The 239,850-nt window shown below is 47.7% G+C and overlaps 1 protein-coding gene and 1 pseudogene across 2 annotated transcripts; one reads left to right on the plus strand and one right to left on the minus strand.

Moving 5' to 3' along the window:
- Nucleotides 1–5,904: 5,904 nt before the first annotated feature.
- On the minus strand, nt 5,905–207,311 carry NT5C1A (5'-nucleotidase, cytosolic IA). Of its 2 annotated transcripts, none has more exons than XM_078683730.1 (6): nt 206,749–207,311; nt 115,624–115,791; nt 60,386–60,515; nt 10,933–11,055; nt 8,932–9,116; nt 5,905–6,410 (listed from the first exon to the last, which is right to left on the minus strand). In XM_078683730.1, exons 1-6 carry the CDS (start codon nt 206,980–206,982, stop codon nt 6,045–6,047), a joined length of 1,206 nt encoding a protein of 401 aa, XP_078539856.1. In that variant the 5' UTR covers nt 206,983–207,311; the 3' UTR covers nt 5,905–6,044. The 2 variants fall into 2 exon arrangements, with proteins under 2 accessions (XP_078539856.1, XP_078539857.1); XM_078683731.1 differs by lacking the exon at nt 206,749–207,311 and adding an exon at nt 133,229–133,488.
- LOC144825296 (uncharacterized) lies at nt 96,834–101,241 on the plus strand (annotated as a pseudogene).
- Nucleotides 207,312–239,850: the final 32,539 nt, after the last annotated feature.

The following is a 239,850-nucleotide window of genomic DNA, read 5'->3' on the forward strand; positions in this document are numbered from 1 at the left end:
GTGCAAAATAATAAAATAATTTATTGTTTTCGTTTTTGTCATTACTAACTGCTGCAAACTTAAATAAGCATGTGCTTGTTTTGCTTTTCCTTGTCTGTGTAATGTCATTTCTACTATTCTAGGTGCATATGGGTCTCATTGAAAAACGGAGACTGGTAAATATAAACGCTGCTTTAATTGTTTGCAATGGCTAGGTAACATTTTGATTAATCGGGTGGGTTAATTATTTAGTAAATCATGGGGTGGATACAGAAAATACTTTATTTCTTACATTAATACTTTTCTTGTGTTTGTTTTATACTAGAAATCATAAGTTGCCTGCTTTGAGGCCTAGCTATTTGAGGCGCAAAATAAAAGCTGATCTGTAATTCTGCAGAAAGTCACGAGACGCCCATTCTGAATTAAAACGTTTATTGAAGCTGCATTCACAAAGCAAAAACTGATGAGCTGACATCATTCTGTCGGACATGGCCAAGGTCGAAAGTGAACTTTTTGTCAATCCTTAACTTGGCATCCGCGGAAGTTGTGCTGTAAAACTATGGAAGCTGCGAGGATGACTTAAAACAAAGTTGCAATCGCAGGAAGCCTCTGGCTTCACGTGGAAGAGACAATGGTCTTTGTAAGACATGATTTTGTGGAACTTTTTAAGAATCGGGTGACATGTCACTTGTCACTCTCAGCCAATGGGACGTCGAGTATTTCTGAAAACTTTCCTTTGCTAGTTTAGTTAGCGTAGAAAGGTATAAAAAGTCATGCCCTTAGGGTTGGGCTGGCTGCTGCTTTCTGACTTTCCGATGAGGGTGATGTGCTGCTGGACTTTGCGTGGAGCACGTAAGAATCCTCAAAGAACTTTACTTTAATTTCTATCTATTTAGCTCAGTTAGGGAATTAGGTTTTAGAAATGCTAAACTTTATATAATTTCTTTAAATTTGATTCAATTGCTTAAATTGTGTTTTTCCATATTTCTTACCATCATGCTTGCTTTATTACAAATAAATTTCATTTATAAAACTTTCAACATATATACCATAATTTAGAAAATAAAATCTTACTTTTGACGAACAAGCTGGTCTTGGTTATTCATGAGTGTAGGTTACCATTAGCTAGATCACGTCGCCTATGGTGGTCGTTTAAATGGTTGGGTTTTATTCTAATGACAATATTCTTTCTGCAAATGTATAAAATGTTTATAGTTTGTAAATAATGTGTATATAGATTTATTCTGACCACCTGATTCAGTAGGCCCAAAATATATCAGGTTTATAAATGGGTCCATAATTAGTATAGAATTTTTGTTTATAGGTTATGAAGTTGGGTAGCGTTGTTTATGATATATTTTCTATAGCCCGCTGGATCAAGGCCAAAGCCAGTGCTGGACACTCAGTAGGACATAAAATATTGAAGCAGTAGGAGTGTGTGAACACACTGACTTGGCTTGTGTGTTTTTGAGTGTCGTGTGGGTGCACTATGACCCCTCCATAACAAAAAATCTAACACCAATAATGATGTATCTCAAATTGTGATCAATATTGAAATCGTTCCTTGAATCCTCACGGTTGTGTGGAAATGAGTACTACGCATATAATGCTAAGAAGAAGATTTGATTAACGAAAGTGCCATACTCCTGTGTAGTAGTGACTTGGTGTGCAAGACCTCTGCCCCGTCACAATTAAAAGACAGGGACTCACGCCTGACTGCAATGACAGTGTAGGGACTTAACTCCTCCTGTATTACATATTTATTTAGTTCTTGTGTAGCGCCTTGAGCCATATTCAAGGGTGCCAGTGTGCCTTACTTACTTGTGAAACCAAATTGTACATAAAAGATAAATCCTTAAGCAGTGACAGTGACATTGTGTTGGCTACAATGTGAGGCGTTGTGCATTGGACATAAACAGCGGAGTGTGATGTCAACTATTGTGCAATAGATAGATTACCATCAGGCTGGGTTTAGACACTGCAAAGGATCCTCGTCTTTGTTGGAGGTCGCCTGCTCCCCCGTAGTAGTAGCTGAGGGTATCGCCACCATTAATAAAATGCACCGGCGCGTTGGATTACCAACGTCAGTCCAGGGCTTTTCACCTTTAAGCAAGAAGCAAGGTGGACAGTCCAGTAATGAACATGCATGGGGGTTTCCCTCTGAAATGAAAATGTAAATACGTTTCTCATCTGCATCATCAGTAGGGAGGTTCTTCGCATATAATGAAAGAGCAGGAGCCTTTCTCCTTTGGAATAATAGCGCAGTGTTCTCCTTCTAAAGAAAGTGCCGAGTCATGCTACCCTTCTAGCGAAAGACTATGGACTGTTCCCCTCTGGGATAAAGTGTGGGCGGCTCCACATGTAATTTCCCGTAGTGAAAGTGCAAAGAGTGTCCAGTTAAATAAAAGTGCGTGTGCTTTTCTCCTATGTGTGGGGGCTCCCCGCCGATAATGAAAGTGCTTGGTTTTTTCACTCCTAAAAAAAATGTTGAGAACTCACCGCCCCAATGAACGTTCGGTGTTTCCAGTTCGTGCGCAGTTTTTTTTACCGTTTTTGTGAGGGTCCAAGGGACAGATTTACAAATCCCATGCACCTCTTTTATGCTGCTGTTGCGTCACTTTTGTGACGCAGCGGTGGCGCAAAGATGCGCCATGCTGCAGGGTATTTACAACGTGACGCATCTGGGAGATGCGTCACATTGTAAAGCCCTGCGCCAGAAGTAGGCATTCCTGCGCAATGGGGGGGGGGGGGGGGGGGGGGCATTCCGGTGCAGGAACGCCTTCCAAAAGTGGCTGAGTGAAATCTACAAGATTTCACTCAGTCACTTTTGAGCCCATGCTGTGTCAAAACCCTGCGCCTGCTTGAAGCAGGCGTAAGGATTGACGCAGCATTGTAAAGATAGGGCATCCCAGAGCCTTGCTGGAGCTGCGTCGTGCTTGTGACGCAACTCCAGCAATATGCCGCCTTTACAGGAAAGATGCGTCACGCATCTGTGCTATTTTAGCCCCATGGTGCCCCGCATTGTAAATGCGGCGCTTCCATGGTGGCATAGCCGTGACTCACAATAACTGACGCATCCCTAATTATATGCAGGGATGCGCCAGTTATTGTAAATCTGCCCCCAAGTGCTTTTCGCCTCCGTAAATAAAGTGGGGGTGCCTTTACTATCAAAAGCTTCGCCCTTGCAACAAAGAGCTTCTTACTACTAACCTATGCCCAACTCATTGAGAAAGTTTGGGAACTCTTCTCCTGTAATACAAATCTAGCGCTCTTCCATCTGTAAGGAAAGTGCAGCAGCCCCGCTGCCATGAAAGTGCAGCTGTCAGAATCCCGCTGCGACCCAATTATAAGGAATCCAAAAGGTGAAGAACTCTTACAAAAATAACAGACATGGTTTCCCATCAAGTGTGTGTTTGACGCAGCAGGCGGCAGAGCACGGCATGGGGCTACAGACTGGTGCACAGGGATAACAAAAAGTTATTTGTATATTTATATAACTCTAACCACTAGTATATGTAGTAGACCTTTGTACTTACTACCATTCCTATGTGATTTTAGAGTTTATCTGTTTGTACCTCTTTCTTGAGTGATTTTACAACTTGTACATTGGCAATTTTCCCCTCCTTTTACTCCACTTGTATATATCTCTAACCACTAGTATATGTAGTAGACCTTTGTACTTACTACCATTCCTATGTGATTTTAGAGTTTCTGTTTGTATCTCTTCCTTGAGTGACTTTACAACTTGTACATTTGCAATGTTTCCCCTCTTCCACTCCACTTGTATATTTGCAATATTTTTTTCTGTTTGTATTTCTTATGTCCTTATGTATCGCAACAGTTTTTTTTGTTTTTGTAAAGCGCTCTGACAACTTCGGGTAATGTTCGTGCTGTATAAAATAGCATTAAATAAAAGAGCGCGAGCCGCTTTTATACCCCTCGTGTAGTCACTGTGCGCAATCGGCCTGGTAGGCTTGACTATTGACAAGCTCTCACGGGTCGACACTGCCCTCTCGTTTCACTGAAGGGAACTGCAATCCCGATTTTTATTCACAGGTATAAACTCTCCACGTCACTAGGACGTCCTGGCTGAGACCATGGGGCAGATTTACAAGCCCCTTGCACCACTTCTGCGTCACTTTTAACATGGGAAAAGTGACGCAAAAGTGGCGCAAGGGCCTTGTAAATCCGCCCCTGAGTTCTTTGAAACAGGGCCCTTCAATTCCTTTGGATGTGACACTGTCCTGCTGGGTGCTGAACTGTTAACTCTACTGAAAGGAAAAGAGTAAGCGGCGTCTACCCTTTGGTAATGCACATTTAAGTGAACCTAATCTATTTTAATTAGCTTCTATGTGTCTTCGGATTTTTCAATTAAAGAAATATATACGTACACACATGCACAAAACATACATACATACACACATGCATATATTACCACGTCCACTTGTCCCTTTTTAACTTACTAGTCCTTGGCGCGTTTTCAACCGGAATATGCCACCTGCTCTAATTCCATATCACCTGAAAGACCGACAGGCCTTTATGGCGGGAACTCCTGCTGACATTTCAGGGGAGAGTGGGGACTGCAGCAGTAAAGTGGGGTCAGAAGGAAACCGGAAACAGTTGAAGCCAGCACACGTGAGGTGAGTGCGAGCACAGAGAGGCTTCTCGAGTGACCCCTGAAGTGAGAGGAAGGAGAAAGTGAGGGAGTAAGAAGAGAAAGCGAGGGGGTGAGAGACCGGTGGGGCGGGGCGGGCGTAGAAAGGCAGAGGAAGGGCAGCGTGACAGAGAAAAGGAGGCGAAGGAGCAGAGGAAGAGAAGAGAAAATACCATGTAACTAAAGTGCCATCCAGAAACCTTCGTCAGATGACGTCCACAGGAGAAATTTCAGTGCTAGCATCACATTTCTGTGGGCGACGTAATCGTCAGGAACACAGCCCAGAAACATATAACAACGACAGAGCCACATTCCGAGGGCGACGTTTTTTGTCAGGAACACATTATCATGACGAGCTGCAACAGAAACAGGAGGAGCACAGTCCTATGAGACACACCTGTGACAGGATCACATGATTCTATGAGACACACCTGTGACAGGATCACTTGATTCCATGAGACACACCATTGACAGAATCACATTCCAATGAGACACACCGGTGACAGGGTCACCCCTTCATGCTGCGCATGCAACAGGACCGTATTGCTCTGAACTGCCCCCATGGCTGGGTCGCATTGCCACAAGGCACCCTTGTCATGTAACAAACTCTTAGCCTAAATTGTAGGATTTCGGGATGATAAAGTTAGAGATACATTCAGCAACATTTTCTAATCCAGTCAGGAGTCAGGCCCGGGCCTATCGGCAGAGGAAAGTTTAGAAGCAGCCCAGACCCTCGGCTGAGCACACTGCACTCAGACTCGAGACGGGCCAGGCCTGGGTGCCGAGGAGGTCTAGAGACAGTCCCTGTCTTGCAAGATAAGCTCACTGTGCCCAACCCGAGGCAGACCCACTCCAACCAGCTAAGGATAGTTGCAGACTAGCGACAGACCCAGTCTGGCCGTCTCAGGACGGTGCTCCAGATTAGAAACGGAATCAGTACAACCGAGAACGGTCTCTCAAACTGGGTGACACTGGCCTTAGGGGGGAGCCCCGGGCTAGAGACGGGCCCTCTCAACTGACTGATGAAAGTGTTGACACCGGAGCTTCACAAGGGCAGAGTCCCTCCGGCTGAGGAGGGTGTCTTAGACTGGACACCATCCCAGTCTGTCTATCTGTGACTACTGTCACAAACTAGAGGCATTCCTGGCCCCGCAGCCTGGAGGAAGGGCCAACCCTTCATGGGCTGAGTGAGACATCCCTGGCTGGCAGAAGGCTCAGCCATTCTTGCTGGGTGACGAACAGGTTCCAAAAATAGGACCAGCCAGGCGAGTTGAGCAGAGGAACACAGTTTAGAGACAGGCCCAGTCCAGTGCCAGCCGAGAATGGTCGGAAGATATCACCGCTGAGTCGGCCAGCTGAGGGCGGTGTCCGAGACCGGAAACAGGCCCATCCACGCTGGCTGAGGGCGGCCTCATTTCTCGGTCTTTGGGGCCTGGTCTTCTGTAGGACGCCTGTGTTTCTGGGCGATGCCATAGGGCACATGGGCTGCAATGGTGCCCATTTGCTGCGCCCCTTCCACGTGAAACATCTGGTCATCAAAGAAGATGTGCGGACGGATCTTCTCCAGGAGAGGCCCTTTCGGGGCTCCTGCCAAGAATAGCGCCTCGTCAGTCTCCAGCCCCCAGCTTCGGAGGGTCTTCAGCGCTCGGGCTCCGGAGCTGGCAGCGCTGCGGGCAGTGACGAGATAGGTCCGGATGGGGCAGTCCAGCCTCTGCCCCTTGGCATAGAACTTCTTCTGCAACTTTCCCAGCGCTTCCAGGAATCCTTTCAAAGGCCCCTAAAAGTAAAAAAAAATAGAGTGTGAGCAACACATTCAACAACTACCGCAAACCACTCGAATAAATGCAATTTTCTTGGGAAAAAGCCTCCCAAACAGCGTGCTTTATTATATCATAGACTCTATGATATAGTGACTGCATTCTGTTTGCGCCCTTTAGCACTCTAGTGTTTGGAGTCCAAGCCCAGGTGGGGTGTGCTATGTGCTTTTAATATAGCTCCTCCTGGCTACTTATTCACCAAGCACCCTTTCCCGTCTGTCTTCTATTTCTGATGTTACCTTCTTTTAACCGCTGCCATTTTCGGCCTACTCTGTGTCACGTGCCTCCTGCCGAGGCGGAGAGAGTGTAAGGCAGTTGTGATTGATGCTAGAGTCAAGTATCTACTTGTCCGAGGGTGGAGGCGCCGTAGCCACAAATAGCGCTCTGTGAAATGTGCCAACCGAGAAAGAATCCCCTTCCCTGCTTGGGCCTCTCCCAGCAGTGAATGGCTTAGTTGACAAAGAGGGAACTTTGAGGAAACTTCAAGGGAACGACAAAAGGTGATAGCCAATCAGAATAGCAACAATGAAAATGATTATAGTGTCACGATTCCTCCACTTGTTTAGCAATATACCTACAGTGCTCCCTCAGTCCCTTTTTAAAATGCTGCGTACACACAGGATCACGCTGGCATGGGCGGACAAACGGCCTGGCATTGGGTGGGACACTATGGTTAGGCCATATGCGCAGGGAGGTTTCGGAGCACCAGATCTGTATCTCTACTACCTGTGTGTCCAAGTGCAGTACGTGCACTATTGGTACTATCCCCAGGCACACACGCCACATTTAGCAGTAGAGGCAGGGGTGCACATCCCACTCCGCTTAGATATATCCTGACACATAAGTGTACAGATGTCCCCCGAACAGGAATTAACACCATCCATTGTACAACATCGGCCTAGAGCGCTCTGGGGGCGAGAGCCCACAAACTCCCACCCTGTGCTCCTACGCTTCCACTAGGACATCACCCAGCCCTTTCAGTGACTCAGGAGACCGGGGCGCTCACTCCATTCAAACAGGTGGGATGAAGACGATGGGGATATATACCCAAGGGGGAAGTTCCTGGACCCGTCAGACCTGACATATATACAAAACGCAACACCACTTTTCACACTCGCAAACCATCGGCTACGGTCCGCCATTAGGATCTCTTTCCAATGTTTCCGGAGGAACCCGCTGCACTATATTCTCTGCAGACACTACTTGCTAGAACCTCCCACTGACAGCTGGTCACTAGACTATATGACGCGGCACAGGCGGACAGACCGACAACACCAGATCAGGCGCTGGAGCGCTGGAACGCTTCACTGGACTCACCATTGATGTAGGAGGAATGGGGTTTCTGCTGAACATTAAGGGGGGATGCTAATGTCTGATTGAAATCTCAGCACCATTCATTTCAAGTACCTACAACAAATGTACCACACTCCGTCCCGACTGCTCAGGTATGGGATAAGGGGGGGTGCGAGGCGCATCAGATGTGGGAGGGCACATGCGGGTTTCCTGCACTTGGCCTGGGACTGTCGTCCGATTCAGAGGGTACTGACAGAGGGTGGTGCGGGACCAGCACTCCGTGGTATCAGACTTAATAGACGGCACTCCCCAGATGTGCTTATTGTGTTTGGTTACAAAAAATGCAGCCATCGGATCGCAAGATCACAGTGGTGGCACTACTACTAGCCAAAAGGAGAGTAGCCATGCACCAGGGAAAGCCCTCTGCACCCAAACACTAACACTGGCTACTGGACATGGTGTACTGCGGAACAAACTTGGAGATATACACAGAGGAGGTGCCAATGTCCTCGCGTTCGAAAGATATCTGGGGCCCCCTAACGGTTTACTTACTGGAAAACCCTGGTATTCTGCCTTCTGATGAGTAGCCTGATGGCCTGGTTGAGAAGGTGGGAGCCTCGAATATGTATGTGTTATAGGGTACTTGAGTCATATATGTATGCGATATGCGGTGCTTGAGTCATATATGTATTTGATATACGGTACTTGAGTCATATATGTATGTGGTATAGGGTACTTGAGTCATATATGTATGCGATATGCGGTGCTTGAGTCATATATGTATTTGATATACGGTACTTGAGTCATATATGTATGTGGTATAGGGTACTTGAGTCATATATGTATGCGATATGCGGTGCTTGAGTCATATATGTATTTGATATTCAGCACTTGAGTTATATATGTATGTGGTATAGGGTACTTGAGTCATATATGTATGCGATATGCGGTGCTTGAGTCATATATGTATTTGATATACGGTACTTGAGTCATATATGTATGTGGTATAGGGCACTTGAGTCATATATGTGTGCTAAATATGCAGATATGTGTGTCTGGGAGAGGCCAATCAAATAGAGGCTTGGAAGTATTTTGCAACTTTGGTTTCTATTGAACCTACGTTGCCTCCTGTACAGTATATAAGCCCAGTAGCAGAGAGCTCCACACTCAGTGAACCAAGTCCGGTACCTGTGCCAAAGGTTTGTTCTCGTACGCCTTCTCATGTTCAAAAAACATGTCCAGCCCATGCTCCTTCACTATCTTTTCAGACTCGTCCGAGAAGAGCACAGCATCTCCGTCGAAGGCGACACGCAGCTGATTCTCGAACACCGCCACGTCTTTGTTGGGACTAAAGATGGTCGCAGCTGCAATTCCTGTAACATAAATAATCACATAACTATTCATGATTTATGTTGTGTGTAGGAGACCTCACAACTCTGTGACCACCCTCCACTCCCAATAGCAGCAATGACGTCTTTACAATTTAGAAAGGTGTATTCACTGTGCACAGAGACATAAATCTCCAACCCCCAGAACATCCACCTTCCAGCAATACAAGAAAACCCCAACCCGACTTCCACCTCAGACATACCTCCCCTTAAGCTGTATTCTCTCCCTGAACGCCCCCTCAATCCCCTCAGTACCCTGGAGTTCCCAATCCTTTCAGTCACTTCACCTCACATAAAACTTTACTGCAGCAGTAACCCCTGTAAAAATGATTCCCAAACATCCCACTACCTCTGAATCATACCTCCACCCCATCAGAACCCGCCATGAAAATGGCCTCTAATGGTGGCTCTGTGAGCTCTACCTCCACCCCTCCAGTCCACACTTTGATAATGGGCGCCCACCAATCCCCGCCGTTCCTCCATGAGTAATAAATTCACCGCAACAGCACACACAGTAAAAATTACCTCCAAAGACACCTGGACCTCCATGAGCCGCAACACCACCCCGTCAGCACGCACTGTAAAAATGCGTCCCAAAGCCAGGGATAGCCCCACGATTTATACACCCACGCTACCAACACAAAGAGTGAAACTGGCCACGAATCCCAACCGTGCCTCTATGTGTTATATGCCCACCACCGAAATCTGAATACTAAAGATTAATGCCAATCAAAGTGGTGCCCCAATGTTTCACACATCAACCCCAGCAGTGCCCACTGAGATCAGTGACAACACTACCTCTTAAACATAATCCCAGCAGAAACTGCAGTGGGCTAAAGAAAATGTCATCCCAGCAAGGTCTCCTGTAGGGCCCCCAATCTCTCATTCCGTTCAGGGACCCCAAAACATAACTCATTTGGTTCAAGCAGTGTCCCTGGCTGGCTCTAGAATCCCTTTCATCCCAATACTGCACATGTCAAATATGGGCACCACAGGGTCACGTACACTGTTATTGTTCTTTGTTATATATACCGCATGTAGTCTGCCATTGTTATAGCATTAAAGCAGATTCAGTAGTTTGGGGAAAACATTTCAAGTGAATTAATAGCTGCCGCAAACCCAGCATTAGTCACTGTGAAATACAGAAATACACTATACTCCTCTCCTACGAAGCACCAGGAGCTGGGCTATAATCCTCCCAAACCTGATCTTTGGAAAATATGGAAATTCATTACCAAAAAGCCATTGCTTCCACCCTTTACCAAAAGGACTATTACCATAATTCTGAATAATGTTTGCCATTATTTGTGCTCCTATTCTGGTGTGACACCCCCTACCTTCTCTCTCTAGCCTTGCCAGCATTCTAGGGCAGTTCACATTTGGTGTATTCCACCCTATAAAATTCATGGTTAGGATCATCTTTGCACTATTTACATTAATGGTTTCCTGGCTGTGATGTTGAGATTTCGACCTAATGCCTCTTCATGTCAGTCTTCACTTACCGGTGGATGAACCATGCCAGGCCTCAATTGCAGGCTGAAGCTCCATATTCCCCTCACGCCCTAATAACAGTCTCCGTCAGCCCCACACACCAAGGAGGACATTCCATGCCTCTCTTGCCCCCAGTAGACTTTCCATGTACACCCCACTCCCAAACGTCTCCATGATCTATACTCCAAAGCAGATCTTGCGATCGCCTCTCCTCTCCCCAGTAGACCCTGGCTGTGCCCATTACTCCCTGGAGACCTTCAGAGGCACCTCCTCATGTCCAGAAGGCAGCCAAAGCCTCATGCGGGCTTACCTTGTTCGATGGCTTCCTGCACTTTCTCAGAGTCGGAGGAGAGGTAGAGGTTGGTGTGGTAGGCTTTCAGATAGTCAGTTGGACTGTTCCCGCCTGTCATGCAGAAGCGCTCGATGAACAGATCTGCAGAGGGAGAGGGGTGCATATACTTGGTTAACAGAACATTCAGGGGGATTCTGGAAGAAACAATCTGATTGGCTTTGAGGGACTCATTCACGCAACCACAGTCAGCTTTCAAGGGAGCGGCCTTCCACTGGCAGCCAGGGGTTGGCTTGCCAGATACTGCCAGGGTGGGCAGGGTTGAAAGACTCTGTCAGGGGCTGGGGGAGACTTCAGGGCACTATAATCTGAGGATGGGCTCCAGGCCATTGTCTGCGGGGGGCTGCAGGGCATGGTCAGCTGGGGGGACTAACGGGCACTGTAAGCAAGGGACACCAGGACAATAATGTACCAAGCACTGTCCTATTTCTGGTAAGTGTTCCCCTTTTGTTCCACAACCGTATGTATGTTATATAGACTTCCTTTATGTCTCGTATTCTTATAACTTATAAGCAACGACTCTTTTAATGTTTGCAATACACCAAAGATTTGTTCTCACAATCAACATGCTTTATTTGTGTTCCAATAAATTGAATTTCTTGCTGTGTGCTATTCTAAATTAAATATTTTATTCTAAAACAAGATGCATCAATTCCCCAACCCCCAATGCATTGTGGTCCTGCCAGATGCCCTTCCTCGGATGCAATCTCTTTATCTCCTGAAACTAGGAAAACCAATGTGCTTTATGACACAAGGCATTCTGCAATGAGAAGTGACATGTCCATAAGAAGGCAGCCAGTCACATGCACCTAATGCAATCAAGATAACACGTTTACGGCGCTGAAATCTGATAGAATCTTAGAAAGGCAGTTAATCACACAAAAACATATCATTAAATTACAATTTGTTTAAAGACAAGAGAAGACACCCTCTGACAAAGATCAAAGAGGTGAGAGTCGAGGGACCCTCCCCGTGGATAAAAGCCCTGTCGTGTGCGCGTGGTTAAGATAACAGAGTGCACTGGGTGTCATACTAAAGGGGCTAAGAGTAGTTGTATTACGTTAATGGAGTTACTTGAACAGGCTTTGAGTGCATTCGGTGCATTGGTGTTAATAGTTGTCTTGCAATGGACATGTTACTTCTCATTGTAAAATGCGCTGCTTAATAGAGCACGTTAGTTTTGATGATTACAGGAGATAAGGAGATTTACCCCTGATGAAGGGCACCTGGCACGCCCGAAATTCATTTGGGATTGGGAAAATGAAGGCAATTTATTTTTAAGTGAAAGATTGAACTTGGAATAACCGCAAAACGTGAATTTGAACTTATCTGGACACAAATAAAGCATACTAATTGACAGGGCAAAGGACGTATTAATTGCAAATACTGAAAGAGTAATTGCTCATAAGGATGTGGGATATAAAGGAAGTCTGCATGAAATACAGACCGTAAAGCAAGACAAGAATTGGCAAAGCCAAAAGGTCCCGTCTATGCAAGAGCTATTGCCTTTGCCTATGTGTTTTAACCGTGTTGTACACCAGCGCTGCTGCTGTTCAACAAAGTTAATGGCGTACAGGAGAGTAGTGTGGAGTCGACTGGCATAGAGTGGCATGGAGTGGTGTGGAGTGGCATAAAGTGGAGTGGTGCACAGTGGAGTGCCTTTGAGTGGCGTAGATTGTCATAGAGTGTTGTAGAGTAGAGTAGAGAGGAGTGGCCTGCAGCGGAGTGGTTTGAAGAAGAGTGGTCTAGAGAGGAGTCGAGTGAAGAGACAGAGAGTAGAGGGGCATAGAGTGGAGTAGAGTGTTGTAGAGAGGACGGGGTGTAGAGTGGAATAGAGTGTTGTGGCACAGAATGTAACAGAGTGTCAAAGAGTGGAGGCGAGTAGAGTGGAAGGGCATAGTTTGGAGTGGTGTAGAGTGGAGTAGAGCGAAGTGGCATATAGCGGAGAAGATTTTGTATAGTGGAGTACATTGGCGTGGAGTGTCGTACAGTGGATTGTTGTAGAGTTGCATAGCATAGAGTGGAGTGGTGTAGAGGGTTGTGGAAGGTCGTAGAGTGTCATGAAGTGGAATGGTATAGAGTAAAGTGGAGTGGCATTGAGTGGCTTAGAGTGGATGGGTGTGTAGTGGCATAGAGCTGCGTAGAGTGGAGGGCATATTATTATTATTAATTTAGGCTTATAGAGCGCATAGCTGCCCAAAGGCTTCCCAGCGCTGAGAGACATAATGCAGACAGATTAAAATAGATAACTAGAGGTACTGCCTAAACAGCCAAGTTTTTATAGATATACGGAATTCTAGTTCCTTGTCCAGGGAACGGTATTCCTTCGGTAAGGTGTTCCAAAGTTTGGGGGCAAGGTGGGAGAAGGATCTCCCCCCCACCTCACTTTCTTTACGGAGATTGATTCTAGAAGTTTTTCTCCGCTCGATCTAAGGTTTCTGGTTGGGACATATAGTGAAACCAGGTTAGTGATTTTTATGGGTCCTTTGTTATGAGTAGCATGGTGGGTCATTGTCAATGCCTTAAACTTAATTCTAGCCTCCATCGGGAGTCAATGTAGCTCCTTAAGGCACTTCTTGGCAGATTCTCAAGCTGGGACCAAACACAGTAGTCTGCCTGCCGCATTCTGGACCACCTGAAGTCTGTTGGTTACATATTTCGGTGCCCCTAGAAATAGTGAGTTTCTGTAATCTAGGCGGAATGTGACCAAAAAGTGGACCACAATCTTTCTAAGCTGTATTGGGATGGGGTATAGGATTTTCTGAAGACTTTTGAGTAGTCCAAAACATGTGCCAGCCACTTTCTTAGCTTTAGTGTTCATGCAAAGGTCTTTTTCTAGCCAGAAGCCTAAGTTCTTAATGTGATCCTCGGGCGTGGGTGGACTACCTTGGCAATCCGGCCAGCTGATGAGAGGCCTAGGGACTATCTTATTTCCGAGGATCATTAGCTCCGTCTTGTCCCCGTTTAATTATTTATTTCTTAAACAAATTTTATTTGTCAAGCGTCACATAAATTGCAGGTCCCTGAGCACCAGGGGCAACTGCACACATCAAATACACATGTAATTGACTTCGACTTTTTATGAGCAATAAGTAAAACCCCGTAAAACAACCCCCCTCTCACCTTCCCCCCAAACCGCGTCCATGTCACACACTGTCACCACTGTACCACTGTACGCCCATGAAATCACAGCCCCTCCGGGACCCCCCGCCCCACCCCTGTAGAAGCATGAGAATAGTATACGCATCAGCCCGGCAGGCGTGTCTCCATGTCCTGTGGCAGGTACAGGTCCAGCCCCCGGTAAAATGCCCACCTGAGCCATATCTTGTAATGTTTGCACGGGCATCCCCTGGCCAGGAAGATAGGTTGTCCGAGTCCCATACAGAAGTCCAGCCCGTTTTTCCATGCGGCTGTGGACGGAGCCCTAGGTGCCTTCCAGGCCCTAGCAAAGTCTCTTTTCGCGAGTATAAGAGCCAATAGCAGGAGGTGTCGCTTGTACCGATTACCCCCCACTCCCTCCATGAAGTGTAATAGGGCCAGACGCGGGGTGTAGGGGAGCTCCCAACCCACTACCTCCGACAAGCATGTGTACACTCCCCTCCAGAATCTGTGTAGGGAGAGGCAATCCCAGACCGTATGAATAAGTGTACCCTCCTCCCGCTGGCAACGAACACACTCAGATGATGCGATCAAGCCCGCCTTCCACAGGCGCTCCCTGGTAAAGTATACCCTGTGCAAATACTTAAACTGTACTAACCGCAAGCGCGTTGCGATTGCCACCACTCGCGGGCTCGCAAGGGCCTCAACCCAGTCCTCTTCCTCCAGGTCGCCCACGCCCACTTCCCATGCACGTCGAAGCCCCTGCAGGTCAGGGGAGCAGTGGATGACCAGCGTTTGATAGATGTGGGAGATCTTGCGATCGGGAAGTTCCCCCATAAAGACCTTTGCCTCAATGGGGCTAAAATCGGGGAGTGACTCCAGGCCTACCAAACTAGGGAACCAAAAGAATTTTGGGAGTGACCCACATACCTTCTAGATATCGGTAATGGTTGTGATACCATTACCACTATCTAGAAGGTATGTAGGATTGCACCTACCTCTGAATTAAAGGGAGCTGTAAAGGGGTTTTTCTATGACTCTCAAAGAAATCCTTGTTTTTTAATTGCATAAAACCTGACCGATTTCATGGTCTATTCAAAAAGATAATGCCACAAGATAAAATATTTAAAGGGGTATGTGTGTTGGTTTGAATAACTGAAGGAAGGATTGATTTATTTGTGTAATGGTGTCATAGGTCAAAATTCCACATATAAGGTACAGGATCGTAGGTGATGAGATCTAGTTTTAGATTTTAGAATTGATGCATGGGCATTGAATACTCACTTACTCATTGTTAGGTTACATGGAGATGGATGTAAGAACATCAATTCTGGGAATATTTCCGTTCTTCGATGTATAATGAATAATGTGCATAAAGTGTTTTCTTAATTAGATCTATCAATGCAGTGCACCATTCAACCTAGAATTAACTATTTGTCAGAATGTTTTTTAGTAAATTTGTACTTTGATATTGCAGGATAAATTATGTGCTCAGGAGGATGAAACATTGATATATGTTTTTATTGCTTTTTAGTCCTTAATTCGAATAAGAGACAACAAATTGCTTTCCTCTTGAAAAAGGTGGTGCTCATCAAATCACAACACCGAAACGCGTCAACGCCCATTAGTCTGATTTGAATCCGAGGAACCAGTAGGGTGCCATCATTTGATACTAATGGGACACATTTTTTAGATTCTAATCAGATTAATAAGCCTTGATGTTTTCGTATATGATGCACTTTTTTGTCTCTGATGAACATTATATTGGTTAATTGATTAAGCTGATTGTGTATGTATATGATTTATTTTAAGTGTTTTATTTAATTGTATTAATAAATTGTACCAGAGCTTTAGTTTCTCCTGTAATAGTTTTTTTGATATTAAAATTTGTATGTACACCAGGGGCATTTAGATTTTTTGACACCAGTATGAATGGAGTGTGTTTGAATTCCAGGTATTGTTAGTCAGTTTCACCAAGGGCCACTTTCTTGTTGTGATCTACCAAACTAGGGCCCAGGGCATGCCTAAGCGGTAAGTAGCGATAGAATTGGGCTTGTGGCATACCATATTCTTCCTGTAAATCCTGAAATGACTTGAGGATCAGACCCTCCACAACGTCTCCCAGAACTGAGATACCAATCGCGTCCCACTCCCGGAAGCCCTGCAACACTGCTAATTGAGGCAGGCGTCCATTGCCCCAGAGAGGGGTCTCACGGGTTAAGGTATTCCACCACCCCATCCTAAGCAACACCTGCCTCCAGACAGAGAATATCAACCACGCAACCGGTGGCAGGGTCTCCGAAGTGGCGCAGAGTACAGCAGGGTGTGAAGGGAATAGCGCCCCATGAACTGCAACTCGACTGCATATGCCGGGTCCCCCCTGTCCCCATACTACCACTCATTGAGGACCAGCAAATGCGAAGCCTGCTAGTATGAAAGAACATCCGACATGGCCAGGCCTCCGGAATAGGTAGAAAGGAAGCATGTGCGCAGTGCTACCCTCACCCGTCCCTGTTTAATTTTAGGCAGCTTACCGTCATCCATTCCATGACTTTTTCCATACAAGGCGCTAGCCTATTAGAGTCTTGTTAGAAAGGCGATCCCGGGGGAGGCAGAAGATGTCTGACTGACCACCCCTAGGTCCACCCCTCCGTCGAGAAGTAGCCGAGCGTTATCGAGAGGCCTCCTGGGTGAGGGTCCTCTCCTAGGATCGTACAGCAGGGTAACCACAACACTACAAACGGACACCACACAAGAGGTTAAGTTCTTAGGCTTTATCAAGAATAAAGGTTGCTGGGTCTCAGCGGTATATACAGGCAGATCGAGGGATCTGTAGAGTCTCGTAAAAGGGACAGGGTAGCGGGACAGTCTCGGTATGGATACAGGAAGGGATACCCTGCGCACAGCTCTCAATCCTCGAGCCGGGGGTTCCGAGAGGTCGAGCCGCGGCAGCGCCAGCAGGACTCGACAGGTGGTCTTAACGGAGAGGAGGCCGCGGCAGCGCCAGCAGGCTCTCAAGATGGTTCAGCCGCGGCAGCGCCAGCAGGCTCTCAAGATAGTTCAGCCGCGGCAGCGCCAGAAGGCTCTCAGGTGGTTCAGCCGCGGCAGCGCCAGAAGGCTCCTAGGATGGTACAGCAAAGGTGGGCCGCGGCAGCGCCAGCAGGCTCTCAGGGTCTCTTCAGGTTACAGGCAATGAGTTCTTCTGGTGTTGGCTGTGACAGCGTCAGCAGGGCTTCCAGTCCAGGATACAACTGGCGTCCTACTCCGGGGCTGGCCCAGATATAGGACTGGAGTCCTTTGATGTCCGGACCCTCGCGCCTGGGGGTCAGAGGGGCCGGGATGATGGTGTCCAGACCTCCAGCAGGGGGGTGGAGCCAGCGCCCAGGGAGGCCGGAGGGCGATCGAAACTGGGCGTCCGGGGACGGCTGGAGGGCCATCGAAACTCCCTTTTCTCCGGGATCTGTCGAGTGGCCACTCGACCACCTGGGTGGATCTTGGTGCCTCAATGTCTGGGCTTCGCTGGACCTGGGCCGGGGCCGAGGCCACCTGGTCGGGACGTAGTGGGCCCAAGATGGAGTCGGGCACGGCCTCGTGCTTAGGTCGTGAGGGGCCCATGATGGAGCCAGGCCGGTAGTGGGGTCCGGGATGGTGACCGGACCAACAATGTTGGGGCGTGCAGTGTCGGGCAAAAGGGCTGCCCGATGCTGGGTGGAGGGCCGATGTCGTCCTGGGCCCGCCGTGCGGGAGGGGTAGGACCACGCCATGAGGCCGGGTCCAACACGCGTCCCCCCCAGCTGAAGGCAGGGGAGAGTCACCCATCTTCTTGGGGATTCTCCTCGCCGAGGCGGAAGAATCGGGACAGGCCGTCAGCATTGGCGTGGTCGTTGCCGGGGCGATGCTCCACCGTGAAGTCCATCCCTTGCAGGGAGATGGACCATCGCAACAGTTTCGGGTTTTCTCCCCGCATCTGCATCAACCACCGCAGGGGCCGGTGGTCGGTCTGGACCCGGAAGTGGGTGCCGAAGAGGTAGGGCCGGAGCTTCTTTAGTGCCCACACGACGGCGAAGGCTTCCCTCTCGATGGTGCTCCAGCGCTGTTCTCTGGCCAGCAGCCGCCGGCTGATGAAGGCAACGGGAAGGTCGATTCCCTTAGGGTTCACTTGTGAGAGGACCGCCCCAATGCCGTGCTCCGAGGCGTCGGTTTGGACCACAAACTCTCGGCTGTAGTCGGGGGCCTGGAGCACAGGGGCGGTGCACATGGCAGTCTTTAGAGCCTCGAAGGCTGTTTGGCACTCTGGGGTCCAGCTCACCTTCTGGGGTAGCCTTTTGGAGGTCAGTTCTGTGAGGGGCCCCACAATGCTTCCATAGTCTTTTATGAAGCGCCGATAGTATCCTGTGAGCCCCAGGAAGGCTCGGACGGCTGTTTGGGTGATCGGGGGCTCCCAGGCCCGGATGGCGTCAATCTTTGGCTGGAGGGGAGCCACCAGGCCGCTCCCCACTTGGTGTCCCAGATACGTCACGGACCCTTGGCCGATCTGGCACTTGCTGGCCTTTATTGTTAGTCCGACCCGTCGGAGGGCCGACAGGACCTCCCGGAGGTGGGTCAGGTGCTCACCCCAGTGGCGGCTGTACACCGCAATGTCGTCTAGATAGGCGGCACTGAATTCTTCTAGTCCGGCCAGTACCCGGTTCACGAGTCTCTGGAAGGTGGCCGGGGCGTTTTTCATGCCGAAGGGCATCACTTTGAAGTGGTAGTGGCCATCAGGGGTCGAGAAGGCTGATCGCTCTTGTGCTCCAGGGGTGAGGCCGATCTGCCAATACCCCGCCGTGAGGTCGAAGATGCTGAGATATTTGGCGGCCCCCAGGCGATCGATCAGTTCATCCGCCCGGGGGATGGGATGGGCGTCGGTCCGGGTGACTGCATTCAGCCCCCGGTAGTCAACACAGAACCGGAGCTCCGAGGGTGTGCCAGGGACGGTGGCTTTAGGGACCAGGACAACAGGACTGGCCCAGGGACTGTCGGAGGGTTCGACTACCCCCAGAGCTAGCATCTTGGCCACTTCGGATTGAATGCAGGCCCGAACTCGGTCGGGCACTCGGAAAGCTCGGTGTCTTACAGGCAGGTTGTCTCCGGTGTCCACATCGTGGACACACCACCGGGTGACTCCAGGGGTGAGGGAAAATAGGTCTGCAAATTGCCCCAGCAGCTCCCGGCAGTCTTGGTGCTGTTCTGGGGTCAGGGTAGAGGAGAGTGTGACCCCTTCGATGGAGCCGTCTTTCTCGGTGATGCTCATGAGATCTGGTACGGGTTCGGAGTCGTCTTCTGCTCCGTCATCGGTTGCTAGCAGCAGACTTAGTTCAGTGCGGGCGAAGTGTGGCTTGAGCCGGTTAGCGTGCAGAACCCGGAGGGGGTTCCGGGGGGATTCCAGGTCCACCAGGTAAGTGACGGGGCTCTTGCGCTCCACCACTTTGAAGGGCTCGTCCATTTGTCCTGGAGGGCGCAAGGTTCAACCGGGGACATGACCCAGACTTGCTGGCCCGGCGCGAATTCGATGGATGAGGCGTTCTGGTCATACCAGCGTTTCATCTCCTCCTGACTGGCCTCGAGGTTGGCCTCGGCAAGTTCCCGGAACTTCCGAGTCTGGTTGCGGAGTGTCAGGAGGTACTGGTAGACATCTGGTGGGGCACCGCGGACAGCCGTCTCCCAGCCTTCTTTGACCAGGCTGAGGGGGCCTCGGACCGGGTGCCCATACAATAGTTCGAAGGGGCTGAACCCCAGGGACTTCTGGGGTACCTCTCGATACGCAAACAGGAGGCAGGGCAGCAGGACGTCCCATCTGCGTCGTAGTGGCTCGTCTAAGCCGTTGATCATCCCCTTCAGTGTTCGGTTAAACCGTTCTACAAGTCCATTTCCTTGGGGGTGATACGGGGTGGTGAACTTATATGTGACCCCGCACTGTTGCCACAGGGATCGCATATGCTTGGAGATAAAGTTTGTACCCCGATCACTCACGACTTCTCGGGGGAAGCCGACTCTGGAGAAGATCCCCATCAGGGCTCGGCCTACTACTGGGGCCGTGATGGTTCGGAGGGGAATGGCCTCAGGATAGCGGGTGGCATGGTCCACCAGAACGAGGATGAAGCGGTGCCCCTGAGAGGTGCGGGGGTCCAAGGGCCCCACGATGTCGATCCCCACTCTCTCGAAGGGGGTGGTGACCACAGGAAAGGGCTGGAGTGGGGCCTTGACTTTTCCCCCGCTCTTCCCGCTGGCTTGACACGTCGGACAGGATCGGCAGTGGTTGTGCACATCGTTGCGCATCTTCGGCCAGTAAAAATGGGTCACCAGGCGGCTGTAAGTTTTATCCTGCCCCAGGTGCCCGGCGAGGGGCACGTCGTGGGCCAAGTTCAAGAGGAAGTCTCTGAAACGGAGGGGAACGACCAGTACTCGGCTGGCCCCTAGTTCGGCAACTTTCTGCTCGCTGTAGAGAAGGTCGTGGTCCCAATAGACCCAGTGGGACCCCGGGGGGCCTCCCGTGGCTTGAGTGGCGGCTTGTTGTCGGATTCCCTCGAGGGAGGGGCAGGTTTTCTGTTCCTGCCGGAATTGTTCGCGGGTGGGGCCACCTTCTTGGCGCCATTGAGCTAGTTCTGGAAGGTGGCCGAGCTCGGTGAGGTCTTCATGGTTGGGCCCCTGGGGGCCAGGTTCAGGGTCGGCGTCCTCGGGGACGGCGGCGGTGGCGGTGCGGGCCACTCTGGTTCCTCGGTCGGAGCATCCTCCGGTGGGGCGAAGGCTCGGGCGGACATGGAGCGGGTGGTCGCACAGACCCACTCTGGAAGGCCTAGCATCCCCAGATGCTCTCTCCGCTCGACGCTGGCCCAGGGGGAACTTTCCAGGTCGTTCCCGAGGAGGCAGTCCACGGGGGCATCGTCCCGGACGGTCACCTTCAGCATACCCGACACCCCTCCCCATTCGAAGGGGATGCGGGCCATCTGGCACAAACTCTCGGAGTTGTCCGCCGTCCGCACCGGGCACATGATATTGGGGAGAATTTGCTCTGGGGTCACCAAGTGGCGTCGGACCGCTGTTACGCTGGCTCCAGTGTCTCGGAGGGCTTCGGCCCGGCGGCCATTGATGGTGACCCATTGGCGATATTTCTGGGTGTTGCCTGGAATTGGGTCTCGGGGGACCATGTCTCGATCACCCAGGCATGCCAAGATCATGGTGGCGGGCTCCCACTCGGCCTGTTCGTGGTCGTTGTCGTCTTCCTCGCCTCTTTCTTCCCCCAGGGCAGCGGCCGCGATCTGGCGGTTGGGAGGACCGGTGGTGCCGGGTCGCTGGTTCATCGGGCAGAGGGGGTCATTCGCGTAGTGACCCTGTCGCTGGCATCTGTGGCACGTCACATTCGGGCGGGGCCCGGGTCGGGCTACGGGAACCCCCCTTCGGCCCAGGGCTGGTGAAGTGGAGGTAGGTGAGGACCCCGTGGGGGTGTCTCGTCCCCTGCTCTGGCCTCCTCCGCCGCCTGTGGTCGGTGGATCCCCGGGGATCCCCGGCCGTAGTCTCCCATCGGACTCCGGGGGACTCGGGTGCTCACCCATCTATCCGCCTCGACAGCGAGTTTTCGGGGCTCAGTCAGTTTGCTGTCGAGGAGGTGCTGCCGGAGTTCGATGAAGCAGTTGTTGGACAGATGTTCCCATATAATGAGGTCGACCAACTGCTGGTAGGTGGTGACCTTGCTGCCTTTGATCCACCACTCGAAGGCTCTGCTGTAAAAGTTCACGTATTCCACCCAAGTGGTACCGGGGATTTTTTTACAGTCTCGGAATCGCTGCCGGTACATCTCGGGGGTGAGTCCATAGCGAGTGAGGAGAGCGGTTTTCATGTGCTCGTACGAGGTCATCTCGGCGTCGGGGAGCTCTAGCAGGGCGTCTCTCCCCTCATTGATGAACTTCCCCCACAGGCCGGCGCCCCAATCCTTGAGGGGTACTCGATGTGCGGTCATGGCGACCTCGTAGGCTTTGAACCACTGTTGGATGTCGTCGTTCTTGTAATATTCCTTGACGACATCCTTGGGTATGTGCACCTTTGTGTCCAAGGGCGGGGGCGAGGTCTTGCCCCCGGAGGCGTTGGCATCATTCGTTTTGGCCTTGAGTTCTAGTTCTTTTAGGCCGCGCTCATGCTCGAGCATGAGTCTCTTTTCATCGAGGTCTCTTTGTCTTCTCTTCTCTTCCAGGTCTCCTTCTAGCCGTAGATGCTCGAGTGCGATTTTCCTTTCCGCCAGCTGTAGTTCTCCATCCAACCAGAGTCGGGCGAGCTCCAACTCGTGGAGCCGGTTCCTCTCTCGCTCTCGGGCGTCTTCGTGGGGGCTCGTGCCTGGATTGGCGGGTCTCTCCCCCGCTGGGGTCGTGTCGTTCTCCGGGCGTCCGCTCGGGCCCGGGTTGTCTTCATTCCGGGGTGGTGTCTCATCGGCGTCCACCCATGCTTGTAGGGCTGATTTAAAGTCTTCCTTGGTGCTTAGCCCAGTGGTAGCGATGCCCAGATCTTTGCAGAATTGTTTTAATTCTTTGTGACTGTAATCTTCCATTTTTTCTTTCTGGAATTCCGTAGTCGGTCTTGTCTCTTGCGTAGTCATGGTCGTGGTGTGTTTTTCTCGGTAGTGAGTGAATCACCCTCTGTACGATCTGCGTCGGCTCGGATCCCGTCGCTTGCCACCAATGTTAGAAAGGCGATCCCGGGGGAGGCAGAAGATGTCTGACTGACCACCCCTAAGTCCACCCCTCCGTCGAGAAGTAGCCGAGCGTTATCGAGAGGCCTCCTGGGTGAAGGTCCTCTCCTAGGATCGTACAGCAGGGTAACCACAACACTACAAACGGACACCACACAAGAGGTTAAGTTCTTAGGCTTTATCAAGAATAAAGGTTGCTGGGTCTCAGCGGTATATACAGGCAGATCGAGGGATCTGTAGAGTCTCGTAAAAGGGACAGGGTAGCGGGACAGTCTCGGTATGGATACAGGAAGGGATACCCTGCGCACAGCTCTCAATCCTCGAGCCGGGGGTTCCGAGAGGTCGAGCTGCGTCAGCAGGACTCGACAGGTGGTCTTAACGGAGAGGAGGCCGCGGCAGCGCCAGCAGGCTCTCAAGATGGTTCAGCCGTGGCAGCGCCAGCAGGCTCTCAAGATAGTTCAGCCGCGGCAGCGCCAGCAGGCTCTCAGGTGGTTCAGCCGCAGCAGCGCCAGCAGGCTCCTAGGATGGTACAGCAAAGGTGGGCCGCGGCAGTGCCAGCAGGCTCTCAGGGTCTCTTCAGGTTACAGGCAATGAGTTCTTCTGGTGTTGGCCGTGACAGCGTCAGCAGGGCTTCCAGTCCAGGATACAACTGGCGTCCTACTCCGGGGCTGGCCCAGATATAGGACTGGAGTCCTTTTATGTCCGGACCCTCGCGCCTGGGGGTCAGAGGGGCCGGGATGATGGTGTCCAGACCCCCAGCAGGGGGGTGGAGCCAGCGCCCAGGGAGGCCGGAGGGCGATCGAAACCAGGCGTCCGGGGACAGCTGGAGGGCCATCGAAACTCCCTTTTCTCCGGGATCTGTCAAGTGGCCACTCGACCACCTGGGTGGATCTTGGTGCCTCAATGTCTGAGCTTCGCTGGACCTGGGCCGGGGCCGAGGCTACGTGGTCGGGACGTGGTGGGCCCAAGATGGAGTCGGGCGCGGCCTCGTGCTTAGGTCGTGAGGGGCCCATGATGGAGCCAGGCCGGTAGTGGGGGTCCGGAATGGTGACCGGACCAACAATGTTGGGGCGTGCAGTGTCGGGCAAAAGGGCTGCCCAATGCTGGGTGGAGGGCCGATGTCGTCCTGGGCCCGCCATGCGGGAGGGGTAGGACCATGCCATGAGGCCGGGTCCAACACGTCTCCGTTGGTTTTGGGGTTTAGGGAGATCACCAACTGCGTGTCGTAGGCAGAGGATGTCATTAAGACGTCAAAACTGAGGGCAATCTGGGACAATGGCTCCATATATACATTAAATAGTGTAGGGCTTAGCGAGGAGCCCTGCGGTACCCCACACCTTAATGACATTATTTCTGACACCTATGTGTTTTCCTGTACTTGGAATGTTCTTCCCTCCAAAAAGAAGGTAAGCCATTTAAACATAGTGCCTTGTACCCCGATGGCCGAGAGTCTGCTTCGCAAGGTGTGGTGGTCCACCGTGTCGAAGGCCGTGCTCAGGTCCAGGAGGAGTAAGGCTGACCAATTTCCCCTGTCCAATGTCATTCTCAGTTCCTCCACTACTGTCAAGAGAGCGTATTCGGTGCAATGTTGGGCACGGAATCCCATCTGGGTGGGGTGAAGGCAGGTACTCAGATAGGGAATTATTAACGTGTTTTTCTAGGAGCTTACCTACAAATGGCAGCGATGATATAGGGCGGTAATTCCCCTGTTGTGCTGGATCTGCATTGTTTTTCCTTAGTAGGAGTTTAATTATGGCATGTTTCCACATAGCAGGGACTATGCCTGTCTCCAGGGACTGGTTCATGATCTTGGTTAACGAGGGAAGGATGACGATTAAACTGTTTTAATAACGTACGCTGGAGCTGGGTCAGATGGTGATCCGGACTTCACTTTAGCCAACAATAGTTCTACCTCCTCTGCTTCTACTGGTGGAAGGTTAGTGATGGAGTTTAGAGTGGAGTCTGCCATCTAAATTTTGTCCCCCCTTGTGGTGTCTTCATCACCAGCTCTAAAAGCGCTGTATATGCTTGTGATTTTAGACAGGAAAAATGTGGCTAAATCATTACACCTCTCTTCTGAAGCTTCTGTGGGGTGGGGATCCTGGGCTGTATCGGTTAGATTCTTGACTACCGAAAACAGTTATTTTGAGGAGTTCTGATCCTGTTTAATTTTCTCCTCAAAGAACTTTGCCTGTGCTTCCTTGATACTGTTGTGGTAGCTTTTGATGGCTGATTTATAATCGGCTTTCAGTTATGGGTCATAATTTTTCCTACAGTCCCTTTCTTGTGGGAGACACGGTCTCCCACAAGATCCTCCTGCGCCGCCTGGAGGAGGTGGGGGTGGTCGGCCCGGCCCTGGAGTGGTTCAGCTCGTTTCTTTCTGACAGGTCATTTCAGGTCTCGGCCCCACCTTTCCTCTCTCATACTCATGTCATCAAGCAAGGAGTTCCTCAGGGCTCGGCATTACGCTATGTCCTGTTCAACCTCTATGTTCAACCCCTGGGAGCGGTGGCAAGGGACTCTGGTCTGACCATGATATTTTACACTGATGATACGCAGTTGGTGGTGGCCCTCTCTGAAGACCATACTCGTGGCACGCTGGATGACTACCAACTGCCTTCAACTCAATGCCATCAAGTCAGAAGTGCTGCTGGTGGGTAAAGACCAAGGGCTCTGGAGTAAGCACTGGTGGCCGGCATCTTTGGGCAGTGCCCCTACTGACCGGCTCAGCTGTAAAAAACTTAGGGGTGTGGTCGACTCTAATCTTGGGTTTCAGGAGCACACCAAGAAGATTGCTGGCACCTGCTTTGGTCTCCTCCGGGGTCTGAGACCAATGCTGGGCTTCTTTGAACCACCCACTCGCCAGCTGATAGTCCAAGCCACCATTCTGTCCAGGTTAGACTATGCTAACTCACGGCTGTTAGGAGCCAACAAGGCAGAAGTTATGCGCCTCTCACGGGTTCAGAACGCAGCTGCCCGTGTCCTATTGCGGCTCCCTAGAACGTGCTCTACGGCGGGCACATTGCTGCGCTTGCATTGGCTGCCAATGCCTCAAAGGATTTAATTCAAGGCACTCTGCCTGACCTTCAAAATCTTACAATGGTCTTCCTCTGAGATCTTGTCTAATCTGTTGATCCCCTATATACCCACATGCCAGTTGCGCTCGGCCGAGCAACTCCTGACTACGGTCCCCCGGATGAACCGCACCAGAGCTGGTGGTCGGTCCTTTCGGTACCTTGCTGCCAAACTATGAAATTCCCTCCCAGTGCGGATTCACCGGCTATATTGCCTTTTGTCTTTCCGTAAAGCTATCAAAACCTTTCTATTTCCTACGGTCTAGCTTCCACGCTCTTCTGACATGGCTGCAAGCGCCGAGACGCCTCTTTGCTGAGGCAGCTGTTGCGCTATACAATCTCACCTAATAATAATAGCAATTGAGGATTAAACCAACCCTCCACCCTGGCTCTATTTTTAGCTTTGTGGGTGGCTTTAGGGGCTACTTTGTCTAAGGATTGAGTAATCCATGTTTCCCAGGTTGCATAAGCTTCCTCCACTGTTCCTGGCCAATTTTTGTTGAGGGCATTTGTTTCCTCTAGGGAATTCCCCTACTCCTCGGCATTGAGCTTAGCCCAGCACCTTTTCTTTGTTTCGTCTTTTCCGGACGCTCCCTGCTGAGTGCTGCCTTTCTTCTCTATATACAAAAGAACATATTGATGGTCTGACCAGGGGACTGGTATTGAGGGTCCAACTGTGAGGTTCGAGTCATTTGAGATGACTAGGTCCAGTATAAGTCCCTTGGAGTGTGTGGCACCCAATACCAACTGAGAAAGTTGGAAAGCTTCAAGATCTACAAGCAGTCATTTAACACTAGGGAGGTTCTGGTCCTCCACGCGTAGGTTTAGATCTCCTATTAAGGTTATGTTAGCTTTCTTTAAAGTTAGGCTGGCATGTGAGTCCGAAAGACTTTCTAGGAAGTCACTATAAGGGCCAGGGGTTCTATAAATTAGAAGCTCTGAGAAGGTGTGGTTGGGTGACAAAGATATTGCGAATTAGAGACATTTGCACCCTTTCATCTGGAAGTTCTCAGTGGTGCATTTGTAGACACTTTTTATTATAATCGCCAGAACCCCCTCTCTCCCCTTTGCTCGAGTCGGTCCAGTATAAAAAAATGTATAGCCTGGGGGCAGGGCCATTGCTATGTCGGGGGGGGGGCATTCTGTGAGCCAGCTTTCTCTGATAAACATGGCATCTGTGGTGGTCTCTTCTAACAGTAAGTGGATTTCTATTTTATGCTTAGGTAGGGAGCGACAGGCCTGTAGCTCCTTGGCGAGTGAACTGTCAAAGAGTGGTGTGGCTAGAGTGGAGTGTCGTAGAATGAGGTGGCATAGACCGTCACAGGGGAGAGGATGTAGTCTTACGGCTAGAGCGGTCTACCTCGAAGCTGGGGAACTGGGTTCGAGTCTCTGGAACGACACTCAACAGCCTGTGATTCTGGACAAATCACTTAAGCTTCCCGTGCCTAATACAATGAATGTGTACTTCTGTAATGAAACTGGTGCTCATGTAAAGCGCTCTGATACCCGATGTCTCGGGTCTAGTTTGCGCTATATAAAACTCTAAATACAGTGACATACAGTGGTGTAAAGTGTTGTACAGTGGAGTGGCAAGAGTGGAGTAGAGTACTGTAGAGTAGAGGGGATTGGAGTAGAGTGTCATAGAGTGAGGTACCATGGAGTGAAGCATAAAAGAGTAGAGTGTTGTGGAGTGGAGAGCAGTAGAGCGGAGTGGCGTATAGTGGAATAGAGTGACCTAGAGTGAAGTGGCATACAATGGCTTAGAGTTGTGTAGAGTGGCATGGCATAGAGTGGAATAGAGTGGCATAGAGTGTCGAAGAGTGGAGTGTTATAGAGTGGAGTGCCATAGAGTGGACTGGCATAGAGTGGAGTGGTGTAGAGTGGAGTGCGTGGAGAGGAGTGGAGTCGCATGGCATAGAGTGGAATGGAGTAAAGTAGTGTAGAGTGGAGTAGAGTGGCATATAGTGGACTGGAGGAGAGTGGTGTAAAGTGTAGAGTGGAGTGAAGTGGTGTGGTGTGGTGTGGTGTAGTGTAGATGAGGTAGAGTGTCGTAAAGTGTCATTGAGTACAGCGTTGTAGAGTGGAGGGGAGTAGAGTGGAGTATAGTGTCTTTGATTGGAGTATGCATGAAATTACCACTACATTTGCACAGACATACCGTTCTACTGATAAAACTATACAGCACTGAAACGATAATGTGTGGAATCATCAAGTGTATTGATTTGTTTTGATTGGATTAACATTTTTGTTTCCACAACACTTCAGAATTACAAAAAAATGGGCTTCATTTGTGCTTTCCTAATTCTGTTATACTCTGAAATAAATGTATAGTTTATTTACTGCCATTTAAATGTTGTTGTTTGCTAGAACAAAATAACATCCTACAGCCTTTTCTACAGCACACCCGCAGTACCTAGAAAGATTGTCACACACTCTCACTTTGAAGTCAAAGAAAAATAAATAAACACCAAGCTCCCTCAGAAGACATAGCCTGACATTTGACCTCATTATTTGAATGCACAGAAAATGTGACAAGATAAGAACACAATTTAAAGACCTGTTTACAGAAAGTGAGCACTTGTGGAAGAATACAATGAGTGAGTCAGAGAGATGGTAAACAGGCTTAATCCGTGGAAGGGACATAGACATTCTGGAAAGCCTAAAACAAATAGAGCCAGCAAATAGAAAGCAAGCACATATGAGTTACAAACCACAAAGCCAATGGTAAGAAATGGGTGGAATGAATTCCAGGGAAGCTTTCCGAATGTCCCAAAGAAGTCTTTGAAAACCAGACAACTATGTGATCTGGTAGGTTCCCATCTAAAATGGGAGACACTTACCAGACCTGGGACAGTGCTTTGTGTATTTGTGTTTGTGCCCAGTGATCAGTGGGATTCACCCTCAGTTCCACACATTAAGCCGACAAACATTAAAATAAATTACAAAGAGATATGTGCTTTGGAAAGAGAAAAAGAGAGAGTGCTGATAGGCAAACGCTTACTCTTTAGATAACAGGACAGAGTCAGCGGGGGAACTAGGAACTGACAGATAGTGGTTGCAGGGCACTTTAATGTGGAGGCAGGAGCTGACAGTCCCCACAGGACTCTGTTGGGGAGGGGAGCTTGGAGGGAGGCACAGGACACTGTCATTTGGGAACCCTGCAGGCATCTCACTGTCAGTGAGGGAATACCGCGGACAGTGTCATCTAGCAGACTGCAAGAAACAGACAGCAGGGTTGCTGTGGAAAAAATAAAGATTGGAAAAGCTGATAGGTCTCGCCTATGGGTGTGCCACTGACTTTGTCAATTAGGTGGGGGTGGTGAATGGAAGAGCTGGTGAGTGGTGAACTGGACGGCAGATGTGGGTGGAGAGCAGGACAGTAAAAAAAAGTGATATGAAGTGGCCAGCACCGGCAACGTCATATCGCTTTTACTTGCGTCTGTTGGGAGGTGGGAGAAGAAACAGATGGGGATGGGTGGGGTTTTGAAGAGGAAACTATGACAGGGTGGGTGGGGAGGAGAAGAAACAGTGATGAGGCAGGTAGGAGGAGCAGAAACGGACAGAGTGGGTAGGGGGAGAAGAAACAAGGACATTAAATGAAACAGGGACGTGATGAAATGGATGAGATGGGGGTGTAAGTGAACAGAAGCAAGATGAATGGGGGCTAGAGGGAGGGAAAGGAAGCAACATAGACGGTGGGGGGGTATTAGTCAAAAGAAGCAACATGGCAGTGGCGGTGGGAGGTTAAAGAAGCAACATGAACGGGGTCAGGGGAAAAGTGGCAACAAGGACGAGGGCTGTGGGGATGGAAAAGTAGCAACATAAACAGGGGTGGGAGGAGGGAAAAGTAGCAAAATGGGGAGGTGTGAGCAAAAAGCACCTGCAGTGGTGTTTGAGAAGCGGATATGAGAGATTGCCTGAAAACACAAGCACTTACATGGAGTGCTTGAACACCAAAAAAAGTCGCTCCAAAGACGAGCTGAAGAAGGACACAAGTACTTCATCCATGTTCCACGGAAGGGCCAAGCACAAGAAGAGGAAAGGACGCAGGCATGCCGTGACAAACAGGAATGAAGCAAATGAGAGTGACTCAAAAGCAAAACAATGGTAAGCTATGGGCAGGATGTAAACGCAATGTATGTAAATAAAATGTCTTGCTGAGACACTGCATGTGCTGTCTAGGCGAGACCTAAAAATTGCCCTTTTTTTACGGGAACTACTTTCATTTGTTAAAGCCATACACACTTGATTCTAAGGAATTCGAAAACATTCCATTTCAGGAATCTTAAATGTTAAGCTTCATGAGCATTACATAAATCTACTGATAGCTTACAAGATACACACTTGTTTTCAAAGTCAGATAAGCAACAACCTACCCCCCACTTGTGATGTTCGAGCTTTAAAATACACACACCACTTTCTATGTGCTCCTACTCTTCCTTGAAAGCCTGGGGTGATATCTGCTGCAAGCTTCCAGTTTCTGTTGGCTGTGCAATCTGAATATAAATGCGAGGCTTTCTCTGATTGGTTACTAATTTTCCTCGAGCACTGGGTCTTTGGAGCAGGTTCCTCCCAATATCTTGGACTTCATGAGGAGGCTGTACAAGGACAATTTGCCACTTTTCTTCTCGAGGCAACCAAGACTAAGCCAAAAACTGGAAGACAAGGCTGAAGCTACTGGTCCATCACTTTTAAGAAGAATTGCTGGGCTGCTTAGAAAGCAGAACATTTGCTCTCACTGTGAGAGGGCCAAGTTGAGATCCATTTGACATAGAGTGCCTTTACTGGAGCCACAATGTCTACAGACAGCCTACACAAACCCACAAGAGAAGCATCCTCATGACAAGATGTTGGGTATGTGCCACAGAAACAAAAGGCCTGCGCCTGCTGCTGAGCCTGCTATGTCCCGTTACTACCTCCCTTTATGCCTGCATTGTAGCCCACTAATGTATACAAAGGCACGTGACCTAATGGAAGACCTTCAGAGGTCATTTAACCTTTTGGGTACTCGTGTCTACCATTCTCGAGGGAGATGCTGAGGTTTCCACTCTGTACATTATGTTTTAACTTTCTGTGTACCAAATGTCTAATGCCTTAGAGTCTGGATACATCTCTAGGTGTCATCCATAAGTTATTGCCCAGTTTTCCACCACCACTAGGGACCCTGAATTGAACCAGGACCAGATGTAGCCTCTTATGATCCTCCGAACTCCTGTATGCACCCCCATCACTGGCCTCTGAAGCCGCAATTGTCAATAAGATGCAGTCTAAATAAAGTCTGCTCAGTAAATACTGGAAATCTCCTCACGATTGTGAAATTCTCAAGTAATTTTCAACAATCTTTCCAGTCCAAACACTGCTCAGCAAGTGCTGGAAATCCTTGAATGCACATTTCATGTTTTTTGGCAATTATCATAAGGGAGTATTCCTACCTTTTCTGGGCCAGGGTGCCAGTTGCTGGTCCTTTAGCCAATCATGATTTAACCCGTCAAGGGTACAAGGTGCAGATCCAACGAGCTCAGACAGCCCCATTTTATAAGAGCCTTTCACATTAATTATATAGCCATGTGTCCGGCACTTTTAAGGTTATATATTTTAAGCCTAATACTGTTAAGGTATGGAGAGAGCAGCATTGCTTAACACCGATATTGTGAACTCCTCAAGTACATTTTGATATTTTTAGCTGTCAAAATACTTCTCAGTTCGCCCGGCAAATTATGCACATGTTGTACTTCTTGGCATTATCCAGAGAAGACAATTTATATATTTTCGGATTGAGGGTTCCACTATTCTTTTCGGTCCAATACTCAGACATTAGAGTCACTCCCTCCCCCCCCCCCCACCGCCCTCCCGCGTCTTGTACTGATGTTTTGGGCAGAGATGTGGAATATGATTGCCTTGAACTTAGGGTGCCGTGTCCAGTTACCACACCTGCTACAACCTCCCACTCGCTATTTTACCTCTGGAGAGACCGCTCATCGTTTTACCTCTGGATAATCACTGGTGCATGGAGAGTAGCTGGGGTGCAGGGGCGCCCACTTTACTCGTGATAGCAACCACCACATCTATTGCCAGTAACCTCTGACTGTCCCAGACCGGGGAAACTCTCACACAGTCTCACGGCCACAATCATCTGTTGCTCCCCAGTACTCTTCAGTGGAGCCTGCAAAATAAACGACTTGCACCGAACAAATATTTTGCACGTGTGCACGTCGAGTACAGGAACAGCGGGAACTTTGTTGTGCCTGCCTGCAAGGGATTAGCTAGAAAAATATAATATGCCCCACTTTGAACCAAGCCCCAAATATCTCTGAGCAAAGAGGCGAGGCAAAAAAATCCAGCAGTGTTCAGGAGATGCTCCTCCTGAGGGAATTCTGAAAATCTTCAATGTCTTCCTTCTCTCCATCCCTATTTCAGTCTTTTGTTCTTCCTTCCCTCGTATTTCTTTTGGTCTTTTTCCATCTTGCTTTTAATCCTTTTTCATACTTTCTGTACTTTTCCCATCCATTTATCCACTCAGTCGCCCACCCATCTATTTGTCATCCATCTATCCTTCTTTCTTTTCCAGTGATCCATCCATACTTTCTTCTCTCCATCTTTACTTTATCCATCATTCCTTCTGTCCATTTCCTTTGTCCTTTTGCTTCTTTGCCTTTCCATCCATCCATCCCTTCGTCCGTTCATCCATCCATCTTATCTTCCTTAATTTCAACCATCACTCTTTTCTTTCTTTCTATCTATCTATCTTCCCTTTCACACAGCTGCGACCCCTGGCTTGCCCCTTGCGACCCCCGGCTCTGTATTTGCGACCCCTGGCCTCAAACTTAGTGCCAGAAACACAAGAGCAACTTCTCCTTATACCTGTTTTTTGTCAATTGTTTTTATTATACTAATACTGAAGAGCATTATATTATTCATTGTTAGTGTAATTAAAAAAATAGAGTACAGTTAGCTGGAATATGATCCTCCCTGACAGAGATAAGTCAAAAAGGCTTTTGAATGTATGTTGTATGTATGTGTGCAGGTGAGGGTGTGTTTATGTGAGAGAGAGTGTGTGTATGTATGTTTTTTGTGTGTCTTTTTAAGGATGCGTGTTCTCTGTGTGTCTGTGTAAGGAAGTGTGTGTGAGTGAACATAAAGGTCAAGTGATGTCACTTCCGCTACCCCGGGCCTTTTGCTGAATTGACGTTCATGTGTAAGCTGTGGGAAACGTAACCTCAGGACCCAGTGGACACTGTCATCTGCAAAACGGCTTCAGGACGTTGTCAATTTAGGTGGAACTAGTCACCTATGGGGAGGAGGACGGTCATGGGTCCAGGCGCTTGTAATGGGGGTCAGTACTGCTTCCGAGAAGACTGCAGGCTTGCTAAGGGTAGCACAGCACTGAGTGCTCCAGAGGTTATAGGACTCTCATCTGGGAAGGGGTGGTGAATGCTGTAAGTTTCATGATATTGCTAGTAGTTACTGGGAGACACTGCCCTCTAGGGGCTCCAGCATAACACGTTTAACTGGGGTTGTAAGACACTGTAAATTCTCAGCTTTTTAGGGTGTTCTCCTGAGGCCTGCACCCAGTGTTATGTGTCTAGTGTGAACATCACAGCCAAGCAAGATAACACACAGCATAGTTCAGAAGAGTCCCTGATGCCAGTATTCTGACACCCAGCCCTGTTTAACTCCACCTCGAGGGGCCACACCACATCTGAGAGAGGTTCGATTCCATATAGGGCCCCAGTGTTGCACCACTCAGCGATGCCACCTCCCACATGCCCCAGCAGTGGATGTACATATTCACCAATTTCCCTTGTAGTCCACACCTGCAGTCCTCACTTCCTTATCCTGCATTCCCAGCTCTACACGGATTTCTCCGCTCAATCACTATCATACCTCCCTACTCTGACCTACTAGAGAGTGACAGAAACCTCTGCGATTCCAAATGGCCCCTTGTCCTATCTGGTTCTTGAAACTCCCCCAGCTGTCAGTCACTGTCTCTTGGTGGGTTTGCTATTATTTTGCAGGCAGTTGTACGTTTGGAGGTCGAGCACCAACATGCCAGTGGCAGCGGAAGCAACATCACACCCTCTGACCCCCAGATGACATTGTAGGGTTCAGCCCTGTCCCACCCTCAGCCCCTCCTATTTCCGGCTGAGGGACGGGCAGGGAGTGGAACCAGAGTGTAGAAAACAATGGCTGTTAGTCCTCTGGTTACTTTCTGTTTCTCTCGCTGAGGGTAGAAAATAAACTACAGGAGGTCTGAGAGAGCAAGCTACGGGTAGTAACTACTACTTGTACCTTTGGAGGCTTGAGGCTGATGTCGTGTGTTGCTTGCCAATGCTTGTTTGTTGCTTGTCAGTGCTTATTTGCTGTTTCAGGCTCTTTGCCTGACTTAAAAATGGCCGCCGATGATCCCTCGCAGGGTATTGGTCAATATTGCCTGACTTCAAGATGGCCGCCGGGAATCTCGTTTTCAGCGAGATTTCGGTCGTTTCTGCTCGTTTCTTCGGCGGGGGGGGCCAGTTAGGCGGCGATTTCACTCACCGGAGCCGTGGTCCACCGCTTGAGTCACCAATCAAGGTAGGGCAATTTCCTTCACTTCTGCCGCCGAGGTGGGCACTCGGTAGGCTTTTTCTTTGGTCACACTCTTCCGCCGCCGAGGTGGGCACTCGGTAGGCTTTTTCTTTGGTCACACTCTTCCGCCGCCGAGGTGGGCACTCGGTAGGCTTCTTCTTTGGTCACACTCTTCCGCCGCCGAGGTGGGCACTCGGTAGGCGCTTTGTTTAACGCTATTCCGCCGCCGAGGTGGGCACTCGGTGGGCGCTTTTCGCAGCGCACTCGAGCCTCCAGGCACGCTTGGTGTTTCTTTCATCCCACCTTCGTCGCCAGTTGTCGTGTCCTACCGCCCAGGAACTCACACAGGACACGATGTGCATCTTACAGGTATTCCTTTATTTGTTGGTTTACATCATGCTTGGATCATGACCTCCTGCCTCGAGGTCTAGCATCAGAATGCCGTTCCTCTCCACCCCCTGACCGGATGTGGTGTCCGGTGTCCCCTCGCCCTTGCGCTGTCCCAGGGTCCTAGTGCCCATGTCCTGGACACGATAGCTGATGACAACCATTCCTTGTCCAACCCAGGGGAAGGCTGCCGCCTCTAACACTTACGTCATGTGGATGTGGATGTGTGTGCAGCTGGTAACCCCAGCTCCTCGCCCTACAGTCCTCTCACTCTCAGGTGCGCTGCTGATTGCAGAGGAAGAGGGGGAGCTGGAAGAATATATGCCTGCAGGAAATAGGAGAGAATTGAGGGGGCACGTTTACCTTTTCCCATTGGCTCTCTCTGACAGGTACTGATATTTCTCACTGGTCCCCCCTTTAATCCACTGATCTCTCTCTCCCAATGCCCTTTCCCTATACCCTGCCGCCTTCCTACCTCTGTCCTATTTCATTCTCCCCTTCTCTGCCAATCTTTCCTTCTCTCTCTCTCTCCTGCCCCCTTTTACTTTCTCTTGTGGCCCATCATTTCGCCTCGCCAGCTCCATCATTTCCTCACTCTTACACTCCCTTCATTCTTTTCTGCACTCCCCTTCCCTCTAACCTTTGCTCTCCTTTCCCATCTCCTGATACCTTCTTCCCTCTTTCCTTTTTCATCTTACCCTCGCCACTGACCTTCCTCCCATCTCCCTTAATCTCTCTTTCACTTGTACCTACTTCAGCCTCCTCTCTCCCCAGCTCTCCCGTGTGCCCTCTCTTTCTTCCACCTTCACTCTCTACGGCACCATCCTTCACTGTCTTCAGTTCCCTCCTTCCATCTCTCGATGCCCCCTTCCCTCTCCCCTTCTTCCCTCTCCCTTACCCTCTCATTCCCTCTCCCCTGTTTCCGTTGTCTAGGTCACTTCTTTCCTCTACCCTTCTGCATCCTTGCGGCTGCCCGAGGCCACGCAGTGGCCATCAGGAGGCCGGCCCCTTAGACACTGAGGGCTTCCCCCTGCCCCTCTCTAGCCTCTCTCCTCCCCCGGGCAGGCGGAGTCCCGAGGGGAGCTAGGAGGAGCTGAGTGGGCACATCCGGTGCGGCAGGCAGGGCGAGGGGTACTTAAGCCCCCCTCGCCATCTTCTCTGCCTCTTTGCCGCACCGGACGCGTCGTAGTGTCCTCGCGGGGTGACACACATTTTTCGTGTGCTGCTCGGATGCCGTTGGATCGTCATTGGGACACGTCGTACTGGTCTGGTGTCGGTTGTTCCGGTGAGTGTGGGCGCTGTAGCCTAGTCGTAGGTCTCCCCCCCTCCCTCTCCTGCCTGTGGCTCCGTGTGGGAGTCGGGTCGCACTGGTCTTGTGGGCAGGGGTTGGGGCCTGGGGTGGTCCGCGAACCCCCCCTTATGCGGGGATGGTGTTGGGCGGCAGAGGAATCAGTGGCATCGTGCTCGGGGGACTGGGTCATGTTTGTCTAGCGTGAAGATTGCTGCGGTCGGGACGGTTTTTGATTGAGTGCCCCCCATCCCCCATCCCCCACCGGTGGCCATTTTGGGGTGGGCCGACGGGGCACAGGGGCAGGCGCGCGATGCCCGGGCTGAGGCTATGTGTTCTCCAGCGAGGGTGGTGTCTTCCATTTTGCCCTGCTTCCGTTTCGTGTACCCCGAATATGATGGTGGGGGCCAGGGCTTCAGTGTCCCGGGCATGCCGGTGGCCGCTCGGTCTTTCAGGTAGTCCATACGGGAATTATTCAGACCTAATCTTTATTGTGTTCACGGGTTTTTTGGGGTGACCCGTTGTCGCAGCTCAGTGCGCTGCTTGTATTCAGACTTTGTGGCGGCAGGCATTTGTCGCGCGTGGGGCCCCGCAGTTGATCAATTCGTCAGAGCTCCAGTTGCGCAATCGGTTAGCGCGCGGTACTTATAGAGCAGTACAAAGCAAAGTAATGCCGTGGTTGTTAGTTCGTGCCTCAACTGGAGCACACACTTTCATCCATCATGTCTTGAGCGTGATCTGTGCCCGGCAACGGTAGAGCGGCCGCCCCTAATGCATATAGAACGTTCAGCCGGTCAACCTTTCCTCAGTTAATAACCCTTCCCGGGGAAAGTTCAAGGTATTTAGGTGTGCGCTACGAGCGGATTGGTGTCAACTTGTTTGAGTAAACTGCGTAGCCAAGACGAGTGAACGAATAGCTAATTAAATAATCGGAAATACATGGACTATGTGAAATGAAGTCACATCAAGGATAAGTAGGTTGGATGAAAGGATATTTATTCATAAGTCTGAGACAAGGTTGATATAACGAGCCTGGGTCTAAACTGTCTTCCCTGGAATCTGGAACCCAGCAGAGTTCCCGATTCCAGGCATGACACAGCAATACCACACATTCCCTTTCGTAAAGAGAATTAAGGAAACAATTTAAACAGATCATGGAAAAGCAGAAATTGATAAACAGAGTACAATTTTGATTTAGATCTAGAAAACAAAAATATCAATAAAGAGAAAATCACGTTGTACAAGGAACAAATCGGATTATCTATAAAGATGATAATCTTTATATCGCACAGGAGTGAGACATTTCCTCTGTGTTCGTTGAACAGTATTAGAGGCAGGATTATAGACGATCTTGTTTTCAGGAACATTGTGAAGTGACGTTGAATCAGAGAACTTTCTCCAATTGTTAGCACTGTTGGAGGACTTCGAGTTGGATGGAATACTAAACTGTGGAACTGCATCCTTAGGCCACAACCACTTGGGAATTTTTACTATCTTGGACATATTCCACACATTACCATCTGAAAGTTCAAGAACCTGTCGACCAACACGCTTGACCATCAAAGGATCTGAATATCGTGACTCTCCTGATCTGATTAGTCTGCCCTTCTTGACTCGAACCCAATCATTGACACTAAACGGTGAAGAATTATTACTACTTGAATAACAATCACTATTTATAGCCTTCTTCGAGTCAAGCAACCTAATCCAAGGTTGGCTCATGTTGGAGACACACCTCCTCCCCCTCATCTTTTCAAAAGGAGAGAGATCACCCATGCTTCTAGGTGTATTTCTATAGCACCATAGAATTTCACTTATGGTTTGTTTACAATCACTACCACTGCGTAAAGCTAATTGGAGACCCTCTTTAAACACCCTGATCCATCTCTCTACAATGCCATTACTATTGGGATAATAGACTGAAACACGTTTTTGTCTAATACCATGACACGCCAAAAACTCTTTCATCTCTAGAGAGACAAACTGTACACCATTGTCTGTTGTAATAGATTCTGGGAAACTTTCTCTTTCAAATACTTCATTTAAAAACTTGATCACTGCCCCTGACGTAATACTAGAGACCATCTTTACCTCTGGTCATTGGGACAACTGATCTACCAAGATAATAGCATACATCATACTCTTGTTGAATGACATTGGACCTGCAATGTCTAAAGATACACTCTCCCAAACTCGAGAAGGTCTAGAAACAGGGAGACGTTCATACCCAACATGCTTCTGAGACTTGCCACTTAAACAACAATCCATACAGTCCCTGACATACCTTTCTATACACTTATCCATCCCTGGCCACCAAAACTCGCTTCTGATTCTCCTTTTCATGGATGTCATTCCAGGGTGACCCTCATGAGCCATCTCTAAAATCTTGGATTGCAACTCAACAGGCACTACCAATTGGAGACCTCTGAACAAAATCCCATCAACTACAGATAACTCTTGGGCAACATGAAAGAAAGGTTGAATATTATCAGTCAACAAGTCCTTGCGTGGCCACTGAGTTTTCACAAAACCACAAATCTCATTGAATATAGGGTCACCACTACATGCCGATTTCCATGTGTCCTCACGGATACAACCTTTAGAAATTTCACAAATTGACACTACGTTATCATCATCATTGTCTACCTCAACTACATTGTCATCAGGCACAGGTAATCTAGATAAGCAGTCAGCTAACACATTCCTAACACCAGGAATATATTCAACTTTAAAATGAAAGTCCTGAAGCTTGTTTTGCCATCTGGCAATTCTTGAAGTCGCTTTCCCACAACCTTTGGTTGTAAATAAATCCACTAGAGGACGATGGTCAGACCAGAGCTTAAAAACAGTACCGTACACATACTTGCGGAAATATTCTATACCCCACCAGCAAGCAAGAGCTTCTTTTTCTAAAGTGGAGTACTTGCACTCTGCATCCCTCAAAGGCCTAGAAGCAAACCCAATTGTTACCATTTGCCCCTTTTGACGTTGCATTAAAACTACACCAATTCCTACGTTGCTGGCATCCGTAATGATGACTGAACTATGAGCAGTGTTAAATGTTGTTAAAGCAGGTGCAGAAGCTATACTTTGTTTCAATGAAATGAATTCTTTTCTACAATTTTCGTCCCAAAGGAAATGAACATTTTTCTTCATCAAATTTCTCATATTTACAGTTTTATCAGAAAACAGGGGAATACATTTTGAGTAATATTCGGCAAGCCCCAAGAAGGACCTGAGCTGATCTTTATTTACAGGATCTGGAGCCGATTCAATGGCCTTGATCAAATTTAATTTTGGGGAAATCCCATCTTTATTAATAGTATGTCCCAAGTAGTCAACAGAAGATACCCCAAATTTACACTTTTCTTTTGTAAGAGTTAGACCACTATCCTGTAACACACATAGAACCTCATACAGTATTTCAGAATGCTCAGTTGAATTAGATGCAAAAATCAAAATGTCGTCCTGAAAGTATAAGACGTTTTTAAAATCTTTAAAGAGATTGTGCATCACTCTTTGAAAAACAGATGATGCTGATATTAGGCCAAAGGGCATTCTCTTGTATCTGTAAGCACCTTCTGACGTGATAAAAGATGTTAAATGCCTACTGTCCTTGTGTAAAGCAATCTGATGATAAGCGTTGGACAAATCCAGAGTGGAAAAAATGGATGCCCCTTTCAATTTTGTAAACATTTCATTTATATTAGGCAAAGGATGTCTATCCACCCATACATTGTTGTTCAAATCTCTCAAATCTACACAAAGTCTTATTTTGCCGTTGGGCTTGTGAGCAACAACGACCGGGGATAACCAAACTGAAGATTCTATTTCCTCGATGACATCTAATTCACATAATCTCTTGAGTTCAGCCTTTACTGAGTCTCTTAAATGCAAAGGCACATTCCTAACTTTATGAACTTTTGGTACTGCGTCATCTCTAAGAATTATTTTATGCTCAAAATTCTTTAAGAGACCTAAAGCAGAAGTAGAAAACACAGAAGGAAATTTTTTTTTACACTCATGGCCAAGATCAGATTCCACATTCATGACCAGGTCTGAATACCCAAGGACTTGATCAGGATGGTTGGGATCCAATTTTATCATTAAGTCCCTTTGTTGAGGCCACCCCAATAAACATGAACCATCCCTTGCCACGTAAACCTTGGAATTAATGGTTTTTCCTTTAAAACTTAGGGATGTTGTAAAGAAACCAAGGATGTCAATGGGCTTCTTCCCATATCCAAGCAATTTTACGTCAGGAGGGGATAATTTTAAATCTGGAAATTCTTTTATCCATTCTTCACCAATGAGAGTACGTTTTGCACCAGAATCTGCCATAACATTGATATTTTCCCCCCAATATCCACAGTACAGTATGGAGAGTCTTTATCGCATTCATTAACTTCATACACAGCAAAAAGAAATTCTTCTTCTAAATTATCATCACCTATCTCGTTAACCTCCTCATTAGAACCTTTTCTCTGTACAAAACTTTTACCTTTAAACTTGTTCTTATTTTTACACATTTTACTAAAATGACCTTTTAATCTGCAATATCTGCAAAATTGTCCAATAGCAGGACATTTTCTGTCATTCGCCAGGTGGTCAGGATTCCCACACTTGAAACATGCATACTCTCTCCTCTCTTGGAATGGTTGGTTCTTGCTTCTAAACGAACTCTTCTCTTCAAGGTTGGATTTTTTTATAACATTCACTTCAGCAGATTTTTTTTCTGTAAGTTCCTTTACACCCAGATTCATGCTTTCAAAACGATGCGCAATGTCTAACGCTTTGTCTAAAGTTAGATCCTCTGTGTCCAAAAGTTTCCCTTGAAGCTTGATATTCGCAACTTTATGGACCATTTGATCTCGCAACATTTGATCATGAAAGGTTGAATAATTGCACTTAGACGCTAAAATTCTTAAGCCATTCATAAACGAGTCAATTGATTCACCTGGTAATTGACCCCTACTTAAGAATTTATGTCGAGACACCACCACGTTAACTTTCTTTATATATTGTTTGTCCAACTGTGCAATCGCTTCTTCAAAAACATCTATCACTTGTTCAGAAGATGTTACATTGCGTGCTTCAACCGGTAAATGACTTAGGACATGTCTTCCTTCAGCGCCCAAACAGTGTTTTAAGATTGCCAGTTTTCTTTTATCTGTGTAGTCTTCACCACCAATTGCCTCAATGTATGCACAAAAACCTTCTTTCCACCTTTTCCATTCTAAGATTGGTTCACCGGGACTTGGTAGAAAAGGTGGAGGAGCAGAGAAACCTTCCATTGAGTAAATATAATATCACGTTAAGAGTAGGTGTAAAGTTCTTGCAACAATTGAAAAGATTTTTTTTTCTTTTTTTTTTTACTACATGTTTTTCATTGTTATTGTCTTGTAAAATTGTTTAGTTTCTCCTTTTGAGTATTTTGCGGTCTTTTACAGGATCCTTAGGCTATATCTCGTAAAGCTGGACAGTTATGTACATATGTCCTTATGATATCACGCATCCGCTGTGATATTTAATTGAAATTAGCCCAAAAGATGGCCGCCGTGCGTTGAAATGCGTGATGACGCACTGAAACGTCACGCGCATGCGCACCAGCTCACACGCTGACGAGCTCTCGCGCTGAAGATGCGCTGACACCCTCTCGCGCCGATGGCTCCATAAGCGCCGAAATCGGCTGAAATTGAATATTTTACTCACGGATGGGCTCTCAATATCGGGAGTTTCAGTAACACACCTCCGCTCCTTTCCGTGGTTCAGCACTGTCTTCCAGTACGAAAATAGAAGTCAATTTGTGATCCTCCATATGCAGCGCCCTCTCCAACGTTGCAGGTAGGGACTCCAGGCTCTCAGATTGTTCTTTCCTCAATCGTCGCCAGTGAAATGAAGTCACATCAAGGATAAGTAGGTTGGATGAAAGGATATTTATTCATAAGTCTGAGACAAGGTTGATATAACGAGCCTGGGTCTAAACTGTCTTCCCTGGAATCTGGAACCCAGCAGAGTTCCCGATTCCAGGCATGACACAGCAATACCACACTATGCAGAGGTTTTTTGCTGTGGTTGGTGCTGATAGCGCTTTACGTGACAACACTACAGGAGTTTAGAAGAAGTTCATATTTTCCAGTTGTGCTCCCCTTATCATGCAATATGCCTTCATGCACATTCAGATTAGACCTTTGTAATGATCCTGGTTACAGAAATCAGTTTTGACAACACACGAAATGCTTTATCATTTTCGTAAGAAAGTATTCAAGAAGGATAAGAACCAACGGTATATGCTGATTACTGTCACCATATTTCAGAATATACCTGCAATTTGTTGTGATGATATATTAGAAACGTGTGAAAGTGTGTATTACCACGTTTTCTCAGTTATGCTTTTGGCCTGGTAAAGAGACTGTAGCTGGAGCTAGAGGGAGGGTCTTGCTGCAAGTGTCCGAAAGTCCATGGTTGTGAAACCATACAGGGCTGCCCCCGGGTCCTTTGGAGCTAATTATAGGCACCTTTTACAACCCGCGTTTCTTAATGCACAATGACCCACCCTTTGTTCTTTTGGGGGATTCGGAGTGAGTGTGGACAAGATTGTGGTTTCCCTGTAGGTTTGCCTGCTCCCACTGTGGGTGGGACTTCCTGCCTCTGTTTAGGAGCCCCTGCCCAACTGTGTAGTTGTCTAGTGGGCTGGGGCAGCATGCGTCCGCTCACTGCCATACCTCTCCTTGCTCTCCAAACAAAGACAGTAAAAGATTCCAAGTACTGTGCAGGCTAGAGCCCGGCAAGCAGGACACGGCACCTTATACCCGCTAGCTTCTTCCAGCTGAACACATGGTGCCTACAACCCGAGAGCCAGGAAGAGGGTAGGACAAAGGCCAAAGAGATACATTCGGGGCCCTTGTTACTTTCGGCTTCCTTCAGTTACCCTAAGAACTTAGCGACTAAGCAGTTATGCCTCCTGGTTTTATTCGATTACTTTGATAGGATGGTATATTCTCAGTCTGTGGAAAACATAGATTCAATGCCCCGGGGTCTGCTGGCCTTTCCTAGGCAGCATGTCATTCACTGCCTGGCGCGCGTGGCTTGTGTATTGGCTTCCGCTGGCGGCCATTTTCAGGCGAAGTATGTCCATGAGGACCGGCACACATGGGTAATGGCGTCCGGGTCCTGCCATTCCCGGGGGCATATTGCTTGCGAGATGTTCCGCGCATGTGAGTAATGGCGCCCGGTGCAGCCATTTTGTTTTTATTTTCGCATTCATGGGGGACATGTATGTTTGCATTATTTATTGCGAGGTTGTAGGCGCGTTTCCAGGCTGCAATTTTGCGGACTCGCCTTTGCCCCCCCTTTGGTCAGGCTGGGGTAGGCGTGGTTCCATAAGTGTGGCCGCCCTCTGAGTCACTGTCACGGATCTAGGGTGCACGGACCTGCTTTGGGCCACGCAAATCGGACTTCACCGGGAGCGTAGAGGATCTGCCCTCGAAATTCTTTGTCTGCCTTGTGCCGCTTTCTGGGGCTCCGCCCTCAGGCATTTCAGGGCATAAGTTGTTCAACGATGTCTAGCGAATAGTTCGCTCGTGTGCTTCTCGGGCCATGAGGTGTTTTGGCATCGGGTGGTCTGTCCCTCGGTCTCACAGAGTCTCCGTGCACGTCGGGGGTTTTTTGTATATCCATCAATGGTTTTACTCCTACTTTTCATACATAGCACTGTGATTTTATTGAACTCGAATTCAGGGTTGTGTAAGATTCCCGCGCATTTTCTGTTGTTTGGACGACTTTGTCTCCTGATTCACCGTCAAGCCATAACATTTTTCACAGCGCTGGCTCGTCCGCGCCCTTCCCCCATGAGAAGCTTAGCCGCGCTCGTTAGTTGTAGGCATTGTGGCCCACTCGAGGCCAGTGCAAGGTGTGGGGAGTACAGTGTGGGCCTTTTGTACGAGGTATGGTTTTTCTCTGCGGGGTTATGCTTACCGGCCATTTTCAGGCGAAGTATGTCCATGAGGACCGGCACACATGGGTAATGGCGTCCGGGTCCTGCCATTCCCGGGGGCATATTGCTTGCGAGATGTTCCGCGCATGTGAGTAATGGCGCCCGGTGCAGCCATTTTGTTTTTATTTTCGCATTCATGGGGGACATGTATGTTTGCATTATTTATTGCGAGGTTGTAGGCGCGTTTCCAGGCTGCAATTTTGCGGACTCGCCTTTGCCCCCCCTTTGGTCAGGCTGGGGTAGGCGTGGTTCCATAAGTGTGGCCGCCCTCTGAGTCACTGTCACGGATCTAGGGTGCACGGACCTGCTTTGGGCCACGCAAATCGGACTTCACCGGGAGCGTAGAGGATCTGCCCTCGAAATTCTTTGTCTGCCTTGTGCCGCTTTCTGGGGCTCCGCCCTCAGGCATTTCAGGGCATAAGTTGTTCAACGATGTCTAGCGAATAGTTCGCTCGTGTGCTTCTCGGGCCATGAGGTGTTTTGGCATCGGGTGGTCTGTCCCTCGGTCTCACAGAGTCTCCGTGCACGTCGGGGGTTTTTTGTATATCCATCAATGGTTTTACTCCTACTTTTCATACATAGCACTGTGATTTTATTGAACTCGAATTCAGGGTTGTGTAAGATTCCCGCGCATTTTCTGTTGTTTGGACGACTTTGTCTCCTGATTCACCGTCAAGCCATAACATTTTTCACAGCGCTGGCTCGTCCGCGCCCTTCCCCCATGAGAAGCTTAGCCGCGCTCGTTAGTTGTAGGCATTGTGGCCCACTCGAGGCCAGTGCAAGGTGTGGGGAGTACAGTGTGGGCCTTTTGTACGAGGTATGGTTTTTCTCTGCGGGGTTATGCTTACCGGGCGCAGCCTTCAATCGGCACTCGGTGAAGGTGTGCGTTTGGTTCGTTGCCCTGGCCTGTGAGGTGTCTCTAGTATTGCAGGCAGTACGACCGGTACTGGGGAGGATCTTTGCGCTTCATCGCAGTAGCCTAGGAGGTTTTGGGAATTAGTCCTTAACCGGTGCTTACAGCATGCAGTGCCTCGTTTCCACCGCTTAGAAAGTGCTACGAGTTATCCACATTAGCAATTCGTTAGCACGTTTCTTTATTTGGGCCATGGGTGACAGCCAGGCTTCCGGCGTGGCGGTCAGCATCGCACTTGGACGCCGCATGCGTCTAAATCCCAGAATAAGACTATTATTATCCCAGAGTTAAAAGTATATAGTGTACGTATGCCACCGCCCTGCGGGTGGTGGCACCTGGTGAGGTACCAGGCTGACCTTGGTTTTTAATTACTATGCCACACCAGAAGTAGCAGAAGGGCATTATCTGGTAAGAAAGTGACCGGGGGTATGCAGATATTTTCCGGTAGAGGTTGTTTCAGGAATGCTTGGCAGGCAGTCTAGGCATGTTTTATAGATTCCATAGGCTTTGGTGGCACATGCCAACCACTGGTACGTGGTCTAGGTTCAGAAGAGTGACGTGCGCATGTTACACAAGAGTACCAAGCTCAGGCGCGAACATACCTTAGGGTGTCAGAGCGAGGCACAGAAGAATTAGTTGCATTAATTCAAACCATGTTTTCCGCTTCCCTCATGCTGCCGGCAGGAGTTGCAGCGACGTTTATTTAATTGTGTTTTTATAGCGCAAACATTGCCCGGAGGGGTCGGCGCGCATTCAAGACAGTAATTGCATTCAGTGAATTTGGTCTACATATTTTGAAAACGGATAGAAACAGCCTGATTTGCTTAGGAACAGGAGGCGAGTGCGAAGCGTTTTGATTTACACAACCCATGCCCGACTTTATGGAGTGTGTACACCTTACAGAGCTAACGCTAGTGTCAGGTTATATCACAAATCGGGCAAATGTTTCAGGGTATAGCCCACTTGCCATTACAATAGGATTTGTGACTTATTAGGTAATTACATAAGCTTCAATGTACATGTAGAGGCTAAACACATGACATGTAAGAAAGTTTCCACGGAACCAAATTTGTGAGCTGTGGTGGACGTAGCACAATGTGTGTTTCAAGATAGCAGTGGAATAGTCGCCATAAGTGCACGACACGTTCCACACTATTGATCATGGCGCTGGGAGTAGGCAGGTGTTTGCACCACCCACCCCTCACGACTAGGTACTCTGTTCACTCTGGTTTGCGTACCTGACTAGCAGGATTGGCCTGGGTGGCGTACGGGCATTGCTGGCACCGCCACTTGCTGAGAACATGTATTGGCATCAGGGGGGGGCAGGGCGCTGGAGCACCACCCGAACTCATCTTTCATTATGGCGCAGCGCTTTTGTGTGATCTTTTGGCAGCACTCTGCCACGGATGTTGCCAGTAGTCTGGACTTACAGGTATGATACTTGTGCAGCAATACGGTTGGGTGTCCTCAGGACGTCTAAGGTTAGCGCTTCTTTACACGTTGCTAATTAGCTCAAGCACATGTCCGGCAGGCTACACATTCGCATCCCCGGCTTCCGGCCATTTTCTCCCTGCATCCCACCAGCCAATAGGTAGTGCTTTGGCTTTCCCCCATGTGGCTGCTCCTGAGCATTCATGTTTGATAGGTATCAATCAATTCCTAAGTAGGAGCCCTGCGAGAACAGCCTTATGTCTCTTGTTCTGTCATGCGGTTGGTGGCAGGGCAGGTGGGCCATTTAGTCGTAGGTTTCCGGGGCCGCACAGAGGTCCCAAACCTCATTGCTGGCAACAGGCATACCCAGGAACGAAGGTCACGCAGGTGTTGGTGTCACAGGTGCTTTGCAGGTAACCACATCATTGCATAGTTAGCACACAGGTGTGACAAGAGATTAGTAACATGGCATGCTACTACGAGTTCCTTAGACTGGCAGGAGAGTTTCCTGCGTGTTTATGGACTCTGTTACAACAAGTTATAATGGGCTGACACCTACACTCAGGGCATGTAGATTTCCCTAGATTGTAAGGTATGCCAGCAGATATTGGTGAGGGCAGTTAATATCATTCGGAGGTGTCAATTTGGGGGGGAACCTTTAGGTTAGTCTGAAGGCCCATGCCTTTACCTTACCTCTTCAACAGGCGCTGGAGGTATTTTCGCACTCGCCCAATTATCTCCTGGAGGGAGGGTCGGTGGTACCGCTGGTACTGTTAACTGGGTCAGGCCTGGCCTGGGTGCCGGGAGGACATCCACGACCCCCTTCCCGCTCTGTGTTGCAAATTGGTTTATGAGGGGGGGCGGAACTTCTAATGGATGTTTTTCTCTCCAATACAGGTCCAAAGTTGGAGAACTGCCCCACCCTGGGGGGGCCAGCGGAACCACCATCCGGTGTCCCGCCAGGGTTGGGTCTATCTATGGTTCCCCCCCAGGTGTCATTAGGTTCATGTGGCGGGGTAAACTGTTCACCCCCTGGAAGTATTACAGTAGTATTTATCTGGGACCGGAGCTCAGAGGTAGCCCCTGTACTATATTCCCATGGGTGCTCTTATAGTACATTGTAGTGTCGGGGCCGGTGCTGCTTGACTGGGCATTTTGCATCTGTGCCGGTAAGCAGCGCTGTCTGGGGCAACGCATGCTGACTCAGGCAGCCTCACTATGAGTAACGGAGTGTGAGGTGTCCTTGCCCGAGCAGACGGTAGGCCAGCCTGGACCTGTAAATCCCCTCGGACACCAGGCGGTCCCCTCCTAGGTGTACACGGAGATTCATTTATGGTTGGACAGTCCTGTGTATTTAACTATGGGTATCGTTCTTATCATTTTCCGCACCCTTTATTGCTGTGCGATAATTTACTGGCCACCTTAAATTATATTATTCTCATACTGGCCGTCAGGGCGTTTTTGCCTGTGGCCTTTATTGGGAAGTGGCCCTCACAATTTTGCCCAGCTTTGGAGGGAGAGCTGATTGTTCTGTCTGGTAACTTGCACCCCCTTTTGCTTGTTTGACTCAGAGATGGGGGGGATCTGCTTAGTGTGTTTCTTTCAGGATTGGGATGCGCGGCGTCAGCCTCGTAAGTATACTGGAGTATCCTTAAACTTTCATGGAGCCCCTCCTAATGTGAGAGGTGGCCTGAGTTTGATGTCACCTTGCACCAGTCTAAGCTATCCCTTTCTTGGGTGGTTGTAAGTCAACTTTAGACAAGCTATCTTGAGGTAGCATGGACTAAGCAGCTCCAGGCGAAAACGCAAGAGGGCAGGTGGAGCCAGCTGTTTATGCCTCTCAATCCTTTTATATGTAATGGGGGTACACCTCACCAGTTACTTAGTATAATACGTTGGTATTTATCCTTCCAATAATCGCCTGTATTCCTCGAGCATAGAACCTCATGCGTTTTAATTTAAAGCACAGTGTACGCCAGCCTCACGCTGAAGCAGTTGTGTCTGGACCTTGGCCGGCGAATTTTCTGCTTAACAGGAATTCAAGCAAGCGTTGTTGGTAGTTTTATGTGTACGAGGCTCGAGCCCAGCTGGAGTACATGACGCCCCCGGCTCTCGTGGACCGACAGATATCTTGGGCCTTCTAATGCCGTTTACCTTGGCACAAGTGAGATGCCTGTGAGGCATTAACTTTAACATGTAGGTTATGCCGCATATCTCTCTGTTATGTTAGGGATGACACGGTATGCTACAAGCTTCCAACGGGGGTCAGAGTATGATCCATATGGAACTCGGCCGCATAACTCCCTAGCGCAGAGGGATAGCATTAACCCTTCAGTCTTATGTAAACAAAGTGTGCACAGCGGAGGAGCTACATAGTCCTTCAGGTCAGCTTGAGTGGCTTTGGCCGACAAGAACCTTTTGGGTAACAGCTTCGGCCTATTCTGCGGGGATAGGTTCTCTGCCCTCTTGTGGGAGGGACCTTTCTTCAGGACCGGCAGGAAGCAGTCCGGTTATAAGGATGCACTGCTAACTGAGAAAGGTTACTTGAAGGACATACGCAAAGGTTGCAGGTAGGAAGGAGGCTAGGTAGTGGGGGGGCCCGGGCGGCGACGGTGGCCGCCGGCCGGGCTGTGGCGGAGTTACAGGGCAATCCGGAAGCAGAGAAGTTCAGCACTGGACCTCAGCGGGCACATAGGGGTGCCAGAGCCTAAGACCTGGGGCCTCATGGGAGGTTCCGGGAACACGTGTCGGCGCCCCATTTGTCCTTCGGGCGGCTGTGAGCCTGTGCAACCGGGGGTTTGCCTAGTACGCCCCACAAGGGGCGTGAGTATTATGTTTACCATAAGGGGCAGCACATGGTGGTTCGCCACGATGCTGCCCGGCTCATCAGGCGGGCAGGTGGCGAGAATGCGGCCTGCCCTTGGATTGCCCGTAAGATAACCCACTATGATTACATAACGGTGTATGTAATAAAATAAACCTGCATCAGTTTCTTCCCAATGTAACACTGGTGTCTAGTGTGTTATTTGCGGGATGCATGCTAAGTGTGGGGTGGGGGGGTCCTGTTGCCCTGAAGTGTCTATGCGGCTGCCCGAGGCCACGCAGTGGCCATCAGGAGGGCGGCCCCTTAGACACTGAGGGCTTCCCCCCGCCCCTCTCTAGCCTCTCTCCTCCCCCGGGCAGGCGGAGTCCCGAGGGGAGCTAGGAGGAGCTGAGTGGGCACGTCCGGTGCGGCAGGCAGGGCGAGGGGTACTTAAGCCCCCCTCGCCATCTTCTCTGCCTCTTTGCCGCACCGGACGCGTCGTAGTGTCCTCGCGGGGTGACACACATTTTCCCTCCCAACCTCTCACCCTGTGTGTCAGATTGTGGAGGACAGTTTGAACGTTTTAATGTTTTAATTTTCGTTGCAGGCGGAGTTACAGGGCAATCCGGAAGCAGAGAAGTTCAGCACTGAACCTCAGCGGGCACATAGGGGTGCCAGAGCCTAAGACCTGGGGCCTCATGGGAGGTTCCGGGAACACGTGTCGGCGCCCCATTTGTCCTTCGGGCGGTTGTGGGCCTGTGCAACCGGAGTTTTGCCTAGTACGCCCCGCAAGGGGAGTGAGTATTATGTTACCATAAGGGGCAGCACATGGTGGTTCGCCACGATGCTGCCCGGCTCATCAGGCGGGCAGGTGGCAAGAATGCGGCCTGCCCTTGGATTGCCCGTAAGATAACCCACTATGATTACATAACGGCGTATGTAATAAAATAAACCTGCATCAGTTTCTTCCCAATGTAACACTGGTGTCTAGTGTGTTATTTGCGGGTTGCATGCTAAGTGTGGGGTGGGGGGGGTCCTGTTGCCCTGAAGTGTCTATACCTCCCACTTACCCCTCCTTAACTTTGTACTGCCCCTTCCTTCAGTCTCTCCTGTGATAACGTGATACAGTCTAGTAGTTGGGGTGGAGTTAAGGGGAGGAACAGGAACGGGAGGAGCCAGGGGACAGGAACTAGGACACTTAGAGTAGGGACAGGGAACATAGAGGAAGCATAATAAAGAGCTCTCATATATATCTGTGTAGCGTCATCATTGTAGTAGGATACTACAGCTGGCGACGAGGATGGGATCGGGCACATCGTGCAACCAGTGGTGATCCCGTGACGCTGCATGACCCTGTCCCTGGTGGCGCGAGTGAGAACTTTGCCCTCGCGACCACCGCGACGAAAGGAAGCGCCGCGGCGAAGACTGAGCCACCAGGAACACTGCCTGCGTGTCCTGAAGCCCTGTGGCTGTGGAGGCTGCGTGGAGAGTGGCGCGCTGCGAGTGAGTGCCGTGAAGAACGCAGCTAGCGCGATCGCGCGCCCAAAAAGAATTCAAAGCTCACCCCCGAAGCGTGAGTCTTGGAAGGGACAGAGGACGCGACGTCGGGATCTCACCCCGGTCGTACCTGTGCCGTTCGCTGCTGTGGTGGAGGCAGTGACAGCCTCTGCATCCAAAAGGAAGCCCCTGCACCCGGTGAGTGTGACGAGTGGGGCCGAGAGACTGAAACATTGAAGAGAAAGCCAAGTCTCGTGAGAGCCGAGATTTCACAGCGGCGGCCATATTTCGGTCAGGCAGCCACAGACATCCCCTACTGTGAGCGGCCATTGATGAGTCAGGCAAGCAAGGTTTGGAAATAAGCTTTGGCAAACCGAAAGGAAAACAAGCATTGGCGCACATAACAGCCAAGCCCTGGCAAATGTACAGGAACACGCATTAGAACATGCAAGGATTGCAACGAAACAAGTACAAGCACTGGTAGATGTTAGTAAACAAACATCGACAAGTGCAAATTCGACAGCAACGTAACAAGCATTGACAAGTACGAAGTTGCAACAACCCAACAAGCATTGGCAAATGCAAGAGACAGATAAAGGCAACAGTAAAGCCACAGCAACACAACAAGCACAAGCAAGTGCAGGGGTGCACAGTAAATAAGCACGAGCAAATGCACAAGGTAAAATGAGAAACAAACAAGCACGAGTAAATGCAAGAAGTGCAATATGTAAACAAGCAAACGCAAGAATTACAAATGAAACAAGCACGAGCAAACACAAATAAAGAAGACTTTGAGCACAATCAAACACTGGTACAAGCAACAAAAGGTGCAATGAATCGAAGTGACTTTAGCAACAAGCACAAGCAAAGACAAGTACCAAAGTAAGCTTCAGCACCACGTAAAGATAAATAATTAAAAGTGGAAGAAGCTAAGAAAGTAAATGATCCAGAGGCATGAGTAAATGAATAATCAAGAAAGTCTCCTCTCATCAACTAAGGGATTGGATAATTTGCACCAGTCCGGAAAGAAACGCAAGAACAAGATGTCAACTTTACAACGCTTCCTAGCGTACGAGCCCCAAACCACCTGCAGCTAGGATGTGACACTAAAAGAAAGCGGGAATTCGATGAGTCACGAGTCACACATGGTGCAGCTGAGTGGTGACCACTTCGAACTCAGGAAGTCCATGCTTAACTCATCAAAGCTTACCAAGGCAGTCGTACTAAGGGCGGACAAAAGACAGTAGTCAGCAGGGAGCGGCGAATCTTCCCAAAATCAAAGGAAGCGCCCAGACACAGGATCTCGGCTGAAGAGGGTCAGCAAATGGGACGGGAAGCAAGGTGAACCGTCCTGTGACAGTAGCAGACCAAAATCTTCCTCCCTCATGGCGGTGGGAAAAGCAACACAACGGTCCAATCCCTGCATTGAAGTACCACCCCCAGTGACGCAGACTGACAGTCAGAGTTTGGGTCCCCAATGGAACAGGTGGGTGGAATCACTGGATGATTTTCTTAAAACAACCGGTGAGCGAAGAGATGAAAAACGTCTGATACTACTACTTCAGCTGGTGGGTTACGAAGGCCGGCGCCTAATCAGAACATTTCCAGAAAGGGAAACAGAGACCTATGGAAGACTCAAAGAGACGCTACGCGCTCATTTCAACGCAAAAGTAGACATGGATCACGAAAGCATTGCCTTCAATGCAGCACAGCAGGAACCAGGAGAATCATTGCCAAGCTTCATCACAAGGCTGAAAGGTCTGGTACAATGCTGTCATTTCAACACTTTCTCAAATGAGGAGGCAGTTCGGCTACGGGTAATCGAAGGCTGCTCGAATCCTAATACAAAGCGCAAGATCATTCGAGGGCAGTGGTCACTAAAGGAAATCATCAAGAAGGCCGAAGTTGGAGTGCGGGTCAAAGCAGGAGAATTATCAAAAGAATTAGCCCCAGAAACAAACAAAACAAGAAACAGGGAGAGTGAAGGCGAACCAGAGATAAGGCAGCGGGAGAGACAAAGTCCACAATACAAAAGACCGGGAGTATCCAGGATTACGACAGCCGCAGTGATACAACCTCAAGGAGTTCTTCAACCTCGAGGGGTTCTTCAACCTCAAGGAGTTGGGTAACACCAAGGGGTCATTCAAGGTATGGCGCAAACGTTTCTAAAGCAGATGAAGTGCCCAGTAGGACAGATCGCATCGATGAACCAGATGACAACTTGTCCAACAAAGGGGCAAAAAAGACAAAATATGGAAGATCGGACCAGCCACGTCAACACTGGAAATCGGTACACGAACACGCCAGAGCACCTCGCCACTCGCCAAAGTGTGGAGATGAGTCGGAGAGAGCATCAAGCAGTGAGACACATCGCACCTTTAGCCCAGGTGTCAGGACACCAAACAAGCGTGAGGAAGAAGCAAACTACACAAGACAGAATGAGTCACTCAGACACCGGAAAAGGGAAGACAGACGCGCACACGACACCCGAGACAACGAGGCAAGTGAGAGGAGGCCATCACCATCATACGAGAGAGGCAGAGACAAAGTGCCCGGGGGTCAACCGCAAGAAATAAGCATGTGGTTATCAAACAACCTCTCCATCGAAATGACAACGAAGGCATGTCGAAAAAGGTACCCGGAGAACTATCCCAAAGATAACTCTGACTCGAGGAGCAGCTCTTCATGGCCTACCCGAAATCTACCATTCAAGACACCCTCAAAAGAATGTTCTCAAAGAGCCTCAACAAAAGACTCCTCCGATTCAGAAAGCATGTCTGTCCGATCTCTGGGGTCGACCGAGTCATGGCCCCAACAATGGCCATGGCATCAACCACTCGAACACACCACAGAACCACCGGACATTCTTCCCATCCAGAGCGACACAACTCACACCGATGTCTCTGAATACTCAATCACCCTCCAAGATAACATGTCATGTCAGTCGCAGGTATATCAAGACATCAACAATATACCGTCACCTTTAAAGGGGTCAGCGAGACTGACTCAAAGGGCCTACAGAAGGAAAACAGACATAAGGGACAATACCAACTGGATGGAAAAAGGCTATCCAGTCACTCTACAAGGAAGACCGGGTGTGGCGACAGCGACAGATCATCATCGGATGAGGGAGAAACAGGTCCATGCCCAGATAGTTAAAGGGCTCACCAGCCTCTCGGCAAGACAACCAGAGGCAGCAGATGCGTCCCCTAACAAAATTGGGAAGATCCTTTCAGATAGTGCCCTACCGGCTGGCATGCATGACGCTGAACAGGAGGACAGTGTTGCCCCCGACCGGACGAGACAAAAGGAAGTAGCATTATATGCAGGTGCTCGGAAGAGAACCAGAACAACATCCACTCACAGAGGAGATTGAGCGTCAATTGAACAAGAGCCACCAAAGAAGACGGAGTGCCGCTATTGAGTGGAGCCCTTCACGGTCACCTCCCGAGAGGCAATCATGGTCGCCTCAGAAACTGAAGATGAGTGGATAACCCACAAGCTCATAGGAGTCCACCATGGCCCTACGAACAAGAAGATCACACGAGACATTTCGCAACTTCAAAGATGCACTCCTGTGTTCAAGGATGATCTTTGTCAAAGCAACGGAAAGCCACACCAAGGAAAGGGAGACGCGTCTCCAGAGCCTAAACAGGCGGCCTGCAGACCTGTGTGGTTGATTGAGGAACTATAAACATGTTGGACGCTAAGTATTCTTTTTGTTAACAAAGGGGGAGATGTGATAACGTGATACAGTCTAGTAGTTGGTGTGGAGTTAAGGGGAGGAACGGGAGGAGCCAGGGGGCAGGAACTAGGACACTTAGAGTAGGGACAGGGAACATAGAGGAAGCATAATAAAGAGCTCTCATATATATCTGTGTAGCGTCATCATTGTAGTAGGATACTACATCTCCCACCCCCTTCACTCTCCTGCCCCCCCTTCACTGTCTAAAGCCCCTTCTTTCACTCTCTTCTGTCCCTCCTTCTCTGTCTACAGCCCCTTCCTTCACTCTCTCCTGCCTCTCCTTCATTCTGTCCTACGCACTCCTTCACTCTCTCCTGTTTCCTAATGCATTCTTTCCTGCCCCTCCTTCGCTCTCCTGCTTCCTTAGCACTCTGCCCTGCTTCCCACTTCCTTCTCTCCTGCCACTCCTTCACTCTCTCCTGCTTCCTTGATTCCTCATTCACTCTCTCATTCATCCTCTTTCCAGTTTCCTTGCAACGTCTTTGTTTACCCCACAAACTCAGGGTGACGTAACGACAGCACAGCCAACGTACAGTGCAGTGCTGGGGGTGCCACAGGATGGTGTAGGTCTTGAAGTCCGCTGGTGTGCCAGTGTCACCCAGATCTACCCATGGAGACATCATACCCGCAGGGGCGGCTCCTCCATGTGGGCGGAGGAGTGTCGCCCCACTGCTTTCTCGCAGTGCGAGAAGCAGAAACATAAAATGGTATTATGGATACCATTTTATGTTTCTCCTTCCCGCACTGCGAGAAGGTAGAAGGGTTTGGTGGGGGCAGCGGGTGAACGGTCCTGCTCCAGGCAGGGGATGAGTGGCTTGCCCACTGTTGTGGGCGCTGACTGTTTGGTCGGCCCCAGAAGGGAAGGCATGGCTGGGCAGTTCGGGCTGGACTGTTCCCATGAGGCACAGGGTCAGACTGATTTGTATATAGTCATGTCTGAACTGGGGTGGCAGAGTGGGCTAAAGAACGGTGATGGATCAAACCCAGATCTTTTGACTGGGTGTGAGTGTTTGATTGGTTCAGATGCTCCGTCCATCACCACCCCCTTTTGTACCGCTTTGGCCGCCATAAGTGTGGCAGGGTATGCTCAGACGTGAGTCCCTTGCTCACTTTGCCACTGGATTCAAGCAAGCCGGGCTGAAGACCTCGGAAGCTTGTTTCCGGTCCAGGGAAGGCATGACTTGGCAGTTCGGGCTGGACTGTTCCCATGAGGCACACGGTCAGACTGATTTGCATATAGCCATGTCTGAACTGGGGTGGTAGAGTGGGCTAAAGAACGGTGATGGATCAAACCCAGATCTTTTGACTGGGTGTGAGTGTTTGATTGGTTCAGATGCTCCGTCCATCACCACCCCCTTTTGTACTGCTTCCTGTGAGGAGCAGAAAGAGGAGACGCAACATGTGACCATCGGCGAAGGTACATTTTTTTTATATTTATTATTTTATTGTTGAGATTAAAAACATTGTGAAAACCTATTTGGAGTGCTGCTTCCTATTTCCCGCGCATTGCGGGGAGGGACTGTCGGAGCGGATATTGTTGTCGGGTGCACCCCCGACTGGCAGGCACCCGCCTTGGAGTGCAACAGGCTGGTGCGAGTGGAGCGTTGATATATATATATATATATATATATATATATATATATATCTTTCACCAAGCAATGATTATTGTCTGCACACGTCCAATTGCTTCTTATAAGGGTTTTATTCAAGAGACTCAAGATGCCCCATTCAAAGGTGAATGGGGCTCCTTGAGTCTCTTGAATAAAACCCTTATAAGAAGCAATTGGACGTGTGCAGACAATAATCATTGCTTGGTGAAAGATTTTTTGTGGGGAAACGTTCATCCCTGCTGTCTGGCACCGACCGTCATACAGCGTGCGCTTTCTAAAGAACGTATTGGTGGCAATATATATATATATATTTATATATATATATATATATAAATTAACCTCCCTCTCGGCGCGACCCTTCCCTCCACACCCGCGAGTCATGCCGGCTGCGACTGCGACTGCGGCTGCATACACCTTCGGCACTGAAGAGCCTGTAGGTGCCAGCAGGCTCCAGCATGAATTCAGACCCAGTGCAACTTCTGGGCAGTGAGGGGCGTGTCACACATTGAGATACTTCAACCAGTGGAAAGGCATCTTTTATTCCACATGCACACTGCTTTCAGACAGGGAAGGATACATGAGAAAGAACCCGCTAGGGATGCCCTGCTCCAATGATGGTTCTGGCCGCATAGAAATACCAGTAGGTGGGTTCTGACACTGAGGAGTGTCTGCAGAACACCTGCCTGTAGAGCAGAGGTTTGGCAACACAACTGCAAATAAGGATGCTCATTGGAGATTATTTAATCAAAATTACCAAGTCATCTTCAATTAGTTATAGAGGGTATTAGCAGATATATCAAGTATTGCAAAATGATGTTTTGGTCAAGATAACGTGTATTTTATCATGTTTTTGTTAGTCTAGAACTACAGGATTGTTGCGTGGCCACACTAATAGCACTACAGCATTATGCAAATCTCTGTCACAATATTCACTGTTAGAAAAAGGAACTGGCCGTTTGCACATATGTATATAGCTATATGTTGGAAAAAAACAAAAACAATTCGAGGTGCCTGGGTGTCTAGGTATTTCGTATACTTTCTTAAATAATAAAACAAAAGACTTGTGCTGATGAAACCCAAGATGGTGACATTACTGACTCTCTGGTTTCATTAGCTGGAATAAAAAAAGAAGTTGTCAGAACCGTAGTGGGAGAAGGGGTTGTGGACTCTAGTGTGTTACTGCACACGGGTGGGAGTTTTGTAGACCTGGGTGAGGAGGAAGGGGAGAGGCTGTGATATCACTAAAAGAAAATGAGAAGTTGTGGGAGTTCAGATAAACATCTAATGTAAGGTATATAAGTATGTTCTGTATTTTAAGTCTTTACCCAAATAAAGAATATAAAGGAAAGGTAAAATCTTCAATATTTTCAAAGGATGGACATTAACAGCGAGCAACAAAACAGGCTGGATGAAAAGTCTGTGAATGTTTAGACTTCAGTTGCGTGGAGCGTCTGATCTTAGGAATTAATGATAGCCTCTATAGTGCTGACAAGGAGGCCTTTTGTCAGAATCTTTAAAGACCTTTTGACGCAGATCAATTGAGTGCCCGAATGTGCTACAGCAGCAAAAAAACAAAAAAAACAACGTACAGGCATATGAAGAGACAACGTAAGAGTGATCTTGCAACACGCTTTTTTAAAGCAACTCAACTGCATTTGTGTGGATGACTAAAACGGCCAGAGGCACTGAATGGCTCAACTATAATCCGGGTAGACAGCTTCCCAGCACAACTGCAGTTCAAAAGCAATAAGAAACCATCAGCTTTTATCTGTGAATTCTTGGCTCTCTGCGATGTTAGCATGACTTTACAAAAGTGACGCGTCTTGCTCTGAGCTAGGTCCCTGAAGCAGGAGCCCATGGCTGTAAGAGTCTGACAATGCTGGTGGTCGGATTCATTAGCAAGCAGCTGCTGTACTACGGGTCTCTTAGTGCCAATATCGGCAACACACCCCCTAAACACATACAGCAATCTCCTGATGAAATACACACAAGACACCTTTTCCGTGGAGAAAATTGCTGCAGGTTTATTTGCATACCGAAATATGCCAACATGGTGGGTCAACTTACGGGCGATCCAAGGGCAGGCAGCCCCTCTGCTGCCTGCCCACCTGAAGAGCCAAATTACACTGTGGCACTGATAAATTGGTGCTAACCAATTTTGGGGGAGGGGTTACCCCTTCCCACCTGTGGACCGCCAGTCCACCCATCTACTTACGCCCCTTGAGGGGGTCGAAGCGTTCCAGGCAGGTCCCGGTTGCTCAGGTTTACAACCGCCCGTAGGACTAGCTGGGTGCCGTCGCTCCTCCAGGGTTCACCACAAGGACTTCCTGGGGATATTTGGCATTTACACCCTTGTTGTGCTCCTGAAGAGGGTACCCCTATGTACCTTTCAGCCTCTGGATCGCCCTGTAACTCTGCCTGCATCACAAAATAATAGGTTAACAGCCTCTCCCACCGACCCCCAGTATACACGCTGGGTAAGCGGTAGGGAGGGAAACAGCATGAAGGCTGGCTGCAAGGAGAGCGCCAGGTGGGCGGGAGAGGTACTTATACCTGGCTCCCCGCCCACTGGCGCGGCGAAAATGACGCAGGGTGAGCCGGACTCAGATAGGGTCCTAAAAAACACTATGCTGTTGCCGTGTGCCATCATGTGGCACTAAGGCGGCCACCCTCTTATGGCGGTCCCCTGCGTGGAACCCGGGCAGCCACAGATGCATGCTACAAAGAATAAACATGCATTCCTGGGTGGCACGGTGCAGAAAATGAGGCACCGCTTTAAGGCACACTCATTCTACAATGTGCCGGAGATAGGCCTCACTTAAGAAGTGCAAAAGAGTGGGGTCTTGTGGCAATTCCATGACTTTAGTTTAAATGGGGAGCTGTGACCCAAAGCCTTTGAGAACAATGGGTGCCAGTGGGTGGGGCCGCTGGCAGCCTCATGGAATAGTCCGATCTGTAGGTGCTGCAGCGCCTTCCTTGTACAGGGCTGTTTGACCACTGTGCACACAGACGAGGCTACCAACTTTTCAGCTGAGTCTGAGCTATCCATGTCTAGGCACGATCTCCTCGCTGCTTGCCAACCCACCCACGCACATTACAAATTAGATTTATTTTGCAAACTGGAACTTAGCATTAGGCAATGCTAACAGTGTCTGCTCAGCCACTCCAAGCTGTCCACCGTGTTGTTTACAAACTCAGCAGCACTATCTCTTCTTACCTGCCCCACGAAGCAAGAAGCAGGTATGCTGCCGGCTTGCAGCACAACCCAGTTCCCACTGAAGTGGCTACAGTGCCAGAAGCAGAGCCTTCCCACAGTGCAGCCCTGAGCTCCGCAGGCAGCAGGAGAGCAGGTGATCCTAACCCCTACTGCGCTGATGTGCACAATCAGAAACGCCACCTTTCCCTGCTCCGTTCTGACATGGCCTGATTGTTCACTGCTGGACAAGATGGCGGTTGCAAGTTGAGCAACAATAAAGGGTGCAGGCCTACTGATGGGGGAAGCAACCATAAAAAGAAGGGGGAAGGGTGGGTTTAGGTGGAAGTAAGGATGGCGCGGAGGGGTGGGGGGACGGCAGAAACAAGAAACACGACTCGAGCAACAAGCTAAACAAGCAACGACACACGAGCAGGAATGAAAGATAAACTAGTCCCCCAAAACAACACACAAACACAGAAGCATAAAGATACAAGTAATTGAGTGCTGCTCCGTGGGAGGAAACAAAAGACAAAAAGGAGGGACATAGAGGAAGGATTAACAACTAGCAAGCAAGCATTTTTGAAAGACAATGGGAGGGACCAATAAAAAGGCAATGTGTGGGCTGTAAGCCCACAGAGTGAATACAGCATGCCTCGAAGTGACAGTGCATGCGCTGCCTAGACTCAACCTGAAAATGTATTGTAGGACACCACGCAGGATCTCCTTCTGAACAGGAGTACCATCCATATTTCACAAATTCAAGCTCCTACATCAATGCCACATTTTTTAGACTGTCATTAAATACCCCCTGTTTTTCCATGCCCGGGTGAACCAGGCTCTACTTACAATGGAGTTTTGGATTTGAAAGTGGCAAAGAAATTCATCAGACACATTGAAAGACAACAGCCAAGCAAAGGTTTTAGTAGCCAAACTGAGAATACTACCTCCCAGTCAGATGAGGTGCAATGCATATGTCACTGTGAAACCTACATTTAGCCACTAACCCCATCACCAAAATAAAAAAGGTTTTAGGGAAAAATCCTATAGGACTTTTTGTTCCTGAGGCCTGGCTAAGGCAACCTGGTACTTACTGTGGTGGTTGATGGTATTTATCAGCCGGACGCCCACCTGAGCGTGGTTGTTGGTCATGAGCACAATGTCGAAGAGATCCTCACTGGTTGGGTAGAGCTCCCTCAACCGAGCATTGACTGTTTCCAAAGCCTGAGACAAAGAGAAAGAATTGTTACTTCCATTGCTCACCAATAGATGGGGCTTCCACTAACCCATATATATCCACATAGAAGACACCTGTGTCCAAATGGCAGCAGCTGTTACTGAAAGTGCTTGGTGCTGCCAGCAGAAGAGTCTAATGAGGCTGGCCAGCCATGGATGGTGAGTAATGTGCCGAAGAAGGACACCCTTATTGTATTGTATTGTATTGTAATTCCATTTATATAGCACTTACCACCACGAAGCGTCAAAGCTCTTTGTCGGCGAGGAGCATGCTACTCCGGAACCCATAAGAATTAGTATTGAATTAGTGTAGTGAAATATGTAAGTCAATTGAGTGGTGGATAGGTTTGTCAGTTATTTGGATGGATGGATTCAGAAGGATAGAGGTGGGGTACTATAGGGGAAAAGGTTTGCATTTATATAGTGCTTGTTACCCCTGATGGGGTGTTGAGGCGCTTTTTTTGGCAAGTAGCACGCTACTCAGTATCCCATTAAGGATTAGTGGTGATTTAGTATAGTGAAATATGAAAGTAATTTGAGTGGTGGATATTAGTCAGTTATTTGGATTGAGAAGGATAGCGGACGGATAAAAGAGGTAAAAAAGGTTTGCATTTATATAGCGCTTGTTGCTCCTGATGGGGTGTTGACGCACTTTTTTGGTGAGCAACACGCTACTCCGGACGCCATAGAGGATTACTGGTGAATTAGTATAGTAAAATATGAAATTTGAGAGGTGGAAATGTTAGTCTGTTATTTTGTTTGAAAGGATAGTGAAGGGATAGAAGACTGAAGGATTTTTTTTGTTTTGTTTTGGAGGTCATAGCAGTAGGAGGAGGCTTGGGATGAGCAAAAAGGGATGTCGAGGGGAAGAGTCAGAGGGAAGAGTTTAGAAAGGCTTGATATGGGGAATCAGTATAGTAAAGAGGTGTCATATGATGCAAGGAGGGGTAGAGTAGGGGAGAGTCTAGAAAGGGTTATTTTGGGGATCATAGTAGAGGTATGGGGTTTGGGATGAATGAGAGAGTGGATGTAGAGGATATATTGATAGATGTATAGGGTGAGAAATAGGGTAGTGCATTGGAAGGAGTAGTAGAAAGAAAATGAGTTAGAGAGTTGATGTAGAAGATATATTGAGAGAGGTAATAGGGTGAGAATAGGGTAGTGCATAGGATAGGCCGAATTTGAAGAAAGTAATAAATATACAGATCCATAAGTACAAGGAAATTATATAGATACATAAAGGATGTAAGTATATGTAGATTAAAGATATTGATAGAGGTTTAGGGTAGTGCATTGGAAAGAGAAGTATATAGAGGCTTGAGATGAGCCAGAGAGTTGAGGTAGAGGATATATTGAGAGAAAGCTGCCAGGCTGAAGGAGCTGGATATAGTGGGTGGGAGGGGAAACCTGGGATATAGAAGTAGTGAATGTGACCCATGGGCAACAGTTGGCATGGTGTTGTTTTATTGCCAGGTCTGATAAAAATGAATTGCGTGGGATGCTGTAAACTATGAGAGGTGGGGGGTAGCACATGATATTGCATGGACTCAATATCAGGACCGATCGAGCAACAGGAAGGAAACTTTCTGAAGAACGATGGGCGAATGGTGCCCAGCTTTCATAGCCCGTTTCACAGTTTGTCACCACTGTAGTATCCTCCACAGCCCCAGGAGCATGCAAAGGATTATGCCACACACGGCGCTCTGTGTTGTACGTCTTTATTCCTCAGCATACAATCACATATAGCACTCTCATTACATCATAACCGTTAATAAATCCACCTTAACACCTCTAAGCAAGTTATGTTATTCCTTGTTGAGTCCACCCAGAACTGCAAGGGTCCAAGCGCACATAGTCTCATGACACTACATCTCTCCTCTTGTTAAATAAAAAGTACAGACAATAGTCACATCATATCTCTGGAGTAAGGCGTTGAGGCATTTGTACTAGCCCGCCAGACCGAGTGGTATGAGATGGTTGACCTGGACTGTCAGGCGAGGTCGCCTCGTTCATCACTGCAGGAGAAGATGACCTTCAATGTAGGTGTTTAAAGTGCGATGAGTCCCGTGTGATAAACTTTCTGGGACGATAAGCCATCCCATATGTCCTTTGCATTTCACAATCCTCAGACGATCGACATCAAAAGGAGTGTCTGTTTTCCGATTTCGTTTCTGCTTGACCACTACCCAGTAACCTTCATCAAAGGCTGTTTCCTGAGCTTGTTGGCGACTATTAGCATGTGTTTTCATCTGAAACTTCAGCGAAGTGTCCGTGATGCAAACCGTATCCGCATTTAAGGATCAGTCTACTGTCCACTGGGCAGTTCAGTTCCGATGGCTCTCCCACTAGCAAGGTAGCAGGACTCTCCCCAGTTTTGGAGTGAGATGTTGAACAATAGGCATGGTGGGCTTCACACAGGGCCAGTGTTGGAACCAGTGCTTTCTGGATGACTGAAGGGATCCCCTTTCCAAGCAGAAACTGCCTCTCCTGTCACGGGCGGGTGATTACACCCACCGTATAACCTGGGCTCACCCTTGAGTAGCTTGGCACTGAGCAGTCAGGCTTTCCTCAAAGGCAATGTGTAAAGCAAAGGCATATCAGTCATTTGCGACAAATACACTAATCGTCACAAAAGAAACTTCACACACGATGTATGTAAATAACGTTTGTATTCAACACACATATTCAATCATTATAACATAAATATTAAGTACTTTTGGGCATAAATCACCTTTGGAAATATTTATAGCAGTACTAGGCCCACTCGTATTATTATGATACCAATAGAATGCATACTGTGGACAATTCCTAATCCAACCTCCACACCGTCCCCCACAGAGAGAGAGCAGCCTTATGCGGTGCGACAGTGTGTCCACCCAGGCCCACTATAACAATCCTGAGAATATAGTCCTGTACAGTTATAGGGTCCAACGACATCAAAGATATGTACAGACATAAAAAGAGAACACTTTTTAGCGGCACCACAGGCCGGAGCCACGTGGGTAAACCCAATGGCGAATGCATTGTACTTTTGGCATGAAATCAATGCATAAAGCGGCACCCTCTATGTGTCATAAATCATAGGGGGTCCACTGACTATCACCCCCACCCACACACTCACTCTGCATCGCTACATGGTGCAATAGGTATCAGCTCAGTCCATATGGATTATTCTTGCACACATACGCTCCTAGAAGGTCAATAGATAACAACCTGCAGACTCTGTGTCCCCAGCCTCCCTCCATTTTCTAGTTCAGCCCGATTGTTCTATACCCCGGGATGGAAGATAATCAGCCTAGCCTCCCAGATGCTAGGCTACACATGCCCAAAGTCACACTTAGTCTGGGTCCTTGGGAAACAGGTGGGGATATGTAGCAAGTTTTAATTGGGAGGTAGATGTAAACAAGGGGAGTTGACCCGCTTTCAAACTGTCTCGAAGCGTTCCTTCAACCCAGTCAATCTCTCTCGCTACTACCTCGTGCCAAGATGTCTTCAAGAGAGGACAGGTGTTTAGAGGCAGTTGGTCTGCCTCAATGAGGGTCAAAAAGGAACAACCGATGAATGGGGAATAACACAAGGGAGCCTCTCGGTGGGAGGAGGCACCGCGAGCGGTACACGATGATCAGGGTCGTGCCCAGGCAATCCGGGCACAGTGTCTGGGCGTGTTGATATGGGTCGCACCAGACACTTCAGGTGTCCAACATGAAGAGTTGCAAATTTCCGTACCTCCCTGGAAATGAGGCACAATGACTGGTGCATGTTGAGATGGATTGCACCATACAAGTCCAGTTACACACAAAGGTGCAGGTTCAGCAGATCCACATGAGGTAGAATGAGGCACTACCATGGGTACACCTCCATCTTTGAGAGTCGCTCCCTGTAAATTGGACACAGCACATAGTGAGTATGCAGTCAGTGAGTCGCACAAGAGAAGTGTGGCATGATTGACGAAACGGGCTACTTGGGGTCCTAAAACCAGTGAATCCACTCCTCAACTAGATACTTATGAGTGTCGAGGTCCCTGCAGTACAGGTCCCACACACCTTGTATGTGGGCAAGATTTTTGGGGCTCTACACAAGACAATCTGGTCTCCAGAACTGAGTCGTAATTCCATGCTCACAGCGCACTACCCAGTGGGATTCCGTAGCCGATGTGGAAACTTGAAAGGGCACCGCTCTCCAGATGTCACAGGCAGCTGGTGAAGGTCCCTTGCGGGAGATCTTTAATGTCCCTGAGATATTCGGGAGAACAGGAGGCCCATCAACAGGCCCTTGGAGAGCACACTTCAGGGCGCCACACTTCAGCAGGTCTATTCAGAAAGGGCACGCGATCCCCTTCACGGGTAGTAATCCTCCACCTTCACAACAGAGTCCTCTGGCATTGTGCACCATGCAGTCCAGGTTCTTCGGTCACGCGTCCCCACAAGTGTATCTCACCCTTTGCTGAAGGATGGCACCAGTAGTTGTACTATTGTGTGTCTTTGAAGTTAAGGGTAGTTTAAGGGGTTTCCCTTTAAACCACAGATGGCTCCCCATAATTGTTTGCCTTTCTGCCATTGGGTCTTGGAATGCAATTCTTAATCTTTAGTGGGGTCAGGATCTGGCCTGAGAGGCTAAGTGTCAAAACCTCTCTCTCAAGTCAATCCCATCTAGCCCTAAAATGGCGGAGGTCTAGTTGTTCTAGTGGTATGTCCATGGTTTATGACGGTCATTGGGGAATGCACAGATGTTCTCCCCCGACCCCTGGTGTCCACCGGAGTGAGGCACCAAGGCACACAAGACTCTTAGAGAATAGAAATGTCCATATTCTATAAGTGACATTTCTAAGCAAGTTACTCTAAAAACCCTTTACCATTGGAAAGGATTTGGTATGTCAAATCCATCATGAGGTTGCTCCATTGCAATCCACTATTGCAGCCCGAAGCAATGTCAACCACTTCCCCATAGTAACCTATAGGAAGAGCAAGCCTCATAGGTAGTGAAAACATACACAGGTATTCCTCATTACCTGGGTACACATGCGCTTGTGTGCACACAGTCCTGCAAACAGCAGGTTGAACACATAGTCCCCAGCGCCAGGAGTGCAAGTGCGCTGCCCAAGTCTGCAATGACAGACCGGACACAGGTTTAACTAAACGGGTGTCGGTGCACACGCACCATCCTGCAATTGCAGGCAGCACACACAAACACGGGCACCATTGGTGAGGGTGAGCACCTACGACGGCCTGCAATGGCAGGCAGTTGCGGCCCGCATGACTCACGGATTCGCACTGGCAGGGGGTTGCGCAGGGAGGGAAGGGGGGTAATTTAATAAAAAAATAATTCAACTTACCTTTGCCTCCGGTCCTGCGTCATGTCGCTTCTCCTCTCTCCTCTCCACACAGGAAGCAGGCAGCCTACCTCCCCTCGCCTAAGTCAATCACAATGCTGCAATCGCAGCCTTGTGGTTGGCTGGGACGCCAACCCCAGAGGCGTCTATGGGAAGGCCATTTTCTCTATGTAGGCTACATGGAGGCTACATAGAGAAAATGCAGAGTGTGCATGACTGGTTTGGTCAGCTCTGGGGCCGACCAAACAGTCATCGCTCACAACAGTGGGCTAGCCACTCCTTCCCTGCCTGGAGCAGGACCTCTCACCTGCCCGCCCCCAACCAAACCCTGCCTTCTGCTTTCTCGCAGTGCGCGAAGCAGAAACATAAAATGGTATTCATAATACCATTTTAGGTTCCTGCTTCTCACACTACGAGAAAGCTGTGGGGCGATGCTCCTCTGCCCACGTGGAGGAGCCACCCCTGATGGCAGACTGCTCATGAGTTTAATCACGATAGATGGCAGTATGCATACACCGGTCGGCAATGACAGACCAGCTCATGTTTCAGAACATTAAATCAGCGCCACTTCCTAGCACGGGTAGGAAAGGCGCTTGCACTTTTACTCTGTATTTACAGTGGGAAAGTGCCCAGAGCCCAGAAGCCACAAAAGAGAATCAGCAAAACTGAGGGGGAAATGCTACCTGACAAGTATCAGGTCCGACTTCCTGGTTTTATTTGGTTCACTCCAACGATGCTTGTTGAATTACCCCTTTGAGGGTACCCATGAATCGTTCCACAACACCATTAGCTTGGGACTAAATAGGTGTGCTCTTTTATGCTTGACTTTTAGTCTGACCAGAAATTCCTTGAATCCTTTGTTATTGAACGGCAGACCATTGTCAGATTTGAGAATGGCAGGGATACCCCTCGCTGCAAATGTTATCCAGCCACCTGATGAACGTATCATGTGTCGATGACTAGAACTCCTCTCCTAAAGGAAAACATTAATACTCATCGATGACTACCATGAGATGATGTCTTTGTTTTTAAATGCCCGAAGAAATCAACTGCAATTCATTCCCATGCATGTGCAGGAAGGTTAGACATTGTCAATGGGTGCTGCGTCACTTTGGGAGAAAGGCAGTTGCAGAGATGGTACTCCACTCTCCACTCTTCACTCCACTCGCTCATTTGGCTGCTTGAACCACATTCTGTCTCTTAGAGCACTCTTGGTGGCTACAATGCCATGATGTCTTTCATGGACTAGTTCAATGACTTGCTGTCTTAGGCTATTAGGTATGACAATTTGTAAGCCTCTCAATACAACACTTTCATTGTTAACGGATAGTTCATCCTGTACATTTTTTGAATTTTTAAAATTCAACTTCGTCAGCAAATGGCCAAGCATGCTTCTTCCACAATTGACTTGAAATGATGTGTTTGAGGATAAGCATGTTCTTATCAACATTATTAGCAGCAATGATCTGTTCAATGGATAGCGCAGCTGGCGTGTTGGACCTCAAAAGGAAGTTGATGTACTCCCCAGCCATTTTGGATGTCGAACTGTGCCATTGCAATGGAACTTGTGAAAAGTAATCAGCAATGTTCTGATCTTTACCTAGCTTATGTACAATGGAATAGTAATACTCTTTCAGTCACAATCCCTACCTCTCAATGTGAGGGGGCATCTTGGCTTTCGGGTTTCCAAAAATAGTGAGCAGCTCTTGGTGATCTGTAATGATAGTGGAATGCTTTACGTATAGAAACACATGAAAAGATTTTAGAGCCCACACTACAGCCAGACTCTCCTTCTCTGTTTGAGAGTAGGCATGTTCTGTGTCAGACAGGCTTCGACTGGCATAGACCACAATGTGTCTCTGAGCATTCAGATGACCATTATATTGAGTAAGGACTGCCCACCGCCCCACTTGTCTTGCATCGACTGTGATCTCAGTGAATAACTTGAGGTCAAAATATGCCACCTCGGTTGTCTTTTCATTAGCATGTTTTATTCTTTTGAAGCTTTTATCACATTTAGCAGACCACTGGAAAGGAACATCTTGTTTTGTCAAGTCTCTCAATGCGGTACTCTCAGTAGTAAAGTACCTTGAGCAATAACTGGCCATGCCTAAGAAGGATCGCAGCATGGTCACATCTTGTGGGGGGCATGTAACTGATAGTGCTTGCACTTTATTTGGGTCAGGAGTCATTCCCTCATCGGAGAATATGTGCCCAAAGACTTCAAGTTTGGTCTTGTGGAACTCACACTTTGCTGCATTTCGAGTGGGACCTACATCAGCAAGTAACTGGCACCCTTGTGTAAGAGCCTTGTTCTGCTCCTTTTTCTTTGCCCCAAATACCAGTATGTCATTACTATAATTAAAAGCATTCATAACAGGTTGAATTATTTGCTACATAACATTCTGAAACATTTCTGCAGCTAATTCCACACCAAAACTCAACCTTTTGTATCTGAGCAAACCAACATGAGTTGAAAAAGTAGTGATGTACCTACTGTTCTCTTCCAACACGAGTTGAGGGTATCCCTTGTTCAGGTCAAGATGGGAGAAGATTTTGGCACAGTTCAGTTGCTGTCATGTCCGCTATGTGTGGACCAGAATGTATTTCTCTCTCAATTGCTTTGTTAGCCTGGCGCATGTCAATACAGATGCGCACTGCACCTCCACTCTCCTTTTTTGGCACCACCACTATAGGCAAAACCCATGGAGTAGGACCAGTGGAACGCTCAATGACGTCATGCTTCAACAGCATTTCTAGTTCTTTCTAAACAGCTTATTGCAAGTGGAAAGCGACTTTGCGGTGCAGCTGGGCAACAGGGAGAATGTCCTCATTAATGCGAAGTCATACTTTCATTGTCTTGAGCCTGCCTAGGCCATGTAATAATGACGGAAACTAACTCCCAACTTCAGTTTGAGTGTGGAGGTTGTAATTAAGAGATATCAGTCCCATGTCAGAAGCGGTGACAAAACTAAGTAGGCATGCACTGGACGAGGCTCCTTGAAGAAGAAGAACTGGCGCTTGCACTAATATGTTTTGTGTCTCATTGCCGCTATGAATGATCCTCAGCTCTGCAACTGTTTAGAAGCAGCCTACGTGTATACTTTTGTGTTTGATGGGCCGAGGCATGCCACAGGAGATAGGCTGTTGAACTTTTCAACCGGCATGATGTTAATCGACTCATCAGTAAGAATTTTGGCCAGGCACTGAAAGCCCTCCAACTCACCCAAATTGTTAGAGGCCCCACCCATCAACAGGGTCATCTGCTGGACCCCATATTTGTCAACTGGGGGGAAGCGGAAGCTATGACCCCAATTCCCATCCCATGGTCGGACCACTATTTGGTCCCTTTTTCCATACGAATCCCGGGAAGCAGACCCCCACAGTCACCAGCTATGTACCACCTCAAACGGAAATGGGCTACATTCTCTCAGCCCAAATTCTGTGCAGAATTAACGAAAGGAGGAAGCCCAGGAGGGAAGGATGCTGACACAGCCAATGCTAACCTCTGCACACGCATTAATCAGGCACTAGACTGCACAGCCCCTTTGCTAAAAACCAAATCTGGGGGACGCACAAACAAAACTGCCCCGTGGTTCAACATTGAACTAAGAGTTCAGAAAACTGCACTGAAAAGAACCGAAAGAGAATGGCGCAAGACTCTCTCTGAAGAAACCAGAAAGAATTATCTAACCGAGAGACGAACCTACCATGGACTAATCAGAAAGACAAAAACAGCATATTTTACGAATAGGATTAGTGAGGCTGGTAACTCGACGAAAGAGCTGTTTTCACTCTACAAAACTCTTTCAAGCGGAAACCCAGCTATTGCCCCCGCTGACTGCTCGCCAGAATTGTGTGACAAAATCGCAGATTTTTTCTCAGATAAAATAACAAAAATCTACTCAGCATTCCCTACGCAGTCCAAATCCGGGGCAGACTTCGTTGAAAGCCCAAGGGAGTGGGGAGATAAACCTAGACTTACCAACTTTACTACCCCTCCCACGGAAGATCTTCTAAAAATCTGCAGGTCGGTGAAGTCGGGCTCTCCGAGAGACCCTACCACACCCAAACGCCTGACGGATAGTTTAAGGGTACTAGAACCATACATTAGACATGTACTCGATGTATCTTTTACCACCAAGACAGTACCTAGGGAGTGGAAAAAGGCGGTGGTTCTGCCCCTCAGGAAGAAACCTACCATCAGTTTTGAGAAACTTGACAATCTCCGCCCAATTTCACTCCTACCCTACCTAGCCAAGGTGGCCGAAAAAACGGTCAATAAACAACTGATGGACTTTGTGGAAAAGGCTGCCTTATTGCACGACACCCAATTCGGATTCCGCCCCCGCCACTCTACAGAGTCCGCACTGCTTACTGCAGTTGAGACCCTACGTCAGGGGGTAGATGAGGGACACACCATGGCCCTCATCCTATTGGACCTGAGTGCAGCGTTCGACACTGTGGCGCACGACAACTTGCTACAGTGTCTGAACAACGGAGGTATATCCGAAGCTGCACTCCAATGGCTACAATCCTTCCTGACAGGGAGAAGCTTCCAGGTTCGCCAGGGCGACCACTACTCGAGAGACATAGGTTTGGGTCAGGGCGTCCCCCAGGGTTCGTCACTGAGCCCAACCTTGTTTAATCTCTATGACTCTCCAGTGGCTTCAATTGCCGTGAGTCACGGATTGAGCATCGTGTCATACGCCGACGACACGCAGCTGGCTATCTCCCTATCGCGTGCACCCGGTCTTGCGATGGACAGTTTCAGGAACTGCATGCAAGAACTTGCAGCCTGGATGTCCACCAACTGCCTTAAGTTAAACGGCAACAAGACCGAGGTGCTCGTTGTGGGGGGGAACCCATCTGTTTGGTCGTCGGCGTGGTGGCCTCCATGTCTGGATGAAGCTCCCATACCCTGCCAGGGAGTAAAAAACCTAGGCGTATGGCTCGATGCTGACCTATCTTTTGGACCCCAAATAGACCGAGTTGCAGGCGTCTGCTTTGGTGTCCTAAAAACCATAAGGAAGGTTCTTGACCTCCTTCCTATGTCAGCACGGAAAACATTGGTACACGCCCTTGTGACATCACGCCTAGACTACGGCAACCTACTCTATCTGGGTACCACCTGCAAAGCCATGAATCGCCTTCAGGTAATACAGAACGCGGCAGCCCGTCTCATCCTAAAAATCCCTAAACGATCAAACACCAAAGCCGCTCTCAAAACCCTCCACTGGTTGCCAGTAAAAAGCAGAGTGGAATTCAAAGCCCTCTGCACATGCCACCGCATCCTGGCTAAGAAATCTCCTATTCCACTCCAGAACCTAGTGACAAGGTATACACCTGCACGCGAGCTGCGCTCCTCATATGAGGGCCTACTTAAGGTTCCTAGGGTCAAAAGAGCCCGTATGGGCGGACGTTCCTTCCGCTATCTGGCAGCGAAAAAATGGAATTCCCTTCCTCTCCATCTTCGTCTGGATCCTTCCGAATCCAGCTTCCGCAAGAACCTAAAAACATACCTGTTCTCCAGATAACGGATCACTGGTCTCCACCTCGCTCAGAGTTCTTCAGTTGCAGCGCGGGGACACGCTTTGGCGTAACCAAGCGCTTTACAAGCTACCCTTATTATTATTATTATTATTATTATCACTGTTTATGATAGAGGGAATGGGGCAACCGATGACCTTTAGTGTAATCTTGGGGAATGTCAAAATGAATTCTGTAGTTTTGTGCGGTAGTTTGCCCTGCCTTTTGTTCTTCTTTGCAAGCAGCCAAACCTACAGGTTCCTGTCATTCCTTGATCGATCCATCTTCACTGGCACTCAATAATGATGCTGACGAGCCTTTGTAGGAGGAACTTGACGATCAACTTTGTCTGGTTTCTACTTGTCGTAACTGATGTTGCTTTTTGACTTTGTGGGCGTGGTGAGAATGCTTCTGGAACCTTCTGGCATGCATTTTCTTTTCTTACTGTGATGTAGTTAATTTCTCTTTCACTTTAAGAAGGGTCATTATTTACCGCAACCTTTGCACGCTTGTGCTACAGCTGGACATTTGCCTTCATGATAAAATGAAAACACACATCGGAAAACAACTTTTTCTTCTTTGTAGATGTTGACTTGCATGCATCCACCTTCTACTTTTGCTTTATTTTCACGACCAATGGCGATTTATTTTTCACTGTTCCAGCTCCCATATCAGCGGCTTGTTAATCTGCTCTTTCCTTGGATCCTGCAGCCATTAGTACTTTCTCTTAGCTGAGCATCCTTTCTACGTGCATCTTCTAAAAGCGTCTGAAAGACAGACATCGATGATTCAGAGGCCCATGGCTTCTTCAATAAGAAAAAGTTCAGCTAGGGACTAACTTAAAAGGGTTGGATCTACTTTGTGTTACACCAAAATACAGTGAAAGAAAAACCAAAAACATAGAAGTACCACCTTATTTAAGCGAATTGGCTATACACAGATGTAGATATCAAAACATATATCTTTTCTTCTTTTTTATATATTATTCATATTCAACTTTGTAATTCATCCATATCATTAAAAAACCAGTCATAATTATATATCCATAATATACGATAGACATAGGGATGATGGAGGCAGTGCGGCAGGTGTCATCTACGCGCGTTTCCGCATGCGTGCCTTCATCAGGTAGCCGTCTATTGCACATATATTGATAGATGCTTGTATTCAATAGGGTACTGACGCTTCATAAGTTATCTTGTCTAGCGCCTGGTTGATAAGGTATAATATATATTGCACGTAGGCTAAGAACCTCACATGTAATCCTCGGTGCTTGATTCAAGGAAAGGATTTAAAGCTGCAAGTTCGACGCACAATTAAATTGTCGTACACAGTTTTGATTCGTTTGAGCAGATATATTCTGATTTAGTTGTGGATATATTAACTAGGGCCACATGATATTAGTAAGGACGATACTGGAAAGCTGCAAAACGGCTATCAGACCAGGGAGGGTATTCGTCTATTTATGGGACATATCGTATCTATCTCCTCTCTCCTCATTGCGCCGTGCCTTCACTTGCAAAAGGGTTTCCAAGCATGGCTTCTTCGTCATTAAATTCTGGAACCTTCCAGTGTTTGATAAGCACATCAAGTCTTTCATCAAACTCATCCATCATTTCTCCAGCTTGTTGTCTCGCTTGGTTGAAAATGTACTTTTTATAGTCAACATTCAGCATAGGATTGAACTCGGCTTCGGAGGCTTCCTTGATTTGACATTATGATACTGCATCAGCTTGTGATATTTTTCCTATCACTTCTTTTACTCCATCACCAGCAATGTTCTTTACATATTTAATTATTTTATCATCTACTTCTTCTGCTGCTCTATAAAGTCATCAAACTTCTCAATCCATGCAGTCCGACTGGTTCCAATATTTTGCTTATTATCTGTATTAAATGGCAGCTGTGGATTCAGAAACAGCTGCATCATAGTTTGCGCTCTTTTCTGCAGCTATTGAAGAATGTCACTGTTCCGAAGGCCTTTCAGTGCACTGAATGCCACATGTTGTTGTGCATGTATTCGTAGCTCAACCAGGTCTAGTCGTCGCACCCAATTCAAGATCGTGTGACACTCCCCTCGCTCTTGGTCTTAAGCACGTTTGCATTTTCGTAACTGGCTATCATTGCCTTTGGCGTTTTGCTTTGTATTGATGATGCCTCTGTGTTATGATGTGACGCAATACCAGGGGGTTACTGGTGGGCTTTTCGAATGCTATGCTCTGCAGGGCCTTCAACTTCTTTGAGGGCCGTTTATGGGCTAGAGCGGGGCTCCGACTTCACACACGCCAATGTCGAACTGCTTCTCCTCAAATTGGGCGCATCTGCCACCTACAAGCAGTTTGCTGTAGCATTGAAAACTCTTTCGGGGCACAGAGCCCATCCTCGTTGTCAGTTGTAGCATCCTCCCCAGGAGCATGCAAAGGAATATGCCACACACGGAGCTCTGGATTGTTCATTTTTATTCCTCAGCATACAATCTTCCCTTAACACCTCCCAGCAAGTTACGTAATTCATTGTTGAGTCCTCCCAGAACCGCAAGGGTCTTAGCATACTTAGTCTCACTACACTGCATGTACAGAGTATTATGTGCAGATCCTATACATGCTGCCTCTGGATAGCTGTGTGCAGGGCCTACGGGTGTGTGGTATGGGTGAAATGCTTGTGTGCAGGTTTAAGGACAGTGTGTGTTTCTGCGGTGTATACAGTATGTGTGTGCAGGACGGTGAGACTTCATTTGCAAGTTGTAATTGTTGAGCTTAAATAGGCAGGGTGCGAATGGAGAGTCTGTGTGTGTGTATGTATTTGCATGTGTGTGTGTTGGCCAAGAGCCTATTTGTTCAGGGTGTGTAAGCATAATATGTACACGTATGTAGTAGCATGCACATCAGTGTGTGAGTGCAGAGCAAGGCAATGCAGTGCATATTGCGGAGACTACTCGAGCAGGACTTTAGACGGAGCCTATACATGAAGAAACGTTGTCTGAAGTTTGTGGGTGCACAGTCTTAGTAAACATTAAATACCACAATGTGCATGGTGTGAACACAGAGACTTCACATCCAGTGTTTGAGAGCATAGCCTTTGTAAACTATATGTGAGTGCAGAGTCTATTTTAAAGGATAGGTGCAAACTTGCATGTGCAGTCTGTGGGTGATTTGCATGCATATGCAAAGTGTATGTGTGGCCTGTTTGTGCAGCATGGGGGTGCAGAGTCTGCAAGGTGTCATTACAAGGCATGCAAGTGCTGAGTGCAGTTGGAGGAAATACATGTGCAAATTGCTAGTGCAGAGCCTATGAGTGTGAATTGGGTGGGTTCAAGGCATTTGCACACAGTGTATAGAAACTATATGAGCATGAATGTAGAGCTTGCTCTTGTGCATACCGAGTGCAGAACCTGACTATGCATGTACAGGAAATAGTGCAGAGCTTACCTCTGCAAGGTGTGGTCCACATCTGGCATCTAAGAGATGTGGGTGAAGCATCTGTGTGCCACGTGTGCTTGCAAAGTCTGTGCCCGCAGCATGCACATGCTGTGTGTTCAGGACATGGTGCAGACCCTATGTGTGGAAGGTGTAGGTGCAGATCCCTTGTGAGTAAGGTCTGGGTACAGAGTATGTGTGTGTCAGTTGTGGGAGCAGAACCTTCACTGTAATGTGTGTATGGAAAGAGTATTTACATACGAGCTGGCACATGGTGCATCAATGCCAATGGTGCAGAGTTGGTGTGTGTGGGGTCAGAGTCTACGTGAGCATGGTGTGGGTTCAGAATCTGCACAGCCTTCATGTGCAAGGTTTGAGGACATATCCTATTTGTGCAAGGGGGTGGCGCAGAGCCAATGGAATTCCATATGACATGATCATATTTCTTCTGACCCTGGATAAGTTGGACTTCAGCATGCGGGATGCCCTTAAGGAGTGCTGGTGTAGAATCTGAGAGGCCATAAAGGTGGGCATTACCACCATCCTGCTGCAAAAGTACAAGGGCTTGAACACCAGTTTTGAAGTCGCTTTCTGGAAGAAACAATTTCACTTTCTTTAGAAGAGAGAGCTTGTAGAAGACTTTGTTTTTTTAGCTGTGTGTTTCTTGAGGGTGAGGTTGGTGTCCAGGGTGATTTCAAGTGACTTGGCATTCAACGAATGTTGGGGTTCGAAGCCGCCAAGAGTCATGTCTTTGAGCCAGGTTTGTGCGGATTTTTGGTTGTTGTTTTTGGCAAATAGGCAAACCTTTGTTTTGGTTGGGTGCCCTGCTGTCAGGTTGTGTTCATGAGGCAAGGGACAGGTAGCGTTTATTAGGCCACAACCATGGGGATGAGGTCTTTTACCACCCCTGTCCCAGGGACTGTCCTACTATAGCTCTGTAAGCTAGGTCAAGTACAACCCTTTCTGCACTTGATTCTGACTATCAGTAGTAGGGAGGGAAAGCAGTCACAGGCTTTTCAGGGAGGTTAGTGTGGGTGTTACTCAGGATCAAGAATCAATACTACCACTACTAAGATCATTGTCCAGCCCAATAAGTATCTTTGTAGTAAGACAAGAACTTTATTACAAAGAAAACATAGAATTTTACTACAAATGCAATAAGGCACAAATATCAGGTTCACAAGTGGTTCTTTTTATGCTCTAGGGCAGTGTTTCCCAAACTGGGGTCCGTGACACATTCCCAGGGGGTCCTCAGGCAGCAGTTTTAAAAGCACTGCAAAGTTTCTTGTAGAATTTGCAGTTTTTGAGCAACAATAAAAGTGTCAAGATAACACCAGTGATTAATGTTCCTGCTGGAGAGAGGGGAGTTTTGTCCAGTGGTGGGTTTGACTTATCTAATGTAGCACAGAGGGTTAATATGCCTGCTGCAAAGAACGCTTACCATGCATTTTAAATAACAGTATTTTATGTGCATAGGTCTGTAAGTTACTGTTCTGTCACATATATTCTTGTGTTACTCTGCAGCTCATAAGAGACAATCATAATCTAGCAGTGACCTATAAACTGTCAAAGAGCTGCTTACACACTGCTTGGTACAAGTTAGTAACTTATGTTTTTTCCCAGTCTTTCATTATCCTGATGCTGCTAAATGTGTTTATTTGGGTGGAAATGTATTTTTTATTGTTAAAGTCCATGCTAACCACTGTGCTATGTTCTGAATCATGAGTTTGTGCTTTTCCAGACCAAGCACTCTTTAAAAGTGCTTACCAGTCTGAATGACATGTGAATCCTACAACTTGTAGTCCCCTTTGCCTTATGTAACATTTTCTGTACACTAATTTACACGTATGATTCATTGTCTCTATATGTGTGTGATGTAAAGTGCTCTGACATCCTACAATGGTATGAGAGAGGCTATAAAACAAATGAAATACATGTGACGGTTGTGCTATGGAGAAATGCGAGACACTATTGAAGGGTGATTATAAGGGACTCATTGAAGAGCCCCAACAAAGAATGGTGTATCATGGTGCATAGTAAGATCATCATGTACCATTCTTATAGCTAATACAATTCAATAATGATAAATTTGTCGTAGAATGCATCCCAAATTGTTTTGAGGGGAGACCCTCCCAAAGTCCCCTTTGTAGTGGTCAGGCTCACTCACTGCACTTGGTTTGCACTGTATGGGGCCTGGTCTGAAAACATTTGCCAGGGCTGCTTTGGGTTTTCACTCTGGCCCTGGCAGGAGCAGGAGCCTTGTACTGCGAAATAAAACTAACCATTTAAAAGTTAATAACGGAGATGCAGCAACAACCTTCCCGTAACATTTTTCAGTTTTTTTGCAAACTCTTTAATATAAAATACTAAAATCCTTAGTAATTTGAGTGTTTTTGTGTGCACCTGTGTGTTTATTTTTTCCGAATTACTCTTTTAAAATTTGAAATTTAAATCATACAAATTGCTGGGGGTCCCCGGCTTCCAGTGGTGAGTCAATGGGGGTCCTCAGGAGTCAAAAGTTTGGGAACCACTGCTCTAGGGGCTTCGGATGACTAGTCCTCCACCAGCCCCTCATGGGTCCCCCTGTCTCTGGGGTTCCACCCTCAGGTTGAGTGTTTGGGGTGGATCGGGGAGTGCAGGTTGTACTCTCCCTCTTTGATCTTGTCTTAACACTTGGGGGAAATTTACAAAAAACTCACACAGCCCCAGTGAGGCTGCAGTGCGTTGCACAACAGGGAGAGCAGGCGAGCACCATATCTTCGAAGATATGGCTCTCTCCTCCCCTTTTCCTTGTGCCGGTGCTGATTACAGCTGCTGTGCGCCAAGCACTCACCTTAGCGCCATAGCGCTAGGGTGTGTGCATTCGTCTAGCATAGGTTTTGTACAGGAACGGTACCCTTCCTGTACAAAATATGATGCCCAGACACAGTGCAACATTTTTCCCACTTTGTATGTGTGCTGCACAATGCAGCACCCATTCAAAGCCGGAAAAGGAAGGAGAAATGAAAGCATTTCTCATTCCGTGTGCCTAATTGAAAAGGGCGCTGTTTTCTTACGCTAAACCCAATCTACTTTATTTAGTACATTGCGTTTAGAGTGAGAAACCCTGGGTGGTTGCATGGGTACGCCCATGCACCACTCTTGGTACACCCCATGGCGCAAAGTAATGCAAAGCAGCACTATGCACTGCTTCGCATTACTTTTCCGATATTTCCAGTGCTAAACAAGTTTAGCGCTGGAAAGTAGGGAAAAAGTATTTGCAATGATTTGCGTTCTTTTGGTGATGCAAACACAGTGAAAAATCTTAGTAAATCTCCCCCCTCAGTCTTTTGTCAAGTTCCTGCGAGGCAGGGTCTCCCAGGCAAGAGGAGCCTTGACACACTGCTGACTTCTCAGGAGCTGAGTGGTACCCCGTTGGGCAGTACATCACTCGGCGAGTCCGAGCAGGAGTGGAGGCTTCTGACGGGGGCCCTCTTCTGGGTGATAGGCTGCAGATCACTGCTTACTCCGACGGTCTAAAGGGTACTTGGCACTTCTTCTTGAGTGCACCAGTCACATGCCCACAGATGACAATATTTCAGCATGGCAGATGCCAGGTGCTATTTCTGGTGCTCAGTGCCTCAATGAGATGACTTTGATCCTTCACGAGGTGACTCCAGAGCATCTTTTGGGTCACCTAATCTTCTGCACTGGCTCTAGACTAAAGTCACACATGGCAGAACAGCAGACACACAGCCCGCGTGTGGGGCACATAGGCCATGAACAGGTGCTTATCCCATCTTAAGTCGAGCCTACCACATGGGCACATCACTCCAGTTGCATGGTGGCTGGGACAGGGCTAAATGATGAAGTTCGCACTACCAGATCTGGCAGTACTACAAGTTCTTCGCCGGACAAGCTTAGCGAGTCACTATCTGATGGACTTTATGCCAGGGTCAATTACTGCAGTCCCATCCACCATCTGCTCCTCCTCCAGGGCTGGCACTACATTCCCTTCATTCCAAGTAGAATATCTTGGCACGCAGGACAGTGCAGTAATTCCTCCTTCAGATCGGACTCCAGGCAATGCTCCCTCGGATCTGGGAATTGGCTGTCAGTGCAACATCAATCCATGGCTGCATAGTAGTCCTGAGTACTCTGTGGGGTATTTATTACCTCCTCGGTAGAATGAATGATGATTGGTCTTGAGCTCCCATCTTTCTACCGATTGTGCAGGTGCAGTATGTGTATTCAGGGTCTGCTTCCTTGGTCCTAGTTTTGGTCAGTTCCCCTTTTATGTGTCCTGCCTACACCACCTTCCATGCTAGGCCTTTGTCTGTTAGAATACTCCAAACAGCAGGACTGTCTCTAGGTCCAGTGCACACCACAGAAGGGCAAAGAGGTGTGAGCATGCTGCACCAAGCTACTTATGACACTTCCTTGCAGAGGTCAGGAAGACAGATAAGAATAATTAGTGTCTCTTCAAATGGCTCCTTTCCCTAACAACAGATACTGCAGGACTCACTCTGTACACCCTGCCATATACGTTACAGCAGCTGCTGTCACAGTCATTTGTTGCCCAATGTGTCAGGAAGGGTCCTGGCATTTCTAAGAAAAACTTGTCTCCTCTTTCCTCTCCGTAGTGTCCCCGCTACCAGGGCTTTAAGTGGTATGACAAAACTGGAGGGTCTCTAGGGGTGTGGACAATGTAATTCAGGAAGTGGCATAAAAACAGGTAAGCTAAAAATCTGTGTTTAGCATAGTTTGCTGCCTGACTTGTATTTTGCTGATTCTGTCATTGCTACAACAAGTAAGACCATAATTGGTTATATATGTAAAAGGAAATAAAGTATGTTTTAAAAACAAAGAAGTAACATCATACCTACAACAAGTCAGGACTACTGGCTTTGCCAATGGTTGTTAGTTGCATAAGATAAATGAGCTGCAACTTTGGCTTGGATATAATATTGAAAAAGCTTCCACTTAAAGCCCTGGTGACACTAGGACAATGTTGCTGCTCCTGAGTTTCGAAAAGAGAAGGGAAATCCAGAGAGAAAATGACTCTTTAAAGGATTTCTCTTCCCCTACAACACTCACCTGGCATGGAGTCAAGCCGTAACTTCTCCACTGGTGAGAAGTGAGCAGTGTAAGCAGCGCACACTAGTGAGAAGTGAGCAGTGTGAGCACATGCACATGATGTGCCTGCAGTCACTGCAGTCCGGAAGAAAGCTGACCACCTGTGCCAGGACACAAAACAGAGCCCGATAGAGACCCGTTTCGAGGTCCCCTTTAAAAAACTGCCGGTGCTCAGACCCGGTGAGACCCGGCCCACTTAAAGCCCCATCCGGGACATGGAAGCAATCCACAAATGCTGTCTGGAGAAAGTAACAGCTTCCACATCTTTTATTCAGGTCCAGGCTGTTTGTTTTCAAAGAGGAACCCAGAGACCATTGCCACTTGTGTACAGCACACTATCATGTTTAGCATACATACACACATACAATGCACAGGATGTCGTGTTCAGGATTATGGGTTCATCGTGAGCAGTGAAACCTTATATGAATGGGCCTGCAAGCCTGCATTCATGTCTCACAGGTGAACGCATGCCACAATATTTCACCAACCACAGTGCCACCACGGCGTTTTACACATGAAAATTGCGACAGGGACAGTAGTCGCCTTTCACTTTGAGGGTGCACTTGGTGCACCCCTCCCAGTTCAGGACTAAGCCTGGGCATAGCTCGCGGAGTTGCACTCTGTGGAATTTCACAGAGTCACTGGAAAACTCAGTGGAGTTCCGCGGAGTTCCATGGCAGGTGGAGTACTGTATTGCTCAGCCACCCAGCCTAGATATTTCTTGCACTACCCTCCTATGGCATACAAACAAACAATACCTGTAGAAGCAGCCAATCACATGAAAGCACCCAAGAAGAGAAGTGAACAAAACAACCAACTGTAGTCCAAATGCCAAACAAAGACACACTGTCCAATAAAATCAGTGCTCCCTAAGCTACCTAGGTGGGACGGTCGCGGACTTTGAAGTGCGCTCCCTTCCTCAGCTTGGATTGATGCAGCCATATCAGAGGTGCAGGCAGGGCCTGAGATATACTACGTACGAAATGCAAAAAAAAAAAGATCCACGCTCCATGAGCAATGTTGGGCCAGAAGGTGGCTCACATTCTTGCCCGCCACCCTCCTCCCACTTGGTGAAGCCCCCCCATGCACTAACTTCTATGACCCACCCTCTAGCTGCCGGATGGTGATGAGGCTGTCTAGCCAGTGTTACGAGTACAACTCCACATTCAGTGGGGAAAGACTACGACATTTGGAGATGACTAAGGAAGAATAGAATAGCAGGGGAGAGCATGGCGAGTGGTGAGTACAGCGGTAAACTGCGCTCTGCCGGCAGAGCAGAGTTTTTACCAAAACTTCATGATCCAAGCGTAGTGCGGAGTACCAAAACTCTGCAAATTCCGCCAGCGGAGCGAAGTCTACCACCTACCGTAATTCAGGACTGAGTCCAGAACCTGTCATTGCCAATTGACCAGTCCCTCCTCAATGCACACACACAGGATTAGTCTGTAGAATGACTAATATAAAACAAAACAGGATCATAGGTATTCCGTTCGGGAACGCAGGGCAGGGGGCAGGAATGTACATCATGCAGGGAACATTTGCGTTCCAATACCTTTGCACTTTCTGGAAAAATCTCTGCACTGCTGCAAGGCATCTCAAGTTGGATGCATGTCCTAGTTCATGAGAGTCTCAACACCCCTGAACTGAAGCTGGCCCCAGTGTTATTCCCCATCCTAGGCTGCTGGCCTCCTTGGAGAGGATAACCGGAGTTGGAGGGTGCATGCCCACGGTCAGAAGGAGGGCTATCATTCAAAATGTAAGAGACAATGCAGAACTCTCCTAAATCCAGGATGAGAGTGCCAATGTCTCTTGATGCACCTTCCAATGGAGCAGGATATGATGTGTCCGCAGATTCATAAGACCAATAAGGTACTCACTGCCTAGGAAGACCAACAAAGCAACTAATCAGAACCCCCAAAAACTTTGTACGGAGGAGAACATCATGATGGAATACCAACCTTTACCCATTTCCTTGGTTGAAACCAGAACTATTACTTGCTTCACCAGCAATGAAGAATGTTTTCCTCAAGGCCCATTTTTCAGAGGGTCACTGGGAATGGAGTGTAAACGATGCAAGAATCGAGAAGGATGGATGCAAATTCAATTGCATATCCTGACGCAATAGTCTGTGGCACTTATTGGTCAGATTGAACATATGCCACTGATAAAGAAAGTAGGCGAGACAATCTCCCACGGACCTTCCATAAATGGAAACCGCCACAGGCAGGTCCACTATTGACGTTTGCCAGAGGGGTCCCATTGATATTTCAGAGGGGGAACCCGAGGACCGCTTGATTGTAAAGGAGAGCAAATAAAAAGACTGAGTAGACAATTGCTGCTGATAATGGATTCCTCTCCTTCACTAAAGGAAACGGCTACACAAAGTTTTGATTTATGAATGAGTGATAAGCGCAGATTGTAAATCTTCACCAAGCAACCTCTGACCAAGTTGGGGTATTTTCAACAGGTAAGAGTTCTGTGCACCAATCTCATGCCATCCACACAATGGCAGATGTCTACAGCTGTCTCTACAGCACTGGCAGCTATCACGAAGGCTTTCAGGTTGTCCAAAGTTATATTAAACAGAAACTGGGCAGAAGTTTCCATATGGGCTAGTAGTTCAGAGGGATTTTCTCCCTCCTGTATTGCCAAACACAGAGATTGAGCGAGTACATTAGGATTAAAGAAACACAAGACAAAACTCATGTCACCATTGGACCTCTCCAAGCCTCGGCTTTCTTATCCACTGCATCTGTGAGTGGCACTTCCTCAGTCAGAGCTGCAGTATCACTCGACAGGTTCACCAGCATAGGATGAAGGAGCAAGGACTTTGGAAAGTCCAGGACAACCCTGGAAAAGGACAGTGGTGACCTATGAAGTTAGGTACAGGATCTCTTTCTGGGTCCTTCCACACTCTCAACAGTAGATCAGAGACTAATGAATTCACAGGAAGCTTTGGTACAGTATCACAATGAAGAGTCAGAACAACTCACCACTGGGACCCCGCTGATCTGCATCTGGAGGTAACTGGAGGTTAGAATGGAGATAGTCCCACCGGGTCATGTGCTTCACCATTCTGAACTTATTTCTACTTGAAAACCAGCTCATTACCCATGGGACATTTCTCACAATCTTCATATTCGCTATGCGGCAATTTAATGTCAGAGTGGAAGGAGAGCAGACTGATGGTTTGCGAGGAGGCTGAAAGAGCAGGAGAGGTGTGGTATTCTTGAGAAGATCTCTGATGCCTTTCTAATACTTTAGACACAGACTTGAACAATGCCCATGATTGGGCCTGTGTGAGGGTGGCAGTGGGGAAAGATATGAACTGCTATCAAATGCTTCTTTTCCTACTGGGCAGTGAGGAAGTGGTATGGTGACTCTTCCACATTGTCAAAACTGCACTCACAGTCACCCAGCTAAAGCTGCCTTATATCCCAGCCAAAAGACCCCCCACACACTTTTTTGAAAAACTTTGTTTTTAAGGAGTCCATTCGACTGTGTGAATTGGTAGGAAAACAGTGAATCTATAATTTGTTTCAGATATACTTGAAAACACCTTGAAATTGAACAACAGAGCTCGCACCTTTTGCCTTTAGATTGTAAATCAAAAACCTGAACCCAGATCCACCTGGCAGGGTTAAAGAGGTCCAAATATAACTAACAAGAAGGAAGCAGCGGGATCCAATTGTGGCAATGAACCTCTCAGAAGTGGAAGAAGAAGAAAAACCTATCTGTGATGCTCCCCTTTGTCACTTTGCCATTCTTGCTGCAGTATAGCCAGCAGATAGTGGGCTGGGGCACCACCCGTCTCTGATAGCGTACTGTGCCTGTGATATGAAGCACAAAGTTTGGTGCCCAACACCTTACCCCAGCATCATCAGGCGTCACTGCAATTATGGTGAGCTGCAGAGGAAGCCAAAGAGAGGGTTCAAGTCTGGCACCTTCTGAAGCACTTCTGCAAAGTATGTGAAGGCCTTCACCATGGGATACCGCAGATGGTGGCACGATAGGAAAATAGGAAGGGTGAAGAGGCACATGTGTCATTTACCCCAATAACAAGCAGGGTCATGGGAATACCAATATTTTTGGGACTCTCATAGCTTTTTTCCTGAATGCAAGCGTGCCTTACTCTTGGAAATTCATGAGTAAGTCCTAATTATGCTTTGAGCAAGATACACCCACTCATAGATGATGCTTTGTGAATCAGGTCTGGATATTCAGTTGCAATTCAGATCTAAGACAAGAGTAAAACACAACAACTCATAAAAAGCTTTGTGAATCAGGCTCTGAGAATCTCTGTCTGTCTGCCAGCTTCCTTTCAGGGATGGCATCTTTTTCTGCAAATGTTTGACTGCAGAGGCTCTCTGAAGTTAAATGTTTATTTTGATAATACTTTCCCTGGAGTTCGGGAATTTGTTTTGAAGCTTTTAAGGGTTTCCATTTTCTACAGCTGTAAATACAGCTCCAACTCGGATTACATTCCTCTCTCTGCAGAACACTTTGTTGTTTTCAGTGGTAATCTTACTGCAGTGTGATAGCTAGGGACCGTAACCGATCACAATCATGTAAATTGATAGCTCCTAATGCTTATCTCCACATAGTTATATATATCTATATACCGCTATATATTACACAGAAGCGGTAGACACTGTATAGTTATAGTTAGGTTAGAGTTTCCATAAGAAGACCTTTTTAGGTCTCGCCCTGGAATTAGCATCCAAAGGATGCGTCCAGGGTTGGAGACGTATAGTTATCTGTCTCGAGGGAAGGAAGGACAAGAAGGTGTACGAGCTTTGCTTGTCTTGTATTTCACTGCCTGCACGCGCACCGCCATTCACGCATGCGCACATACACAGCCACACCGCCACTCACGCATGCGCACATACACATCCATACACAGGCACACACACCCCCGTCGCCGCTGCACCTACACACAGAGACCCCCCATCTATGGCCCAGGAAGCGGCGAAGCGCCAGCGTGGCTCTCCCCGGAGCAGCGGGAGAGCCGCTCATTTAATATGCGGCGCAGCCCATAATGCCTTGCAGGCACAGGCATACACACAGACACACACACAGACAGACGCGCAGACAGACGCACGCACACACGCACACACACACACACACACAGTCACACAGACACACATACACACACACACCGCCCCCCACTATGCCCCACTTACCGCATCAGCGGCCTCAGCTGCCACCGGTCCTCTGGCCATCCACTCCGTGGGCGCGGGCTTCTCGTAAAGACGGAAGTCCCGCCCCACGACAGCCGTGAGCGTGCACATCCCAAAACCGGAAGTTCGGGAGTGTGCACGCTCACGGCTTCTTGTTGTTCTGTTTTATTTATCCAGCATTATTCAATCACCCACCCCATTGCTGCTTAATCCAGCTCTGTCGCGCTATTGTCTGTCCCCCCCAACCCCCGCACGCGACCATCTACCTTGCCTTTATCCTTGCTTTTCATAAGTAATGTTTATTCTGCTCCTAAGTACATGTTTTGTTTCCAGAACGTGTAACGTGGAGAACTTTTACACGAAGCATAAATAGTTTCCGATCTGTTAGTGTAATGTTTTCTTATATGCTGTAATATTTTCATCTTTTGGGAATGGATCCCTCTCTTTTTAGCAGAGTGCATAAGTAGTGCTTACATCGCGCCCCTAAATATATCCAGACGTTTTGAACATGTTTGTCTGGCTATGTAAAGCGGCCGACTTTTAAGTAATGATGTTACTATGTAGGCAATTTTACTCCATTCGGGTGATCTCGGCCAACACTAAAATGAAATTAAATCTGCACAGGGTTCATCAATATTTTTTTAGGTTTACAGTAATGTTTACTTTGTCCGCGTGATCACTGTCCGCTTTGAAATGAACCTCATAGTAGACAGTAGAGTCTGCTATGAAGCTCTGCTCACGTTTAATTAGGAGCACAGAATCATTAGAGGTACATCGGAAAAAGCTTTCTGGGCACAGTCACAAACGCTCAGCTTTGACATAATGTTTACATCCGTTGCCTAAACATGAGCTCGTCTGAAAGCAATGCCGTGCCCCAGAAACACCAGGAACATTCGCACTGAGGAACAGCAACATACAGAGTACATGTGTCTATGCCCGATGTAAACATGAAGCCAAAACTCTTCATATGCGAGTGCGTCACAGAATCACTTTCAACTAATGCTAGTCAATTGTTTACCATAATGAAATGCCAGGCCCTTTGTGTTCCACTAACAGGTTCATTTCAAAGCTGGCAATTATCACATACACCAAGTAAACATTACAAGCAGTAGCACAGCAAGAAAGTCTTCAGACCTGGTGCAAGCAGGACTGCTGTAGGAGTAGTAGGACAGATTAGAGTTGGCAAGAAGAACCAGGAACAGCCACTCAAGGAAAGAGGCCCGGGGGAGATTTAATGTTAATGAAGCAGAATCTGACAGACTGGATTAGTGCTGCTAGAAGTGGCTCAGCAGGAACTGTGCCAGGTGGGCCTCAGAAACGAGTGCAAGTGCCTAGGTTCAGAGCTAAGATCCGAGGAGAGCAGCTGTGTCAAGGGGAAGGAGGTAGAGCAGGGGAACGAGTCCAGGCAGATCTTGAAGAGAGGGGGCAGGACATGCCAAGTAGCGAGAAGGGCTTGGTGCAGTGCGAGCCACTGCCCTGAATGTACAAAGCACAGTGGTACATTGCTGATTAAGGCACTAGGATATCTGTATTCTAATCCCTACTTTCCCAGTTGGCACAGTGTGATCCTGGGCAAGTTATTTCAACTTTGCGTACTTCAGTTTCCATATCTAATGAACCTGGGAGCGCTTAGAAATGGGGCGAAGGCACACTCGAAGCTCAATATTTTAAGAATGTTTATGTAAACAGACATTTATAATGTATGGCCTGAATTTTGGGCATCAATCTTGGGTTTTGTCAACTCTCCTGTGAATTAAGTTTAGCCCATTTTTATCCGAAAATGAGAAAATACATTTAAAATTGCAATTGTATTTTTGTATGCACGTTCACAACCCTTTTATTGTAAAGTGTGTGCAGTTTTCCTGCTGGCATTTGTCACATTTTTTTTTTTTTGTGGGACTCTTTTTTGTGGGACTCTGTTGTACAAACTCAGTTATGGGGATGCAGAATCGAGGGAAGCCACCCCACCAAGACACCCCAGTGCATTATATGTAATTGCATGAAGGGCTCATAACATGCAGGTATTTGGTGAAATGCAATTGGTGCACAAAAACAGAACCATCCAAACTATTTCCACAGAAGAAATGTGTGATTTGGATAAAATAGTGCAGTTAAGGGTAGTTTCGGAAATATGGAAAACTCGGCTGCCAGATGATTAATAAAATGCATATTCTTGTTTCATAAAGCAATACTTTTTGGGTCTCGCTGGCAATGCATCCGCAAGGATGCATTTGTCCAGCTGGAGACCAATAGCGATCAGTCTGGGGGGAAGGACGGACCAGAGGGTGCACGAGCTTTTCTTGCTGGATTCGTGTGCGCGAACGCATTACTTTAGCTATTACTATAGCTATGTTCACAACCAACACATAAATAAAAAAAATGTAATTCGCAATACCAATGGCTCAAACTTTCCTAATGCGAGACCTATTGCATTGCAAATGCTTGTTTTGTTTTGCTACTAACTTTGGCACCATTTTGCGAATCTTCACAAACCTTCCAAAAAGAATTCATCTACCTCAGCTTCTCCATAGAAAGTTTCAGAGTAATTAATCAAGAAAAGGCAGAGAAAATGGGTGAGGTGCAAAATGTTGTTTTTCAATATCAATTCCAGTAACAAATTTTAGGAAGTGATATAGGAGAAACAGCAGAACAGAATAACACTGCATTTGGCAGAAAGAGTGTTACTCAGACAGCCTGCTCTTTGTTATTTGCCGTAAATCCATTCAGCCGTTTTCGAGAAATTTGCATTTAAAGTTGTTCTTGGTGTGGACATGAAGAGGCTAAAATGATTTTTCTTTATTTATATTGATGCTGCATAGTCTAATAAATGTACAAATATTCAGAAATGGTATACAGAGTTAAAAAAGAAAGTAAATAAATCAAAAGACAAACATATCGTGTATATACAATACGGACCGTAATGTCCCCAGAATCCTTACATATCCTGCCCCCCCCCCATATTTTACTCTCAACCCTCGTAAACTTATAATATTGATGTCTCCCAATTTCTCCAGAGTCTTACTATCTTTTGTAGAGACTCTGTACGTTTTCCGTACAGCACTTCGTAGGAGTGTACTTTGTGCATCTTGTTCATCCACTGTGAAAAATCAGGGACCTTATCCGACTTCCAGTTAGCTGAGACCAATGATCTAGCCACCAGCAATGAGATAAACATTTATTGTTGCTGTCTAATAGATAAATCTTCTTCGTGGACTACTATCCCCAAAAGGGACCCATGTGCATCTGGTGGGATATTAACCCTGATTCTCGAACTAATTTCCAAGAAAATATCTTGTCAGTATTCCCTTACATGGCTACAAGTGAATATAATATGGAGCCAGTCCCCATTCCTGTTGTTGCATCTATAGCAAATAATCAAACAGCTAAACAGAATTAGACTGAATTTGGCAGAAAGAGTGTTACTCGGAAAGACTGCTCTTTCTTATTTGCTGTAAATCCATTCAGCCGTTCTCGAGGAATTTGGATTTAAAGTGGTGCTTGGTGTGGACATGAAGAGGTGAACATTATAGTGAAATCTGGGAGGTTTTTCACATGGGGGTCCCAAGGTACCGAAATTAAAAAGATTAGAGTGATATGATTGTTCAAGTGCGCTTTTTCCCATCGACAGGGGCGGCTCTTCATCTAAGGCAGAGGAGCGTCGCCCCACTGCTCGGCGAGCAGTAATTAAAGGAGAGCTAAAATGATAATAACCATTATTATTATCATTTTAATATTCCGTTTCCTGGTGTGGGCGGGCTGTACTGCCAGTGCAGGGGCCAGGAGGAGGAGTGGTTGCTCCACTCTTAAGTGTGCATACCTGTTTGGCTGGCCGACCATAACAGTCATGCACACTTTGCATGTTCTGCACCCAGGCTGCATTAGGCCCTTTCTGAAACTGAGCAATGAAGGTGCTGTTTTTAGGGCAAATGGCAATTGATTCCAAAGCATTGCTGTTGTCCTAAATAAACTTCTGCCTCCCCATGTGGTCTTCTTAGATGGAGGGACCATCATATTCTTTCCCAGACCTGAACGTAGAGTTCTTGCTGGCGTATACCATCTCAATTTGTTCTTAATCTGGTCTGGTTCCAGTCTATGCAAAGATTTAAACGCCAAGCAGAGGGCCTTGAATTTGCATAGTTGTCTAACTGGCTGCCAATGCTGTCTTTTGAATGCATCTCTTGCTGATTCATTTGTTGGAATCTTAAAAATGAGGTGTGCTGGCGCTTTCTGTAAAATCTGAAATCTGTTAACGAGAACCGTTGCAAGTGTGAGATAAAGACTGTTACAATAGCAAATTAGTGTAAGGACCACTGCTAAAGTCACTTCTTTTAAAAGTTCAGTCTGTATGTTGTTTTTGATCTTTTTAATCAGCCTTATAGAGCAGAAGGATGCCGATGTAATTTTGCTGACTTGTTCTTTAAATTTAAGTCCCCTGTCTATTATGGCAGGCACTCCCAGGTATGGTGCACGCTGGGCTCAGCAGACCTCCATGTCTGGGACTGCTTTTAAATAAAGCAGTTTAAAAAAAAATGCAGCCCGTTTTCCTTACAGGAAAACGGGATGCATTTAAAAAAGAAAAATGAAACTTTTCCGTTTAATTTTTTTAAGGGCAGGTAGTGGTCCCTGGGACCACTGCCTGCCCCTAAAAAATATTTTGTCCTGCATTTGCAAAGGTCCCATTTGCGACTGCATTACCACCCTCTTATAGAGGGTGGTAAATTGCGAGTGTTTCACGACCGCAAATGCAGTCACAAAACATTCTTTCACTATTTTGTGAGTCACGCGAGCCGCAAAATAGTGTTAATACATGGCTCACAGGGATTTTGCATGTGCAAACGGGTCCTAAACCCGTTTGTGCATGCAAAATCCCATCATACATCTAGCCTAAACTTTAGAAAAACAAATAAACGCTGAAATTCATCAGTTATTGTTGCCTAGACTAACTATAACTTGCCCTCCGGCCATGCACTGCTTATAACCTCCCATATTACATCACTGATGACATGTTAAATGACATCATTGATGACATCACTGATGACACCTCAAATGACATTGTTGTTATTTTTTGGATCCCTCTAACTGTAGAGCAGTGTTTCCTAAACTTTATAGAACCACAACCCAATTTTCCAACCAACAATCTTTTGAGACCCCCTAGCTTTAATGGACATGAGGCTGATAACATTTTTATTGTAATTCTTTTATGAGCACTGCTTTTTACATTCAATATTTAGGAAATGAATCTGCTTCCTTCAGTAACGACAGCTGCAGATTGACATAGGGGTTAGCTGTGTGCATTACCGAGGGAGTTGCGCTATGGTACGATCACAAACAGAACATAATCAGAATTTTGCAGCCCAGTGACTTTCTTCAGCTTGTGTCACATACAATAAAATATGGGTATAGTTTGCTGCCGCCCCTTTTTTCACAAAAGCTGAATTTGAGCTCCTTCAAGAGATGATACATGAATATTCCTGACCCTGACAAACACGCAGCATTTACCTTTCTGTTGTTTTTGTAGATCAATAGCCTCAACCTGAGTTTGGGGCTGCAGCCTGCAGTGTCTTGATCTTCTCTGATGCACGCACCTTTTCTTCAAGGACAGAGGTGAAGTAGGATACATAGACAATTTAATGTCATCACTTGCAGGCCAGTTCTAGTGGAAGGCCATTGTTGGACCTGGCCATTTCTGCAGGTTTATCCCCAAACTTTTTGCCTTCCTCCTCCTATTGTTCTGAACTTCTTTTTGTTGGCTTTTGTATTCTGGGCACTTTACCACTGCCAATCAGTGCTAAAGTGCATGTTCTCTGTACTCTAAACATGGTAACATTGACTTATCTACAATTGGCCTATTTCATTTACTTGTAAGTCCCTAGTAAAGTGCACTATAGGTGTCCAGGGCCTCTAAACTAAACACTACTAGTTGGGCTGCAGACCCACTCAGTAGCCCTTTAAACATGGCTCAGGCCTGCCTTTGGAAAGCCTGCGTGTGCAGTTTTGAACTTTCATTTCCACCTGGCAAGTTACACTACTTTACAGGCCCAAACCTTCACTTTTATTTCATATAAGTCTCTCCTAAGGTAGCCCCAAGGACAGGGTGAAGTGTATTTAAAAGGTTGGTCATGTAGGTTTGAGTTATACATGTCCTAATAGTAAAAAACGGCTAAAATCGTTTTTCACTACTACAACGCCTATCTTTCCCATAAGTAAATATAGGGATTGCCTTAAAACATCTCCTAAGTGCAACTTCTTATTTGGAGCAGATGGAACATTGGAGTTCTGTGTCTCTGGACTCACAATTTAAAAACACATCTTTTGGTAAAGTTGGTTTTTAAATTGCAGGTCTGAAAATGCCACTTTTACAAAGCTGCAATTTTCATACTTTAACAAATTTGTGACTCAGCCTGTCTGCGAATACATGTCTGGGTTAGGGGTTTCTCCTAGACAGCCACACAACGGGGGCTGGAGTGCATTGTTTGCATCCTGATGGCCCTTCACCATGCTGATGGGCCTTCCTGCAGTAGATTGGGAGGGAAGGGCTGACACCTGCACCTGAATAGGGCTGTGCCTACCCCACACAAAGAGCTGCATACTCCCCTGTAGTGCATGTGGAGCCAGGGAAAGGAGGGCAAGGACCTTGTGAGGATCAAAGGCTGCTTTTGCTGTCAACCCCACTTCCCAGACACATTTTGGTATACGTACTGTACCACTGACACCCCCAAACTGGTTTACCTTGGGGTCCTGAGGAGATTGCCACTAAAAGGAGCTGCGCTGCCAGGAGGGACTGTCACTCTGCCACTGCTCTGCTGTGTTTGTCTGCTACAATCTGACTGCTATGTTGTCGGGAGGGACTGCCACTTTGCACTGTGCTCTGCTGTGTTGGCATGCTGCCTCTTCAGTGAGGGGGGAAGGATCCTACCCTCTACTTCCACTTGCACTCCAAGGGCTTGTTAAGCTTGCCTCTGGTTTTCAGGTTTTGCATACGCAGCGCGCAAGCGCTGCTTTGGAGTGACCTCTTGGAATCACTCAGGGCTTTTGTGGAAACTCGTGCATGTTCTGCACTGTTTCCAATGAGCCCTCGTGCATGTATGGCGTTTACCTTGCGGGAGTGAGCAGCGGCACTATCTGTTTGCAATTATCGCGCCTGCCACTGCTCGCTCCCGCAAGGTAAACGCTGTGGCTGCTACGGAGGACTTTAGGATTTTAAGAATTAACCTGCCATTGCTGGACTTTTGTTTTCACGCAATTTAAAGGCACGCGTCCATCTCTTACATTTACCTCGGTCTTTTAACGTGGACCAAAGTGGCTTCTACCAAGGACTTTGGGGTTTTAAGAATTAACCTTCCATTGCTGAACTTTTGTTTAAATGCAATTTAAAGGCGAGCGTCCATCTTACATTTACCTCAGGCTTTTCAAGGGGACCAAAGTGGCTGCTACCGAGCACTTTGGGGTTTTAAGAATTAACTTTCCATTGCTGAACTTTTGTTTACATGCAATTTAAAGGTGAGCGTCCATCTCTTACATTTACCTCAGGCTTTTCAAGGGGACCAAAGTGGCTGCTACCGAGGACTTTAGGGTTATAAGAATTAACCTTCCATTGCTGAACCTTTGTTTACACTGTAATTCCGGATAGCACTGTGTCTTGTAGGACTGCCTGGCTCTCCTCAAAGTCCGTTCTTGGCACACAGGCTTGTACTGACCATCAACAACTATCTTAACACAGCCAGAGAAAGATTTAGATTTTTGCCAAAGGAGGAGAATTAGAAATAAAAAGCTGAAAGGAGGCGCCGAAATCAGCAAAGAGAGTGAAAGAACATTTTAAGCCCCAGAGAAAGCATGGGGTTAACCCAATTTTTACCTGAGAGGGCAGAACCTACGTTTAATTCCGGTTTCTCTTCCAGGCTGCTTCTGTAACCCCCACCCACTACCCAGGATAAAGGCTTGCCGAAGCCTTTCGTCATGCAAGGGCCAATATGAGTTCATTTAACCCTGGTTTTCCCCACCCACTCAGAAAACCAGTGCATCCATGCTATTCCCTATTGAAGTCAGGTGAAGCGTTACGGGCCAAAAGGGGAGATGCCCTTTCTAATTTGCCTAACTTGGGCCCTCAAAATATAATCTGAATACTGGTCGTCTGGTGACATTTACAATATTTTAAAGGGTGTTTGTGGGTATTTAATGAGGCAAAGCGAGCCTCCTCGTCAGTGGTGTAGCAAAGCTACTGTGAACTTTAACACAAGCAAAGAAATGCCCCCTCGCCTCCGGTTTGGGTAGCAAAAAGGCACTAGAAATTGTGGTTCAGTGTGCCCCTCAAACCCGTGGGCCCGGTACCACTACACCTGGTGCACTAATGATAGCTACGTCCCATCCCTTTGTTGAATTTCCAGATGACCAGTTGTAAATGGTTTCTACAGAATCTGATTGGAAATGTGTTTTTTTTCTTCTAATAAGCTAACTTCTATGAAGAATAAACCAGTTGTACTTTGGTGTCTATTAAATTTCAGTGACTTCAGCTGATAATCAGCTTGGCTTTGTTCACTGGACGCATTCAGTCCAATGTCCAGAAACCATTTATTGTACGACTACATTGTACAGAGTCCATTCATACCTGGTCAGCTGATGTTTTCCACAAGGGTACTTATAACATCAAATTAACTGCAATCGATATTAAAATAGTTAGTTTAAATACATGCATTATCTGTCTTGGAAAGACCCCTTCCAAAAGGTGACAGGGTGAGATAAGAGTGCACGTATTAGGTTCTACAGTGCAAGGCCGCCATCATCTATATTATACAATGAAAGTGCCACAGCATGGCCACACCAGGAGGGTGCTGGGGCATTTGGACTTCTCAGCCTGGCTTTTCTACCATACTAAGACTACAAGCAAGTGTATTTGTTAGCATGAAGTGCAATGGTGATTTTGAATGGAAGTCTGACCATCCACCTTATTTGAAACTCTAGGGCTGTGAAATCGTATGACCTCGCTGCTGCACACTTTGTGAAGTTTTTTGAGAATCTTGGCAAATTTTCGGGAAGTTTCAGTATATTATTGCAAATGCAAGAGAAAGGTTCTGTAAAAACGTGTTTGTTGGGAACAAACCCCAGCACTTGAACGTTTTGAAACTTATTTTTCAGCAGAATAAATTAAGCATATTTTTCCACTGAAGAAGTTTTATTTTTGTGGGTCAAAATTTTCAGTGGTGTGATTTGAAAAGAGTTCAAAACTTGCAACTTCATTCAGTGATGCTTGTAATAAGCCCCTCGGTTTTTACTTAATTCCAGGCCTATAGATAATTGCTAAATATGATTATAGTTGAAGGGGCTGAGTTCCATATTTTAGATATTCGTAAAGAACATCTGCTGATGCAGGGTTTTCTGACTAAAGATTTGTGGCAAAGCCATTCTGAATCAAGAACATCTTCTAACAATAGATTTAGAGTTTAGACTGAAAGAAGCGTGGTCCTGCACCACATGACAAACAAGCAATGGCATAGCCAATAGGTCACGCCTTTGGGACCTTATAAGTATTTAGTTATGCAGCACAATATCCTTGGTGCAACAACATCAACTGTTGCATGGGTAAACACTTATATGGTCCAAAAGGTGAGACCTATTGGCTATGCCAATGCTTGTTCTGAGAGGTCTCTGGGACATCAAAGACCTCGTGCTTCAGCTCATTGTAAACTGTGCTCTCCAAGTTACATGAGCCTGCCAGGTCATCGCAAAGGAATCAAGTGCGATGCTTCATTTGAGCCCTGCTCGCCCTATCTACATTGCGGCTGCCTCTTCGTCTGCTCCTCTTTCAGTGCCAGGTAGGAGCGCCGTAGACTGTTGGCTCTCACTGCAAACACCGCTGGGAATCCCGAGCAGCGTAGGGGCCTGCCCAGATGCCCAGCAACCTTAAGTGCTAGGCATGCACTTGCTAAAGAACTGTTACTCCTCACAGTGTCATGCCCCAGGCCCACCTGCCCCCGTGCATCGCACAGCAGCGGTGTTCCCATTTTTCAAAGCGGCCCGTGCACGAGGCACGCCGACATTGCCATAACTGGCCATCAACCCACGTCATCACGGCAGCCATGCTCTACCTCCAGCACTGTGAGCCCTGTGTTCAAGACTCACAGACGCCTGGAGAGGCCGGCTACAACTCAGATGCTGTGCCTGCAGCATGCTGGTGGTCTGCACTCATCCACAGGTGCAGCTGGGGGAATGCAGCCCCCAGGGGAAGTGAGGTCGGCAGACCAGTCTTCCCCTGGGGTGTTCGCGCGAGATAGGGACAGGGTGTTTGGGCAGTGTAGGGGTGGGCTTAGGGGTGGGGTCTTAGGCAAAGTTTTATAAGGGGGCAGGAGAGGAAGTTTTTCCTCTTCCTGTCCACAGCGCCTTACAAAAAGTTGTGAGCGGAGTTTATTTAGGGAGTGCAGGGATAGGTAGTGGGTCTGCCCAGTTTGCCGACTGGGGCGGGAGTGCTCCCCTGGTGTCCCAGTGGGCTGTGTAACAAGGGTAGTTGTTTGCCTGCGGCGAAGGAGCCCCGGCGGCAAGAGTGAAGTCCTCGTTAGCGGTACACCGGAGGACGCGTAATGGGCGAACCGGATGCGGCGTCTGTTCGCGCCGCATTGATTGTACTGGGCCGGGAGAACAGATCTCCTGCGGCCCGGCGTACTGGATCAGGCGTGGGTCGGGATGACCCACACACCTATATCCGCTTCTGCTGGTGTGGCCGCGGCGGTGGTGGCATGCCAAGATGAGCCACCACCGCCCAGAACAGGTACGGCAGGACAGGGCGGGGCAAAAAGCAGGCAGAGGGGAGCAAGCACGGGGGCAGGCGTCAGAGCCTCCCCACGCGTCTGCACACTGTCGCGGCCAAGCTGCAGTGGCCGGCTGATGGGGGGGCGGGGCTGCTATATGCACCTTGGAGCATTGGGGGCAGTGGCTGGGGGAGTGGTGCCTGGGGGGTTGCAGGCCCCGGTAGCAGTGGTGCAGGGACCGGGGGCGTGTCAGGTGGCTCCAGTGAGGACAGTGGGGGGGAGGAGAGTGCGCCAGAGGAGCCTGCAGCTGAGGATTTTGTCCTTGAGCTGTCAGGGAGTGAGTCACCTGGGGGGAGGATGGGGGCTGGTGGGAGCAACCTGTGTACTTGTCAGGTAAGGGAAAAGGGGGAGCATGACACGTGGGGGCAAGAGGAAAGGGCCTTTGAAAGTTGTCACTCCACAGGGCTCTTCGGAGATGGCAGGAGGCTGTGCCCCTGCCCCTCTCGGGTATGGGGGCAAGACCCAGTTGCGGTAGGCCAAGGGGTGTGGTTAGACAGGTGGGACGTCATGTCCCTTGAAGAAAGGATACGCGACCAGCGTCGCATTCTTGTGGAAACGGAGATGAGATGGCTGGTATTGTGCACAGCTAGGGAGGCAAGTAGTGGGAGCGCGCTTGAGGAGAGTGGGCACCCGGCACACTTGCTTGATGAGGACAGTCGATAGGGCACTCTGGGTCACGAGGCAAGTGGGTTTGGGCAGATGAGGCAGGGACTGCCTTGAAGTTGAAGAGACCTGGTGGCCCTGTCGCCTCCTCAGGCTTAGACGGTCTGGGGGGGGGGTGCAAGCCAGTGGTGGAGGCTGGCAGAGGGAAGGGTGGGCCAGCGGGGCGCAAGACAGCCTCCAAACGCTGGGGCAAAGCAGCAGGGGGGTCCGCGACGGCCTGCCCTCCACTGAGGGAGCGGGCATCAGCGGCGCCGGATTGCGAGTTTGTGCCTGGTATGAAAGGGAAAGGTGCGAAAAGGGTGGTGAGGGAAGTGCAGAGAGCGCCTGTGGAGGTGGTGGATGAGGAGCAATTGGACTATGATGCGAACAGTGAGGAGTTGGAAGAAGGGGAGGTGCATGATGGACTGGATGGGGTGAGGGACAAGGCGGCAACAGGGAGGCTTGGTGTTTTACAGGCACCACAGGCCAGCACCAGTGGGACCAGAAAGGTGAGTCAGAAGACGGCGGACGCCAGAGGAAAAGACCGGGAGGTGCCCATGAAACTATCAGGTGAGGGTGCCTGGTTGGATGCTTGGTATGACGGTCCCAAAGGGGGCGAAAAAAGGCCTGCTGGTCGGTGGGTGTTGGGGATGGGTCAGTGAGGGGCGCAGGGGCGCTGGCCAAAGTGACGGGGGTGACGACAGGGGGGGGAGTGAGCATTTGGTGGGAGCAAGTGTTCAGACTGACAAGACCGAGGAACAAGGTGGGAATGATGAAGTGGGGGACAAACATCGCAGTAAATTGCCCTACATGGTGTTGGCAGTGCTGCTGGGGTCCCATTTATCTGAGAAGATGAGGTCTAGAATATGGAAACATGAATACGTTGACGTCTTCAAGCTGTTACACAGGGAGACACAGGCCAAAGAGGGTTCTAAGGAGGAGGAATGGGAGTTGACTAAGCAGCCGAGGGTGCTGGCAAATATGGAAAATTGGACGTGGGTGTTTCTGATCTACGCAAATATATATTGTGAGATGCATCTGGATAGGGTTATAGCTTTACTTAAATATGTGGACATTATCAGGAAAGCCCAGATGCATTCTGGTGGGTTTGCGTGGCTTAGTTATGACAAGGAGTTCAGGGCTAGGATTAGCGTCAACCCTGATAAGCCTAGGGGAAGGTGGACAAAGAACTCTGGGTGCAGTGGATGTCCCCCACACAGTCGGAGGCATCTACACACATGGCCAGCGGCCTCCCGGTTTTGTATTGGCCGTTTCAGGTGCGTCCCACCCAGTCTAAGGTGGGAGAGCAGGGAGGGTCCACTGGATCAGGAAGTCTGAACACTCACACTGGGACCCCGGGTCAGTCGCCCAAGCCCGCAGCGGCTAACACAGGGGCCTGCTGGAATTTTAATAAAGGTTTCTGCATGCGACACCCCTACAAATTCAAGCACAAGTGTTCCAAGTGTGGTGGACGCCACCCTGTCACGCAGTGTTTTACTCTGAACACACCTTCCGAGCAACGGCAGATTACTAAGGGACGGGGGCAGGCTGAGCCAAAGGGCCCCTACACCGGTTGATGTGGAGGCCATGGGTCCATGGCTCTCTAGGTACCCTGATAGAGAGGCGGCTTTGAAGATCTATTGGGGGTTTACGGAGGGATTTCATGTGGGATATGAGGGTCCCTAGGAGCAGAGATGGGCGGAGAACTTGAAGTCAGTGAAGGAATTGCCTTGTGTGGTGGCAGCTAAATAACAGAAGGAGGTGTTGGAAGGCAGGATTGTGGGCCCGTTTGAAACTTGGCCAGTCCCTGATCTCATTATCTCACCTTTGGGGGTGGTGCCCAAGAAAGAGCAAGGGGAGTTTCGGCTGATTCATCATTTGTCCTGGCCGGAGGGTAGATCAGTGAATGATTTCATTGCGGAGGAGGATTCCAGGGTGTTGTATGCTTCAGTTGATGACTCCATCGGTTTGGTGTGGGTGTGTGGTCGGGGGGCTGAATTGGCAAAATGTGACATTAAATCTGCCTTTCGCCTCCTTCCCATTCACCCGGCGGATTTTTTCCTGCTGGGGATGCAGTTTGACGGGCCATTTTTGTTGACAAGGTTTTGCCTATGGGGTGTGCTATTTCCTGCACTTTTGTAGAGACGTTCAGTTCATTTCTGACAGGAGTTCGCATCGGCTGGTGTCTCACTATCTAGATGATTTTCTGTTTGTCGGGAGAGCGCGGACAGGGGATTGCGAGGAGGCCCTTAACCAGTTTCAAGGTATGGCCTGAGATTTCGGGGTTCATTTGGCACCTGAGAAGACGGCTGGGCCCAGCTGTTGTTTGACATTTCTAGGTATTGAACTGGACTCTGTGGCCTGGTCGGCAGGATTACCGGAACAGAAGGTGAGGGAAATGCAGGCCTTTCTACTGCATGTGATTGGGGAGAGGAAAATTGATCTGCGGGCGGTGCAGTAGCTCCTGGAGTTGTTGAACTTTGCGTGTAGGGTTGTGCGGGCTGGGAGGACTTTCTGCAGACGCCTCGGCATGGCCATGTCTGGGGCGGTGCTCCCTCATCACAGATTCAGGATTTATGGGGTCTGGTCCGATTTGCGGGTGTGGCAGAGTTTCTTGTCTGACTTCAATGGTGTGTCACTGGACTTCGTGGACGATAAGATGGTATGGCATGTGCAGCTTTTTTCTGATGCTGGTTTTGGGATTTTCTGGGATGGGAAGTGGTGTGCAGAACAGTGGCCAGTACATTGGGTGAGGCAGGGAAGGAGCATTGCTTTTCTAGAATTTTTCCCATTGCTTGTTGCACTGGAAGTGTGGGGTCCGGAGTTTCAGAACAGGTCGGTCTTGTTTCATGTCGACAACAGGACAGTAGTGGACTTGGTGAACAATCATAAAGCGAGGGACCCATGGGTGCTGCACTTATTGTGAAGTTTTATGCTGCTATGTTTGCGTTTTAATGTGCTGTTTCGCGTGCAACATGCTCCAGGTGCAAGCAATGACATTGAGGATGCATTGTCTCATTCGCATTGGCAGCGTTTCAGAAGGCTGGCGCCGGGAGCGGAAGTTAGCAAGACCAAGGTGCCGGAGGGTATCTGGGCCCGGGGGGAGTGAGAGTAGTGGGGCTGGTTGAAAAGTCCATAGCTGACTGCACAAGGCGTTCTTACAGGTTGGTGTGGGCTGAGTTTGGCGCTTTTCTTGGTTGGACCAGTGAGACATGGCGTATGTCCAGATAAGGCTGTGAACAGGGAATTATTCAATTCGTTTTGGACTGCATTGCTAGAGGATTGTCGCAAACTACGATTGCAGGGAAGCTGGCGGGGATCTCGTTTTATAGCTTGTTGTATTTAGGTTTTGATCAGGTCAAAAGCGAGTTATTGTGTAGAATGTTGAAAGGTTGGGGTCGGGAGAGAGGGAAGGGTGGGGGGAGGAGCTTAGAGAAGCAATTACTTTTGAATTGTTGCAAATCTTGTTGGCCGAGTTGCCGCAGTGTTGTTACGATGACTACGAGGTGGCCTTGTTCCGTTTGTGCATGATTTGGTTGTTTTTTGGGGCTTTCCGGTGTCAGAGTAGGTGGGGACAAGGTGCAAAGCCGGCAGAGTGTTTGAGGCTGTGCAGCTGGATGAGGCACGTTTCGGTATTTAGTTGGGGCATTCTAAAACGGACCAGTTGGGGAGGGGCAAGTGGGTGTGGTTGTGTAAGAGTGGTTGTGCAGGGGCGTGCCCGGTGCAGGAGTGGAGAGAGTTTTGTCAAAAGCCACAAAAATCAGCGGGGGAAATTTTCTGTCATGCCTCTCAGAAGCGGGTGATAGCTTTTCAGCTGCTTGTGGTATTGCGGAAGGCACTGAGGCGCACGGGCAGGGACCCTGCTAGGTATGGGACACACTCATTTCTGATTGGCGCGGCGATGGCGGTAGCAAGGCTGGGGTGGTCCTGGGACAAGATCAGGCAGATTGGGCGTTGGAGGTCTCGCTGCTGTGAACGCTATGTGCGCAGATGAAGGCGGGCGCGGCTGGTTGGGTAGGCGTTAGGGTGGCTGGAGCGGTGGTGGTTTTGTTCAGATTGTGCTAATCTCTTTTTTCTTTCGTAGGTTGCGTTGGGGGTCTGGGAGCCAAGACGGTTACCTGGATTGTCAGACACTCTTTTGATCACTGGGCATCAAAATATGCGGACAGGCAGGTGTACCGCCGTAGCCTGGGCCTGTGAATCAGCCACCACAAGGTACATTGGTGGGGTAAGAGCGGGATGCCCTGGGGAGCCTTGTTGCCCTGGCTGACGAAAACGACGGCTCAGAGGGGCTGCCCGGACATGCTCGTTATCCACTTAGGGGAGAATGACTTGCCGAGGCAATCGGGAGTGTCCCTGCTACATCTGATGCAACGGGATTTGGAGGACATGAGGAGCAATCTGGCTGGCGCCTGTATTGTTTGGACTGAATTTGTACTGCGACGAATTTGGCGGGGGGCACTGAAGCCTGCAGCTGTTGAAAAGGCGAGGCGAAAGTTGAATTGGGCTATAAGAGTCTTTTGTGGCAACAATGGAATCAAAGTAATTGCCCATGTAGAGCTGTGGCTCAAGGAGCCTCTACTCTTTCGAGATGATGGTGTGCACCTTTCGCACATGGGTAACGCATATTATATGATGGAGATGAGGGATGTCATCAGTAAGTTATGGAACGAGTCCATCTGGTGCCGACGGATTTTAGGGTGAAAAGTGCACTTGAGCTGGGGTGGGGCAGGTAACCGCCCTCTGGGGGTTTCCTGGTTGGCAGTACTTGGGAGGGGTGGGGAGTCGATGACGGGCATACTCAACCTTCCGGGGAGAGGGATACATGCACAGGATAGGGGTGCAGCAGGCAGGAGTGCGATGGCTGGAGATGCTGGAAGAGTTTGAAAGAGAAGTGAGGAAGCGAATGGTATAAGTGAAGAGGTCGCGGGGTGAATTGGGAGTGAGTAACTGGAGTGTGGGAGTGGATGATGGATGAAAGACATGAGGTTGGGGTTTTTTAATTGTTTATTGGTGTTATGTTTAAATTTGGTTGTTCAATCTTGTCCTAATAAATGGCCTTATATGCTAGCTAACAGCGTGGAGTGGTTATTGCGCGATGCGGCCCCCAGGGGAGTGAGGTCGGCAGACCAGTCTCCCCCTGACGTGTTCATGCAAGATAGGGACAGGGTGTTTAGGCAGTGTAGGGTTGGGCTTAGGGGTGGGGTCTTAGGCAAAGTTTTATAAGGGGGCAGGAGAGGATGTTCTTCCTCTTCCTGTCCCCAGCGCCTCAAGGAAAGGGTTAGGAAAAGTTTTGATCACCCTTCCACCCTACTTGTTTTTTAGGAGTGGAAAAGGGTATTGTCTTTGAATAGCGTGCAAATTTAGGTCGGGAGGGGTGGGGAGTCCATGACGGGCATACTCACCCTTCTGGGGAGGGGGATACAGGTGCAGGATGGGGGTGCGGCAGGCAGGAGTGTGATGGCTGGAGATGCTGGAAGAGGTTGAAAGAGAAGTGAGGAAGCGAATTGACAGCCAGCGCACTACACGCAGCGCTTCTACTCGCAGCGCGACCTTGATTGCTGCTCTTTTGAGCTTTTAAATCCCCGTTTTTGGTATTTGCGTAACATTTATTTTAAATTGTTTCCCCTGTTCTTAACTAAGCCGGCCACGCATACCTGCATTTTTGTCCTCCTACACGCACTCTAATTGGTAGAACCACCGCTCTTTGCGGGTCCCTCGCCCACGTTTCCTCGGCGGCCATCTTTGTTTGGGGAAGAGGGTGCACGCGCTAGTCCTCTCTCTAGGAGGCGACCAGGGCATAAATTCAGGCAAACCAGGTCAGTTCGCTCTTGACAGCCAGCGCACTACACGCAGCGCTTCTACTCGCAGCGCGACCTTGATTGCTGCTCTTTTGAGCTTTTAAATCCCCGTTTTTGGTATTTGCGTAACATTTATTTTAAATTGTTTCCCCTGTTCTTAACTAAGCCGGCCACGCATACCTGCATTTTTGTCCTCCTACACGCACTCTAATTGGTAGAACCACCGCTCTTTGCGGGTCCCTCGCCCACGTTTCCTCGGCGGCCATCTTTGTTTGGGGAAGAGGGTGCACGCGCTAGTCCTCTCTCTAGGAGGCGACCAGGGCATAAATTCAGGCAAACCAGGTCAGTTCGCTCTTGACAGCCAGCGCACTACACGCAGCGCTTCTACTCGCAGCGCGACCTTGATTGCTGCTCTTTTGAGCTTTTAAATCCCCGTTTTTGGTATTTGCGTAAAATTTATTTTAAATTGTTTCCCCTGTTCTTAACTAAGCCGGCCACGCATACCTGCATTTTTGTCCTCCTACACGCACTCTAATTGGTAGAACCACCGCTCTTTGCGGGTCCCTCGCCCACGTTTCCTCGGCGGCCATCTTTGTTTGGGGAAGAGGGTGCACGCGCTAGTCCTCTCTCTAGGAGGCGACCAGGGCATAAATTCAGGCAAACCAGGTCAGTTCGCTCTTGACAGCCAGCGCACTACACGCAGCGCTTCTACTCGCAGCGCGACCTTGATTGCTGCTCTTTTGAGCTTTTAAATCCCCGTTTTTGGTATTTGCGTAAAATTTATTTTAAATTGTTTCCCCTGTTCTTAACTAAGCCGGCCACGCATACCTGCATTTTTGTCCTCCTACACGCACTCTAATTGGTAGAACCACCGCTCTTTGCGGGTCCCTCGCCCACGTTTCCTCGGCGGCCATCTTTGTTTGGGGAAGAGGGTGCACGCGCTAGTCCTCTCTCTAGGAGGCGACCAGGGCATAAATTCAGGCAAACCAGGTCAGTTCGCTCTTGACAGCCAGCGCACTACACGCAGCGCTTCTACTCGCAGCGCGACCTTGATTGCTGCTCTTTTGAGCTTTTAAATCCCCGTTTTTGGTATTTGCGTAAAATTTATTTTAAATTGTTTCCCCTGTTCTTAACTAAGCCGGCCACGCATACCTGCATTTTTGTCCTCCTACACGCACTCTAATTGGTAGAACCACCGCTCTTTGCGGGTCCCACGTTTCCTCGGCGGCCATCTTTGTTTGGGGAAGAGGGTGCACGCGCTAGTCCTCTCTCTAGGAGGCGACCAGGGCATAAATTCAGGCAAACCAGGTCAGTTCGCTCTTGACAGCCAGCGCACTACACGCAGCGCTTCTACTCGCAGCGCGACCTTGATTGCTGCTCTTTTGAGCTTTTAAATCCCCGTTTTTGGTATTTGCGTAAAATGTATTTTAAATTGTTTCCCCTGTTCTTAACTAAGCCGGCCACGCATACCTGCATTTTTGTCCTCCTACACGCACTCTAATTGGTAGAACCACCGCTCTTTGCGGGTCCCTCGCCCACGTTTCCTCGGCGGCCATCTTTGTTTGGGGAAGAGGGTGCATGCGCTAGTCCTCTCTCTAGGAGGCGACCAGGGCATAAATACAGCCATGACCACGCGCTGCGGGGACGCGCAGCGGCGATGCCGGAATATCGCCGGAGTTTCGCCAGAGTCAAGCCCGTCTGTGCCCGTCCGGGCCCAGACGGGCCCAGGGCATGTTACTCTGCGCAATCCATCTAGATCTCTGGCCCCCTCCTACAGGTATTCGCGGGACTCTCTGCTTTCGCTGCGCGCGCCTAAACATCCTAGTTGCCGCTACCATTGGGTTGAGGGTACTGCATTTAAACACTGTTTTGGGTGTCGCCCGTCTAATAGTTGTGTGAACTTAAAATCACTCACTATGGCTCTGCTTAATTGCAGATCACTGCCTTGTCACGTTATGGAAATACACTCCCTCCTTTTGGACCACAGTCTGGATGCCTTGTTCCTGACGGAAACGTGGTTGACCACGTGCTCTGGTCCCGATATTGTCAACGCCCTCCCGCCGGGATACCTTTTATTTTCCATCTGGATAGACCGGATGGGAGAGGGGGTGGAGTGGCCATTGTGTATAGAGACACATTCGTGTGCAAGGCAGTAGATTGCGGCATTATCAACTCTGAAAGCTGCCAATTTTCCCTTTGCATATCCTCTACCGTTTCCATCTCCGGCCTCCTTGTGTACCGGCCTCCCGCTACGCTGGGGAATTTTGTAGACTCTCTTATTGAGGCTGTTATTCCACTGGCTGCTGCCTCGTGCAATTTTGTTCTTCTTGGGGACTTTAACCTTCATTTTGATGACCCCAATGATGTAGTAGCAAGAGATTTACTAAGCTCGCTTGGTGCACTGGACCTACACCTTGCTAATGTGGGAGCTACTCATAATAGAGGTCATCAGCTTGATGCGGTTCTTGCCAATTCTGCTAATCTGCAAGCTCTCCAGATGTTGGCTCTCCCCTGGACGGATCACCATCTCATTCCGTTTAGCTGGCTGCTGGGGAACCGGAGAGACCCCGCACCTAGACAACATACTGTAGAACGACTCTGGTCGAAGCTGCCGGTGGACAGTTGGGTGGAAGAGCTAGCTATATCTTGTCCTCATCCTGTAGATGACCCTAATATCGCTGATCAGCACTTGGGCGATTGGCTCACTAACTCTCTCGACCTACTGATTCCTAATAAAAGGAGGCTTGTCAGGGAGAGAAGAATCGGTTCTGCTCCCTGGTATACCCCCGAACTTAGGAGCTGCAGAACCTCTTGCAAAAGGCTTGAACGGGCCTGGAGGAGAGAGCAGACAGAAGATAGTCGGGTCAACTATAAAAGAGAGATGAGGAAATATAAAAGTGCACTGAAGGATGTAAAAAAGACCTTCTTTAGTGATAGGATTGAGAGGGCTAGTAATTCTTCAAGAGAATCGTTCAAAATTTTTAAGGAACTTCTGAAAGCCCCGGTCCCGCCAGTCGTGCATGATAATCCTAAAGACAAATGTGAGGAACTGGCTAGTTTCTTCCATTCTAAAATAGAGAAAATACTATCCTCCTTGCTCGTTATCCCTCAAATCTCTGAGCCGGCTGCTAGTCCAGTAAGACGCCCGATTGAGCTTGCCTCCTTTGGCCCCTTCTCGGAAGAGGAGGTTACAAAGGTCCTGTTGGAGATGAAGAGTGGATCTCCGAGTGACCCAGTGCCCATAAAATATCTTAAGCTTGTGGCTAATACCTTGTCAACCCCGCTGACCGACCTCATCAATCTTTCACTCTCTCATGGCATAGTGCCACGGAGATGGAAAAGGGCAGTGGTAAAAGCCTTATTGAAAAAACCAGGATTGGATCCCTCCAACTTGACTAACTTCAGGCCAATTTCACTTCTGCCTGGGTTTTCAAAAATTGCAGAGAAGCTGGTTAATCGTCAGCTCTCTTACCATCTAGAGTCCAACCGCCTGTTGGGAGACTCCCAGACTGGTTTCCGCCCCGGCCAGGGAACGGACACAGCCTTGTTGGCAGTAGTGGAGGAAGCAAGGAGCACTCTAGACACAGGAGGGTCAGTGGCAGTGATCCTCCTGGACTTGAGTGCTGCCTTCGACACCGTGAGTCATCAGGTGCTCCTCCAACGTCTGGCAGAGGTAGGTGTCTCAGGGACCGCCCTGAAATGGTTGGGATCTTTCCTTTCCAATCGTTTCTACCAAGTCTGGGAGGGAGCAGAGCAGTCTGCCCTATTCCCTCTTCAATGTGGAGTCCCGCAGGGCTCATCGTTGAGCCCTACCTTATTTAATATATACATGACTCCACTTGAAGGAGTGGTAGCCCCTTCAGGGGTGAGGATCATCAGCTATGCTGATGATACTCAGCTGATGGTGGGCCTCACTCAGGTGGCGGAACAACCCAAGGTGCTACACGACTGCCTGGCCAATGTTTATCGTTGGATGTCCAACTCTGCCTTAAAGCTTAATGGAGGAAAAACTGAGCTGATGCTCCTGGGTAACTCCAGTCCCTCCATTATTGCTAGCTGCTGGCCCCGGTCTCTTGGTGATCCACCATCTCCCAAGAAGGAGATCAAGTCCTTGGGTTTATGGTTGGAGGAAGATCTGTCCTTTAGGTCTCACGCCAGGAAGACCGCGGGGGTTTGTTTTGGTCTGCTGAGGTCAGCTCGAAAGGTGTTACCACTGCTTCCTGATCCAGCAAAGAAGCTTTTGATACGTGGTTTAATCCTATCGAGGCTTGACTATGGGAATGCCTTGTTTCTCGGTGCTCCCGAAGCGACCTTTAAAACCCTCCAACAGGTGCAAAACGCAGCTGCGAGAGTCCTTATGGATATTCCCAGAAGGCAGTCTGCCGCCCCGGCCCTCAAAACGCTTCACTGGCTCCCCGTGAAGGAGCGGGTGAAATTTAAAGCGCTTTGTACGGCCCACAAAATTCTTCATGGCAAAGGCCCCCCCATCCTTTCTGACATGGCCCGTCCTTATAAGCCCCCACGCCTTTTGCGCTCGGACCAAAAACATCTTTTGCAGTCAGCGAGAGTTAGGAGAGCTCGTACTGGTGGCAGACGTTTCTCGGTGCAGGTGGCGATGCTGTGGAACTCTTTGCCCCTCAAGATTCGTGCTGAGCCCAAGATCCTACTATTTAGGAAACTTCTTAAGACCTACTTGTTTCCACAGTAGTGATTAGTTGAGTCTCTCCTTCTGGTCTGTCGCGCCGGGATGCCCCCGGGTAAGCTGAGCGCGTTATAAATTTCATATCATTATTATTATTATTATTATTTATAAGTGAAGAGGTCGCGGTGTGAAGTGGGAGTGAGTAACTGGAGTCTGGGAGTGGATGATGGATGAAAGACATGAGGTTGGGGATTGTTAATTGTTTATTGGTGTTATGTATAAATTTGGTTGTTTAACCCTGTCCTAATAAATTGACTCTTACGTTAGCTAACAGCGTGAAGGGGTTATTGCGCGAAGTCTCTTGTGGCATTCTGGCCTCTGCAATGCCGGTCAAGACTTTCGGGCTGAGACGGCATTGAGGAGGAACAGTAAAAGTGCCAGAGCAGCTCTGGAATGTTCTGGCCCTTATTATTATGTTGAATATTCAAACAACCATGGATTGAGGACATTTTCAATTGTGAATAAAATTCACATTTGTACAAACATACTACAAGCTACTTCTAGATTTATTATATTGTGGAAAACTCCTAACTAAACACATTTATTAACATGGTATATGAAAGGGGAGGACGCCTTCATCTTTTCTTTACAAGTCTTCACATTGAGGAAAAGTAAGGTCCAAACCTTGAGAGCAACCTTTCCACAACTAAAAGGGTATTGCACATTACTGGACCTTGGACCACTTTGAGTCAACATTTAAAGCTCGTGCTTGATTTGTAACCCACTCCTCTCCAGCCCTGATGATCAAAATACTTTGATTACAAAGTAAATGCAACATGACACCAATGGATAGTCGAGCTCGTGTTCCTTGTGATGTATGCATTCTCATCATTGTCCGCATGACAGCATGATTTAAATAATAATATAGCAAATTAATATCTCCATGTCTTCACATCTTCCCATCTTCAACAAGAACATTCTCTTGAAAGAATGTTCTTGTTGAAGATGGGGGATGTGAATATATAGAAATATGTCAGTGGTTAATCTGATGTAATATGATTTAAATAGGACAACGCAGAAAACACACGTCACTGGGCCCCACCAAAAAGCGTCTCATCACCCATCAGTGGGTCTCAACCTACAGTTTGGGAAATGCTGATGTAGAGTGCATGAGTGTGGAGAATAGTCGTTGCTTGCCTATGATCACACCACATATCATGTGCTGTGTGTGATTTTGTACTGTGCAACATTCTCCCAAGGAGTCAGGATGTAGACCTCTTGGTGCCTGTCAGGCCAAATCCTGTAAGAGGGAAGTGCCAACTTTATTACTTTAAGATGCTGTAGGAAACTGCCTTCTAATTATCCTGCATGTGTGAAGTGTTAGTCACTATCTCCACCTCCTCGGGCACCAAGAGGTTACAGAGCCTTGTTTACTACCGGTGTCCCAGAGCTTTGGGTTCTGTTTCATTGCTCAGGGGATGCCAAGGATTCCTATTTGGGTCTTGACTTTCCAAGGGTTAGAGTGGTCTAGTAGCAAGCTTTTATAAGCAGGTGATGAGGATTAGGAACTCTTGTACAGTATGTCAGTAATTGCACACAATTAAGGCAAATTTGCTAGTCACTATAATTCTTTAAAAAAAGTTTAAAGTGTGTCGAGTTGCAGCCATATGACACGAGCTGATGTTTGCCCGTGGAGCCCAGGCCCCACAAGCACTCTTTTTTGAGCATTGGCACTTATTTTTTCTCAAGAGACATTGACCTCAAGCAAGAAAGGGTATAACACACAAAAGGGAAAGTAGGAAGAGAAAGACGGAAAACAGTCACAAAGGGAGAAAGTAGGAACCTGCACGAGCAATAAAGAGGGATAGCGAGTGTCTGATATTGAATGGAAGAAGCAGGAGGTTATTTCAAGACTATGCAGCCTTGGTATTCTGTGCACCAACATTTAACTGCACTGGCCGTGGGTTTCTGAGCAGAGTTTTGAGCACCGGCATTCATTCTATTACAAACTATGCACTGGGAGCCAAGGAAGCAGAACCCCTGCCATTGCAGCTGCTGCTACAATGACACAACTGGAGTTGTCGTCCTCTTTATCTCCCTGAAATAGCTTGATGGAACTTTTCCCCAGATAATCCCCATGTCCATGGCGGGTGCTGCTTTGGCAGAAATAGATAAGTGGAAGCTGCTCCGAAAGGCCATACCGGCTTGACGGACCTGTCTACACCTATTTCATTTCCAAAAACAGACCATCAACGTGGAGGATCATCTTTGGAAATGATAACATTAGTGTCCTCTCCATTGCCATATTCACTGCGTCGGTCAGTGAAAATGGCAATGGTTTTAGAGATGGTGGAGTCGGCAGCAGTTCTGCCATCTGGAAAATCTTGTTACCCCTCACCTCTGATAGAGTTGAGAAGAACAAAGAGGTGGGTGGATGGGACAACCATAATTTTTTGGTGGTTTTACCCCTACCACCACTCTCTAATTGTGATGTAGGTCCTTTGTTTACAAATGAAACTGTAGAACAGCTAAAACTAAGACTTATGCAAAAAGCAAGATTTCTATCAAGTTCCAAGGTTGAGATAAGATGACAATCATATTTTTAGTGTTCAATCAGCCAGAAGTCATAATGTGAATAACTTAAGGACAGTGTCTTTATGGACAATGGTGAAAATGCGGCAGTGGTCCTTTTGTACTTATCCACAACCTTTGACATGGTAAGCCACACTGTTTTGAAACATCACTTAGTCAAGATAGGGATTGGAGGCAAAGCTCTTAAGCTGTTAGGTTTGTTTCTTAGTGAGAGAGTGCAATCAGTTTCCTTTGGAGACTACCTCCAAATCTTTTTCCCTACCATGTGAGTTCCCACAGGGGTCCCCGTTGAGCCCCACATTGTTCAACATTTAAGTGGCCCCACTGGCTAAACGGATCAGCTCCCCAGATTTACTACAATCTCCTACACGGATGAAACACAAATAGTAGTGTCGATTTCCTGTAACATAGAGGAGAGTGTTTTTTTATTCAAAACTCATGTTCTCTGGCCAGACGAATCAGCTCACTTCCTCTTGTTTAACCTACTAAAGATATTGAAAAAAATGTTGTCCTACATGTACAAGATCTTCAGTCAACAGTTGTTGTCTCTTTAGCTTTTTCGAGGTTGGACTAGTACAATGCCCTATATTTGGGCATTGTACTAGCCCAACCAGTACAGCAGGGCCTCTTAAAGAAACTCCAAAGGCTGCAGTTTGCTGCAGTTTGTCTTCTTAAAAACATGAAAAAATTAAAAGCAGCCTCTAAGGGGCTGAAGGAGCTTAGAGTGGCTGTTGAAGCGCTCAGAACTGCACAGAAAGCTCTCAACTAGACAGGTCCAGAATACCTGAAGAAACTTTTTGTTTGGTATTTGCCCAGAAGAGGCCTCCTGTCAGCCACATCTAAAACGCTGTTGGTTCCTAAAATCAAAGAAAAGTTCTTGGGGCGGCAGAAGTTTTGTTCATGTGACTTCTTTGATATGGAATCAAATGTCTATGCATCTAAGATGCCAACCAAACCTATGGATTTTTAGAAAACATCTAAAAACACGGCTCTTTTCTCTACCTTTGGAGTTGACTGTGGTTTAGGTCCCTTTCAGCAGTTTTGTCCTTGAAGATGTTAGCGCCAAGATGCCCTTGGGCATTCGTCGCGCTTTACAAAATTGAAATCAAATCAAATCTTAAGGAGGTATGGTAATGATAGATTAATAAAGATGTTTGCTAAGACTGTATGCTTTAGATAATTTTCTATTAATAGCGACTGTATATAGTCACTGGCCCCCACACCGTAGAAAACAAAATTAAAGTTCAAGACAATATATAACAAATGTATACCTTTAGGAAATAATATATGTGCCATTTGCCCTAGTTTTGCCGAAGCCTATGATCCAATGAGTGTTGATCATTAGATATCAGTTAATACTTCTCCAATTATGTTAAACTTAACAAACCCACCACCCAACAGTGAACAGGGAATCCCAACCCAATAGAATCTGACATTTTGCTGTGGATATTGGATATGAAGCAATGCCTTATTAGGGGAGTCTAATTTACATGAGGTACAACATCTGGTTATGGTAACAAGGAGGTTACACCATATTGTTAAGGGAACATTTAAAGTTCTCTAACGGTCTTAGTTGGCATTGGTCGAGAACCCAATACCTTACTGTTGGCACAAAATTTGTAGCAGTTTTTTATATTTATATTTACATTTGAGTGCCCTACATGAGCACTAGATTACATTACACATTATTATGTTTTTTTAGGCACAGGGAGATTGAGTGGAATCACAACACCATACTTCTAGGGTCTATCTTAGAAAGTGTGTCTCCCAAAAAAGCTCCTTTGGTTAGCGATACATTTCAGGACGAATGCCCTCACCCACCAAAGGTGGCATGCTTCATCATATGGGCTTCTCCTCCCAGTGTAAAATCCTAGTTCCACTGAGGGCTACAACTTCCTCACTGTGAGGTATGAGCTCTAGGATGTTTTTCTTATATATCCTGAGATGTACAAGGATGCTAAAATCCCATATGTGAGTGCTTGGTGTCGTGAGGGTGCAGCACTGGATGTGATAGAAAAGATAGAAGTGATTATAAAACTACCTAATTTGGTACCAAAAACTTTTTAATGGCTTGTCCAAATTGGCAGGGTTAAAAAGCAGTGCAAAGAAGTGTGAATTAGACTGCTAGGTTGGCAAGGTCGGTCGACATGTTTCAGCCTAAACAATCACACAGTATCCAGGCTTTCATCACGACCATAAAAATAATGCTGCTACAAATGTAATGAAAATTTAGAAAGATACAAAAAAACAAATACGTTTGTTAATACAAAACCAGTAATCCAATGTTATTTGCTTGGTACTACTGGAACGTATCTGAGGATTTGAGACACAAAAAAGAAACAACCCAGCAGTCTAATTCACTTCTATCTTTTCTATCACATCCAGTGCTGCACCCTCACGACACCAAGAGAAATTGACATCAACAAACTAGTGAACATGATCAGCATGACTCCATGATCTGAGTGGAGCATTGTCCCACTGCCTGGTGCAGAGCCAGCAAACTAAAAATAAAACAATATTTTAGCATCACTTTATTTTTCGCTTGCCGGCTCTGAACCAGCTTGTGCGAGGTGGGGCATGGGAGGGGGGAGGAGGCATGCTTGTGCACTCCTTAAGTATGCATATGTGTTTGGCCGGCCGTCTGAGGCCTACCAAAACACACAGGCACACTTAGGTTTCTCCAGCCAGGCTGCATTCAGCAGCCGGGCTGTAGAAACCCTGCAGACTCCATGATCTGAGTGGAGCGTCTTTCCTGCCCACTCAGGACAATCCTGGATTGGATTGGATGGGAGTCTGTCCAAGGAACTTCTGGTACAAGGAAGACAGCAGGATCAATGAGACGCAGGAGGAGGCCGGCAGCTTCAGGTACGTTTAAAAAAATTTATTAACATGCGATCCACACAGCCACCCCAGTGCTCCCCCACCTTTTAGGAGGGGCGACCGCCACTGACCCACATACCCTTCCTATCAAAGACTCTTGAGAAAAGTGTACCGGCCAAACTCACCAAGGATATAGAAGACCGTGAACTTCTCAACACCTTTGCTTGGGTTTAGGGTGGGATGCAGTGCTGAAACAGCTGTCCTTAACGTCACAAATGACATATTTTGGATGGTAGATACAGGCAACTCGTGCCTCTTAATACTTCTTGACTGCTCCTCAGTGTTTGACACAGTCAACCATCTAACACTCACAGACACCCTAAAACTTCGCCTGGGCATAAGAGACACAGTTTTTAACTGCTTACATAGATTGCATCTAGTCAAACTGAAGACTCACAATCTAACCAATCACACATAGTCGCTCTCTAACCCATCACACATATATCCCCGAAGGATCAATTCTCTCTCCCACACTTTTCACTCTTTTCATGGATCTCCTGACTACGATCATACAACCAGCTAACCTCCCATATCACCTGGTCGCAGACAAGACACAACTCTACCTAAAGATCTCTTCGCTCAGTGACATCCTTCACGTCAGCAAAATCCTTAATGAGGTTCAAAACTGGCTTGCTTTAAAATACCTTTAAAGACAGAATTCCTCCTAATATCCAGACAAGGTAGCTCCCCACCAATCCAAGAATGAATTACTCACCTAGATGCCCTCGAATGCAGTCCCACAATCATCAATTGCACTCAATCACTCAGGATCATGCTAGACAAAGGTTCGAGAATGACAACTCACATAAACCCCACACCACAAACAGCAGGGATAACTTTAAGCTCCGTTTAAATGTTAAACCTTTCGTTCCGGAGGAGGTCCTCAAAACGCTGTGCAATGCTTCGTGATCTCCAGACTAGACAATCACAATGCAACTCTAACTAAGAAACAAAATCCCACTTTGCCCACATGAGGGGCAAAGTAGGACACAGCCTTCAGGATCATAATAGGGGAACGTCGAGCCAAACACATTAACAAAGCTTCAGTGGCTCCCGACTGAAGCAAGAAGCAACTTATAGACAGCCTACATCGCACACAAAGCTCTAAAAAGGTGGACACTGAAATACCTATCAAGAAAACTTTCACGATCAAGGAGAAATTGCTCCCTAAGATGATCGGACACCCTGCTACTGGAGCCACCGAGATTTAAAGAAAATGAAGGTCCCAAGCAGGATCCTTCTCGGGTAAGGCAGTTGAAATCTGGAACTCCCTGCTACCAAAGATAAAGACAAACACATCTATAAAAAAGTCAAGAAAAATGTCAAACCGGTGCTGCTACAAAAACATCTTGGCTGCAATGGGAAAGGTCTCCTCCTCTAGATTCTCATGCAAACCCCAACATAAATGTACCATACCAACAGTCAACTAGACAAATACACAACCACGCCAGCTAACAGTGCAAACGCCATCCCAGCAGCGCATCCCTGCCCGGTCTCATACAGGCTACAGAATGACTGAACTACCATGGACTAGCGTCTCTCTCATATACAGGAGTCGACCTTCAACTGGTGGAATGTATACATGGAACCCTGCAGTTCTGGATTACCAAATAGGTAAAGTAGGCACTGGCCTACGGACCCCACTCCTTTTCGGGGCCCGCAACAACGGATCAAAATACAACTTAAAGTACATAGACATCAGATTCGCATAAACATTTGTCTCTTAAAAGGTCATTTTCAGGCAGCTGTCAGTTTGTAAAAAAAATCCGGTGCACTGGGTATTAGGAGATAATTTGTGAGGGGGCCCCAAAAAATTCGACTGCCTACGGGCCTCCACTGGGTTTAATCCGGCACTGGAAGACTGTAACATGCCTCTAACACGGTTTGTAACCTTTCAGACTATGTAATCCACCAATATAGGTGGAAACTATTGTTGTATATTTAATGCACTCTAATATCCTCGGGTCATGTTAACGTTATTTAAAACTCTCAAAATAAATAAATAAATTAGCAGATCCACACTTTCTTCCCGATGTTTGGTGACACAGAGAATGTTCGCCTTCATGGATTCCATCCAAGGCAACTGCAATGCAGTTCTACCTGTCCATGGGCAGGCTCTCTTTCTAGATTCATCATCCATGCAAGACCTAGTTCGCTGGGCTCCTCAGGGGATCCCCTCTCTCAAGGCAGAACAGCAGCTTGTCCTCCAAGCAGAGCACAGAATCAGGATTTCTCTGGTTTCCTATGCACGGTCCTAGCACTGAGTGAAACAGTAATCAAAAGCTATGCTCAGACTCCATCTCTGGAAAGGTGCTGCAGAGTTCCTTCTGAATTCCAAAGTAAATAAAAGGAAATAGATCGGAATAGCTACTTCTTATCTTGTTCGAATGGCATTTTCAGAAAACCATGAAACTACAAAAGTCATGTCATCTTTCTTAGTCCTATCTGAATCCAGGTAAATTGCAGGAAAGGAGTTAAGCAGAAATGTGTCAAATGGATATGTATCTGAGAGATAGAGGCCAAACACCCCAACCAGAATATTCCCATTACTGGGCTACCAAAAAAGATAAAGGAAACAAATTGTCAAAAGAATGTGTACTAGGACAACCAAAGGCCAGCTATCCAGAATGGAGCTGAGCAGATGATGAACAGACAGGTGAGGGGGCTACGCAGGCCAGAAACTCAGATTGGGAGGGAACGTACATTATTCCAGGACAGGGCTCTGAAGCTACCATTGATTGCAGCATAGAGACCAGACAAGGCTGAAACAACTTTATCATCTCTGAGGTGTAGCCTCAATGGGCTGTGCCAAAGCAGGAATGACGTTAATGTGAGCAAATTATAAATGGGTTGACCTGCTTGGAAATATATGAGAGCATTGTAGTTAAATGGCTATATTTTGGAGTGTGCTTGATTTCTATTTGTGTGATAACCATTTAAAAACTGATTCTGACACAGGTAAGAAGGTGGCCACCCACGTTCCAGTGTCTATGGTTTGAAAAGATTGCACACTGAAAGGTCACTCACGCCACTAGAGGACTCCTATGGAAGCCTGCTATTACTGTAAGGGCAGGCGGCTTGTCTTGGGCTTTGTGGTGGGTCTGTAAGCTGTGATGGGTTGTGCCCTAGCGTGAGCTTCTGGTCTAACTGGAAGAAAGTTACAGTTCTCACCTTGACGAAGGGGAAGGCAGCGCCTGGTTTGAATGGCTCATTCTCATGTTCCAGCTGGTACTTGACATATTCCTCTAGTCCCTGCTCCCGATAAATCTTCTGCTCTTCCTCCATCCGAAAGAGGGCTCGCGAAGACACAGCGATGGTGATGGCATTCTGTGGCTTTGGCTGCAAGAGAAAAAGTCAGTTAGAGACAGTGATGGTGGGGGGAGTGTGGAAGTCAAATGACCATGGTATGGGTGAGGGTGAAGGTCGAAGGCTCTAGAAGGAGTAAAGGTGAAGCATGTGATCTATGAGGGTTACAGTGGAGGATGAGTGAGGCTCATAGCCATAGAGTGAGTGAGTGACAGCGGAGGTCATCAGTTCAAGGATGGTTGAGGCGGAGGCCAAATGTTCTAGGAGGGAAAGGTGGGTGTCAACTGCCCTAAGGTGGAATGGGTGGCAATGGATGCTCCCTGCCCCAGGAGTAGAGGACAACAACCATAAAAGCTTTGAGGGTAAACGTTAAATGCCTAAGAAGTGAAGATGTGGGCACCAAAACTTAACTTATCCATACTGGAACACATCAGAGACCTCAGTGTATTCCAGTAGCTTATCCCATGCTGCTTTTAGTTTTGCTGTGGAGAAGCTTCTAGTCTCATGTGCAAATTAGTACATTTTCAATTCCTAAATAGGGAATAATAAAGATTCTCTATTTAGAAATTACTAAATGTTATGTGCTATGAGTCAAGTAACTTAAATAACACTTTCTTTGGATTCTCCATTTAAGAATACCACGCCTCATGCCTGAAGAATGCATTTGGTAAAAGGGGTCGAAATTTGTACACCGACATTTAGCGAATGCATTTATATTTTGTTAACCAACCAATATACTCATAGGTTGCAAATTTTGACTCAATACGATTTGCTACAATCACACTGATGATGGATTGCTGGGGTCTGCAGACCACCATGTCTGTGATTGATTTTTTTTTTTTTAATGCAGTCTGTTTTCCTGAGAGGAAAGTTTTCAAACATTTAAGCAGTGGGCGTGCCTACTCTTGAAAAATGTTTTTGTAAATATTCACAAAGGGGTACGGGTCTCTTGAGGACCCCATATCATTTGTGAATGGGTTACCAGCTCCTTTTGAGTTGGTGGTAAAACAATATTTTGCAACCAAAATCTGGTCGCAAAACATTAGCACATACCATAAAGAATCAGCATTTGAAAGTGATGCCCTTAACACGCCCCTTCCTAACAACGATTCCTAATGGTTTCCTAAATCCATTAACCGATTCAGAAAACCCTTTCCGAAACGTTAAATGAGTACATTTAAAACAAGTGTTTCAGCTTTCCGAAACCCTGTGATTTACTGAATCCTAGTGCTGGAAAGTGCAAACCCTTTGCACATGAGTCTCCAGTGCCCAATGGGGGGAAATTCTCATTGCTGGAAGAACTTCAGAGAGCAAGACTTGGTGAAAGCTTATGAGCAGTTGAACATCTCCTGGTAGTCTAGGCAGAAGCCTTACTCTATGTCGCATCTGGGGCAGCTGCCAACCAAATCAAATGAGGTGAAGTACCTCAGAGGAATCATGGACTTCTACCTTTCACTTTAGGCTTCAATAACATGTCATGATTTTATACATGCATACATAGATTGGAGTACCTAAACCTCAACCTTTGGCTTTCATTTCATGTCTTTAAAGTGACAAGAGATGAATTCTACATGATTAGAATACTATGGTTAATCTTCCCATACCTAGGTCTCTATCAAAGCATACAGGCATCACTCACACTACACAGGCTGGCAACTATGCAGGCTGGTTAACAGCAACAAATAAGCAAATTGCATGCTTACAATGTTGAAAACAATCTGCAGTTCCAACTACAACAAGACAAAACTGATATCTTTCGGACGACAGAGGACAATATTAACCTCGACAACATGCTCTACCAATACGGGGTATTCGTAGTACTATACATACATTGGAGTAAGGATGGATAAAGACTTAAATTAGAACCTTGATATTGGACATCTGCGTTCTAGAGCTTAAATATCACCGGTACAATAAAAGGTTTGCAATAAAATATGGTGTGTGGGGTGGGGGGGAGCGGGCAATCATGCCGACCCTTAGTTTACAAAACAAAGATGGTCCTAGTCCTGTCGTATGACTTGTCAAATTGGAAACCTAATAAAATAGGAAAACTAGAGAGTATTTTAATGAACTGCGTCAAGAAGCTGTTTAACTTGAGAAGTTTGTCGCTGCAATGTTGCATAAGACTTGAGTTAGGTGTCAGCCCCCCTGAACACATTGGTTCACATCAATCAAATCAATTATTATATTGATTGTATGTCGATGGGTGTAAATATACTAAAATCTATGATCAAAACTGAACTCCTTCCACAAGAATTTGAGGTACAATTGTCTGAACCTTGCACTTCTAAGATCTAAGAGGCACATGCATCAAGGTAGGCAATTGCGATTCCTTAATTGCGATCATTAAGGCATCGCAATTATAGAATCGCAAGTGCCTATGCATGTAGGTTTCGCTAAAATATTAGCGATTCCTACATATTCTGTAATTATAAATAGCAAATTGCGGTTCGAAATTAAGGAATAGCTTCCCATTCATTCCTAGGGTCCAGAGGCCCATAGGAATGAATGGGAATTGCATGCACAATTTGTGAGTACCAAATAAGTACTCGCATATTGAGGTTGCAATTTTAAGGGTGCAAGGGGGCCAAAGGGCCACTCTGATGCACCCCCGAAATTGGCATGTGTGCACATGTGGCGCACACACATGCCCAAGGACATTTTTGTGCGCCACATGGCACTTTGAAAAATGCACTTTTATGCATTTTTCAAGGTTTTTGCAAATTACCATCAACTTGCAGTTTATGGTAAATAGCATTTCCTAAATGCGAAGTCGCATATAGGAAAGGCTTGTTGCATCCCAAAAAGGGAATAGCAATTTGCGAGGATGTCTCCGGCTTCGTCACGGCTCCAAAGCCCATGACTTCGACAGAACGGACTGCACCGGAGCCAGATTTGGAGGTCCCTCAACAACATGGGGTGCCAGTGCCCTCAAACCAACCGGAGCATCCAGCATTCATGGCTCCTGGATCTGATTCTTCCACATTTCTGAATGCTATGCTTAGCATTTTTACCAGGGCTGCGGCTCCATCTAGGGCGCCTGCAGGTCCCATGGGTCGACTATCTTATTGAGTAGACCGTGAAATGCTGTGCAAGGGATATGTTCAAAAGACGATAATCCACAGTCAGATGTATCCATCAGAAAATATTAATTAATGACACTTGAACTGTAACAGCTTAAACCCTGCCGTTACAAAGACAATGATGAAGAAACCTATTATTATTATTATGAACAGTGCGGCATTTTATTCTACACTTGGACTTTTGAGCCTCCTCTAATAGAATTTGTGTTTTATCTGGCTGCCTTCGGACATTCCTCTCTGTGTCTATTATTATCTTATCCCATTGCAGCAGTTGCTAGGGCTATTATTTCCAATTTATATAGTGCTCAGTGTGACATTGCAGCGCGTTCCGTGGCCTGAGGATAGTTCTCTAAATGGTCCCACTGTTCCTCTCATAGTTCTGTGTCCAAACAGGTTTGTGAGAAGCTGCCAGCGCTTGCATACCGAGCCTCTGTTAGGGAGTGCTTCACATTTTAGTGCCTTGTTCATCTGAAGGGTAGGCGGGAGGGCTGTACCAGGGCAGTTTGCGTAGCTTTTCACTCAGTACACATGCCCGTTGCCTGGCAGAGAGTGTAGTGTGTATGTGTGGTGGCTTGTTCAGGCATGCGCTGTTGGGGGTCCTAGAGCCCCTTTAGTTACATATCTGTGCAGAGATGTATGTGTGATCGGAATCTTGTAAGTTCTCTGTTGTCACCTTCTCATTGAACCCTATACCACAGAAGCAACTACAATAACCGGACACAATATACGGATGAATCGCATTATTTCACATAGGTCCTTCAAAGATGGCTTTGATCAGGGAATTCAATACGTAGACTAAGGCCCTCATCACGAGTTGAGGTATTGCACCCGGAGCCATAACTCTAGGTGAAATTCTGCAAAAAACTGTGAGTTTCTGCAAGTCTGGAATTATCCAGTCTGCAAACTTAGGCTACCTTTCGAAGCCCTGAGATGCCAGATCTTTTCAGATGCCATAGGGACAGGGGCTGTAATCAGCAGCATTGCCCTGACACCCACCCAACCCTGCAGTAGTTTGGGAGGAGCAAACTGTGCTCTCACTACACCGCTCCACCCCCACACTCTACAGGCTCTGCCTGCTTTCTCCCTGGAATCAGGGAAAACACACGGCAAAGGAACCGACATCTCATGTCTCTGTGGTCAATTTCCTTCAGGGGAAAAACTCAGATTAGCCAGGATTAGGTGGCAGAATACCAAATGGGATTGGGGATTCTGACTGGTATCCCTAACCTAAATTCTGGCCAATTCACAATGAGGACCAGAAAGGTGGACACAATGTCTCAGATGTGGCCTTCCCTTACGAGTGCTATACATTCAGAGCTTACTACGACACTGCGGGTGCATCCTCTACAACTGGACACAATACTCCAGACAGGGCCTCCAAAAGTGGACATAATACACCAGATGAGCCCGCCAGCACAAACCACAATAGTACTGAGGTGGCCTCAACAAGTGATCACAATGATCCATATTTCGCCTCCGAAAGTAAACAGAATGCTCCAGCTGTGGCCTTGACCAGTGAACACGATGCACACCCCAACATTCCCTCTGTCCTTTCCAAGACCTCGCTCCTGTTTCGAGGACAAATGAGAGGACCCTCAGACGGTTCTTCTTGTTAGAGGTCTTTAAAACCACACTCATATTTCCAGCTACCGCCTCTCCTTTCATCAGAGCACAGATCCGGCCAGCGTGCATTTTGGGAAGTACAATTTTTATAAAGTTACCTGGGCTTCAACAAAGCTTTGCTGCCTCAATAAGTATACCCTTTATTTTTGCAAGGTAGTAACTAAACAAGCATTGGTTATACCAATCTTTGTATGAGGGATGCAACAGTGCTGTCAGAGGTATCACAGTGCTACTCGGTGAGGCACAGTGTCAGTCGTTTTGCCCATGAGTCTGAGAAGGCTGCCAGTAGACTGAGACCGCTGGGTTATAATGAGTTTATAAATGCCTCTGGTATGTGTGACTGATACTCTGTGATGGGCCTGGAGTGCTTCTGGTACTATATAAACTCTAGTTGTAATAGGAATTGTTTGTCATTGGCTAAAAGCTTATTACGTTCTTTTAAAAGTGCTGTAAATACACGTGAGATCTTGGGCTGTGAATTATATTGAGTCATGGTACGGAGAAATTTTAATGTTTGTATGTTTGTTACTGTATAAATTGTAACTACATGGGGTTGAAATATATGAATTTTTGTTTTAGGCTATTTAGCAAAAAGTTGTCTATTTTTTGTGAATTGTGTGTATATTTCTATAAGAATTCATTTCTTGGAAATAAAGTATTTTGACTTGACCATGTGAAGACTAGTCCACAAGGGGAGTGAGAATGGTGGCGCTATTTAGCATATTCCCCTTGGGTTTTCTTCTAGGACATTGCTGAAGACATGCTAACTACTGAATTAGTGATGGACAAGTCTTAGGACCTTACTGGGAGTTTTGTTAAGAAAGGACGTCTGCCCTGTCTGCAGCGCTTAGGGGCAGATTTATGAGGCTCTTGCGCCTCCTTGCGCCGCAATTGCGTCACGTAATGTGACGCAACAGCAGCGCAAACAATGCGCCCTATTTACAACGTGACGCATCTAGGAGATGCGTCACGTTGGAAACCCCTGCGCCATAAGGAGGCGTTCCTGCGCAGGGGGGGGCGTTTCTGCGCAGGAACGCCTCCTAAAAGTGGCTGAGTGAAATCTATGAGATTTCACTCAGTCACTTTCTACGTCAATTCCTTGCGCCTGCTTGAAGCAGGCGTGAGGGTGATGCACCATACATTGAATAGGTGGCCCCTGTGCATTGCAGGAGTCATGCCGCACTTGCGACATGACTCCTGCAATGCGCCGCCCGTGCGCCGAGAGATGCGTCACGCATCTTTACTTCCTTGCACCATGGTGCGCCGCATCATAAATACGGCGCACCATGGGTGGCGGAGCAGTGGCGCACTGTGGCGCATGTTAACTGGCGCATCCCTGGGGATGCGCCAGTTAACATAAATCTGCCCCTTAGAGTGTACAGAGCCCGTCGGCAGGACATCAGCCACTTTCTAGTCCATGTCCTGCATCCACCAAACTCTAAATGAGCCCCTTCATCTTGAAACAACGACACTGCGAGAAATCATTCCTAAGCTAAGCCTCAATGAGGCTGCTCAAAGACTGGGTGGGAATTAAAGACCAGGCTGTCCAATTCATTTTACTTTTTTGAATCGTATAACCCTTGACCCTGACCACTGGCATACACCCCCACCTAGAACTAATATTACCATCAGTTCTCACCCAGCACCAGTTATGTCAGTAAACAAAATCTCAGCCCCTGGCCTTTATGATGCTCCTAGGCACTAGCCGTCTCCTTAGGGACTCTTCCTCAATCCTCTTTTACTGAACAGCACTACGACGACTGAAGCAGGTGCTCTCACCTACTCCAAAGCCAATCCAGCTCCTCTCTGTGCGCGCAGATACTGAGCATGTGCAGCACTGTACCCATCATGCTCAGGGCACAGCTGAGTTTATATCACTAACTCTCTGAACATTGGAAACTTAGACTGACATTCCCCCAGCTTCAGGGCCGTTTCTACCATTAGGCAACACTAGGCGGTCGCCTAGGGCGGCAAAAAGGCTAGGGCGGCAAAAGGGGGAAAAATTTACTTAACTCATGTATAAGCCGTGTCCATGTATGTAAATATATATTTTTTTATATACAATAAAGAATTTCAGAAATAAAAAAGTGTTTACTTTCTTTGCCCTGAAGCTGCACCTGTGCGTGCGCCAGTGCTTAGCGCAGGTTCCTCTGCTCACAGGGCCCTTGAGCTTGTGTCCCCGACTTTTGTACTACATTATGCTTATAGAAACCCGTTCCAATAGTAGGATCACCGTGTAACCCGACGGACTTGAGGTATGGCTTGTTTTGTTGCTGCCTCCGAGGGCCTATCATACCAGTGTCCTGCCCAGCAGGGACACTCCTCTCCACAAATCTTCAGAGGAAGCCCGAGCGCTGAAATCATAGTCCACACTACGGGCTGAGAGAGGCTGCCATGGCCGCAAGCGCACCAGAGGCCCCCGGCGTCCAGCAGCCCTCGGCCTCCCTTTGCACTGGGTACCCATCAGCTGCTCTCGGTGACGACGCTTCCTGCATCATTTGCTTGGAGTACTTCACAGATCCGGTGACCATAGAGTGCGTACCTCTCATGCCTCACCCATTACATGAAGTAGAAGATTTAACCATCTCGTGCCAGAGATGCAGACCTCGGCAAGGCCGCAGATGAGTTTTTGTGAAGGCCACTGTAAAATAAATAAGACAAGTGTGTGTCCGGTGTGCTGGAACCCCAAATCATAAATGTTACACTGGGGGATCTGAAGCGGAAGGCGGCAAAGAATACAAGGTACAGTAAAGTATGTCATCACTTAGTCAACACGTGTTGAAGTAATCCATGCAAGCAAGATAATAGTACAAGTAAACTGTCTTGGGTTGTGGATACCTAGGTAATGAGGGGCCCTCTGCCACCAGGCCCCCGTAGAGCCCTCTGTATAAGCCATCCATGTACCACAACCCACTAACTGTGCGCTGAAGCTGCCCCTGTGCGCGCGCTCGTGCCTAGGGCCCTCTGTCACCAGGCCCCTGGAGAGCCCTCGTTGTGCCATGCGCCGTACTACCTACCAGACGGAGACTTCTGTAAAGCACAAATTATTAAACACCAATCCCCAGGAGAAAGATTGTAATGAAAATTGTAGCGCTCTCATCAAAGTGACGGATAATTCTGCTTTCTGTGACCCCGACCCTGCTGTGTTGGTGGTGGGGAGTGGGCAGGGAAAGGGACTGCGCTGCACAGAATTTTAAGGGCAGTGAAAAGGCTTGTTTCCTTTTACACACAAAGAAAATCAGCACCTCTGTTTGAAGTACTTAAAAAATTGCATATTCAGTAATACATGTGAGCCCACACGTGCATCACGTGCAGTGAAGCATAGCAATGATGATGTCATTTTAAAGCGCCTACAACCAAAGACCTGCCGCTTAGAAGTGCACTGGCTCATAGGTTTTTATTTGAATTACCACAGCTACGTGTTACATAAGTTAGCTGCCCAGAACGGCTTATAGTCTGAATAGGCCCTAAATGATCCATTGCTAGTACATTCTAGTTACTCAAGCACCCTAGCAGCAGGTGTTGAACCCACTGGACAATCCTTAGCTGGTAGGTTGTTAGAAGGCTAGAACTATCAAGGTTCTCTTATTTTGTCGTTTTTAACACTTAGCAAACGATTTGTATTTTGGCAAGTGTTACTTTGTGCTTGAATCCACACTAATGGAACAATATGCATTATGTAAATGACTTCTAGCCTAAATAAATGGGAGGCGGGGAATCTTTTTATATTTGTCCTCTCAACTAAACAAGCATTTTCAAAGCCAATAGATTTCACCTGCGCAAGAGCTATTGGCTTTGCCAGTGTCTTCTAGCCATGTTGTGCAGCAGCGTGGAATGGAGAGGAGGGGCATAGAGTGGTTTGGCGTGGAGTTGAGTAGAGTGGAATGACATGGAGTAGAGTGGTGTAGAATGGCGTGGCATTGAGTAAAGTTGAGTGGAATGTGGTAGACTAGAGTGGGGTGGAGTGGAGCAGAATATAGTGAGTGGAGTGGCGTGGCGTAGAGTACAGTGGAGTGTCAAAGAGTACAGTGGTGTAGAGTAGGGTGGTGTAATGTGGTGCAAAGTAAACTAGAGTGGCACTGACGCAAAGTGCAGTGGTGTGGCACAGAATACAATGGCCTTAGAAAACACCATTGAAGTTAGAAGAGCGAAATTTAAAAATGAAATAAAATATCATGAACAGTGCTTATTTAATTATTTAATGTTTAATGTGTTTTATTTTTGAATGCAAGTTCTTTTATATCTAATGCATTAATTATTCTGCCCTGGTACAGGGGGAGAGAGTGATGGTAGTTAAAATGGAGGGGGTGGCATTTTTCAATTCTCGCCTAGGGCGGCAAAACACCTAGAAAAAAAATACTGTGCAACAATAGAATACAGAAGCATGACAGAGGAGCTGTGATCATATCCAGATCCACTCTTAATCAATCCACTCTTAATATATTCCTACTTTCCAGCCTCAAAAGCACTCCCCCTGAAAGGCTTGTATGGCTTTGTTTACTCACTGTGCGACTGGAACTACTTTCTTCACCTGCTTCACCTACAGAAGTAGAATGGCTAAAAGAATTGCTTGGCCTGGTTTGGGAAGTGTCCACGCCGTCATCAAACTTCAAGGTCTTAGGGAAAAAAAGTGTCACTGGAAGATAAAGGAGCTGTCTGAAATTAATTCAGGAATTGGGAATTGGAAAGAAAGGGCAAAGATTAATGCATTTTCCTCCCCTTCCTATCCCCATCGCCTGGTTTTTTTCTTCCTTTGGTAAGGTGGCAGGTAGTAGGAGAGAGGGTGGAAGGAGCTGGGCAGGGGGGAACAGGGTGGAGGGCCTGCCATTGATAATGCTATACAAATGTAGCCTGGTTTAAAGGCCACTGTCACACACCACGTGTGTGTGTGTATATATATATATATATATATATATATATATATATATATATATATATATATATATATATATATATATATATATATATATATATATATATATATATATATATATCCCCTTACCCTCAACTGCATCCTCTAGACACCCTTTCATGACTTGTGTATATATGTCAATAGGGTACTGAAAGGGTTAAAGTACTGTGCCTGGTGCAGCAACCCTGCTTTCAGACGAAGTTTCTGTCTAACCTGCTGATGTATTACATCTCTTCCAGCTGAAGCCCCTATATTGAAAGAAGGCCTACTCTGTGGAAATAACATGTGGGATGTAGGATCCAAAGGTATGGAACACCCCCCAATGTTCTTGGGGGCCAGTCCACGCTATGAAGCTGAATAAAATAAATAAATAAAATCTCTTGCTATTGCATTTGTTAGAGTTTACAATGTAAAAATGCTTCCTATTGAATTATCGAAGTACACAATGTAAAACTCCTTACAGCTGTATTTACCATTGAATTGCACAATAGAAAGTCTCTTTATTTGACAAAGGGTCTGCATTACCAGTACTTCTATCAGTTATAGGTAACGGAACTACTACTTACGAAGGCTATTTCTTCTCATGTTAGACTATGAGCTCTAATGCTGTCTGTAGCCAGCCCTAAAATAGATCACGTTTGTAGAGACTTCGGGAATGTTCTTAATTAACTGTTCAGCTAAATATTTGGAAGGTGCCTTATATTGAGGAGGTGGCAGCTAATCCAGGATTCCAAGTCTGGAATGAAAGCCGCTCTTGATGTGCCTGAATTCCTGACCTTTTGCAGGAAGGAGAGAATTACCTGGGATTTCTGTTGCATGTTATGCTTCTGCTAGCTCTTGTACTCTGGATGTAACTCCCTTCATAGCACAGTCCGGCAAATATTCAGATGTACTTAATACTGTATGCCATACACACAATTGTAAACGGAAGTCAAATAGCATAAATTAAAGAACACAAACACATGGTCACAACCAAAGACAGATAGATGATCCACCTGATAATTAGGCTAAGGATTGATTAACAAAGAAAGCTAGCAATACATAGATACCACCAACCACTTAAAAAAGCAAACACCTAAATAACTGGCATCCTGTGGTCGAAGTGCATTAGGTATGGGAACTGCAATGCTGTGCACAATGGGGTGGAGTGAGTGAGCGCGGCGGCAGTAAAAGGCGTGGGGAAAAAATATTCTTTATTTTTTTTTGTGTTTCTCCTTCAGGCACCTACATATAAAACAAGGCACAGCTTAAATTAAAAATAAATGCAAGTTAAGTTAGTCACTGGTAACTGCACTGTCGTACAGTATGAAACCTCTATTAGTTAATGCACTGCAGAGATCTGTGTCTGCAAAAAGAGAGCCATAAAATTGAATTCTGGTTGATACAATGGAGAATAATGCTACGAGTTCCCAGTCACAGACAGAAAGCACTGTGGAAAAGGAAGTCATTATTTTAAATTTGCATTACACACAGTATAAGATAGGGTAATACAAAATGCGCAAAAAGGTTTTAGATTTAAAAAAAGGGCTTCCAGAATAAAGAACTTTACTAATACCTAGACGGTACATAGTGCATTTTTTTATAACTGTGCATTAAAAATACACATATCACAACTCACCTGGTAACTCTCTTGCAATACCGCTCAAAAAGAATATATCTGTTATCAGGAACCTTCAAGTGATTGCATCAATTAAAGCCAGTACCCTTTATATTTGCAGATTGACCAGTTGTTTACATATGTGTTTCTTTCAGGCAGGCAGGCACCCTGGAAGGAAGGTTTGTTTAGCTGTCTGCCCCTTCCTCAGTTTCACAGCACAGGGGACTCCCTTTCAACTCTTTGAATTGACTGTCCCGGGACGGTTGTCTTTTCACAAAAAGTTGGGGAACTGTTTTCCTTAAATTAAAAAAGTATGGGCATGCCGTGCCCCTCAGACGCCGTCCACTTCGCCCACTGCTGACACTTACATAAGCTGTTGACTAACTTCCTAAACATTATAGTACACGGACACCCATGTAAATAGATTTCACAAACATACTATTAAAAACCACATGAGAGAAAATATGTCCTGTGCCGGCCTTAGCTTGGATACCTGGTTTGATTGGCCTGAGAGTAATCAGGGCGTACTGGGTTCCAATTGTGATAGCTGGAGCCTTTTACCACTAGTGACCTGGTCCCAGTGTATTATTGATATTCATACTGGATTATATTGACTCTCAGGATAGTGAGGAAGAGCAGTTTCAATGATCTCAAGGGGGTGATGAGCGTTAAACACTCAAAAACGCTACTACTTCTGTCCGCTTCACTTTGTATAAAGAAAAATACTTTAATATACATATAAAATTAGAACAAAAAAAACAAGTCTCTAGCACCTTCCTTAAGAGATCTGAGCTAAACAATGATATGATGCCAACGCTTCACAAGCTAGATTTTCCTCTAACTTTGATGTCTATGGCTAATGTTACTCTCTAGAGATGTTTGCAATTAGTTACTGACTTAGCAATGATGGCACCAACTGACTTAAATTCTGGACTAGTTTAACCATGTGCATAAGTGAGGACAATTCTTACCATGTGCTCACTAGCATACTCCGTGGCAGTCAAAGCCCAGTGCACAGTCTCAGCCACCATCTAACTGCAGTTTAATGTGTCCTCCAGTTAGCAACTGGTCAGGTTACTACACCTCAGATGGACATGTCCCTTTTTGCTTACTTTTCTGAGATTTGTGCTACTTGCCACACTTGCAATATGTTTTCAAGGTTTCAATGGAACTCTCGTGAGTTCCACAAACCTGTCCGAAATGGCCAGAAGATCCCTCACCAGGTCTGTTGCACTGAGCAGGGGTAAAGGGGGCCGAAAGACCAACATCCAGTGGATGCTGCTTGACACTGTCAAAGGGACTCCACAAGCCCAAAGGCTCTGGTTGGCAGCTACATCTGGATCCGGTACTCATACACCAGAATCTCAGTCATGATGACCGATACTTATAGTAAGAGCTGTCAAAAAAACCTCTTGCATTATTGACGTTCTGGGGTTTTCGACAATTAATGACTGCATTGCTACTGCATGATCAGCTCACTTCAAACATGTAGACAACAAGAGTGTCTTTGATGAGCTACTTCCAACCAGCCCTAGTACAGTGCTTCTTGGGACCAGACAGTAGGCCACAACTCTTGAGGTTAAAATCAGACAGGAGGAGGAAGAGTGCTCTACAGAAGAACTACGCCATGCTTCCAACAGAAGAGGCGAATAGTGATAGGCAAGCCCCACACTTAAGCAGCTACAGTGGGGGCTGCCTGCCACTGGGCCTGATGTCCAGCAGACTAGGTCACAGACAAAGTAGAATTATTGCCTTCTGTCTGTTATTTAAGAGAAAGCTAATACCTACAACTTAGCCAGAATGCAATGATACAGCAAAGAGGTGGTGGGGTCGATGGCTGGTAATGGCGCTACAGCGATAATGACAATTTGGGACAAATGAGTGGAAGAGGGTTAAAAGGGGGAGGTAGAACTAGGGAGAAACAGAAAGGAAGCAGGTGCAGAAATGAAAGGAAAAAAGTTGAGATGAAAGAAGAAAACATAGAAAAGGGGAATTAAGGAAGCCTCTTAACACCTTGGGTGTAAGTGAACCTCAGCACATTGTGGTACTTTTTTTTTATATATATCATTAGGGCCCCGCCAGAAACAGCGAAAAGACCTTTTAGTCATTAGGCAATTTTTTTTTAAAACAGTGCTGCAAAATGTACTATTTGGTCCTTTAAAAAAAAAACAGTTCTTAGAAGGGGAACACCTCCTCAGCACCAACACCCACCTCAAAAATGATACTGATGGTTGGACTCACTTGCTTGGATTGCTCGGAGCCTTATAGGTTTCGTCAACCTGTAATGGGTCGGATGGGTCATTTTACATTTGTTTCATTGGAAGTGGTACTGAAACCGTCACCCCCAGCACACTATATCCATGTCCAGCCTAATCTGTGGATGGGGGAGACACAAAGGGCATCCTCGCACAAACCCCACCACATACAATTCATGGATTCGTCCTTTCTCTGCTTTTTCTTGGCTCTGTTAAACCTGATTTATTGGCCTGCGTGATATCATCATGGGTAGGGAAGTCAAGGAGCGTAAGGCTGTAGGGATGGGATTGACGAAGAAAGAGTCCAAATTGAGGCTTCTTTCAAGGGGATCAAAGGAAGACCTCTCTACAATGAGATCAAGGAGGAGCTGATGAATTAGCAGCTCTCTTTAAGGAGCCTGAAGTAGGAACTGTCCTATCAATAGCTCTCTTACTCTCTCCAAAAAGGAAAAATAAAACGATTTACTTTCTTTGCTGAAGCCAGCGTGACTCTCACTGGAAACAGAGACTTCAATGTGCACTTCCTTTTGTAGTCACTTTGTTCAACCGGAAATTACTTAGACCAATCACAATAAATGCTCTAAGCATGTAAATGATAAAAAACAAAACCTTTTTTTTAACCGTCTGGTGTAAAAAGACAGGCAACTTCATTCAAGCTATGTAAATAAACCAAAAACCTCAAAAATAATAATGCATACACATAGATACATAGGGAGGCCTTGAAGTCTGCCCTTTCTATCCATTGGTCTGCTCAAGTGTCATTCACATCTCGTCCGCTAGGGCTTCCAGCATGAGGTCTGGGTGAGCCAAATTAAAGCCATTACCTCTCTTTGATCACGTATACAATTGGCTCTCTTCACCGATAGTGATGGCATTTTGCTCTTGTACATATGCTTATTTGCTTAGTTAGCAGTCCACTAATCAGACTAGGCCCAGACCCTGCTTTCACTTCAGCTTCCTTTTCATGTATTTACGAGCGTCTCCTTTTGCGAAGGGTCATTATTTACGTACTTTTTTCCCCACCAATATGAACATCACGTTCACACAGCTTCTTTTGACTTTTTAATGCTTTTACACTTTTAATGTCGATTACAAACATTTGCAAATAAAATTGGCAAAGCATTGCAGCCTTGTATTGGCTAGGCCAAGGCTTGATTCAACTTGGTCAGGTAGAAAAAGGGAAGATGTTTTCTCTCTGGGTTTGTTCCTGAGAATCAGGATGGAGGGAGAAATCAAGCTGAGAACACGACATTCCATTTCAAAGCCACCCTTGGTGATGTTTTATAGATGGCCCGTGTTCTCCTAGCGACACTTGGCACTATATAAAAGGTATTTTGTGCCACAGGGATTCACACAGATAAAACAATTAGTACCTGTCGCTGGGGGTGAAATGTTTCTTTCAAGGAACAGGAGAGGGGAAACTGTGGCATTGATGATCTTATTGCAATTAAGAGGGCACAGTGTACAGGCTCACAGAGGGCAGACCAGTGCATGTCATCCCAGAGAACTCAGTGGGGAGTGCTGCAGAGGAACCATCTCTGGAAGGATCTCACTCCTGAGGGTTTGTGGGCTAAATGAAGGGGGTTTTATTAGAAACTGCTTCTTTGGACTCTTCTCCCTTACAAAACACACCCTTGACATTTCTTTTCTGTGTTCACAACCGAAATACCACAGTGTGCTTATTATGTTCCCACATGAAATCATAGCCTGCAAACACATTTTTTACAAAAACATATACTCCAAAACATAGACTACCAGACTCTGTCTACCATAAATCTCTCGGTACAAAAACGCCGTCCTGCTGCTAATCTCCCGATCAAGCACTTGCCCCCAAAAATGCTAAGGTGCAGCTGGCAACACATAGTAACCCAGTGAAGTCATAGTCAAACAAGCTTTATTCGGTAAAAAAAACTATATAAGCATTGCAAAACAAAAACATTCAGTGCCATATATCTCGAAAAAACAACATTCATGCCATATGCCACGTTAAAAGATTCGCTTAAAACTTAATGATAAACATACATTTCCTGAAAAGATCTGCAAAGTACGCGTTACTGTCACACAGCACCCCTCGAGTATTAGGGGCGTAACTGAATTGTGCAAATGTGGCCAATATTATAAAAAGTCAACATGCTTACAATATCTCAGTATAAACCAACGATAACATTACTTCCCCGCCGATTTCCTCCATCTGACAGCAGCAGAGATGAAGTTATAGACCATAATGTAAGTATGTTCTGATTGCAATGTATGTAGTTGGAGCAAAGCAGGTCTGCATCTTCTGATGTTCAAGGTCCTCAACGGTGCACGTAAAACATGTTTCCTGGGTACAGCATATAATTTACAGAAAAAATAGATGAAGTGTTGAATGGGCAGAACTCGAATCACAAGGACAGGGTGTAAGGTCAGATTCATGAAATACATTACTGGGGTATGAAACCAGGAAATTAACTATGTTGAACTGGACCATATCAAATAAAAGCTCCAGGAGTGCTGAAAAGGGAAGTGTAAATAGGGTTTTGCTGCCGGCAGGCAGTCAAACAATCTATCTGTAGTTGCTTTTTGGAAATAGGTGTGGTGTCTTGTGGGCTATTGTATGTATCAGATCTCTCTAGCATGACAAATTCATAATTCATGTATCTTATCTTCAGGATGCTGTAAGCATTGTCCAGGTGTAAGTAGTCATGTATAATTTCCTGGTTTAAAACTGTTTCACCTAAGGGCATGTGTGTGCGCCACATGACACTTTGAAGAATGCACTTTTGTGCATTTTCCAAAGGATTCGCAAATTACCATCAACTTGAATTTGATAATAATTTGCAATTCCTAAATGCAAAGTCGAATTTAGTGAATGCTACATACATTTCATTTGGGAATCGCAAATTGAAGTTCCCTAAATGCATTCGCATTTTAGGTAATCACAAAAAATTGCGATTACTTTTATTGCGAATGTAAAAAGTTACATACATAGCATAATACCTTTTTATGTTCACAAAGGGGCCGATTCTGTGAATCAGCCCGTTTGCGAAGGCAAAAAGCCTTGATACAGCTGGCCCCATATTTTTTTTGCCTTTAAAAAGGGCGCGAAACAGTCATACACTCTAGGCATCACGTTTCATCTTGGGGCCATTCTACAAGCTCTTTTTTTGTTTCTTTGGGATTGAGGCTAAAGAGTAACTTTGGTCTTTACATTCAATATTGAGTCTTTCTCGATCTTCCTGTTGTTAACATTGTGTGTAGTCTGGACCAAAATAAATGTCATATATTTGGGTTTTTTAGTACAGCGAGATCAAAATAAATGTATAGCCCTGAGTTATTATGGCCTTTTCAGCCGATACTGAGTTGTCAACATTATATACATTGGATTCATGGAAAGCCCCTACTACATGGGGACCCTGGTTATATGGTCCTAAAATAGAGGTGCATCCATAGTGCAAATATATCTGGTCTCTCTACTGTGATGGGGAATTTTCCCAAATATTTTTGACAAACCCCTCTCAATTTTCTGTGAAAATCCATCACTATTTCCAGGGCAGTTTTTCTAAGAATTAAATTATGCGTGCATGGTGGCAGATTAGTGACTTACGTTGGGTGGCAGACTCACCACCATGTCGGGCAGAGTTAATTCAGATCTTTGACAGAGCTGAAGGTGGAGCTGAACCCACCACCTCCAGGCAGCACGCCCACCACCTGCAGTACTTGGAGGGAATCTGCCGATTTGCATTCGATTTTCCCTTTCAGGACAAGGCCCTTTCTGAGAACCATCTTTTTTCCACACTGACTCACTATATTTGCTCTGGCCTTTTCTCCAATGGCGACATTTGCCACAGAACCACGACTTGGTATATGACCCATTTACCCCGACCAGAAGGCACTTCCGTGTATCTAGCTGGGTTTGGCCCTACGCTAAACTTGCCTTCGGCGCCCAGTCCATTTTTTGTTATGATAATTAACTTCTTAGAATTCAAGGAATCCACCTAGTTCGCCCCTATGTACGTACCTGTCTGTGAGGCGAGTTAGAAGCTAAGTTTGGCAGACGCCAGGCAGCGGGAGGGGCTGGTGTGACTGATGGCCGCATGACTGTCACAGTAATAAATTATTGCTGCGTCACTGCCGGAGCTCTCCAGCACACTGAGCCAGGGATCGGGTGGAAACGAGGCTGTCGAAGACTTCACGAGTTTATAAAAAGAACATTAAAATAAAATTGTGTCCGGGGATTCTTTTCCCGATGTTGTTTCCTGACAGCAGCGATAGCGGTCTGGCCGAGTGCCCTGAGCAGCGGGTCTGAGGAGCCCTGTGACTTATCTAGAAATGATTTTTTATTATGGAGCAAAGAGGCCACAGATAAAACAAGTGGGGCTGCCTACGATGAGCAATCAATGTCAAAGAACGCATCTGAGTAAGCGTGATGTTATAAAATAATACAAATGTTTATATACTCTTTCCCTAACGTGATTCTTTTTCTTTATAAAATATAAAGAAAACATGTATTTTTGTAAATAATTGATCATTTTCTTCACTTGTTTCGGTGTATGATATTTTCTGTTACTGCTTGTATTCACTGCTGTGGGTGGCTGGAGATAGTTTACCACCCCATTAAAGTCTGAGTAACAGCAGACAACAGGCCAATGGTAGTGGGCAGGTCAATGTGCACTGTCCTAAATTACAAATGCCGCACCCATGTGCTTTCTCAGTTAATTAAATTAAACAAGTACTGCCAAAGCCAATAGGTTTAATCTTTGAGGCTATTGCCTCTGGCACTGCCTTTTGTTCCTGCTGTAATGCGTGGGCATTGCCGACTTGGACAATGATTTATAGCCATGCTGTTAAGCAGCATGACTAAAATAATAAAATAAAAAAAACTATAATGTATGCAGCACTAATGCACATTTAATTTAGAAAGAGCTTTAGCCCTAACTACGTCATATTGCTTTTTAAAATTAGTATTAGCCACACTCCAAAGCATCCGTGCTGCTATACAGCATGGCTACAAAACATTGCCAAAGTTTAAGGCCCTCTCATGCGAGACCGATTGGCAATCGCCTTTGTGAGATTTATTGTTGGCTTTGTTGTCATGGAGTGGTATTGAGGGGAGTGACACTATGAGGAGTTCACAACTCTCCTAATAAATTGCTTGAGGGGTACAGGAGGTGGTGCATAGGGGAGTAGTTTTTCATAGGAGAATAATAAACACAGAAGAAATTTAAGTTAAAAAAAGACCTTTGGCCCAAGTGTGGTGAAACTCTCTGTCGGGGGCAGGATGCCTCGACTGTAAGAAATGGTATGAGGAGGACTGTGAATCTGGATAATAAAGAGTACCGGCAAGTTACTTAATCATTACTAAAGCATGACGTGGTAGCGCACTGTCATTTACAAACAGTACATTTTCCATTGGAATGGGCATAAAATTTGTACAGACATGCAGTTTTACTTATATAAAGCACGCAAAATATAATGTGTCAAATTTGCGTTTCAGCAAAAATGTATAATTCACACATGATCAATAAAAGTGTCTTGATTGCTTTTGATCCTATAAAATGCTTGTTTCCATCATATTTCTGAACTACAAAGAAGTGCTTCATTTGGGCTTTCCTAACTGTTGATATAATTGGTACTGTTTGAACAGTTCATCTATAGGTATTTACATTTTATTGTGTTAGAAAAAAACTGAAATAGTACAATCTTTCCTTTCACACATCCTGCAGCCCAGCAAGATTGTCATATTGTTGACTGTAAAAAAATCCTTTCACATAGCTGTAAAATAAAAAAGGAAATACTAATTTCCATGTTAAAAAACATAAGCATGTTTGCCAGTATTTGCAGCCCAATGTTTGGCCTGTCTGTGAACACTCAGCAAATACGACAAGATAATAGCATAATTTAAAGGCATCTTTATTGCTCATTTACTTTCTAAATACCAGTGCTGAAGCACCCCCGCACTCTACTTCCAGCGCCTTTGACGAGATTACCAGAATTTGGTGTAGGATTGGTGCCATAATCTCCGTTTCCACTTGTATCTCCAAAACACATGTAGTCACTCATACGTTTTTCCTTCAGAGTGAGGACTAACTACATGGACTGGCAAGTAGACCTGGTCCCTTTACTTGAACTCTCTCCCCATTCCAGGGGAAACCCGCTGACACTCCTGGTCCAATCCTTCATCTCGCAACGAGGTTTTAGCAATCAAATTGGAAAGCCAGGCAATAGCATGCAAGGACACTGTTTACCAATAGTGTGGTGGTGTGGCAGGAGGAATGCAACTAGGCAGAACCTGATCTCTCCACTCTACCCCGCTCTCTCCCCGCACTGACCCGTGGTGACTTTGCAGAATATGCTGTACGGCTGCAGGGTCAAAGCGGTGCCTGTTAGGATATATTTGCTGCTCTGTGCAAAGGAGTGCACTTTGAGATTAAACAAAAATAGATATTCCAGCACTGCAGCGTTTTGTGAACAGGAGATCCCAGCTGCGACGGGCCAAAGTGGGGTTAGATTTCTTTAGCCCACTCAGCACTTTCACAAGGGGAGGACGCACCCCTGTAGCACTTCTGGCATTTCTTGTGTACAGAACCCAGCAGTGCTGGAATGCCTGTTTGTGTTTAATCTCCCTTACACGGAACAGCGAGTGTATCCTGAGGGGCCCGGCTTTGACACTGCAGCCGTTGGAAAGGAGACAGCATATTCTGCACAGCTGGAATCCCCACAGCACCCTGCGGTGCAGCGGCGGGGATGAGCGACGTGCGCTATCGAAGCCTGCAGAGGAAAGTGCAGACTCAGGGGGGCAGCTTATTGAGGTTGCCTGGGTGTGAATGGGGGACTTTAACAAGCCTCCCTTTAGAGGACGGGTGGGGAGCCTTCTCAATGCAGCCCAGAGGAAGGATCTTTATCAAACCCCCCTGAGTGGGGTGGGTAAGAGGGGCAGTACCACATCACCCTGAGCCGAATCACCCAGAGACGTTTTAAGGCATGGGCAAAGTAGGCCCTGGTGCAGGGGCCCAAAGCTTCAGGGGGGTCCTGATAGAGCCAGCTCAGTTCTGTAGAGAGCCTTGCCCTGATCACCTTAAGCAGTTCTTGAACAAATTGTTTCAAATACTGTTTTCCTTTAATTTATTTTTAATGTGAGTGATAGGACCATGCAATATCCATAAACAAAGCTTGTTTTAGATCAAAACAGGACCTTGCTTATGAAAAATAAAAGGAGGGTCACAAATATTATTTGCAATAATATTAGTGAGCTGCTACAGCATTATAATAATGAAACAAACATGTCACTTTCCCTGAATATCAGATGCTAACAGATATAGAATTTGGACCAGTGTGCCTGTGCACTGGCCAAAGAGGGCATGGAAGGGCTGAAACTGGATCATACATTCAAAGCTGTTCCAAACAGGGGCGCCCATAATAGGTTTAGCCGTGGCCCCCCGAAATCCTTAAGATGTCCTTGACATCATGTCATCTTACATGTCGTATGAAGGGATGCAAGAGGAGGATCTCTTTATATGCTGAGGACTATTTGTTTCTAGTATCTCCAGTCAATAAACATTTAATGCCTTTTTGGATTTAGTACATACATATAGAACGATCTCCAACAATCCCCTACCCATCGACAAAAACAGATGCTAAGACTTAAAGAAGGCCCTCCCCTTAAGAGCATCCCCATATTTAATAGAATCCACACCGTATTTGGAAGTAAAGTTCGGTAGTAATCTTTTCCAACTGAATTATACAAGTTATTAAAATACAAATTTAGGATGTACTTCATAATTTCTTTAGGTACAAAATCTTCCTGATTGCAAAAATCTTGAAGCTGAACATTCTTCAGAAATTGTTGCCTAATTATAGGGCGCAGGAAAACACCAAGGTTGGTTAACTAGATTCTACAGCTTCATGTGATTTAATGTTAGCCCACAAAATATAGGCCTAATGTAGTATGTCTTTATGGACATGAAATCGAATATGAGAGTAGAAGATGGGATGAACATTAAAGAAATGTGATTTACCCAGAGATAGCACAGGCCCTCCTTCCTAATTATGATTTGGGTAGTAAAGAAGATAACAAAAGTACAATCCATAATGCATATGGTATCCATGCCCATCTCTCTCAGGAATCAGCAAAGATGTTACCAAATCAACAAAGATTTTAACAAACAGGCCAACCACAGCCAAAGAAACACACATGAAAATACTCATAATAAGCATATTATGGACCATAACAATTTGTACTTACTTAAAAGCATTACAAACAAAAGTGAAAAGAACTTAAATGGATATACTAATGATAAGCACTGGTGATAAATTTGGTATATTCCCAAAAGAAATAGATTGTCAAATTACTTACATTTGTCATGTATAATTGCACAAAATAAAAGATGAAGATACAAAAGGTATGCTGTTCCTAATTTTGAAACAAGAGGAAGCTGGTTTTGTGTGGTCATGAAGTGTAGGAGGATGAGGATTCCTCCTCTTGGAATATAGAGCCCTCACATACCCAGCAAGCTGTCATGCTTGATCATATGGGCTGCTCCTCGTCAGGTCGGCGCTGCTATACCCAACGGGCTCCCTATGAGGGGCTCTTTGGCGGAGATCTTTTATTCCAAATGCCCTTTGGTGTCATCTAGGTGAGGGACCTAATCAGTGTAGATGAAGGTGTGAAGGTGTATAACCTGCAAAAAGTATTAAAACAGGTCAGGGAGTACCAGCCAAAACTATTTTAATCAATGGGTCTCCCACCCTGATTAAAAGAAACAAAGGCGCATGTCTGAGATTATGTCTGACCCTTTCCTTAACCAATGAAATCCCACCTTTTAAAATTACATAATAACTATGTCCCAAATCAAAATACTTACTCTCATGGCAAAATACTGTTATGCAATGTACCACAAAGAGGACTAATCAGCGGCGGGTCCTCCGCTAAGACGGAGCAGCGTCGCCTCACTGCTCTCCAATCAGTTCAAAAAGGAAAACTAAATGATAATAACGCAGGGTTATCATTTTATTTTTCCAACTGCAATGGCTCAAGTCCTTATGTGCAGTGGGCAGGGCTCCGTGATGTCACAGCACTGCAGGTGGAGGATTGGTGGGACTCTGTAAGTGCGCATGATGATTTGGCTGACCGTCTCGGGCCTGCCAACCCGTCATGGACACTTTGCATGTTCTCCACCCAGGCTGTAATGCAGCGTGGGTGGAGAACATGCCCAGGCTCTCCCTTCCTGTCTGAGTGCCGAACCACGGTGCTCAGACCAATGACAAGACCGTATTGCAGCATTGTGATTGGCTATAAGAGCCTAGGTGCTCCCTTATGGGAGACTCGAGAAAGATGAAGAGGACGGAGGCGAGGCGGCAGCCATAGCCAGGTAAGTGTGTTTTAAAAAAATCATTTTCATTCCCCCTCCTCCCCGCCCACCACTCCACCACCCCCTTCCGGTAGCAGCCGCTACTGGGCCTAATTGCTATTTACCTGTGTGGAACTTAGCTGCGTGGTAAGGCCCTGCTTGGTAAACACCGTGGGCAAAGAGTGGCTACCAATTCTGACTTGTGCCAAGAGATTCCTGTTGTATTCTTTAATATCTGAAGAGCATTTTGAGGGGCACTAATTGCTGAGTTACCAAATAGTCACAAATAAGTAGACTGTGCAAGCTGTCCCTAAGACTCTTGGAGACTGGGGTTAATATGAATTAAATGTGTGAGGTTAGCTTGTCAAGATTATTTCACTTTTTACCCTAAAGTTATTATACCGTTGTGACTATCATCAAGCTTGTGTAGACTCACTATCAATCTCGTGGGAGGTTCCCCCCGGCCTTGGAGACAGTAGGATGATTGAGGACTCATGTCCACAGGACAACATGGTCACCCTGTTAGAGGCTACAATCGGGGTTTAGTTGGACATTACTCACCTTTGTCAAATATGAACACATTCTGCATGGATCTGAACCTTATGGTAGGAAAAAAGATACTTATTGATCTTGTAAATTATGAACATCCCCAAAATATTTTTTATTGGCACATTGTATTTTGTTTTACTAATTGTGTGTGAAAGACCTTTTCTATTATTATTTTTTCCAGAAAGGTTGCTGGCTCACAGACATACCATGCAGGTTTTAGGATATATCAGTACACCATCCTCTGCACTTGTATATCTCGTGATGTAGAGTGTGTTGTGCCCGTGGGTGCTTGAAGGGAGCAGATATGTAGGTGGCAGTGTCGTGTCCTGGGTGCATGGAGTAAGCATGACAGAAAAACTGTTGCAGGATTGCATGGGTGTTTCCAGACATTTCTCATGTCTACACCTGAAACCATAGACTCCAGCCGGACATCATAGCCTCCTGCTTGTGTGTCAACAAGACGGGCTTCTGGAAATCTGTTTCTTGGCTAACAACTGGCTTCTAAAGTTCACGCATCTGTTGTCACCTTCCATTGTAACTGTTGATGCCTCTTATTGCTCGGTGTAAAGATTTCAGTGCTGCCATAGACAGTTGTAAGTCAGCACCAGGAGTGTAAAACAGGCTCCAACAGCCCTTATGGCGCAGGGGGCCCCAACTATTCAGGGGGGCCAAACCTTTCACAGGGCCCCATTCAGACCAAGTCCAATGAATACCTATGAGATCTAGGAGACTCAGGGGTCACACATCACGGTCTTGACGAAGGCCCCCCGTAATTTTGCATTACGCCACAGGGCACCAATGCAGACGTATTTTTCGAACCATATTTTTTTCATCGGAAATTCTTTGAAACTTTAGTAATTATTCTTTCTGTGTTTCTGTACACATAAAACAATATTTTTTTTAATCAAATACATATAAGAAAGCACTGCCCATTTTGCAGGGGTATGTCACATGAGATCATAAATTGCAATTGAAAAAAAACGGAATTTCTCAAAAAGTTCAAGACAACTGTGGTCTGACAGTAACAAGGCAGAACCTGACTTATAATGTCCCTTTGATTACTCAGCATTTATTCCAATCTTTGTATTGTATTGCCAATGCTAGAGAGACACAGAGAGAGTCCCAGACAACTGGAGAGACTCAAGAAAATCTGAAAAAACTGAAGAGAGACAGAGAAGCCGTGAGAAATACAGAAATGTTTTGAGAGTACTGGAGTGACAGTATCACACACTCAGAGACATCTTGATATTTCGTTACAAAGAGAGCTTGAGAGACTCGGAGTAGCAGTGACTCGGAGTGAGCGCCCCTTCCTCGTCCAGGATACCATAATAAATATCTTGTTCACCCCTCCCATGAGTGCTTTGACAATACCCCTCAACAAAGCTCATAGACAGAAGTATATTTGGGGGTTGGAGGATATTGGCCCCTCCTAAACACACAAGTATAAAAGTCATGGGACACCGATGGGATCACCTTCCAGAATTATTTTAGAAAACATCGATACTTCATGGCAAAATATCACAGAAAGCAATACATTTTTGGCATCAGATTGCCATTGTTCTACCCCTAGTGATTGTTAGGGAAATTATTACAAAGTCTCAATATTTAAGGCACAGTAAAAAGAAATAAAGCATAAAATATTACAAGGGGCAGTTTATCTCCTCCTAAGTAGTTTCATGCAAATTTGTGGCATATATATATATATATATATATATATTTATATATATATATATATATTTATTTATATTTATATGTGTATATATATATATATTCACTGAAAAAACCATAGGTTATAGACCATATATAGTTAGGAATTAGCATTTACAAAACCTTGAAAATTCACTGAAAAAACCATAGGTTATAGACCATATATAGTTAGGAATTAGCATTTAAAAAACCTTATTTTACTCACACAAAACCATTGAAATTCCATATATAGTTAGTTGCACTAACTATATATCGCGCACCCGCAATCCACTGCTGATGATGTCACATATTACATCATTCATGACATGGTCAGTGACATCACTGATGACATCACTGATGACATCTCAAATGACATCACTGATGACATCACTGATGACATCATCCAGTGACTGTGTGTTTCTGTAAAGTTTAAATATGTTTTACATATTGAAGAATGAGTAGATGTATAAGTGTCTGGACGAAGGATTTAGTAGGTGCATGACTGAATGTATGAGTGAGTGATTAAATGTGTCTCACTGAGTGCATGGGTTAGTGACTAAACTGTCTTAATTTGTGCATCATTATGTCTGTTGTTCTGTAAACTGCTGCATGTGTTGATCAGTAGCTATATGTTTAACTATATGGGTTATTGATTGATTGTCCAAGTATTTGTATGGGAGACTGAGTGTGCGTGTGGCTGGCTGGGAGGTGTGTGACTCTGTGCAGATCAATGTGTACTTGTATCAATGATTGTATAACAAAGTAAGTATGTGTTAGTATATGTTTGAAAATGTAAGGTGCTCTATGTTTAACTGTATAGACAAGAACATGGAAGTGTGATTGATTCTTTACTGGACTGACTAGGTGTGTGAGTAACTCCATGGATGAGTGGCAGAGTGTGAGTGTCTGTATAGGTGTATGAGTGCATATGATAGTGTTGTAAACATGAGTGATTGTATGTATGAATGATTGTATGGGTGAATGAGTGAATGTGTGTGTAGACGTAGGAATCAGTGAGTGCGTATGTAGTAACTAGTATTGGTGTGTCAATGGTTTCAAAAATTATACTCTGTATTTAACACTGGGTGAAACAGAGGTTATATTAAAATGTGAGGAGATGCATTGTATTGTCACATGAATGATATCATCAGTGATGTGGTCATTGATGTCAAATGAGATGTCATCAGTGATGTCATCAGTGATGTCATTTGAGATGTCATCAGTGATGTCATCAGTGATGTCACTGACCATGTCATGAATGATGTAATATGTGACATCATCAGCAGTGGATTGCGGGTGCGCGATATATAGTTAGTGCAACTAACTATATATGGAATTTCAATGGTTTTGTGTGAGTAAAATAAGGTTTTTTAAATGCTAATTCCTAACTATATATGGTCTATAACCTATGGTTTTTTCAGTGAATTTTCAAGGTTTTGTAAATGCTAATTCCTAACTATATATGGTCTATAACCTATGGTTTTTTCAGTGAATTTCAATGGTTTTTTAATAGCAAATATCATAAGCTGTCGAATGTCAAGTACGTGGTAAGTGAAAACATTTTCGTGTTTATGCACACTGATCTGCTTTGAATGGTGCCCCCCCCCTCATTTCTATTAGGAGTACTCTCTCTTTGCAGATAGTGAAAGGTAGTTAACGCAGGCCTTTACCCCCGTTGTAATACGTCGTGCCTGCTTCTCTCTCCATTTGATTGATTGTTATCCAAGTATTTACTGTTTTAGAATTGGTTCTCTTTGGTTCATTCTCTATTTACAAACAAACACAGAGTCGCAATACTCTGTTTAGTCTTTGCAGATAACGAAAAATCGTGTAAAAAAAAAAGAAAAGGAATCGAGCAAAATCAGTAGGCCACTAATGGGATCTCTTTTTGACCTCGCTAAAATAGAAACATTAGGAACAATCCCTCATGACAAATACAAAACTAGTGAGATGAACTGAACTCTACACAATGATGGCTGCAAAACAGCTCGGCTCCGCCACCCACCCCGCCAAAAATAACGATAAAGAGCGGCTGCCATGATTGGTTGCGGAATGGCCACGACGGAGCTACGAAATGGTGCTGCTCTCATGCTAAACCCAGCTTCAGTCTGAAACATCCAGAAACACTGTAGACTACCAATTCGATCAGTTCCGGTAGCGCCCCAATGTAACCCGGTAGAGAAGAACTAGCCCTCCCCTCTTTGACTGATGGTTCTTGTTGCCTGTCCCTTCTGTTGTCATTTAACAGAACTATTTAGCCTGCTGAAAGGGGTTGTGTTCCGACCGCTGGTTGGTGGAGACATTTTGACTATATTCTGGACCTGCGTTGTCGCGTAATGCGTCATATGACGCGCCGCGTTAGCGCATCCGGAAGTCATCCGGGGCGCGCAGCGCGTATCGTAAGCATAACAAGTCATGTGACTTGTTAAAACTTTTCATTGGTTCATTTTACTTTTCTTATTCTAATGATGAAAGGCTTGGTCATATGACCTAAAAATTACGCTTTTTATTACTTCCGAACATTATTTTTTCTTAAATATATGTTATAATGTTCCAGGCTAATGTACTTTCCCGGAAAATTTACAACTGTCCTGCAAGTAAAATATATTCTTTTTTCGAGAAAAAGAGCGTTTCTTCGTCCCATGACGGAGCCGTTGAGCAAAAGAGGGTCGACCTGCTGTCTTAGTCGCCGATACGCCTGAATATGAGATTCTTATCGATCACTTTATGTTGCAGGAGTAGAAAACACAACAGCCCTTGACCATTTATCTTTACTGCGTTCCTTCGTATTATACCTTTTACCCTTCATGTAATTGGTCTGCTTTATTTCACTTGCCTTTTAATGATTCTAAAACAGTGACTATTATTAAAAACTTTACCAATGTATATACTACTACCATGTTTTCTTTTAAAAACCTTTATTGTGAAAATTTCATTATACAAATACGAGCCTATAACCACGTGGGCCGGCCACGGAGCAAACTGTAATCGTATATGATGAGTAGACATTTACACTGTAGAGGAACGTAACGGGCGGGCCATTAGGTTGCAAGAACTAAGGTGTCTAACAGTTACGGAATCGGTGGACGTACATTTTATAATTAAAATACGACAGGGCCAGTTACAATAAAATTATCTAGATATACATTTGCGGGCAAGTACCATGGGTGACGTTAATTCGAACTTTCAATAGTACAGTAATCAATAACACATCAGAACTTAATATCAATAGGGATGTCGAAATATTCAATCAATTCTCGTCCCCGCCCGCCATGTGCTTCAAAACTGCATACGTATCTCGTGATTTCAAGGTTCTGCAACCAGTACACAACAAGGAGTTACGAGTCCCATTTATTCCGGCGCCATTTTGGGCGAGGACGGGCAGGTCCAGGATATAGTCAAAATGTCTCTACCAACCATCGACTATGATGATGTTCATATGCTGTATTTATTAGAGTAACACTCATCTGTCCACATGAAATTAATTTGCCACAATCTAAACATGTCATTTTAATCTTTCCAAAGTTCTTCTAAATATTTGGGACCGTTTCCCTTGCCTCTGATGCTGTCAGTGCCACTTCTTTGATGAATGTACTAGCAGGTCAGGGGTTCTCCTCCAAATCTCTCTTTTATGCAGCACTATAATTAATTGGTGCCACCTCTCCATATGACGATGCATGGTATAGTTACCATAACTATATTTTTTTTCGGTTCCTCTGGAGAGTTCATCGTGGCAGATGAAGCGTGTAACGTACCGGGCATTTACCTTTTTTTGCATGTACAGGAAAGGAAAAAAAAATGAGCGTCCGAGTTCTAAGGTGTCCCAGGGCCATTTTAGTGGACCAGGCCCAAATCCAAAGAACAGGCCGCCATTTTGAGAGTCCTGTTGCAGCCGCCTGTCGCTGTAGCATCAAGAGCAGCCGAAACTCAGCTGAATGGCAACTGAAACGGTAAAGGGGCGCCCCACTACAGCAGACGAGCCTCCACCTAGGAAGGCCCGTTCACGCCGCCTCCCCCCCCCCTTCGGGCACCCCACGCCGTTATTCGGAGCAGTATTGTAGGATGGCCACACCAGTGCGGCAACTTGCTAGACATCACCTCGGTGGTAACCGAATCTCAGCGCCTTGTGGTGTCTTCTATTCAGAAAACATTGTTGTGCTGCCTTCGACCTATTCGCCGCAAGTGCGCACGCAACTCAGCTGCATAGCTTGCTAGACACCACCTCGGTGCTAACCGAATCTCAGCGCCTTGTGGTGTCTTCTATTCCAAAAATATTGTTGCGCTGCCTTTGGCCCCATTCGCACATCGGTCCGCCACTGACGCCATCTCACAGGCTAATGGGGCGCCCCACGCCGAGTTTCAGCATTGTAGGATGACCACACCAGTACAGCAACTTGCTAGACATCACCTCGGTGCCATCCGGATCTCGGCGCCCCACTGCAGATGAAGTGCCTCTCAACTATGAAACCACCACGGTGACATCCGGATCTTGGCGCCTTGTGCTGGTTCCGGCCTATTCACACATCGGTCCGCTACTGACGCCACCTCACAGGCCAACGGGGCGCCCCACGCCGAGTTTCAGCATTGTAGGATGGCCACACCAGTACAGCAACTTGCTAGACATCACCTCGGTGCCATCCGGATCTTGGCATCTCAGCGCCTTGTGGTATCTTCCATACAGAAAATATTGTTGCGCTGCCTTTGGCCCCATTCGCACATCGGTCCGCTACTGACACCATCTCACAGGCCAACAGGGCGCCCCACGCCGACTTTTACCATTGTAGGATGGCCACACCAGTGCCACAACTTGCTAGACACCGCCTCGGTGCCATCCGGATCTTGGCATCTCAGCGCCTTGTGGTGTCTTCTAGTCAGAAAATATTGTTGCGCTGCCTTTGGCCCCATTCGCACATCGGTCCGCTACTGACGCCATCTCACAGGCCAACGGGGCGTCCCACGCCGACTTTCAACATTGTAGGATGGCCACACCAGTGCGGCAACTTACTAGACACCACCTCGGTGCCATCCGGATCTTGGCGCGTTGTGCTGCCTTCGGCCTATTCGCACATCGATCCGCTACTGACGCCGCCTCACAGGCCAACGGGGCACCCCACGCCGACTTTCGGCGCAGCATTGTAGGATGGCCACACCAGTGCGGCAACTTGGTGGACACCACCTCGGTGCCATCCGGATCTTGGCGCGTTGTGCTGCCTTCGGCCTATTCGCACATCGGTCCGCTACTGACGCAAACTCACAGGCCAACAGGGCGCCCCACGCCGACTTTCAGCATTGTAGGATGGCCACACCAGTGCTGCAACTTGCTGGACACCACCTCGGTGCCATCCGGATCTTGGCGCGTTGTGTTGCCTTCGGCCTATTCGCACATCGGTCCGCTACTGACGCCGCCTCACGTGCCAACGTATTTTCTCCGCATTTTATACCCTATGCCGCATAACAGGTCATGTGACTTGTTTATAAAACTTTTCATTGGTTCATTTTACTTTTGGTTTCCTAATGATGGAAGGCTTGATCATATGACCTAAAAACAACACTTTTCATTGGATGAAAACTTTTTTTTTTTCCCAAACGATGAAAGCCCCACCTTGTTTCTGGATGTTTCAGACTGAAGCTGGCGTCAGCATGAGAGCACCACCATCTCGTAGCTCCGTCGTGGTCATTCCGCGAGCAATCATAGCAGCCGCTCCCCACCGGAAACCTGCAGGAGTCGGGGGCCCCCAAGACTTTTGTAGAATCTTCAAGGCGGAGGGGACGCTTTCTAGAATGGGGTCCAAGACCTAGCAGACAAGCGTCCGATTTCCAAGGTGTCCCAGGGCCATTTCAGTGGACCAGGCCCAAAAAGGAAACAGCCTGCCGCCATTTTGAGAGTCCTGTGACAGCCGCCTATCGCTGCACCGCAAGAGTGGGCGCAACTCAGCTGAATTGCGGCTTTTGACACAGTGGACCAAAAGCGGACGGAATGGCAACTGAAACGGTAAAGGGGCGCCCCACTACAACAGACGAGACTCCACCTGGAGAGGCCCGTTCACGCCGCCTCCCCCGGGGCGCCCCACGCCGTTATTCGGAGCAGCATTGTAGGATACCAAAACCAGTGCGGCAACTTACTGGACATCACCTTGGTGCCATCGTTCTGCTGCCTTGGAACTATTCGCACAACAGTTTGCTACTGATGACCCACCCCCCGCGACGCCCCACGCCAGAAATCTGGACGTTGTGCTGCGTTGGGACTATTCGCACAGCCGACCGCTACTTCGTTGTTTTTCCCTAAAAATGTTTATATGTTATTACTGTTTTTGTTTTCTTGTATATATTTATAAGTTATTAAAGTTTTATAATCTTACTACTTTGTTGGAGTGCTATATATTTTTAATGTGACACATAATTGTAAAAACTTTGATGTACAAAGAGTCATCCCTGGAATCTTCCGCTTCAGGCTCGGTCCCCTCCCCAATCACAATACAGGATGGTTTTCAGATAATAGGAACGCGTCTGCTGTGACGGATCTCATCGAGTGTGGGCCTTGATCTACTATAACTCCTTTGAAGAGGGGTGATTCTTTACAGCTGGGGCCATAAACTACATCTGCAGGGCTAGCTGATACCCTAGGACCGGCCTGGACAATCGGACACAGAGGAAAAGGAGTGTCAGAGGGTGCGGAAGTGAATAGGGCGAAAGGGAGGTGTCGGGCGGGCACAGGGTGTGATTCTCAGGGAAGAGCAGCGCAGATGGGGGGTGGTTTATTACCCATGCATAAGACAGAGAGCGGGGGTGACCACTGCCTGGGGGAGATGCTTGCGAGGGTGGGGAGCCATGCTAAGGATCGACAGCGTGCACAGAGTGGGTCTGGTCAAGGCATCTAAAATGACTGCCGTGCACGACAAAAGTGTGGCATTTGAAAAAAGGCAAGATGGCGCAGACAATGTTTTTCAACACTTCCTGATTTCCTTCGAATCGAACGTTAACAGACGTTGGGGCATATTACCAAAGTTAAGCGATATTTATCCCTAACGATGCTTAGCAACGATTTTTTTACCGCTAAGCATCGTCAGAAATTATCGCAGATAAACCTTGCTATTATCAAGGTTTATCGCAAATACGATAAAAAACGACCGCAATGCATTAATATCGCTGAAAACTCAGCGATATTCATGCATTACCGAGCTAATGCTCTTAGCCATGTTATCCACCTCCCATTGGATAACATGGCTAAGAACTGCTCAGGGCAGGTGCTAGCTTTTGGAGATATTCGCGCTTATCGCGAATATTTCCAAAAGTTGATAATAGGAGATAGCGATGTTAGCGACTGTTTCCAGTCGCTAACATCTTGGCATGCCCACTTTGCATGTCATTAGTGATAAATATCACTCACATGCAAAGTGGGGCCCAAGATGGTCGCTATCTCCTACTAGCCGTCGCTAACTGGTGTTACCAACAGCTAGGTAATACAGATATAATTTTATCTCCGCGAAGCGGAGCGCTGTTACAGATATATATCTTCTTTTTGAACGTTAATTTCTCAAAATCCACTGAAGCACATATATTGAGACCTAGCAAAGGCACATCGAGCTACCAGTCCCTACAATTTTGCCAAGTTTCGTGCAAATCCATTCAGCCGTTCGATTATTATTATTATTATTTTTTTTGCCCCGCGGGGCCCTTTTAAAACCTCCACATCAAACCTAAGAGGTCAAGGAGGATCTACTATGCCCCCTTATGGTCATTTGCCCCTTCGCTTTGGCCTCCTCTTGTCTCTCGATCCTACCGAGAGACAAGATGGCGGCCGCTACGGACTGTTTGCAATGTTTACAGACGCCGGAGAACCAATCAGCTTCGCAAACCTCCGTTACGCGAAGCGGAGCGCTGTTACAGATATATATCTTTTTTTGAACGTTAATTTCTCAAAATCCACTGGAGCACATATATTGAGACCTAGCAAAGGCACATCGGGCTACCAGTCCCTAATATTTTACCAAGTTTCGTGCAAATCCATTCAGCCGTTCGATTATTATTATTATTATTATTTTTTGCCCCGCGGGGCCCTTTTAAAACCTCCACATCAAACCTAGGGGGTCAGCGAGGATCTACTATGCCCCCTTATGGTCATTTGCCCCTTCGCTTTGGCCTCCTCTTGTCTCTCGATCCTACCGAGAGACAAGATGGCGGCCGCTACGGACTGTTTGGAATGTTCACAGACGCCGGAGAACCAATCAGCTTCGCTTCACAAAGCTCCGTACCGCGAAAAGTCCGCGAACCGGAGCGCTGCCCGGTCCGCTGTTACAGATATATATCTTTTTTTGAACGTTAATTTCTCAAAATCCACTGAAGCACATATATTGAGACCTAGCAAAGGCACATCGGGCTACCAGTCCCTACAATTTTGCCAAGTTTCGTGCAAATCCATTCAGCCGTTCGGGCTAAAAGTGAGGCCAACCGCCCTATGGAAAACTCAATGTTAAAAACACGTTTTGGGACCCCCCTTTTTTCTCGGCCCCCCCTTGACGAACCCCCCCCCAAATTTTCAAGGGCTACTCAGAAACAAAATGTGCCATTTTCCTGAAAATTTCAGCCAATTCCGTCCACAAACGCCAAAGTTATTAGACATAGAATTTTCAAAAATCCCATAGAGAAAAAATCCTAACTATATATACCTACTGGCGACCGCCAGTAGGTAATATATATATATCTATATATACTAGCAGCCCGTCCCGACGTTGTCCGGGTATGAATTGCTGCCGGCCAGTAGTATATTGTTTTGTAGGATTTCGTTTTGATAGCATTTCTTATCTGTGACAGGCCTGTGAAACGCTCCGATTCACAGTGCACTGCTGATGCACTTAAGAGAGCGCGTTCAGTAGTGTGTGAACTCGAGTTTCCCTACTTTATTTTTCCTTGCAATATTATATAGCGCAAACTCGACAACATGGCATGAGCACAATTTACATTACAGAAGAACACATTCATTTGTGGTAGGCACGGGGAGACAAAGCGATTTGCCTGGAATCACAGGATGTTGAGCTGATGCCGAGATTCGAACGTAGCTCCCCAGCTCTAAAGTTCGCAATTCTGGAACTTGTGGCAGGAGGTGTGTCTAAAAGTGTATGTCGGTGCTGGCCATCAATGAGAGAGACCTGTGCATTTTTCAAATGGGTGGTGAAAAAATATGAGTATGTTGCTGGAGATGTGGGCCGCCGTGCCACCAATGTACTTACCGGGGGAGGGTAAACACCCATTATTCCGAAACTTTCTTTCCGCATACCATCACTCCGCATACTTTCATTACGAAAGTACCATGACTCCGCAATGCCATTATAACGCATGGCATTACATTTTATATGCTTTTACCACGCATACCTTTACAATGAAATTCGTTGTAAATGCATGAATGGTAAAATCATGTTTTTTTAAAATGTTTGGATAAGGTAAGTATGGGTATAGGGGTATATGTTTTGGGGTATTGAGGTATATGTTTTGGGGTGTTTGGGTATTTTAAGGGTTCAGATATAGTTTTGGGTTATGGGTACAGGGGTAGTTTTAGGGTTTAGGGATAGGTATGGGTTTTGGGGTACATGGGTATTTTTAGGGTTCAGGGCTAGGTTTGGGTTTTGTGGTATAGGGGTATTTTAAGGGTTCAGGGCTAGGTTTGGGGTTTGGGGTACAGGAGTATTTTTAGGGTTCAGGGGTAGGTTTGGGTTTTGGGGTACAGGGGTATTTTAAGGGTTCAGGGCTAGGTTTGGGTTTTGGGGTACAGGGGTATTTTAGGGTTCAAGGGTAGGTTTGGGTTTTGGCGTACAGTGGTATTTTTAGGGTTCAGGGCTAGGTTTGTGTTTTGGGGTACAGGGGTATTTTAGGGTTCAGGGGTAGGTTTGGGTTTTGGGGTACAGGGTCATTTTTAGGGTTCAGGGCTAGGTTTGGGGTTTGGGGTACAGGAGTATTTTTAGGGTTCAGGGGTAGGTTTGGGTTTTGGGGTATAGGGGTATTTTTAGGGTTCAGGGATAGGTTTGGGCTTTGGGGTACAGGGGTATTTTAAGGGTTCAGGGCTAGGTTTGGGTTTTGAGGTACATGGGTATTTTTAGGGTTCAGGGCTAGGTTTGGGTTTTGGGGTACAGGGGTATTTTAGGGTTCAGGGGTAGGTTTGGGTTTTGGGGTACACGGTTATTTTTAGGGTTCAGGGCTAGGTTTGGGGTTTGGGGTACAGGAGTATTTTTAGGGTTCAGGGGTAGGTTTGGGTTTTGGGGTACAGGGGTATTTTAAGGGTTCAGGACTAGGTTTGGGTTTTGGGGTACAGGGGTATTTTAGGGTTCAAGGGTAGGTTTGGGTTTTGGCATACAGTGGTATTTTTAGGGTTCAGGGCTAGGTTTGGGTTTTGGGGTATAGGGGTATTTTTAGGGTTCAGGGGTAGGTTTGGGTTTTGAGGTACAGGGGTATTTATAGGGTTCAGGGCTAGGTTTGGGTTTTGGGGTACAGGGGTATTTTTAGGGTTTAGGGATAGGTTTGGGTTTTGGGGTACAGGGTATATTTATAGAGTTAAGATGGGTTAGTGTTTAAGGGTGTTGGGGTATTTAAAGGAGTAAGGGTGGGTTATGATTATGGGGTGCAGGGGTATTTAAAGGGAGCAGGGTGGGATTAGCACACGATATGAGACATGGCATGAAGGGCGGAACGTACCACACGCCCCCAGCGTTTGTCACGCCCCAGCACACGCCCACAGCACAACGCAGACACGCCCACAAGGGACTACTTTGCTGGCACGGTTCTTTTACCTTTTAAATGTATATGGTGGGCGTCTTCATAGCCTATATCCTTCTGCTGCAACTGCCCTTTCCAACGCTGTATTGGGTGTTGTGATTGGTGCTGTGGTTCCTGAGATTACCCGCCTCAAAGGTTTGGGCTCTCTCTTTATTATATTAGTATGGATATATATATATATTTATATATATATATATATATATATATATATATATATAACCAAAAACGCCCAGAAGCTTGAGGCCGCACAGCACTGCAGGTGAGTAACAACTCTATTTAAACCAAGCAGGCAGCTTAACATCCCTTTGAAGTCCATGGCCTGACGCGTTTCGATGCCGCTGTTTGCATCTCCTCAGAGGCCGTGTCAGCGGAGGTGATTTGTGGCTACCGCATCTCCCCTGCGTGTTTCCGTAATAGGGGGCTTCAGTGCTCCTCCTTTTGTGGCAGTTCATTTTTAAATGCACGCTGAGATTTGAGGTCTCATTTTGCCAATTAACGCCCTCTAGTGGGTTACCTCAGCTGCAGCTAATTATGGACAATTTTTCTCGGCCCTCCATTGAGCCTTGGATGAGACTCTGCTGGCTTCATTAAAGGTGCCCTGCAGCTTCGGAAAGAGGAAACTTCTGGGCGTTTTTGGTGACATATATATATGTATATATATATATATATATACATTTTCCTTTCCATTCCATTTCTCTAAAGCCGGCTGTGTTGTTCTCTGATTCTCTCGCTGTGATATCATGTACAAATGTTGAAATACGTTTCCTTTGTGAACTGCTAGTGAGGAAGGCCTGTAAGGCATTCAGTGTTAGAGGTGCAGTTGGTGTACATGTCTTTCATGGTGGAGCTCAATCTATGATAAATAAAATCCAGTAGGGGAGGCCTGCCTGTGAGTCTGCGCCAGCTCCACAAGTTCCACAAATTGCTTCCCTGGGTACAGATCCCCAAATGTTGTCAGCTTATGTTCTCTTAAGGTTGTTAGTGCTCTTTTCCCATGCATGACACATATTTTTGGATGAGATCCCAGTTGAAGCGCTGGGGCATACAGAGGACGCTTCCCTGCTCAGACTCCCAGAGCCCTGCCGGCCTCTGTAGTGCAATCGACTGTGTGTATCAAATCCCAAGGTCTCATCTTTCCGTTCAGTAGTTTTTGAACAATTAATACTCAAATAATTTGTATATGTCATGCCATGGAGGATCCGCGGGCCATATATCTCTTGATGAGATCTGATTGGCTGACACCACATCAGCAACGATGTAGCAGTAGCCATTTTAGGACCTGGGACTCAGTACCTAGGCCCGGTGGGGGACAAAAAATGCCCTAAAGTAACTATAACTTGAGCCCTGGCCATGCGCTTCTAATCACTCATGACATCATTGATAACAGCATGCAATATCTGAAATAACATCATTGATGGAAACACTGTATGGAGAGGGCATGAATTATAGTTACTTGCGATAAATGTAATTGGTGAATCTCAGTTGTTTTGTTTGTTTAAAGCTGTATGTTTTCAGTGACATTTTCACCTAACCATAAAATCTCTTTAACCTTCAGTTATTTCAGTGGATATATATATTATATATATATATCTATATATATATATATCTATATATATATCTATATATCTATATATATATATATATATATATATATATATAGATAGATAGATATATATCTATATATCTATATATATATATATATATATATATATATATATATATATATATCCATAAGGAAAGAAGTAGTGACAGGATACTTTCCATGCATGAATTGCAAAGCGTGCAGAAATGGCCAGAAAATAAAGGAATTTAATATTCCTGGCAGGAGGACCCCGCATAAAATCAATAAATTGATGAACTGCAACACAGAGTTTGCAATATATTGCCTCACTTGTCCATGCGGCCTCAATTATGTTGGGAGCACTATCCATCCTGCGAAAAAGCGAGTGCTTGAACACATGAGGGCGATTTCGAACCATGACATGGGGTATCCTGTGGCACCAGCGATATACCCAGATTTCTCTTCATTAAAGAACAGAAATGGATTTTTTCACTCAAAAGTGATAGAAGGGGTCTGAACGAAGATATTGCTTGGACAGCACTTTAAAACATTACGTTAATACTGTCATTGACATTTCTGTATAAACATGTTAAAGTCGTCCCTTAATATGTATGAGAACAATATATTTTTTACAGTAGTCACAAATATCTCTGTAAAATTTATTCAAGAAATATGCTATTTTCCATCTGTATGTCAACATCTGTTCCATACAGTGCATTTGTTCTCATGACTATTATAATTTCTTTTATTTCTATTCTTTTAAAGTTTGACTATTCATGTTTCGCTTGCACCTCGTCAAGGCTTATATCCATGGTTGTTAGAAGGTAGTTTGATACGTCTTCTTTGGACAACAGAACCACCGTTAAAGCACTGCTTTTTGCAGCGCCGCCTCTTCCCCACGCGCTATTAGGTGGCTCAGCACATGCGCGGTGGAATTCTGGATGCCCCTTGCGCTTGCGCGTTTGAATACTCAATGTCCCTTGAGCTTCATTTTGGCAATAGCGCATGCGCGGGTAAAACACGTAGTGTTTGACGCATTCTCTACATAGCGCATGCGCGAGAAGTTAAACACTACCGGCGTGGCCTCCGCGCGTGTGTATTAAACTATTCCGTGCTCAGAACAGCGCATGCTCCGCAAATGGCTCGTACTCCGAGCGTGCGCAGGACGCACCATCATTACCTGGGATTGTTTGACGAGCTGATTGCTCGTTTTAACACGCTCATTAGCGTGATTGGGCCAATCAAGACACGTATAAAAGGCATGCTCCCTACCTGTCCGCTACCTCCACTCCCACTTGGACGCTGGCCAGAGGTACCGATGGACAGGTAGGTTTGTGCTCTCTCCCTTACTACTTTGTTGCACTACCCCTCCATCTGGTTTTTTAGGATGAAATCATCATATGGCTTAGAGCGCTCAGAATGTATAATTTATGTGACCAGATTAGTCCATGTTCTGGCGTAGGGTGAGCCATTCTTCTTTATGAGACAATTGAGTTTTTTAATGATAGGGATAATTTAAAATAGCTACTTTTTACATGGTGATTTCTTCACATGGTAAAAGTTATACACTATAGCTATGTCTCCTATCTCAACAGAGCGGGGCCTCATTTTTCCCGAGCGGGTGCCGGGTGAGGTGAGGTTACTTCCCACATAATGCTGGGTGAGTACAACTTTATCTAATTAATTCCTTAAATTATTTTGGTTTTGATACAGGAGGACTGTGTGTCTCTTGTTTTGGCAAGGATAAACTTCCTAACTTTTTGCATGTTGGTTGTTGTGTTCGCTGTGTTATTTGTGGATCACTAAGGATATTTGTTTTCACATTACATTTGTTGTTTACATTGTTTTCCTTAGGAAAAGGACAATTCATTTAGAGTCTCTTCCGGCCAATATTGGGGCTCCAAATTGCTGGTAGGATTACTTTTTTCATTTTTGAATTGTCGTTCCATATTTTTGCAGTTGCATCTTTGTCATCACTGGTCCCGACGAAAGCTGGATAATGTCTTTAACAGCTGAAACATGTTGACCACACTGCTTCGCGCCATATTGTAGTTATACTTTCAAACTACAAAGCGCAGGTTCTTAATCACAACACTAGATCAGTGCCTAATAAATATATTTTCTGTTCTAGTAGTTGTTTTTAACATTTCCTTTTACACTTTTTTCTGAGCACTGCACATTCATCAGCACCATTTTGGAATACACTGCGGCTAGAAGGTTATCACGGTTTTCCGGTCTCTGCACCATCTATTCATAGGTTGGGTGAGATTTGGAATAAACCATCCGTATCCCACATGACGATGCCTCTGCCATGTTTGGTGGGCTGATGGGAATTTTTCAGCCTGGTGTAATTTCAATTTCATTTCCACTTAACTTGTATTCACAACAACACACACTGCTTTTTGACTATGTGCCTCCTTTTTGTATTTACGTATCCTGTGGCACGCCATTTCGCAGATGTCCATAAGTCCAATTCTAAACTTTTAAAATATTTTTGTGTCGACTGTATCCCCAAGAGTGAAAGAGGTGAGGACAGAGTAAAAAAGCTACGACAGCTAGAGTCCAAGTACATAGTACTAATGCAGTCTAAGAGTCCTACGGGACTCAACAATGAGGAGGAATTATGGTCTCACATTAAGTAACTCAAGCAATGCCCGGGAGTAACAGACAGAAACATGAACCTACTAAGAATAATACTGAGAATTAGGGACACTCACAAATTAAGAATGATATGAACGAATGCCCATTCAGGGCTTGAAGAAACTATGAGGGGTGTAAAACACCCAACATCACATGTTTTTGGCTTAAATGTTGTCAAAACTAATGGTAATAATATTGTGTTTGAAATTACGTTTTAGTATGAGGAGGGGGCTACAGTAGAATCCCAAAGAATGAATTTGAGGAATTACAGGATTTTCCCCATTACAGATATACACTACAAAATGGCCCCCACTGAATGTAGTAAGCATTACGATCTGAATGTCCTACAGCGGTTTCTATGAAATGAATACAAATGATGTAGAAAGGTTGTGATTGGTTCCTCTCACGTAAAGAGTTTTTTTGAATGTTTTGTATATAATTGTGTTAAAATATGACCTCCCCGACATTGACAAGGGCGTGTAGCCGAAACGCGTCTGTCGAGCCGTTTGATTTGTGATCAATAAATTGAGAAAATTACCCCCTTGAGTGCGCCTCCATCTTTGCTCCATTAGATAGAAGGAGTTTCGCACAGGAATATGTATATATATATATATATATATATATATATATATATATATATATATATACATACATATATATACATATATATATATACATACATACATATATATATATATATATATATATATATATATATATATATATATATATATATATTGCGCTCAAACAACCTTGCAAATCCAAGGAAGAAAAGACAGCACTCGGGGGGGTACCAGATTCACACAGTAGTTTTATTCACCACAAGCGTGCCACAGACGCGTTTCGGCTCTTAGCCTTCGTCAGTGTGTGATTTACACATTGAAAACCGGTACATGTTATATATTTCACAATGTGAACAGGTTACACCTCTCAGTCGACATCGACAGAGGACCAAAGCACTCCCAGCTAGCACAAGCGCCATCTTGGAACGGTAAAAAGTATACACACATTCCTATTCACAAAGAATGCACTGCATAATATCATACCTACAGATAGGTAAATATGCACAGATGGGAGATCTTAATCATAATACTGGAAATTATTGTACATTCCTAATATAGCCGTGGATCGGCAATGGTCCTCTAAAAAACAAAGAGAGATTACTCTATGTGTAGCCTGTAATGTAAATTTCATTTGTTACGTTAAATAACCATAATGTGATATACAAAATGCAAGGGGTGAGGGATGCCAGGAAAAACCGTGAGGAAATGCCAGTGGTGTATTAAAATCAAGTTACTGTCAACTAAGCAAGTAACATAGGAGACAAAGAGCCCTTCGAATCCTACCAAAGTGCCACTTATCATGGGCAGTGTGTCTAGATAAGATAAAAGATTAAGGAGAAAATCAAAAGAACTTCACCCTTCTGTAGATTGCATATGAGTTCCAGAGGCAGTTTGTCAATTCATCTTAATAACCTCCCCCACATGTTAATACAGATTATACAATATATACACACGCCCACACGCACTAGTAATGTACACATGCAGTGACCCATATTTTTGCAAAAATAGAATATGATCAGTTATAGAAACAGCCATGATGTTATTTGCCTAAGTGGACGATCATTTCTTCCCCACTATTCATCCCCTTCGGCCATTTGGTGGATAGATCTATGATGTAGCGTGACTCAAGTCTGCGTAGTCGTCGCAGGCGGTCACCTCCTCTAGCGTTGTTTTTTATGGTGTCAAGACCGAAATACTGCAGCTGATTGCGGTCCCTGTTATGTTTTTCGGCAAAATGCCGGGCAACTGGGTATGCCTGATCTGCTTTGTCAATGGCTCTTAGGTGTTCTAAGATCCGCAATTTCAGCATATTGATGGTGCTCCCTATGTAGCGAAGGCCACAGGGACACACCAAACAATACACGGCTAGGGGAGTACTGCAAGTTATGAACTTTTTTATATGCAGTTTAATAAAACGAATTTCGAAGCGCGCACTGCATCGCAAAATGTGATGCAGTGCGCGCTACGAAATTCGTTTTATTAATCAAATTGTTTACTTACCTGTAATTATCCAGGTGCCAGTTTTTAGCCCTCTCCACCCTGCCCCTCCCCCTCCCCGCCTCCCTGCCCCACCGTAACTCCCTCCACGGCCCGCGGCTGAACACAACAAACAGTAGCTCTGCTGTCGAAACATCTGTGAAGGATGCTGCTAAGAGCTACTGCAGCGGCTACTCTCCCAAGCAGCGCTCCCAATGCCGGCTGCAAGGGTGTGAGCACATTGGCCAACAACTGCTGAGGATCAGCCCTGTGTGCGTCGATAGGGCTTTCCTGTTGCACAGATCAGAGACCTGGACGTTCATTAAGGTAGACAAGTAGTTGAACAACTGTGGACCCATACTTCCAACTTTTACCCTAATTAAATTATTTTATGGAAAGCAGTACTAGGTATGCGCCCGCTGGCACACTCACACGACATGCCTGCAGTAAGCAGACAGGCTGTTAGATTCTGTGCACAAAAATGAAAAATTAAACACCTTCGCCCTCGCCTGTAACACTGACTGTTCACTTAATCAAGATTTCTACCTCAGAAAAAGACGGAACATTTACTAACTGGTGACTTCAAATTAAAGTTTTAGTTAAATCTATTATGATATTCTTCCTCAATTGCAGATTTTTTTGTGTATTTATTTCGTTAGGTCTCTATGACAGTTGCATTATGTCTCTCCAGCAACCCGTTGCTTCTCCACCCTCCAACACCCCGGGGGACACAATGTTGGTGCAGTTTTTTTAGCATTACCTTAGTCTTTTCATCATCAAACCCCAAAATCAGAGGGGTTCATTTCTGAAAAGCAAAATGACATTGGCTCTGACGTGGAGGGAGATTTCTCCTTGTTTTGCTCCGCAGTGTCCACGATGCCAGGCATGTGAAACCCATGCAGGAACATTTGCACCGATGACAACCCTACATTGGACAGACCTCCCAGCACATAAAAGGTGTCAGTCCAGTGTTTGACCAACCACCTACTTTTGTTGACAGCAGCCGTGGGTTTCCATCAACTTGTGGTTCCTCCACTTCTACACGAGGCAGTGGTGAACAGCAAATCTGTCTTGGTGCCCTATGCGCACATTATAGTAAACTATCATTGGCGAAGATATGCCTGCCTCTCAGCGCAACATTTGTCAGCATGTGCAAAGAAATGCATTAATGAGATGTGGATGCATTCCAACCTTGGATATTGTATTGTATTGTAATTGCATTTATATACCGCTTACTAGACCTGGCGAGGCGTCAAAGCACTTTTTTGGCGAGTAGCATGCTACACCAGGACCCATAGAGGATTAGTGTTGAATTAGTATCGTGAAACATGAAAGTACATTTTAAGTGGTGGATAGGTTAGTCAGTTATTTGGATTTGGAATGATAGCAGAAGGATAGAGGAGGAAAACATGTTTGTATTCATATAGAGCTTGTTACCCGTGATGGGGTGTTGAAGCACACTATTCAGGAAGCCCATAAAGGATTAGTGGTGAATTAATACGGTGAAATATGCAAGTAATTTCAGTGGTGGATATTAGTCAGTTATTTGGAGTGAGAAGGATAGCTGAGGGATAAAAGGGGAAGAAAGGTTTGCATTCATATAGCACTTACCCCTGATGGATGTTAAAGCGCTTTTCTGGCGAGTAGCACGCCACTCCGGAACCCATAAAGGATTAGTGATGAAAATTAGTATAGTAAAATATGAAGTAATTTGAGTAGTGGATATGTTATTCAGGTATTTGGGTAAAGAAGGGTAGGTGGCGGGATAGAAGAAGGAAAGAGGTTTGTATTTATAAAGCGCTTGCTACCACTAATGGGTTTTGAAGAGCAAGTAGCAAGCTACTCTGGAACCCATAAGGATTAGTGTTGAATTAGTATGGTGAAACATGAACGTAATTTTAGTGGTAGATATGTTAGTCAGTTATTTGGATTGAAGGGTTGGGGAGGGGTTGAAAAGGGAAAAGGTTTGCATTTATATTGCGCTTGTAACCCTGATGGGGTGTTGAGATGCTTTATTGGCGAGTAGCACGCTACTCTGGAACCCATAAAGGATTAGCAGTGAATTAGTATATTTGAAAATGGAATTTGAAAGGTGAACATGTTAGTCTGTCAATTTTGATTGAAAAGGATAGTTGAGGGATAAAAAAGTGAAGGATTATTTATTTTTGTATTTTTTAGGTCTTAGCAGTAGGAGGAGGCTTTTGGATGAGTAAAACGGAGGTTATTTAAGGGGAGGAAACAGAGGGAAGAGTTTAGAAAGGTTTTTTTAGGGGATCGGTATAGTAAAAGAGGTGTCAGATGATGCAAGGAGGGGTAGAGTAGGAGAGAGTCTAGAAAGGTTTTTTTTTGGGATCATAGTAGTGGTATGGGATTTGGGATAAATGAGAGAGTGGATGTAGAGGATATATTGATAGATGTATAGGATGAGAGATAGGGCAGTGCATTAGAAATAGTAGTAGAAAGAAGTTTGAGATGAGTTAGAAGGTTGGGCTAGAAGATATATTGATAGCAGGATCATGACCTCATAGCCACAAGCCCAGCAGAAAAGTAGTTTAACACGAAACTTTGCTGAACCTCGATCAATATCTTATTCTTTGGGATAGACTGACAGGGGAGCTGGAGATGTCCCTTTGATAAACTGTCCACATAAGCAAATCAGAATCATTCAAATGTCCCTGTTTTCAGACAGAATGTGAAGAAAAATCATTTTTAAGCCCTCATTTCTTAGGCATTTATTTAGTGAGTGTTTTGTATAGTGCTGATCGTGTTACCTCTAGGGCACTTTAAATGCTCCTGAAGCGCCTCGATGCCTGCGTGTTGTGGGGTTTCCTGCCTGGGGCTTCTCAGATCTTAATAGATGAGTAGGAATTTCATGGACCATCATAAATTGGATCTCAACCCGTGAAAAGAGAGCTTTGAGGAGAACAATTGCTTGTTGAATGTTGAGAGTGGTCAGAGGGGCAGCTGAGGTTTGGTCTGCTTTGCCTTCTGTGCCTAGGCGTCCACTGAGGATGCACAAAAGTGGTGGTTCACCATTAGAATTCTTGAACAATTTCTTGAAGTTGGTACATTTCAGTTTGTTTCTGAATCTCAAATAGTTGACTTGGAAGTTGAGTAGCTGGCTAGGTTCCGGATCTGTGCACCATATTTTACCAGTGTCCCTCTGCAGAGTTTCTCCCATCTCATCATCCACTGGGGAAACAAGGTAGATTGGCTGGATCCGTGGGCACTGAGCACAATTTAGAGGGATATCAGTTTCAGAAAGTACTTATGGCATTTCTCCCTGAATGCCTTGTACATGGTTTACAGGACTGCTTGGGCAGAAATTACTAGAACAGTAGACATGTTCCACCCTACTCCTCATTTAAAAATCCTGACATACTCAATATCATCATCAAAATACTTTATTCGGGCTGTCCGCCCATAAAAGTACAAAAACTGACACAATACATATAAATATAAATACACAATTAAAAGAGTAAAAACACATCTTAAAACACATCAATAAACGTTTTGTGAGACCTCCATAACAGTTGATGTCGAATGTGGTAATAACTTGATCTAATTAGTCTCTTGTGTTAATAAATTGTAGTTAGTCTTATTAAAACAAAGCACTAGTTTTAAAAAAAAATGAAAGTGGAAATGGACAAGGGATCACTCAATATAGTTTACGGCACTGGTGACCTGTGTCACAAGATCCCTGCTAGGTCACTATGAAATTTCCTTTTCTTTTTGCTCTGTGCATATTTCCCAATTAGGGGTACACATTAAAATAAAAACGAGTATGCCCCATACCTAGGCCATGCCCCCGCTAATTACAATATTGGGTATTACTACATTTCAAGGTGCAAAGATAACCTGGTAAATATGTTTAGTTGCAAAGATAGAACCCTCATTCTCCCTGAATTTGAGTTTGAGATGTGTGCGTGTGAGCAGTGCTTGTGTGCACGGGGCAGGGATACTCCAGTATGTACGTAACCGGAGTCTTCTGGGGTGTTCCTTAGTAATAGCTTAATTCATAAGGTTTGCTTCTACACTTCTTTCATACCCTTCTGCACTGCCCTCTCATTTCCCTCAAACAACCATTGTATTGTATTGTATTGTAATTGCATTTATATAGCGCTTACTACCCCTGATGAGGTGTCAAAGTGCTTTTTCAGCGAATAGCATGCTACTCTGGAACCCAAGAAAGATTAGTGTTGAATTAGTATAGTGAAATATGAAAGTAATTTGAGTGGTGGATGTAAGCCAGGTGTGCTGAATTTGGTTTTCATTTAACCCTTTGGGTGCTCATGACGGCACCACGCCGTCATGAGTCACGGGCGGCGTGTGCTCATGACGGCGTGGTGCCGACATGCCTCTGCTGCTCCGTCCATGCCGGACTAATTCCCCGCCCTGTGCGGGCGAATTAATGAGCAGGCGGAGTCATGACGGCACCCCACCGTCATGACCACATGCCGCCCGTGACTCATGACGGTGTGGTGCCGTCATGAGCACCGAAGCGCCGCGCCCGACCCGTAGCCCCACCGCGCCGCGGCAGAATTCACGCCGCAACGAAGGAGTTAACAGCCACCTTAATGAAGCAGGAATATTTCTTTGTGTTTAGCTTCCCTAGATAAATTATGTGCAGCAGGCCAGTCTGGCCTTATATAAGGAAAAAGAAAGTCAGATGGTCGAATAAATAGCTACTACCATACATCTCAATACATAGGATAAGAGTTGTCTGTTCATCTCCCTCATTCTTTGTTCAGTTAGGCTAGGGAGCCAAGCCCAGCAATAAGAAGTGACAGTGCTTTTGGGACAGTTACACATAGTGAGTGGACATTAAGGGACGTCAGCCATCATGAAAATGCTTTTGTGCATATAAATAGGAGTTGATGCATTTGCGTTTTACTATTTTTGTATTGTACCTTTTGAATTTTGAAAATAAGCCTTCATGGTTTTCCCAAAATTTTGCTCTAGAACTCACTTTATGATTTAGTCCTTTTTTATCTTTTATTGTAATTTGAAGTGCAGTTTGAACCTCGTCTCTGGGACACATTGCCCCGTGATTCGAGGTTAACACGGTCTCCAATCCATCCAACTTCTATGAGTGCCACTGAACTGTAAACTTTTAGGTTCAGTGCGCTCAAAGTTTTTGGGTAGCAGAGGATGGTTCGAGAGAAAAGGGGTGGATTCAGAGATTATTTTTGTCCCTATCCAAAGAGTGGATTTATGTCTGCATTCCTGAGTTCATTTTGGGATTAATTGCTGAGTCAGGACTGTTCCAGTGTGGTTCCTGAGCAAAAGGATTATGAGTATTAGTAGGGCAGAACGATTCTTGAGATTGAGTATGTTAGTGCACTAGTGATGCTTTTTGGGAAGTGCAGTTGCGAGTGAGGTGTGTATTGAGTCATGAATCGGTACACTGTTTGTGAGTTAATGTGATTTTGATATATTTGTGAACTGTGTCGAAAAAAATGTTTTTATTTGTTAGTTAAGGTAATTAGATTAGTAGTAAATGAAGATCTTGAGATACTGTTGAACTTGCCTGCAAAGAGCTGTCATTGCAAAGATCCCATTCATACAGGAAGGGATATTTCAGAATTCATTATTTTTCTTTAAGGTTCTGCGTGCTTAATCTGGGTTGGCATACACTAATTAGAGGTGGATTTTCACTAGCTGGGAGTCTGCTTTAGTGAGAATTTGTGATTTACAAGTGCCGCGAGGTAAGTAATCGACCATGGGCATAAGCCATAGCTTCCTCTCCTGTAGAAGGAACATACTCCAGGATTTAGAAAGAAAGCCCTACTTTTGCACATTCATGAGGAAAATGAGGTGAGCTAACATGTGAATTTAGAATCTGTTTAGCATGTTGACACTCAATAGAAGAAAAAATAGGAACAAATACCCTTGTCCCAGTTGCCACAACCTGCTGTCACATGGACACAATATTTCAACGAGAGAACCTGCCCAAAACTGGGGAGACGCTCGTGCTGCCCAGCCAAACCTTGGAGGTTGCATTGTGATGGAGACAGTCAGGATTTCTAAGCCACCCTGTGAACACCAAGCAACCTGCATCCAGTCAGGGGCTTTTCTTTACCAAATCTCTGTTGTTGTCTATGATAGGTTGAGTGGGTCAGTTGAAGAAAATAATTACTATGGCCATCATTTAGTTCAAGGCAGGAGGGCTCCCAAGCTGATGAAGTTGCAGAGGCCAAACCAAACCTTCACAGTCCTAGCAAAGGGCCACTAACAATATTTTCAACTCCCCGTTCTGTTGTTGGGGAATTTCTGCAGAAAGTATTTCCTCGATACAGCGGGAGCACTTTAGTGTAAATGTAATGCCAGGTAGTGGTGGCCAAGTATACAAAATGGACAAAAAAATCAATGTCCCTGAAGTGCAGGAAGCTTTTTCCTTGTCTCGTGCACTCGGGCAAGGAAAATTGGCATTACTAGAGTCCAAAGCTGTCAGTCCTGTGGCACAGGGGCCATAGGCAGGTTGTTTTGAATACCACTGCCACAAATAGCTTTAAAGAAACTTAAACACAGTTTCCATATTATTTTACTGTATGCAATGTTGTTGATGGTTACCTAAGCAACGAATTAAAGCTGCTCAGCTCAGATTAGAGCTATAGAAAATCCCTGCCTGTAACATACATATGAAGGAATGTCACATAGAGAAACATAAGGAGATGCAAAGTGAAATGCGAAACGGCGGGAAATATTGGGATGCAAAGGCTGGGAGAAAGAGTTAGCCAGAGAGAAATGGAGAGAAAGGAAAAGAGAGGGTGGAGAGATGAGAAGACGAGAGATAGCAGACAAGGGGGAAGAGGAAGAGAGAGTGAGAAAGAGGGAGCGAGAAACAGTGCGAGAGGGCAGAGGGATGAGAGGCACTGAGATAGAGACAGAGATTGATGGGGCAGAGTGAGGAGAGAGATAGAGGTGAAAGTGTAACAGTACCACACGCAGTACCCTGTGCCCACAGACCGTGCCAGTGCACCTCATCAGAAGTTTTTACAATCAGAGCACTCAGTGCCACAGTTACAGTTTCAATGGCAAAGCTTTACACTTTTCAAAAGGCCTCGTCTGGAAAATATGGGCTTCCTAGGTCATGGTCCCCAAAGGATAACTTGTATGTGGATATATGTAAAATATGGGTAAAATCTTGAAATCCGAATCAACTATAATGTGTGCTGAGAATGGTAGAGCGTTTGTGTGTTTTGGTTGTTGGTATGATATGCTCCACGTGTTGCTGCTGCTGGCCTTTAGCATGTTCTTGTCTTCAGTCTGGCTTAGCCGCCCCGACTGAAGGCAGAGCAGGCAAACAGTTGATGCTCGAACAACAACACCTCAGCCAGTCCATGAATTGTGCTGTCAGGGGCGGCTCCAGGCTCATGGCGGCCCTGGGCAGGGAGCGTAGGTAGGGGGCTCCTGAAGAGGGGGTCCGGGCGGGGCAGAGTGCGGAGGCCAGTGAAGAGGGGGGGGGGTAAGGGGGTTTGGAAGTGGAACAGAGGCGGAGGCCACCAAATCCCTGCCAGGGGCCGCCACGCAAATATGTATCCATCCTCAGAGGATTATTATATTAAGGATATATATTGGCGTGGTGGCCCCTGGGGTTTGGTGGCCCTGTGCAGGTGCACAGCTTGCACATGCCTAAGGCCCCCCCTGGTGCTGTTGTCTGGGCATGTTAATGATGTGTTTGAGTGTTCTTGGGGTCTGATCTGTGATAGTCCTTTAGGAATCTGGTGCTACGGCAGCAACTACTGGGAACCACGGGCTTCTGCTGTACACAGAAATGCGTCTGCCCGAGGCCACCCGGTGGCCATCAGGAGGGCGGCACCGTAGTTGCAGAGGGCCTCCCCCCCCGCACTCTGGCTCGCTTGGCCATCACTCCTCTGGTGGAGGAGGAGTCTCGGCAGGAAGAGGGTTTGTCCAGTGACGTGTGCTCGGGGCGGTAGTCAGGCAGGGCGAGGGGTATTTAAGTCCCCCTCGCCATTTATGATGCCTCTTTGCCGCCCCGGAAGCATCCTGTCACGACGTGGACACTCTTTTCCCCCGGTGAGTGAGGGTCTAGCTGGCCGGTACCCCCCCTCCGCCTACTCCCTCTTTGCGGAGGTCGAGCGAGGCTAGGTGGCCTGCTTAGTTAGCGGGCCACTGTGGAGGCAGGGGTGCACATTTCACCGTGCCCCCAGCATGGGTCTTTGTGGCCGTTGCGGGGGGAAAGGGGTTAGACGTGCTCCTACCTCCCCTTTGTGCGCCTCGTGTCCGGCAACAAGGGGGTCATCGGGGTGGGCTCGGCATGGTTTACCGCCACCAGGCGCTGCCTGTGTCCCTGCATTTGCTGCAACTCGGGGTCGGGTGGTTGGTCCCTGGCACCCGTATACCCCATCAGGCTCACCGCCACCATGTCGCGCTGCAGCCGGCCCTCGTGTTACCCAGGATCCGCTATATGTCAGCAGATTCCTCCTGGGCCGATCGCTCTCAGCCCCCGGGTCGCCGCGGCGTATGGCGGTGGGCGGGACAGGCTACAGCCTTGTTTTGAAGCAGTCTTTCAAATCACGCCGGGTGTCGTGGGGGGGCATTGTGTGTTTCATGCCGGGAAAATCTGTATGCAGTACGGTGCGCTTCAATGTGGAGAGGCTGTGGTTCAGCGGTCAGAGCTGCCCGCTTGTGGGCTGGGGATCAGTGTTCGATTCTCGGCTTCGGCTCAAACTTTATTAATTATATGCAAGCCACGATCTTCATGTGTGGACAGGCAGCAGCCACTCCGCGTGAGGGCTACCAGTGTGGGAGCCTGTCATGTGGCCAGCAAGGGCCACGGGTATCGTTTGTGAGGTGGGTCGGAGTTGTGCTGCGCGGCCTGTTTCCTGGGGAGGGCAACAGCATTGCAGTCACCGCCCCTCCCTACCCCATGCTCTTCAGACACGCAGCACCCAGCTCTAGCCATCACAGAAGTTTGTCATTTGCATATGTTTATCGGCGGCTCTCCTACTTGCCCAGCTCTCCCCTGCTCCCTGTGTCGCCTCGGCTCCTTGCGCGGGCCAGGGGGCGCGTTGTCATCAGCGAAGCCGTTAGGGTGGTCCGGTTCGCTTCCACCTCCCCCCCCATCCCCCCCCCCATCTTGCAGTGTGACCGCAGCACCGGAAATCCATCAGGCGGCGGCCATCTTGGCGGCCGAGATTAGTGACCAGGCCGTTTCCGGTCGACGTGACGTCACTGCTCGTTGGGTTGCGGGCGGGCCGTCGAGCCGCCTGGCATCGCGTTGCTCGGCTTATGGGTGGGTCGGATTTTAGTGGCTGCCGCGCAGCCCCCCCCGGCCCGCCTATCCGATTTCAGCGTTGGGGGGGCTGTGGCGGTCCTCGTCCCTCGGTCCCTGCCTCGTCGCTGGTACACCCGTAACGGCCCCGGGCCGGGCCCCATGTGTGCCACACTTACTCAGCCACTCGGCTCATGGGGGCGGGCCTCGTGCCTCGTGTTCGTCCCATACGTCGTGTGAAACCCCCCGGCCGCCTCACCATGTCCAGTAGTGCGGCAGTTATATCTGGAGGGAAAGGTTTGTCCAATTGCGGGCCGCACCAGCACGGCCGCCGTGCGCGCAGCACACCCTCCAAGTGCCAGCCCTTCATCCTCCCCGGCAAGCGGCAATCCATTGCCTGGGCACCGCTGTCGCATCTCGCAGGGGAGAGGGGCGGCCTTCTACACCAGCTCGCGGGGCTATATGATGTGGCTCGTTTTCGCGACGACAGGCGGGCACTTGGGGGTTGGAGGGGCACTGCTCACCATAACCCCCCCCGCCCCGCACACGCACACTCCATTCATTAGTGCTCTCTAGGACCCGGGGAAGCGGAGAGTGTGCGGGCTCCTTCCACATACCCTTCTTTCTTCATGCGCAGCCACATGGTACAAAGCCTATCGGTAGCCAATGTTTGGTTGGCACGCCTCCGTGCAGAGGGAATGGGACGACCTTTTCAGTACATGCATTGTGATTTGGCACAGAATTGTCATTGCGTGTGCTCATGGTTTCTTCTTTTTCAGGTGTAGAAGGAGGTGACGTTTTGGGCGTGCAGGGACACTGTCATTAACATTAGTACAGGTAATACTGGTGCAGTTGGGGCTAGGGTGTCAGTGCAAGGGGATCTTCGGGTGGCGCACACATACTGACCATGCCCTCTGGTAGCACACAGTCACCGACCATGTGATGATGTGTGTTATAGTGATCACCATGCAGACCATGGCTGTTATACAGTGTCACACCAGATATTAAAGTCCTATTCATTGATTCCTTTCCCTTTCAGACACCTGTCGTACTACACCATTCGCATACGCATCCGCACTGCTTCTTGTGAGACATTTACAGAGGTATGTATGATGGCCCACGGGGTCAGCTCAAGAAGGCAGGAACAGGGAGGGTGTGGGGTTATGCCCATGAGCAGGGGAGTGGACCTGTGGCTTGTATCGCCAACGAGGGTAGTCCTGGCTCGAGGCCACACACCGCTATCCCTGCATCTAGCTCACGGAGCCTTTCTTTTTCAGGACCCGAGCTGGAAGAGACGACATGGATAGCCAGGGATCTCCCCCGCTTTTCTCCCAGACGTCCCAAGTTGACGAGTCGCAAGCTGGACCTTCTCAGGATGCACAAATGAAGGCACTCATGGACCTGATAAAGGCCAGAGGGGTGGCTTGGGTTTCCGAACGCTTGGGGGATTCAGGGGTTGTCTTGTCGCCACCAGCAGCGGAGCCTGAAATAACAGAGGACATTGGGACCACAAGGTCCAAGAGATTGAAGAGACCCACATGCAAAGACTTTCCTGCGGAACCGGCTCCAGCCAAAAGCCGCAACACAGAGCCTGCCAAGAATGTCATAGTCCATGATGTGGCATCCCCTCCACCCGTGGCCAGGGTTTCCCCCCCCGTGGCAGCGGCGGTCCCACCTACGAACTTTGCTACACATGATGAGTTGGGTAAGCTCACCACCACCCTCACAGACTTTATGGCGGAAATTAGGGCAGGACTAAAGTCAGCTGGGCAGCCAGCAGGCGGCGAACAGGTGGTGGCGGGCGGCGGGACAGGGGTACCAGCATCTGCTCTTTTGCCAGCGGCAGAGGTAAATTTTACACAAGTGTGGGGAGGCGAAACATCACACTCAGGAACCAGCAGTATCGCTGTTCCCCTGCCAGCAGTTTTACCGGCCCCTCCGCCCCCTGCCGAGCAGCAAAGCGTGGCGCCTCCATCCCTCATCTCAGCATTATCTCCTCCTGCTCCCGCCGCTCAGGCGCCTCCTGCTGCACCCCCCCCCCTGTGGCAAGCACATCCTCACCCAGTGTGGCAGCCGCACCGCTAATGTCCATGGCTCCCATGCTTTCAGGGAAGTGCTCTTCAGCTTGGCTGGTGCCCCAGGCGGCAAAGGAAGGCATCTGGCGGAGGGAATTTATTGACATTTTTTCCCTCCTCATGATCGGGGTCGAAGGGGTGGACATTAGGAAGATGGGGGCTAAGGACGAGGAGAAGAAGGCACGCTTTCAGGCCTGGCCTGAAAAATCTATAAAGAACTGGAGGCAGGCTTTCTCTATCTTAGCCGCAGTCATCACAGAGCGTTTCCCAGAGCAGGCGCAGGGCCTATTTCAGTACGAAAGCGTTATCACCAATGAGGCTGAAGCAAGCGGGGGCATCGGTTGGTACAATTACGATTGCGAATTTAGGAAGAAGATGTCTATGTGTCCCGAACTGGGCTGGGACCAGATGGAGGTTAGGCTACGGATGCAGTATATGTGCAGGGGTAAGGCTGAAGTCACTGCCAAAGCCAGCTCCGTTGATAAGAAAGCAGAGTCAGGGAAAGGCCAGAGCCAAGACAAAAAAGGTCACTGCAAACGGTCCTCTCGGGGGGGCGAGGAGGAAGTGGTTACAACAGGGGGGGGCGGGAATAGATCCTTCGTTGGAACGTGCAGGTTGTTCAATGCGGGTAACTGTACGTGGGGCAAGGCTTGTAGATTCGCTCACACATGCAGCAAGTGCAGCGGCGCCCATCCTGCCTCGTCATGCGATAAGCGGGACTCAGCTGGGGGCCAGCAGAAACATGAAAAGTAACAGCCTCGACTTAGCCTCTCCAGCCTTTTCTCTTTTGCCTACCGACTTGTCTACTGCACCTCCTCCTGACCCTGGGTCACAGCCCGTCTTGGCAGCCGCCACATGCGCTGGTTCTCTTCCTTCGAAAGGCCCTTCCCCCATCGTTGTTCACAACCTTCTGGCACTGCTGAGGTCATATCCCAATGTGAAAGACAGGGCTACTTTGTCTGAAGGGTTTTTAGAAGGTTTCAAAATCCCTTACCTGGGGCCGAAGGTCAGTAGGGACGCAGAGAACCTTAAATCAGTGAGGGACCTCCCCGAGGTAGTGTCTGAAAAGATCCGAAAGGAGCTGGCCTTAGGGAGGGTTACAGGCACGTTCGACCTCCCCCCCTTTCCGGACTTTGTGGTATCCCCCTTAGGAGTGGTCCCCAAAAAGGAACAGGGTGCTTTCAGGCTCATCCATCACCTATCTTTCCCGGAGGGGGACTCTGTTAGCTCCTGGTTGGGGGAGGGAGCATGTTCTGTATCCTACTGTTCACTGGATGTAGCCGTAGACATCATCAGGAGAGCAGGGAGGGGGGCGTGGTTGGCGAAGGCTGACATTGAGGCAGCATTCAGACTCTTGCCTGTTCACCCTGAGAGCCAACACCTGCTGGGTTTCAAGTGGGGAGGCCAGTACTTCTTTGACAAGTGCATGCCCATGGGATGTTCAGTATCTTGTGCATTCTTCGAGGCATTCAGTTCCTTCTTGCAGTGGTCACTCTCGGTGAGATATGATGTCAGGGCGGTGACCCACTACCTTGACGACTTCTTATTCATTGGGAGGGAAGGCACTGATGAATGCGGCGATGGGCTCTCATGCTTCATGGATTTGGCAGGACACCTTGGGGTGCCTTTGGCTCCAGGCAAGACCGAGGGCCCGGCACAGATACTCACGTTTCTGGGCATCGAGCTCGACACAGTTAACGGGGTGTCGAGACTCCCTGCCGGGAAGGTGCAGGACCTGCAGCGGGACATCCGTGTTTTGCTGGGGTGGGACAAGGCACCGCTAGGCGTCATACAAAGCCTACTTGGCAAACTCAACTTCGCGGCTCGTGTCATCCCTGTGGGCCGCGTTTTTGCTAGGCGATTAGCTAAGGCAACTGCAAAAGTAGTCAAACGCCACCACTTTGTGAAATTGTCAGCAGGCTTGAAGCAGGACTTGATAATGTGGGAGGAGTTCCTAGTTGACTTCAACGGCACTGACATCTGGAGGGCACCTTGGGCTGACAGTCCCGAACTCAGCATGTTCACGGATGCTTCAGGCAGGGAAGGCTTTGGTGCAATTCTGGGCGAACAATGGAGTGCGCAGGAATGGCCCAATGCCTGGCGCAAGCGAGGCATCACTGCCAACATCACAGTGTTGGAGCTCTTCCCGATTGTCATCGCTCTGCATCTCTGGCCCGGCATTTTGTCCAACAGAAAGGTCCTCTTTTGGTCGGACAACATGGCGGCCGTCCAAGCCATCAATGGGCAGACTGCCAGTTGCCCGCTGGTCCTCTCCCTGCTGAGGGAATTAGCGAGAAGGAGCCTGCGCTGCAACATGGATTTCAGGGCGCGACACATTCCGGGGGTCATTAACGTTGCAGCTGATGCTCTTTCTCGTTTCCAGTGGGACCGTTTCCGGGCGGCCTGCCCGCAAGCGAGGAAAGAGATGACCCCCTTCCCGCCGGCACTCTGGCGCATCTTGGAGTGGAGCAAGAACTGAGAGCAATGGGGGAGCGAGTATTGGCGCCAGGCACTAGGAAGCGGTATGGGAGGCACCTGGCGAAGTTCAATGAGGCAGTCATAAGCATGGGACTGGCGGGGATCCCCCTTGAAGACAGAGTACAGGCCTTCACCGTTTGGGCTAAAAAGCAGGGCAAGTCTCACTCCTGGATTTGTAGCCACTTAGCAGCGGTTAGCAATGATGCCAAGCTGAAAGGTTTGCGGGATCCAGCCCAGTCCTTTGTCATCAGGACGGCTCTGAAGGGGTGGGCGAGGGACGAACCTAGGATTCCAGACAAGAGAGCACCCATTGATTTCAGTACCCTGCAGGCTATGCTGTTGGCGCTGCAAGCCGTGGCACACTCCAATTTCGAATGCTCCTTGTTCACGGCTGCTTTCTGCCTGGCTTTTTTCGGAGCCTTCCGCAGTAGCGAGTTGGTGGCACGCTCCAAGAGTGACATTTCTGGGGATGCTCTGGGCAGAGATGACGTCAGTATAGATACGAACCTGACTATTACCCTCAGGAAGTCAAAGACGGACCAGGCCAGGAAAGGGGTTGTCATTGTGCTAGCTCCATTAGGGGAACAGATAGGTTGTCCAGTCTCAGCGGTCCGCGCCTACCTCGCCCATAGACCATCAGTAGCGGGTTACCTCCTCATGCACAAGGATCTAAGCCCACTCACCAGGTACCAGATGGACAAAATTATGTTGGCATGTCTATCCAGAGCAGGTTTTGAGAATAAGGGAAAGAAGTTCTGCAGCCATTCCTTTCGAACAGGGGCGGCCACTGCGGCCTCCTGCGCTGGCATGCCAGCAGCAAGCATACAAAGAGTGGGGCCCTGGGAATCCCTTTGTTATAAGCGTTACATCCGCCCCTGAGCTATGGGTCGATGTTAAGTTTGCAGTGATGGTCTAAGTGATAATTTTGTGTGCAGTGTTTGCTGTGTTGTACCATGTGTGTTAATAAAAGACCAATAAGTGAAATTGTGTCCTTGTTTTAACAGGTTCAAGAGTGTGTGTTGTGGGGCATTCTACCGTCGCAAGGTTAGGCCGATGGGCGGCCATAAGGAGCTCGATGTGCGGTTTCTCCAACACAAAGTGCGTGTGGATGGGTTTCCCTGGCATGCGCTGGAACGGCCTCTTGCCTACGATTAAAGACTCCCTAGCTTCAAAAGGGGCACCTCCCCATCATCTGGTCATTCACTTGGGGGGCAATGACATCACCAACCTGGGAAGGTCAGCGCTTTTGCAAAAAATGAAAGTTGACCTGCGAGAAGTGTGCAAATTGATGGGAAGCTGTGAGGTTTGGTGGTCCGAATTGGTACCACCCAGGGTATGGCATGGCGCTAAGTCAGGCGAAGCAATAGAGAAGTCGAGGAGGAGAATAAACAGCGACATGCGCAAATTCACCTTGCAGAGGGGCATTGGTTTCATCAGGCATGAAATGATTCAAGACAAGATAAAGGGTTACTATGAACCGGACGGTGTCCACCTGTCTCCAGTTGGTATGGACCTTTTTCTATTGGACTTACAGGAAGCACTGCAGGGCAAGGGCTGCGAATAGTATAGGTAGGAGGTGGTGGGGGGCCCGGGCGGGGTCGGTTGCCGCCGGCCGGGCTGTGGCGGAGTTACAGGGCGATCCGGAAGCAGAGAGGTGCAGCACTGTACCTCAGCAGGCACATAGGGGTGCCAGAGCCTAAGACCTGGCCTCAGAGGAGGCCCGGGAACACGTGTCGGCGCCCCAGTAGTCCTTCGGGCGGTTGTGGGCCTGTGCAACCGGGGGCTTGCCTAACTGCGCTCCGTCCCACTAGGGGCGCGAGTACAATAATTACCATTAGGGGGCAGCACTCAGGTGGTTCGCCACGGTGCTGCTTGGCTCATCAGGCGGGCAGGTTGCGAGAATGCGGCCTGCCCTTGGATCGCCCGTCAGATAACCCACCTTGATTACATAATGTTGTATGTAATAAACCTGCAGCAACTTTTTCCCAACATAACACTTGTGTCTTGTGTTTTAGTTGCGGGATTGTGGTATGTTGTTGGGCGGGGGGGTCCTGTCGCCATGATGTAACTATGCGGCTGCCCGAGGCCACCCGGTGGCCATCAGGAGGGCGGCACCGTAGTTGCAGAGGGCCCCCCCCGCCCTCTGGCTCGCTTGGCCATCACTCCTCTGGTGGAGGAGGAGTCTCGGCAGGAAGAGGGTTTGTCCAGTGACGTGTGCTCGGGGCGGTATTCAGGCAGGGCGAGGGGTATTTAAGTCCCCCTCGCCATTTTTGATGCCTCTTTGCCGCCCCGGACGCCTCCTGTCACGACGTGGACACTCTTTTCCCTCCCTACCTCTTACCCTGAGTGTCAGCTGGGGGGAAATTGGTTGAACTTTATAATGTATTTCTTTATCGTTGCAGGCGGAGTTACAGGGCGATCCGGAAGCAGAGAGGTGCAGCACTGTACCTTAGCAGGCACATAGGGGTGCCAGAGCCTAAGACCTGGCCTCAGGGGAGGCCCGGGAACACGTGTCGGCGCCCCAGTAGTCCTTCGGGCGGTTGTGGGCCTGTGCAACCGGGGGCTTGCCTAACTGCGCTCCGTCCCACTAGGGGCGCAAGTACAATAATTACCATTAGGGGGCAGCACTCAGGTGGTTCGCCACGGTGCTGCTTGGCTCATCAGGCGGGCAGGTTGCGAGAATGCGGCCTGCCCTTGGATCGCCCGTCAGATAACCCACCTTGATTACATAATGTTGTATGTAATAAACCTGCAGCAACTTTTTCCCAACATAACACTTGTGTCTTGTGTTTTAGTTGCGGGATTGTGGTATGTTGTTGGGCGGGGGGGTCCTGTCGCCATGATGTAACTATGCGGCTGCCCAAGGCCACCCGGTGGCCATCAGGAGGGCGGCACCGTAGTTGCAGAGGGCCCCCCCCCGCCCTCTGGCTCGCTTGGCCATCACTCCTCTGGTGGAGGAGGAGTCTCGGCAGGAAGAGGGTTTGTCCAGTGACATGTGCTCGGGGCGGTAGTCAGGCAGGGCGAGGGGTATTTAAGTCCCCCTCGCCATTTTTGATGCCTCTTTGCTGCCCCGGACGCCTCCTGTCACGACGTGGACACTCTTTTCCCTCCCTACCTCTTACCCTGAGTGTCAGCTGGGGGGAAATTGGTTGAACTTTATAATGTATTTCTTTATCGTTGCAGGCGGAGTTACAGGGCGATCCGGAAGCAGAGAGGTGCAGCACTGTACCTCAGCAGGCACATAGGGGTGCCAGAGCCTAAGACCTGGCCTCAGGGGAGGCCCGGGAACATGTGTCGGCGCCCCAGTAGTCCTTCGGGCGGTTGTGGGCCTGTGCAACCGGGGGCTTGCCTAAATGTGCTCCGTCCCACTAGGGGCGCGAGTACAATAATTACCATTAGGGGGCAGCACTCAGGTGGTTCACCACGGTGCTGCTTGGCTCATCAGACGGGCAGGTTGCGAGAATGCGGCCTGCCCTTGGATCGCCCGTCAGATAACCCACCATGATTACATAATGTTGTATGTAATAAACCTGCAGCAACTTTTTCCCAACATAACACTTGTGTCTTGTGTTTTATTTGCGGGATTGTGGTATGTTGTTGGGCGGGGGGGTCCTGTCGCCATGATGTAACTAAGACTCACGGATTTCCTGGCATTCCAATGGCAACATAGAGTCTGGAATACTCATAGTTTTCCAAAAGGCAAGTTTCTCTAAACACCTGAAAGCAGTGGCGGCTGGCATGTACCCAGGGTGGTGAGGTGGGTGACAACTACATTTCGGGGGCCAGATTAATCAGTTAACATCGTCCTGCTTTTCTCAACTGAAACCCCTACATAAAATGTTCCCTTTTATTCCCCTGGACCTCTGGAAATCAGTTGTAGTTGTTTAGATCCTTTCACAGATTGACTATTGTAATGCCCTCTTTCTGGGCATAAACAAGCGCCAACTGTCCAAACTACAATCTCTGCAAAATCCTGCAGCTAGATTGCTGCTAAACATTCCAAAGTATCATCGCATTTCTAGCAGCATTAAAACACTGCATTGGCTGCAAATGCAACAGCAAATTCAATTCAAGGCTCTGTGCCTGGTACATAAAGCCGGTTTTGGTGGTGGAGCAGCGGACCTACAGAAATTATTCCGTGAGTACATTCCACAGCGTAATGTCAGCTCTGCTAAAAAAGGGCTAGTCCAAACACCTAGAATGCAAAGGGCTAGATGGGGATGTAGAAGCCTGACATATTGTGTGTCTAAGTTATGGAATGAATTACCAGACAATATCAGACTACAGCCTTCCAGACCTCGGTTCAGGAAATTGCTGAAGACATGGCTATTCGCCCGGCAGAAATAAGGCACGCCTCCTTTGTTAACCTGTTTCCTGCAATAGCGCTAAGACACCTCGGCATTCGGGCGCTCTATAAGCTTTTTACTTACACACACCAAACAAAATACACTTACCCTTACCTTCCTGCGTGACACAACATCCTCCTCCTTCGGTCTTCTCTCAGGGCAGGCTCCAGAGTGGGACCCAGCCAACTCCCCTAACCAACCCTGCTTCTGCTCTCACCAGCATTAGAGCAGCGTTAGGAATGGACGAAGCGGCCAGCCACGGCCGGTAGTAGGTGTAACTCCAGGGCGGTGACGTGGGGAGGGGGAGGGGCAGGGTGGGAGGTAGTAATGTATGGAATACGGACATTAACAGGTAAGTAAACATAAATAAATAAAACAAATTTCGTTGTGTGCACTGCATCACCAAATTTATTTATTTATATGTTTACTTACCTGTTAAAGTCCGTAATCCATACATTACTACCCCCCACCCTGCCCCTCCCCCTCCCCACATCACCGCCCTGCAGTTACACCTACTACCGGCCGCGGCTGGAAGCGGCCTCACTCAGCGCTCTCAAGAACACTAGAGGCCTTTGCATTCTCTAACCCAGATGCCTAAGACAATTAAGTTAAGTTAGATAAGTTTAATATGCGCAACTTTAGCTCACTGCTCCCTGCTGCCACTCGGCAGCACTGGCCTGCCCCGTTTTGTCATTCAATTTGGGATGGGTTGGTTGCTGAAAAATACAATGGTAATAAATAAAGTTTATTATCATTTTATTTTTCAGCTCTGGCCGCTCAATTGGAGGAGCTGCCCCTGCGTAAAAGGGCTGGAGCAGTCAGACACATTTAAGGCATGTCCTGACATGATTTGAACAGGGCCGGACTGGGAACCAAAACCGGCCCTGGCAAAGTGCTCGGCTGCCCCCCTCTTCCCCCGGGGGGGGTTGTGGGTGCCGCCGAGCTCTTTGCCGGGGCCGTTTTTCGTCCGATTTTGTTACAGGTCCGATTTTGCGGCTATGCTGCAAAAACGACCCTGTAACAAAAACGGCCCCCGGGGTCCCAAACCGGCCCCTCACCCGTGCGGCGCACCGGGGCATTGCCCGGTGCCTGCTACGGCCAGTCTGGCCCTGGATTTGAACTCGGTCCGGTCTTCCCAGTGGCATAAAGCAAGATAGCGCCCCTCTACACACGACTCCCCTTTAGAATTTCGTGAAAAGATCCTGCGACTCACATATATTTTTAGGGTTTCGTTTGAGGGGGTTGCAGGGGCTTCCACTACGCTCTTGAGTCTTCCATGGCTTCCAGAGACAAACCCGACCTGTGAATGACTCTGCCCAGACATGACGCTTATGGACATATCCCTGAATGAACCTTGAGCAGTACTCACTCATGCCAAGAAAGGACCTCAAGATGTCTGTGTCTTTAGGTGGAGTTACATCCTATATTACACTACACTGACGTATTACTGACTCTTAGACAGCTGTGCCTGCCTTTCAGAGATGAGCACTATATGGGACGGACTCTACCCATTCACAAAGTGGCCTCTCAGAAGTGAGCCTGACGTGACTCGCTCTGCTCCAGCCCTATCATGCTCTCAAGGGTGAGCCTGACACGACTGTCCTCCCAGTTAAAGGGGATTGTACCTGGCTTACTGCACTCTGCCCATACAGGCCTTGTAGATGCAGTCTTGACAAATGACTCCCCTCCAGCCCTGCTGGCCTCTCGGGGTCTATACCAGACATGTGACCAACCCCGTGCCAATGCTACTAGTCTTTCAGGGTCAACACAGGCCTGCTTCAGGACCTCACATTTCGTCTATAAACATACTAGCTCTGTTGGTGGTTGAAAAGTGACAAATACATTTTATCTACAAGTTATGTAGTAGCGTGTATACGTAGTAGCGTGTACTGTCAGAGCTCGAGGGCAGCTTCTCACAGAAAGTACTGTGAGCCCATATATATCCCAAGGACATGACCAGGCAGAGGGTGGCTTAGGACAGCTGCAAGTGATGGATGCGCCTTTAAGAGCACAGGCACGCTTCAAATATATGCACCAAATCCCTAGTACTTGCAGAGGTCGACAAATGAATATAGCTGGAGAAAGGCCAACTGACAGAGCACATGTACAATCACAACTGCTCAGCAAAGATGTACACAACTGTTTTTCACCTTCCAAAGCGGATCTATGCTTGACTACTTTCTCTTTTAACACTTGGAAAATTGGACACAATGGCACAGGGCTCTCAAGTCCTAAAAAAAGAAGTGAGGGGGACTCACCAAGTTAGGCAGGATGAGTGTGACATCATTGTATGTGACATCACATACAGTGTGTATCACAGTAAGTAACATCACAGCGTGTGACACCGCATGTATCATCACAGGAAGTGGCATCACAACCCATGACCTCACAGGAAATGACATAAGATCTTAAGACCTCACATATGTTTAGCAGGTCAACCATGAGTACATTTGATGAGCGCATTACAATGTTAAAAAAAATAGATTTTGGATTGGGGCTGAGCCAAAATATTGACACAACCCAGATTCAAAATCTGGGCCTCAACGTATACATTTGTTTTTTGAAACCTTGCCACAAAGAAATTGGCAATAAGGAGAAATGTGGCAGTTAATCTGTTGTGCCTAATTGGTTGCAATGTCTGTATTTTAAAATACCTTATAGGGTTAAGGCACCTGCTGCAGAGATCTTTGTGTGCCAGCTAAATCTCAGGAAATAATAATAATGGTAAAATACATCTAGAGGATAACCTTTTTGCTGGAGAGATCTGTGTTTTGCCTAGTCCTAGTTTGAATCAAAGTAGCATAGATGTTATTGGGTCTCCGGCAAAGCACATTGTGTAACATACAGATGACAGATTTTTATTTTGTGTAGATAAGTTAGGATCTGAAAAGGGGTTTCAGATCAATAAACCCAGGTGAATTAGCTGCCCATTCTAAAACTGCCCTCTCCTCCCAAGCTGAATCGAGCGAGGTTCAGGAACTCACCAACGCCTACAACTTGGCCATCTCTAACATCTTGGACGACATTGCACCACTCTAACCAAAAAATACCTCAACAAAACAATCCAAACCATGGTACAACAACAATTTAAACACGGAACAACGCAACCTTAGGGCAGCTGAACAAGCCTGGAGGTCAAATCCTTCCATGGAACAACAAAAATTCCTTAGAGAGGCCAGGAGTATTTACAACAAGCAAATCAAGAGCGCTAAGGCAGAATAATTCAGACATCAACTTGATCAAGCAGCAAATTGCCCCAAGAAACTCTTCGAATTTGTCAAACAACAATCAATTGTTTGTTCAAATAACTCTGTCTCCGAAGTAAGCCCACCGCCTGGAAATGAATTTTCAGCTTTTTTCATTGAGAAATCAAGACTCATCTCCAGTGAACTTGCCTCCAAGAAGGCTCTACTGCCAGTTTCAGGGTCCGCACCACCTCTTGTCCTCTTAGAAAACCCCAATCTCACAAGCCTGATCATTAAGAACAATGCCTCATGGAGCACCTTTACCCCTTTCAGTGAAAAAGACATCAACAGGATTCTTCTGAACATCAATCCTTCCAACCACTTCAGTGACCCACTGCCCCCGACCATCTTCAAAGAGATCAAGAACGTTCTCATCCCCACCTGGACAAGGATTGTAAACGCTTCTCTATCACAAGGCTCGATCACCATACTAAAAAAAACAACCGCAGATAAATCTCACCTCAATAATTTCCGCCCCATATCTTACATACTCACTCTAGCCAAACTACCAGAAAATGCATATAATCCCAACTTTGTGCTCACATGGAGAATTTCCAACTCCTTAACCAGCATCAATCAGGTTTTCGGAAGGGGCACAGCACAGAATCGGCACTCACGCACGTTTTGGACGACATCTTAAAAATGCTTGACCAAAATGACTCCTGCCTCCTGATCCTCCTTGATCTTTCCTCCTCATTCGACACGGTTAGTCACGACGACCTTCTTTCCACTCTGAAGAACAGGATGGGATTCATGGGACTGGTGTTACAATGGTTCGCATCCTTCCTCCACCACAGAACACAAAGAGTTAAGGCAAACCACTCCCACTCCCAGTCCTCTCCAGTACTCATGGGTGTTCCCCAAGGGTCCACGCTCTCTCCTATCCTCTTCAACCTGTTTTTGGAACCTCTTGCTAATTCTCTAAATGACATGAACATTCCCTTCCATATGTACGGGGACGACACACAACTTTACCTGAAGATCTGATCCCTGGATAGCATCATCTCACTCAACTGTACCCTAACGTCTACTCAAAATTGGTGAACTGAGAACCACCTCCTTCTCAACACCTCCAAAACTGAATTCCTCCACATCTCTGCTCCGAACCACCCCCTCAAGCTTGACCTTTGGTTGACTCACCTCACGGCTTTCAATTGCACCCCTCTCATCATAGACTCAGCCAAATCTCTCAGAATCACCTCGGACACGCACCTGAATATGAAAAGTCATATCAGCAACATATGTAAGGGAGGTAATCACTTGCTGAGGACTCTTAGAAATATCAAGCCCTTCCTTCCTCAAAATGACTTCAAACAGGCAGTCCAATCACTGATCTTGCCAAATCTAGATTAAGGCAGTGCTATGCTCTGTGGCCTTTCCAAATACACCCTGGCTCCACTAAGGTCAGCTCTGAACATTGCGGCCAGACTAGTTACTGGTACCAAACGTAATGAGCACATTTCCCCAGTCCTAAAATCTCTTAAATGGTTGTCCTACGAAGCTCGAATTCAGTTAAAGATTGTCGTCCTAGTTCACAAAGCCATGCACGGGAACACCCCTAGGTACCTAGGCAAAAGCTTGAATTATCCTGTGGCAAGAGAGCCTCAAGAAGCCCTAACAATTTCCTCCTGAAACCACGTTTCATGAACAAAAAGGAGAACTTGTCGTCGAGCCTTCTCAGGGGCTGCCCCAAAGATCTGGAACTCTCTTCCTCCTGATTTGCTCAGAATCTCATCAATAACTGCTTACAAACGTGATGCCAAAAGATTCCTAATGAACAAATTCTTACCTTAGTTTGGGCTGGGTGCATTTGCTCGTAACCACTGATCCTTCAACTAGTGCACCAACATGAGTTGCATTGACCCTACCACCTTTTTTTTCCTCAACTTGTGTCTCTGCTCTCTGCTCATTTCGTTGTATGTTTTACCCCCGAAGCATCCTGTTATTTACCTGTTAATTTTATTACTCGTTGTGTATCATTTGTTTGTGATTATTGTGCCTACAACTGTTCAGGACTGTCACTTGATATTGTTACCGGAGGCTTATTCCCCTTTTCATCCTTATGTAAAGTGCTCTGATATCCCTCAAAATCTTGTTCGCGCTATATAAAACTTTCTAAAATAAAATACAAAATAAAATAAGTAAGCGGGCTACTGCTTTTCAGACAGAGATCATTTTATTACTTGCAGTGCATACATTGTAACCCTTATAATATAGCACAGTGAGGTATGAAGGACATGTGGCTCCCACACCTTGCAACCCTCACTATAATATGTAAATCAGCCTTTCTTTTGACGGACACACATATGATTTACTGTCAATGTATAATCTGTACATGTGAGGTAAGGCGTTTTAACACCCTGCATAGGGATAGTAGTGGTACTACATCACACATATACAAATAACAATTTAAATACCACTATTTTGTTGCATTTATTTTATAGCTGTTTAACAATATTGTAATGGTAAATACTGAGGCGACCAACACATCTGACATTCCTTCAATGCGTGCATATATATCTGAACAAAGTCAAAAGCATTTCTCTCCTAAGTACCTGTGAAGTACTCAGATGTGAGCCTTTGTTTCCCCTCCATTGCATCTCAGTGTGAGACTTTTGACAGCTCCCAGCCCAGATACTCCAACAACAAGCATTAGCATGACCACTAGGTCTCGCCTTTGGGACCTTATACATGTTTAGTTATCCAGCACAATATCCTTGGTGCAACAACATCAACTGTTGCATGGCTAAACACTTATAAGGTCCAAAAGGTGAAACCTATTGCCTATGCCCATGCTTGAGGACAAACTGAACCAGGAGAGACTAAAGTTAGTCGTGCGCACCATCTAAAGTGAATAAAGCCAGCAAAAAGAAAGCCAGAAAATGTGAGTTACAATCCAAAAAGTCAATGGTAATCAATGGGCAGAATGTATTCCAAGGTCAGTTTTCTGAAATTCCCCAAGATGTCTTTAGCAAGACAGACAGCTGCGGCTTAAAAAAGGGGGGTGTATGCCTAGTCTGACTGCTGCTCCTGACCAGTCTGCCTGCCCGGTAACGGATGTTGTCAGCCGATGACCACATGCATGTGTTACATATCTGGAGGCAATGGATGGGATGCTATTGTTACTGCAAGTGGCAGAGATCTTGCCTCCGGCGCTATCACGGGTTGAGGACTCCACATCAGACATCACCAGGTACATGAGCAGGCATATGGGGGCCGGATTCAGAGGTCCAGCAATGTGGAGGCTAATGGACGCTCAATGGATCCCACTAGCTGACCTGTTTGTGTGATTCAGATGAGGTTCAAGACTGTATCAGCACTCCAAGCCACACCAGCAGCTTCGATAATACTAAGCATGTGGTGTCCTCATCCCACTCCAGCAATTGTCGTGTTGCAGAGGGAATGGCTGTGTGAGTCGTATGGGCAGTATGGCGGCAGAGGAGCACATAGGGCAGTGGAGGATGACGCGCTCGGGAAGCACTGCCGCCTCTGCCGTCTGTGACCATGGCTTGATGTGGATATTAATGTTGCTACACATAAACCCTAAACATCTCCCATCCATATACTATATTTTATGACGTTTTGTTTAAATTCTATTGACAGCTGACATTTGATGTTGTTCTGCAGGGGATCAGACAGAGTTATGGAGGACCTGAGAAAACAACTGACAGATGCCTGACGGCTGCTCTGGTGTACTTGCATCACCTTATACAAAATGGTGGTGGGAGGTCGTAATATTGTGACATTGAGCACTCAGACAGAGTCCATCTGCCTTTTCTCACAGCCACATGAGATTATTTGGCTGTTTTGGTGGGAGTGACATAGCACATAGTAAGTACACTATGAGGTTGAACATCTCTTTTGTGCTCTCAGCTCGTTTGTTCCCCTGGGATGCTGACGCATGCTTTAAACCGTGCGTCTGTTGCATGGTTTAAAGGCAAGTGAGAGGCTTGCCGGGGAATAATGCCTCTTTCGTCACCTGCTGTGTGGTCATAAGTTGCTGTCTCAGGGAATGCCTCTCACAGCGGTCGATGCGCAACTTTAACAAAAGTTACGGTCACTGAGGTTACTTATCGCGGGACAGAGCATCTCATAACAAGGAAGAGCTGCAACAAAAGAAAAAAAAGCCTGCAAGTGGTGCTCTCGTGCGCACTGCAACGAATTTAAAAAATGCAGCATGCACAGTGCGGGCCGCTGCTCGCTCCCGAGCTCCCTAGGCCAGGGGAGAGAGAAGGCGGAACATGCACCCGCCTTTGGCCAATTGCATGCTGTCTTTCTTAGAAAGACGCACGCAAAGGCCAATGGCGTGTGAGCAAAAAAATAAACACATGCACGAGCGTGTGGTCCGAGTTGGAAGTTCTTACTAGAAGCCTCGCAAAGCAGAGCATACACGTTAGCTCAGGCGAGACCTAAAAAGTGACCTAATGGCCTTTGTTATGGGCCCAGCTGGAATCTGATTAGCCCTTTTCCCACCTGCATGTTGCTGCTCGGAACAAAAGCAGACAGGGTGCAGGTGCTGGCTCCTGAAAGTTACACCAGGACAAGTTCAATGCATTTTTGTGAATTCCGGGAGAAGTCGGAGAAAAACCTGGCACTCCACTGTAAGTGGTCAGTTTTGCTGCCGGGTCGACGGTGTCTATCTTCTGAAAATAGTGGGTAGACAGTGTCTAGCCTCTAGCCTTGACTCAAGCCCTGCAATCGGACCAAGACCTACAGGCACTGGTTGATGTCATAAAAATACGCCACCCGGGAAAGAGGAGTCACTATTACAGAAATCTGCCCAGAGTTTTCAGGCAAGAGCGAGACCCGAGCAGAACTAACAGAAAATAGGTTCTAGGCGGGTGAGGGGCGGTGCTATGTATGGTTTTAGGGTCATTCTGAACTTAACTTTGGCCTCTTTCTCGCAAATCCTTTGATCGTGTGGAAGGCATAAGCCAGCGAAGGCAGAGAAGCGTCTCCCTGCCTGCTGCTCAGCAGGTAAACACCGAGTAATAAAATGGTTGTTACTATTTTATTATTTAGTGTGCCACTGGCCACGCTAGCGTGAGCGTGATGGTGGGGGCGGGGCAGATTCCTGCAGATTGTAGGATGACATCTGCAGGTGCTCAGTGAGCATGTCAGATTAGCCGGCTGTCTAGAGCGGCCTATATGACATGCGCACTTCAGAGCCAGCAATTCCAGCACTGTAAAACAGCCCGGAATTACCGGCACATGCCCCCACCCTCAAAATGAGCACTGGGCTAGCCTGCTCCAAACAATCCTGGAGCTGCTCTCATGCTGAAAACAGCATGAAAGCAGCTCCAGGATTGGTCGGATTGACACCTTTCTTCCCTTTCCTGCTCGTCGTCCGAGAGAGGAGAGACAGCAGCCAGCATCATCTTGGTGAGTTTTTCGGCGCCCCTCCCCAACAATTTTTTAAGTTACTAGCCGCCCATGGGGATAGTAGCACTGTCATCCACCCACTCATTTGATATTTCTGGCCCTACACACAAGACACACTGTGACACAGGACCTCATCACCAGCCGACTGGACTACGGCAACGCCCTCTATGTAGAATTGTCGCACACCTCCTACAGAGACTTTGGACCATACAGAATGCTGCAGCCAGCCTCATCCTCTGCCTTCCCCAACGAACCCACATAACATTCCACCCATTCTGCTGTAGTGAAGTGGCGTACTCATTAAAGTACATGCATTGTTTTTCACCTACGGACCTGTCCTAATATAGCACCCTTTTGTGCTTTACTTATAGGGTATGTAGTTTGTTGTACCATCTTGCCAGAAGGAAAGACTTGCGGAGAAGCTAACAAGTAGTGCAAGCAATAAAAACATGCATTGACAAAAAATAATGCTGCTCCAGTCACAAATGAACAGTAGGCAGATCTGTCACAGAAACAATCTGCAGAAAAAAAACTTGTGGCAACTTGCTTCTCACAGTTTGTATGTATAGTGCAGTTTAATGAACCACAACACATAGTTCAGTATTATATTAATTGTATTCATATGCTTGTGTTTATAATATGGTGTCACTAGATGAACTATTTTTCGTTTCTCGAGTAAAGATTTTCCTTTTTTTTCAGACCAGGGAAATGTCACCATTTTGTTTCCTGAAAACAGGACACAAAAGCAGCCATCGGATTTAGTATTTTGGTTTTGTCTGGACAATGTTTTCACATAATCTCCTATAGGAGATATTCAAAGTGTAAATATAAAGAATCTTTGACTAATTTTAAGGTGAAGAAAACTAGATAGATATTGTGTAATTTCATGATGAAGGGAACAAGATAGATTGTGTTGAGGTTTAGAGTATGTATTCGAATTTTGTTTTGGGACATGGTTAGTTTGTTGCACTTTTTCTAAAGCATCTTTAAAATTACACAATTTTATATTTTACCGGCAATATGGTGACCTTTTTCCTTTGTTAAACGAATATCATTTCGTTTGTAAAGGATTTTATGCTGGTTGTCTAAAGTCACAGTTAATTATTTACAATTAAACTTGACCTGCTATCTGTGCCAGATATAATGCAAAATAATGAATGATTCAATGTAGATTCATGAGGTTGCTTAGCTACGGTAACGTGGCATAATGCCAAATGTATCATAGCTTTAGGACCATCTTACCCCAATCCAAATATAAAATAAAAAGACAGTTTTGTAGTGAAACATTTTCTAAAAGTGTTTTCTCTTAAACAACGATCAACTAAATAGTGTTTTTGGGCAAACGTTTTTAATCAGTTTGGCTTTCTAACACTAGTTTCCTACAAAAAGACTTAGGTTATGATTGAATGTTGAATGACAATAGAAATTCCCTTGGTTTCTGGAGAAAAAATAAAATGAGAGAAAATCTATTGGAGCAATGTTCCTTCATCATATTGTGTCTGCCATCACAGAGTCCCTTATTATTCCCTATTCACATATACAATGAGCCAGAATCGAATTTCTAAATAGGGAATCAAGAAAGAGGAAAATATCCAGTGAGAAAGCACCAATCAGTTTCTTATCTCTTAGGAGCGCCATTATAAGCCAGTACTAAGAGAGACTAGCTGAGCAAGGACTATGGTAGCCAACGAAAAGAAAGATGTGAGAAAAGTTATTCGCAGAAAATTGAGCTGAATGTATGCCACCTGTAAAAATAAGACAAGGAAGAAGAATATGTACTGATCAGTTGGTATATGGGGAATGTGTTGCTACACAGATAGACTGCTAAAGACAATGTATAGAATAATGAAGATCTAATTAGTATAGTACTGCCAACAAGAACAGATGTCCATTATCTATTCTGCAGGTCCTCCATTGGTTTCTGGAGGGAAAGAGAATAAAATGTGGGCATAGTTACATTTTCCATAATGATTTATAACAGACAGGACTTCAGTTTTTGTGCTTTCATTTCCTACCATATTCCGCCTTGAGGTCCTTGACATAATTGCCTGACTTAGATATATCGGAGGAAAGGTAGCTGCAACCTCTTTTATCAAGCTGCCTTGCTGTGCTTTACACCTTAGAGAAATAGTTCTTCACCATGCCTTCCACAAACCTCTGAATATAGGGCTAGTCATTAACTAAGACCTTCCTGTGGACAGTAAAACATTCTGACTAAGCAACCATATGTTCCTTAGGGTATGGAATCTCACATTGGTGGGTGCTGTATACAACATTCACGTTTAAAAACAAGTGGTCTATTAGTCCCAGCAAGAGAGTTCAAATCTTTCATGTTTAGCTTGTTCCTGTGTTGTTGACAATACCTTTGAAATCGATTGCACTAAATCAGCAAACTGAGGATGACAGAATTAATGCACGTAATTATCAGCATTTGTGTTTGTCTAATTACCCATGGCTTAATTTGGATGGAGGTACTGAGTGGGTATTTCTCTAACTATAAATTGCAATCTCATAGCTTCTAAAGTAAAAGATACTTATCTATGGTAACGTAATATCTGGTAGAGACTCAGTCTAGCTGCAGATGAGTTAACTTTGAATTCGGCATCGTACGGCTCCGTAATGATGTAGACTCCGGTCATGAGGTCAGTGAAGCCATATAAGTCCCCTCTGGCACACGGAGTCAGTTTCTACTGTGAAACCTTCCGTGCCAGAACGCGGAGCCACTATAGAAACTGGTTGTGGAAACAGCGTGCCGGAAACATCAAAAATCTTTGAAACATTAATAAAGAAAAAACATCAAATGGCATCTTAATATCAGCCATGGATTTTAAAGAAAACCCCAAAAGAATCAACGAAGCACAGGGCTACATGAAGCCCAGCACCCTGAAGAATAACCACTGTGTAAGAGAATAACACCTTACACTCTATACATCATTCATCAATGGTAATGAATGGCATGGTAATAGCAAAACAAAACCTATTAAAAAAAAACAACACCAAACTGTTTGTTGAATCACACGAATACATGACATAGTGATAGTACCAATACAAGGTATGAGGATACCAAACAAAGACTTTACAAGGAAGAACAAATAAGTCAATACTGCTCACTGGAGACTAATCCAGTGTGAAAGAGAAAACACCCCCACCGCACTGACCACTCACATTTAGAAATGGATGGTTTGGCAACATCTAAACAAAACCCATGTGACAAGGCCAAGTGGTCTGTTGAGCCCCAACCTTAGTTGAGACAGCGAACACCGGTCTATAAAACCAGCACTGAAAAAGGTTATAACCCTAACCTCATAGGTCGTTCGCAGAGTGGGAAGGATGGGAAGGGCGTTAAGGAATCTGCGGCTAGACTGTGTCTCTACCAGATATTATGTTACTGAAGTAAAGTAACTTTAAATCTCTCTGCAGATTCCATAACTTTGAATTAAATACCATAGCTATACCCCCTGGAGGAGGGTAGGCGAACTAACCCTACAAAGTTCTCAAAGAAAACTAGTTGGCCATGACTAACATCCAGACAAACATGCGTAGGATTATCAGAAAAAGAATTTAACAAAACTTGTGGTCAGTACCACCGATCATATGAATAAAAAACAGTCATGCAGGCACGAGAAAATCGAGCCTCAATAGGCAGGGATAAAATCCCAAACCAACATCTAACAGCAATTTGACAGTATTCTTTAACTCCAAACAGGGTAAAGAATTCCTTGACCAAAAGGGCCAAGAACAAAACAAATTATATGTACCCCCATTCTTCACAACAGGAAAGAAATAGTAGAAAACAACAGTCCTGAAAAAACTCAGAAAGAAGGAGTTCCATATCTCACTACAATACAACCAAGATGAAAGAATCATCGATGCGAGATCTGGGAATACAACCCATGCGTCAACAAGAAGATGAATAATAGTCCATCACCAATACCAGAACCTTGATTGGTCAAAATCATTATCCAAAGGATAGCCACAGCATTGAAAAAGAAGACATGACAAAGCTAATACTGATTTGAACCCAGTCATAGCCAATGATTCTGCAATCCAGAACTATATAAACTCCTATATAGATCCCTCTCAATAATACAAACACATACACACCCCTTGTATGTAAGGAGATATACGTATAACACATCAGAGGCTTCAAGTGGGCAGTAAAGCATGCCCTCGCAAGGTCTTCAGTGCCGTGGCCCTACAGTCGAAACACAAGTTTGAGCCATAGACTCGCACAAAGCAACAAAAGCAAGCGAGAAAAAAGAAGTATCCACACCTTAAGATACTTCGAAAGTATTGGCAGGATTCAAACTCTTGGCCTTTGAAACCCTGTGTCAACAGAGCACAAGACTTATTATCGAGCTATAGCACCTTCCATAAATAAGTATGTGAAACACAGCAGCCCATTTTGTTATGTTTACTCGGTATACAAAAAGCCAATCTGCATACCATATATACCCTGCAAGAAACAACAGTCGTGATTCATCACAAACTGAGAAATGTAGAAAATAATAGGTACATCCTCTCCAGAAGACGGGTAATGTTGATCAGACAGAACCACGTATACCAAAAACATCATAGTAACATAATGAGAAAAGCTTTCTGTAAAGCAAAAAATCCTCCCATTTTCTCACTCGGTAGTAAAACCAGTTATTATTATTCATACTTTTATGGATGTTTGGCGGCCTTGTCGGAGACCCAAACGGACCGACACCTAGGACATATGGTCTGAGGCCAAGGCCAACAAGCCTTCAACTTTATTTTGGCCTTGGGACAAGTTGGCCCAACCCATGCAGCACAAACCCTTTGGCTGTCAATTTAGTGCACCACAATATGGAGCAGGGATGGGAATTACCTGCAGTTGAGGTAATATTTGTGCCTTTACTAGACACTGTTTCTTTGCCATAAAGAAAGAACTCGCTAGAGTATGCATTTAAAAGAATTTAAAGCATATACTTTGAGGCTAAAAGCACTCTTCAACTTGCTGAAGCACCCTCTGATTACTCCAAAAGTAGACACCAAAAAGTCCCTATACACTAGCCTTACAACTGGCATAACAATATGTCTCTTAAAGAAACAATGAAGAATATGTCATGTAACTTGCATACTGAACTACTTCAAAGAAGCATGCGACAGATCTACTTCAATACCGGAAGGGACTTCTCTTAATGCTAGCCTTTTGAGCAGAAAACTCATCTTCAGAGGCAAGGGAACAAACTGAACTTCCCTCAGTCATCTGAATCAATACCAAAAGAAAAAGAAAATGGTGCTGAGGCTATAACCACCATTCCTCACAGGAGCACAAATGGTAGAATTGAAACCAAAACTGGACGTATACCATGTCCTAACAAGGCTACTCCTTGACCAATAAAATCATATTTCCCAAGCTTAGGGACAAACTTAGGGACAAGCTAAGCAACACAGTAACAGAAAATGTAGAACTATGACTCTGTAGTTCTCTGTCTACCATGGAAGCATCTTAACACTGCATCACCTTGACTCCCAAAAAGATGGGCACCATCAAATGGCATGTCGGCCAAAGTTGACTGGACAGCCTCTGAAAATCCCAAAGTTGCCAACTAAGTTTGACACCTTAGCAAAACACTACAGATGCCATGGACTGACCTACAGAATCCGTCGTATCCATGCGCCTTCTTTGGTAAGCCTAGCAGCCTGTTGACCATCTCTAATCAAGTTACTAACCGCAGCACAGAGGTTATCCGGAAGAGATGGGAGCATGATTTGTAAAGAATCACATAAAGCATGGAAAAAGCGCCCCAGCACACAAGATGTGTTGGTGACTCTCCAGGCTGAGCTGGGGGAAGCAAATATGTTCTTACCACAAACATCATGACCCGTAGAATCCTTACCCACCAGAGTTTTAGGAGTAGAACCTACATTCTATGAAAAAGTTGCAGCCTGAGTCACCAGACCACGAGTGGAAGGATGTCTATGTAAGCAAACTGGGTCCCCAGGAGCCGGCAGATGTCTGCGTGCAATATCACATTCCACTGAGTCCCCTGACTCAGGCTTGGCCCAAACACCTAACAAAATGTCAAATAGGACCTCACTATACAGGAGTACGGGCTCTTCTCCTGTCTGTCCCTGGTAAGGAATCTCAATCAGAGGGTCTGCAGACCTCTGCACCTTGGACAATGACAAGTGTAATACTGCAGCCACTTTCCTCTGCATATCCACAAAGGAGGAACTTGCCTCCTTAGCAAGACTAGGTGGAGAAAGCAACCCTGAGGCTGGTTAAGAATCCAATTAACTAGATTCAATAAGAGCTTTCAACCAGCTCTCCTCTACCTGAAACACATTGGTGTTGGAAATAGGCTGCAGAAGCCCTGACCCCGTCCAAACAGGTGGACCTCTTAAATTATTTTCCTGAAAAGGGACCACAAACTGTACAATCCCGTCAGGTTGCATAGTCAACTCCGCATCCAATGCCGTACAATGCAGAAACGGTGTTGTCACGATATCTACTGGGGGAGGAGAGGCACCTTCAACTGGTGCCGCCGATGTCAATGTCGGAGTTAGTTGGTCAAAGACCGACGTCATAGTCAAAGATCCCCAATGACTGTGAACCTGCGCCAAAGTGGAGCCGGTCGGCGTCGACCGGCGCTGACCCGATGACTCCAATCGCCCAACCGTCACCGAGGACAAACCCTCCGACAGGGCCCCACTCACCTCCTTGGGGCCTGAAGGCGCTCTAGAGGGAGATGTGGTCCTAAAGATGAGGTGCACAGAATCATAATATTTCCTCAGCTGGCCATTTGATGCCCCAGCTCCCGAAAAACACAGGGAGACGCGGTGCGGAGTCAAGTACGTTTTCTATAACTGTTGAGTGAGAGGAGTCATGGGAGACGGAGCTTCCACACAGTGAAGTCCGAGAATGCTGTAACTTCATCCGCCTGTTACCTTTAGACTTCACCAGAGATAGGGTGACCAGATTTTTAAAGCCAAAAACCGGGACATTTCACAAAAATAGAAGAAGGACTACACTTTTACTTCAAGCGATGAGAGTGCTCACCAGCAGAGAATTACAGAATAGGCAGTAAGAACATTCATAAAATGCAATTTTTAAGCCCAGTAGCTTACCTGTTAATTAAATTGCTTTCTTGAAACAACTGCTAACTATCCCTGCTTTGTAAAACATAATAAACACCTCCCACCGTTTTCAGTCGACCCTCTTCAAAAACGGGGACATAAGCTAAATTTCTTGAAATTTGCTGGGACAGAAGGTTAAAAACTGGGACCGTCCTGGCAAAACGGGGACGCCTGGTCACCCTACCAGAGAACAACTTCCCCCAGAGCGGCTCCAGCTCATAGATCGAGCCAGCAAATGATCTTCCAAAGATGACGAAGTGTGAGGCCGGAAAGCCTCCGAGGACCGTGACACCCGCGCTGTCATCAACTTAAACCGGTGCTCCTTAAGTGCCTTAGGCTTCAGCTTTTGGCAGGAGCCGCAATCCACAGCGTGTGGTGTTCGCCGAAACACCACATACAAATTGTATGCAGGTCCATCACCGACATCTGTCGGCTACAAGACTCACAAGATTTGAAACCTGAAGACATAGACGAAGGGAACACTGTTTCACTGACAAGTGTCGAAGCAGGTAAAAAAACTGACATGCGGAACCTCTTCGCCGTATCAGCGTTACATTGTGGAAAAGAAGAAACCGATGTTTGCATGCCGGAGGGGACTTATATAGCTCCACTGATGTCATGACCGGAGTCGACGTCATCACGGAGCCACACTCCGCCGTCGCCCTAGCACGCAGAGGTACTGCTGAAAAATGTCCAGAATCAGATTGGCGCCTGAGGAGAATTCAAAATGAAGGAATCTGCGGCTAGATGTCTCTATCAGATAACATAGCACTATGAAGTTTCAAAGATGTCCAACACTACTCAATAAGGCAACAGATAGTCACATCCACTGATCCAAAAACAAGAGACACACCTGTGGATTTTGTGCTTGCAACCCTAAGTGACCCAAAACAACTGCTAGTCATGCATGTCTCTAGTTGTTGATATGTTAGGGGTTCTTTTTACTCAACTCAATGGTACTATTTGCATTCATTTTGGAAGAAAGACCACAACTTTAGCTCTTCCTGGATTCATATCCACAATCTGAGAATGATACAGACAGGTCATTGCAGCAAGCACTGAACCCTGTGAGCTACCTTACTTTCTGGACATTGTGGCACTTACAGACTCAAGCTGAATTCAAATATAACTTCCAAGTCAGATCTGATCGCCATGTAAATTTGGGCACTACAGGTGCTAATGAATGAGACAAATCGCTGTGAGGTGGTGAGAGGAGGAAGTAAAATCATGTACCTCAGACATCAACTGTGGGGTGTTACTACATCGATGGTGTAGAAAAGTGCCCCTTTTTGCATGTTTACCCCCTGCTTTTTGCCTTATATCTGATGCACTTTGACTTAGTGCGCACTGGGTCCCTGCCAATCAGGTTTCAAGTACCCGTGTTCTTTCCCAAAACTTTACCTTTGTTTCCAGAATTGGCACACCTCTGGTTCACATGTCAGTCCGTGGTAAAAGGTACCAGTGGTATCAAGAGCCTTGTAACCAGAGTGGGTCTCTAAGGGCTGCAGCATGTGTTGTGCCACCCTCAGAGGCCCCTCACTAAACACATACAAACTCCCATTGAAGACTGTGTGTTTTGACAGATATTTTGGATAAAAGGTTTGCGCTATAGAAACCTCTTTCAGTTAGGCCCTCTTAACAAGAGTTATAGGCTGTAGTTCAAAATTTCATTTTGTACATATTTTCCACTGTATGTCTATATACCTAAAAGTTGCTTTGTGCAGAGCTGATTACACTGACGAGCCATTGACAAAGGCTATAGGCCTCATTGAATCATTGATAAAAGTTATGTAAGATGCCAGAGGTGTTATCCATTTATTGTCAAATGTTGGAACAAAAGGGAGGCCTTGCACATGTATTGTGTAAGGGGTATGCTAAACCATAGACCTTTAAGGAAGGCTTTTAAAACCTGCAGACAGATGTTCTGTTGCATGGACTCTCAGAGAGTTCCTTACTAGGCAAGGGCTTTGGGGTTGGTTATCCTCGACTGGGAAACCAAAGCAGCCCTGGCAGTGTTGTCAGACCAGCACACAAAAGGTGCATGAAGTCATAGCTGAAACCAGCTTTAGGTGACAGAGCTCGTTGTGCACAGTTATTCAAAGTATTCTAGCATTCAAATATTAGAATGAAAATGGGAGCAAGAGGCTAGAAATGCAATAGTTTAATTTTTTTTTTAAGAATATAATCAACTATGCTGTACAGCATGAAATATGCAGAGTATATACATGGAGCGCAGATGGCATGTGCTGCACTGTATTTTATTTTTTTACAGTTTTTTTATAGCGCGAACTCGACCCAAAGAAATTGGAGTGCTTTGCAAAATCACCAGTTACATTACACCAGATTATATTCATATTTTGGTAGGCACGGGGAGATTAAGTGATTTGCCCCGAATCACAGGATGTGGAGTTGACGCCGGGACTCGAACCCCTATGTTCCTTAGATTCAAAGTCGGCAGCTTTGACAGTAACAGGCTCGGGAAAAATGTCAGTTTGGGGGTAACAGAGACATTTTGCAAGTGTTAGCTATAACGTTGTGTCGTTTGAACAGCACGGAGTGAGGCGCCAGTTTAAGAGTATGCAGTTGGGGTGCAGCCAAGGAAAAGAATAACAGCCGGTGTCCTCCATTGCTTGCCAGGGTAGCTCGTGCTGAACGGAGCCCGGAAGCTGCTCCCACAGTATTTTTTGTATTAAGAAATGTCTTCCCAAATCAAACAATCAGAGGAGACTGACCCTGCCCTTCCCCGGAACTACCCTCACTCCCCCTCTGAAATAACTCAGTCCTGCCCTGGCATTGCACTGCCCAGAAGCACCTCGGCGCACCGCACTCCTGAAATAACCCTGCTGCTTGAGTATATCTGTCCTACCCTTGACCTTTCTCTGAACTGTCCCAGCGCTGTCCCCGAGCTACTCCTGAAATAGGCCTGCCCTGACTCTGCCCCTGACCCATCCCTCAAATGCCCCTGACCTACGATTCAATCAACCCCAGACTCTTAACCACACTTGCCCCGCCTCTGAAATACCCGCCCCGACCAACTAATGCCCTTGTCCCTGACACTATCTTTCCCTGCCTTTGAATTATCTCTGCTCTGCCCCGGACCAACCTTTGAACTACACGAATTCTGTCCCATAAATACTCCTGTACTGCCCCTGCCATGGTAATACCCACACCCTGCCGCTGCCCCACCGCAGCACTGCCCAGACCTGTCGCTGCCATGCTCCGGAACTGACATCACTTGCGTTTAACTACCATTGGCTCTGACCAATCCCTGCCCAAAACTGCCCCTTCACGCCTTAGCCCCCCATTGCCCAATGCTAATCTTCCATGCTCTCCCATGCCTGAATACTGCCCAACCATCATTACTGCCCTGTCACTTCTGCTCTATTACTGCCCTGCCACTTTACAACCCCTGTTTTATAATTGTAATTGCATTTGTAGTATAACTGCATCCACATCTCTTTGTCAGGACCTCCATGCCAGTGGGGGTGCCGGCAGGGTGATCGGTGCCCATGGGGTCCTCTGTGTCAGGCCCAGGAAGGTGCCTAGAACCGTGGCTAGTAATGGCCAGCTTGCTGCCCAGCAGGATGCTTAGTACAAGCAGAGCTTACTACCAGGATCAGAGGTTTTCCTGAGCCGGCAGGTGGCATAATACCATGAGTAGCACCGGGCACAGCTCTAGGATTAGCAGGCGGTGCAGTACCAGGTCTACCAAGGATCGAGAAGTATGGCGGGCGCACCGGCCCCCACCCGCTCTCTGTGGTGGGGCGTGCCCCGTCGCATCACAATGATGCGGAGGGCGCGCCTGAGAATGGATTGGACCCTGGGTCTCTTAGTGACCAGGATGTGATTGAATCACTTCCGGGTCACTGGGAGGCAAAGGCCAGGCCGGTTAGACCCGGCCTGGCTATTGAGGGGTTAAAAGGACGGGGAGAGCGGGAGTCTGCCTCTTTGACTCCACGCTCTACGGCCTGCCCCTCCCAGCCTCCAGAAGGCTGTAACTCTTTTTCCCCACCTACCATCCCCTAAAGCAGATGACTGGTATTGTGTTTTATACAGGTTGTTTCACAGGTTTGTTCCAAATGTATATGGATGACAGGTGTGTCGTACTAATATGTTTTGTTCCTTAGAACTTTGTCCCGTTTACAGGACATCAATCGTCGTATTTATTGTTATTCCTTAGTCAGGCGGTAAGGTCATGATTGGTGAGCAGTACATTTAAGGTCCTTAGAGGGCGGCACCATTCTTGAATGGGGTCGCCCAAGGGGAGGGACAAGTGGGCTCTCCTAGAACTCCAGGGGCAGTACAGCCGGTCGGCTGGGCTGGATAGGTGCGGGAGAGGGGGGAGTCACGCTTTCTCTAGGCTGGTTGGCCACCCCGCACGTGCACAATGAAGTCAGTAAACGGCGCAGAGATGCAACGGCCCCCTTTAATGGAGTTAATAGAGCATACGGGGGTAACCGGGTGGGGGAGGGAAGTACCCTCACGGTAAACGGGCCCTCTGCGCATGCGCACTCCTACTGGTGGGCGTGGTTAATTGATAAGGATCTGACACCAGTTAGTGATCTTGCCGTAGGCCTAAATAGAATACGCAGAAAAGTTATTACTGTATGATTATGGTTCATATGTTAGATTCGGATAGGATATACCTTGTACTAGAATTATGTTAGCCATCTGATATCTGTATATATCAATTGTAATCAAATGTTATGGAATGTTTTCTGCGTAATTGTGTAAATATTGTTTATTTCAATTTTCATTTTATTTCATGTTTTAATAAATACGGCCGGGGGTTGTATTCCAAAGAAATCCCTCTCATGTTACATTTTTAATGTTGGTTAACAAAAGGGGGGGTGGGATTCCGGTAGTCCCTGGCCATAACAGTACAAAGTTCACCAGGGGCACAATTCTAGGTCAGGCAGAGGTCGCGGTACCGGGCTTAGCATGGGTCACAGTTCGAGAAATGCAATGTCAGTCAAGATGTCCGGTAACAGGCCTAGAACACCTGACCCAGTGTGAAAGGCAGTACCGAGCCAGTGCTAAATTTGTGCCTGTGTTTTCCGGTGCTCAGCATCGGCACTTATTTGTAAACACAGAGAAGTATTTATGGGATTACACCACATGATGGCGCTGTGTCTATATTCAGCTGAATCTATCAATGCAATGTTTATTTAAAAATTATTTAAAAATTAGCACTTAAGTAATACTGGTACTGACATTCGGCAGCAGTGACAGAGAGTCTAGGAGCCTCTGTGGCAGGCTGGCCAGTGGTGCCAGAAAGCCAGAGCATGTAAAAGACCCCGTTCCAGGCCCAGCATATTGTCTAGGACCAAGCCAGATACCCTCAACCCACACGCCCAGCCAAGCGAGGACCAGGACTACCTCCCATCATCGCAAGCTCTACGGACCAGACTTTGCTGAAATGCGGAGTCTCAGGCAAAGCACCCCGCGTTGTGAGGGCCAGAGACGGCACCTTGAAACCTAGAGATAGGGGCAGGCTTCCTGCGTCCACTGTCAAGGCCTAGAAACCTGGGAATCCGTCCCAGCACCCTCAGCTCTGAGGACATGGTGAGCACCCTGCAGTCTGAGACCAGGCCCAAACTTGCATCCTGCACTCTGTAGCCCCAGATCAGTATCCGTAACTCCGAGGCCCTAGACTAAGCACAGGGCACTCTCAGAATCATTTCCATCACCCCACAGTATGAGGACCAAGCACAGTCCTCTCGGCTCAGACCTGAGGACAGGGCTGGCACCCTGAGACCCAGGGACCAGGAACAGCATTCAGAGCTGAGGACAGGGGCTGGCACCCTGAGATCCAGGGACCAGGAACAGCATTCAGAGTTGAGGACAGGGGCTGGCACCCTGAGATCCAGGGACCAGGAACAGCATTCAGAGCTGAGGACAGGAGCTGGCACCCTGAGACCCAGGGACCAGGAACAGCATTCAGAGTTGAGGACAGGGGCTGGCACCCTGAGACCCAGGGACCAGGAACAGCATTCAGAGCTGAGGACAGGATCTGGCACCCTGAGATCCATGGACCAGGAACAGCATTCAGAGCTGAGGACAGGAGCTGGCACCCTGAGACCCAGGGACCAGGAACAGCATTCAGAGTTGAGGACAGGGGCTGGCACCCTGAGACCCAGGGACCAGGAACAGCATTCAGAGTTGAGGACAGGGGCTGGCACCCTGAGATCCAGGGACCAGGAACAGCATTCAGAGCTGAGGACAGGAGCTGGCACCCTGAGACGCAGGGACCAGGAACAGCATTCAGAGTTGAGGACAGGGGCTGGCACCCTGAGACCCAGGGACCAGGAACAGCATTCAGAGCTGAGGACAGGATCTGGCACCCTGAGATCCATGGACCAGGAACAGCATTCAGAGCTGAGGACAGGAGCTGGCACCCTGAGATCCAGGGACCAGGAACAGCATTCAGAGCTGAGGACAGGATCTGGCACCCTGAGATCCATGGACCAGGAACAGCATTCAGAGCTGAGGACAGGGGCTGGCACCCTGAGATCCATGGACCAGGAACAGCATTCAGAGCTGAGGACAGGATCTGGCACCCTGAGATCCATGGACCAGGAACAGCATTCAGAGCTGAGGACAGGGGCTGGCACCCTGAGACCCAGGAACAGCATTCAGAGCTGAGGACCGGGGCTGGCACCCTGAGATCCATGGACCAGGAACAGCATTCAGAGCTGAGGACAGGGGCTGGCACCCTGAGACCCAGGAACAGCATTCAGAGCTGAGGACAGGGGCTGGCACCCTGAGATCCAGGGACCAGGAACAGCATTCAGAGCTGAGGACAGGAGCTGGCACCCTGAGATCCTGAGACCAGGAACAGCATTCAGAGCTGAGGACAGGGGCTGGCACCCTGAGACCCTGAGACCAGGAACAGCATTCAGAGCTGAGGACAGGGGCTGGCACCCTGAGATCCAGGGACCAGGAACAGCATTCAGAGCTGAGGACAGGAGCTGGCACCCTGAGACCCTGAGACCAGGAACAGCATTCAGAGCTGAGGACAGGAGCTGGCACCCTGAGACCTAGGGACCAGGAACAGCATTCAGAGCTGAGGACAGGGGCTGGCACCCAGAGACCTAGGGACCAGGAACAGCATTCAGAGCTGAGGACAGGGGCTGGCACCCTGAGACCCTGAGACCAGGAACAGCATTCAGAGCTGAGGACAGGGGCTGGCACCCTGAGATCCAGGGACCAGGAACAGCATTCAGAGCTGAGGACAGGGGCTGGCACCCTGAGACCTAGGGACCAGGAACAGCATTCAGAGCTGAGGACAGGAGCTGGCACCCTGAGACCCTGAGACCAGGAACAGCATTCAGAGCTGAGGACAGGGGCTGGCACCCTGAGATCCAGGGACCAGGAACAGCATTCAGAGCTGAGGACAGGGGCTGGCACCCTGAGATCCAGGGACCAGGAACAGCATTCAGAGCTGAGGACAGGGGCTGGCACCCTGAGACGCAGGGACCAGGAACAGCATTCAGAGCTGAGGACAGGGGCTGGCACCCAGAGACCTAGGGACCAGGAACAGCATTCAGAGCTGAGGACAGGAGCTGGCACCCTGAGACCCTGAGACCAGGAACAGCATTCAGAGCTGAGGACAGGAGCTGGCACCCTGAGACCTAGGGACCAGGAACAGCATTCAGAGCTGTGGCGAGGGGCTGGCACCCTGAGATTCAAGGACCAAGAACAGCATTCAGAGCTGAGGACAGGAGCTGGCACCCTGAGACCTAGGGACCAGGAACAGCATTCAGAGCTGAGGACAGGGGCTGGCACCCTGAGATTCAAGGACCAAGAACAGCATTCAGAGCTGAGGACAAGAGCTGGCACCCTGAGATCCAGGAACAGCATTCAGAGCTGTGGACAGGAGCTGGCACCCAGAGACCCAGGAACAGCATTCAGAGCTGTGGACAGGGGCTGGCACCCTGAGATCCCTGGACCAGGAACAGCATTCAGAGCTGAGGACAGGAGCTGGCACCCTGAGACCTAGGGACCAGGAACAGCATTCAGAGCTGAGGACAGGGGCTGGCACCCAGAGACCTAGGGACCAGGAACAGCATTCAGAGCTGAGGACAAGAGCTGGCACCCTGAGATCCAGGAACAGCATTCAGAGCTGTGGACAGGAGCTGGCACCCAGAGACCCAGGAACAGCATTCAGAGCTGTGGACAGGGGCTGGCACCCTGAGATCCCTGGACCAGGAACAGCATTCAGAGCTGAGGACAGGAGCTGGCACCCTGAGACCTAGGGACCAGGAACAGCATTCAGAGCTGAGGACAGGAGCTGGCACCCTGAGACCTAGGGACCAGGAACAGCATTCAGAGCTGAGGACAGGGGCTGGCACCCTGAGATCCAGGGACCAGGAACAGCATTCAGAGCTGAGGACAGGGGCTGGCACCCTGAGACCTAGGGACCAGGAACAGCATTCAGAGCTGAGGACAGGGGCTGGCACCCTGAGATCCAGGGACCAGGAACAGCATTCAGAGCTGAGGACAGGGGCTGGCACCCTGAGATCCAGGGACCAGGAACAGCATTCAGAGCTGAGGACAGTGGCTGGCACCTTAAAACCCAGGGACCAAGAACAGCATTCAGGGCTAAGGACAGGGGCTGGCACCCTGAGACCCAGGAACAGCATTCAGAGCCGAGGACAGTGGCTGGCACCCTGAGATCCAAGGACCAGGAACGACATTCAGAGCTGAGGACATTGGCTGGCACCTTGAGATCCAGGAACAGCATTCAGAGCTGTGGACAGGAGCTGGCACCCAGAGACCCAGGAACAGCATTCAGAGCTGTGGACAGGGGCTGGCACCCTGAGATCCCTGGACCAGGAACAGCATTCAGAGCTGAGGACAGGAGCTGGCACCCTGAGACCTAGGGACCAGGAACAGCATTCAGAGCTGAGGACAGGAGCTGGCACCCTGAGACCTAGGGACCAGGAACAGCATTCAGAGCTGAGGACAGGGGCTGGCACCCTGAGATCCAGGGACCAGGAACAGCATTCAGAGCTGAGGACAGGGGCTGGCACCCTGAGACCTAGGGACCAGGAACAGCATTCAGAGCTGAGGACAGGAGCTGGCACCCTGAGACCTAGGGACCAGGAACAGCATTCAGAGCTGAGGACAGGAGCTGGCACCCTGAGACCCAGAGACCCAGGAACAGCATTCAGAGCTGTGGACAGGGGCTGGCACCCTGAGATCCCTGGACCAGGAACAGCATTCAGAGCTGAGGACAGGAGCTGGCACCCTGAGACCTAGGGACCAGGAACAGCATTCAGAGCTGAGGACAGGGGCTGGCACCCAGAGACCTAGGGACCAGGAACAGCATTCAGAGCTGAGGACAAGAGCTGGCACCCTGAGATCCAGGAACAGCATTCAGAGCTGTGGACAGGAGCTGGCACCCAGAGACCCAGGAACAGCATTCAGAGCTGTGGACAGGGGCTGGCACCCTGAGATCCCTGGACCAGGAACAGCATTCAGAGCTGAGGACAGGAGCTGGCACCCTGAGACCTAGGGACCAGGAACAGCATTCAGAGCTGAGGACAGGAGCTGGCACCCTGAGACCTAGGGACCAGGAACAGCATTCAGAGCTGAGGACAGGGGCTGGCACCCTGAGATCCAGGGACCAGGAACAGCATTCAGAGCTGAGGACAGGGGCTGGCACCCTGAGACCTAGGGACCAGGAACAGCATTCAGAGCTGAGGACAGGAGCTGGCACCCTGAGACCTAGGGACCAGGAACAGCATTCAGAGCTGAGGACAGGGGCTGGCACCCTGAGATCCAGGGACCAGGAACAGCATTCAGAGCTGAGGACAGGGGCTGGCACCCTGAGATCCAGGGACCAGGAACAGCATTCAGAGCTGAGGACAGTGGCTGGCACCTTAAAACCCAGGGACCAAGAACAGCATTCAGGGCTAAGGACAGGGGCTGGCACCCTGAGACCCAGGAACAGCATTCAGAGCCGAGGACAGTGGCTGGCACCCTGAGATCCAAGGACCAGGAACGACATTCAGAGCTGAGGACATTGGCTGGCACCTTGAGATCCAGGAACAGCATTCAGAGCTGTGGACAGGAGCTGGCACCCAGAGACCCAGGAACAGCATTCAGAGCTGTGGACAGGGGCTGGCACCCTGAGATCCCTGGACCAGGAACAGCATTCAGAGCTGAGGACAGGAGCTGGCACCCTGAGACCTAGGGACCAGGAACAGCATTCAGAGCTGAGGACAGGAGCTGGCACCCTGAGACCTAGGGACCAGGAACAGCATTCAGAGCTGAGGACAGGGGCTGGCACCCTGAGATCCAGGGACCAGGAACAGCATTCAGAGCTGAGGACAGGGGCTGGCACCCTGAGACCTAGGGACCAGGAACAGCATTCAGAGCTGAGGACAGGAGCTGGCACCCTGAGACCTAGGGACCAGGAACAGCATTCAGAGCTGTGGCGAGGGGCTGGCACCCTGAGATTCAAGGACCAAGAACAGCATTCAGAGCTGAGGACAGGAGCTGGCACCCTGAGACCTAGGGACCAGGAACAGCATTCAGAGCTGAGGACAGGGGCTGGCACCCTGAGATTCAAGGACCAAGAACAGCATTCAGAGCTGAGGACAAGAGCTGGCACCCTGAGATCCAGGAACAGCATTCAGAGCTGTGGACAGGAGCTGGCACCCAGAGACCCAGGAACAGCATTCAGAGCTGTGGACAGGGGCTGGCACCCTGAGATCCCTGGACCAGGAACAGCATTCAGAGCTGAGGACAGGAGCTGGCACCCTGAGACCTAGGGACCAGGAACAGCATTCAGAGCTGAGGACAGGGGCTGGCACCCAGAGACCTAGGGACCAGGAACAGCATTCAGAGCTGAGGACAAGAGCTGGCACCCTGAGATCCAGGAACAGCATTCAGAGCTGTGGACAGGAGCTGGCACCCAGAGACCCAGGAACAGCATTCAGAGCTGTGGACAGGGGCTGGCACCCTGAGATCCCTGGACCAGGAACAGCATTCAGAGCTGAGGACATGAGCTGGCACCCTGAGACCTAGGGACCAGGAACAGCATTCAGAGCTGAGGACAGGAGCTGGCACCCTGAGACCTAGGGACCAGGAACAGCATTCAGAGCTGAGGACAGGGGCTGGCACCCTGAGATCCAGGGACCAGGAACAGCATTCAGAGCTGAGGACAGGGGCTGGCACCCTGAGACCTAGGGACCAGGAACAGCATTCAGAGCTGAGGACAGGAGCTGGCACCCTGAGACCTAGGGACCAGGAACAGCATTCAGAGCTGAGGACAGGGGCTGGCACCCTGAGATCCAGGGACCAGGAACAGCATTCAGAGCTGAGGACAGTGGCTGGCACCTTAAAACCCAGGGACCAAGAACAGCATTCAGGGCTAAGGACAGGGGCTGGCACCCTGAGACCCAGGAACAGCATTCAGAGCCGAGGACAGTGGCTGGCACCCTGAGATCCAAGGACTAGGAACGACATTCAGAGCTGAGGACATTGGCTGGCACCTTGAGATCCAGGAACAGCATTCAGAGCTGTGGACAGGAGCTGGCACCCAGAGACCCAGGAACAGCATTCAGAGCTGTGGACAGGGGCTGGCACCCTGAGATCCCTGGACCAGGAACAGCATTCAGAGCTGAGGACAGGAGCTGGCACCCTGAGACCTAGGGACCAGGAACAGCATTCAGAGCTGAGGACAGGAGCTGGCACCCTGAGACCTAGGGACCAGGAACAGCATTCAGAGCTGAGGACAGGGGTTGGCACCCTGAGATCCAGGGACCAGGAACAGCATTCAGAGCTGAGGACAGGGGCTGGCACCCTGAGACCTAGGGACCAGGAACAGCATTCAGAGCTGAGGACAGGAGCTGGCACCCTGAGACCTAGGGACCAGGAACAGCATTCAGAGCTGAGGACAGGGGCTGGCACCCTGAGATCCAGGGACCAGGAACAGCATTCAGAGCTGAGGACAGGGGCTGGCACCCTGAGATCCAGGGACCAGGAACAGCATTCAGAGCTGAGGACAGTGGCTGGCACCTTAAAACCCAGGGACCAAGAACAGCATTCAGGGCTAAGGACAGGGGCTGGCACCCTGAGACCCAGGAACAGCATTCAGAGCCGAGGACAGTGGCTGGCACCCTGAGATCCAAGGACCAGGAACGACATTCAGAGCTGAGGACATTGGCTGGCACCTTGAGACCAGGACCACGCTAAGCACTCTTGGCTCAGAGCTGAGAAAAAAGGTCTGGCACCCTGAGTGAGACCCTAGGATAAGCGCAGCACTGCAAATGTCTAGGCCTGGCTCCAGCACTCAGTCTCCTGAGGACCGGAGAGCGCCCTAAACGTTAAGAAGTTAGAACCAGTGCCGGAGGCCTGGACTAGGAGTACCAGACCCAGCGCTCTGAGATCATGGCCAGTCCTAGCATCGGGCCTTGACCATAGCACTAGGCACAGTGCGCTCAGGCGTCCCAGCCAGTAAAACATCCTTGGCTCCAGGGACCAAGACAAGCATCCCGGGAGCAGACCAAGCCCTCTGATTGTAGGACAAGGCCCAATGCCCTGGGCTAAGAGGAGAAGGACCGGCACCCTAAGGTATAGGGAGCCAACCTAGCACCCCCAACTCGAATTAACCAGGCCCAGAAGTCTCTGCGGGAACCCCTTGACCACAAGTGTGGGGCTGAGGAGGGACAGGAATAATACTTAAGAGATACCTGTGGAAATTCTATAGGTTGGACCGTACGTCAGCTGCCTCCTGTGCTATCTTCTATCTGGTTAGTCTTGGCGTCAGAAGGGCCCTGAAACAAGGATAGTTTTGACATCAGTAGTAGTGTGCAGTAAGGTATTGTTAGGGTTGAAAAGTTATTTCTGTAATGCGCAGAATCGAATTGCCAATATCGCTATGCTTAAACTCTATTTCGTGTTAAGTTAGCATTCATGGCACCATCTTTATTGGCGCCATCTTGTTTTGTAACCAAGATTGAGTTTCTGTCTCATAATGCTCGCCTCAGCAGAAGGCTGCCCAGCTTGTACTTCTCAAGGTTGAAGCTTTGCTGCACTGATGAATGTACCATTTATTGTTGCATACCTTTGCTGTTAGAAAGACCCGTTCCCACATCCTAGAATGGTAGGCAATGGCCGAGCAACCTTAGGGTCGAGATAGCATGTTCCCAGCTCTGTGCCATACTCATCTTTGTGTGTCTTCTTTGTTCATCATGGCATGAGCTTGAAAATTCCAGTTTGGGCAGGTCTTTAGAGGTGTTGAAAATGTATATTTTGTGTTACCATGTAGAAGGGGGCAGTCCCTCAGCAGTCATCTCCGGAGACTAGTCAGAGTGGGCTGCGCTGCAGGGTATTAGCAATAAGCTAACTGGTTTGTATTCTCTACTGTCTTCTCAACTCTTCATTTATTGGATAGGCAGAGAGGTGGTTGTGAGTGACCTGGGTGACCCTAATTGGGCCACTTCCTTCATTTGACGCCCGAACAGGTACTCCACCAGGTGACCCATCCCGACTGTAGTCGGGTTGTGGAAGTCGGGGTTGTGTCTGGTCGGATGGGCAGATCGGGGATCCCCACACGACCGAGCTTGGTTCTCGCGGCTGCCCCGGCTGTCTGATCGGGATGCTCCTCGTCTAGAGGTCATCCCGGCTAGGGTCCTGAAAGGCGAAACCCTTGGAATCGGCCGTTTGGTCCGAAGAGTCAGCAGTGGAGAATAACTTTGTTTGACTTGTGTGCCCCAGGTGAGTTTTTCTTGATTCCTGGTGAAAATGGAGCCGTATTGAATAATTTGTTTATGTACGGTCTGGAGATCATTTCTTTTTTTGCTTGTAAAATAGATAGGTCTGTGGACCATCTTGGAGAAAGAGGGTGTTTGTGGACTCTCTGCTGGGTGACTTGGTAATTTGGCCTCTCTTGAAAATCCCTGAGGGTTGGCTAGTGTTTGTGACTCACGATGGGGAGTCTGATTTGAAGAATTGGTGGGGTCTGCGGACCGGTCCTTGGGTTTTGAGGAGACGCCTCAAACCGAGAAATTGGTAAGTCATTTATCGGGTGCTAGTAGCGAATTTTCTGTATATGTTTTTGGTAAAATGCCTTGTTTTAGCAAGTTTTGCTGATTTAGCCACTTCCTTTCCTTCAGTATATTGGGCCAGACTAAGTATTGTTAGAAGTACCCTGGGAGATTTATATCAGGATCCTTCTTATTCCAGATTACGTCCATAGTAATTTATTTCAGGAAGCCATGTGTCCAGCCTGCATCCGGTGCCCCACTGACAGCCCACAGGAAGCCTCTCCCATCCAGAGCTGAAAGCGGGTCTTTCACAGTGACACACACTGAGCATGCGCAGTAAGATAAGCTGTGTTTATATTTACCTTGTGCTGTTCAAATCACGACACTTAGATGTCGTTCTCTTACACCCTGTGGGGATGCACTACGCAGCACTTTCTTAGCACAAATAAAACTAAATAATCTATTTCCAACATCTGCTTGTCACATATGGCAGTCTCACTCTAGTTTGCGTGGCGCACGGAATTGATTTCACATTTATAGCCATGCACTTGAGAGATCACTTGCACCAGAGGGTGAATGTCCACCCACTGCAGGGGGTCATGGGGTGACGGCCGTCACGCATTAGAGAATGAATGACACTGAAAAAGGGATATTTGATTTCACCCCGGCGTATGAGAGGCCACTGATCTCTGGTTTTTACCACAATATTCCAGCTATTAACGATCGGGCGTTTTCTTCTATATATTACTAGCAAGAGTTGGACGCTGGTCCATGACCCAAGAGTCGTAGGGGTGACGGGTCACCTTGACGTACAGCTTCACCTAACATTTGCAAATCCATGGTATTGGTTACCTGACACTCAGCATGGTTTGGTCTCTCTTCTCTTCAACCTGCACTCTCACATGTCAATAACATATCCATCCCTCTCCCACTGCTTGTACTAGCGCCTGGATATCCATTCGGCCCCTGGTGGCACTATACGGAACTTGAAGATACTACATAGATATATGACGTGAGAGAGAGAGAGAGAGAGAGAGAGAGACAGACACTTGCACGCGCGCGCGCTGATCTTATTTCTTACCGATTTCGGCTTCTTGGTGGGGGTCAGGTTGTCATAGAAGTTTTTGGCTTCTTCCCAGGCCGCTGCGCCCCCGGGCCGTGTCCCTCCAGGCTGCGTTTCCTCAGACTGGGGCCCGCCAGGCTGTGTCCCCTCTGGCTGGGGCCTGCCTTGCTGTGTCCCTCCAGGCTGGAGCCTGCCAGGCTGGGTCCCTTTAGCACCACTGTCTTTGGGGTCTCTCGTCCCGGCTTGCATCATTTCCCTGGATCTCCCGAGGTCCTCAGTGCATTGGTGGAAGGCGGTGGCAATTCGGGTTCACAGCAGCAGTCAGTGGGAGCAGGTCCAGTGGTGCTGAAGCTGTATCAGTGGAAGCAGGTCCAGTGGTGCACAGGAGGATACACTGGGAACAAATTTAGTGATGCAGAGGCAGTGTACTGGGAGCAGAGCTTCACTGGTGGGCGCAGTGGGAGCAGCTTCTCTGGTAGTCTGTGTGTTAATGCAGCGGTTGCTGGTTCATTAGTGGGGAGGGAGGTGCAGTTGGAGCAGGTAAGACGGCGTTAAGAACAGGTTCTTTGATGCAGTGGTTGTTGGTGAGAGAGCGCAAACTGATATAAATGTATGAGTACATCACACTTACCTATAGTAAGCACAAGTCATGATGAGAAATGCCATGAGTGCTAATAGTATCTGAAATTATATTCTAAATGTATAGCTAAAATAGAGATTTAAGTAGAAGTGGAACTAATACAGAAATGTGTGACATTATATGATTTTATTAGACGTGATTATTTTGAATCTATGTCGTGTAGCTGTTAACATATAAGATGGTCTGTGGTAAAACGCAGAACGTGGTAGGCCTCAGGGCCAGAGCTGGAGCTAAAAGGGAAGGTGTTTCTTTTCACGACACAGATTGTTTAACGTTTTTGGTCATTGCATTAATGGGCCATGATTTAGAGTAATGTTTTCTAAATAATAGAATAAGAGTTTAACATGCTTTAATTAAATGAAGAATTTGAATGCTATAATCATAATGTGAAATATTGTAGGCCTGAAATGTTTTAGCAGTGATTTACACGTACATGTCTGGGCTGAGAAATGTTGCAAGCCTTTTTAGAAGTCTATGAGAGTTGGGTTCTTGGCGGCAGATATCTGTCTGCAACAGGAAAGGGGGGATCCAATTATAAGTGAATGAATAGAGGCCTGTTCAGTGGACGGCCCAGACATGGAGGAGGGTTCTGGAATGTTTAAGGGGTATCAGCGGGCCGGAGAAGAGACTGAGAAGCAAGGTCAACTCTAACGTCTGAGGCCCAATACAAAGCATCATGGAAAAAGCCTGAAGTTGCACCACGTGAGAGGCGTTTCGCAAGGGGCGTCTCAAATGTTGTTGACTGTTTTGTATTAGGGACAGCACCCCTGGGTGGAGTTAGAGCAGAGACCTGAGGACCCTTTAGAGAGCGGATGGGTAGGCAGTGAGGGGTCATGACTGGAGAACTTTAGGTTTTCACCAAGAGACTTAGAGTGGGTGACTTCCCTTGGGGGTCATTCATTGCTGACACCTTTGTTAGGTTGGGATTTGGTTAAGTAGGGATACCATCTAGAACAGGGTAGGGACGCCTAACCTGTGTTTGTTTTCCTCCAACCTAAATGAAGGAGAGATATGCGTCTATGCTGATAGCTTTGCTATTTTTAGAACTTGTGTTAGTGATTTCTGTTGCTCGTCTGAGGGCTTTTCGAGAGCACATGTATGTAATTGGACCTGTGTATCTCGTGAATCTCATTCTGAGATGCTTGTATTTGCAGCTCATTATATCTTTACAATAAACTTTTGAAACCTAGAAGTTGTCCGTGATCTTTGAGAGTAGAGTCCTTTCTTGGGTGAACTAATTTGCAGATAGGTGTACTGTTTCCTTCCAAGACAGGCAATAAAGGTTCAGTCGACCAGATCGAGGTTTGGATCAATAGATATAAGGTATCGATCAAAATCTCGCCCTTTCAGTTGGTAGCTATAGAGGATGGTTGCCTTCTTGAGGACGGTGACCTAGGCCAGGTTAGCTTACCCCAAGGCCCCTAGAAATCGATGATCGGAAGAACAGCCCGCAGATGAAGATCCGGATGACGTGAGACAGAAAAAGCAGCAGTATCAGAGAGAGTGAGTATAAAGGGTTATGCGTGTTAGATTGCGGTGTTTTGTATTGTATCTATGTTGTAATGTCTGGCGGAGTTGAATGTCTGTAGAGTGACTGTGGAACAGGTTGTGAGCGCGCGCAACCGGTGGAAATCTTAAGTTCAAGGAGAGCTTAAGTGGTTCGGGTGTATCGGACACCCAGAGTAATTGTCAACTAGTGTGAAGGGGGTCATGAGGTACCATTGATCACCCGAGAGACCGAGATAGGGGGAACGTAAGAGTGAGTGCGTGAGTAACGGACGCTGGTCGGAAGTTACTGTGTGTGTAAGCAACCTATCAGAGAGACGATAGACATCTCGTCAGTTGTGTTGACAATTACAGATAGACTGTGGACGTACAGTCGAGAGAAGTGACCGCTTGGTCGGAAGTAGTCATTTTTCAGTGTATGAATGGGACGCATGCATAACCGGGAGACGAGTTGAGAAAGGAGGGGTGCTGCTGCGAAGCGGAGAAAAGAGACGTCAGGTGGTGTCGCGCAGTGATTGGCTGACAGGAGAAAGACCGCGCTGTGATAGGCCAGCTAGCGAACACGTCATACAGGGTCGCGACGTGATTGGCCGACAGGAGAAAAACCGCGCTGTGATAGGCCAAGCAAAAAAAGCCGCGACAGGATTGGTGGATTGTCATCAGGAAGTAAACAGAGTAGCGAGGCTGGATTTTGTGCGCATAATTATGAAGTGTTTTAAATGGTTGAAAGCACTGTTTAAGAAAGAGAGGCGAGGATCGTATGAAGGGGAAGAAGCCCCGCCGGAGGGTACGCCAGCTCGTTATATGGCAGTAAATGTTGGGTTGCATACGATCCTTTGGATATCAGAGTGGAGTAAGATTACTGAAGGAAATGAGGAACTGACGTTCCCGAAGTACGGGACGTTCAGATTAGAGGTGTTACATCGATTGAAATCAGTCATGACCTCAAAGAGACCCTTGCCTAGACCAACCCAGTTTGAAGCCCTTGATGCATGGCTTAGGGCAGCGCATGAAAGGAATATGAACAGACGACAAGAAAGGGTGAAACGCTCGGTAAGGGCAGTACAGGATGCCAGGTGGGATGCGGATGCTAAAAGATGGAGAGTGCATAATTTGGAAATAAATAAACTGTACCCAGTGTTAGAGGCGCCAGTAAATAAAAGCCCCATAGAAGAAGATGACGAGAGCGAAACAGAGGACAGCCTGATAAACAGATTACTGACAGACAGGCCACCCCCGTATAATAGAGCAGGGGGAGAGGTCGAGAATACTGAAGGAGAAAAGGGGGGCAATGCAGGAGAGCATAGACTGCTTCCCAGTTCAGAGTGGGATCCTGAGCCAAAGAAAGAGTTGCTCCAGCCTAGTCAGGTGCAACAGGTAGTCGGTAGGTTTGTGGTACAAAGAGCGCCGGAAACGGAAAGCGCCACATCCTACCCATTGCCAGATGCACTACAGGTACCTGTTACCATAGGTCCTATAATATCGATATATGACCAAGAGAGAGCAAAAGGGGAAGAACGGAAACGGAAAGACAGAGAAAGAGCAGAGCAGGCAAGGAGGAACGATACCACTAATTCCCCAAGTCAGATGCCAATACCCAGAGAGTGGAGTACCCCGATGCACACAGCAGGGGACCCAGGAGGAGATCCTGGGGGCCCCAGATGGCCAATGGATTTGAGGGGATCTGGACGAAAGTCCTTTCAAGAACTAAATGAGTACATGAAGCAGTGGGATGAGGCAGTGAAGGCTCAAAAGTGCATCAATGCTGCAGAAGCAGAAAGGGAAAGTCAGGACAGCAGAGCACGAACTCACTGCGGGGCTGGGGAGAGTAGCCCGGAGTGGGACTGTAGAGGGAGTAGGGGAGTCACCCATTGGGCCCGAAATGGAGGTAGAACAGACCTGGAAAACGGGGGCCCCGGGAATGGAGGGGTGGCGTGCCCAATACTCAGTGAAGGGGAGAGGAGAGCGCAAGAGTACAGGAACAGCTTTAAGTGTCCACACTGTGTGCCTGGCACCAGAGAACAGAATGGGAGTTGTGAGAGGTCGCACCATAGTCCCTGTGATGACAGAAATGAGCGCAGCCCAGGGAATATGGGGAACCAGGAAGGATCGTATCGGATACTGAGCGATACGAGGCAAAGGGAGTGTAGCGACCAGAGGGAAAATAACAGAGAGATGTGCGGTGAGAGGAGAGAAGAAGACGAGAGTGGGCAGAGAGAGAGTAGGGATAAAAGGCCCGTGTTCCATCACCTTCCAAGATTGGATGGCCGAGCATGGGACCTGGAGAGATGGGAGCAAGGGAGGCCACCCATTAATTCTCCTGAGCCCAAACGCAGAGCTCGAAGTTGGGATGGTAGGGAGACCAGTGAGCCCCCTTCAAAAGACATATTGCGAGCTGAGATAAAAGCCAAGAGACTTGATGTCTCCAGCTTAAGGTCAGATCTGGATGACATGGTAGATGGTACCCTGCCTTTAGAAAGAATGGAAATGTATGAACAGGATGAAATACTGTATATGGCAAAGGACATCACACGAAAGGCGAGAGCAGTCCATGAGAAGTTAGTCGAACTAGCAGGCAAATATATGGTGGACTTGTCAAGAACCAAAGCATTACAGGGTAACCACAGGCTACATTACTCAGATCGAGATCTAGATGAGAGGAGAACGATTGGGCTGAAAACACACATAAGGGAATTGATTACTGGAATAAGGACATGGAGGGCACTAGATAAATGGGAAGAGAGGTGGTCCAAGAAAGGGACCGGCAGAAGAAGCATGATTGGTATAACACCAGGACAGCAGGGAATAGAAGCTTACCCTTTGCGTGAAGTTGCCAATGGGAGCTATGTACATGTCCCTTGGAGTAGGGGAGATTTAGCTGCTTTTACCACATCTTTCCCCAAGTTACGAGAGAGCCCCGTGGAGTGGTACAAGCAAGTCGAGAGGTTTGTAAAGATCTCAAAAGTCCTATGGATAGATCTGAACACGCTGTTTGACATTGTAGTACCAGGAGATCTGTGGACAGCATGCAAGGTTAGCGCTGAGTGGCCCACAACGGAGCCAGAGAGAGATGCTAGGACTAATGGGCCGTCCGAGATCGTGATGGCAAAATTCGAGAGAGTGATGACTTGGCTGAAAGAAAAAGTGCCAATGCAAGACATAGATTGGGTCAGAATAGACAGAACGAGACAGGAACCCAAAGAGACAGTCCATGAATATTACGAGAGATTGCTGAAGGCGTTTAAACAGTATAGCGGCTTGGATGTAATGGATCCAAAGGACATAGGGCAATTCGTGTCCAAGTTCGTCCTGGGACTGAGACCGGATATTAGTTTAATGATTCAGCAACACTCGATTTGTTGGCAAAGTAGACCCCTAGATGAAATACTGAGATATGCCAGGTACTGCTGTGATGAGGTAGACTCCAAGGCTAAGAAACTAAAAGAGAAGCTGATGGTGGTACAATTGCAGGCAGCAGGAAAGGGGGGACCGCAACAACAGCAGCAAGGGACAGGTACAGGAGGTAAGAAGCAGTACAGTCAGAACAAGGGTAATGAGGAGAGTACTACCTTCAGACCCAGAGTAGACATAGCTACCTTGAAGAAAACGACTAGGTGCCACCAGTGCAACGAGTTGGGGCATTGGAAACGCGAGTGCCCTTACAAAGTAGAGATCGGAGAGCAAGAGATAGAGGAGGAAGAGGTCCAGAGCGCACCTATGAGAGGGGCGACGCCATACCAAGGAAAGGTGCTCAAAGGGGGGGGGGCTCCTCCCCGAGCCCAGTTCCCGCAACCTCCTCGAGTAGGGAGTATGGGTAAGACCTATAGACAAATGCCCCTGTTTGTGGAAGGTGAAGAGTGCTATTATGTGGACCCATTAACCGGACAGAGAGTGGAAAGAGAAGACTGCACCCTTGGGGCAGCCTTAGAGGTAGATCAGAGGGGACCCTATGTTGAAGCAGAAGTAGCAGGGTGCCCTACGACATTTCTGGTGGACACAGGAGCCACTAGATCCACGATCAGATCAGCTGCAGTTCCAGACCTGCCCATGTCTGGAGAGACCATACAGGTGGTAGGGGTCGCAAACAGGAGAATAACCAGCCAATTGACAGAACCGGTACAGGTGAAAATAGGGAAGTACAGCGATGAGCACCAATTTGTGGTTTGCGATTCAAGCCCTGTGTGTCTGCTAGGAAGAGACCTGTTGTGCAAATTGAATTGTACTATATATTGTACACCCCAGGGAGTGGAGGTATTGACTAATGATGATGATGCAGATTTCAAAGTTGCAAACTCAAGAATATGTGTGGAGCTGTACCCTACTTTGACAGTAGACGAGCTTCCCTGGGATTTGAGAGAGACAGTGGCATCAGAGGTATGGGATTTCACTGGGGAAGAGATTGGATTAGTCAAAGGGGTGGACCCAGTGAAAATTGTAGTGAAACCGCATGCTGAGTTCCCAAGAACACCCCAGTATAAATTGACTCCAGAAACGATTGCAGGCATAAAACCCGTGATCGAGTCCATGATTAAACAGGGAATACTGAAAGAAATCGTGGGTAGTCCATGTAACTCCCCGATTATGGGTCTGCAGAAACCAAATGGGAAATTTCGGATAGTGCAGGACCTTCGAAAGATTAATAACATAGTCGTTTCATGTTGTCCAGTGGTACCGAATCCATCAGTGATACTGTTTCAGATTCCATTCCAAGCAGAGTGGTTCACTGTGATAGATCTTTGTCAGGCTTTCTTTTCGATCCCTTTGGACGAAGATAGCCATTTTCTTTTCGCATTTAAGCTGGAAAATCGCGTCCTAACATGGTGTCGTATCCCTCAGGGGTATACAGAGAGTCCATCGATCTTTAACCAGCTTCTGAAGAAAAATCTTGAAAGTCTAGTGCTGCCCCAGAAGTCAGTTCTGGTCCAGTACATAGACGACCTCCTTGTGGCGTCAGAAACAGAAGAAGCTTGCAGGGAAGGTTCCATTGCTTTGTTAAATCACCTAGCTGCCAATGGGCACAAGGTGTCCCCGGGAAAATTGCAGTACTGCCTGACAGAAGTACAGTACTTAGGACACAGAATTGAGAAAGGCAAACGAAAAGTGTCACCAGACAGGATAGAGGCGATCATGAAAATGAACGCGCCTCAGACACAGAGAGAGGTCAGGATGTTCCTAGGGATGGTGGGTTATTGCCGACAGTGGATCGTGAACTTTTCACTGAAAGCAAAGCCCTTGCAAAAACTGACGCACAAAGAGGTGAGTGATCCGGTACCATGGGACAAAGACTGTTTGATGGCGTTCCTACAGTTGCGAGAGGACCTGTGTCGTGCTCCGGCATTGGGAATGCCTGATTACAATAAACAATTCTTTCTTTACTGTTGTGAGAGAGAGGGTTGTGCGTTGTCTGTGTTGGTCCAAATCCATGGGAATGCCCGTAGACCAGTTGCTTATTTCTCGGCTACTTTAGACCCAGTAGCCGCAGCGTTGCCCGGATGTCTCAAATCCGTTGCTGCAACGGGTGTCAGCATTGAGAGATGTGAAAATATTGTTATGGGGCACCCGTTAGAGGTGTGCGTGCCACATTCTGTTGAACTGTTGATGACCAGGACCAAAACACAGCATCTGACCAATAGCAGGCTCACGCGCTATGAGCAAGTTATTCTTGCTGCAGAGAACGTGACCCTCAAGAGATGCTCTGTTTTGAACCCTGCTACCTTAATGCCACTCCCAAATGATATTGATGATGATGATGAATATACAGACCATGACTGTCTCGATGTGACTGAACTATGCACCAAACCCAGACCCGACATCGTGGATGAGCCACTGACGGACCCAGATGAAGTTTTCTTTGTCGATGGCTCATGTGTAAGAGACGAAGTTGGGCAGTTGAGAGCAGCTTATGCTGTTTGTACAATTGAAGGAGTTGTGGAAGCTGGGTGCCTGGAAGGAGTACACTCCGCTCAGGTAGCCGAGATTATTGCCCTAACACGTGCTTGCTTAGCAGGCAATCAAATTCGAGTCACCATCTACACCGACAGCCAATACGGGTTTGGGGTAGTTCATGATTACGGGCAGTTATGGTCTCAAAGAGGGTTCATGACTTCTTCAGGCTCTCCCATTCGCAATGGAGAGTTTGTGCGCTTGTTGTTAGAAGCATTGCAATGTCCAGCAAGTATCGCAGTTGTAAAGTGCATCGCACATACCAAAAATGAGGACTTTGTTTCGAAAGGCAATAGATATGCTGATGAAGTTGCGCGGTATTGCGCAGAACAAGGTTACTCTTTCACAGAGGTGGAGGTGGGTGGAATAAATGTGAGAACTGAATTAGCCATGATACTGGAAACTGTTGATACTTGGGATGAACTGTCAACCATGCAAGAAAATGCTCCTGATTCAGAAAAGGAAACATGGGAAAAGGCAGGATGTGTAATGGGTGAGACTCATTTTTGGGTCTCAGCAGACGGCAGAGCAGTGTTGCCCAATGAGATGGTGAGTCCAATGGCTAGACTCATACATGGTCCCGTACACTTAGGGAGAGATGCTATGCTGAGAGTGTTTAGACAGACTTGGTACAATCCTAAGTTTAGAATAGCAGCAGAAGCAGTGTGCCAGCGTTGTGTGACCTGCCAGCAGCTGAATGTAGGGAAAAGAACACCAGTTGCGCTAAGTCACATAGGAAGGTCTGGAGGTCCATTCAACAGAATGCAGATAGATTTCATTGAAATGCCAAGATGCAACCGCCTCCGCTATGTCCTGGTGGTTGTTTGTGTGTTCTCCAGGTGGGTTGAGGCATACCCTACACGTAGGTGCGACACCCTCACAGTGGCTAAGTTACTGCTTAGAGAACTTATCCCTCGGTTCGGGGTGCCGGCCTTTTTGGAATCAGATAGGGGAACACATTTTAACAGCGAGCTTGTGAAGATGATTTGTGTTGCACTGAATATAGACCAAAAACTCCATTGCAGTTACCGACCAGAAGCCTCAGGAATTGTGGAACAAATTAATGGCACGATCAAGTCCAGAATAGCGAAAGTTTGCTCCTCAACGACCCTGAGTTGGCCTGACGCCCTGCCATTGGTACTCATGAGCCTTCGTAGTACCCCAGACAGAAGAACAGGGTTGTCACCACATGAGGTGTTAATGGGGAGAGCAATGAGACTGCCATCTATTCCAGCTACTGCACTGTTAAATATCACAGATGAGATGATCCTGGACTATTGTAAGGGGCTGTCTGACGCCATGCGTTCTGTGTCCCTTCAGGTGCAGGCTGCAGAGGTTCCAGCGTGCCAGGGCCCTTGCCATGACCTGTATCCTGGGGACTGGGTCCTGGTGAAGAAACATGTGAGAAGAAGCTGCTTGGATATTCGTTGGCGTGGGCCCTACCAGGTCATTCTGATCACAAGTACAGCTGTAAAGGTGGGAGGCCTGCCCAACTGGATACACGCGTCGCATACGAAAAGGGTTCCAGCACCTCTGGAAACAGCTCCTCTCTCGAATGGACGTCCAGCAGAGGACCAAGAAGCCATAGAGGGGGCTAGCCAAGCTGTAGAGGTGCCAGTGGAAGCAGGGAACGAGTCTGACCAAGCTGAGGACGGTCAGTACAACAGCGAAACAGAAGACGCTACAGAAGGAGAAGACAGCTGGGAGTACGAGTCTGACCCTGACAGGTCTGAAAGAGAGCGAGAACAGACCAGAAGGAGAAGGAGTAGAAGGGCACGTGGAGAAGCAAGTTGGCCACAAAGAAGAAGTTCTAGCCTGAGGTCAACTCCAGAAGCAACCCTTCCTCCGATATCAGAAGACTCAGACCCAGAAGAAGGTGCTCAGGGCGCTGAAGCATCAGACCGAAGAAGGTCAAGAAGAGTGCGTGTGCCTAACAGAAGATACTCCACACCTGAGTGGACATATCTGGCGACAAATGTCTGTGAAACCGGAGACAGGGAGGATCCGAGCGGTGGTGGTGTCCAGTTCTGAGCCCATTATCACCGTGGAAATACAACTGTTGGTACCCGGTGTCGAACAAGAAGGGTCACTAACATTCGTGCTCCCCAGACCTCCCCGCCTCAGCAAGTTAAAACACATGTTTCTTACAGAATTGAAATTCCCCGACTTTGGTACCACGATAACAGCACATGAAGAGCATACTCTTCGCATGGAAATATTGAACTATGCTATTGAAGCTGCAACCACAAATCTAATAGTCGATTGTTAAAGGACTTTGTAAATAAAGCAAGCAGAAGAAAAGAAGATTACCTAGCGCCCAGGAAGCAGAGAATTTTAGGGAACCCCTTGAGTGGATGGAGAAGGGCTAGGGTTGTCTTTTTGAACTGTGAAAGGACTTTTTGCGAAAAAGGCTGTCAGCCTCCAGCTGTGTGGATTCTAAAGACAAAAAAAGGATTGAAAGAGACTGTAAAGGAACGAGAGGAAAAGAACTTTTTTTGCAAAGAGAAAGGGAAAGCTAGATTGTCTGACGAAATGGAGGCCGGCACCCCGAACCGCAGAGCTAAATGTATAATAGGTACACTAATAGTAGGAGTGATAATATTAATAGCTTTAGTGGTAACAATTTCTTATGTAAAGGGACATGAGGAAGAGGTAAAGGTAACTGATGCGAATTCTGTAGTAACACTTACACCCACTGTTGCAGGTGAGAAAAGGGAAAACACTCAAGAGAAAGCGTTATTGGCTGCAGAAGCCCGCAGGTTACATGTAGACGAGTCCCAAGGAGACTTTAGGTCAAATGCTTATGCTAAACTTTTGTATGAATACGTGGATGCCATGGAGGTTAAGGATTGCTACGTCTGCATGCAGTTGCCTGCGTCTGTAGATGAGGGAATTCGATATCATCACCTCCCTCTGACATATGGCATTACATGTAGCTTATTGCTTAGTATATTTTATGAGAGAGATAGTTTTGAATACTATTTCTCCAATTATGATTCTGTGTTGCCAGAAGTCCCGAATTATAAGCAGATGAATAAATGGGATTACTGGAAGAGTGAAGACAGATTGGCCAAGTTCTTCATTCCTTGGATTACCTTAGATACTTCACATGCCCGTAGAAATAATCTGACATGCAAGGTGTCAGAAGTCGAGAAAAAGTTCATAGGGCAGGTGGATGATCGTTACAGGAGACAAAAGATTTTGAAAAAATCAGGACAAGGGAAATTAGATTGGACCGAGGAAGAGAAGTCACACAAGAGAAAGGGTAGTAGTGGTCCAATAGCTTTAGATAAAGCGCAGAGAGGAAAGTTATGTCTTCACCGAGCCAAAACGTATTATGAAAATGTATACGTGGGTGAAGTTGACTGTGAACATGCTTTTAATTTAGAGTACTACACTAAGGATTTCCTGAAGGGAATGCAAGTAATTCCAAATGTGTATTTTGTATGTGGAAGAAATGCTTACGTGAGACTACCTGACAACTGGTATGGATCATGTTACTTGGCAATTGTCTTCCCCAAAATATATCATGCACAAGACTTATTGATCATTGAGGGCCAGACATCATCGAGGGGAAGGAGAGATTTAGGCGATGCAGAAATGGTTGGAGATGTCTTTGGAGCTATGTTCCCTCTTTTGGGAATAATCCTTAATGATGTTAAAATTAGACGACTGGCAACAGTTGTCGACAGGTTGTCTGCCAGCACTGCTCAGTCCTTAATGCTGGTAGAAGGAGAGATGCAATCGATAAGGGCTATGGTTCTTCAAAATCGGCTTGCATTAGATGTCTTATTAGCAAAAGAGGGCGGAGTCTGTAAGGCTTTGAAGGTTCAGGAATGTTGCACTTACATTCCAGACCTTTCAAAACCCCTTGAGAAAGTTATTAAGAACATAACTAATATACACAAAGAGATCGAAGACTTGAGTAGAGAAAATGTCTGGGAAAAGGTGGGCCATGGAATGAGTACAGTTGGAGGGTGGTTTTCCACCTTAGGCAAAAGCTTTATTTGGTATATCCTAAAGCCTATCATCATAATATTGATCTGTGGGATAATATTGTGGGGATTGGTGAGGGTATTCAAATGGTACAGAGCAAGAAGGTCAGAAAGGGCCCAAAGAGAACAGTTGCAGAGATTGGCTGCCATACAAGATAATCAGTACAGGAGCCTGAGAGCTCTGGAAGCGCAGAGAATGCCAGCAATAACTGCAGTTTAAATGTTAGTGATGACCCCGAGAGGTCATCAAAGGGGGGAACTGAGAGAGCGCAAACTGATATAAATGTATGAGTACATCACACTTACCTATAGTAAGCACAAGTCATGATGAGAAATGCCATGAGTGCTAATAGTATCTGAAATTATATTCTAAATGTATAGCTAAAATAGAGATTTAAGTAGAAGTGGAACTAATACAGAAATGTGTGACATTATATGATTTTATTAGACGTGATTATTTTGAATCTATGTCGTGTAGCTGTTAACATATAAGATGGTCTGTGGTAAAACGCAGAACGTGGTAGGCCTCAGGGCCAGAGCTGGAGCTAAAAGGGAAGGTGTTTCTTTTCACGACACAGATTGTTTAACGTTTTTGGTCATTGCATTAATGGGCCATGATTTAGAGTAATGTTTTCTAAATAATAGAATAAGAGTTTAACATGCTTTAATTAAATGAAGAATTTGAATGCTATAATCATAATGTGAAATATTGTAGGCCTGAAATGTTTTAGCAGTGATTTACACGTACATGTCTGGGCTGAGAAATGTTGCAAGCCTTTTTAGAAGTCTATGAGAGTTGGGTTCTTGGCGGCAGATATCTGTCTGCAACAGGAAAGGGGGGATCCAATTATAAGTGAATGAATAGAGGCCTGTTCAGTGGACGGCCCAGACATGGAGGAGGGTTCTGGAATGTTTAAGGGGTATCAGCGGGCCGGAGAAGAGACTGAGAAGCAAGGTCAACTCTAACGTCTGAGGCCCAATACAAAGCATCATGGAAAAAGCCTGAAGTTGCACCACGTGAGAGGCGTTTCGCAAGGGGCGTCTCAAATGTTGTTGACTGTTTTGTATTAGGGACAGCACCCCTGGGTGGAGTTAGAGCAGAGACCTGAGGACCCTTTAGAGAGCGGATGGGTAGGCAGTGAGGGGTCATGACTGGAGAACTTTAGGTTTTCACCAAGAGACTTAGAGTGGGTGACTTCCCTTGGGGGTCATTCATTGCTGACACCTTTGTTAGGTTGGGATTTGGTTAAGTAGGGATACCATCTAGAACAGGGTAGGGACGCCTAACCTGTGTTTGTTTTCCTCCAACCTAAATGAAGGAGAGATATGCGTCTATGCTGATAGCTTTGCTATTTTTAGAACTTGTGTTAGTGATTTCTGTTGCTCGTCTGAGGGCTTTTCGAGAGCACATGTATGTAATTGGACCTGTGTATCTCGTGAATCTCATTCTGAGATGCTTGTATTTGCAGCTCATTATATCTTTACAATAAACTTTTGAAACCTAGAAGTTGTCCGTGATCTTTGAGAGTAGAGTCCTTTCTTGGGTGAACTAATTTGCAGATAGGTGTACTGTTTCCTTCCAAGACAGGCAATAAAGGTTCAGTCGACCAGATCGAGGTTTGGATCAATAGATATAAGGTATCGATCAAAATCTCGCCCTTTCATTGGTGCAGGAAGGACCGGTTCACTGTGCACCAGGAGTGCAAAAGATGCTTCTCTTAACGAGTAAGACGAGGCTCACTTGAGTAGGCGTTAGTGCACGGGGGGACGGAAGGGTCTCTTGTGTTGTTGCAGCAGGTTCACTGATGCTGAGGCTGCTGGATTCACAGCAGGATCCCTGGTGCACAGGCTGGTGCAGTGGGAACAGATTCACCAGTGCAGTGGGAACAGGTGGATTCGTCAGGAGGCGCAGGTGCAGGAGGTCCAGATTCACTGACGCAGAGGCCGGTGCGATGCGATCCGGTTCACTGGTGCCGTAGGAGTTAATGTAGTAGGAGCCGGTTTGCCGTAGGTGCAGGCGCGTAGGAACACATTCACTGGCACCGTAAGTGTCGGTGTAGCAGGGTCAGGTTCCCAGGTGCAGCGGGTGCACTGGGAGAGTGATAATGGTTCACGCGCAGGTGCCCTGATGCACGGGGGCAGGTGCCCTGATGCACGGGGGCAGGTGCCCTGATGCACGCGGGCAGGTGCCCTGAGGCACGGGGGCAGATGCCCTGAGGCACGGGGGTAGGTGCCCTGATGCACGGGGGTAGGTGCCCTGTTGCACGGGGCAGGTGCCCTGATGCACGGGGGTAGGTGCCCTGGTGCACGGGGGCAGGTTCACTGGTGCACGGGGGGCAGGTGCACTGGTGCAGCGAGGATGGCCCGGGTGGTAGAAGCTGTTCAGTAGGTGTTCTGGGTGCAGTGGGTGCTGTAAACGCGGATCGGTGCAGTGGGAGTTGCAGTTGATGATGCCCACGCCCTGTAAACAGACACACTGAGCCCGTCTCGGTGCATTAGGCGTTGGCAGTGCCTGTCCAGTGCAGTAGGCGCTGTGCGCTGCCGGTGCAACAGGCGCTGTCGGTGCAGCGGAAGTTGCAGCAGTCACCGCTGTATATGGGCAGAGGGGCTGACGGTGGCATCTCTTTATATGGTGTCTCGGGCCCAGGGCTCCCGGTTACTGGATCTGCCGGGACTGAAGGGGGGGGGGGGGGCTGGGAGCGCAGAGAGCTTAACTCTTTCCACGCTAAGATCGTGAGTGGAAGCCAATATGCTGCAGGAAGCGGAGAGTGTGTGGGGAGGGGCGTGGCTTCTGGTCTCTGGGAGATGTCTGTCTCTTCCTCCCAAGGTCAAGTGCAGCCGTCAGAGACTCTGACATTATTCGGAGCTTTTTGCCTAGAACCGATGGGAAGTGAAGGGACGGCTGTACGCGGAATACTGCACCCCCAGCTTCAACATTTAACGGTGCAGCGAAATAGCGCGGGGGGGGGGGGGGGGTAGAGAGGGAGGGAGGGGGTGTCGTCGTGTGGTGGTGGCGGGTCACAACAGCGGTCTAAGGTGGCGTATGTGGCTGGTTCATGGGTTTCCCTCCTATAGCCCACCCCTAGGGATAGCTGCTAGGGACGGGGATGCGGAGGAGGCGGGTGGGGGCTGTGGGGAGGGAGCGCTGGACGTCTTGGCGCTATGCCACAGACGCGGATAGCTGTACACAGAGGGTGGGAGCCGGGGCCACCATGGGAAACATTAGGCGTTGGATTTTGGGATCCACTAACACAAATAAAAACACGAGGGGGACAGACAAACAGCGGGGGCAAATAGACGTCGTCCTGAGAAATACGATCAAGGAATTGGGAAAGGGGGAAATCACAAACCAAACATGAGGGTCATGAAACACAAGGGTGGGGGTATCAACAGTGAGTATGGGGGCGAGTATAAAACAATACCGAGAAATGCAGAAGAGAGGCAGTCACCAGCTATGGAACTTGGTGCCAAAACAGCCATTACCACTCGACTATGAGAACTGCACATAAAACACAGGGAGTGTGGGTATCACAGCCATGAGAAATACAGAAGAGAGGCACTCAATCACCAGCGATGGCAAGTACATGCCCACTCCTATTTACAAGCGGTGGGTTTCATGGTTTCCATATGATATCCCCCCAAGCACTGCTCACTTATTAAGTATTACTTTTATTTTTGGGAGATATTTTTTGGCTTTTCCAAAGGTATCATTCGTTACCTGGTGTGCTTTATCATGGCACAATCTTCTGGGAGAACTACATGCCGTGGGTACACCTGAGACAAGCATCTCAAGAGCACAGTGCTGGACAACAATACACTGAATGCTGGAAGATCAAACTCAGTTTGAACTGGGTCTAAATAGTAAGCCATAAGGACTATCGATTCTTAGAAACTTCCATTTATTATTTAAATATAATTTTTAAGATAAAGGTAAACCATTATAGAATAACAATTTATTTGTGAGTGTTAGAAATGGGATCCTTGGCTGGCCAGGGCTTGTGCCAAAGTCAGTCAGAGACCACCACTTCCACGTCAGGGCAAGGGAGTTACACGCCAAGATAACCCCTGCTCACCCCCTTCGTAACGTAGCACGAGCAGTAAGGCTAAACTCGGAGGCGATGTGAGTTAAGTGTTTGCGCACGCACCCCCAGCAACAACACCCAAGGCCCACCACAAAGGAAACTCCACACAAGGTTATATATAAAAATAGCCTTTGTATTATACCAAAACACATTAGATAAAAACACACACTTTACAATGTGCCAACAGGCACGGGCAGAATTTACAGGGGATATGTACAAGACAGGGCCACCTGGACCACTGTCAGGAATCAGCACTTTTAGATCTTAGAATGTAAAATCACTGTAGCACAAATTCGAACATACAACCAGTAACTACTGGTAACCAGGACCTCACTAGCACCACCTGTACTAGGAAGAAAAATAACCACCTACGTATCACAATACCTGTAGGGGTATAAGCACATAACACATGATGCATAACATACATTCAGCGGTGTAGGGAAGGAAAACACATGATGCATCAACAATACATTCAGAGGTGCAAGAACAAAGCACATGATGCATCAAAACACATTCAGAGGTGCAGGGCAGGAAAACACATGATGCAGAACTTACATTCAGCGGTGTAAGGAACAAGGCACATGATGCATCTACAACACATTCAGAGGTGCAGCACAGGAGAACACATGATGCATAAACACACATTCAGAGGTGTAGCAAAGAACACTTTGCGGAAATCACATTAACACAGAACTTACATCAAAAGTCCAGGGTCCAGGTTGCGCCACTGCGCCAAAACCTAAACGTAGCAGCTGCCCACGAAGTGCTGGGCAGCTGTTGTAGAGAATGGGGGGGCCAACTTGGGAGCCTTGCAGGCTCTGAACATATACTTGTCCCCTTTTTGGTGCCTCGCTGGGCTCTGAGTAAAGAAATGGCCCCACGAGCCTCTCTGGGCTCTCAAAGCAAATGTGGCGCTTCTGAGCGTCTCGGTGCTCCGGAAACAATTAGGGCACCTTGAGCCTCTCGTGGGCTCTTTAACCATGTGCGGCGCTGGGAGCCCCTTGGGCTCGAAGACAGAAAGGCCCCTGAGCCTCTCGGGCTCTCAAGAAAACGAGAATGCCCCCTAAGATCGTAGAAGCGGTGGGGTCCCTCACGGGGGACCCAGGAACAACTGGAGAGCCTCTTGTGGCTCTAGCAAAGTGGGGCCTTTGTTGAAGTAGTCCCTCCCTGGGGACTTGGAAACAACTGGGGCACCGGGGGAGCCTCTCAGGCTCGGGAGACAATGGAGGGGGTAGGCGGAGTCCCTCTCGGGGGACTCGGCATCACTGGAGGCCTCACGGGCCTCTTTGCACCCAGGCGCTCGCTCTGGAGGGGAGGGGCGGGCACCGGCAATGTGCCCCAACGCCCCTCCTCTCCACTCACCGGGTCTGGCGGCGCTCGGCGGCGTCTCTCTCTTGGGCGGCGGGGCTCTCCTTCGGGCACGGAGCCCCGCCTGCACCTTCTGCTGCTTCTCTTCTCGCTCTCCGGGGCTCTCCCTCGCTCTAGGGAGCCCCGGGGGGGGGGGGGGGGAACGGCGACGGTCATCCGTGGCAAGGCAGGAGAGCGGAGTAGGCTCCCGCCGCTTCCTGATTCCTCTGCTCCTCCCCCTATGACGTGGCAGAAGGCTCGGCCGGCTGGGCCAATCCCAGCGCGGCCGGGTGGGGATGCCGGCGGCTGCCTTTCTCCGGGGTCAGGGAGAGCTGGGGCCGCGGCGGTGATCTCGTCTTTGGCAAAAGGAGGGGTAGGCTCCCTCCGTGAAGCAAATAAACGTGCAAACTCTGGGTAGGCACCCGATTTTAGAAGGGTACAAATGCGGGCATAAGGCAGGGTAGGCTCCTGCCATCAACACGGGCAAATGCAGATACAGCGCTCCCCAGGCGCTTAGTGAAAGATGAAGCGCTCCCAAGCGCTAGGAACACGAAGAGCGCTTTCAAGCGCTAGGGGCTAGGGGGAAAGCGCTCCCAGGCGCTAGGGCAACAGAAAGCAGCCAAAGTCCTTCAGTGGTCCAGGGGCTGCAGTAGTCCAGGGGCTGGGCAGGGCCCAGGTAGGCAAGCCTTCCCCCGGGCCCCAGCAGCAGCATGCCCCTGGTAAGATTCAAGTTGGGAACAAGAACATTTTCATGAGGTCACAGCCCCTCTTTTATACACCTTTTCCCTTTGTCTTCAGGTGCAGGGTGTGGGAGAACCAGTCGCACCTGGTTTTGGAGCACTGTGTTTACCTCAGCCACCTTTTCCATTCACCAGGCAGGCTAGGGTCATCAGTCGCACCACAGGGGGCAGAGCCAGCATTGTGAGGGAAAAGCCCAGCCCTATTCAGGACCCAGGCGCAGCCCCTCCCTCACATCAGCATGCTAATCTCTCCATTCACCACCGGGGCAGACCCACACAGACTCCTGGAGCCAGGCTCCCCAGCCAGCTTCAGCCAATCACGCGCCAGCATACTCACTGCACAGACAGGCACATGTCTAGGAGTGGCGCGTCCATACTAGACACACACATGCCGCATACATCATTTTGCAGCATTCAATCACACGAGTCCGCACATACTAGACTCGAGCCTGTACACCCCACGCATCAGGAACTACCAGGGACACATACATTCCCCATGAATTCCTATGGGAGGGCAGGCCTATCTCACCACATGCACTCAAAGTGCGCACGCACTTTCCACTCGGACACAGTGAAAGTGCGCAGAACTCAAAAATCACCATCCCCAGGTCACCATTAAAAGCAAAAAGTTTAGGGGTGAACCTGCCAAAGGGCCAAGTCCAACATTGAGTACTTGCAGAAATTTGTTTTGTATAGTATGCTCATGATATCATCAACTTTCTGTTCGTTTATTGAAATATTTTATTTAATTTTCATTTATAACAATGAACCTGACAGGCACATGAACAGCTACTATTACCGGTTCCCAAATTGCAATCAATCATAAGGTATACAGTAGGATCAGAGCAATTCTGCCTCTGTTACCTCCTCTAGAAGGCATGTAAGAATGAGGAGTCTGCACCTCATTAGGGGTCCTGCTTGACGCATTTAACCGTCCTCCTCCAGGATCACCCTACCCTGCCCCTCCATATCATAGCTTAGTCCACCCATTCTCTCAGCGTCCACCATCATCACACCAACTTTACAATACCCTGCCCTTTAGTGGTATCATAGAGGGGAATCCACTTGACAGATCACTCGAGTGTCGCCATCTGACTCCTGCAAGTTTGAGTACTACCTCAAAGGGTCCCATATAACTTCTAGCCAGGATGTGGGGGCATCAAGGGGGTCTACGCATCTATCATGTCCTTGCACAAGGTCAAGTCGGTCAGCTAATGCTTTGTCCTCTCTCCCACACCATTACTATTCTCCATTTAGCCAACAGCAATGATAGTGCAGCATACCTTTTTTTGCAGGTATCATCTGAACACACCTCAATAATGCCACCAGCGGTGTGGGTGCCAAGGTGACCCCTGCCATCCTAGCCAATATCTCAAATATTTCTTCCCAAAATTCAAGAACACCCACAAAAAACATGCACTGTACATTAAGTCGCCACCATGACTCTCTGTCTACCACATCTACACCATGCTCTACGTCCAACTTATGAAGCACCCCCTGAGAAAAGAACAATTGGTGGAGGTACCTTAAGTGTACTAAACCGTCTCCGCTATTTGAATATATATGTATATATATATCTGTCTTGGGAGCAACAAAATTGGCATTGCTTAAATCTTCCTCCCAATTCCCATGAGAGGAATTAGGCTCTAGATTTAGCTTAAATTTAACCATGTTCCTTTGTACAGCCAAGTTACCTATTTCCCCAACCCGGACGATGTGATCATCTTTGATAACACTTTCATGCTTTAGGCTCACCCGGGAACCACTCTGCTTCCTCCTTAAGCGTATGCAGCATCCTGATATACAAAAACATATCAAGCCCGGCAGTCTCCCCCAGTTACTCAAATTCTGCCCAAGACAGAAACTTCCCCTCGCAATATAGCTGACCTATAACCTAGTAAGACACATCCTGTTAAGGTACGATATGGGCTTGGGTTCAGAGGACACAGATATTATAGGGTTATATAACAGAGACATTTCGGATAAATATGCACTTTCAATCCAAAATATTGTACAGTTTTATGCCATGACCTTACCGCACAGCAACCATGTTAATTTGTCTTGTGGGTCCAGTAGAAACACCCTGCATCCTAAGTATTTAGGAGGCACGGATCTGTTATACCCCTCTCAATAGTGACATGTGGACGTTTCTACAGACCTCCAAGCCAATATCTGGTGTGTGATAAGTGTGTTGTGTGGGATAACTTCCTTTTAGTTCCTGTAGACCAGGCCCAAAATTGTTTGAAAAAGCATTATTACTTTTGAGAAATCACTAACAATTGCTTTAATTTTTTATTACCAACTTTATTTCGTTTATATAGAGGCACCATCCAACATTACAGGCAGAAAAAGCTGATCATTCAGAGTCGTAACAGTTCAGAAAACACCCCCCCCCAAGAATCAATCTGCTCATGAGGACAGATCATGAAAGGACCACCACTTACCCCTCACTTTAGCATGCTTATGGGGGCATCTATGTGCCTGAAAGAGCGGTTTTACCTACTGTGCGCAGTAGTCAAATCCTGCTCGTCACAGCTGCAGCGAGGGGGTGAAGGCTGATTCCACAGTCGGGCTACATCTCTCTTGGCTACTAGAGAAGCAACCCCCAGCAAGGAGCTGCTCAGATTGTGGACCTCCCAATTCCTCCACAACAAAGCCTTGGAGGAGTTCGAACTCTGCAAAGTGATAAAACAACTCAGCTGAGTTCCGCAAGTGGCGGAGTGCGGAGGAAATTCCTGCAAGGAAATTTTGCATCTAACGATGACCCCGTAAAAAACATAAAATGTAGCATATTACAACCAAATCCATCTTTTGTTACAGTTTGTTTAAAAAGACATATATAACCCGTGTGCAAATACTAACTCTTTAATTTAAAAGTGAATTGAATACCATAAATTCATCTAATTTGTGTCTATTAGACAATGTTGAAGAGTTTGTTAATAATTCTCACGCATTATCACACTATTTAAAAAAGTAGGCACAAAGTACAATGACATCCAGGTCGCATACGCAAATGGAATAACAACACGCTGTCACCAGGATAATACACAGCCAATTACGGCCCACATCCCGGAGGCTGGGCGGCATAGGAGCAAAGCATGTAATGAGGATAGTAGAGATGCATTCGTGCCCTGAGGATACAAAACTATCAATACATTCGCCAATTTTCTCATTCTGAAGTCTTATCGCGTATAACATTGCAACAATAACCATAACCAAAACCCCCCCAAAAAACAAAACAAAGGCATCAATAGTACAAAGTCTAAGGAAGTAAGGGCCAGATGTAGGTCGGTCGGTAACGGCCGAAAATCGGTATTTTCGGCCGTTACCGACCGGTAAGTAAGAATTTGTATGTAGGGGCATATTATTACAGAATCGATAAATTTACCGATTCGGTAAATTTACCGATTCTGTAAAATACCGAATCGGTATTTTTTACCGATTCGGTATATCCAAATGTAGGTGGCACTCCTGAGAGTGCCACAGGCCTTACAGATTCGGTATTTTACCACACAATCCATTTGTGTGGTAAAATACCGAATCCAGGTGTGCATGCACACCCTAGCCATGTGACAGACAGACATGCCCTTAGGGCATGTCTGTGTGCCACATGGCTCACATGCCCGTCTTTGGGGTGCTACAGGGTGTCAAAGCGACACCCCCTGCACCCTTGCTAAAATCGGTATTTACCGATTCTGTAATTACAGAATCGGTATTGCCCATTGATTCCTATGGGCTTCAAGGCCCATAGGAATCAATGGGCAATACCGATTCGGTATTTACAGAATCTGTAAATACCAAATCTTAAAGATTCGGTATTTACAGATTCTGTAATACCTACATCTCCCCCCTTCATATTTACCGACTCTTAAATACTGAATCAGTAAAATTCGGTATTTAAGAGTCGGTAAATATGAATTACCTACATCTGACCCCTAGTCATAAATGTGGGGCCCAGCTAAGGCATGGACATTATAAAGTAGTCTGGACCTATGGGGATCGCAGCTAGGCACAAACAGACATTCTAAGGAAACCCGGCGTGGGTACAATGGGCTCCTACACCTAATCTAGACTCCCCCCTTCGGAACCCTCCCCAGGACAGTCAGACTCCGGATCAGTGGAAGTAAACAATTCAGCGCTGGTGGCATCCGACTCATCCTCTGCTAGCCCCTCCATGCACAACACCCTCCAGGCAAGCAGATCATCCTGCAGTTTCTCATCCCTGCGAGTGCGCTGCATGTGCGTCTCCTCAGCCAGGGCCCACTCTCTCGCATCTCTCAGCCAAAGGGAAAGGTCGGGTGCCCTCTGCCCCATCCAAGAGATGGCCAAGCACCTCCTCGCCAGGACCAACAAGAGTTGCAAGAATTTATGAGACAGTTTCTTCTTCCTGGGCTTGGGTACCAGCGCCAGGAGACAATGGAGCGGGTCCAAAAGGAGCTTGATATGCGTGGCCCGGGCAATGTGGGGCACTACTTTCCTCCAGAAGTCCTGAACCGGAGGGCAGACCCATGCTAAATGCAGAAAGCCAGCTCTCTGCGCTCCACACCGCGGGCAAGTGTGACGTCTATCCGCCGAGATGCGATGCAAGGAGACAGGGGTCATATAGGTTCGGTGGATGAAGTTAAAATGTATGAGTTTAAAACGCGCATTACAGGAGACCTTGTGGGTCAAGAGCCCAATCCGCTTCCGCTGGTCTGGCTCTAGTGCCACCCCTAAGTCCGTCTCCCAAGCCGCCCAAGCCGGCGCCGTTGGGGGGGTGGAGTCTCGGTGCATGGCCGAGTAGAGAAGGGAGATCAATCGTTTGCCTCGCCCACAGGACAATATGATGTCGAGAGTATGCGTGAGTGGAGGGGCCTCTGGATACTGGGGCCATGTTGCCTTGGCCACGTCTTGAAGGCTCCGATAGTGGAGGAATTGCCCCCTTCCCAGCTCAAAGGACTCCCTGGCTCGTTCAAAGGATAAGAAGGAGTCGTCTGGGTAGAGATCCGCTAGTGTCTCACATCCACCATAGCGCCACTCCCGGTAGGACATAGTTTCTTCCAACCGGAGTACGGGGGCCAAGATACATATCGGAAGCTCCCTATGAAACGGCGCTCGCCTCAACACCCTCTCAACAAACCGCTGCCAGATTTCGGCCGTGTGGTGCACCACATATGGTAGAGTGTCATCGGCGCCGCGGCCCTGCATCAAGGCCTCTCGAAGGATCCTTTCATTGACCGCACCAGCCAGCAGTGTCAGCTCCCAGTTCTTCTCCGCAAACCACCTCGCCGCTGGGAGGAGTTGCGCCGCAAAGTAATATAGTTCGAATCTCGGGGCCTCCAGGCCTCCCTCCTCCCAACAGTGCACTACTGTGCGTAAAGCTACTCTGCTGCGCCCACCCGCCCAGAGCAGGGAGGTGAGGAGCGAGTCCAAAGTGCGAAACACTCGGGGAGGCAATGGACATAGGGTGTTCTGTAAGATATATAGGATCCTAGGGAGCATCACCATCTTGGCAACCGCCAACCGTCCCATGAGAGAGAGAGGAAGCGTATTCCAAAAGGTGACAGACTTACGGAGGGCTATAAGAACCCTGTCAACATTATGAGTCAGCAGGGCCTCATCAGATGTGGCCACCTGAATACCAAGATAGCGGAACGCCTCCCGCTCACAACGGAGGCCCAGGTAGGGCCTATCCACGCTTGGGTCCGGGACGCAGCCCGTCAGCGGGAAAACCAGGGACTTGTTAAGATTAATACGCAACCCAGAGGCCGCACCAAAGCGGTCCAGGATCCGCATCAAGACGGGAAGGGCTTCAGAGGGGGAGGCAAGATAAAAGAGTGCATCATCTGCGTATAGGGATATCACATTAGTAGTGTCACCCACGGCTATCCCCCAACGCTGTAGTTCAGCGCGGGCGGAGACGGCAAGGGGCTCAATCGCGAGCGCGAAGAGGAGAGGGGAGAGAGGACAGCCCTGCCGGGTACCCCTCCCCAACGGCCACTCCTCTGAACGGGCCGATCCCAACCGCACCCTGGCCCAGGGCACTCCGTAGAGCACCCGGATCCAGGCTCGAAATTCAGGTCCGAACCCTGTCCTCCGGAGCACCTGCATCAAATATCCCCAGTGCACCGTGTCAAAGGCTTTAGCTTAATCGATCGACACCAATACATGAGGGCCCTCCCATCCCCGTACCTCTTGCAGGATATGGTTCAAGCGGCGCAAATTCATCGCCGTATTACGACCCGGGATAAATCCACACTGGTCGGAGTGTATCAGCCGAGTCATGAGTGGGGCAAGGCGAGTGGCCAACAACTTAGTGAGGATTTTTGCGTCCGTATTAATCAAGGTGATAGGGCGGTACGCCGCGGGGTCAGCACTATCACCGCCCGGTTTTAAAATCATGCACACCTCTCCCTGGTTCATGGTGGGCGGAAGGGCGCCCCTTTGCAGAGCCTCACCATAGACTTGCAACAGGAGGGGAGCCAGGACGTGCCTGAAGGAATGGTAGAACTCTGCCGGATAACCGTCCCCACCAGGGGCCTTGGCACGAGGGAGGGCGGCCATTGCCGCAGTAATCTCACCCAGTGTCAGTTTCGCGTCTAGTTCTTTTGCCGCCGCTTCCGGCAAGGCTTGGAGGTTCAGTTCCTCAAGATACGAGTGATAGGTATCTTCCGTAACCGACGGGTCTGCCTCATACACCGTCTGCAGATGATTCCGGAGGACCTCGAGGATATCGGGTTCAGAGTGGACCATAACACCATGCGGGTCGCGCAAGGCAACTATCCTTTCAGGTGCAAACTCACGGCGAAGTATCCAAGCCAGCAGGCGGCCAGATTTATCGCCCTCACGGTAGAGACGTTGCCGGTACTGGCCCAGAGTAAAGTTGTCAAGCCGGGAGAGGACGTCATGGATTGATACCAAGGCGTCCTCTTCCGCCTGTAGATCTAATGCTCCCGGAGCGGAGCAGGACTGGGTGCGCCTAAGTGCAGCTTAAGCGTCCAGCAACTCAGACAGTAATTGTTTTCTGACCCCATAGGTGAGGCCCATACATGCTCCGCGCACCACTGCTTTCAATGCATCCCACTTAACAGAATAGGGCAGCTCATCACCCCCCCAGTTTAGGTCCACATAGTCCGACAGTGATGTCGCTACATGATCCTTACCCACCTGATCCTGGAGGAGGTCAGCGGGCATTCTCCATGTGCGGGGGCGTGTAACTCGATCAGGCCACTGCGCCACGCACGTCACGGGGGCATGGTCCGATAAATACCGGGCCTGATGGGTAACCGTCAAGGTGAGAGACGGAGTGAGTTTTTTTTTTTTAAAACACTTTATTAAGGCATATGTTGCAAACCACAGTATCATATGAAGAAAACAGTGCCATGGTACAGAGTCTGTACGTAAGACGGTTAAGTAGCTTAATCAGCAGATCGATGAGTACAGCAATACAAACATCCGGGTTGCACCATGCAGCATGAAAACTGTTACAGTAGAAACATTTTCTAATAAGGCAACTTAAATACAAATTAAACAGTGCCAATAGGTAAAAAAAAAACAAAGAAAGAATAAAAAAGGACAACAATAATGATAATCAGATTGCAAGACTAGCACAGTAATTCTATCAGTATCACATTAAGTGGCATCCTTGCCAAAGACCACATCACAGTAAACGTATACCAGGAACCTTTCCACCCAGGAATGAGTTGGGCCAGCAGCATGAGTTCGCATAGTGCCGATTCGTCTGGAAGAGCTGAAAAGTGGGCTGCGTGAGCGTGGAGAGGACATTCACCTGCGTCGGCCCGAAGACCCCTAGTATCGGGAACAGCATCGGGGCCCCCGCCTATCAGGCCTCGTCTCCCCACCAAAAGGGTAGTGGCCAGCCGTCGCAGAGGCATAGCCAGTGTGGAAGTGTGGAATGCGGGACCCAAGGTCTAGCCCACCCCGGTCGGTGTGTTGGGATGCAGGGACTGGGAGGGAGCCTCTAGCGTTTTCTGTGAAATGTACTGGCGGTACGGACCCCAAATATCTGTAGGGCGAGAGGAGGCCGGGAGTTGGTCAGAATACTCCACACTATTTACATTGCAGAATGCCACACTCCTTAGCCAAGCGGCCGCTGAGGGAGCACGTCTTGAGCACCAGAGCAGCGCGACCTCCCTCTTGGCCAGAAGGAAGCAGACCGATGCCAATTTGCGAAGTGGGCGGGGAAAATTGGACATATATCCCATCAGGGCAATTTCTGGAAGGACCGATAGCGTCAGGCCCAACATTGCACCCAGCGTGTCGTGTATTTCAACCCAATAAGAGTGCAACTTCGGGCATGTCCAGGAAAGATGAGCAAAGTCAGCCTGAGGGGCATTGCATTTAGGACAAGTGTGGGGACGGGTCTGGTCGATTCTGTGGGCCAGCGCGGGGGTGTGGTACAGCCGACGAAGGAATTTAAAATGTATAAGTTTGTGCCTGCTGTTCATTGAAACTTCCCTGGTCATGGCGCAGCATGCTCCCCACTGGTCGTCAGTTATCTGGGTGCCCAGATCCAACTCCCATGCGGCTCGCACCGCCTCGTCAGACACTGGAAGTGAGGACAGGCAGAGTTTGTAGAGTTTAGACACGACATGGGCCCCCGAGGAGTTCTGGATGATGGACGTGAGGGCCAAAGTGTCATCAGGCGGCAACGGGAAAGTGGGGAATGTAGCCCGCATCAGTGCCCTTAGTCTTGCAAACATAAACGTGTCCATAAAAGTGCGATCAGTGAAGCGGGAGTCTTCGGTAATAGAAAGAGCGTGGCCATCTGGGAATAAGTCACCTATCGTGTGCAGTTGGTACTTAGAAAGTGTTCGACTAATCAGTGTTTCGCCTGTAATGGGGAGCCAGTGTGGGCTGGGAAGCGGGAGGGCTGGAGAGTACAGTATGTCTACGCGCAGCAAGCGTCTGAGTTTGTCCCAAGCCCAAGTCGTTGTGGTGAGAGGGAGTATGTCGTGGGGGTCGCGAGGAATGCCTTTAGGAAGCACGGCAGCTAGAGACACTGGGAGCGCGGCGTCCGCTTCGGGTTTTAAATGTTGGATCCTGGCATCTGGATGGTACCAGGGGTGGAAATACGAGCATTGGGCCACCAGGTAGTAAAGGTGGAAGTCTGGTACCCCAAATCCGCCCCTCTCGTAAGGCAGTGTCAGTGTGCTCCAGGCGAGGCGAGGACGCTTCCCTCCCCAAACCAGTCTGAGTAGGGCTGTGCGCAATTGGGTGAAAAAAACCTTTTTGAGAGGGATGGGGATGTTATTGAAAATATATAAACACCGGGACAGAACCACCATTTTCACTATAGCTATGCGCCCAGCCATCGATAAAGGGAGGCGGAGCCAGCGATCAGTGTTATCTTCCAAAAAGTCAAGGGCGTGTCCATAGTTCAGGCGGATAATGGATACAGTATCTAAGTGGATATGTATCCCTAGGTATTTAATGGAGTCCTCGCACCATTCCAACGGGAGGGAGCAAAGCCATTTCGCAGTGGCGAGGGTGAGAGGGAACAGCTGCGATTTGTGCCAATTAACCCTAAGACCGGAATAGTCACCAAAACGCGTAATTTCAGAAAGCAAAGGCTGCAGGTTGGTCTCAGGGGTGCGGACGTACAGAACCATGTCATCTGCGTAGAGTGACACCAGAAGAGGCCCGGTGCGGAACTGGAGCCCCCTGTGCAAATGTTTCTCTTGAAAATGTCGGACCAGGGGGTCCATAGCCAGTATAAAAAGTAAGGGGGATAGGGGGCACCCTTGTCGCGTACCTCTGGAAAGGGTAAACCTATCTGTGACGGTGCCATTAAGGCGAATGCGCGCCGTGGGAGCTGTGTACAGCAATTCAACAGTCGCCACAAACATTGCGGGCATGCCCATCCTACGCATTACATCCAAAAAGAAGGGCCACTCCAGAGTGTCAAAAGCCTTCTCGGTGTCCAGAAAGACCGCAGCAGCCGGGATGCCGGGGTCAATTCTGTGCAGAACCGAGAAAATAGTGCGAAGGTTAAGGGAAGTTGATCTCTGTGGAACGAAGCCAGACTGCACGGGCGAAATAATAGAGTTCACCAGCAGCGCAAGCCGTATTGCGAGTACTTTAGCCAGGATTTTATAATCCAGGTTCAGGAGTGACAGCGGGCGGTAAGAGCTGCAAACCGTTGGGTCGCGGCCTGGCTTGGGTAACAAGACTATAACCGCCTCACGGAGCATAGGAGGGAGAATACCGGACTCCAGGGCCTCGGCATAGACCTCAACCAGAATGGGCACCAGCTCCTCTTTGTATGTCTGATAGAAATCGGCCGTAAAGCCATCCAGGCCCGGTGCTGAAGATCCCTTCAGCGAGTCTATCGCCTCCGCGATCAACTCGGGCGTGATGGGATGCGCCAAGAAATCCTGCATATACTTCTCCAAGAAGACCATAGCTATTTCGTCAATATAGGGGCCGGGGTCACGGTGCTCGTCGGAAAGGGCAGATTTGTAAAGGTGCTTGTAGTAAGTCAAGAATGTGTTGCAAATGGCAGGAGTATTGCAGTGTGGCGTGCCATCGTCAGCTATTATTTGTGTAATGTACGCAGCTTGCCGAGGTGGGCGCAGCAATTGGGCCAATAGTCTGCCCGGTCTATCTCCCTCGCCATACTGGCGCGCTGTGTGGTACTTGCCCAGATATTTCAGCTCTCTGTCCGCCCCATCCCTGAATTTTAAAAGGAGCTCAATGCGTTTTGCTTCGTTAACCGGGGAGGGATCAACAAGGATTTCGGATTCAATAGCCAACAGGTCAGTTTCTAGGCGGGACAGGGAGGTTCGAATTTCGCGCAGCGCACCGACATGTTTGGTGATGCAGACCCCCCTTATGGTAGCCTTGAACCCCTCCCATAGTGTAGCCCATGCGGTCACCGACCCAGTGTTGAGGTCGAAGTAGTCCTCGATCGCAGAACGGACCTCCTCAGTGAAAACTGGATCCGCGAGTGCACGCCCAGGAAATCGCCATTGCCGTTCATACCCACCCAACCTGGGAATCGCAAGCGCCAGGACCACAGGGGAATGGTCAGAGATTGTGCGCGGCAGGGTGCGGAGATCAGTAACCCAGCCCGCCAGGCCTGGAGAAAGGAGCCAGTAGTCAATCCTGGTGCTCGTGTTGTGGTAGCCGGAATGGTGCGTAAAGGAAGGGGAGGTAGTGTGACGCGTCGCCTCGTCCTGAAGTGAAAAGTGGGAGCAAATATCCGCCATCACAACGCGGGATAGCGGTTTGCGGTCAGGGGAGATAGACGTGCTGTCCCTGCCGGGGTTCATCAGTAAATTAAAATCCCCCCCCATCACCAGCAGGTCAATGTCTGCGTGTAGTAGAGACAGGTGCAGTTCCTCTAGGTGGGCCGGGGAGTCGATATTAGGACCATATACCCCAACAATGGCAATCTTGTAACCAAAGAGCAGCCCCTGGAGAATCACATATCGCCCTTCCCCATCGACCTTGCTACCCATCAAGACAAAGGGTATCCGTTTGTGTACTAATACTGCCACACCCCGTGCATATCGACTAAAGCATGAAAACACTCTGTGGGCACCCCAACCCCGCGCGAACGAAGGTGTGTCAGATTGAGCCATATGCGTCTCCTGTAAAACAAGTACATCAACATTATGTCTCGCTGCGTACTGTAGAACCTGTTTCCGCTTCCGGGTGGAGTTCAAGCCGCGGACATTCCATGTCATTAATGTTAGACTAGAAGGGCCAGTCTGCAATCCTATCCGGGCCATAGAGTCAAATCGAGAATCGTGGGCAAGAAGAGGTCATTGAGCAAACCAGCGCCATGTGTCTCACAATCAGATACCAAAAAAAGAAAAAAACATGGGAAAAACACAACCCCCCCCCCACCCACCACCCAGCCTCCCAGCTCCCCACGAGAGGCAGAACCCCACCAGTTGCAAATCAGCAATGCAGAACAACAAGTGCAAAATGGGAAAAACATACGAAATTGGCTGCATAATGCAATCTAGTAGACCCAAGAAAAGGAAACAGAACATCATGGCCCGCACCTGGGGGGGAAGCAACGCATACCCCCGAGCGGGCAACCCAACGGAACGTTGGGAATGTCAAGGACGAATGGTAATTAAAGAACTGTAAGTCATCCCTGCAAGGAGAAGAATGAACCAGAACTAGAGCGATAGGGACATTCAGCCCTGCCCAGCGTCAGTGAACAAATCAGCGCTCGCCTGCGTGTCCGGAAGCAGGGGAGAGGTGGGTCTGGAGCCAGCGGCCGATCCAGGCCCTTTTTTGTACGAGTGGCAGAATTCTTGAACCCCAACTGGAGAGTCAAAGATGCGGAACCGGCCATGGACTTCCACCTTCAGCCGGGCTGGGTAGAGCATGCTGTATTTAAGGCCCAGATTACGAAGTGCCGCTTTGACGCTGGTGTACTTTCTCCGAGCCTCCTGCACCATTACTGTATAGTCCGGAAAGAAGGACAGCTTGCTCCCCTGCCATCTCACCTCACCCATCTCTCGCGCTGCCCGTAGCGCGGCGTCACGGTCCCGAAAGTTCATTATTCTGGCAATGATGGGTCGGGGCAGCTGTCCAGGACGTGGTGTGGGCCCCAAGGATCTGTGCGCTCTTTCTACCACAAACCCAGATGTAAAGGTGTCTTTACCGAACAGCTCAATGAGGAGGTTCTCCACGAAGGTGTCGAACCGGCCAGTGGATGTGGTCTCCGCCACGCCAAGGATTCTGATGTTATTCCGCCGGCTGCGCGCTTCCAAATCCTTGTTCTTGATGGCGACATCTTTAAGGATCTTCTCCACCCTCTCCAGTCGTTTTAAAGCTTTGGAGGACCCGTCCTCCAGATCGGACACTCTAGACTCCGCCAGGTCCAGGCGCCGATCGTGGGCTTGCACAGTAGAGTTGATGGCAGACAGCTTCTGCTCCAGACTGTCGAATCTGGTATCGAGGGCTTTGAAGCCCGCGGGCATCTCCCCCATCATGGCGGCCATCAGAGACGTTGCATCGCCGCCGTCCAGTGCCACCGGAGCCCCCAATGCAGCACCCGGGGGGGGGTCGGCAGCAGGGATAGGAGGTTTGTCGAAGGTAAGGGTTCTCTGAGCAGGATCCTTCTTCCCCATTGCGGAGGACGCGTGGCGAGGCCGCAATCGCTGCGACAGTGGCGGTGAGCAGGGATCAATGGTCAAGCAGGCCGATCAATAGACCACCAAGGACTGGATATCGTGGGTAGTGCGACAGGCAAGTGTTCACACCGTGGCTTAAGTGGCAAAAACTAGGGCGGCAAGTCAGTAGCAGGCAGCACAATATGGTGTCTCGGGTTGCAGAAGGGAGCCACCCCAATCTTGGCGTACCAGGCAGAAACCTGGTTGCAGCGATGGCAGGTGTCTCGGTGGTCTGCTGCACGGTGGAGCCGCTGTATGCTTCCAGGGAGTGCCCCCGAGCCGCCCAGCAGGCACGCGGATCTCCCCTCCCCCCGCCCCCCGCTCGCTCCCGCCACCGGTCCCCCGACACCGCCCGAGTCCAAAATCCAGTCCCCGGCTCCCGTGCTCTGTCGGGCCCAATGCCCCAGCCGCACCCGAGAGCCCTGAAAAACCAGGGAAAAGACGGGACCGAGCGGCAGGGGGGAACCAATGTGCGAGGTCGCCAGGGGCGGGAATCTAAGGGGCAGCGCCGCGGTCGCAGTCGGCTGAGCCGCACTCACCCAGCTCACCAGCGCCGCAGGGAAGATGGCGCCGAGTTCCGGAGGCCTCAGATCCCCTCCGCCATGTTGGACGCGGCCAGCCGCTCCCGCGGCCCGTCAACCCCTCGCCGGTCGCTCCGATCCATCAGCAGGCAGGGCACAGCATTTTGAGTCCAGGGGGATGCGAGTCACATTCCTTTCCGTCCGCTTCTGGCGCCCGCCCGGAGGAGCCTCACAGCGGTGCGGCCATTACGGTTGCCGCCGTGGCCACGCCCCCGTGTCAGACGGAGTGAGGTTAGCCGCAAGTACGCGGTCCAATCTGCTATGGGTAACGTGTGCTGGGGTGTAGCACGTGTAGAGCTTCTGAGCAGGATCACAAGCCCGCCACACGTCCAGCGCCCCAAGATTGTGCATCACTTCCCGCAAACGCGCCGTCATACGGGGCTTAGTGCCCGACCGGGGTGGATGGCGGTCCAACTCAGGGTGCAATATGCAATTAAAGTCCCCAAACCAAAGGAGGGGTGCATCCAAGCTGGGGGCCACAAGATCCTGGATCCGAGAGAAAAAGGCTGGGTCATCGGTGTTTGGGGCATAGGTGTTAAGCAGCAGGAGTTCCTTATCATCCAACCTAAGTCTCACCAATAGGTATCTACCCTCCACATCTGCGTCAATATACTGAACAGCGCAAGGGATCCCCGGTGCCACCCAGATGAGGACCCCCCTAGCATATGTAGAGAAGGAGGAGTAGAAAATCTGGCCCCTCCATTTCTTGGACAGGCGCTGCGCACCGTCGTCGTCTAAGTGGGTCTCCTGCAGACAAGCTACTGAAACCCCATGTCGTTTAAGAAAGGTGAGGACATTCCACTTTAAAAATTTAAATCCCATGGCCAACCATTACGCCCGTTCGGGCCACAGTGGAAGTACTTACAACAAGGGGTGGTGAGGGACAGAGTCTCTGAATTAAGCAGAATACTCTCCCCCAGTCAAGAGATCAGGGCTAGATCCAACACCGTTTTTTAGCTCATTGCACCATCCCAGTTTCAGAACCTGGCTGTATGCAAATTAGTCTGTTCCTGTCCCAGTGCATGATGGGAACAGGGCAAACCAAACTACAAAAGCCAATTCTTACACTGGGAAGGAAACAAGCTTCCGGGGACCGGTTTCTGGCATTACAGCCGTCTTCGGCCCGGCTTGCTTGAATCCTGATGGTGCA

This window comes from Lissotriton helveticus, chromosome 3_1 (assembly GCF_964261635.1).
Source record: "Lissotriton helveticus chromosome 3_1, aLisHel1.1, whole genome shotgun sequence".
NCBI classification, from domain to species: Eukaryota; Metazoa; Chordata; class Amphibia; order Caudata; family Salamandridae; genus Lissotriton; species Lissotriton helveticus.

Bases quoted from the DNA above. Each gene is read 5' to 3' on its own strand.
- NT5C1A (XM_078683730.1), bottom strand. From the start codon at position 206,982: ATGATGCAAGCCGGGACGAGAGACCCCAAAGACAGTGGTGCTAAAGGG. The intron at 60,516-115,623 runs GTGAGAACTGTA...TCTTTGTCTCAG, and splicing joins CTGCCTTCCCCTTCGTCAAG to GCTTTGGAAACAGTCAATGC. The intron at 11,056-60,385 runs GTAAGTACCAGG...CTCCCTCTGCAG, and splicing joins AAATACCATCAACCACCACA to ATCTGTTCATCGAGCGCTTC.